We start from the raw sequence: 210,162 nt of genomic DNA, 5'->3' as shown, positions 1-210,162 counted from the left end.
ATTTTGCGCATATGTACAGTGGAAAATGACATAGCCTACTTAAACTTAATTATTTCATTTTATGAATGCTAAATTATAGTCCTAGTCATGGTCTTTTTCAAAAGACATTTAGACACTTTTTGGTAAATTAAAAGCAAGCAATATGTAACTGATATTAAAACAACATTACAGAAGCTTACATTTATTTTAAAGTAAAAAAAAAAAAAAAAAAAAAAAAAAAAAGGACAATTAAATAAGCAGTTAACTCGAGCAAAAACATTCCACTGTGTAGTGTTGCCAGTTAAAATGTTCTAAAAAGGCTATTTCGAAATACTACTTAAACATCACGGGCTAATACACAGCAGTTAACTTGTGATTTTTATCTCTATATTGATATTTTTATGCTCGTTTTTTTTTCTTCTTTGCGTCGCTTCCTGCCTTGTGCCCCTGATAATTTTCTTTCTTCACTCGTTTTTTAGAAATTATACTTTAAGAGCACATAAATGGTAAAACAATTTTAACTGCGTGCGCCACGCATAATTAATGCGTCATGATGACTTATTATAATTACGTCATGAAATTCTAATTATAATGAAGTGTTTAAATTAGTCCAACATGACATGTTGCTATTTCCTATGATTTTTCGTTGATGTCATTTTTATTTTGTTCCAACATTATTTTAATTAATTTGATGTTCGATCAGTACTAAAATTATGTTAACTGTCAGAAATTATTAATATATGGGTATATGTGGGTATATGGTGTAGGAGCACAAGAGGGCGCACTTCTTTAAAAAAAAAAAACTTTCCTGCGGTTCGCCCCCCAGTCATTTTGCGCCACAGGTAACTGCCTATGTCGCCTACGCCACGGGCCGGCCCTGCTCTGAAACAGCCCAATGTCTGAGTTTCTCATGAAAAGGAGCCTACAGACCACCTGCAAGACTTCAGTGGCATCTAGTGGCATGTGGTGGAGCTGTCCCTTGTGTGCAGGTGAATAAAAGGTCATAAACATTTATGATTGACAAAAATAATTTATACATGATAATTCATAATTTTATTGCAAGAATTTTACTTGGGTTTTACTCTGGCACTGAATAATCTAGCATTAAACAATCAATGAAGGTATAAAACACCTTAATCACAAACAGCAGCATGACAAGTCAGCAGATGGCAGTAGAGCTCTGATTCTGTTACAAACTTCTCTACAAAATGCAGAAGAGCTTGAAAAACAGGGAGGCTAATGGAATAAGAACTAATTAATGGTTAAACCGCCAGGTGGTCACTTTTTATAGAATAAAGTATAGAAAATAGTTTTCAAAGAGAGCATTTTTATCCATCTTATCCTGTTCTGAATTGTTTTTTTTTTTTAATAACCAGCTTTTAATCTGGTCTCCCAGCCTGTTCAGATGTTATAGCTGGTGGACCAGTTGATAAGTTCCCAAAACACCTTCCAGAAGTCCAGACCAGCCTGATTAGACTGGGAGAGCAGCTAAAACCAACTTCAAGCAATGCATTACATGAAAGCTTACCCAGACACAAAGGTCAGCATTTTGATGTCCGAATGCAACATTTAAACACATCAGGCACAGATACTAGTCTATACAATACAGTCTGATTTGTCAAGTGAAATGTGCTGTTTGTGTTCCACTGAATGCGCTTTAACCACATACTGCATGTTTCACATGTCCGCAAATGTTCAACAGTATCCCTGAGGATCATTTATGGGCTGCCATACCGACACCTGTATGTGGGATCTCAGGTCAGTTGAGGAAACCCCCAGCTAGGTATGGATGAAGAGGGAATCTCCCTTCTTAACTTGAGTAGCCTCTCACTGTGCTGACCCTCAGTTTCTATGTCGTCCTGCTCCTCAAGTGATCGGCGGATAAGGGACTTGAGCAAAGGCAGACCAAGGCCAGTTGTGGCAGAGACTGGGATGATGTGTATGAAACGCATTAGGCTTTTTGGGGATGACATCCTCAGAAAAGAGGTGGCTTGACTCTAGGAAAGCACAGCATCACTTAAAAGAGTTATCAACTGAGGAAAACTGCACATACACAGCTATCAAGCTCAATGCAATAAAAAAAATAATCACATTAGGCCTGCACTTGTGGCAGAAACTCGAGACTGCCAAAATAGTCAATAAGAGTACAAATCACTGACCTTCTCCTTGGGGAAAGTTGTGGTACATATATTGGTGTAAAACATGGCCCTTTTAACAGATCTAATAAACTGCTCTCTGACTGCTTTTTTAACACAATGAGTATATCTTGAACTGATATCAATCTGCGTATGTGATGGACAGCAGTTAAGAACATTCATGGTATCTCCTTTGAAGGCATCTTGAGTAACACATTTCCATATTTAACAAAGCACATACAGAAACCTAATCCGGAAGCAACGCGACCTGTTTTACAGAATATGGAAGTTTTATGTTGCACATAACCACTATTGTATGAAACAATTATGCAACTACTTGATTGATAAAAGCATCTACTGTCGTGATATGAAATTTATCCTACGCACCCACTATATACCTAAAATAACACAAAACAAAGTCTACATGCAATTTGTGTCTAATATGCTTAAATGGCCTTTATAATAAAAAGACCCTAAATTGCCCATTCGCTTCTAATAAAACCTACCTTCCTGGTTCTCCAAGTGAGCTTCCAGTTCTCGGAGACAACCCTGAGCCTCGAGAAGGTCCATCTTATTTATGACCAGGATCGCCGGCTTGCCTAACACTCCAATTCCTGATAAACAGAGAAAATCAAGAGCATTTTATGCATCATTATCGTATATGTAGAAGCATTTCATTCAGAAAAGTAGTGCATAGTAGTTTTTTTTTTTACATAGAACTCACATCATATATACTGTATATGTAAGTTTGTGTGCGTATTCATATGCACATTACTGTTCAAAAGTTTGGGGTCAGAATTCTTGTTTTTGAAAGAAAACTCTTTGATGCTCACTAACACTGCATTTATTTGATAGTAAATATTGTAAAATATTATTACAATTAAAAATAATTGTCTTCTATTTTATTATACGTAAAAATGTAGTTTCTTCCTGTGATGGTAAAGCTGAAATTTTAGCAGACATTACTCCAAGTCTTTATTGTCACATGATTCTTCAGAAATACAATTCTTCAGAAATCAATCTTATATGCGGATTTGGTGCTCAAAAAAATATTTCTTACTCTTTTCAATGTTAAAAACTTTTTTTTTCCAGGATTAACTCATTTGTAACTGATTAGCTGTTCTCATAGGAGTAGCTGGCAATCCTTGGTTTAGCATGAGACAAGGCAGTCAGCAAGGAGGATTTGCCTCCATTGGGAAACCTGTCAAAAAAAAGAATACATGCCCAAATCTATTAAAATGTTTGATGTGTGTAAAATACACATTAATGGACCGAAAACAATGAAATGAGAAAGGTCACAATTATGAAACTTTACTTTTGAAGAACATTAAAATAATATATTAAAAAAATATACGTTTTTATGTACCATTTATAGTTTATGCATCATCTATTTTTGTTTTGTTTATACATTATTTTGTGCATTGCATAATTTTTAGCTCTTTATGTGTTTTACTTTGGAATTTTACGCCCTTTTTTTTTTTTTTTAAAGCAATACATTCCCAGTCCACATTCTGTGTCAACACTCACCCTACAAGTCCAAGATCTGCGATGAGTTTAAGGTCCAGCCGTATCTGTCTGGTTTGACCTTTACTGGGTAAGAACCCGGAGTGAAGAGTGCCACCTTGACCACCTTTGGCCACCAAAAGTCTGTCTCCTTCACAGTTCAACTCTCCTAAAGAGAAAATCAAAATTAAAATGACCATTAGATAAGACATACAGAGTACAATATGAAAGGGAACAAACAACATAAAATGGCATTTGAAATAAAAGTGCAAAGGTGAGAAAATAAGTGTAGAAAAACACTTCAAATAAAGGCATAAGAGTGATGTGAGAGAAGTTATAGAGGTGTGTGAATGAAACTACCTAAGATTCTCCCATCGTCCGATGTAACACTGATCCCAACAGGTGCAAAGACCTGGGCGTCCTCTCCTTTAGTCCCTATCAGAGCATGAATACTGACAAAAGCACCACACAATACTTTACTTGCATTATCTACATTAAAAAATGTAAAGACTTAATATTCCCCAAAACAATTAAACATTATGCGTATTTCCAAAGAAAACCATAAGTAGAAAAGAGATGACAGGAAACCACTCACTAAGTCACATAACTGACATTTTTACATTGTGTTGTATGACAGAGCAATTATTTGTGATATTTGTTGATCAAAAAATGAATCGGTCATCATTTAAAAAAAAAAAAAAAAAGTGCATTACTTTTTATGCACTTTTCTGGTTTTAAACAGCTTTATGACAGAAGCAGTCCAAAAATAAGCATTTCTCTAAAAATTCCTCACATTTGACTTGTGCACACTCTCGCAAATCATGCACACTTCTGCTCATTTAAACCTGACATAACACACATGCAAATCAAAAAAGTTGTTCACAGAATCTTCTACTTCTGTCATGTTCAGTGCAGTGTTCTGGCAGCATACAAACAATATAATTCTTCCATCTTGTCATAATTTGAACAGGTGGAAGTCAAGATGTTCAGTGAATAATGTCTTGCATTGCAATCTGCTCCTCATAAAACCCCCTTGTAGGATTTTTAAAAACTTGGAAAAGAGTACAAGGGTCTTATAGACTACATTCTGGAACTTAACATGACAGTTGGGGTCAACTGCACTGTTTTGTTATATTAAAAAAAGAAGCTTGGAGATGCTAAATATCTCTTGAAAATTCTATAGGCTATTTAATGGCAACTATTTAAAAGATTTGGGAATGCATCATATCCTCCACATGGAGCAAGTAAGCTTTCATAATATTAGAACAATATTGCTGTCTATGCAGGGTCAGAAAGCTCTCGGGTTTCATCAAAAATATCTTAATTTATGTTCAGAAGATGAATGAAGCTCTTATGGGTTTGGAACAACATGAGGGCGAGTAATTAAAGACATAATTTTCATTTTTGGGTGAACTAGGCCTATCCCTTTAAGTGAGGCATCTTCCCCTATATGTGCATTTAGACTGGGCTTCCCATGAAGCACTGCAAACAATGTAATCGAATTATATTTTTTAATTTTTTTTGAATTACTGAGCATTATTAAGTATAAAAATAATAAGCATAATTTCTTCAAATGCACTTCAAAGAGGTGAGGAATGAGCAAGGATACATTTATTTTGTGCTGTGGGCAGTGTTGGGCTAGTTTAATTACAAAGAATGTAATATATTACTCATAACTAGTTACTCCTTTCAAAAGTAACATTGTTACTTATTACTTTCTGTCAACAGTAATTAGTTACACTACTAGTTACATTACTTTTTCTTCATGCCTTACAGAAGTTGTAACTGTGTATATTCCACATAACATATTTATGCCTCATCATTTGACCAAAATCCACATTGGATCGCAGTGAGAAGTTATTACAAACACTCAATATTGATAGTGACATTCAAGTAGAAGTGTTGTATTAATCTCATTAACTGTCGTGTAGCTTGAAGCTAATTGTAATTTCTCCACTACCCATATATGACTGTATTTCGTTAGGTATTTTATTAAATCACATAAGTTTGTAAGAAACAGTTTAATTTTTTAAAAGGATTTTTAATTATAGTAATATAATGTACCACATGCTGATCAGAGGGATGTGGGTGGGAATGTTATACCAGAGTAAAGTAAAGCCACAACTTACACAACAGTGTTCAGATCATTTTTTTCCCTGACAAAATCAATATAATGCGATATTTCTATCTGTTGAATGTAAGCTTTTCCATATTCCAAACTTACCTGCTGCACTGGGGACAACACATGCATGTGCAAGTCATGAAAATTATGAAAATAAATCTAGTAAATATTTCATTGTTGGATTTTAAATCAGCTGCATTCAGGCATCAAAAGTAACTAAGCTGTTTTATGGATGGTAACTGTAATGTTATTACTCAGTTACACTACTAGTTACTGCAAAAAGTAATATTTTTACAGTAACTAAGTTACTAGTAACTAGTTACTGCCCAACACTGGCTGTGGGTCCTCAGGACTAGGACTGAAAACCACCGCTCTTAAACAAAACATCCTCAGTTTCCAGTCACGTTTTCGTTTTGTGGTGTAGACAAACCATTTATTTCACACACTTCACACAAGTGGATTTATTAAGAATGTTTTGACAAATCCAACCTAAATGAAACCCCCGCTACATAATGTCCCTTTGAACTGACACCTGAGCTAGCAGGAAATTCCATTTGACGAGCTAAGACGCAAGGAAAGACAACAACAACCATTGTTAAATTAAGAGAGAGAGAGAGAGAGAGAGAGAGAGAGAGAGAGAGAGAGAATTCCCAATCCCCCTCGTCAAAATGACGCACTTTGTAGCATCCTCAATTTCATTCATGTTTTTTCGGAGCCCTCTGAGGTTAACAAACGTCAAGATTACAGAAGAAACACATCAAGAAAATTACCAAGGCTAACGTTACTTATTCACGTCATACTACAACTGCTGACCTACAGTGAGATTAGCCTGTGAAAACGCATTTATCTTTAATTTGTGGAAATATTAAAACCGAATTATGGATAATTAATTTTTTATTAATAATTATTTGGCACTGGCATGTCATCTTGAATATGTCACTGATCAGCGAATATCCTTAACACGTGATAAAAGTGTTTAGAGTGTACCTTCATGTTTGTAACAGTAATTAACACCATCTGTTAATGACACATAAGTAACAAACTGAGCATGTGAAGGTCGGGTTACTAACTAGTTAAATTTAATTCGATAAACTCACCAAAGATACCAACCTTCCTGAAATAAACACTGCTTGTCCAGACCATTCCGAAATAACTCCCAGAGATTGTATTAAAGTGACATTAAATCTGTCTGTTTCTAGTTACAACGTTACTGACTCTGCATCGTTGAAGTAGGACCAAACACGTGTGTACTTCCGGAAACATACCAATGTGTGCTGTGATTGGCTGAAAGTCCTGTCCATTAGACATGTTTCCACCTCCCTCCGACAGCATAAGAACATAGCAATTTTCAATTTGGTTGTGATAATATGACCTCTATGCTCACATTTATCTGCGCATATAATTTCCACTACCAGGTTTTAGGTATGACTCCCCTTGTCATAAATAGTAAAGTATTGTATTTTTGTAAACAATTTACACAAAAGGGGACTGAATGATCTGGGCGTCCCAAGCAATGCGAATTAACAACGTAACTGAATTAAAAAACTATCTGTTATAAAGAACAATTATTTTTCTTTCTTATTTTATTACTATTTTTATTTTTGTTATTTATTTATTTACTTTATTTTTAGCCCCGGTTTATTTATTTATTTATTTATTTATTTTAGATTTCTAGCAACTAAAAACTGCATTAAAAATATAATGAAATACATGTAGCCTACTAGGCTAATTAATTTCTTATGTGAGATCATTTAGGTTTTGCCTAGCCTTACTGTCAAAAAAATATATAATAAGAATAATAAATAAATAAATAATAACAATAAGATAATCGTGAGCTCTAAGTATAGATTGTTAATCAATTATGTTCTTCACGTCAGGTGGTTTTTAGTGTAGAAGTGGAATGGGCTACAATGACGCTTGGAACGTGGGCGCGCATGCAGCTCTTTAAAAGTCGTAAAACACTCGCTCAAAGCCAATTATTCGCCTCAAAGGCATGAACAGAAAAGGATCTACGGGGCAGAAAAGACTGAACTAAACATTGTAAGTGTATTTTTTGAGTAGTATTTTATATGTAACCATTTGTAGATTTGGATTTTTGTTGCGTTACCAAATGATTATTATTGTTTTACGTGACATTTTGTGTATGGTAAGTAGCCTAATTATATACATGTAAAGGCTGAAGACACTGTGGACACTGTGTTTATGTACTTTCTGTTTTAAATATGCAACAGTTTTCAAGTCCTAAAAGATTTCACTGTTGATTCCAACATGGGACGATTACTGGGATTCCTTGACGGCCAGTGGTGGCGCCTTCTGTTAGTGTGTCTGCTGATGCTCGCCACCGCATCATCGTACACTATACCCAATCTCGAGATGCTCAACATCGAGGGCAGAGGGGGCGGCAAGGCTCCCGGTCAGCTGGGCGAGATAAACCGCGAATGCTGGGACGCTTCGTCACTGGCAGTAATACAAGCGCGTAAATTGCCCGTTGCAGAAACAGTAGCTGGACTCTGGGACTTCATGACATACTTGAGCGGGTCTAATCAACCCAAACATCAAGACATGTTTATGGAGTTGGCGCAGGTCTTTTGGGAGAGGTATGTGGACTGTGTGCTGGCACGCGCGCACGGACTGGGCAGAAGAGCCAGTGCGTCCAGGCAAGAAATCATCAAAGTGTTAACTTATCATTCAGAAGGGATGAAGATCTAGATACTTTATTGCGTGTTTAACTTTTCATGTGTGTCAAATATAGAGACTGAATGTATTTGTGTGTGTGTGTGTGTGTGTGTGTGTGTGTGTGTGTGTGTGTGTGTGACTTTCGTCTCTTAAACTGCAGCTAAATTAGCTTGTACAAATAAATGTCGCATAATATGTCAATTTCAAACATAATACATGGCAACCATTATGTATTAAAACATATATATTTTTAATAATGTATAATGTGTTGGCTGTACCTATGTGTTTTCAACATGAAATATAATTTCCAAAAAAAAAAAAAAAAAAAAAAAAAAAAAAAAAAGCAATGTTATACATTTTATACAAACAGTGGAAAATAACTGGGTCATTAGGTGATCATTTTCAACTATGTGCTCTGGGAACTGTATAATAATAGGCCTAATAATTTAAAGGACATACAATTTATTCGTTTGGATGTCTAGAGTAAAATTTACATACTACACTTGGGGCAACACAATAGACAAAATGAACCTTGAGTTCAGTGAGTCATCACACCATCATTCTGGCAAATCCCTGCAGTGCCAAAACAGCCCAAGACAATAATCACAATCAATCACAATACCGCAAATCAGCATCCAATTAAGGTATCAGCTGCCCAATTACAGTCAACAACTACCATGTTAAAATATACAGTACCAAATTTAACTCAAAGCTCTGATCTATTGTGTTGAACTTGTTCAGAATCTCAGATTAGTGAAGGTGGTTTTCTCGCATGCGTGATTCTCTCATGATTCATTTTAGTGATTTTTTGTGCCATAATTTCTCTCTGCTAATTAATATTTACCCATTTATGTGCAAAAGGTTCTTTGATGTACAGTATGGCACAATAATTCATTAATGTGCAGAGACATAATGAAAGATTACCTGATAGATTCCACCATTATATTTTGTACATGTTCAGTCTGAAAGTGTCAGGGTCATTACAGTTAACTAAACCTAAAACCATAAAAGTATTAACTGAAATAAAATATTTAAATTTTGTTTCATTTAGTTGTCCAGGCACTATTTCTCACATTCCTAACTTAAACGACAATATCTATGTCTAAATCTGAAATAAAAATACTAAAAAAAAACCAAACAAAAAAAACCATATAGGCCTAGACCTTTAAAAAATAACAACTAATGAATGACACAACTAAAAAATTAAAATTCACACAGACACAGTCTACATACAAACTAATTCCGTATCAAACAGACTGCTATAGCATATGATAAGATATCAAATCTAAAATGAGTTACGAGGAGGAACACATTTGTGCCTAAAGGATGTTGGAGTTGTGAGGTAACTCGAATTAAGGTTAGGACACTATTTGTATTACATGAACTATTTACGCCATCCGGTGGTCACCAGTGACACGTTCTGTACGTTTCTGAACCATCAACGAACAACTGAACCAACTGTCCTGTTCACTTCCCAAGAGTTTCATCGGAGCAGTAACGCACCTAGCTGACCCAAATAAACAGGAGTCAGTGTTAGGTATATGAGAGTAATTTAATGATTAAAGCAACGTGAGACTGTAGCACAATTGTATTGTCCTAATCTAGAGAGCGCTCCAATGAGGGCAACACGCAAGTGACGACTGTAACAACAATACCTGCAGCGAACCAAGAACAAGTAGTTATAAAACTACTTTTATATGCTTTTATAAAAAACAAACAAGTCGTTTGATTATAAAACCCACCACTACAGAAACATTTACTGAGCAATAGGAGAGCTGAATAAAGAGATAAAAGACACTTTTGCTATTATTATGCCGAATAAACATGCAACGTTAAAGTAATTTTGCACAGCTGACGCGCACATCGAGTAACGATCGATTGAGTTTCCTCCCGTTTAACGGGAAAAGCGCGTGCTGTCATTTCTCTGATGCCATGTGCGCGCGGCAGACTCCGCGGATCTGGGCTCGCTCTGCATGCCTGCCGGTGCGGCACGAGGCGCAGATGATGCTGGATGGAGCCACGCAGCTTTTCCGCGCTGCTACTCTGTAGTAACGCATATGATTCAACGACGTGTTACGTCGTTTTAATATTGTTCAGAACTTCAGCATCATTTATAGCTACATCTTAATTATCCTGCGCTTTCCCAGAAACCAGTCAGCATCATCTTTAGAAAAACAGTATTCCATGTCATCCTGTGACTCGGCGTGGATCCTCCCACTAGGGATACGGACTATTTATACAGCGTGCAGCATCCCGAGCCTTCTAGAGATACGCGAATCTGAAAAAACAGAGAATCTGAAGATTTTTCGTTTGGAGGTAAGGACATCACTCTAGAAATGACTTCAATAATATTCCAACCAGTACATGCGACTGTAGATGTGACCTAATTTGTGGCAGATTAAAATCAAACATCATTTTCACAATGTTCGTTTCTGATATTCCGCTAAAGCTTCTCGTTTATACACGCATTTTAGCGCTACACCGGGCCTCATGAAGTTACAGTCACTGTTGTCATATTATCTCTACGTAAAATTAAGTTTTTACTTGGAAGAATTGAAACAACTAGCCTACCATTTTTGTGCCGTTAACAACATGAGCCCTAGGTACGTGCAGATATTGTGTACGTCTATGAATAGACACAGGCCATACAGACAAAAACAAACTAATTTTGCCTATTATATTTAACAGATACGTTCTTATGATGTGCATATTCAGAGCAGGTTACATGGCAACATTGTTACACCATTAGTTCATGTCTGAAATTAGTGCTTTTCGAATAGGCTACTGTTCAACCTGTTCTAAGATGAAATTATTTTAAACGGTTGCCTTATTTGCCGTTGTCTTTCCCGTGTGAATCTACTATTTTGGGGGCGTTTACCTTATGGCAACATGCATACACACGTGCTTTCACATCCACGTGCATGCCTGTATACATACTGACATACCATCCAGTCTGAGCTTCAGGCTCACTGATAACACTGTCTAGACTACACACACACACACACACACACACACACACACACACAAATCTAGCTGTACAGCTCTCTTCACAGTTGTAATGCACATTCACACAGTTGCTTTGTAAAAATACTTATAAATATAGTGTGTCCTGCCATGTCTAATGTTTCGGTTTCCCATCATTTGAAAGCAGATAAATAAGCAGGGTCTTAAGAATTTAAACACCTTGAATATTGAGATTTGAATGTCTAATGTCAATGATGGAGGAAATGTTGGCTCACAAAACAGTAGCATACACAATTCTATTGATTTTAATTTTTAACAACAACAAAAACCAGCTGGAACATTCAAAATGGTTATTTTCACTGGCTTTGTTAAATAAATAAGGGATAATGCACAGTTATAATAGCAGAAAAATACTTTAAAATATCAAAACACAAGCACAGCTATAGGAAATCTGGATCAGCAGTAAATTACTGTTTTTGATTATTCAGAATTATTTGACCACTGAATTCAGTTATTGAGCAGTCAGAAACAAGCTGTGTAATACAAGTTATTAGGATCTAGTCTTTTTTGAAAACAGAGAAATGAGTGTGGAAAAACAAGGGGCTAGTCAGCCCATATGAGTACCCCTTGTGAATGTGGTCTGGAGACTGTTAAATGGAGCAGTGGGGTGGAAATGCCAGTTCCAAACCCCGTCAACACTCCCCTCCGCCCCTTACACACCCCGGTCCCACCATCCTCACCCCCCGGTTATGCCTGGAATCCTGCGCACTCTCTCTGAAAAGTGTAAACAACCAGGGTCAAAGAAAAACAGGTTGTGATAGGTGGCTGCAATGTGCCAACTGTCAGCATGCCAAGCCCACTTTTTTGAAAAACATAAACAGGGGCAGCATGGATTACAGGCCAAACTGAGGTGTAATCAGGGGGGATTTGCACCCGTCAGGTCACAACAATGAGTGTGCTCAGATAACAGTGCCTCACTCCATAAAACTGATTATAATTTGCTTTTGTCAGGAAGCAGTGGCAGCGCTAATGCTAGCATTAGCTCAGCAGGGAACTGTGTCTGAGCAAGGCTGTCTTTGTGTACATAGCTGATGACTTTTTTGTTATTAAAACCTTTTGCACATGAGATATAACAAGAGGGGAGAAATTACTGTTAGTTTGGTTCTATGATTAAAAAACTTTAATGTAGAAAAATAGCTTGTACAACACATCAAAATGAAATAAAACAACTGCAAACTTATCTACATTCTAAAATAAAGTTTAAACACAGAAACACCAATAGACAAGACTTAGAATAGAATTTACAGGGTATCACAAGTTGTTACCATCTATTTGTTGTGCATTAAAGGGGTCATATGATGTTGCTAAAAACAACATGTGTAATTGGTGTAATGCAATGTGTTTATGTGGTTTAAGGTTCAAAAAACATTATTTTCCACATACTGTACATTTTTGTTGCTCCTCTATGCCCCGCCTTTCTGAAATCCGTAGATTTTTTACAAAGCTCATTGTTCTGAAAAGTGAAGTGTACGCTTATTGGCTAGCTATCCAGTGCGTTGTGATTGCCCGAATACCTTAAGAGTGTGACAGAAATGTTAGGCCCCTTACCATACGGAGATGCATGTCCCGGAGCGATGAGACAAAACCAATAAAACCCATTACAAACGAGGCATTTGTTGCATCCAGTGAGGACATAATTACTGGTTATAATGACTTATACGGTGTTTTTACAAGTTGTGTTGTGTTGTGTATCGCAACGCATAAATATAAAACCATGTCTTCAGTTGTGTTTGGAGAAACTGCAAACAAGCGCTACTCTACACTGCTCAAAACTCGCGTTTGAATCATCAGTGGCAAATTCTATAAATCTGAAAACGTACTTACAGGCTGTGAGTCAGAAGTGCCAGTCCTTGCAAAGTTGGAATTGCCCCATTATATAGAAACAGCCTTTGTGCACAGACGGCATTGTAGGCTACTCTCCCAGGTTCAGGAAACAGTCTTGCATAAAATGTGCTGCACACATATTAATATTTGGGTTGAAATGTTCAGGAACAGTGTTGTAAATACAACTTAACCATTCATTTCTAATTGTGTCCTCTTTTGGAAGGCCAAACAAAGTAGTTTTGCTTTCACAACGAAACACACAGCGTCTCCACGACATTGTGGCGGTGGCAACAATATTACAATATTGGGAATATTTCTTTCTTTGCGTAAACATTTGGGCGGTGTTATGCAAATCGTCCCACACAGTGATGTAGACATGTGTGGGTGTGTTTAAATGAGGCATTTTAGGAGGGCGTGGACGAGTTTTAACTTTTATAAAGAATATTTCTTTGGGTTTGAGACTTTAATCTTTGCAACTTTATGGATCTTACCTATGCACAAACAGCTTGTAACAGAAAAACTTGAAATTGCATCATATGACCCCTTTAATCAACTTTAGATATTCAGTGCAAGTAATAATGTGTAAACAGCACAACACCATATGTTTTATACAAAAGCAGTTTTAACAAATGCCGCCATATATAGATTTAGTTTAATATGCTAAGATTTACAGATTTAATTTAATTTAAAATTATTTTTATTTTGTGTTTATCAGTGCCAGCTCTAATTCTGGCTGCCATTATGCCTCTGTTAGAAGAAGGTTCTGTGCCGAGGGACTGTACTCGAACTGTGCCGGTAGTCATCATTGGTGAGTCAACAAGGAGCAAATTTTATCAGATTCATTACTGTTGAAAAAATGGTATTCATGGAATCAACCAATCCTGATGGATCTTAAACAGTAGATTCCAGTATAACATTCTACAGTCTCTCCCATTTCCCCTTTACAGGTAACGGTCCTTCCGGTATATGCTTGTCGTACCTTCTGAGTGGGTATACTCCTTATTTAGATCCAATGGCTGTGCACCCAAACCCTATTCTCTATCGTAAACTACAGGAAGCCAAGCAGCTTCCCATCACTGAACAGGTAAAAAGATGAGTGTCAAAACAAGTTGCGAAGTTTAACCTAGAAATAAATTGTGGTGTAAAAATTGTGGAGCAAAGCTAAATTGTGAACAATGTTAGTCAAATGTGCAATAAACCAGCTGACCAATGTGTCTTTCTGTAGGATTTGGAGTTTCTTTGCGAAGGTTTAGAGGGGCGTTCAGGAAACCCTGTGGCAGTGCTCTTCGACACACTCCTTCATCCAAATGCAGATTTGGGCTTTGAGTTCCCTTCTGTACTGCAGTGGAGGATGGAAAAGAAACATAACATTCCTCATCTGATCTTGGGAAAAGCTACACCTGGTGGTGCCTGGCATGTAAGTGACCTCTCAGAGATAGTCGGGTTAATGCTTCTCAACTGTGCAAGCTGAAAAAACTGATTCAATAATAATAGCTTCTCGAACTGCCACGTTAGCTTTAAGTAGTTTCTGTGGCATATCTAAGACTTTCTTACTATCTCAGGTTAGAGTATTGTTAGAGTTTTGATATACTTTTATATATATATGTAAAAGACACTTTCCATAATGTGAAGAAACCTGAATTTACAACCCTAACAATATTTTTTTAGTAAATATCCTTCATTGACAAAATATACTCTTTCTGGTCTCCAAGCAATGGAAGGTTCAATGCTGACCATTAGTCTTGGTGTATGGATGGAGTTACCAGGAGTCAACTATAAAGATTTGACCTCAGGCAAAAGGAGGTATGTAATATGGAGTATAACTGATGGTAGCTTCCAATAGTACTGAGATGTCATGTCCTACTCCTGGAGAGCCTCATTCCTGCAAAATTTGGTTCCAAACCTAATTAAACACACCTGAACATGCTTGTCAAGGGCTGTGTCTAAAAGCTGAAAATGCTACCTTCTGAGGATGCATTCCAAGGTAGGAACGCATCATGGCACAACTGAACCAGCTTTACTTCCACTTTTACTCTCCTGAGATGCCTTCTTTTGATCTATTTTTGAAAGCTGCATAGATGTATCCTTCGTGGCCTTTGATATCATACAATCCTTTGTATTCTAGTCTGCGACAATTGAGCTAAAAAAATCAAGATGGTGCCTGAAAGTTGCAGATGGTGATCTGTTTGTGCATAAATATATGTTCCTGACCAAATCCGTCCACTTTTGATGTTACTTCTAGCAAGAAAACCTGGTTCTTGGTTTTTTAGCTTGTTTACTGTACACCAGGGGTCTCCAACCCTGCTCCTGGAGAGCTACCGTCCTGCAGATTTCAGCTCCAACCCAGTCAATCACACCTGAACCAGCTAATCAAGGTGTTCAGGGCTACTTGATAATTACAGACAGGTGTGTTGGAGCAGGGTTGGAACTGATGTCTGCAGGACGGGAGTAGGGTTGGAGATCCCTGCTGTACAGTCGTGGCCAAAAGTTTTGAGAATTACATAAATATTAGTTTTCAAAAAGTTTGTTGCTAAACTGCTTTTAGATCTTTGTTTCAGTTGTTTCTGTGATGTACTGAAATATAATTACAAGCATTTCATACGTTTCAAAGGCTTTTATCGACAATTACATGACATTTATGCAAAGAGTCAGTATGTGCAGTATTGGCCCTTCTTTTTCAGGACCTCTGCAATTCGACTGGGCATGCTCTCAATCAACTTCTGGGCCAAATCCTGCCTGATAGCGACCCATTCTTTCATAATAACTTCTTGGAATTTGTCAGAATTAGTGGGTTTTTGTTTGTCCACCCGCCTCTTGAGGATTGACCACAAGTTCTCAATGGATTAAGATCTGGGGAGTTTCCAGGCCATGGACCCAAAAATTTCAACATTCTGGTCCCCGAGCCACTTAGTTATCACTTTTGCCTTATGGCACGGTGTGCTCCATCGTGCTGGAAAATGCATTGTTCTTCACCAAACTGTTGTTGGAAGAAGTTGCTGTTGGAGGGTGTTTTGGTACCATTCTTTATTCATGGCTGTGTTTTTGGGCAGAACTGTGAGTGAGCCCACTCCCTTGGATGAGAAGCAACCCCACACATGAATGGTGTCAGGATGCTTTACTGTTGGCATGACACAGGACTGATGGTAGCGCTCACCTTTTCTTCTCCGGACAAGCCTTTTTCCATATGCCCCAAACAATCGGAAAGGGGCTTCATCGGAGAATATGACTTTGCCCCAGTTCTCAGCAGTCCATTCACTATACTTTCTGCAGAAGATCAATCTGTCCCTGATGTTTTTTTGGAGAGAAGTGGCTTCTTTGCTGCCCTTCTTGACACCAGGCCATCTTCCAAAAGTCTTTGCCTCACTGTGTGTGCAGATGCGCTCACACCTGCCTGCTGCCATTCCTGAGCAAGCTCTGCACTGGTGGCACTCCGATCCTGCAGCTGAATCCTCTTTAGGAGACGATCCTTGCACTTGCTGGACTTTCTTGGACGCCCTGAAGCCTTCTTTACAAGAATTGAACCTCTTTCCTTGAAGTTCTTGATGAACCTATAAATTGTTGATTTTGGTGCAATCTTAGTAGCCACAATATCCTTGCTTGTGAAGCCATTTTTATGCACCGCAATGATGGCTGCATGCGTTTCTTTGCAGGTCACCATGGTTAACAATGGAAGAACAATGATTTCAAGCATCACCCTCCTTTTAACATGTCAAGTCTGCCATTCTAACCCAATCAGCCTGACATAATGATCTCCAGCCTTGTGCTCGTCAACATTCTCACCTGAGTTAACAAGATGATTACTGAAATGATCTCAGCAGGTCCTTTAACGACAGCAATGAAATGCAGTGGAAAGGTTTTTTTGGGATTAAGTTAATTTTCATGGCAAAGAAGGACTATGCAATTCATCTGGTCACTCTTCATAACATTCTAGAGTATATGCAAATTGCTATTATAAAAACTTAAGCAGCAACTTTTCCAATTTCCAATATTTATGTTATTCTCAAAACTTTTGGCCACGACTGTACACCTTGCCTCACAGCAGCTTTTAGGCATTGTTCTGTTTTTTTGTTTTAAGTCAGAAATGACAAGGAGGCAGCTTCCCACCATACAAAGTCAATGGATTGCATTGGAAGTTTGCTCTATTATGTTGTAGATCATTAAACCATTATGCTACCTTAAAAGCCTGTCCGAAATCTGTTTTATGTGGTGCCTTCAAGTGCAATGCTGCCTGCAAAGTCATTGCCTGATAAGGCAGTGAGGCAACAAGTCAGCAGCCTAAGCTTTTCCAGAAACTTTCCAAAAATCCCTGAAATATCTCAAAAAATCCTGGAAAGTTTCCAAAATTTCTGGAATATTTCCAAAATGTACTGGAAATTTTACATCTTTTTGGAACCCTAGTCAGAATGGGTTAGAACTAAACTCTGCAGGAATGTGGGCCTCCTTGAGCAGGATTTTATTGCAGTGACCACTGCATTAGTGTTTTCTGAAGATATCAAGAGGATGGGTTCCTCTCAAGTAGAAATATGGTCCAGTTTTTCAAACATTAAAGAAAGATCTGAGATGGATGGGTTATGTATGTTATTGGCTTTTCTCACAGGTCGGTGTCCAATGATCGAGCCACTCCAGATGAGATCTCTTCATACTACAAAAATTATGTCAAGCTCATGGGTCTCCAGAAGAACTTTGTGGACAATACTTATGTCACCTCTGTTCAAAAACTTCACCGCAGTCATGAAAAAACTCTTGGAAATGACAAGTACACTGTAAATGGTCAGCTGAATGGTGTGAAAAAACGGTTTGATTATTCCAATAAGAACAGCACTGACAATGGTCAGAATGGACTGGTAAATGGGTTTAGCAATGAGTTACAAAATGGAATGGAGAATAACAGTAGAAGTGGTGATATTGGGGAGGAGGATGAAGATAAAAGAGGCAAAGAAAGAGTGAGAGAGAGTACTGGGGTTTCCCAAGGACTTTCTCAGGGACTCTGGGAGGTCAGGGGCTACCAGCAGCTCCAAGGTGACACTCATGTCCCATTTAGCTTATTTGCCGAGAATGTTGTCTTAGCAACAGGGGCATCTGACTCTCCAGCTCGACTGGGAGTTGAGGGGGAGGATCTCCCTTATGTGTTCCACAGTGTACGTGACCTTGGGGTGGCTGTCAGCTGTCATGGTAAACTGGGCTCTTCCTCTGACCCTGTGCTAGTAGTGGGGGCGGGGCTTAGCGCAGCGGATGCAGTGCTGTGTACCCTGAACCATAGGGTCTCCGTGTTGCATGCATTCCGCAAGCGCGCTGATGACCCGGGTCTCATCTTCAAACAGTTGCCAAAGACACTTTACCCTGAATATCACAGGGTCTACCACATGATGTGTTCCCAAGTTTACCCAGCATCCCCCGTTGCCAATCCCACATCTTCTAGTCCATCTTTGTTCCCTGACTACACCAGCTTCCCTGAGCACTGTGTGCTCTCCTTCCAGCCTGACATGCACTGTGTCATGAGGGGATCCAATGGTGTCCTTAGAGTCTTCAAAGTCTCTATGGTGCTAGTTCTTATCGGGACCTATCCAAACTTGTTTTTCTTGAAGGAGCAAGGGCAGTACCTTGGTTTGGACCCCAGTAGGCCAATCTCCTGCAGACAGAATCCCATCGACATAAACCCTTACACCTTCGAGTGCAATGCTGAGCCTGGCCTCTTTGCCATGGGACCCCTTGTTGGTGACAACTTTGTGCGTTTCTTAAAGGGTGGCGCTCTTGGCATTGCTAGCTGTTTGCGCAAGAGGCTGAAACAGAGGATTGAAAAGAACAGGAAACTGATCACAGAGGAAGAAGGGTGTGGAAGACGGGAACGAGAAGGAAGTGGGGGCAGAGGAGGAGGATTTGTCTAAGGCTCCAAGAGAAGGTGCCTCATGACGAGTCCTGGAATCCATCTTATTTTTATATGTATGCAGTGAATACTAATGAAATTACAACTTTCCTACAACTTACAAGAGAAAGTACACTTATAAAAATGGGCAGACGCTAGGAGAAACTTCTCTCTTCCCAATGGTGTCTTATGTTGACTTGCAAAAGAAGTTTATGCTGGCCAGGAATAATGTGCCAATATGTCAGTGTCATGGAGTGTGCTTTACCTATTGTTTTTAAAAATGCTGTTAGTTGCCTTATTGTTTGTAATTAGTAACCTGCTCTTACACTACATCATAGATAGCATATCTTTTAGTCATGATTGCAGTGCCTAAAGGCCTATACTGACAGTGTTTTGTAGCGACAAAGCAACCAAGCATCATTAAGAGGTGGTGTCAAAAGCAACAGACTTGCTGTTGAGAAGTGACCGTTAAGCAGAGCTAAAAGATGCAGCAACTATCAATGAAAGCACAGTGATTTGTCACGAAGTTGGATACAGAGCAGAGTAGGAATGCCTACTAAACACCAACAGCTCAGAATCTTTGATATAATATCTGTCAGTGTGAACACACCATATGTCAAGGAGGCTTGCACTAAGCAGTAAAAGAAAGCAATGACAAAAAGAACAGATTGACTTAAGCCGAAGGCCTAGTTTGTAAAGATTATGTTGCAGTATGCATTTATGTTTCTGCTGTGAAATGCCATTTAACGCACAATTAATGTATATAAATATGTACAAAATTTCCAAAACCTTGATGAGCTAATAATGAGCCAACCTTACTCTTTTATTGTAACCTAAAACAAGTGCCAAACCTTTGAAATACAGTACATTTTCATTTACACTAACCATGGTGTTTGTCAGTCATTCTGGTAATTAAATAAAATAGATAAACAAGAATGTTCTGCATTACAGAAAATTTAGATTAATCCTATGTACTATGTTTTAGAAATTTTTACTCCTTAATAAGGTATTTCACAGCACTCAATAGTGAAATATATTACTTCATACTCTGTTGTGCCAAATAAATGTTTTATTGCTTTGAAATATTAACCAAAATAACTTCTGAGCTAGCATTGATAAGTTTTCACCTCAGCCATTCATACTGTAATTTTAGACTGCTGAGGGAATCCTTGTGTGGAGTGACAGTTTACTTTAGTTAGTAAATATCTTTAAAAGACTTGAAGGTACACTTGAAGGAACCAAAACCATAAGACAAATCAGAGCTGTAAGAAGTAAAGTCCTTTAATTAAATGCAGTACGGTCAAAGCTGCTTCACAAGGTGATGTATTGTTGGCGTGGAGGCAAAATACAACTGCTCAATTTTGTAAAACTTCAACTTTTAATATATACATATACATTTTGTACAGAGTATTTTTTATTATAGTCCAATAAATCGAATAAAAATGGAAATGTGTTTTGCTTTGCATCTTTTTTTTACAGATAGCAGCACTACAAACTATTATTATTTCTTTGCCAGTCTAGGGTTGTACCTGAGAGAAAAAGACAGAGAGAGAGAGAGAGAGAGAGAGGGGGGGAAAAAACAGATTCAACACAAAAGCAAGTAATTTATACAGACCAACCATCATTCCCACAAAGGCTTTTAACATTCCTGCCCTACAGTGAAAATTAGTAACCAGTGTCTAAATGATTGAATAACTGAGCGAATTGATACAAACTGGTACGCTTTAAAAATCAGACATTGTTTAAAAGTCATCGAACAAGACATCCCCTTCCATAAAACATGTCTGGGACACTTCATTAGCCTAAGGGAGGAAGGGAGCTGGAGAAGAAGTTGGAAAAACAGAGGTGCTGTTTTCTTTTCATTCTTTTTATTTTCTGTGTGATGTTCCCACTCTATGCATGACTGGCTGAGCAGATTCAGAGATCAAACAGTTGTGATGGACAAATCGCACGGTCGTGGCTGTGTGTATATTTGAGGGCTCGAGTGTGTGTTTTTCTGCTTAGGCAGGAGAAATGGCAGCACTTGAAAGTCCCCCTCTAGCCAGGTTCAGTCTCCAGGAAACAATCCCGTGTTTGACATGGCCTAAACCTTCTTCCTCTGTAAGTGTAAATCCTAGATCTAATGAAACTGAGAAAAATGACTTAAAACACTGTATTTTGCATGCCAGGCCAGTAGTTACCAATGTAAATAAATACTACACGAACACGTAATACGTATGTGCATGATGCACTGTTTTCACAAATTTGTGTTTTTGTAGTTTCCACAGAGACATTAACAGCACAGTTTTTAAAAACGTGCACTTTGAAACCTGTTTTCAAAAGTTTGCGTTTCCAGGACCCCTCAACAAAAATGTTTTTCCATTTTTACTTAAAAATGTGAACATTCCCTCCCAAAACAGGAGTGTAAGGAATATGTTGTATTAGAGTAAATACACCAATTCCAAACACTGTTTTGTGTGTGTGTGTGTCAAACTTTTTGAGTGGACTGGCATATATTTTGACAACAGTGTTTTGAAGTTTGCTGGATATGTGTGTAGTTATTACTCATAGAAATATAATATCTTTGATATGAGTGAAGCTACTAAAGAAGTGGCACTGACCACTTTCTGTCCTAATCACTGTGTGTTTAAACAGCAGGAGCTTGTTAGAAATATCCACGGGTCTTCGCAGCCCAGCGTGACCTGAACTGTGAACAATGACTTAAATGCAGTTGGGAAATCATTGACGTCATACTTTCCATGCGCAAATGAAGGATCTGCTAACAGGAGAAAAACCCCCCTTCAAGAACTCATGCGTGATGCCGTGACACTGGTGGATCAGGCCCAGCAGCTCATCAACAGCCAAATCACACAGCTGATGAGTTCGTGAATTCAGTTCATAAAAAGTGTACTTAACTTTAAAAAAGAAACTTGCTGCGGTCGAGTGGAGCTTTTCAAAGTCAGAGCACTGGCATGTCAAAGCTGTGCAAGTCTACCACCAAATATCTGAGCGCCTGTTTGACAGAAGATTCAAAACCAGGCACAATACTGGGAACCAGACATCTCTCTGTCCTGCCCGCATCAGTGCGTAAGAGAAACCGGTCTCAGCCGGTCCACTGCAGACTAAGCCCTCACAAAATTTATTGTCTCATTGTAAGCCTTGATTTTCTGGGGTTAAAGGTCAGTGTCTTGTTGAACTTATTGTTAGTTTAGGCAGGTGGTGAGTGTCTGAATGAGGATGAGAATTGTACAGGGATCAAACAAGATCAGTCAGCGTTCAAATGAGCATTAAAAGTGCTGACGTCACTGGACTTGATTCTGTCCATTCTGGCCTTTTGATCCATGCCCTTCATTTATACACTTATGCCATACTGCATGCAAAAGTACACAGACTGCATACCTGAACAAATCATCTCCCAAAATCTCCTCCCGTTCATTCCTTTTTTCCTCCTAAAAGAGAGAGAGAGAAAGAGAATGCCAGAAATGAGAACACAAATCCTGTATTCATAACTGTATTCAACATGTCAGGGGTCAGCAACTACTAGCATGTAAGCAATTGCATCAGAGGTGAATGCATTTCAATTAGATGAAGTCACTGCTAGTCTGCATTTTAAAGGAAAACTTCCTCATATTCACATGGCCTATTTTGATCAAGAGTTAGAAATACCATTAAAATATGAAAAATGAACTGCAACAGACAAGAGAAGTGCGGATGGTCGGTGCAGGTTAACAGGTTTAAGTTTTGCATCCATTGAATGTGAATGACAGCGCAGTCGTTCTTCTATTTGATGCTTTTAGCTTTACGGAAAAAAAAAGTTACTGCTTTCATTGTTTCACTATCTAGGGTCCTTATGTGAAAACTACATCACTAAGGGAAAAGATCACACAAATACAGTGGGGTTCAGTGAGGAAATCTATTATTTAGAAATGAATCTACATATTTCATTTTGAAAAGAATTCTCTTATGCTCTGAAAAAAAGTTTATTTTTGAAAGAAGTCTCTTGACACATTTTTCACCAAGGCTGCATTTCTTTCATTAAAAACACAGTAAAAACATTAATATTGTGGAATACTGCAACAATACAAAAGATCTTTTGTACTTTTTGAGATGTAATTTATTCCTCTAATGGCAAAGCTGAATTTTCAGAATCCCATAATACAGTATTTAGTTTTAAGTGGTCATTAGTAAATTATTTTGTTTTGTTGATTTGGTGTTTTTTTTTTTAGCAATGTTGACAACAGTTATGCTGCTTAACATTTTTGCAGAAACCGGGATTCATTTTTTTCCAGGAAACTTTGATGAATAGAAAGTCCAAAGTTGAAAGATTTTTGTAACAATATAAAAGTCTTTACTTATAAATTTATGTGCACATAAATAACTACTATGGGGTGATGATGTAAATATAATATACAACCCTCCCCCACCACTTTCCTTGTTTCCATGGTTTCTCACCTCTGCTGCCTGTCTGAGCCATTCCTCCAGTTCAGAGTTCTTACTGCGATTGTAAGCCACCAGATCCGAGCCTCCGATAATGTTAGGCAGCCCATTAAATCCAGGGACATTTTTCTACACATGCACACAGATAAATGCATATCCACCAACAGCCATTCAAAATGTCACATAAAGAAATAAACAAACACTATATCACTGAAGTGTGCATCCTCTAACCTTGCAGAACCTTTTCACATTCTTGTCATTAGGGTCATTGGTCTGTAGTGGACTGGGTCTTGGTCTGGAAGAGGTGCTGACAGTCAGGGACATGAACTGAATCTGTAGGAGCCTTTTGGGCAGCTCAGGGTCATTCACCGATCCAGATTTGGAGGTTGAGGCCTTCAGAAGAACAGGGATTTTACTTTATTATTATACTCTAGTGGGAACAAGGGTAAACATAGTGATCATGACCTTTCTGAAACCCTGAAAAGATATTTTAGGTAGTGTAGGTCAAACTGACTCAAAACCAGCATCTGTATTAAAACCTCTCACCTGCATTTCCTGTCTGACTGCAGGCTCACAGTGCTGGGAAATGTCATTTTGGGTCCTTGAATTCTGAAAGATAAACAAACAAGGAACAAGTTGTTCTACAGATTAAAAACAGACATAATATGAAACATATATATGAAACAAATTATGGCTGTCTTTGTACCACAACAAAAGACACTTCCTCTTCTTTGACCTCTTCAAGTTCTGGTCTTTTTCCCTTCTTGGCTGAACTATGTGCTTCCAGATCTGGCGTTTGATTTGATGACCTCTTTGACTGCCTCTCAGAGCCCTGATTTGTTGCAGCTGGGCCTGTTCTATCCAGCTGCAAGTTCTGAATATTGTTGGCACTGCTTTGCTGATTCTTTGTGCTTTTGCTGCTTTTGGACTCGGTGCCCTCTTGCTGATTCGGTAATTGTGGGTTATTGATTCTGCTGTTTGTTCCTGACTCAAGACGTTGTTTTTTATTAGCTGCGGACTGCAGAGGCTCGTCCATTTCATCGGACATTATGGACTCGAGCTCTTCAAGTGACATATCTAAATCAGCGGCTGCTGCAGGTTTCTCGGGGGCCGATGGGGTGTCTTGCTCTGGTTCCTTTCTCTTCTTGCTGCCAGAGCTTTGACTGGACCCACAAGCTTGAACCAGACTGGCACTGAACTTAGATCGTGACACTGAGCTGTGTTGGTTTTGGGCTGTATGTGATGCTTTGTGAGATCTACTGGCAAAGGAACTTTGCTGGATCTCATCCTCTTTAACCTCACTGTCTTTTCTGGAGAGTTTGGCGTCTGACTGGACAGAACCGTCTTCACGTGGCCTGCCACCGTAAACAAATATATAACATAAATCTTAATAAAACTGTGACTGAAGTCTCACATCCTGCACATTTCTACTGCAAATACTGTCACATGACCCTGTTCACATGGTATTAATGTGCATCTTGGTGGTCAGCTGAGACACATAAGCATTTATTTAGATTTTATTTGATTTCATGACTATATATGCATCATTTTGTATGTCACTTTTTAGTGTCATTATATATTTATATTAATAAAGTAAAAAAAGAAAATAAATGTTAAAAAATTATTTTTAATTTTTTTTGAAAAAATAAAACTAATTTTAAATCTCACTACAAACACTTATTCTACTCAAGCAGCTGTATCAACTTCAGATGTGTGTGCTTCATGTAACTTACACTACTGGTTAAAAGTTTGGGGTCTGTGAGATTATATTTAAAAGAAATAAATATTTTTATTCACCAAGGATGCATTAATGATGTCAGTAAAGACATTTATAATGTTACAAAATAATTTCTTTTAAACATTCAAGAATTCCAGTCTCCCAAGGGGGAAAAACAGTATCACATTTTCACAGAAATATGTAACTGTTTTCAACAGTGATAATAAGAAAAAATATTTATTGAGCACCAAATCAGCATATTAGAATGATTTCTGAAGGATCATGAAGACTGGAGTAATGGCTGCAGAAAATTCAGCTTTGCCTTTACAGGAATACGTTACATTTTCAAATATATTAAAATAGAAAACAGCTATTTTATAAAGTCTATGTGTGTGGCATTAGACTCACCTTTTCTTGCCGGCAGGCTGGAAGAAGTTTGTGAGGGCTGTCTGTTTTTGGGGAGACCGTTTTAGTGTGCTGCTGGCATTTGGAGGTGCTGTCAATTTCACAGAACCTTCAGGTTCAACTCGCCCCCTGCCAGAGGAAGCAGAACTTTTCTTCATCCTCTGCTCAGGTTCAACCACACTGAAGCTTTCAGATGACATCACTGTCTCATTGACAAAGCGAGTAGAGGAAGGTTCTGGGCCGAGGGATGAGGGTTTGTTTGCCGCTGACAGTGTGGAGCCCTTGTGTTTAGGGAGTGTCTTCTCTGGAGTCTCACCAACTGTATTGATCCCACTTGTAACCACCCTGCAAATGTGAACAATGACTATTGGCACTACTGATTATCACTATATGTAGAAGAAAAGCTGTGGTCTGTGAATTGATTGGCTTAAAAAAAAACAACAACACTGAACTGATGGATTACTCTACTCATAGCAAAAGTGTTTCTATTGTCTCACTTCCAAAACATAACTCAGACATATCATAAATATAACTAAAAGTAGCAATCTAGTTCATTTCAAAACCCAAAAGCACTCTGATAAAATTACACCAATAAAAATACAACTATTTTAAACTATAGACTACAAACCCGATTCTAAAAAAGTTGGGACACTGTACAAATTGTGAGTAAAAAAGGAATGGAATAATTTACAAATCTCATAAACTTGTATTTTATTCACAATAGAATATAGATAACATATGAAATGTTGAAAGTGAGACATTTTGAAATGTCATGCCAAATATTGGCTCATTTTAGATTTCATGAGAGCTACACATTCCAAAAAAGTTGGGACAGGTAGCAATAAGAGGTTGAAAAAGTTAAATGTACACATAAGGAACAGCTGGAGGACCAATTTGCAACTTATTAGGTCAATTGGCAACATGATTGGGTATAAAAAGAGCCTTTCAGAGTGGCAGTGTCTCTCAGAAGTCAAGATGGGCAGAGGATCACCAATTCCCCCAATGCTGCGGCGAAAAATAGTGGAGCAATATCAGAAAGGAGTTTCTCAGATAAAAATTGCAAAGAGTTTGAAGTTATCATTATCTACAGTGCATAATATTAGACTTGTGCCGGTATTCGGTAATGCGATATATCGCGGTAATGAATATGCACGATATTGTTATCGTGGGCACTTCTAAATACCGAGAATAATTATATATTACAAATTATTCAGAATTTGGAATACGTTTAAGAATACTTTTCCCATCAACTGGTCAAAATGCACATCACTGCTGTATGCTGCTTTAAAGAAGGGTGTGAGCTCCGATGTAAACAAGCACGCATGAGAAGCACATGGGGAAACACGTGAGAGACGCGCTGAATGAACGCAGATTCACTCTCTGACAGCAGATGGCGCTAAACTGCAGAAAATGTAGCCCTTACCCTGGAAACCCCATAAATAAAAGCAGCTGCTACTTTCTAAACATTTAAATAATGTTTATATATTTCCATAAATTTTTTCCATTTTAATCTGGACTACAACATGCCCTAGATATTGTTTGAAAGTGTTTTGATTCTTTATTGTTCATTAACACTTTACATTAGGGCTTCTTTCAAACTGCCAATGAAAAATTCTTCTGAACCATTCATTAATCTTAGGTATTCCAATATTTAATAACACAAAATCAAAAGTTGCAACTTTGTTATTTAATGAGCTAACATGAGCTAAGACTTGTATTTTTTAACAAAGATTAGTAACTTCTGTAGTAAATGTAGCTATTGCTCATTGTGAATGTTAATGCATTAACTAAGGTTAACTAATGAGGTCTTATTGTAAAGTGATACCTATGGGTCTTTAAAGTTCTTTTCCACTTTAATCGGTGTAAAACTTTTAACTTTAAATATATTTTTGTATTGCTTTATTATATTTAAATGTTCATTTATTTTTGTTATAAGAAAAAAGTTATTTAACCTGTTATACTGTATTATGACCACTTTTCTGAAACTTAATTTCAATACCGTGATAATACCGCATACCGTGACAAAACATGATCAATTAATCGCAACAGGAAAATTTAATACCGGCATATCCCTACATAATATCATCCAAAGATTCAGAGAATCTGGAACAATCTCTGTGCGTAAGGGTCAAGGCCTAAAAAACCATACTGGATGCCCATGATCTTCGGCCCTTAGACGGCACTGCATCACATACAGGAATGCTACTGTAATGGAAATCACAACATGGGCTCAGGAATACTTCCAGAAAACATTGTCGGTGAACACAATCCACCGTGCCATTCGCTGTTTCCAACTAAAACTCTATAGGTCAAAAAAGAAGCCATATCTAAACATGATCCAGAAGCGCAGGCGTTTTCTCTGGGCCAAGGCTCATTTAAAATGGACTGTGACAAAGTGGAAAACTGTTCTGTGGTCAGACGAATCAAAATTTGAAGTTCTTTTTGGAAAACTGGGACGCCATGTCATCCAGAGGACAAGGACAACCCAAGTTGTTATCAGCGCTCCGTTCAGAAGCCTGCATCTCTGATGGTATGGGGTTGCATGAGTGCTTGTGGCATGGGCAGCTTACACATCTGGAAAGGCACCACCAATGCTGAAAGGTATATCCAAGTTCTAGAACAACATATGCTCCCATCCAGACGTCGTCTCTTTCAGGGAAGACCTTGCATTTTCCAACATGACAATTCCAGAACACATACTGCATCAATTACAACATCATGGCTGCGTAGAAGAAGGATCCGGGTACTGAAATGGCCAGCCTGCAGTCCAGATCTTTCACCCATAGAAAACATTTGGCGCATCATAAAAAGGAAGATGCGACAAAGAAGACCTAAGACAGTTGAGCAACTAAAAGCCTGCATTAGACAAGAATGGGACAACATTCCTATTCCTAAACTTGAGCTACTTGTCTCCTCAGTCCCCAGACGTTTGCAGACTGTTATAAAAAGAAGAGGGGATGCCACACAGAGGTAAACATGGCCTTGTCCCAACTTTTTTGAGATGTGTTGATGCCATGAAATTTAAAATCAACTTATTTTCCCCTAAAATGATACATTTTCTCAGTTTAAACATTTGATATGTCATCTATGTTGTATTCTGAATAAAATATTGAATTTTGAAGTTTCCACATCACTCCATTCTTTTTTTATTTACAATTTGTACAGTGTCCCAACTTTTTTGGAATCGAGTTTGTATAAATTAGGACACTTTTGATCACTAAAGTGTGTGATTCCTGTTTTGAGGTAGTTGCATGGAGATGATAGGTTTTCTAATATATATTTATAACTTTTGTTTTTGATGTCCTCCACCTAAGAAAGGTATTCTGTAAGATTCAGTGCACAGATTTCTACCTGCTCTGGTCCTGAGAGAGTTCAGTGTTGACCACATAGGCTGTGATATTCTGGGAAGGTGCCACGAGTGCCGTCTCATCTACAGCAGTGTTCTGAGAAAGTGTTGCTGCAGCAATGACTGGTTTCACTGTCACCGATTCTGTGAGGAAGTGTTGAGAAATTATTCATGTGTCTAGCTGTTCACGCCTCAGTCAGGAAACCTATTTCTCAGAGTCACTGCCATGTAAGGATCAATAAGGACACTTAAAACACAGTTTAAAAAAAAAGTACCATCAATCATCATGTGAATAGTCATCATATTAATCTTTATGCACTCATTGTTAACACGGAACGCAGTACTAAGAATGAGTAATGACCTAGAATAGTCCATCTACACCGGATGTGTATGTAAGTGTATGTAAACCCACCAGATTGCATAGAACAGCAGGGATTGCAGTATGTTTTATTATTGACGTGAATGGCAGCCAATCCAATCTCAGATTCAGTGATAAAGCGCAAGCCGTTTCTATGTGAAAAAGAGAAAACATTTAGAAAAACAGAATTTATTGATTCCTGCAGTAATACTCAGGTAGCTCTAAAACAAAACATAAGCAAAACATTAAATATATTTTTCCATAATAGATGCAAAATTACATGTGTCTACATTTTATACTAAATATATAATTAATTCTATTTAATAATATACATTTCATTATTTTTAAGAAATAGGCATTTTTGTACTAATGAAGCAGGAATGTGTGCTCTGCCACAAACAAAACCTAAACACATTCGTATACAAAATGGAATCAACCAATCGTCAAACAAACTGTTGATAATGTATTCTTTTTTTTTCTTTTTTTTAAATGAAGTTAGTGGAGTACTGATTCGGACTGCTTTGGCCCAATTTAAGACCTGACTATAATATGCACAAACTAAACACCAGCTTCACTGTATTACTCAATACTCAGATCAATCAGTAAAGTTGTCTGAACTGTCAGAAAATAATTAGTTTGAGTGAGAATAAATACACACACATGTGTGGAGTATGTGGGACAGAGTATACACACTCTTCTTGAAGGCTGGAGGGATCAGAGCCTGGGAGTTCCCCGATGTCATGTCGACCACACAGGTGCTGCTTGACTCCAAGAGTGAAATGGGCAGAGAGCCCTCGTCCAAAAGCTGGCTCACCCCACCTCCACAACTCACCGCCTGACTCAAACGCTTCATCTGAAAAGATACACAAAACATCAGTGATTACAACAATAAAACTCCGATTATAATTCAGCTCGGATTATAGTGATTTTCTAAATCTTTCTTTAACATAACTACAATATTCAGCATGATAGAAAATGAAACTGCAAGTTTCTAAATGGAAGTAACTGAAGCCTACTGACTATTAAAAAGAAAGAAAAAAGGATTGAGCCTTTCAATTTGTCCCACTCAAGCTTCCTGTTTTAATAAGAAATACATCGACAGGAAATATGTGCTCATCCATCATAATCCCAGAACAAAACAAAAAAAAATAGATTTCTTACTTTTTTTGTTTGTTTTGTTTTTCCTTTATTTTCCTGGGCATACAGAGATTAAAACCTTTTTCCCAAGAAATCACAAGAAAGAAAATGACCATGTGTCCTTGCACTCCTGTAGTTCTATCAGCAGTTATTCACTCACAAATGAGCCTGCTGGTTACAGAGAATATCCCAGCTGTTCATCTTCTGGTCTGCTCTTCCTCTGAGCTAATTAGGACAATTTTACTTCTCCTGATTAATATAAAACAGCATGGAGGAACTCCTATGTGACATCCAACTTTTTCACTGTATATAACAGCCTAATGAATAAAGACCTGATGCCATGTCAAACTTTCACGTCTCAGGAAAAGATCAAAGATAAAGAATACATGAAATAGGCAAGAAAGATCAGTGTGCCTGTAACTGATAATATTGCAGGACAAATAAAGGAGTCTTTTCAGAAGTCAACAAAGATGATGACGTCTTAGAGTCTGGTGGTGGAGACTAACTGACACACAGCTGCAGCAGTTTGTGGGTGGGCTGAAAAAAAAACAAAAAACTTTTGCACAGATTTGGGTTCAAAGGTAACATCTGTTTCTTATATAGTAACCGGCCATCTGATGTGAAAAGGAATATGAAAGTAAGAGAACAATATCACAATCCTTTGGCATCATATTTAGTGGAATAGACCACATCCTAGTGTGCTGCCAACAGAAAAACCAGCTTATACCTCCAGCTCTAGAAGACAGTATTCCTTAAGATTTCATTCCAAAATAAAACAAAACAAGATAACGGCTATTTTGGGATCATTGAGATTTTTTTTTTACTGACACTTTTTTCATGAAAATTTAGCAACATTATAATATAACTATTTCACATATTCCTGTATTTATTGTATGTGGTGTGTTCTTTGTATTGTACTATATATCTAGGTTTTATCATTTAAATTTACACCACGGTTCAAAAATATGGGGTCGATACATTTAAAAAAAAAAAAAGATTTTGAAGTCTCTTATGCTCTCAAAGGCTGCATCCATTGAACAAAAAAAAATTAAAAATTAAGTAAAAACAACAGTACTGTGAAATATTACAATTTAAAACACCTGTTTTCTATTTTTATGTATTTTTAAAACATAATTTATTTCTGTGATGGCAAAGCAATATTTTCAGCAGCCACAGCTCCAGTCTCCAGAAATCATTCTAATATGCAGATTTGGTGCTCAGGAATCATTTATTATTATTAATATTGAAAACAGTTCTGCTGCATAATATTTTGTGGACACCAAGATGCATGTTATCCAGCATTATTTGATGATTATAAACTTAAAAAAAAAACAGCATTTATTTTAAATAAGAAATCTTTGCTGTAGAAGTGTTTTTAAAAGAGGTGGAATCTGTCCTAATGTTAATGTAAAGTGATGGTATATATAAATGATCATTTTAATACTAAATTTAAAAAATCTCTCTTGCCTGTTTTGAGTTCAAAAACAGAAAAGTTTTCCCCTTGAAGAGGCTCTTTCTCTCAGGTCGCGCACTCAGATCCACATCCTCTTTAGCCAGGCTGGGCTCATCAATCTGAGGCCTAAATCTGATTGACACAAAACACAGCAACATCACATCTATAATATCTATTCAGAATATTGCCATTAGCTCACTGCTATTTAGATTGAACAGAACAAGCAACTGTGAATGAGAGAGAAAAAGAGACTCTCCATACTTCTCGGCTTTAGGCAGCGGGAGCTTCTGCTGCACAGCTTTACTAAATGCACTGAAGAATTCAGGTTTCACTATGGGCCGACAGCACAGCAATGCACAGATTGTCTGCAAAGAGAGAGACAATGATTCAACAGATGTTTAAGTGTACCATTACAGTTCATTGACAGTTAATCAGGGAACTCCAGGATCAAATGATATGCTGAAGCGGTCAATGGCTTCCTGACCTTTATGGTGACCTTTACTGTGGGCATGACGAGGTGAGTGCAGTCAAGTGTCCAGGAGTTGACAAGTCGCCCCCCAATAAAGCGCAAATCTTGAGAGAGGGAGGCTTTCCCTTCATTATCGACACATGAGGAACACACCACAACACACTCTTTCTCCAAACTGAGTGAGGAAAAAGGGTGATTATTATTATCAGCTTCATAAAAAATTAATTCAGAACATCTAAACTATGCTAAAACAAACACATGAAAAATGAGAGCAACAATGTCAGATTTGTGAATGTCAATAGTCATTCATTGTAGTAAAAAAAAAAAAAAAAACATAAAATGACCAGTACATAATTAAAATGTTCTTCAGTTGTAGTGCACTAAAATGATGCCACAGGTGTTTGGAACAACATGAAGGTATATTTTTTTATTGTTGGCTTAACCATTCCTTTACTACTATAAACTGCTTCTAAAGCATCCTCACATAACACACAGAATGTGTAGCTACACACAAACCTGAACTTGCTCTGAAAGACTCCAAATGTGATTTTGTCTCCTGTCTGCAGGATCTTTGTGGAGCCAGTCGCAAGCTTCTCACCATTGATGAAAGTGCCATATTTAGAGCTGTCTTTTAGAGTGACCGCCTGCCAACAGCATAAAAACAAGAAAACACTCTGTCAGCTAGTTGGACGAGAAACCACAATGAACTAATGATAATCCATTCAAAATACAGCAGTAAAGGAAACAGGGCCATCTAGAGCATGATACCTGCAAACACACATTTACAGAATGCAGGACCATCTAAGAATAAACAGACTCTACAAAATTACTTGATTAGGAATTTTATAGTATCAGGATTAACAAGTTTAATAGTTTTAACTAGATAAGTGGTTTTATTTGGTAATATGGTATAGTGCAATAATGAACATGCATGGTATCATTATAGTCAGTATTTCAAAATACAGTGAATAACTGTAGCTACCTTATCATCTGAATCGTTTCTATTTTTAAAAAGCATATTAGCATCTTTTCCATCAAGTGGTCAAAATTTACAACAGAGCTGTGTAACGGACTCAGTGAAAATTCAGATTTACTCTATAATTGTATATTGAACTAAAAGTTTCATAATAAAATCTTAAATACTCTCAATTATGACTTTTTTTTCAGAACTTTTCAAGACGTTATTAGTAATTTACCAATATATTTTTTTGCATCCTGAATTTTTAAGTATTTCACAGCTAGAATGACTTTATGTATTCAAAGTAAAAGTGAGGAAGGGAAATAATGATGCACATGATTGCAGTTCTGCTAAGTAATCTGCAAAATAATAAAAAATAATTAGTAAATGTCTTTGTGAAATACTTCCCACAGCACTGCCTTTGAGGCAGTCTTATTAAGCAACATAGGTTTTTGCTTCTTATATCTTGGTTTTTGCTTCATTTAGTTTCTTATGCAACATAATATGGAGATGCTCACGAGGAGAGTTACTCACCTGCTCAGTGACGCTGAGGTTGGCATGCACACGGCTGATGGACTGATCACTGGACAGCAAGATCTCACAGTTCTTACGGCCGACCACATACTCCTGACCCGGCAGCAGAACGATACTTTCCCCTTCAGAAACAAAAAGGCCTGGAATTAATTAAAACATCCCAAAATATACATATAATAATTACTGGAAATTCGGGGGATTTTTTTTATTTGTCTTCTATTATTATAAGACAAAATCTGCATATAAATATTATTAAAAAACAGTCTTGATTTCATGTGAACATCTTTACACCTCTCAGAAAGATGATGTCTATGTGTCTCAAAGCTCCATAAAAATGAAGCATGTAAAACAGCTCTGGAATACAAAAGAAGATATTTTGAAGAATGTTGGTAACCAAGCCGCTCTGAAAGTTCCCCCAGGTTGTGCAAACACTGCTGAGGCCAGACATGGTCTTATGGTCTGAGGAGGCAAGGAAGATAATCTTGATTGAACTGACGGTCCCGTGGGAAGATGGGTGTGAGGAGGCCCATGAGCGGAAAGCCACAAAGTATCAGGACCTCGTTGAGCAGTGCAGGGCCAAAGGGTGGCAGACCTGGCTATTCCCGGTTGAGGTCGGGTGTAGGGGTTTCCCGGCACAGTCTGTGTGGAAGACACTCACTGCTTTGGGTATAGCAGGAAGGGAGAGGAAGGCAGCTGTCCGTAGGTTGGGTGAGGCAGCAGAAATAGCATCTTGTTGGCTCTGGAGTAGGAGGGAGGAGTTGAGCTGGGGGCCAGGAGGAGGAGGGCAGTGACTGGCCACCACTGCCGACCCGCCAACTGGAGGGTGTTGTGGTTCAGGGGTCGAAACACCCCGTGAAAGTTGGACGCCACCTGATGACATCTTCTCCTGGCCGAAAGCTACAGTCAGGCATTACAGTCAGTGACTGAGTAAGATAGCATCAGTTCAGATGTTTTCAATAGCAACATTGCTAATGATTCAAAGCCATTAGCTTGCATTCCAAAGCACTTCTAAACAACTGACAACTGCAATTATTCCTTCAGATGTACATTTATTTCCAAATACAACAAAGCAGATACACCAGAAGTCCATGGCTGTCTTTCAAAGTATTATTCCCAAACTAAATTATTACGAATTATGTAAATGACGAGTTTGAATATTTTGTGTGCGTGTGGACTGTCTTTTATAGTAAATCATGATCACAATAAATGTAAAATGTCAGTGGTGACATTTGTGACAAGAGTGAAACCAAGAGCTCTGTTTTGAATAGTAATTCTGGTTGATTCGCATTATAAAATAGATTACAATGTATCTAACATTTCTACTGGGTCTTACTGAGAAAATGAGTAATTTCAACTCAAGTTAGAATCGTGAAGAGGAACAAACCAAACACTCACTAACTTACCCAGTAAAATCTGATGTTAGCATGCTGAATGTCACAACAAAGCCTTACACTGTAATTATGTACTCTGCCTCTCCATAAATGACAACAATTACAGTATATAACAGTGTTTTACTAAAGAAATTAACGTCTTGTGACTCAGTTAAAGCCGTATAAAAGGCCCCAGAAGCCTAAACAGAAACGCGTTATGTAAATAGGAATGCATTAACTTACATGAGCACTGTTTTTACTTTACAGTTGGTTTGCAGTTGGTCTGGGTTATAACGTTACGTACTGCCGCAGCACACTATAACAATCAATAACCGACTAATCTTGCACAGAAAACATTACCTCCAGACTCGGTTGGTTTCAGTTTCCACATTCTAATGCTTGTCGCTTTCTGTCGAATCAATGCTTATCGAATGTTATAATGTGGCTGTGACTGAACTGTACAAACTGTCGCGCAACATTTACATCTTAATCTGCGACGTAAGAAACTTCAGTTTCAAAATAAAAGTTCTATATGCACTAAATGGGAGGTTCAACTCTCAACTCATGTCAGCGAATCGGTTCTTTCGAGCCGTTCGTTTTAAAGAACAGAGATTCTAAGCGTTCTGACGTAATTACGTCATTCTTATTTCACACTGGCACACATTGCATTTCATTATAACAAGCTATTCGAATTTTGCAAGCATGTACACTTATTAATGCTTTCTTATAATTTTGTTTATATCTCCCCCTAGCATTCCATATTTTTGTCTTGTTTTTGTTACTGTAAGGATTGCACGATTCTGTACAATTAATAAAAAATTTGCATTTCATTATACTTTTAATCACTTTTAATCAGTGATTTGTGAACATTTCGTTCAGCACAGGGTAAATTAAAAGGTAATAATAAATTAATTAAATCGAATTTCTGTCTGTCTAGTGAATCCTGGTTCCGCCCAATTGAGCTCTAGCTTCAACAGGGGTGAACCGATTCATTTAAAAGATTTGACTCAGAAGAGCAATTTATTCACATATCAGACACTACTTCTTACCAACGACTTTTACATTGAAAAAAAAAAAAAATCTAAATGTATATTTTTCATTGTTGAAAAAGTGGAGATAACACCTGGGAACATGAAACTGATATAGATGATTTGATAAATTTGATGTGTATACGTTTATTGTTGTGATTTTACATAACTTGCATTAAAAGTTCATGAAGTAGAGCTGTTTTAAATGTTCTTTTTAGGCATCATATTCCCAGAATAACAGTGTTTTCATCAGTCAGTGTAGAAGTTGTTTCATAAATAGTCCATAAAATCCTTAAATTAATTAAAATATTTCACTGGGCCATAACATGTCAGTTTATGCAATACAAGAGGTAGAATATCAAGCTCTTTTTCAGACTTGGTTTCAGTGCTTCAAAGTTGCAGAAAGTGTGTGAGCGTGAGGGTCCGTGCATCAAACTTATTTACATATAGAGCAATTGTATTAATGCATTATTTAGCAACATTGCTACTGATTCAAAGCCATTAGCTTGTATTCCAAAGCACTTCTAGACAATTGACAACTGCAATTATTCCTTCAGATGTACATCCATTTCTGAATACAACAAAGCAGATACACCAGAAGTCCATGGCTGTCTTTCCAAAGTATTATTCCCAGACTGTCCGGAACATTGTTAAAACCCTTGAACATATCAGTTTGGATTGGTTCATTGTCTCACTTCCAGTTCAATATCTACAGTATGCTTATTGCCAGAGAATCTTCGGTATTATAAAATCCAAAGTCCCCTCAAACATTTCTTTGCATTAGTGGTATCTAGTTTTGTCACAAGCATATTTGTGTATCTGTGTGTGTTGGTGCATTTGGTATTCAATCAAAAAGAGAAAACAAGCCTGCTCGATACATGCAGAGGCATTCTAGGAAAGTTTTACGCAGGCTGGGAAGCTAAAGTCTGCCATGAGAGACAGACAGATGCAAAAGATCAAAGCTCCATTTGAATAATCTTAGTTGTTTTTAGAAAAAAACATGCACTTCTACCAAAAAAAGACAATGAATGCATTGCTGCATCAACCTCAGCTGTTGCAGCTGCTCAGATGTTTTAATTAATTAGCTAGACTTTGTGAGATGGTCAGTTAGTGAATAGTGTTTAGTGAAAAGCGTTCAGTGGCTTGCTACAAAAGAGTTAACACCACATTTGAGTGTGTGTGGTCATGCATTTTATTGCATGTGTATGTTTGCAGGGCCGTAACCTTTATAGACACCCACATTCCAATATTTAGAATATTGGCCAAATTGTCCCTCCAAATATTTGATATTCTTTATGTTGCTCTGTTTGTTGTTAGGATGACAAAACATTTTAAAACATTACATTTCAGGCTGGTCTGCCTCAACAGTGTAACAGCTCTCATCATTGTCAAAATGATTGAGATGACCTTTCAAAACCAAGAAGGCAGGCTTTACTGTTCACAGATACCGAACATAAATTCTAGCATGATGCTTCAGTGTTTGACAGTGAAAGAATACGAGGTAAGATGTAAGTAGTTAACCATTTACTACCTGACAACTGTTTTAATACAGAAATGCTAAATGTCTGATATGCAAACTACTCAAATTTATTTGTTAAATTTCACTGTTTGGAATTGAAAATGTAGGCTGAATCATTTGTGTGATTCAAGTAATGCATAATTGAATGTGAAGACGTATTAGGCATACACAAAAAAATGAATGTGTACCTATTTTTAATTAACATACTATTTGGAAATAAGTCAAATTGAATTGATACTTTACAAATACTTTCATCCTGCTTCTTTTACTGTTATTTTTCTTTTTGTGTATTCCCGTAAATCCATTTAAATCCTTTAATTAATTCCTTTAATTATTCCTTTCAATTCCCCCAAGTTCACAACATAGTTACAGCCAAACATATGGTTGTATGTTTGTAGTTGCATGAGTGCATTGTAATGAGCTGTGAAGACAAGGAACAGCGTCAGAGGTGCTGCATTCTTTCCATATCCATGTAAACAGTGAGTGAGAAATAAGCATTAGATGGAGCAAATAATACATGGAAATACAAAACAAAAGGACCAGAGTTTGTCAGGCACAGAGAGCAGAGGGTCTGATGGGTTAAACTCCGTTATATCGGGTGTAGTGTTCGGCTTAAAAAAAGCTAAAAGCTTTCCCAATGGTATATATACTGTTTTTCAAACAGCATATTTATCTGCTTCACATCATCCCTTCAGCAAGATAAATTCCTCATCTCAAACCTGTTATTCTTTTCTCAGATTTTCTCTGCCCCCTCTCCTGAGTCCAGATGTGAATAATTCCAGAATCCCTCGCCTCATTTCAGAGGGCAGATTCTGAGTAAAGAGCTCCTGATGATCCATGTGGCGCTGGGTGGATTCTGCGCAGTGATGCGACGGATGTCGAGTTGAGGTCTCCGCAGCTACGCAAGTGGATTCCCCCGGCCCTTACAGGGTCGTCATCATGGCGGCGGGCATTATGGCGACTGTCACTAAGGGAGTGATGATGTCCACGGCAGTGGTGGTGGACGTGCTGCTGCTGCCCCCTGTTGGCCCCCAGAGAGTTACGAAGTACCTACATAGAAACATGTAATGGGTTATATGTTGTACTAAATTGTTCTACACAGAATTCTAGCTGAATTAAATGATTTCATTCATGGTACTGGCAATGTTTTACCTGTTCTAATGACAGACCTCCATCAACTGCTGTCCTCCTTTTAGGCCCCTGAGTACAGTTTCCGGTATGCTCAGTTGCAGGGGCTAAGTTACGTTTGGATCTCTGCAGGAAACGTTGCACTAAAACTTTGGTGACCTGTAATTTAAATGGAAAATGTTTGTTTATACATTTTACAATATTAATATTGGGAAGAAAAGGGGGATTGACCGATTTTGGGGTCCTGGCATCAAAAAGACTAACCTTGAGGTCTCCAAGTGAGCGTGCACAGTCTTTGGGTAAACGCAGCGAGGTGGCTGGGACTTGTTTTGAGGGCAAACGGCTACTTATAGCCTTAATGCTGCCTTTTCTGGGCAGGGAAGCAGGAAGTGCCAGAGAGGAGCGAGGCAGCAAACCAGCTCCAGACGATACCCCTACACCACAAAGGTGATACAAACAAACCAAATTATTCAAATATAGTAAGCAGGGAAACAGATTATTAAAAAAAAATTATGTATAAAATAATGATTTTATTATTATTTATATGGTATTATATATTTTTTTAGTTCAAGTTTGAGTTATGTTGTTATGTGATTTTGTCATTTTTATGAGTTTTACCTTTGCAATTAATTGTTCATTTTAATTTGTTAAAATTAAACTAAAACAGATGGTTGTTTGAAGGTTTGGTTTCTTCCAACCAAAAAGTCTGACATACTTGTGCACATTTTATTCTTACCACTGTTCTCATGTTTAAATATAGTAGCTTTTTTTAACTTCCTCCTTACAACCTCATTGTGACTGAATGGGTCAAGTTACTAAACAAGAATAGCGGTTTCTGACAAATAAATGTGAGTGGTCATGCATTAATAATTAAGCAGTTCTGAACATATTAGAACAAACTCTGGAACTTCAAATGAACTTGATGTGATTTCTCATAATATAACCTTTTGAAAAAATAGTTTACAATATACATTTATTATGTGTTAGCGTGGTTACTTAAAAAGTTAAAAGTTAAATAAAGCTGTATATAAACTAAAACTAAATGAAAATTACACTAAATGAAATAAGTTTAAGATGAAGAAATAAATAAAATAAAACCTAAAACTGAATTAAAACTAAAACTGTAATAAAAAAGTAAAAAAAAAAAAAAAAAAATGACAATGACCAAAATTACAGTACTTAACATTACTAAAATTTTAATTAAAATTAAAATAACAACTGAAAACGTAAAAGAAAAATATAAATAAAAACTAAAAATCTAAAAAAGAATTATTAACTAAAATAGCACTGTTACTTTGAAACATAATAATCCTATGTAGAAACATCTTTTAAGAGTGCTAAACTCTTACCTGTTTCTGATGAGGTCTGCGATCCCCCCTCGCTGACTCCTTTATTGCCTCCTGAGAGACTGAAATCACCTGAGAAGAGAAGAGCACAAACATGTTATCGTCAAAGAAAACAGAGTAACGCAGAGGCAAACACAAATTCATGTTATCAGTTACATATGCATGTTCATACCTGTGTCAGTTGAAGAGCTGAGTCCTGGTTCACTGTGTGACCTCATGAGAGGTAAGAAGCTGTCGCTGTCTTTTCTATCACGTCCAATTTGCTCACGGAAACCTGGCCGTGGAAGGAGCACCGGTACTGCGTGGTCCGGCCGGTCTTGAGCAGGACCTGTTGGGGCTGTGGTAGGTGGGTTACTAAATGCAGATGAGGAGTCCCGTCGGGAAGGTGTGCAGGGCCGAACTCGGATTTCTGGGATAGAGGAATGTTGAGATCCTGCTAGAAACTCCAACTGAGAGCAGCTACTTGCCAACAGAGCTTGACGCCTCAACACTGGAGACCTGTGGAGGAAATTATGAAGGAACTTTACAGCTAAAAGTGATTTTATTTAACAATTTTATAATTTTTTTTAAACGACGATTTGTAATCCTCTAGCTGAGCTCACGGCATAAACTTTTTTTCCCTACACTGTAAAGAGTTGTTTAATAAGATTATTGGAGTATGTTTTACAAGAAAATATAGCCAAAGCATGAAACCAGAATTGAAATTAGTAGGTGATCACATGATGCACTAAATGTTCTAATCGTGGTGTAATTGTACATCAAAGGTTTAAAGACTCAACTTTTTCCCACCTGTAGGTTGAGGTGTTGTACGTGCTCGGGGAGGAGCAGGAGTTCGATCTCTCGCCTCTGAAACAACGTCTTCTGGAAGGAGCCACCATTCCCTCAGGATGTTGTGTGGAAGAACGGAGGCTGGCGTACTCTCCCCCCTCCCCTCCCTCGCTGCCCCCCCGTGGCCGTGGCCTCACACCAACACCTACTTCCATGAGGCAGGAGTCCTCGGATGGGGAGCTGTCATCTGGAATATCCACAATCTCAGACATCAACAGAGAGCCACTGTCCATTGACACTGAGAGAGAGGATACATAAAATGTACACATATACAAATAGTTTGGTAATTTAATAGTGTTCATACACACTTGGCACTCCCATGATGTAGGATGTTACGTAAAAAAAGGATGTCTTTACATAGGTGATCAATTGAAATGCACGTTAAAGCTGATTAACAAAAATGTATCTTTAAGGGATAGTTCACCCAAAAATGGTCAATTCTACTATCATTTACTCACTCTCAAGTAGTTCAGTTGTACAGTTTCTGGTCCGCATTGACAACTTGAGGGTGAGTAAATAATGACAGAATTTTCATTTTTGGGTGAACTATCCCTTTTTAATAGCAGGTGGAAACAGGGCCTGTTTGCTAAAGTATGAACAGAAGAGAGGCGAGGCGCACCTTCACCACTGAATGCTGTGGATGTTCCTCTCTCTCCAGACAGCTCACCAGCTTGAGTGTCATACACTGTGGCCTACGAACAGTGAGAGTTACATCATGAGCACAGTATTACAAAATGATGATGATTACAATTCTTTACAAAATGATGCAAAGCATGATACCATGAAAGAAACTAATACTTTTATTACAGAAGTTGGTTTGAATCAGAAGTGATGAAAACACATTACACATTGGGTGTAATAATATTTCAAATAAAAAATATAATATATATAATTATATTGTTTTTTTATAATAATTTTAATGATAAAATATAATTATTTTCTATAAATACTGAATTTTATTTTCAGTTCAAACAATGCATCTTTACACCCCTCAATGCATGCATGTACCTGACTGGGAGCCCTTTGACCCATCACTGCCTCATAAGGGGGAGGGCAATCTGTTGGGTACAGAGGCACTGGACTCTCCATTGATCCATTATATGTGACACTGCAGGTACACACAGGAAAATGAGGCATGAGAAAAAGAAATTATTAAAAGAAAAGGCATGACAAAAGAAGTGTAGTTCAAATGGACAGATGCCTATAAGAAAAAAATGACTGAGAAAAAAAGATTGAGCATAAATATTTCAAGAACATTTAACAAAACTGAGAAGGACATTGTGGGGAAGTCGCGGCCTAGTGGTTAGAGAGTTTGACTCCTAACCCTAAGGTTGTGGGTTTGAGTCTCGGGCCGGCAATTCCACGACTGAGGTGCCCTTGTGAGGTGCATTTGTGGATGGCATATGTTGCTGGTGTGTGTTCACGGTGTGTGTGTGTGTGTGTGTTCACTGCTGTGAGTGTGCACTTTGGATGGGTTAAATGCAGAGCACGAATTCTGAGTATGGGTCACCATAGTTGGCTATATGTTTTTAAATTAAAATTAATTAATTAAAATTAAGACGTCATCCGAACAATACTCTGTCAGAGCATCTCTAGTAGGAAAGTGACCTTGCTAAACATACTAAATACTAAAAGGTTTTGTTAAAGGGTTAGTTCACCCAAAAATGAAAACTAGCCCACGTTTTACTCACCCTCAAAGCATCCTACAGTAGGTGTATATGACTTTCTTCTTCCAGACGAATCCTATTGGAGTTATAATAAAAATTATTCTCGCTCTTCCAAGCATTAGAATGACAGGGTGTTTTTTTTCAGTAGTCCAAAAGTAGTCAAATAAAGTGCATCCATCCATAATAAAACATGCCTCACACGGCTACAGGGGGTGAATAAAGGCCTCCTGTTGCAAATCGATGCATTTTTGTGAGAAGAATATCTATATTTAAAACATTATAAACACTTTTCGTCCAACATTATCCGCCAGAACGGCTTGCACGTATGACAGTTAGCAGAAGTGAGAGAACGTTTTAAATACAGGTATTTTTCTTGCAAAAACACATGGATTCGCTACAGAAGGCCTTTATTCACTTTATTCACATGGATGGATGTGCTTTATTTGGCAACTTTTGGACTATTGAAAAAAACACTTGTCTCTTGCCATTCTAACGCTTGGAAGAGCAAGGATAATTTTAAATACAACTCTGATTGGATTCATCTGAAAGAAGAAAGTCATATACACCTAGGATGGCTCGAGGGTGAGTAAAATTTGGTGAGCCATTTTTGGGTGAACTAACCCCTTATTGGTTTAGCTTTTGAGTTAGAGTTAGGAGATTTTATTAGCTCAATATGAAACAACAAAAATAAATTAATTACATGATGGAAAAACAAAAGCAAAAAAAAAAAATCTGTGTGTGTGTTTTCACCTCTGTGCATCGGTCTCAGAGCTGCAGGTGTATTCAGGAGGGTAGTAAGGTGGTGGTGGAATGGGTGGAACAAACTCCTCAAAGTCCATCATGTTACTGAGAAATGCATCCTGAGGAGTAGTGCATTCCGGGTTTACAGAGCGAGAGCGATGAGGAGCCAGCTACAACAAACAGAGTGGGATGAGATAAAGGCTCATGTGTCAATCTACGCACTGTAATATTTGAGAGAAAAATAAAGCTATTAAAACAAAGTGTTTTAGTGCAAAGGTTTTGTGCATTTTGTCTCACTAGATGCAGTAGGTCCAAAGAGAAGATATGAATGCTGCAGGTGACCGTGGACAGAGTGCAGATAATAGTAGAGAGAATACTAAGACCGCAGGCACTGAACAGCAGATCCTGCACACACATATAATATCATGGTTAAACTCAAACTTATTCAGACACCTGAGTGTTTGTTTTAGGGGGCTGGGACCATCCCAAACACCCTATAAGAGTTAAGGGACCCCACCTTGAGCTGGTGACGCACAGAGTGACAGTCTGTATGTAGGTACAGCACTAGTGCCTCATCTTCTGTTAGAGAGCACGTCTGCTTGGGGTCACAGCAAAGACACAGACGATTCTGCATCTGCAACAAGCACATGGATATTATTTGAAGAGAAGAGAAGAGAAGAGAAGAGAAGAGAAGAGAAGAGAAGAGAAGAGAAGAGAAGAGAAGAGAAGAGAAGAGAAGAGAAGAGAAGAGAAGAGAAGAGAAGAGAAGAGAAGAGAATGTACCTGACAGGTAACATAAGATTTGACCATCTGTGCATTCTGACATGAGAGCATGGAACCAGCCAGACTGAGAATCACACACACTGCAGACAGCAGCATAAACAGTGACACCTGGACGAAACAAAAACAGCATCACTGCAAAAACTAAGAAGAGCGGACAAATGCACACACGCAGACAAGTCCTGTCATGATGATAAAGATACGCACGACAAGAGTGAAGGGCCTCCTCCATGATATTACCCCAACTACTCCGGACGCCACAACCTGTTTAACAAAAAAAGAAAAACATTTAAGGGATAGATTTTCTTTTCTTCACACAAATCTATATAAGATGGCTTCAGAGCAAAAGATGTATTGACCACTTTTATATTGCTTTCATGGTGTTTTTTAGTCATTTTGGAGCTTGATTATATATATATATATATATATATATATATATATATATATATATATATATATATATATATATATATATAATATATATATTATAATAAAAAGTATTATTTTAAGAACATATATATATTTTTAAAAGACCTACAGAAAAATAATAAAAAAATAATGCCAGATTTTTTTGTTTTATTATTCTTGGGTAACAAAAAAAATAATAATAATTTGTCTTCATTTCCTCTCACTCATGTCTATAATCCCCCCCCCCCCCATTTATGTAACTTTTTTTGTGTTAAATGTAATTATATATTTATTGCTATATATTTAAATGGCCCTGTGGGATTCATAGCAAAGATTAAATATAGCATGTTCCACTGCAGGACACATCATGCCAATATTTATATCCAAATAAATTATAAAAGAAACTTACAAAGAAGCCAGCCCAGAAAGGACAGGACTGTCTGACACGGGGTGATGAGGTGAAGGCTAGACTTGTGAAGCTGAAGGCCAGCACCATGGCCCCCAGCGCAAGGTGACACAAGCCCAGGTACAGCAGGACGCGCGCACTGGTCCGCCCAGACATCCCTCTGCGACTACCGGACAAAGCTCGAGAGCCTGACATCGAGGCCACGCTGCTGGAGTCCGACGGTGAGGGCATGATGGCTACTGAAATACTTCCTAAATGATGGGACTATATGTGACTTTGTTTAATATGTGAAGGAGATACTCCTTTAAATATGCAGTTAGGGTCTAAATAACATCCACAGCTGTTAAAACTCAACTTATGTTGTGTCAACATTTATTCTTGGCGTCGTACATCTGCATTCTCCGATATCCCTTGATCTGGCTTGGTCCATCGCCCACCTGCCCTCTCTCTCTCCCCATCCCCGCGGCATTGCGGTACCCAGAGCCTTCAGCAGGCCGAGCGGAGCAGCTTTGGCCTTCTAGCTACTCCGCGGAGGAGGATAACACAACACGAGTCCTGCTCACATCGGAGTGTATCTTCACTGGGTTTCCACTAGAGAGCCTCGCAGGACCCACTTGAACTCGGAAAACACGTCTCATGAAGCACAGCGGTGTCAGGAGAGAAAAGGGAAGAGTCGACACAAAAGGAAATGAAAGCAGGCGCGCGGAGTCAATTTGTTGTGAACAGCTCGCTATGTTGCTCCCATGATGCATCCGTTTGTTTCGAATAATAATTATAAAGCCACGGTGTTCCTTTTGAGAGAGTTTTGTCCTATGTTCAGTTTCCCCCTTTTCCTCCCGCAGTCACGAGGACTCCCGTCCCGTCCGTATCCCGGACATGAGCATCACTACGTAATCGCGCCAGACTTGAAGAGTCTTTGCGTACGTGTGTTGTTCACAGATATAGTCTTTGCGCCATGTAAACGTTGTCCGAGGCAATTTCAGCAGGACTCCGTTTTAGAAAAATAAAACATGCAGCGCATTATGGTAGCACGTGTCCGTAATATTTGTTCAATGCGGCACCGCATTCACCCAGAGCGAGGTGCTGATGCTGCACTGGGTGGGCGGTTGCTTGGCAACCTTCTCCGACAGTCACAACGGTTGACGACCTTTGCGCGCATGCGCAGAATACACAGCTGCATACTTTATTTTTATCATTTGGCAGACGCTTTTATCCAAACGCTTTTAAACACAAGAAATGCCAGTTACACGTGGTTTGCGTCAACGTACAAAATAGTGATAGTGAGGGAAAAGGAAAATGTTATTCTTTTTATTCTTTTTCTTTTTTTGTTGAGGATTTAGTTAGATTCTCACTAATGTTTTCAATTGTTTCTTCAAACAATACATTGCTACATTTACTATGACGTAAACTAAAGGAGGTGAGAAATATTTAGTAAAGTGTTATCACAAATGAAAAAAAAAACACTAAATATATGAGATTTTGAACATTATTACTTTATTAAAAGAATATCATTGTACAAATTCTGAGAAATATGCTGTGGAAAAGAATATAGAAATGTGAGTTAAGGCAGGAAGACAGATACTTGATGCAAAATGTATGCAAAACCAAATATTTGTATTATGTCGGACCATAATCCCTTTTGTAGAAACACACTGTGAATTTTCAGTAGAACATTATTATAATCCCAACCATAATCCATCAATTATTCTCTCATTTAACATCCTAAAATCTCTCATTCATCCATCAAAGGTCAAAGACTTTCAAATTGAAGATGTTCACCTTTTATAGCAACAAACATTAAAACCATTTGTCAAAAAGTGCTGATTAGCCGTGAAACTGGAATATAGATTTCACTTGCCAAAGATACAGATTCAACAGGTACTTGTTATCCATTTTGACTGAGCAAAACTTGTGCAAGTCAAACCAACATTGTCTTGATTATAGCCAAGTCAATGTTTTTGTTGTGTAGTGCGAAAATATAAACAAAGTAAAAAAAAAAAAAAGTGATTTTCCTCTAACGTAATGAAAGCTGTACCCTGTTTCATATCTCATATCATGTATTTCATATCTTACTAGTGCCATCATACTTTAAAACAACCTCCTATTAGCATTCCATGTTCACTTTGCAAATGATTCCCTGGCATTAACACTGCAATGTTACTGTATGTGTTTGTGTGTAGTGAAACCGTCTTCTGGATAAAAGCATATCTAAAGAAGAAGACATTTGGAAGACTTTTTCTCTGGGCTGGTAAGTTTAACCTCACGACCAGTGGGACCCTGTAAAAACATTAAATATAAGAAATGTAATATAAAGCCTACAGCCTGGCAGATTTGTTACCGTTCTTGTTAACTTAATCTTTAGATCTGTCCGATATATATATAAAAAAAAAAGTCATGTGATACTAGTCAAGATAAAACTACAAATAAGAACAGCTGAATCACTTGAGTGCTTAAAAACTATTAAACATGCAGACAATAAGCATCAATATCCATTTTATTATCACACACTGAAAACTCACCGGCTTCTTATTTGACTTCAGCAAAATGTCTCGTGCAAGATCAGCAAAAGACTATGGAAAGAAAGTTCAATTAAAAGCAGACCAACTACTTAAAATGTAACATACTGAAATGCACAGATTTACATTACAGTTTGTTTTTATTGTTAATTTTATTTTAGTTTTTATTATTAACAGTCTGAAACTGAAACTCATAAAACTTCTCAATATCAAAACAATCATTACTAAGAATACAAGACGAATACAGATAACTGTCAGATGGATAAAGATCACCTGTGACTATAAACTAACGATACTGAACTATACCGAAACTAGAAAAGGGCATTTCTTTGTCCATACCTCCTCAACGTTGATGCTCGATTTTGCACTTGTCTCAAAGAATCGAATACCATGTTCCTTTGCGAGCTATAATAAATGAAAAAAAGAATAAATAAAGCAATTTAAGCTGAAAAAAAAAAAACAACAACAACTATGTAGTATAAAAATGAACTAATTTCACATGTGGTATGTAGTGATGCTGTAAATAAACTGACTGAAAAGCTATTCCTAGCACCAATAAAACACTTTGTATGCACCTGGACAGAGCTTACCTTCTCACCTATCTCCTTTGACACTTTCCTTTTGGCCTCAATATCACACTTGTTACCCAGTAACATCCGACTTACACCTGCTGATGCATTCTGGGAAACAGAACAAAAGAATGCACTCTCTTCCTCATTTTCTTCACAGCCGAGACTGATAACAAAAGGCCCCATTTGTATTTACACTGCATCTATTTTCTGGTAACCTGTGCAGGACCTACTTCCTATGGCATCTTATCAAGAACTGAAGCTCACATTTAATAAAGCTTGTTTCATTTTATGCTTTTCTGAAGGTTGCAAGAAAATATCTGATTGTAATCATACTATATGCAACATTAAGATTGAATTGTTATTCTGTAAATAAAAGAAAAAAACTAAATCAAAATACCAAACATTTAAAGTCAAATTCCCAAATGTAAGACTTAAAAAATATGGGTCAAGCTGTCCAAACTAAGCAGGGATGGGACATACAAAATATGCTAAGGGTCATATGTCCACCTTTACATTCAGGGATGTAAACACTAATTTGTTTAATCCTCTACTGCATTACATTTTCTTAAAAAAAAAATAAACACTATAATGACTAACAGTGTATCTGTTAGATTATTTTATTTTCCTTTTTCGCTCTTACTTCTTTGATGCTCTTCATCCAGTTCTGAATATTCTCAAAGGATTTTTCATCAGTGATGTCATACACAAGGATGATGCCCTGAAAGACAGAATCAAAATAATGCACCATTACCATCATGACATGCTTCAATAACTGTTGAAATAATCTGGGTCTCACAATAACCACACATGTAAGTTTACAGGTGGCTATAGGACCAAAAAGAATAGTCTGCATTTCTCGTCTCACCATAGCCCCTCTGTAGTATGCAGTAGTGATGGTCTTAAACCTCTCCTGTCCTGCTGTGTCCCTAGCAAATAAAACCACATGCATGTATCAGACATTTTAGCACTCAGAATGCTTGTCAGTAAAAAAAATGGCATGTTTAATACACTTATTTTATGGTAGCTGGACTTTGCGCTTCTGACTGTCATCGTGGCCAAACATAAATGACTTTATCGAATTGTCAGAAGGTCTGTGGGAAGCCTTAGCTAAAGTCAACCGGACTCCACCTTTGGCACATTTACACAGAGCTTACTGTTTTAACAGTAGGGCTGGGCGATATATCTAACGATATGATCATGCGCATCTAGTCAGTAAATCTGGTTCCTTGATTACCGCTAAATCTCCATCACCTGCTTTCAAATGGAGCGGCATTAAATAGACAGAGCCATAGTTCACTGACAAGGTACGCAATATCGCGTTGATTATCGAAGGCGATTCATCTGGGATAATGAACGCGATATTGTGTACCTTGTCAGTGAACTACGGCTCTGTCTATTAAATGCCGCTCCATTTGAAAGCAGGTGATGGCGATTTAGCGGTAATCAAGGAACCAGATTTACTGACTAGATGCGCATGATCATATCGTTAGATATATCGCCCAGCCCTATTTAACAGTGAGCTGTCAAACAGAAAAAGACAGTGAAGATGGTTTTTTGTGAACACAACTCTGCCACTGTATTTACACAGACACTCTGTACATATGTAAAGAATATTCACTGAATAGACTTTAATAAAGCATAACTTCTGACTTCTCTGATTTAACAAACATTAAAAAATTACAAAAATATTCCAGGGGAAATTTATAGTCAGCTGAAAAAAAAAAAAAAAATTATCAAAAACCATTACTTAAAATAAATTGTAACTGAAATAAAATATTAAATTAAAAACTTTTATTTCAACTAAGTTGCCAGAAATTTTCTGCAACATTTCTCATTTTAATTTAGTTTAGCTTTAGTACTTAAATCCCTAAAACTAAAACAGAATTTTTTTTTTAAATTACAAAAACACACAACAAATTTACAAAATGAAAACAGAAAATATAAAAATACATTATTATTATTATTTTTTTTAATTTTTTTTTTTTTACCAGACTTGCAGTTTGACTTTCTTTCCCTCAACGTCAACGGTCTTCACTTTGAAGTCAATACCTAGGAAAAAGAAAAAAGGGAAACAGATAAACCAGGAGGGGCAGGAAGGAAGGGTGAACATGTTTTAACCCCAAGAGGCATAATAAAAGTGGACTAATGAACGTCTGCTACATTCAGAAATACAAGAGCGGACATAATGAGATACAATCACTGCTCTGGTGGTTTAATAAACACCCTGGTTTGTTTTTCAGTGAATTAGGAGGGAAGGAGGGGGTCTTTTTAAGATCTGGGTGAATGCACTAACTGCCATGGAGGATGGCCTCCATCTGATGCAGAAAAGAAGGGCGGTGTAGCTGGGGGAAGAGATTGCAAAATAAGATACAGAGGAGGGCAGGCTGTGGCTGGCAGAAGTAAAGTAGAGCGAGAGGGCCGGAAATGCAATCAGGGAGGAGGATACACACAGAGCACGGGATGATCCGCAGCACTGATTGAGTTATACTGGGGCAGGCTGGAATGAGATGACGTTTAGACTAGTACTGACATGAACAAACACTTAGGGTAGCACTTGTTTTACAAGCTAGAAACTTGGCAGAGGGGCGAAACGTCTTACCATATCAAACAGTATTTGAAACAGGTTCATTCTGTTCACTTACCGATGGTTGATATGTACGTTGAATTAAAATTGTCCTCTGCAAAACGGATGATCAAACAGGTCTTGCCAACACCACTATCGCCAATAAGCAATAATTTAAAGAGGAAGTCGTATTTCTTTGCCATTGTTCGTTTCACCTAGCTCTTTTAGCAAGTTTTAGATGACTTTTCCCCTCTATTTGTTCTTAACACTCAGTCAAGCGCAACCTTTTAAACTCCTTCCGTCTGATTCACGTCCTCCTCGTTTGAAACTTCATGGATTGTCTTTCCTTGGAAAACTGTCACCGGTGAACTCAGGTTTCGCTTTGTTGTCTCTGTCCGTCCAGATAAGAGGTAAAAAAAATTCCATAAAAACAAAAGTGGAAAAGTTTGCTCACAGCCCTTTTAACGCGTCCGTGGTGAGTTTTTCAGTTCGGATGCCACGCATTCGCCATGTCTGTCCGCACTGCGCTAGTTTTCTCTCCTGTACGGCGGGCTTTTAGCATTCATCCATACATAGACAACAGCGGACTTTTGTTCTCCCTAAACTTTCTCTTGCCCGAGTTCCCAAAAGCTGACGTCGAGGGAGGGAGAGGTTTAATAAAACAGTGCTGAGTAGAACCGAAAACCGCGTCTCTGTCGACAGAGGGCGCCATTGACACACACGATACTGAAATGAAGCACCCGTTGAACCCATAGCGTTTTCAGGGCATTTTTGTTCTGTTCTTGAAATTGGAAACAGGGTTTGTGACGTTGTCAAGAATATCTATACAAACACAATGTTATATAATGCTTTTTTTTTTTTTTTTCAAATAAAAGAAAATAGTTTTTGTGTGTGTGTGTATATATATATATATATATATATATATATATATATATATATATATATATATATATATATATATACATATACATACATACATACATACAATATATATATCTTTTTAAGTGATCCATTTGTGGCCTTTCGAGAAACCAGAAAGGACCTTTTGGCATTTAAATAGTCATTTTTATTATAAGTGTATTCAAATATTATAGACTTTTAAACATATTGTTATCTGTGATAGAGTAGGTCTAAAGGCTCTTCCCAAAAACTCTACATCACTTTTCTAAACACTGTACTGAAATGAATTTGTTTTTTTTTAGTATTTAACAGTATTTTGAATTGGCTTGTTTTTTAATAGCCCTATTTCAGTTTTAATTTTAATTTAGTTTAAGTTTTAGTTATTTTGTTACGTGTCTTTGTCATTTGTATTAGATTTTTTTCTATTTCTATTTCATTTATTTTTATTACATAATTAGTTTTAGTAGCAATTGTAGTTCTTAAACTTTTTTTCAGTTAGTTGCCAGGGCAACATTTCTATTATTATTTTTAATAGTTAAAGATTTTTTAACAGTTTTAGCTAAGAGTAATAGTTTAAGTTAACAATAATAAACACTGGCTATTATAAATATGTGATATATTAAAATAGCAAAAGGACTAAAAGGGAAAATTTAAATGATAACAAACAGTTTAAAAAATATTATAACATTAAATTATTATTCAATTATTGTAATAATATATTATACATTATTATACACGAAATTATGGCTTCAGTGTTATCTTTATGCATATATCAGTTACCTGTTGGGTTTAATATTATTGCGTATAATTAAGTATGACCAAAGACTTTGGTATTTGGCTTTTGAACTTTCCTACATCCTTACAGCCTGTCTAAGCTCAGCTCTTTGTAAATTAATTAAGAAGAAATGCTTGCGAAGTATTTCCTGCCCCTGCTCTCGAGCCCCGTTCATATGCGCCACGTATTTCCGCCGCCCCCCCTTTTCGGCTGCTGCTCCTCTGTCGCCAACATGCCTGTAAGTGCGTGCTAGTACAATCAAGTCCATTTAAAGCCTAATCACGCATGGTGTGTGCATGCAAATGTATCGATCGACTAGGGGAGGAGTGTGGTTTTATGAATTTACCGGCCACGATAAATTAATTTGATCTATTTTGAGGTTTGAAGTTAGAAAAGAGCGAAGCGTGCTAGGTGTATAGGAACGACAAGATGGCCGCGTGCATCTGTGTTTGAGAGCATCGCGCTTTCCATGTAAATAAAACACAATCTTGATCATTTCGGTGAGATTGTGTAATTACATAATACCTTGAAAATAATTATTAAGTTTGAAGGTGGAATTTTGGTCGCACATCCCTCTTATAGTTAGTTAGATGGAAAGTATGTCAAGAATTGAGTCGCCTTTTGTCATGGCAGTGTTGTGCATCCTTTGACAATCAGCTGATCAGCTCTATCATCAAGCCCGTGTAACACAAACACTTACGTAACATTGTCCGTTATTGTGTTGTTACGGTGTTTATATGGGTGCTGTTATCGTTGTACTGAAAGGCCAAAACATGGCTGCGTCTTAAATAAACCATAGCCCAGTCCTTGCACATGTGATTGACAACATCTCTCATCACTTTCAGCTCGCGAAGGACTTACTGCTCCCAACGCCAGAGGAGGAGAAGAGAAGACACAAGAAGAAGCGTCTCGTACAGAGTCCCAACTCTTATTTTATGGATGTCAAATGCCCAGGTAACATCTGCAGTGTAAACGGGCAGAGCTACTATGAGCCATTGGTTACAGAGTGGTCACTTTGTCACAATTATTGGAGCACAAGACAAAATTTTCAACGGCCTTTATTCTGAAAGTATTTTTTTTTTCTAACAGGTATTTTTAAAATGTCTTTAAGCATTTTAAGCTGTAAAGCGAACTAATCCAATACAAGGTGATTCATAATACAAATTTTGATTTGAAGCAAAAAACTATTTAAAAAAAAAATTTGTTTACTTTGCTTTAATAAGGGAATGAATCCAATCACATGAAACGGTGTGAATGACATGATTGAAATAAAATGGATTAATATAAAACTATATTTCACCTAAGCTTCAACCATTAACCCCTTAATAGTCACCACCCATTTTTATCATAGAGACAGAAATGACGTACCCAAAATTAAAAGGTTTCTGCTCATGATTCTTTCTGATTAGATACATAATCAACATATGTTCACAAAGCTGACACTTCAAAGTTTACTGTTCAGGAATCAGAATTACTCAGAATGTTATGATAATAGAGATATATAAACTCAAACATAAAAACAAAAATAAAAATATGAAAAACATATTTTTTAAATGTATTTAAAAAATTGTTGATGTAGGATATGTGTTTAGAAACATAGTGTAGCTAAAGCCACAAGCCTACCAATGCTTCATTTGGAATTTCATAATATAATCTGTAAAACTGTGAATTTTATGAAATATTTTCTAAGGCCATGTCATGTGTGTTTTTATAGAAGGCTAATCGGATTGATTTATGACCCCTGTCATCTTCTGTAAACTGACATGTAAGGCTCTCATATGTGCTTTCTGCTCTGAACGATCCTCCATTCATGATTCTATTGTTCTCACGAAACGATCCTTTCACACCTCCGCCAGGTATGACACATTATCCGCATTATTCTTTTATCATTATTCTTTTGTTTTTATTCCGCCATTATAAGCCTTTGTTGTGGTATTTCAAGCTTTACAAAGACACAAATCTTCAGTTCCAGTATGCATTTGCCCCACTTTTATTAAAAGCCTTACTATAAAAATACAACAAAACCTTTTCTTACGACCTTACGTGAATTATTATGAAAAAACGCATTATGAAGAAGAAATGCACCTGTTATCTAGCAGCATTAGAGCTAATGTTAGCATCAAGCTACATCAGACAATTTATGAAATTATTAGTACACTTTTACTTAAAACTCACTTTAAATCCCGATCGAGTGTTTGTAATAACTTCCTTTTGCGATCACAGGTGGAATTTGGTCGTTTACTGTTGTAAAAATATGCTATTTATAGCCTTTTACATCGCTGCACAAGTTAGCATTTCAGATGTACATTTTCAATATTTTCTATAAAAATGCCCCAAATCTCAAGAAAATCTCATACCAAGCTTTACTATCGTAATCGCGTGTTTATTGTTTGGATATGGTATATATGTCGAGAGGTTTCTCAGTGTTGTTGTGGTCAGATATCAACACGGAAGTGTGAAAGAATCATGTGACACGATGTGACGTTGTCTTGTTATGGGACTCTAAGATTGACAAGACGAAGGACGAATCAGAGTCTGTGTGACTCACATCACGAGCACAGAGAGGGAGGACACACAGAGACAGCGCTGGGAGAGGCTATTTATCATCAGATCGCGTAAATCAGTGGAAAATGAATAGAAATGATGATTCTGTCAGAAGAAATATGAAGTAAACATCAGTAAATATATCAATATATCTCCGGAGATATGCATCTTTGGTCTATAAACCCTTATTGACGCTGTTCAGTGAGTCTATGTGAACACAAAAATAAACCACTGCTGACGTGACTGAATATTAATGCGTGGTGAATTTCTATTCAAAATTTGGCATAATACGGATTTATTATTTTGCACTCCTGACATAAATTAATAAATAACTTTCACTGCAACAATGTTTTATCAAAACAGTGGTCAAATATCGAAGCTAGAGTCTTTAATCTTTCTACTGATGCACAGTTTCTCCAGATCAAGTAAGAGAGTGATGTTTAACGTGCTGTGAAAGTGAAACAATAATAATCTGGGGCCGTCTGCGATCTTTGACGGCTAAGGGGTTTTAAACATGATATGATGCATGTATTTGTAAAATAATTTAAAATATTGTGGGTTGACCGCTTTACCAAAAACATAAAGAATCAATTAAAGGGTTATTCACCCAAAAATGAAAATTCGTTCCTCTTCGGAACACAAATGAAGATATTTTTGATGAAATCCGAGAGCTTTCTGAACCTCCATAGACTGTAACGTAACTACCACGTTTAAGAACCAGAAAGGTAGTAAGGACATTGTTAAAATAGTCCATGTGACATCAGTGGATCAACCTTAACTTTATGAAGCTATGAGAATACTTTTTGCGCAAAAAGAAAACAAAACTTTTGCCCGTTCAAGAGAGTACCACGATGCATGCGTGTGATGCTAACGCAGGAGCCAGTGTTCAGACGTCTCAATATCCACCAACACGACCCCTTGATTATGTCATTACGATCACTGTAAACTGACTGCTAAATTAAAAGATGTTACTTGAATAGAGTGCAAGTTCTAGAAGTAAAAATAACATTGATGTTTTTCATAGGGGAATGTATTTTGAACAAGTTCTGAGCTACAGGGTTGTTGAGATGGTATATGGCTTTAGCAAAAGCATCAACCTGCACCAACTTATTTTATGGATAATTGTTTACCAACAGAATTTCTGGTGAAAAACCACAATACCTATGATTTTGCAGCGTAATTTTCACCAACCAGAGAATCAAAATAGGCAAATTGCACCAGAAGAGCTATTTAGCATCCACCCACTCCCATGAAGCACTGCAAATAAATCAACTTTTTTAAAAAAGGATAAGAATAATGATATTAAAAATTTCTAGAACCAATGCTGCTGAAAAAGTGGACTGGCATTGTTGTCCGTGCCTATGTTGTGTGTATACATAAAATGGATACTGACTGCATATGTGATCATAAGCTAATGCTAGGGCTCGTCAGTAAAGCCGGTTCTGTGATTAGTAGTAATAGTACGCGATATTGCGTAGCTTGTCAGTGAACTACGGCTCTGTGTATTAAATGCCGCTCCATCTGAAAGCACGTGCTGGAGATACACTACTAATCACAGAACCGGCTTTACTGACGAAATGCACATGAAAATCGCATTCGATTTTTTGCACAGCCCTAGCTAATGCATTAGAGCATGTCTGAAACTTCTCACCATTCTCTCTTTGCAGGCTGTTATAAGATCACTACAGTGTTCAGTCACGCACAGACAGTGGTCTTATGTGTAGGATGCTCTACAGTACTGTGCCAGCCCACCGGAGGAAAGGCGCGCCTCACAGAAGGTAACGCTTTTATACACTGACACCAGTGCGCATGACTTTAGAGGGATTGCCCAAAGCATGAAAGAACCTAGTTTCTCTAGTTTCTTGAGAAATCTGATCCCATGAGCAGAATCCCAAAGTGGGCTTTTCTTCTTTCTAGCAGCAGTCACACTAACACATTAAAATACAGCCTTCAGAAGATGACTAATGAATTCATGTTTTCGTGTGGGAGAAATATGGCTGGAAGTGCACTCACAGATCAAAGATACACATACATGCGCTTGTAAATGTGCCGGTGCCATGGCAACACACCCACACAGACCACCCTAGTGTTTCCCACTTGATCATTGTTCTCTTCTTGAGCTGAAGCCTGATGATTGGTGAAGCTCTGAAACTCAATGGCCTGCTGGCAAAAAGTTCAGCAGAAAGCAGGAGAGGTAGTAGCAGATTGTTTCTGTACCACTCAACACTATTGCATTATTTAGTTCCCCACCAACATATTGACATTCATATGTTCTATTATTTAAAGAATTTTAATTGCTTCATTAGTGCGGATTTGTAAAACACAAATTTAGTTTGAGAATTTTAACTAATGCGTATTTTAATAACTGATTAATCGATTGTTTCTTTGCTTAGATTAAACAAAAAGCATTTATTTATTGTTACACACACACATATATATATATATATATATATATATATATAGTGCTGTCAAAATTAGTGCGTTAACGCAGGCGATGCATTTTTTTCAGTTTAGCGCGTGAAAAATTTTCAACGCAATGAACTCACAACTGCTGCTTCTGTCTCTCTTTTTTCTTGACAAGAATTGAGTTTTAGACGCAGAGCATCTTTACGACTGTGCTCCTATGATGTGCTCTTTAATTGCATGCACAAATAAGGCGGCATGCACTGTAGCCTGTAGCACTGTAGCAAATGAAAATAAAAGCATGCGTGTCAGTTCCACGTAACGTTCAGCAGCAGCAGCAGCAGCTCTCAAACTAATAGCAGCCAAATATCTTTATAACCCAGTGATGTCTGTTAATCAAAGAACAAAAGTAAAAGAGGAAATCAATAACTTTTGTAGCTTTACGATTCGTCTATATTTCATTTCGAATTTAGTGTTTGATAACTTTATTAAATTTCTGTATATTTTTTTCTACTAGCTGAAGGGCCAAGGTAAATATGACATTTATTGTAATGGATTTATGTGAAGATTGTTTGAATTTCACTTAAATTAGAAATAAAGTCTAATAAATGTTAAAATTGATAGCTTTTAATTATACTGTAATGTTAGCTTAGTCAACATTGCACATAGTGAATGGTTAAATATTTTGGGGGGCGGGGGGAGTTCCTTGGGACATCAGTAGGAAATACTTGGCTTCAGTCAAAAAAAAAGATGCCATTAAACAAATATTAAAAATATACTGTCTTTGTTGTTTCTACATTCATTTGAAGACGGAATGTGAAATTATTGCAATATAAAAGAATATTTAAAAACTTTAATGTAACGTGGGATTAATCTCAATTAATTTCCAAAAAATTTGAGATTAGTTAATTGTTTTTAATTAATTGAAAGCACCAATAAATAAATAAATACATAATTTGAATTCATTTCACAGTTGCACTTCCTGTTCGTCGCACACTTAAGTCTTTGATGTTTAAGAACCCTGTCAGGACAAGACATTTTTCAAAGTAAAACTGCTCATAAATTTCTCACATTTACAGATAAGAAAATAACTGTAAAATGTAAGTAATGCGCTGGTGAAAACACCGCAAGCACATTAATCAAGCACTTGGCAGGGCAACCTACATGAAACGATGCACGTATAACGGTCTTTAAAATGTTTAATTGTCTTGAACAACTTTTTCTTGCTCTGTTTTATCTGCTATTGTTGTTGTTTTTTTAATAGAATTACTTTTTCCACTACTGTGTGGCGAATTCTAAAAGCCTTGTTCTTTCTCTCTGTTAACAGGATGCTCGTTCAGGAGAAAGCAGCACTAGTCTCTCATTAACCATTATGCAAGGATGAGGAAGACTACGGGAGGAGAGACAGGATTGGCCACTCCACAGGGATTTCAGTGACTCCGAGGCCGTGTTTCTGTTCTATAACGGAGCGATGAAGATGAAAGCTAAACCGAGAAGAGTGCTAGAAAACTTCAAATGTCAAAGTGCTGTCTGAACACAGAGCGTGTGAGGTGTATAATCACCAAACCTGTCTCTCTCTCCCTCTCTTACTTTAAATAAAGGTTCATTTTTCATTTATGTGTGTGTTGTGGTAGATAATTTACCAGCCTTTCTGCATTGTCACTTCCACATGAATATAGTTTTAGTGCCATGCTTGTCTTTTGTAACTTAATATCACCAGGTAATACAAATATTCTTCCTTAAATGTTGAATGCATTGTCTAGATGAGCAACAGGCAGACTGTTCACACTTTACAGGCATTATACATAGACTATGGTTCAAAAGTGTTGGTTCAGTACAATTTTTTAAATCTTTCTGAAAGTCTAGTTTCAGCCTAGTTTCTTACAGCTCGAAGCTGAATTTCTTTTCAGCAGCCCTTCAGTGTTTTCGTTGTCGCATGATTTTTTCAGAAATCATTCTTATATGCTGATTTGATGCTCAAGAAACATTTGTTTTCGAAGTTGATGGTGGCTGTGCTTAATATTTTTACAAAATCTGACATTTCTTCTTTCAACATTCTTTGATGAACAAATTAAAAAAATAATTCAACCGAATAAGAAATATTTATGAATGTTATAAATGTCTTTACTCTCACTTTTGATGCACTTTTAATGCATCTTTGCAGAATAAAAGCATTATTAAAAAAATAAAACATCTTGCTGACCTCAAACTTTAGAGTAAAAAAAAAAAAAAGCACAAGTAAAAAGAAATAATACTCTTCAGGAACCTGAGGTAGTTTGCATGTGTTTACTGTTGAATTGTAGAGTGTTATAAAGGAAATAACCATTCTCACTGCGGCCCAGAAAGAATAACATGAGGGTGAAAAGATGCAGGAAGTTACTTGGTACTCCAGAGCCACTGTTTTCTCTGCAGGATTTTTGGTTTTGGCAGTGATGGTGTGAGCCACAGGTAGAAATGTTGACTGTCTTCTGAAAGAAATTTAGAAAACATATTCATTGAAATGGTCTGGTAGCACGTTTGAACCATAACATGCAAATTTAGGTGCACTCAGTAACTTTTTCCTCATTAAAAAGGTTTGATGATGTAAATAGCAGTCATGTTTAAAATGAGGTACAAGACAACATCCTTGTTTGTAAGCAAAGCCACAATGCAATGGACAGATCTTTTATTTTGTAGTGTGACACAAATCTGAGTGAAAATTATTATCCAAAAGAAAACAGTGTAGGGCAGGGACATCATTCAATTCATCTGGTTTTGATTAAGCTAGCTGATGATTGTAGGAAAGGGGCGGATCAAGATTAAATGACTGTAGAAGTCCTTCATACATCACCAAAGAAAAGTCTGTGGTTTTACCAGAAGATTATTTAGAATATAGATGGATTTTTGATTCATGCTGACTTCAACATAAAAAGTACTGAGTGTACCTTTAAGGTAAAGCAGTTGGATCAAATAAAATGGGGGTGTCACCTGTATTAGTAGAGGGTGTGAGGACTGCATGTACAGTCTGTGGGAGAGACAGCATGGTATTGTACGCTGTGGAAATCAAACATTTAAGAGAATATTAAAAGATCTGCAGGGCCAAAGCTTTAAATCCTGATTCTGAATCACATGATGGCTCTAAAGTGAATCACTGGGCATCAAGCATATTCAGTGCTGCACAGAATCAGAAGTTAAAACGCTTGAGTGTGATTTACCTATGAAAAGTGCAGCAGCGGTGGCCAGTACAGCAAACAGAGCAAATACTGAAATGAACAAGTGGCCAGAACTTGTTCCAAGATGACCTGAATATACAAATAAAGAGCATTTTCAGAGCTACAGGAAGAAAAAAAATATTGAATGTTACACTACTGTTCAAAAGTTTGGAGTTAACATTTTTTTTTGCATTTATTTAAAAAAAATCATGTATTTGTCTCAAATTTTTAATCATTTCACTCATTTTAGTAAATTCTAGCTACACTGTACTAATTTGTTTCCTTAATTTAGTAAATTGTCCCCAATTTGTACTTTTTCATTCTCTGTTTTTTCATTCAGTTTTAAATTAAATTAATTTTTAATGTGTGCTCAGAATTTAATTAAAATGAGTGTATGAAAAATAGATCATGGCCATGAACTAAAATGAGGGAATACATTTTAAAAAAATTAAAGAATAAAATATTAATTTTTGGCCACTATAAATATATTTTTGTCAGCAATTATCAGCAGCCATTACTTCGGTCTTTAGTGCCACATGATCCTTCAGAAATCATTCTAATATGCTGACTTTGTGCTCAATAAACATTTTTTTATTATCAATGCTAAATATTTTTATGAAAACTGTGATGCTTTTTTTTTTAGGATTCTCTGGTGAAAGGAGAGTTCAAAAGAATAGCATTTGTTTGAAATAGAATATTTGCTGTCACTTTTTTGTCACAATTTAATGCTGAATAAAATACTAATTTCTTTAAATATACATTATACCAAAGTCTCTTTAAGACAAGTCATGTGACTCGGCGGCCATCTTTGAAACGCCTCTCGGGCATCAAAGTGCAGTTCCTATCTCTTTGAATGGGGAAACATCAAATTCTCCAAAACTGTTCACTAAGTTCAGGATAAGATTTCATATTTGAAATCACCAAAGAAATCTGACAACAACTGTGTCATAAATGTTGCTACTTTTGCTTAAATAGCGTTATAAAAAAGCTTATTTCTCAGGCTAGATCAGCCAGTGCGCATGCACAGTCCTAAGAGCACGTCTCAGAGTGCTAACTGTTTCTATAGCAACCGGGACTTCTAATGGCAGCTGCAGTGATGGCTGACTTTACTGATTCAGGATTCGCTCTTTCATTCAGAAGGCGGGGCTTCCTGTGATTGAGCGGCCATATTGAGCATTGCATTTTTCCCCATTCAAAACTATACAAGTGACATGTCATTCTATAGTCTTTGATTATACTGACCCCAAACTGTTAAACGTTAGTGTAAATGTAAAATATAGTGAAAAATGCTCTCTAACCTGACTCCGGGTCGTCCATCACTCTAGTCACCAATACAATGTGCTTTTGTGGAGAAAGGTCTGTGTACAGGGAAATGCTTGCAGTAGACGGTACCTGATCCAGGAAATGTAAGGTTGGATAGACTGAAATAAGGAGAAGAGTGGGGTCTTCATCTGACCAGACTGGATCAGATAACACGATGTCTGGGGTGTCTGACTGAACCTAATTAGATAACAGTGAAGAAATAAATAAAACTGAGACGTGATTTCATTTTAAATGCATCTCTCCCATGATCCTTCTCATTCTCACCCTCAGTGTGCTGAGCATGTCTGTAGTGCCAAACACTGTGATTTCAGCCTCAGGCTGCTGGGAGGAAAGTTTGATCTTAGTGACGGGACAATGGAAGGCTGGCACGTACGGGAGCTGAAGGGACGACTGAAAAGAGTGTGGTGTCTGAGGAAGTGACAGCAGGGCAGCTGGGGCTAACTGAGTCCGCAGACAGGCAGACAGATGGATGGAGAGCGACCGAGTGGACAGGAGATGGAGGATGGAGTCTGATTGGGGCTGCACAGAGATCCTGCAGCTGTACTGAGCTGAAACAGGACACAACAGACAGGTTAGAAGAAAATCATAAAGGCTTGCTTCATAGCTAATAAAATAAAACAGCAACATGTATTTGTACAATATGCAAATCTGTAATATTAATAAATATTTTCACAATCTAAAATATTTTCTATTTTATATATCCTTCAAAAATCATTCTTATATGCTGATTTGGTGCTAAAAAAAAAACATTTCTTGTCAGTGTTAAGAAACAGTTGTGCTGCATAATATTAAAAAATAATAATAATAATTTAACTTAATTAAATTATACCCTTGGGCTCTTTCAGGCTTCAAACATAACATTGAGCTTAATACATAATCTTATGTAAAACTTGTTTCACCAGTGGCTGAATTGTAGAAGGGTGTTGCATTAAAGATAGCCTGTAGTATTCTCATCTCTGGATAGGGGGCGCCAAAGTGTAAAGAGCACAGTAGCTCTGCCTCAGGATGTAATTTCTTCTCTATGACCTCCCACTGATCTAGACTGCATTGAGCTACCATTGCAAAGGAGACAGAAAGAGAGACAGTCACAAGCACGCAATATCATCAACACTGAATAACATTGAAGTAACGTTTAAAGCAACTGTATGTACTATGTACGTTTTTTTTTAACCTTGAATTTAAGTTTGAGAATTATTCTAATGGTACACTGACTTCTTATAAGACAGTTCTAATATTTAAATTTTTTCCCCTAATTGTCTGTTCTGGGAGTATGTAAGTTTGGCGAACGAGTATAAAATTCAGCAAAAGGGGTTGGTTGCTTAACAGCACCAATAAATACATATGTACAGCTATCCACTGTAATTATGGCAGTGATATAATTACGACAATGAATTCCACTCACTTCGTGAGCTCCAAAGTTGTGAAAATAAAAAAACTACATACATTTCTTTAAATAACAAAACAGCGTTTAAATAAAACAAACCATTGTGCATCTTTTTGCCTTTTACCTCTCATTTTTATTTTATCAAACTTTTGTGTGTGTAAATGTTTCAGTAATTTAATGTTATCAATGCTTTGGCAATATAAATCCTTTTTTACCATTCCAATAAAGCTGCTTGTATCTGAATCTGAGTCAGTCAGTCCCAACCTCATATTCCATCTGTGCACAAATATATCCATGTCTCTGAAAGTGAAAATCCTGCCCAGATCTAAGATCTTTGCAGGTCAAATAAAGTTGAGATAATTTCTCTTCCCACCCACCACATGTTTTAATTGCACATATTAAACATTTAGAGATAATCACCACTGAGAATTATTTCTAGTCTAAGGATTAAGTGTTTAAGTGATTAAAGGGGGACCTTTGGATCCTCCAGACAGAATTGAATATCTGGATTATAATCTCTTAAAATGCCCAACAGTCTAATTATTAATCATTATCCTTTAATTCCTCTTAAATAGTTACATTAATGGCACATCAGGTGTCTTCCACGGTCGTGAACTGTGACCTCCCTGAATCTCATGTGGAGGTGTGAAAGAACTCACCTGTGTTGGCAGCAGAGGTGTTCAGATCCACTCTGACGGTGTATTCTGAAGCTTCAGGCCAGTTAGTGAGGAGCCTGTCAGCGGGAGGAATGAATACAGGAATGGACGCAGGCTCCACTGTTACCTGCATGACACCAGAGAGGTCTTTTCATTTATAACATCCGCAAATCATAGTGAGCATCTTGCCACATCCTAAAAGAAATGGAACTGATCTGGAATATATATCAGTGGTTTTCAAACTTTTTGGACTCGAAAGTCTCCCATTGTCCCACCCCTACAAGGTAAGATTTATAAACAGAACCTGGGAAACAAATTTATTTAAGGGTAGAAAAATTATTTCTTCATTGTACATATTTTTTAGTATTTAATGAAGCTAAGTTATTTCAATTTATTGATTATATTATTAATATTAATTATGTTAAATATGACAATTCTGTTATCATTTACTTACAAACCCAAATTGTTCCAAACCCGTATGCATTTCTTTCTTCACAAAAGTAAATATTTTAAAGAATGTGGATAACTAAACAGCTGTTGGTTCCATACTTGCATAACATGGAAAAAAATACTACATAAGTCACTGGGGACAAGAAACTGTTTTTTTTTTCATCCATAATGCCTTAAATTGTGCTTTTCATAGGCAGCTCACTAGGTTTTGGAACAGAGCTATTATGTCACAGAACATGAGGACACTTACGTAACTGCGCAGAGGCACTGATTATAGTAAGAATAATAATAATTCTTTACATTTATATAGTGCTTTTCTGGGCACTCAAAGCACTTAACATAGAAGGGGTAATCTCCTCAACCGCCACCAGTGTGCAGCATCCACCTGGATGATGCGGCGGCAGCTTATTGGTGGAGAGGAGACAGAGTGATGAAGCTAATCAGTGTTTGGGGATGGTTAGGAGGCCATGATGGTCAGAGGCCAATGGGCGAATTTGGCCAGCATGACGGGGTTACACCCCTACTCTTTTTTGAAGGACATCCTGGGATTTTTAATGACCACAGAGAGTCAGTTTAACGTCTCATCCGAAAGACGGTGCTTTTTGTCAGTATAGTGTCCCCATCACTACACTGGGGTGTTAGGGCCCACACAGACCACAGGGTGAGCACCCACTGCTGGCCTCACTAACACCTCTTCCAACAGCAACCTAGTTTTCCCAGGAGGTCTCCCATCCAGGTACTGACCAGGCTCAACCCTGCTTAGCTTCAGTGGGCAACCAGTCTTGAACTGCAGGGTGATATGGCTGATTACCTCTTTGAAGGTTTGCTGTCCCCCTTCTAGCCTGTAATAAACCACTACCGTCCCAGAATTCTTTGCAAATGCCACTCCAGTCTCAGAGTTCATTTGAAGGATCTCACTTGATGACACATCCCATCTGCCTCGCTGACCTTAAAAAGAGAAAAAACAAATGCATAAGTGGCCTATGGCAGTTAACTCCAAAGCACAAGCATGTTTTTTACATGTACAAAGAGGTATGCACACAGAGTGCATGACATCATTTTCATCATCACAATATGTCCATGCTATACATGTGCAGTCAATGTTTTATCCACCAGTACTTTGCACACATAGCTCGCATCTTGAATTTTTAATTTCAAAGTTGGAATAACAGACACCCGCACTGACAAGAATTTGTGTGACGGGGTTAAAAGTTACTTGCACCTCTAGTTTAAATAAGTACTAAATTATTTTATCAGTCATAATTTCTAAAGAGAAACAGCACAGACACTAAACAAGGATGAATCCTTCTAGTGTGCATTTTAGAGGCTTTTTACAGTGCCCTTCTAAGTGCCTTTAACAAGCACGCCATCAAATAGAGTATACTATGAAAGGCTGTATGCATATATTTAGTGTTCGCTTCAATAATGGAGTATACTTTGGTTTTAGATTAGAGGGGTTTGTTTCTGGAAATTAAAACTGGCGCTCTGCTTGCTAGCAACCTAGTGATTTACCCTGCTGGTCTGTAATGGGAGAGCTGAAACAGATCACATCCCCAGAGCGCAGGCATCCTGTGGGCTCTGGGATGGCCGGCATCACAAACAGAGGGGTGTAATCGCTCAGAAATGGGTTTGTAGTGTCTCCCTGCACCCTCAAAACAGTTAGACCGGGTGATGCCGTTTGCACCAGAAACGACCGACTGTCTTTGTCAACTATCAGTTGCACAAGGTCATCTCTGAGACACAGAAAAAATAAGGTTAGACCACTGCTGTAAGTAACATAAACATGTATCTGTGTAATTACCTGTTAGCTGTGACCAGTGTTTGTATATTGTGAGACTGGAACTGCCGTCCCATGTTATCATAGTAAAGAGCCCTGATACGGATGCTCCAGCCCAGAGGGAAGGCAGGAAGTGCTCTATCACTGTCACTGTTCACGGATGACACAGTCAAAATCCGTACAAACCAAGCTGTTGACACCTAAGGCAAGAAGGAAGTTGACATTAGGATTTAAAAGTAATAACCTACAGAATTTATCGTAGTAAACACTCACCTCCACACTGATCAGCAGTGCTTGGTTGATACCGCAAATGTCCATGGCATAAACCTCCAAAACTGCAAGGCCTGTATCAGGCCCTGTCTTCAACACTCCTTCATTATCAATAGTAACAAGCCCTGCCCCTGAGACGCACCGGCTAAAGGTGTAGTGGACCGGACAGACTGAGTCCCTAAAACACACACATTTTAAAAACTCTGTGGTGTTATCTACTCACACACGGCCAGACCTTTGACTAACCAGCAAAATGTCTGTAAATGTTCTTTCTGAGATTACATGAAACTAACTTCATCCAATACTTCAGTAAAACAAAGAAAAAAATATGTAAATGTAATTTTGATCAGCCACATTATTCGTCCAAATCATCATGAGAACTTCAGTGACTTAAGTTTAAGTGACTTAAGGGCATGAGAACAGACTTAATGGAGTGAATACTGACTTGATTTTTCTAGCTGGGCAAAAAAAATGAAACATACAAACTCACTTATTGCTCCGCAGGAGGTACTGAGAGAGAGGAGACATGAGGATGGATTCTGAGCTTCCTGCTGTTAACTGCATCTCTTCAAACACCTGAGAAAAGAGGAAGAACAAGACAAAAGAGATACATTTGGAGTGAACTACACATTCTACAAATGCTTTAGTATATGTTGAAATTAACAGTTTATCTGTGCAAGGTATTCCACATTTGTTAAAAATGTTTTAGTATAATATGAAACTCAATATTATTAATAGGTAGTATTCATTTGAGTTTAGACCCCAAAAGATTTATTTTTTTAACAAAATTAATATTTTTAGTAATTAATTTTATATTGTTACAATAATTCTGTTTTACTTCATTTCTGTTCTTTTGTATGTCCTTTTCATCAAACAATCTTGAAACAACATATCCCTGTTTGTACAAAAACATTAAGCAGCACAACCATTTTAAACATTGATAATAATAAGAAATGTTACATGAGCACCAAATCAGCATATTAAAATTATTTCTGTGGGAACACGTGACACTGCCGACTGGAGTAATGGCTGCTGAAAATTCATCATAGGATTATTATATATATTAAAATATATATATTGTAATAATATTTCACAATATTACTGATTTTACTGTATTTTTGATCAAAAACATGCAGCCTGGGTGATCACAAAAGACATATTTCAAAACATTAAAAAATCTTACCAACTCCACACTTTTAACTGGTAGTGTACACTTTAATATGTTTACCATTTTATTTATGATTAAATACTATTCTTCCATGAACTTATTCTTGAGTATTATGAATTTCCAGATAGTCTGTTTTGCTGATTGGCCTGGTTGAACATGCCCTAATCCGTCTGACTAAAATAATCTGTGATGTATTATTTATTTTAAGATTGAGTGGGTTACCGTATACAGTATTCATTTTATTGGTAACACTTTATTTTAAGGACCAATTCTCAGTATTAAGTAGCTATTTATTAGTTTATTAGTACTTATAAACCACATATTAATGCATTATTCTGCATGACCATATTTTAAATACCTTAATCCACCCATACCTAAATTTAACAACTACCTTACTAACTATTAATAAGCAGCAAATTAGCAGTTTGTTCAGGGAAATCTCTTAGTTAATAGTGAATATTTGTTCCCTATTCTAAAGTGTTACCATTTTATTTAATTATTTTTGATTGCAAACAAAAAAAGATCTTAGAAGATCGAAGAACATCTTCTTCCTCGTGACGTGGCTCCATTAAATAGTTTGTCATTGGTGGTTCTCTGTGGAGGATGTATTTACCAGTATCTGTATCTCGTCAGTCAGATGATCAGAGAGTGATGTGTTGCTGGTGTCTATCTGTTGGAGCTGCACACACACTTTGAGGCTGGTCCTGCCTGGAGCTCTGGCCCTCACCAGCACAGAGAAACTGTGAGAGGGAGACACACTAACGCCCACCTAAAAAAGGAAGCATAATGCAGAAACAAGTTTTCATACAAGACAATTCATGCTAAGTGCGTGCATCTCACCTGTGCATGCCTTGGTTTGATCTCCAGCACACCCGCTTTGCTTAGACTCCAGTGGAAACTGAGGCCAGACTCGACACTACCCAGAGATAGAGGGTTCTGACTGCTGTCACTCCCCATCACATAAACCGGCATCTAAAATGAAAGACTCAACCAAACCTCTCCTGACAGCAAAAACATGGATGCAAACAACAATAGTGAGCATGAGAAGGACAAACCTCTTTTCCTACGGATAGAGTCACTAAAGGAGCCTGTATCCTCACTGCTGTCAGGTTAAACACCTCCACCTCCACTTCATCCTGATCACAGCACACATACAGTTCTTAGATTTAGCTTAGCATTATATCTTTTAGAAATGTCAAGGTTTGTCTCTTTAATTTTTGGGAGATAATTATTATAGTTGAAAAAAAGAGGAGTGTATGTGAGCGCATGACGTGTCTGAGCACAGATGTTAGTGATGGTAGTGGTGACAGCGTATAATTAAGGCATAAGGGATGAAAGGTTTGATTTGCTGCACTGGGTAAGCAGTCATTTATTATTCATGTTGGGTGTCATGGCAATGGAAAATCACATCAAGCATATATGTTTGCTCTAGAGTCACTTTCAAAATTTGGTTAAGTTGTAAGGAGCAATTTTGCATTTGACTGTGCTGCTTTTCCGTTGTTTTTCTATGTAAACATGCTCTAGACAGATGCGTTTGACTGTTGTATTTACATTGAGCATCTTTTGCATGACAAATTAAGTTAAAAACAGTTAAACTTTTACAAAATGAGTCTCTAGACCTCGCTTTTTTTTAAGCAAAAACATTCTGTGTGAATGTGAACTAGAGACTCGAGCACCATTTCTTAAAAATGCTGCACCATGCGTGAGACATAGTGAAAAGCAAAAATGTGCTGTGTAAACAGCCCTTACACTGCTATTGTTGATGTCTGTGTAAATATTATTTTTTATGGACTATAAGCTCTACAAGGCAGGAAATTCATTAATTAATAAACAATTAAAAAAAAACCTACAATAATCCTGGTTTACCAAAGGTAAACTATGTGGGCTACCTGTAAAAATGTAAGTGATGCTTCTTTATTTTGTGTCTGAGGAGCTGCTCTGAGTTTGACCACACCCACTGCCACGCCTCTGACCAGTCCTATCTCAGTTACCACGGCAATAGAGCTGTCACTCATGGAGAACTTGACCCCATACTGAGGATGAGGCCCTCCCTCCCATTTCACCTGAACATCAGATATATGTTTATAGTAAAAAAAAAATGTTTCAGTTAAAACCAAAAACAGATTTGCTGTGTTCTGTCATGCCAACCTGTCGCACACTTCCAACTGCCAGAGTAAGTTTATGGGGCTGCAAACTGAACGGAGGGTAAACTTGCACATTCTTGTGGGAGGAGCTTATAACAAACCCATGGCCATCCACTGCAGAGAGATGGAAACTGACCACGCCCACTGTCAGGCCAGTCACACGGAATCCCACACTGTACTTGTCCACTGGCCCCGTGTCCCTGTAAGCAAAATTATAATATAATTTTATATATTTATTAATATAAATATATAAAATATGTACAAATATAATTAATTAAGTACATAAACAGTCAAACCAAAAATTACTCATATATAGAATTTTTTATATTTTGCTAGTAGGTGCAGGACACTATAATTCATTTATGTAAGTGAGGTTGTCTGAATAAATTTTAGTTTGACTGTATATTATAAATAAATATATATTAATTACATTTGATTATCAATATAATTGATTGTTTGTGGAAATACCTCATATGTGTATGATATACTTCTACGAGGTTTTATGTATTTCTTTGAATTGCGATCAGTTTGTGAATGTAGAATGTAGTACTTGGCAAAGACACATGGCATAGACTCACTCCACAGAAATGATGGATGAAGAAGGGATAAGCATGAGGTTCATGAGCAACAGGTAGTGATGAAGAAATGGTTGATTATTTGAGTCCAGAACACGCACTCGCACTACAGCAGAATGTCTGACCTCAATCTAAAAAGCATCAGCATAGGAGACAAAGATTCAGTGCACATAAAAATGAAGGAAAAAAAGTGTAGTAAAATGTGTAGTAAAATCTAAAAAGATGAAAGAGATAAGCTTCGGTCTACAGCGTACATTACTGATGAAGTCAATCTGGAAATCTTTGATATCAGAAACAAGAAAGGAGGCCACAGCAGGATCAGAGGTCAGACAGAGGTCATGTGCCTTAAGAACTGAAGATCCAGTTTGAAGTGGAGACACCTGGGATAGAAAGATTAGAAGTGAACTAGTTTATTTGTATTGCAAAATAGTTTATCTAGTTCTGCACTCGCATTTGGTGAAATATTTGATGACATTACTCTCACCTGTATTACATTGCTGTTCTCCTGATTGATGCTGGCTAACTGGTTGTCTTGTAGATGGGCATGAAAGCGACCCGAGCCATGGATCAAGGTCAGATTTTCCTAAAGAAATGAATATATCGACTAAGGAGTCATTCAAATATAACAAAAACGTTCAGATGAGAAATGTTAGAGTGTGATGAACTCACTCACTGTGACTTTTGGATGGTTAAATAATGTGACAGAGTGTCTGGTCCACTGTACGTCATCCACCAAACGCAGATTCACACACTGAGACACTGGAGCTGTCAACATTTATACAGGACACATAGTTCACACGTTACTCAGGCCTACATACATAAATATGGACACAAAAATAAACACATAAACACACACCTCTGGACATGTTAGTGTGGCATTGACAGTCACGGTTCCTGTCTGTCCGTGGGCCTGAAGAACCTGCCAGGCTGTTGAACAGGCAAACTGATTAGATTTGGGTCAATGACAAATAAGTCCACAATACAGAAAAGCAAAAAAAAAAAAACGTGTCTCAAGATCTTAGAAATCTACTATTTTTTTACTATTACTACTTCTTTTTTCAATCTATTTTGTAAAGAAATAATAGATTAGGACAAATAAAGTATCATGTCACTGACCTATTTATGCAGTATTGTGATAACTTAAAATGGCAAAATAATACTAGACAGTGCAGAGCAAACCCAAACACACCATGCAGTTTGTATCCCGTCTGGGTTAGTCTGTCATCCACTTTCATTGTGAACTGGGGGCTCAGTGAGAGCAGACCAGGGTCAGAGGAGGTCCACCTCACTGAACAGGAAGTGAAATTATCAAACTGCACCCCCTTTTGGTCAAACACAGACAACTGCAACGTCGCATCCCTAGTGCTGGACACAGATAACTGAGAGAGAGAAAGAAAAGAATGACATGAAAGAATATGGTAATGTGATATTTATTTACATCAGAGCAATTCTAGGAGAAGAAAGGAAGTCCAAACACTGAAAGAGATAAAGTGTGACCTCATTAAATAAATAATGAGAGAATCATGCTTAACCTATCTCACTACAGGAGGCATGCAGGAAAAATGCTTCAAATATAGCAGCAAAGCAATACACTATTGATTTGGAGCAGTATAATCATGAGAATGAAACATAGATAATGTGTAAATGAATCTTTGAACATAAGATAACACTTAGATGAAAATGAGGCAAGAATGTGCAGTGATAGTCTTTCTTTGCCATCCGTCAGTTCATGACCATAACTTATGTCAGATTGATGATAAGTTTTTTTGTTTGAAAGAAAATACTTTTATTCAGCATGGTGAATAAAATACTTTTATGCTTAGTGTGATTGAAAAAGCGTAAAAACTTTAATATTGTTACAAGATAAGATTTCTGTTACCGTTCTTTTCATCAAACTTTCTATTCATCAAAGAATCCTGAAAATATGTATCAGCATTTATAACAAAAATAAATGTTTCTAGAGCACCAAATCAGCATATTAGAATTATTTCTGAAGGATCAGGTGACACTGAAGATTAGAGCAATGATGCTGAAAATTCAGTTTTGCAATCACAGGATTATTATTTTTTTAAAAAAAAATTATATTAAAATAGAAATAGAGTTATTTGAAATTATTTTTAATTTAATTAAAATTTAATTTAACTATTTTTAATTTACATTGTAATACATCATTATTAATTAATATAAACATTAAAAATATAAACAAATATATTTATATGTTATAAGAATTATTATTAATTAATATAAACATTAAAAAATAAATACACTTATGATTTAACATACATTTTGGTGTCTGCACACACACATCATGGTTTGTAAAAATGTGTGTAAATAAGTTAGTAAACAATTACTGGCATTCTGCCTCTGTGTAATTATTCTTTCCATTGTGTGTGTGTGTTTTGTCTTGACTAATGACTTGCTACATTAAACTGGTAAATCTAATTTATGCCTCTCTCTAAGTATTTTGTTACCAAAAAAGAAACATTTATGACCAAAAATCAAAGTTTTCTTCATGACTCACTGGTGATCTTCTAGATTAATTACAGATATGATGTGATGTTTCATTCTCAGAGATGGTTTTAGTATATTAGAGATGGTATATTGATTGTCAGGGTTTGACATTGATCAAACACTTGGTTTCTAGAGCATCGGTGTCAGAGGAGAGGAAAAGCCCTCACACAACCCTTACACACGTGCACACACACACACACACACACTGAGGGCCCATGCATGCAGTTACTATGGAAACTGCCATAACACTTCACCCTGCATATCACACATAATTGCATGGCAAATGAGAGCAGCGGGAAGAGGGAAGGAGATAGACAGAGGTCTGGTGTGGGTGTAGGGGTGAAACAGAACGAAAGAGAAACACCTGGAGGGCGAGAAAATGAAAAAATGGAAAGGAAAAAGAGAGGTCTGAGCAGGTGAAGGGAAGAGAGGAAAATGAGTGAATCATAAAAGAGTTTATGAGAGGACGTAATAGCAGGAGGGGGCAAAAAGAGAAAGAGAGGACAGAGTGGGCATTACTCACCAGTCCACAGGGGTAGTGAGGCTGAGTGCAGGAATAGTGAACGGATGAAGGTGAGGACGGGGAGGAGAGAAGAGAGAGAGACAGACCAGCGGGAACGCCACACGCCACCTGAACTCTGCTCTCCTCCACTGTGAGAATCTCGTTTAATGGACCTGGAGTATTACCACACCTGAAGACCAACCACTGCATAAACACACACATGAAAAAAACATACATGACTGCAAGGCTACAGCACCTCACCCACTCAACGAGCTTATGCAGCAGAGAAATTTCAAATTCTGTATTAATTATATCTATTTATACTGGTTCGATTTTAATTTTTCTATACAAAACCACAAAATGTCCACCATATTATGGTGAATAAAACCAAATTTCAAAAATACATAAAGTCTGTAACTTTTGTAAACTTTTCTTTTATATATAAACGCTAACGTTTTAAAGTTTGGAGTCAGTAAGATATTTTATATGTTTGAAAGGAGCCTCTTATGCTCACTAGGCTGCATTTATTTGATCAAAAATACAGTAAAATTAATAATATTGTGAAATATTATTCATATTTAAAATAACTGTTTTCTATTTTAATATATTTTAAAATGTAATTTATTCCTGTGATGGCAAAGCTGCATTTTCAGCATCTTCAGTGTCACATGATCCTTAAGAAATCATCCTTTGCAGCTCAAGAAACATTTCTTATTTTATATCAATGTTGAAACTGGTTGTGTTTAATATTTTGATGAAAAGCATTTATTGGGAAAAAAAAAAATTCTAACATTGTAAAAGTCCTAACTGTCACTTTTGATCAACTTAATGCATCCTTGCTGAATGAAAGCATTAATTTCTTTAAAAAAAAAGAAAAAATATATTTTTTGAAAAACCCCCAAACTTGATCGGTAGTGTATATATTTATTAAATACAATGAAACATTAAAAAACTTAAAATAATAAAAATTACAAATTGTACACTCTGTAGGTGGGATTTTAAACTTTACTTATTATTGATTATTGTTTATTAAAAAATCATTTTTAATCTTCTGGTTCTGTATAAAATAAAAATAAAATACAATCTATTAGTATTAATAAGTATAAGGTAAAAATGCAGTATGTATGACACTTGAGTCACATCGCAGCTGAGGACATTTCAAACCTGTGCTCCCACGGCGGTGCACGTGACTTGATATGCGTATCGAGCTGGCATTGCTTCGGCCGGACTCAACGCCTCCACGGTAACACCCCCCTCCGGCTGCACCTCGACGTCACTAAAGAAACGTAAGGGAGCCAGGGCCCAGGGCTGAGGCCCCCCCTCAAATATAACCTCATGAGATGAGCCCACCGAGAGAAGAACCTCAGACACAAGAGACTGAGTGAAAGAAGGAGAGAACAATGTCACTGAGCGGCTAAATGGAGTACAAAGCTCACAATAATGTCCTTGTTAAAGTTGTTGCTGTCTTTCATTAGCGTCTGACTGACAAAAGCAAAGCACTGATCCATCACATTGTCCTGTTCAACTCCCATGAGTGTGCTTGACAGCGTTTGCCCCTGACCAGAGCCCTCCACTGCTCTCTGTGTCCCTGACATGCTACAGAGTCATACATCAGTGATCAGGAGTGCTCAGTTTCACATTAATCTTCTGCTACTCCCAAACAGTTCATTATCTTAATAAATAGCCACCATAGAGCTGATAAATCACCCTTTATACAGACATGACACTTACCACAAATCATAAAATCACACTTTTTAGATTATTGACAGTTACAAATAATCATACGTGCACACACAAAGAGAGAAACAGCATACTTTGAGAGGACTGTAGGCCACCAGTGTTGTCGTCTCACTGATGTTGCATCCCTCTATTTCCACTGTGATGGTAACAACAGCGTGGCCCCGTGAAAGAGCCCCCATACGGACCCCTCCACAGAATCCAGCACCTGGAGACAGAGATCCTGCAGGATGAAAGAGATAAGGAGGCAGAAATATAGAAACAGAAAGGAAATAGTCACGTGGTTCATACTATGGTTAAGGAAAAGCATAATGATTAAAGAAAAGATAAACTTGTAAAATAAACTTATAAAATAAAATTAGCTTAATTCAAGATACATTCCCCAAAAACACAATATCTCATGCAATTTTGCTTTTCAAGTAAACATTTATTTTTATTATTTTCTCACCTTACTACTACTACAACTACTGTTGAGATACTTTAGTAGAAAAGAATATGAAAATACTACTTGCCTTTAATTGCCATTGTATTTACATCAGTGTTATTACTCAAAACTAAAACTATGAAAAATACTTTTTTTGATGAAAACCTTAAACTTGGAAATTAACATTACAAAAATTATAAATGTTTTATTGGAAAGTAACTGAAATGTTAAAAAGTTTAAGTTAATGTACCAAAATTACTAAAACTGAAAAAAAAAAACCCATTACGATTAAATATAAAATTAAAAAATTAAAATAAATAATAAAAATGACAAAAGCATGAATAAAAATTACTACATTTAAAATGAAAAATGTAAACAAATAAATACTTTAATACTTTATAAATAATACTATAACAACATTATTTTACATACATTTTACATACATACATTGTTATTCTAGTGGAAGAAACGCAATCTCTGTTGTGAATATAAGCTAAAGTTTTCCTCTAGCAATATTTGCTGTGATTCACATTTCATGTGCCGGACAGCTGTGCAAGTTATCGGTACATAAATCCTCTGTCAAACACAAACACGCATACACTCCATCAACTTGATGTTTACGGGCTAATGTACTAACCGGATTACACAGAGAGAGCACGTATTGATTTTCCCAGTGCTTTAAATGAATGCAGGAAAAATGAACTAATTAATCCTATTTTAATTTGTGCGAGCAGTGGAGAGGAAGTCCTAAACAAGGGAGGGGGCAGAGAGAGAAAGAGAGCGGAGAGGGGGTCTCTATGTGAGACTGGGAGTAGATCATTTATCCCTCATGCTCAATATGCCCTGAGGTAAACAATTAGAGCAGGCGGATGAATGAAAGTGCCATCAGAGAAACAGAATATTGAAGGAACCAGTGGAGTGTAAATGGATGGAGTAAGTACAATGGCAGAGATGGAGAGGGTGAAGAAGCTGCACCTGACATGTGTGTGAAGATGCCAGCAGGTTCAGTGTGGATGTGTAGACAGAGCTGAGAGCAATCTGTGACTAACACAAGATTTCTGTCCTCCAGTAGAAACTCTCCGCATTGAAGATTGTGAGTCTCGGAGAACAAGTTTGAGTTCTGAGAACAAGTGTTTGGTGGGTCCTGAATGCCCCAGAGAGCAAAGGGAATGTCTATACTGTCACCCACACGACAATCGCCCCTCTGGGGAATCAGCTGCAAACGGGCAGGCCTCACGACCATCACCTGTACACACACAGTGAAAGAAATATATGAGAATTTATAGTCTTTATATATATGTTTGTGTGATATGTGCAAATTTTACCTTCCCGACTACTTTGTGCAGGATGTTTTTGGAATCTGAAACCTGAATTTCAGCATGGCCCCTCCTTTTTCCTGCTATGACCACCCCTTTTACTGTAACTGTGGCAATTTCTCTATCAGACACTTCCCACGTCACAGAGCCACTTCCTCCTTCCACCTGGAAACACAGATTCTATTATAGCAAACGGTCATTATGTTCCAACATATGTAGATAACAATACTGATTTTAACGACACCTGAATATTGTGCTGGTACAGCTTATTGTGGGGTTGCCATGGAAAAACAATGACAGAGGGCTGTAGAGTAAGAGGCTTGTAGATTTCCACTTCCTGTTGCACTCGGATTGGTGGGATGACAGGCCAACATTCACCATCCTGTTATGCAGGAGTTGTCAAAAAATAAAAAATAAAATAAAATAAAACAGTTTCATTATGCTCAGAAATAATAAGACTAATCACAACTATTTAATTCTATTAGGAACTGTAGTTTTATATTTCTCTTCAGGGTCATATGTCTAAGAGTACTCGAATAATAGGTAGAAAAAAATTAGTTGATGAAAAGAAAATATTTGCTAACACTGTATTTTAAGGTGTTCAATTTATTATGCATTAATACATGTAAGTAACCCTAATCCTAACCCTAACCATAAAGATTCAAGATTCAAGATTTTTATTTGTCACATAAAAATCTTGAATCTTGAATCTTTATGGTGTCTAAAGCAAGTACATGTTTTAATTACAAGTACATGCAGTGTCTATAGCAAGTACATGTAGTTAATTAATATAACTCAGTAATTAAATGTATAATTACACTGTAACAAGGACACTTTAAAATTGAGTGTAACCAAATATTTTACAGACTATATTTTATAAATATTTTATTTATAGTATAAATGAGACTTCATCCATTAATGAACAGACGCAAGGACAGACGGATAGATGATGGATGGATAGATAGATAGATAGATAGATAGATAGATAGATAGATAGATAGATAGATAGATAGATAGATAGATAGATAGATAGATAGATAGATAGATAGATAGATAGATAGATAGATAGATAGATAGATAGATAGATAGATAGATAGATAGATAGTACCACAGCGTTCACAGTGAAGGTCTGACAGGAAAATTTACGCCTGCCTAAAGGATGATTTCCCTTGGAGGCAGTTTGGAAGGTTTTCCCCCCTTTTTTTATCCCACTAATCTAATGGATGATCCTTATAAGTGAGCACGGATCGACAGGAAGTTGCAGACTGAAACTAATGAGTAATGTTTCCCCTGGAGCTCATCTTACAGAACCATAACGCCTACATGACGAACGGATAAAACTGCCCCCCTCTAAGACACGTTTCATCTTCTGCCACCACAGTGTCTCCAGCAGATGGAACATGCTGTCTTTTCCTTTTTTAAACAATGGGTTTCCCAACACACCCCATGCCTCTCTTTACACTTCATACTGTGTGTGTCCTCATTTCCTGCTCGCTGTCCCTCAGGTGGGGCTTCCCTCTAGATCTGCAAACAGCTTGTGCCATTTACTCCAATAAGAATGAACTTCACTTTTGTGAAATAAACTATTGAACCCCTCAAACTGAGCAATGAACTGAACAAAACCCCAGAAGCAGGGTACTTGACATGTTATGTTACTGATGACATTGGTATCATGTAATTAAACCCATGGGCCAAGACCAGCACAAAAATAATGGTTTCAGTAAAACCATTTTATATGGTTCTGGCAATACAGTAAACACTGATATTGTGGTCTATGTGAAAGTATAACTAGCTCACTGACGACAAATAAACCATTCGCTAAACTTTATCCTCCATAATGACTGTTGCTTGATCAGTCAATCTTTGCAGAAAATCTCCTAGGAATGAACTGAAGATGCATGTCAAAAACATAAGGAATATTAATATTCCATAGTCTGGAATGATGTGAGACTTTGTTAAGCATTTTAATCTGCCTTTATTTTTGAAAATAATTTGTTAAACTATGCAGTAAAGGGATAAAAACTATAAAGCTAACCCACAGTATGTACTTCTCAAGATTACAAGCTAAAAAGGGGCAAAAAACTAAGAATTAATCAAAAGTGACGTAAAAGTAAAGAATTTTCAGATTTCAAATAAATGCTGTTATTTTGAACTTTCTGTTCATCAAATCATCCTGACAAAATGTATTACACAAAAATATTAAGCAGCACAACTTTTTTCGACATTGCCATTTGCAAACAATTTCCACGTGAAACAGAAAACATTAAATTTTATTCATAATGAATTAACTGGTTTGAAAAGTGTCTGTTAAATACCAGAATGGAGCCCGACTGAATTTGAGTTTGGTAAAGCAATGCCCATATAGCTATTTGACTATTTAATAACTATCCATAAGTAACATCAGTGCAAATATAAAGTCATTTATAGAAGAATAAGCTATTGCATTCTAAAGAAAGATTTTTTTTTTTAAATCTGTTTTTTTCCCACACCAATTACTTGTCAAATCTTGTGTTACCTCAGAGACGATGCTATAAAGCAAGGCCTGTATTAAAGTCTTCCCTTTCATGATGGTCTGCAGGAGATGGCAGGCAGGATCAGACAAAGACTCGAGTGTCACTAACCCCTCAGTCTCCTCCACAACAATCACCACATTCTGCACAGGGTTAAAGTTCAGCCGTTATGCTCCTGTCAAGAGTCGCAGTGAAGCAAACAGTGCGTAAACTGATGACTATGAAGCACAACCTGTGACAGGTGAACCACATGGCCCTTGTTGTCATGGATACGAACAGTCAAATAATACTGCCGCCCCGTCTCCAACACCCATCTGTCCTCTTCCTCTTTAATACTCAACGCTGAAACACACAGATAAACATAAGCCTTGTACAGATGTGTGGTTTAGGATATTTTCTGTGCTATGTGTGCAACTCACTCATATAGCTGGGATTTACCACATACACAGAAGTCCGAGGAAGTTGGGACGTTATTTGAGGGGGCAGATCTGAATCACAACTAAGCTTGGAATAATAACAATATACTTATATATGCCCCACAATATAACGTTTCAGTGAAGAACACAGATGTGTCGGATACTGTTGTGTGTAACCGTTAGTGTCGCATGACCCAGCTTGAGGGCGGTGACAGTAGCTGTGTCCTGCTCAACAGATATGATGTCATGATCGTACATTCTGCCCTTGTATCCGTCCACAACCAGACTGTATCCCTCCTCAGACAGAGTGACCTCTACAACCAAACAAGAGAGTGAGCAATTAGATTCAGGTGTTAAAATGTAGCATATCTCTCCTGACATATGCAATGATGTGTTTATGAGACAGTATATAATCAGTCTAGAGGTGTGAAAGTATGTGGTTGGGGGTTAAAGTGTTAACATGCAGTTTAAAGGCAATTACAGTTGGCATATTGGTAATCTCAGGTGTGTGTTTATTTGTCAAATGAGATACTGCCATTCAGTTGGCTTTAAGGGAAAGTTTAACGCAGCCCAGAGCTTAACCTTTCCATGATCTTTCCAGCAATCCCACAGCGCTTGGCTTGAATAATAAACACCATGCATACATTTTTAACGTTTCTCCTGTCAGTGACACAGTGACTTTAATATCAAGTCTGACAAAGCATTATAAATAGAAGTGCTTAAGCACAACATTGTTTCTAAATTAGTATGTTGTGATAAAAAGACCAGCATTGCTTGATTGCTTTTTTCATGACATTTTTTGCATGTTTAGGTGTCTAGATTAAATATTGCCACAAAAATACTTTAATAATGATTTTTCAAATTGTTATTTTATTGTTTTTTTATGCTTTTTACAGTCTAGATGGCTGTAAATTATATTATATTACTTATATTAGTATATATACTATAAAGATACAAAAAAGACAACTATAAAGATAATTATATTAAATAAAGTTATGTTGTCTGCTGCAGTAAATGCTCAAGCCCTTAAAAGTCGAGTGGATTCTGATTGGCTGTCAATGCTTCTATAATTCATCAGCTGAAAAAAAAATGTTCTGAGACTGATTCCAACAATATAATTTTTCTGTCGTTATGGTTATAGTTCTAATGTGGACTTCTCTGTTCTCACAGAATTAGACAGATTATTAAAACTTTATAGTTATTGTTATCATCTTTAATGTGAATGGGCCTTTCTGACATGAACAAATCTTTATGAATGGTTGATTCATTATCAGAAATACTTTTAAAAAGTTACTTCACCTGTGAATGCTGTTGAGAGGCCCATCAAATGACCAATATCAGTAAAAAAAAAATCCAAACAGTTTTTTATTGGTCTGTCTCTAGTCCATACTAGTCCTCTAAGCTGCCCTTTGTCAAGTATATTCACCATGTTGGTTGATCAGCACTTTTCGCTAGTGAAAAATATGGCTATGCTGGTCCACCAGCTAAACCAGCACTAAACTAGCATAAACAAACAGGATGTATATTTATTTCATTTGTACCAGTTTCTCCTTCTTGCTCTGTTTTCCACAGAGTGTATCTGATGGTGGATCCCTGTAGCAGGTATGTATCTCCCACTGGACTCAGGTGCAGTCTGTCTATCACAAACAAAGTCACACTGGCTGCTTCTACATGCTGAACACCCACCCATTCACACACACACACACACACACACACACACACACACACACACACACACACACACACACACACACATATTATTACAATATAAAATGTTATAAAATGTCTGTAATAGCAAAGCTGAATTTTCAGCAGCCATTACTCCAGTCTTCAGTTCACAATATCCTTCAGAAATCATTCTAATATGCTGATTTGGTGATCAAGTAACATTCCTTATTATTATCAACATTGAAAACAGTTGTGCCATTTGTTCTCAACCAAGGGGCCAGGGCCCACTAGGGGGCTTCAAAAAAGGTCCCAAGGGGGGCTGAGGATGACTTCAAATTAATTTATTATTGAAAATAAAATGTATATCAATATATTGTAATTATTTTATAATAGTCTAACATAAATAAAATGCCAGAAAATATATTGTTGAGGTCGTTTGAATATTGATTTGGAATATGGGGGCCTTCAAGTCAAAGACATTTTAGACAATATAGTATAGATTTTTAGCACTGCCCGTTAAATAGTAAATGCTGATTACATACTTAAAAAAAATATTATAAGCTTATTGACATCTGCCAGAATTGTAATATTTAATAATTATTTTGTTTATACTTTCATACCTTATGTTCAGGATGAAGAAAAGACACTTTTATAAGTGCTGAGCCACTGTGAATCCCATACAGCAAGACACTCTCCCCCCACTGACCAGCATCTTCTAGAGACAGGATATGAGGTGGGGGAGCGTACCCCGCATCATGGTGACGCACAAACCTACAATCACAGAAAACAAGACATGCTTTATGTTAATGCCTTTTTCTTTCTCTCTCCCTCTCTCTTCACTTAAAGACCCTTGTTCACCTCACTGCCTGTATTGCATCAGACTCCTTTGCCAGCCGCCAATTAAATTTCAAGCCAGCCAGACAGCTAAAAGTATTTCCTGTGGATCAGGCCAAGAACAGAGCATAGCCATTACCATCTTATTCTAAAAAAAAAAAAATTGTACTATAAAGAAATGTACTGTACCTTCTGAGTCAAATGCCCGGACAGATAACTGCAGGGGAGGGTCGTTGGTAAAAAGCTGTCGAATGGTTGTGACAACCTGAATACTTTCAATCCGATTGATGATGACATCACAGCGCAGAATGTGACCGGTCACTAAAACAGGAATGGTGAAAGTCACACTTTTGAACCCTCATGTTCTGTTTATGATCCGAAACATAAAAATGGAAACATAATTTTCAACAGAACATGAGGGTTAGAACACCCAAAAATGTCATTTTTGTCATCATTTATTAACCCTCATGTTCCAAACCTGAACACAGGGAACACAAAAGAAGATATTTTAAAAGAAAGTTGAGATGTCGTTTTCCAATGACTTCCATTGTGTTTTTTGTCCATACTTTGTAAGTCAATGTGAACTGAAACTGTTTGGTAAACAACATTCTTCAAAATATCTTCTTTTATGTTCCACCGAAGAGAGAAAGTCGCACAGGTTTGGAACGACATGAGGGTGAGTAAATAATGACAGATTTTTCGGTTTTTGGGTGGACTATCCCTTTAATAGATAAACAAGCACAATCATAATGGGATTTAAATGGTGTGCACTGCATTTTCATTCAAGCAGTCAGTGAGGCAAGAAGTGAGCTGGCTGAATGCATTCAGCGTTTATTTATTAATTAAAATGATGGTTAATTTCATATGGAAAATAGTATCATGATTCATACATTTCATTTGACTTGCCCATGAAAAAATAACCTATACTTCTTGTATGGTGCCATATGTCCTTCTGTAGAAAGAGCAAGCATGTCTATTTATTACTGTCCCCTCGTCCCCCTCACCAGGGTCTTGTGCCTGGACCACAGTACGGAGAGGGACAGCCTGGGGGGAGGACAGAGCTGACACCAAGCACTGCTGACTGCAGGAGGAGAGGGGCAGCAGAGCCGGAGGGCTGTGTGCGGAGAGCGGATACACCCTGACAGTCTCAGGCTTAAAGGACACCCTAAAGTCAGGCAGACAGCAATAGTCAGACACATGATCGCAAGCCAAGCACTGTATTGTATTATTTGTTTCATACTTTTCTGCAGTGCAATTCAGGCATGTGTTTGTTTTTATAGGCTTTTGAAATGTAAAGAACATTTAGAGTTAAAACAAGTTTTTTTTTTTTACACTTTTATTCAGCAAATATGAGTTGGTGTGATGAAACATGATAGTAAAAACTTTTAGACTGTTACAAAATAATTGTATTTCAAATAAATTATGTTCCCTATTTATCAAAGACTCCTGAAATAAACGTACCACAGTTTGCACCAAAATATTACACAGAACAAATGTGCTCAACATTGAAAAAGCCCCACAGTATATTACAGTGATTTCTGAGGGATCATGTGACACTGAACGCAGAAGGCTGATGAAAATGTAATTTATCCGTATAGGAATACATTATATTTTACAACATATTCAAATACAAATTACTCATTTTACATTGTAATAATATTTTACATTAATACTGTTTTACTGTATTTTTAAATCAGCTTTTTTGAGCATTTCTGACTTCTAAAAACATTTTAAAAATCTTCCTAACCCCAAACTTTTGAATGATGTATGTTTTGTCATAATTTTGACAAAAGAAGAGGAATCAGCACATTTGCATTAAGAACATTTTAGAGATCATTGATTCATCTGACAATAAAAATGGCTATTTTTCAAAAGAAAATTGTGGGATATGTTTGGTCTCATGTCTTAAGAATAAGTGAGGTTTTCGAAATCAAATGCAACTTAAGGTGTTTACGCACTGTAATATCTTTTAATTGTAAACTGCATTCTAAACAGTATAGTGCATGCTATTTACTGTCTTTATATTGTATGCAAACCAAACTGTTTCCATCCTGGAGATGATGTCATTATAAGTTTAGAATTTTGTTGTTCGCCGAGGAGCAACGAACTGATTGAATTAATAACCTTTCAGACATAACAGCACGTAATGAGACAGAATGGCATGTTAAGCTGAGTGAGTATGCTCCACAGCCTCTGTCACTCACCATTTGTAGCATCCTCTCTGTGCTGTCAGTGTGATGTTCACAGGCACACGAGTGCTGAGAGGTAGCAGCAGCTTGGGAACGTTCAGTTTAGTCGACTTACTGAGTGTAATCAATGAGCTCATTAGCAAAACCCCCCAAACTGCTCTCTCTATCACAAGCATGTTTAAACGGCTGCTGTACAGTCGAATACAACACCCAGCTGAATACTGCTGGTGGCTGAACAACAGCGTGCTCGAAGCAAAGACGCGCGCAGAAACCTCAAACTAGTTCATTTCAATTAAGAAATACATGTAGAGTTATGCTAGGCGCTGCTAAACAACACTGGTCGTTACAATATGACAACTGTCGCTGTTGATTTTTGAAACAATGTATGATTTGATTGAATCATGTTCTATTTTTACAGGACGCACAACGGTTATCGACCTGTAGTCGGTGTTTTTAAAACCAAACATACGGTTTTAAGCCAATAAATAAATATTGCGGATTATTAAGTCAACAAGAGGTCGATTTTCATAACTGACCAAATGAATTAATCCTCTAGGTTATTGAATGTTATGTAAAAAGGTCATTTTCGCGATGCACCCTGTCGACGTTCATACGCGTGCCACATACACGTTTAAAATACCGTCTAAATATATCTTAAAAAAAAAAAAAAAAAAAAAGACTACTTTTTTTTCTTGTTATACGTTTGTAATATATGCATCTAAAATAAACCCGCAATGAAAGTTCCTATCTTGCTAGACATACCGTCCGAAATCGCAAAAGAACTCGCGCGAGCAGCGGTCGTTGTCATAGTTACCTTATCTAGCGACCGTAACTTAGGCCTATGTTCATGGGGTTATACCTTATGAATATATCAATATAAAATTCTTATTCAGTATTAAACTATAAAATCTATACTCTACAAGCGTTTAAGGCTGCACTGCACCATTTACACAGACTTCTATTGTCTTGTCAGTCACACAATGACACGCACACACACAGACACAGTCATGTATAGATATATACTTTATTAATTCTCTCTGGTAAAATAAAATTACAAAATAATTTCAACCTCAAACGGCACCTCCCTCATCTATAATTAATATTAATAAAATCGTTTTTATACAGCAATCATAATTTTCATGACGAATGAGAAGAATGCTATCGTATAATTATAATAAATATGAGCTATAACTGCGTTAGTAATTATTAATGGTAAAAAACTGAGCGATACAAAGCTAAGTTTCAGTAATAGCATAACTGTACAATATTCCAAGCGGATGTAATTCAGTATTCCGGCCACAGGATGTCCCTATTAGTCAGTTTTCCAAATGGTCTCTCCATTGAAACGGGGTCAGAAGTAAAATAGTCTCTTATTCCAACACCATTAGAAGCAATTCCACTAAGAAAATGACTATAATCACTCATTCTACAGTTATTTCCGTGTGAGCAGCTGTTCCACCTTGATGGGGTGGTTTTTATAATGTATCGACTGACTTCAGGGTCTCTCTTCGAAATAATGCTTTGCTCAAATGGCTGTTAGTCTCTTGCAGACTGTAAAAAGTGCCATCCAGATTTCATAACATTCTCAGCTGTTGATTATTTATACTCTCACTAATACCAACCACCCCAGTTCCTTGCTTTGCAATAAACACCTCAGTCCATTTCAGTCAACTATAAACAGAGCACTTTGGTAGCAAAGATCAGAATCAGAAAAAGTGTGTGTGTGTGTGTGAGTGTGAGTGAGTGTCCATGCATGTTAACATGTCTGAGTCAGTGTCTTCTAAAATGTATACATTCATGGTTACAGTAAAGTACGTTCGTCCTGTGGACTACGTGGAATATGGCAGTTTCGTCATAGGGTTTTTGTGCAAATGTTGGCGTCTCCATCATGATATTCTGTGATGTTAAGCTGCGTAATGCTCGTAGTTACAGTGCATTGTATGTGAATGTGTGTGTATGGTCATCTCTTCGTTTTGAATAATCATCCATCTCTCCGCCCCGGAGGGAACTTCCCGCACCAGCATCTCAGCAGCTGGAGCTGCTGGTGTTGGGACTGTCCTTGGTGGGCTGAGTCGGGACGGGGACAGAGCCGGAGCCGGAGGAGGGGTTGGCTATAGGCAGGCTGGCAGCGGTGGGTGAGAGTGCAGAGGGCGCAGTGGGGCTCAGGACCTTGGCATCACGCTCACGCAGCAGTTGAACGAGCGCGGTGTGCTGGGCGCTAAGCGTGGCCAATAAATGAGCGGGCAGAACGTTAAAGCCAGCCGTCAGCTGCTCCACCCGCTGCTCCAGACTTAACATCTGTCTCTCCAGATCCTCACTGCGGTCGTTCAGCTCAGACATCAGCTCATACATGACGCTCTGCATCTATGTGGAGAGAGAATGAGAGTGGAGTTAGACAGAAATACTGTGGTAAAGTAAAGCGAGGGATTCAGAGCAGTCAAAGAAAGAGAAAAGGAGTACTGTACAAGAACAGAAGAAAGATTAAATAGAAAGAGCAGAGATAATAAATGGAGCAATAAATACCTGGAGGAAATTAAACATCTCAAATGAGATCTCTTTAAAGTCAACATGGTGTTCACAATCCATTTGCTTTTTAATGTGATGTTTCTAAAGAAAACGGGATTTTCACTAATAAAAAGTATTGGATGGGACTTGATGGGAATTATCTATCAGAAAATGATTGGGTTGCGAACAGTGGGCGGTATGTGCCATTATGGAGCTCGCTTAAACAAGTAGCTTTGGGTGTTGGTTAGCAATATTCAATAGTGACAAGAAAGGCAGAGGAAGAGTAAGTTATTATATTCTGATGAAAGATTAGGATGGCAACATTTTTTTACATGCATGATGCACTATTCGTAATAGGACCAAGAATGTGCATTACGTAAATATGGTCCATTTGGATCTCATCTTGACTTTAATATCTCAGCTCCTTTGGCTAGACAGCCAAATAAAATTAAACAGAGATTGAATTGAGAGTCTACAGCTTCTTCAATTTTTCATATGAGAAAGATACTCCAGTAATCTCCTTGCTTTTCCTTTTGAGGTTCTCAATGAGAAATCATCAAAGTGTGAAATCATCAACTATGCAATCCATATTCAATTTATAGTTATAGTATGTCAATAGTCTCTTTTTGTTTATTCTCAGAACGTCCAAGACAAACATCTGAAACAAAGATGATACTTCAATGAAATGTAACTAAGATCTCCAACAAGTCTCCAAAGCATAGAAAGGGTACTGGCTGAGCAGTAAAATGGTCCTCTTGGTAAGAAGAACTGGTACTGTAAATAACTTAGAGTAGTCTTAAAGACTATTTTTGGATTGTTTTTACAATAAAAGTATTTTTAAAAAGTTCAAATTTTAGATAAAGTTACTTGAGAAGGAACTATTTTGAAACCATATTACTTGTTACCAAAGAACATATCTTGAATGAAGTTTATTTTTCTTGCACCACTGGCAAATATTTTAGCTTCAAGCATGGCTATATTAAAATTTAGTGAGGTTTATGCTCAAAAAAAAAAAAAACCCAGTCAGTCAAGAAACATGAGAAGCAAATTTGCATAAGATATTAACACTTGTTTTCTCAAATGTCTCAAATAAATTTATCTTGCTTCATGGATCTTTACATATTATTAATGGGAAGGCAAAATCCTAAGAAAAAGATTTTTGCTGTGAAGTTTTGTTAAATAAAGAACATTTATATAAAAGAAAAGCTTCAAAAGTGGGCAGAGAGAGCATGTAATAAAATGTACCTTGAGTAACCCAAATGAATTGAGGCTCATACAAAGCACGCACAAGAAAACTAAAGCCCGACTCACGACATGTAGACTGTACTACATCTTCAAATATCTAAAAAGAAAATGCTGCAAGTCTAGGAACACACAACTCGCACTCTTTCAGGAAAAAGCACAAAAAAGAAATAAAACACTAGATACATTCAGAAAACATGCCTAAACAAACACACACCCATCATGAAAAATATATTGAATTGCACACATTTTCTGTCATTCTTCAGCTTCCTGTCTCTCTCCCCTCCCACCCTCTCCCCGTCTCCTCGCTCCCACTGTCATCCCTGCTTTAACACTTGTTCAGGTTGCTAGGAGACACAAAGCCACAGAAACAAACGGGTCAGCATGGAAACAGTTGATTGCTGAGATATATTTGGGAAAGCAAAGGTATGTGTGTGTCACCGGGCATTATACATGTATTGCAGTCGATGTGCTTGCAGCCTTGGGCATTATAAAGTGTGTGTGTATGTGGGCATGGTAAAATTGCAGGGAAGGGAACACAATGTCATTGAAAGTGTGTGTGGGTGTCTTACTGTTTCCTAACAGATGTAACGTGCATATGCGTGGGCTCTGATGTGCAACCATGTCTGCGATTTGTGTTGATGTGTGTGCATGTATAGTAGTCTTACCTTTGATAAGTCCACCAGAGTATTGGCTTGATCACTGAGTTTTCTCTGCTCCATTTTAACACTTCGTAATCTAAAAAATGCATCACACACACACACACACACACACACACACACACACACACACACACACACACAACCCATTAGACCTCCCTCTAATCTCTCGAGCACCAACGGCCCTCGATTGTAAACCTCAAATAGCTAATTAACTTAATCATCTTGTTTTCTTTATTTGTTTGTTGTTGATGAGAATCCCCCAAGATAAATATGCAATTATGGCGTAAATCCTAAAAGCATTAGACTAAAAGGATTCCACAAGTGTGGGATTTCTTTAAAAGAAAGGCTTCGCTTTGAAAGGAGCCCTTAAAATTGGCGGACAGGGCCACAACAAAACAGTGACAGGAGGATTAGAGTTCTTCAAATGATGAGTATGTGTGTGGTGCGGTGGGCACCCACACAGAGGATAGCATTAGCATCAGCAAGCTAACAGTCAAAGAAGCTGATACAGCAGTCAGTGTAGCCAAACGAACAATCATAATTAGTTACTATAGTAGTGTAAAACAGAGGGACATGTTATTACCAAATTGGATGGACTTATGAATATTAATAAGGTGATGTAATATTTGCTCAGCTATATCAATACATAACATTAATGTATGAAGCTAGCTCTAGCCATATTAGCATTAGTGCTTGCTTAATCGACCAGGCTAAAACCAAAGCAACCCGCTTCACAGAGGCTTCTGTTTGGTCTTAAAGGGAAAGTTCACCCAAAAATAAAACATTTGGGACAACATGAGGGTGAGTAAATGATGACAGAATTATAATTTTGGGTGAACTATCTCTATTGGAACTATCTCTATCAGGCAGTTTAATGCCTACAAAAACAGCTCATAGGGACTACAACAACAAGTTACTTCCCAGGTTAGTGATGTAACAAACCCAGATAAACCCTGCCCTTGAGAAAAGGCAGCAAATGCTGTGCTGCTTTAGAGAAGAGGAAGAGAAAACTAGAGGTGCACGTAAAAATCTATTCATATATGAAATGTAATTCTGTCTCCTAACGATTCTAATGGATTCACAAGTTTCAAAATCAATGTTCTAAAGCAGCGGTTCTTAATACTGTTCCTCGCATCCCCTGCTCTGCATCTCTCTCTCTCTCTCTCTCTCTCTCTCTCTCTCTCTCTCTCTCTCTCTCTCATTCAGCTTCAACCATGAACTGTTCCAATTATACACTTATTTTCACATAGCTATGAGAAGTGTTAAACATGGACGCGCATGCAGTTGCCATACTGTATTTAAACTTTAATCAGGATAAAACCGTATATTAAAAGCTAACATAAGCAGTAGCATTTACAACAGCATATCTAAAGGTATGAGACAACAACAAACAAAAAACATAGGCCTACCATTAAAAGCCGTGCTTGCACAGGTTCTGCAAGATCCTCTTAAATAATATCCTTTGCTTCTCAATCGGGCTCAAACTGATAATACTGACGCTGTTGTTTACAATACAATCGGAGCACATGCCACTGAGGTGAGGGGCGGGACCTTTAGACGCGCACTAGAGGGGGTTTAGCCAATCACAACACACTGGGCTAGCTAACCAATCAGAGCCCATTGACTATTTCTGTGGAAGGAGATGAACAAACGTCTTACGGGTTTGGTACGACATGATGGTGAGTAATTAATGCGAGAATTTTTGGGTGAACTATCCCTTTTCAATCAGTATAGCAATGGACAATAACATTGTGTTTATAATAAGTGCACACTGCAGGCTGCCACTTTAAATGTTCAAGCTCTTTAAAGTCAGGTGGATTCTGATTGAATGTTTTTATTAACGATTATTCAAACTTTTTTGTTATAGTTATTGTTTGTTTGCAGTAAAAGTGTAGTAACCATGGTTTTTTTGGCATATTGATTAGCATTTGTATAATCACTACTACAAATACCATGGTTAAACTATGGTTAATGTAGCAAAACCATGGTTAATTTGTGGTTACCATTTACAATTTTTTTTGGTTTTATTTGTAGTAAACCATGGTTAATTTTCATAAGGGAATGGGTGCTACATGTATGATCTGTGGGACCAAATTCTCCTGATAAGAATATAAAGCATAAAAATATCATGAATTTGGTATTTGCATGATACAAAAAACCTGAATTACATCATAAATCTCAAGGTAAAATTTCACAGTTCAAGATGTAATCCCAAAAACAGGTCTGAAGAGAATGGTAGAAAAAACCATCACCACACTTGAATGTAAATGAAAAAGCTGATGAAGCTTAGCACGCACAGCTAACCTTTATTGGAAAAAGCTGCCACCGTCAGATGCCTTCAGTTTGGGAAGATATTTGTCTTGTTTTTTCTCAGATACCATATCCGTGGGCAGGTCAGAGATGCCAACTACCACTCAGCCCAAATGCAAAGCACTTCAAATGCTTTTTGTGTGGTTTTAGCTTACACTGCTAAAGCTCACTTAGCATTTTTGTTGTTTATTGGTCTATCTGTGCGATCAATGTGAGAATATAAAGTGCATAGATGAGCGTTCGAGTAAATTTGTTGTGAAAAGTTGTGTGTCTGTAATGGGAGGTTGTTTTTCTCACTGGTGAATGGCTTGGAGGAACTTCCTCTGATGCTTGCGTACGCGGGAGTGGTCGATTTTCTTCATCAGCTTGGTGTGCTTGTATATCAGCCAAGTCTCTCGTAGAACATTCGCCGCTGCGTTCTTTATCTGAGGGGACATGTCACCATAACAACAATATTAGCAACAGGAAAAGCATTTCAGGAGAAAGCAATCACAAGCATAAGCTCTGCTTTGCCAATACATGCACACAACCCCAAACGTCTGCCAAATTAAAGGTCCTCTTGGGAGATATTCCAGAGTGATCTGACAACAGATTTTGTAGAGCATAATTCTGTCATCCGGTAAATTCACTATTTTGGCCCCAGACCAGCAATGTCCAATAAAAGAGGGTCAACTCTAAAGCTATTACAAGATATCTTTATATCTTTTTGGTGAAGTTTTGAAGGACAAAAGCAAAGCCGCTTCTTCCATTCTGACATTCATCATTTCCAATTGAATTGCATGGGGTTGCAATCATGTGGATTTTTGGATCCAATTGACCCTTTGCAAAAACCTGCCCACCTTAGTTACTGTTGTTATCTTTGACAAGCCACTCTCACACTACACATCATGTTCTCACGCAGTAAAAAATACATCGTGGAGCAAAGAGGAAACTGACAACATGCCGACAGACAGGAAAGAGCAGGTTACTTTTGGAATGAAACAAAGTTTCAGCTTTCAAATTTTTTAATAAATTCAAACAATAAATACCATTTTGTGGCTCTTTAATGTGTTGTGACAGATCACTGTATTACCTCAGTTCAAGCAGCATGTAAACTGATCGTCTTTTCAAATTTACTTAAAGCACAAAATAAACATGAATGAACATCAGAATGTATTTTATTTCAACTGCGGAAAGACAACATTTTTTTCAAGTTTAAGTCCATCGAAGTTAATCTACTCTCCTGTCTAATTTATTTGTCAGGCAAGATGGCAGATTCAGCATTATGATTGGTCGCAAAAGGTCAATTTGAGCCTCAAATTGATTAAAATATCTGAACTTTAACAGTTAAACCATATGTGACCAACCAACGAAAAGTAATATATTCTAATTAAGATGATGACTTATGTGAGAGTTTCCAATATCTTTAAAACCTATAAAATGTGTTTATGAATATATGTCAGAAATTATTATTTTAGAAATATTACATATTTATTTACACATAATAGTTTAGCCATAAAAATAAAATAAAATAAATTCTAAAAAAAAAAAAAATCTAGACAGGATGATGCTGTATTGGCCATGACTAAGCAGAGTAGGTTAAGATACCAGATTTTTTTCTTTCTTTTTCTTTTTGAGTTAAGAAAATGCTGTACTTTATTATTTATTATTATTATTATTATTATTATTATTATTATTATTATTAGCCTGTTACAGGCAAAGAAAATTGTTTTAAAAAAATAATGTTATTAACCGGTATTTCTTATTACTCGAACCGGTTTCGGAACGGTAAAAATCCAGAGGAACGCAGGAACAGAAATGTCAAAATATCGATTCTCCTTGGAGTGAACCGACTGAATTAGTTTTTTTGTTTTCAAGCCCTGGTTTTGAGGTTCATATATTACAGCATTTTTAACTCCAGGCTCTTTCCCTTGAAGACCTCCTTGTGCATTGAAAGATTTGTTTGTGATGTCCTGAAGCAACGGAAGCTCTCTAAATCTCACATATGTCACCAGAAAATGAAGAGGGAGAGCAAATAAAGGACAAAATTGAAAAAGAAAATCTGTTGAAGAAAAATGAATGAGGAGACTTCAAAGGGGTGCCGCTTCGGAGAAAAGAACAATTACATCCTCGGTGGGCAACGGAGGGACGATGGAACCTTCCTGCTTTTAATAAGCTCCTGATGTGACAGTATTCCTCCACCCATAGGGCAGCACCAGGCTTCCTTTATTATTTTTTCACTGTGTCTGGATTTAGCACTGCGCAACTCCGATTAATTAATAGTGGTCAGTGTATTTAATAATACAAAAGTAGGAGCTCTGGCCCAACCTCAATGCAGGTCTCATTTATGAAAAGAGACAGGGCAAGTTAGAGAATGAGAGAGGGAGAAAGATGATACCAGATATAATTTAGGCAGGGATACTCTTGGCAGTCTGTAAGTGGAGTTTTCTGGAATCTGGACATGCGCATAAAAATCATATTTCAGGAAAAATCATCATGCAAATTGATGGTATAGCCCAGATATACCAACAAAAAGTTTATTTGACAGTCTATTTCATTCCCCACATATATTAAAATCTTAAAGAATGCATAAAACTTATTTAAAATGCATTAAATAAAAAAATATATATATTTTTTTCACAGTTGGTAAATTTTCAAAATTTTAAGTTCTAATTACAATTTATTTTAAAAACACATTTCGCTTAAAAATTGCATTACCCATGATATTGTTTTATTTGCTTGTCATTTTAAAACATCTGACCATTATTTAATAAAGTGATTCTCAATTTTTGGGCTCTAACAATATTCTACAACAATATTCAAAGGCCCCAAGACTTTTCCAGATATTTGTGATTTAAGCCCAATTTATACTTCTTCATCGAACCTACGCCGTAGTTATGTCATAGGCTATGTGTTGTACGGCGTAGCCTGACGTGCACCTCTCCAAAAATCTAACAGCGCGTCAATTCTACGTGGACCACAAGCACTGTGATTGGTCTGCTAGAACCCCTCCCTCCGTATGTACTTGAGTTTTGTGTGTGTGTATGTGCATTTTAATATATTTTTATGTTACACCTTCTTATATAAAATAAAACAAAGCAAAGAACAAGTGTCTTATCATTTAATTTACTACATAGCATTATATATCACTAGTTGTCTGCGACCAACAATGTTGATCTGCCGTGGTACAAGTCCTTGTGGAGATTGAAAGAATGCCATCTTCTACTGTTCCGTTGTTGTCTCCTTTTTGTAGTTTTAAATAATGATATAATGATTTGATATTTATTTGCCCCTGTCACGACTATATAATGCGTTTCAGACGAGTCGCTTCTTCTTCTGCTTTTTCCGTGGTACTGTAGGTTACACCAGCAACATGCCTGTGGACACTGCATCCTAGTGGTTTGCATGTGTACTGCACGTCGACTCGGACAACGATACAGAAGTATAAATGAAAACTGACGCATAGCCTATGGCGTAAAAGCTATGGCATAGGTCAGACGCAGAAGTATAAATCAGCCTTTACTGAAAGAAGAGTAAGGATAAAGATAAAAAAATGATTTTGTTTTTAAAATTATCAAATATTTACCTACATGATAAAATATTTCAGAGCTCGACATAACTAGAAAAAATTATATTCTTATAAAAATGCACTTTTTGTCATGACTTTTCTTCTAAAATCACATTTTAAAAATTAGGCTACCTTACATATCCATGTTTCCCAAAATCATGATGGAAAAGAACAAAATGTTTGGTCGATTTAGCCAATTTTAATGTTTGTTTTGTCTTATTTAAAATAATTTTCATTTTGAGGCCCTTTTGGAAGTTTGCTGATGGCCCCTGGTTGAGAACCACCCATTTAATCGAAACTAAAAGAGTTAATCAACAAACCATTTGCTCCACCAACAGTTTCAACAGGTTTGATTGATTATTATGTGTATTTGAGAGTCAACATCTTAATCAACCATAATGACCCCTTCATACTGTATTACTGTATGATTTGTCACTTGGCAATTACTACTACTGTAGGTACAGTACAATCAATCAGAGACAAGAGACCAAGAGAGAGACTGTCAGAGAGGTTAAAGCAGTTGCAAGTGGACGTCAGACAGAAAGAGGCAGAGGGCAGGGAACTTTAATGAAGTCCGGGCCATCATTGTTGACTATGTGGTAAATTGAAGCCTTACCATTACAGCAGCTGCCAGACCAGCTCACCTCAATCTACAACTGCCAATTCAATCATAGAACATTGCTCCAAGAAAAAATTAAACATACAGGATATGCACTACACTTTTACAGTAGAGTTAATGGAGTTATTTCACTCTATTATCGATCATAATCTCTGACCTACTCTCCGAATTGGCACTGTATCACTTGTTCATTCATCACACCTTAGATTAAAGACTGGACAGATATTTAAAGCATTATGGATTTTGCAATTTTGATTACCCTGGTAAAAAGATCATACTAAGTATAGTTCAAATATAATAACATATTTACTGACATAACTCTCAAGACTTACTGATATACTTCAAATATACTTCAGTGTATCTTTAGTTGGACTTGGTCCGCACAATTAAAGTGAATTAAGCACAAAATTATTTGTTACAATTTAGCAGACTTTACGTATTCCAGTTTAGTATACCAAAAGTACAATTGCAGGGTATTTTTATTAAGTACAAAAATATGTAAATGTATTTGTAGTATACTTGACATGAAATAAATGTATTTCAGATACATTTTAGTATTTATTTATTTAGTATTTATTTTTCACCATGGTAGGTAATTTAAGATGATTTAAAACTTGTATCTTGCATTATATTCCATACTTTTACCATTTGTGAAGAGCTTTTTAATCTAAGAATCATTTTCCACTATAAAGAATCTTTTGTACAACGCAAAGTTTCTACAAATGTTAAATGTTTTTCATGGAAGCATAGATGCCTACTAAGATCTTTTGCTTTTAAAAATGTGTACTGAATAAACAGGTAGTTAAAAATAGCTAAATTGAAAGATTATTCTACTGTGTGTTCATCACATAATAACCTTTAAAAACAATAATTGCATTAAAGGAAATAAATATTTACAACCCTCATGAATGCATATTTATTCTTGAAGACTGGCTTTTACAAGTGTGATAAGTTGGGAATAAAATCGGAACACTTTATAAAGAGCACATAAGCATTTCTATTTAAAGGTAGCCTGTGGTAAACAGTTCTGGCCTGAGAAGCCTGTCTGTCTTCACCGTACTGTCAGTTCCTTCTGACAGCGAGACGGAGGAACACCCTGCACCCTGTCATCCAGTTAAAGGTAAACCCGCCATGTCTTCACAGCAACAGGTTTGTGAGGTCAAAGTTGTGAGCGCATTTTTTCTCTTTTAGAAGAGGTTTGTAACCATAGAAGCTGCATGAGGATGATTGCCACAGTAACACTACAGCATTTATTGATCTCTCTTTCCCTCTTCCCCCGACAGCCTGTTAAACTCAAGCAATTGAGTGAGCGTGAGGTAATAAACTTTTAAAAACAGGCTCGTTTTCCATCCTCTTTCTTACTCCCTCACTTGAGAAAGGCATTTACTGTAGCTGCTCATGTGAAGCAGCACTTCACTGCTAAAGTGAATTTTTTTTTTTAAATCTGCGTTGCAATTATTGATCACCAGCCTTCTAGTCACTGATGTCGACCATGATGTTGCCTACATATTTGATACAGGGAGCTATTTCTGAATCCTTCAAGTACATCAAAAATTTAAAAGGACCAAAGAGAGAAAACTGGTGCATGCATATGCTTTTTTTGAGTATAAAGCTGCGTCTATGTGTACATTTAGTGAAACATGTATGTGTGTGTTTACCCGTTTGGTGAGCTGTGTGTCCATCATAAAGTTGTGCACATGCTTCTCTGCTTTTGTCAGTTCAAGCTTCCTGGCTACCACGGCAACAACCAAAGCAGTGCATCCTGCTCCCTGCGAGAGACAAGAGACGAGGTCAAGGTGAGAGAACACACAAACAGACACATAAAAACATTACATAGTTGTATCATTAGCAGAGGTTACATGGAACAACATGAATGATAATAAATAAGGGATTTTCAATGGATAAGCTATCGAAACATTAATTCTAGTTCATTCCAGATGAGAGAGCAATAGAAAAAGACAAAACAAACAAGTGTTTGTGAAATAGTTTAAGTAAAAGGAGCTAAATTACAAATATGTCCGGCAAAATCATAAGATATTTTGCTTTAAGAAAATGAAGACAATTTTAGGGCTATTAGGATTTTTTTTTTTTCTTTTTTGGTGTTACATTCTGTGGCATCATGCATCTGTTTCTTTTAAACAGGGAAAGCAGTGGCAGTTCTGTATACTTGGTGCCCTAAGGGAGACAAACCATGACCAATAGGGAATTTTATTTTTAAGACGGACTTTAGTTGTACAGGTTATTGTTTTTGTGTGAAAGGGGACCAGTTTTGAATCTTGACCTAACATATAACAACTTTGATGTTTAAATTCTCCTTTTGAGATATTGTTTAAATGTTTGGGGTCTGTACAGTTTTTAATGATTTGGAAAGAAGTGTCTTATGCTCACCCGGCTGCATTTATTGATCAAATATACAGTAAACAGTAATATTGTGAAATATATTAATACAATTCATAATAACTATTTGTGTTCTAATGTAATTGGAAATCTAAATTGTGATGAAAAAGCTGAATTGTCAGCAGTCAATGTTACTCCAGTTTTCAGTGTCACATGATCCTTCAGAAATCATTCTAATGCTCAAGAAACATTTCTTATTATTATCAAAATTAAAAACTGTTGTGTTGCTTAATATTTCTGTGAAATTTTTCTGTTTATCTGAAATAACATTTCCTAACATTACAAATGTCTTTACTCTTAATGTCTTGATCATTTTAATTACATCCTTACTAAATAAAGTATTAATTTCTTTAATAATTATTTTTTGTTTTTTACTGACCCCAAACTTTTGAGTGGTAATGTATACAGATGCACAGACACTTATATTCAGTATATAAACCATTTTGCTCAAATATCTGACGGGATATTTTTATGACAGTTAAGCACATTTACCCTTTATTCTCATTACCGTAATGTGAAAAACAAAATTCTCTTTCATTCTATGCAATATATATATATTTTTTTTATATTTATTTATTTATTTATTTATTTATTGCATACATTATAATGTATAAGTACTTATACATCATCTGTCATATTTGTTTACTTCATGTCATTACTGTATACAAGTAATGTTAATTTAAGCAGAGTAATTAAAATTACATACAATTATAAAATATAACTATATAATTTACATTATATCTATCGTTCGCTGGATGGATGGATTCTTGAGACTTTCTAATTTAGACTGGGAACAGAATAGGCATCACTGCAAAGACCAGGGTGATACAAAAAAAGAAAACCACACACACACACACACACACACAGAGAGAGAGGTTTATTCCCATTTACACATCACAAAAGGTGTAAACTGAAGATATCACCAACGACTACACCATGGTGGAGGTTACGGGAAAATGAGGAAATAAACCCATTTAGAGGTGAAGAGTTGGAGTGATGCAGCCAGGGAGAGAGGAATAAAATTTCAGTTCAAGAAGAAAGAAACCATAGTTCAGCACAGAAGGAGAAGAGGTCTGGGGAAAAAAAGATGGAGAGTAAAGCTACGAGAAGAGGAGGGGAGGTGTTAATGAGGTCGCAGAACTACTAATAAGAAATGAATTTGAATTAAAAAGTGACTAATGAAAGCGTGTGCATGTACTATGACTGTGTATGGCATATATGTGACAGCGTGTGTGATGCTAATGGAATGTTTTTAAACCCACTTGTAGGTCATACAGAAGAGAAACGTCAATCCAAAAATACTCTACACCCATTTCACAAGACATAAATATAAAACAAAAAGCCCATTTTCAAGAAGCACTTCTGTTGCCCATATTCAGCACTTAATAAAACATGTTGACCATCCACAAAAAAACCCTCTAGGACATCGTCAAAGTGTGTAAATGTGTTTCCATATGGCAGCTTGTATAAAACCATTCCCAGAAAAACAAAACACAAAACATTCATCTCTTAAAGTGACAAAAGAGTGTCAGAAAGATCCATTTATCCGCATTGCAGTTTTTATTTCACCTCTTTCTAGATCTGAAGGTTATTAATGAAAAACCGCCTGCCCTCAGACCGAAATACATTGAGTTAGAGCTGACAATGCTGAATCTTCAGTTATGATGCTACAGAACTATAACAATCCATTAGCCTTTAGCTGGTGTTTGAATGAGGAAGTGAGTTGTTAGAAGCTATACTGATATATAATGTCCTCAATTCCACATCTACATTTGCAGACGGGATAGACAGGTGCTCATTGCATCCCTAAATCCTTGAGCAGCACCAAGAGACTGGCAAACTAAAGCCCTGCCCAAACACTCCTGTTCCCGCAGGGCAGTGGTACAGTCCAACAGAGTTGGCCTTCGATGTTGTCATAGCAACAAGTCCCATAATTCTGCCTATAGAAAGTCATTAAAATCACTCTCAACAGTAAAAGACATCACATCCAACACTCTTTCTCTCTCTCTCATTCTCTAATACCTATTCTGTAGCGTTTCATCTCTTTAGCAGCTCACATTTAAAAATGCAATAAACACAAGAGGTTTGAAACATTAGCTGCCCTTTCAAACAATTAAGATATGTCAGTGCTATCTGGGTCAATGACACACCGCTGTTTTTTTTAATGCCAGATCTAATAAATTATTCAAAACGCATTAAACAAATAGACATCATACATACAATGACTTGAATACGTCTGCTCTACGATAAGCATGTTTTTCGTTAAAATTAATTTTAGGGGAGCATAAAGCTAAAAATGTCAAGATGATACAACTGTCCTGATATCATAATGAACAAAATTGCCTCATTAAAATTAAATTCAACAAAATAAATTATTGTGTAGTTTGGCATAATCTTTTGTTAGCATTATATAGTGATGCAGTATACTGATTTTTTTTTAACAAATGTATTTTAAAAACAGTCATGTGGTGTAACCAACATGCAAAACTAGAAATTATATCATAGAGGAGTGACTCGCTTGACTATGTGTCTAGGTCAATAAGTCTCAGAAAATAATAGATCATATGATATGATCTGTTCAGGTTATAAAAATGTCACCCCCAAAAAACTTGATATTAATTTTGTTGAATATTTAAAATTTGATATTAAATTTGTTGAATAGTTATATTTATGATTTAATAATATACTTGTTAAAAATGCATTTTATTTTATATATTTTTTTAAAATCTTATTATTATCATTATTATTAAATAATGAGTGTGTACACCCATGTTTTTAAGGTGTAAGGAAACATTTTTGTACTATTTACTTGATTGTTACACCACATTATATTTTAGTGTCATTAAATTTCAATTATTCTTAAAATTTTTTAAAAATGTTTGGTCCCACTTTATGTTAATATCCAATTCTCGCTATTAACAAACCATTAACTATGACTTCTGCCTCAATAAACTCCTAATTTGCTGCTTATTAATTGTTAGTAAGGAAGTTGTTAAGATTAGGTATTGGGTAGGATTAGAATATGGTCATTCAGAATATGTGCTTCATAAACACTAATAAACAGTCAATATGTTAATAATAGGCATGCTAATAAGCAACTAGTTAATAGTGAGAATTGGTCCCTATACTAAAGTGTTACCAAACCTTTTTTTTTTCTAAAAACTACTTTGTCAAATGTGTTTTAAATGAGAGTTTTTAAAGATGTTTCCTTTTCTTTATAATAGACATTCATTGACCCACCTACTATGTGATTGTGTGTATGTGAGAGAGAGAGAGAGAGAGAGAGAGAGAGAGAGAGAGAGAGAGAGTGCGTGTGTGTGTGTGTGTGTGTGTGTGTGTGTGTGTGATGTTGTTTGATCGAGTGTGTGTGTTTGGGAGGGAGGGTGTGTTGTTGTGTAATCAAGAGGGAAAAATGAAGATCACAAAAAACTCCCAAAATGACATCCTCTGTAGTTTCTCTGTGAGGATATTTAGAGACACTGAAACTGACAGTATGTGAAGAGGAAGAACAAATACTCCAAACATAACAACAGAGAGGAGAGAAACGAGAGAAAGTGACCTCTAACAGATATTTACAATCTGCAAACTCAACATCAAAATAAATACATCTAAACCGTTGCTATACACCACCTGTCAAGATTTCCTCAAGCACAGAGACATACAGTAAAGGCTCAGAGAGAGAGAAATACCTGGGGCTTACATTAAGCTAATGCCATTGTACTGTAAGCTAATCAGGCAGAACAATGGCAGCCCACAACTGCCTCAAAGCTGAACAAATGTGCCATCCCAGAATACACAAAAGGATTCAATCTAAAAACACTCAACGTTTGCATGCTGGTGTGTCCTGGTGTTTGCTAACAGACATGGTTGGTCAGACTGTGGTTGGTGTGCAGGTTTGGGTTTCTAGAAATAACGAGTTGGAAAACATATGTTTAGACTGTCCCTTGCTGTCGTGGGTGTGAAACCGCTGTGCTATGTGTGTGTGTTTGTGTGTGTGTTTATACCATAATTCCTGTGAGCAGACACACTCCCTTGCCACAGTAGGTGTGAGGCACCATGTCTCCGTATCCAATGGAGAGGAAGGTGATGGAGATGAGCCACATTGCACCCAGAAAATTACTGGTCACATCCTGAGCATCATGGTACCTGAGAGAGAGAGAGAGAGAGAGAGAGAGAGAGAAGCTGAGGTTCAGTTGGAAAAGATTTGATTATTGAAGGAAACTTTGAACAGGTTCTGCCTGTGGAAGGTATGGAGAAGCAATAACTGGATGTGAAATAGGCACAAATATCACATCAAAGTTTTTGCATCAAATACTTTCATACATTTCCATTCCTTAATCTGATCTGCAAAGCACTCCGAAGGAAAATCTAACTGTTTGCCCTTAGGCTTTTCCAGAAACTTCTTAAATGTTTGTTATACCTTTGTTTCAACATAAAACACAAAAATAAAATAAAATAAAACAAAACACATTAGAGTTTCCCCCATCCAGCTCATATTTATATATATTCATACATTCAGCCGAGGTAACATCATTAAAAAAGTAATGTAATTTCAGACTGTTCTGATGAAGAATTACAAAAATTAATTTTTAAAATAAAGATACATTTTTTTGTTTGAAAAAAAAAACATTAGAATTTCTATAGAGCATTTTGAAAATGTGAGAGCAGGCATACATTCATATATATATATATATATATATATATATATATATATATATATATATATATATATATATATATATATATATATATATATATATATATAGATATAGGTGCTTCTCAAGAAATTAGAATGTCATGGAAAAGTTCATTTATTTCAGTAATTCAACTCAAATTGTGAAACTCATGTATTAAATAAATTCAATGCACACAGACTGAAGTACTTTAAATCTTTGGTTCTTTTAATTGTGATGATTTTGGCTCACATTTTACAAAAACCCACCAATTCACTATCTCAACTAATTATAATACTTCATAAGACCAATAAAAAAACTTTTTTTGTTAATTGTTAGCCTTCTGGAAAGTATGTTAATTTACTGTACATGTACTCAATACTTGGTAGGGGCTCCTTTTGCTTTAATTACTGCCTCAATTCAGCGTGGCATGGAGGTGATCAGTTTGTGGTACTGCTGAGGTGGTATGGAAGCCCAGGTTTCTTTGACAGTGGTCTTCAGCTAATCTGCATTTTGGTATCTTGTTTCTCATTTTCCTCTTGACAATACCCCAAAGATTCTCTCTGGGGTTCAGGTCTGGTGAGTTTGCTGGCCAGTCAAGCACACCAACACCATGGTCATTTAACCAACTTTTGGTGCTTTTGGCAGTGTGGGCAGGTGCCAAATCCTGCTGGAAAATGAATTCAGCATCTTCAAAAAGCTGGTCAGCAGAAGGAAGCATGAAGTGCTCCAAAATTTTGTGGTAAACGGGTGCAGTGACTTTGGTTTTCAAAAAACACAATGGAACAACACCAGCAGATGACATCGCACCCCAAATCATCACAGACGGGGGAAACTTAACACTGGACTTCAAGCAACTTGGTCTATGAGCTTCTCCGCCCTTCCTCCAGACTCTATGACCTTGGTTTCCAAATGAAATACAAAACTTGCTCTCATCTAAAAAGAGGACTTTGGACCACTGGGCAACAGTCCAGTTCTTCTTCTCCTTAGCCCATGTAAGATGCCTCAGGAGTGGCTTAACAATAGGAATATGACAACTGTAGCCAAATTCCTTGACACGTCTGTGTGTGGTGGCTCTTGATGCCTTGACCCCAGCCTCAGTCCATTCCTTGTGAAGTTCACTCAAATTCTTGAATTGTTTTTGCTTGACAATACTCATAAGGCTGTGGTTCTCTCGGTTGGTTGTGTATCTTTTTCTTCCACACTTTTTCCTTCCACTCAACTTTCTGTTAACATGCTTGGATACAGCACTCTGTGAACAGCCAGCTTCTTTGGCAATGAATGTTTGTGGCTTACACTCCTTGTGAAGGGTGTCAATGATTGTCTTCATGGCAACTGTCAGATCAGCATTCTTCCCCATGATTGTGTAACCTAGTGAACCAAACTGAGAGACCATTTTGAAGGCTCTTGATTAGCTGATTGGCATGTCACCATATTCTAATTTGTTGAGATTAATTGGTGGGTTTTTGTTAAATGTGAGCCAAAATCATCACAATTAAAAGAACCAAAGACTTAAACTACTTCAGTCTGTGTGCATTGAATTTATTTAATACACGAGTTTCACAATTTGAGTTGAATTACTGAAATAAATGAACTTTTCCACGACATTCTAATTTATTAAGAAGCACCTGTATATATAATAAATTGTTTTTGACCTAATGAATTGTGTAGACCAAGAACGTGTATAAAGAAAGTATATAGGGCCAATTTCAAGTTTAAAGTCCTCTTATTTTCAGGCTCTGATGAAGTTCTGAGACCGACATGGTCAGATATGTTGGATCACAGTCCTGCAGTGTGACGGCTGCTAAGACACATGGTGACATTTTCTTATCTATGGGGGGTATTTACACCTGTTTTTTTTTTTTTTACCCAAATCATGTACTTGATGTGAGGTCTGTGTGTGTGTATGTGTGTGTATATGTATGTATTGTTTTAATGTTTTTGGATTCTCTGGTGCATAAGATTAAATAGGTAAAAAAAAAAAAAATTAACAGGAAATTTAGCTGCCTGGTGTTTGCATCATCACAGAAGTTATTAAAGGGATAGTTCAAAAATGAAAATTTTGTCATTAATTACTTACCCTCATGTCGTTTTAAACCCATGAAGCCTTCGTTCATCTTCAGAACACAATTTAAGATATTTTTGATGAAATCTGAGAGCTTTCTGACCCTGCATACATCAATGCAACTGACACGTTCAAGGCCCAGAAAGGTAGTAAAGACACTGATAAAACAGTCCATGACTTCTCTGACTTCTGACTGGATGCACTTCGGCTGGTTTACAAGCAGAAGAACATGCACACTGTGAATAAAAGGATTTTTATTAAACATTTTTTGTGATTTTGTCTGAGGGTTTGGATTGAGACTTTTTTTTGCAATTTTTTTTTTATTTGAATTAGTTATTTGAACCAGTGTATTAAGAGAGATGCATGTTCTACATCAGAACACTGGATCCTGCGTCAGCAGCATCAGACACACGTCATGATACTCTTGTGAACGTCATTGTTAAGTCAAAAATTATTCTCGTAGCTTCATAAAATTGTACAATTGAACTATGGATGTCACATGTACTATTTTAGCAATGTCCTTTACCACCTTTTTGGGCCTTGAACATGTTAGTTGCATTGCTGTCTATGCAGGGTCAGAAAGAGCTCGGATTTCATCAAAAATATCTTAATTTGTGTTCCGAAGATGAACGAAGATCTTGGAACCACAAGAGGGTGAGGTTTTCATTTTTGGGTGAAGTAACCCTTTAAGGCATCATATTAACCTCGCAAGAACGTAGTTAAAATAAGTTCATCCAGTTTGGTAATCTAAAGCCCAGTGTGTGTGTGCTGGCCTGAGTAAGAGCAGCACAGCCTGCAGGGAGACTCCTCCTCTCGAAAGGGCCTTTAACATGATGACTTTGAGTGCAGTGCATAAAAATAGAGCAGATCCCTGTAGGCTCATCTCACAACAACGCTGCCTTGATCAGATGTGGCAATTCAAATGCGCAAACCGTCACTCATATCATGCTGCTCGAGTCTGCCGCTATGAAAATAATCATCAAACCTCAGGTCCCCAATCTGGGAACCCTCAATATTTTAAAGTGTCTACCCCGAGACTAACACACATTTAGAGTTTGTAACCATGACAACACGCCTGGTAGAGTTGGAAACACCCACTCACTGGCCTTTGGGCCTAGTTTATCCCGCAGCATGGGAAATCTGTTGATGCACTTCCCGATTGGCTGCTGCCCGGAGTGCATGAGTGTCTGGAAAAGGAGGAACGCTGTTTAGATTGACAGGTCTTCTGGAAACAAGGATGTGAATGAAAGTGCTCCTTTTCTGTCTCTTTTCTTCCTTCGATCCCTCTTTCTCTCTGGTCTCTTTTCCTCCCCAGAGAAGAGCGGATGTGTAGAGCGAGTGTTTGCACACCTCAAGCGGTGTGTTATCTTCCAGGCAGTGCCACTTATTGGTGAGGATTCAGGTGAGTCCTCATTAAGCATAAGAAACTTGACAGTGTCTAGACACAATGATTCATTTGTTCATTCTTCCTCACGCTCGTTCTCTCTCTCACCTCTCACACACTCTTACGGTCCAGGCAGCGATGATCCACAGGGAGATACTGAAGACCAGCAGCACCGTGCCCGGGCATATGGTCATCAGGGTCTTCATCACAAAGCGTGTGTTAAAGTGCACCTGCAAAGAGAAAAACAGTCACATGTTAGTGATTCCTTTCAGCCTAGATGTCATTCATCACTGTCACACTAGATGAAGCTACATGACTTACAACAAGTTGAAAGAAGCTTTTACTGATGGAAAGAAGTGGCTTATAATGCTTCTAAACTGGTAAACATTATATCATGAACATGAAAAATGATACCTATGGTTTATAGCAGGAATTCTCAAATTTTATTTGTTAGTTCTGTCAGCTCCTTTGACTAAAAATACTTTCTTGAAGTTAATATCTAGAAAAAACAGTTTGTTTTTTTTTGTATGTATATTTTTTATATAGTTTTATATTGAAGATACTATAGTTTTTTTTTTATTTTTTGACTTATCGTTAATTTTGCCATGTTGTTTATTTTTATGTTCTGTATTTCTTTTTATATAATTTTTGTTAAAGTTGCATTAATTTAATTTAAGCATATTTACACCAGGGGTTTTTAATATGCCTTTACATTTTTTATTAATGTACTTAACATTGAAGTATGTTATTTTAGTACATCAAATTCAACTAAACGAAGATTAGAAATGTTGACCATGGCAAATTAGCTGAAAAAAGGTTTACATTTATCTATCAAAGAAAAACTTTGGAAAATGGATGAATAGCTAGTTATTAGCAACCTGCAGTTCCCTCACAATCTCCTTGGAGTTTGTGAACTCCATTTTGTGCATCCCTAGTTTACAGTAAAGAAAAGTATGCATGTTCTTCTTGAACTACCAGCAAAACAACAACTTAATAATAAAGTTGTATGCTTCTTATATGAATTTGTCAGACATGGAACAGGTTGTTGAATGCATATCAAACACTTACAGTATGAAGAGTTCAGATGAAAAGTGCCGTCTGAAATTTTCTTCTTAAATTAGCATTTTTATCAGGCTCCTATGTTTAGGTTCAGTAATTTTACTTTAATGGCAATGTATAGGTCCTTTTCTATTCCATTTAAGTGAAAGAACTGAACATAAATATAGGAACCTAATAAAAATGGTCATTTTAGATTAAAATTTCAGATGTCTATTAGAGGCTTTTTCATATATATACATATAGCACACTTATAAAGCCTGAAAGCTGCTTTATATGAAAAGAAAAGTAAAATTATATTATATAAATACAAATTGATCTAAATAAAAATTGACTGGTTGATAGTTTTAAAGCCAATTTACTTTCTACAAATTACAAAATAAATGCAAAATAAATTAGAAGATATATTTTCATCTCCAAAAAGGCAGTATAAGATGCTGAGGTGGTGGAGATGGGGCCCCGTTTGTCTCTTATGGTGGTCTTACTCATATTTACACCATCAAAAGCTCACATTTGGCCTAATATTTGTTGCAGCAGCTGCACTTGGAAATTTAAACAGCTGATTGAAATCAAAAGTTGTGCAAAAGTCTTTGTTATAAACATATTCACTGTGACTTCAACAATTATAATTAATGTGAAATGCTCAGTGTGCTGAAATTTCACCTCCACAGTTTTTCTTTTTCATTTTCAGTTCAGTTTGAATCTAATGTTTGAAGAACAGGGAGTGCTGCCACTGTGTGTTTGTACTTATTCCATCTATACTCGACTGAAAACAATAATATTAAATATCATTGTCATTACTATTGATTTGTGTTATTTAAAAGTCGCATAAAGGGCAGCTCTCCAGAGGGAAGGCGGAGATCTCTGAGCTAAGATGGACCACACGATCATTAATGATAAAACAGCACATGAGAGGAAAGAGAATTTGCATTTACATCTCTTTGAAACAAGAGCTTCTCTAAAAGGACAAAGTGATTACCCTCTCCAATCAGCCATTCAAATTAAAGTACAGCGGGACTCTTTCACGGGTTTTGGGTTTTTTTAATGGCACACAAGGAAAAAACTCAAACTTTGAATTATCAAACACTTGACAGCCACAGCAGTCATTCTTCAGTCTATCTTAAGCACAAAGCTGAAGAGATACACAATATTCAGAGACATCAATCAGCCATCTAAAGGAAAGCCGAGATAAAAATGAACAAATTGTGTAAAAATGAACAAACAAATAATAAATAAATAAGCTCAAATAAGCTAAAATTTCCAGAACTTGACATAATTATGCTTTTATTATGCTTTCTAAAGACTGTTTAGAAATCATAAAAATAATCACAAATATTTTAGTCGATAGTAAGCCATCATATTTGGGGGTCCAAGAAATCAAAAAGTTTAAAACCCCTGGTTTCACTGACAGTTTGAGTGTAGTTTGACTAGTTTTATTATTTAGTAGCTTGAAGCAGTTTTAAAGTAGCTTCACCAACACCGTAAGTTTGGATCAGTGTGTGAACCAGCCTATAAATGTACAATCTCTAAACCATCAATAAAGCTGACAGGTTCATCCTTCTCAAGAGACCGAACAAACCACATAAACACACACAAAACCTCTTCCTCCAGCACTGAAAACCACAGGTCTCTGTGCTCATGATTGTCCTCATAAAACCAAACTTTACTGCCCTCAGCCACACCATGTACTGCATTTTTCTCAGCTGAAGAGATACGGTCACATTTGGATGGGACAAAGGCATATTCTCCTGAAAGGATTTGTTTATTGAATCTTCGAGCAAGTGGGCCACTGAAGCCAGACAGAAAGGGAAAAGCTGGCAAGCTGATGAGGTTTGGACTAGGTTGTCTATAATACCTGAAGAAAGCTAGCCATTAGCATTCCCATTCATCTCAATGGAAGTGGCCTGGTTAGTGCGGAACCCTTCAGAAGTAAGCAATTTCACACTTTTAAGATACCTCAGAACAGGAATCATGTGATATGCTACTTGCAAAAAACATTTTAATACACTATCAATCAGCAGGGGCTAATGAGGCCATGCTAACTAGCCAAAGGAAAAGAAATGGGAAGAAAGAAAAGCCATATTCACAAACAATTGCTAGAAATAATAATTCACGCCCTAAATTCTCAGTTTTGAGTTGTTGGGTTGACCTCTGACCTTGTTGAGTGCCCCTATGCTGCGGGAGGAGGCGTCGGTGAAGAGCTTGCTATGTAGCAGCATGACTCGGGCGATGAGGTAGAGTCTAAGGAACATCGGTACAGACAGCACCATGTCTAGATCTGCCTCCGCCTGCGAGGGAGCGTAGGAGAAGGCCAGCCGCGCCCGCCACATGAACTTGAAGTCCCCTGGCACCGGGTGAACTGCGGAAACAATCAGCTCCAGAGCGATAAGCAGCACCCGCTCCATGGTCATGGCGATCCGCCAGTCATCCGCACCGTTGTCAATGACGAAGAGCTGAAGGGGAAAAGTCAGAATGGGAATGTTAAACGAAGGAAATTGAGCAGAGTTTCCCAATTTACATAATGGATATCAAAATTGCATTCAGTCTTTTAAAAGTGCTCGAGGGAACATGGCAGTCCCTAGCTGCAACAATGACATAACACAAAGAAATAAAACCAAGTCACCATAAAAGCTTTATTAACTGTTCTTTTAATCTAACACCATGTGCAAATTAGATGCAATTGTGAAAAGCAATAAAAAAGTACATGCAAGTTTTGTTCCAACATTTATTTATTCATTTTACACAAGTGTCCCATGTCTAAAAATGCTAATTATCTTCTGGATTTTAAGAAGGATAGATAGACAGACAGACAGACAGACAGACAGACAGACAGACAGATAGATAATTATATAGATAAATCTTTTTTAATTATTTATAAATAAACAAGTTACAATTTGTCTTAATATCTAAACATAATATAGCGACAGAAGATTTTGTCAGTCCTTTGTTTTCTGTTTCTGCACTGGGTGGCCCCGCCCACAGAACAATCTCATTGGTCAAAAAGTCCTGCTCAACAAATTGTACCTGTATATAGAGCTGATAAGTTTATAATCCTAAAACTAGAAAATGAATTTGTATCACCATTTGTTCCCTTGAGAATTTATAACTTTTTTCCATTTGAGGCATGTCTGTGTGTAATTTATACTGAACAAAACAAAAAATTACTCATAAACAATCATTTCAAATCATAAATATATTCATAAATCAAAAAGCACTATTTTAAAAACCCATTAGAAATTCCAGAGAGAACCCAAGGCCCAAATCATGCAAATTCTCTTCCGGATTTTACGACCGAACAGCTCTATTAAATTTAAAATACATTCTGATCGGCTAAAACCGTGTTGCTTCACACAGTATTTTTGCTTTCAGCGTGGACAGACAAATTGCTTGTCACGTTGCGCCTCTTAAGACACATGAGTGCCTCACAGCAAATGAAAGAGAGAAAAAAAAACAAAGTCCAGTTGTGCAACAACTCAAGACCAACCATTCATCACCCATTTAATCAAAAACTTCAATTGCAAATTAATAATTCAGATTAGCTCATTAGAACAACTAATAAATAGAGCTGCCGTTCGACTAACTGAATGAGTAAAGTGTGTTCTCAGATGCAGCGCAGGAGGCAAAATTAGAGAGAAACAGATTGATGAGCGCCAGAATGAGAACACACTCAGATAGTCATTTTATCCTGCCAGGAACGCCAAACAGAGCAATAAGCAAACAGAATTCCGCTGGCATAATGTGTACTGTCAGTTATATGACTCTCTCTCTTTCTCTCGTTCCCTCTCCCAATGCAACTTCATGTCAGGCGGTATATCAGCAGAGCCTAACGACGGAACGGGAAGCTAATTGTGCTGGCTGGCGGCGTTAGATGTGTTTAATGTTAATTGTAAGTGTTAGATTGGCGAGGTTTGTTTAATTGATAAGCAGAAGGCAAGCAGGGTTTTCCCCACTGAGACATACACACATCGACACACACTCGCACACCCACAGGAGGGCTGCAAATGATTATACGGGAATCCTGAGAGCTCATGAATGAAGTCGTGCAGCTCTTCTGCGATATGTCGCGCATGCCTATATTCGTGGCGAGGTTGCGCAACAGGTCTTCCTGGCATCTAATGAAATTGCTTTGTTTGTCTAATTGCTCGTGCATGTCTGCTTTGGTGTGTGCGAAGGGCACGGTGCATGTCGTATGGCTGTAAAATGCGCATGTTTTTTTTTTTTCTGGAAAAGCCAACCTCGTCATGGTGACTGTTGCCTAGGCGACAACATCAAAGACCAGCCAAGCTTAATTAGGGTCCCCTGGTGAGAGAGGGAGAGAATGACTGTGTGTTTGTGTGTGTATGTGAGCGCAAAAGAGAGAGCGTGAGGAAAGCGAGAGGGAGCAACATAGAAAGGAGGTGGAAGGCAGGGAAAGAAGCCGAGAAAGGGGAATGAATGTGCGGGAAAAATACGCATGTGTGGGTGGGTGGAAGGAGAATGAAAGAATGTGTGAGTGTGTGTATGAGGGCGCATGTGAATCTGTGAGAGGCTTGTATGGATGGGTGTATGACTTATGAATAATGATTGACCGATATGGGCTGTAATGACTGATACCAATAATATCTACAGTGGACTGTGGCTGATTCAGTGTTGATTTATTGTAAAAAAGGATATGAGACGGTAATATGAAGTGAAATAAACACTTATTTTACTCTGTATTAAATATATATATATATATATATATATATATATATATATATATATATATATATATATATATATATATATTTGAAGACAGATAAAATAGTTAATATTTTATGAATATTAAATTAATCAAATCAGCACATTTTCATAATATTTTTGCAAAATTCACAATAGGTATTTGAAAATATTATTATTAGGGTTTGTAATGTATAAACATTTAATAAACATTAAATTGATGAAACACTTAATTCACACAATTTTTACTCAAAATCACCTAAAAACTATTTAAAAATATCATTATTATAAGAATGTTTATTCAACTTTTAAGAATCAATTAACAAATCATTAACTGATTCTAACATTAAATTGATTAACTTAAAACACATTTTACATAATATTTAAACAAAATTCTGAAAAATACTTGTAAAAGATCAAAATAATTAAATGTTAAAATTTCATGAACTTAAAATTGTTCAAATCAACACTGAATATTTTCTCAAAACGCACTAAAATATTTCAGACAGATAATGTTTATTAAATGTTTAAACATGTCATAAATATAAAATAATTCAAGTTAAGCTCAACATAATATCAGAAAACAGATCATGTTTATTATAGGGATACTCCACCACAAAATGAAAATTTTGTCATTAATCACTTACCCCCATGTCGTTCCAAACCCGTAAAAGCTTTGTTTGTCTTTGGAACACAATTTAAGATATTTTGGATGAAAACCTGGAGGCTTGAGACTGTCCCATAGACTGCCAAATAAATAACAGTGTCAAGGTCCATAAAAGGTATGAAAGTCGTCGTCAGAATACTCCATCTGCCATCAGACGTGCAAACTGGGTTATATGAAGCGACGGGAACACATTTTGTAAGCGAAGAAATCAAAAATAATGACTTCATTCAACAATTACTTTGTCAACGGTCTCCTCTGTGTCTCTCCATATCACTGTATGCTGCGTATGCTCTTCTGTATCATCTGCACCACAAGGATGTGCTGTTTCTACGTGTATTTAGCTTTGATTTGAAAGAAAACAGAGCATCCTTGTGGCCCACTGTTATTTACTTGGCAGTCTATGGGACAGTCACAAGCCTCCTTGTTTTCATCCAAAATATCTTAAATTGTGTTCCGTAGACGAACAGAGCTTTTACGGGTTTTGAACGGCATGGGGGTAAGTGATTAATGACAAAATCTTCATTTTGGGATGGAGTATCCCTTTAAATATTTAAACATTAAATCAATAATATATAATTAATAAATAAACCAATGTTTAGTCATGTTACTCAACATAATTTGTCAAAAATCAGCTCTAAATCCCCAAATATCAGTTCACAACAGCCAAATATCATTCTATATAGCTGTCTATTACTACTTATGGCTGCTTCCGTAATTTCAAATATTTCCTGAAAATCATCACAATCTTTATCAGCATAAAATGTTTCTTATTTCTGTGAGCTGTGCATTTATGAGTAATCGTGGGAATGTTCCATGTAACTTTGAGGACAAAAAAAGACATTAACAGCATTAAAATCTTACTTTTCTCTCATCTCTTCCTTTCCTCCCCTCCGCACGTTACTCATCTCTCCGCTACCTCGCCCCCCCACCCATCCTGTCGTTCTTTTTCGGGCCAAATCACCACCAGGATACGCTGAATAATTAAATTCCATTAGTGAAGGTAATCTGTCAACATGAGTGACTGAACTGAGCTGCCTCCCTAAACCCATCAGAGAGAGAGAGAAACCCAGAACATCCCAATAAATGAGGGCCAGAGCCAATTAGGAAAATTTTTGGATGAAAAAATTAAGATGAATAGGAGAACAGACAGCAAAATGAAGGACGAAAGAAAGAGAAAAATGCAGAGGTTAGGAAAAACGGGACAGTCCAAGAGGGAGACAGCAGTTGAAAGAGAAGGGAGAGAGGGGAAGAGTGAAGCAGAGCGAGGAGAATAATAGTGTCTGTTTTGTTGTTTTGCCCTGTCAGAGATGAACACCTCTGTTATGATAATAGAATTATAAGTCACACACATACACACTGCTCACAAACAAACGCTTACATACATACTAATTCAGATCACCTCACTTCTTCATAAACACAAGTCCAGGCAAACATCGTACTATTTTTTCCCTGTCTTTTATCACTGTTGCTTGTCAGATTGTATGATATGGCTCCAGTGAGATCTTAGGTAAAAGTGAAGGCAGACATCAACTGTCTTTATGTCAGAATATATGATGGTACAGTTCTGCAGACTTTTGTCACAACTGACAGCACTGACTGGGCAGTTTCAGTCCTTTCTGACATCCTTACTTACATACAAAAAACTCAGACGGTACCAAACCCTGGTAAACCCTTAATTACCTTGTATATATTTACCTTGTTGGGAATATTTGACCTAGAAATGAGTGAAACAAGTAAACTCAAGGTTTTGATTGTATGATACACTATCATAAGTGTATGATATCCATATCATAATGTGAGGGGAATGTTTATTAACAATTATTTGTAGTTGTTACCTAAAACTAAAACTAAAACTAAAAACTAAAAAAAAAAAAAAAAAAAAAATTTTCATTAATATAAATAATGCTGAAATAAAATAAAATGTGACCCTGCACCACAAAAGCAGTGTTAAGTTGCACAGGTATATTTGTAGCAATAGCCAAAAATACATTGTATGGGTCAAAATAATCAATTTTTATTTTATGCCAAAAATCATTAGGATATTAAGTGAGGATTGTGTTCCATGAAGATATTTAGTAAATTTCCTACCTTAAGTGTATTAAAGCTTAATTTTTGATAAGTAATATGCACGGCTAAGGACTTCATTTGGACGGCTTTAAATATTTTCTCAATATTTTGATTTTTTTGTACCTCAGATTCCAGATTTTCAAATAGTTGTATCTTAGCCAAATATTGTCCTATCCTAACGAACCATACATCAATGGAAAATTTATTTTGATGATGTATAAATCTCAGTTTTAAAAAAATTGACCCTTATGACTGGTTTTGTGATCCAGGGTCACAAATATAAATAATAAATGAAAAACTAACAGAAATACAACTAACTGCAATAAGTTCAAGTTGAAGTAATTAAATGACTAAAACCAAAACTGAAAAAAATGTAAAGCTAAATTGAAATATAAAAAAAAGATTACAAAAGCAGATAAACAATTAGCTAAACAATATTTAATAAAATGAATGTTTAGTCAAGTTTAGCTCAACATAATATCAGAAAACAGATCATGTTTATTATAGGGATACTCCACCCCAAAATGAAAATTTTGTCATTAATCACCATGTCGTTCCAAACCCGTAAAAGCTTTGTTTGTCTTTGGAACACAATTTAAGATATTTTGGATGAAAACCTGGAGGCTTGTGACTGTCCTATAGACTGCCAAATAAATAACAGTGTCAAGGTCTATAAAAGGTATGAAAGTCGTCGTCAGAATACTCCATATGTCATCAGACATGCAATCTGGGTTATAGGAAGTGACGGGAACACATTTTGTAAGCGAAGAAATCAAAAATAACGACTTCATTCAACAATTCCTTTGTCAACGGTCTCCTCTGTGTCTCTCCATATCACTGTATGCTGTGTATGCTCTTCTGTGTCATTCACGCCACAAGGATCTGCTGTTTCTACGTGTATTTAGCTTTGATTTGAAAGAAAACAGAGCATCCTTGTGGCCCACTGTTATTTATTTGGCAGTCTATGGGACAGTCACAAGCCTCCTTGTTTTCATCCAAAATATCTTAAATTGTGTTCCGAAGACGAACGGAGCTTTTACGGGTTTGGAATGGCATGGGGGTAAGTGATTAATGACAAAATCTTAATTTTGGGATGGAAGCAGATAAACAATTAGCTGAAAAGTGAAAAATTTAAAATAAACCTAATTCAAAATATTAATAAGTTCTATAAAGCATAGAAATAACACAAAAAGTATGTTAATAACGGTATAGTTTTGTTACGGTAACGGTATGTTTTGTAACGTTATAGTATGTTAATGGGATAGTTCACCAAAATAAAATGAAAATTCTGTCATTAATTACTAACCCTCATCCAAACCTGCAAGACCTTCATTAAAGGGGAGGTCTAATGATGTTTCATGCATTCAGAGATATTTACACTGTTAAAGAGTTGGATTTTCATGTTAAGCATGGACAAAGTTTCGAAAAAAAATTTGGAAGTATAATATAGTATTTTTGTGCCAGATAAACACTTCTGAGTTTCTTACAAGTTTTGGAAAGTTTTTAACGAAGGGTGCCAGTACATAATGAAGGGTGGAACTCCTTATATGGGCATTTCTCCCGGAAGAGCGCACCCGCGCACACACATCGACCAGAGCGAGAGCAAGAGCGCGCCCATCAATGCACTTCATTCAGCGGCGCTGCACGGGACTCGCTCAGAAAGAATGTCTCCAAATAAGTGTGTTTTTGCGTTTTAGCGTTATGTAAACAGTGGATGCAGTTTGTTTTTTCGGGGCAGCAACGGAGTTTCGCAAGTGTGTTTGTTGATGAAGGTTTTATAAACAAGGCCCAGTGCAATGCTAGATTTGCACATTGTTTTATAATGAAAGATGGAGCAGTCCCAGCTATAAAAGATCCCGGTCATGATTCTGAACTGCAGACAGTTAGTGAAACTGCATCAAAATGTCTCTGTTTTGTTGGTAATCAGCTCTCAAGTGCTCGTCACTCTTTAGCTCCATCCACAGCGCACCTCCAGAGAATCAGAAAAGCTGTATCTTTCATTTATAAATATGATAAAACAAAAGACTTTTTGGAGATATGATGGATGCAATACTACTTTATAGATACTCAAGATTAACATGAGATTGGGTGAAACTGTGTGTGTTAGGTCACCTTTAATAACTTCTGTGATGATGCAAACACCAGGCAGCTACATTTCCTGTTAAATTTACCCTATGCACCAGAGAATCTGCTGAGTCAAAAGCATTAAAACATTACATACATACATTTATACACAGACACACATCACACCAAGTACATGATCTGGGTAAAAACCAGGTGTAAATACCCCCATAGATAAGAAAATGTCACCAGGCGTCTTAGCAGCAGTCACACTGCAGGACCTTGATCCAAAATATCTGACCATGTCGGTCTCAGAACTTCATCAGAGACTGAAATTCATCATAAAGGCAATTAATCGGCCATCGGTAAGCATGTCACGCTAAACAATCCGAGACTGTCAATTTTGCCCTATGGCAAATCTTTTATGATCCCTGAAATCTGTTGCAGAACGAACCCGTGGCAAAAAATCAACCAGCTTAAGACGACCCAGGAAAAATCAAGAGAACAGCAGGTAACTCCAATCAACTTAGATTAACACTGAGGCAGGCCCAAAATACCCCACACTACGGGATACAGACACACAGGCTAAATAAGCGGGGAAATCTGCCTGTGGTGCTTTTAAAAGCAGTTTGGAATTCCCTCTGTTTAAAATAAATACATTATAGCACACTCTCTCTCTTGCACATACGCACAACCTCCTATGTGTGTAGCCAGTAGCAAAAACAGCAGGAAAGCCCTGCACTTTCCACCAAGCTACAACTCTCACACAATGAACCTGAGAGACGGGATGTGCTGACACAGTGCTTTCACAATGTTCTGGAAATGTTCCTCTGTGGTTCCGTTGTCAGCACCACCCATGCTGTCAGTTAAAAGCCTTACCTGTGCATTAGCTCCTTCATGTCAGAGCAGAGGAGCTGTACTGTGTGGTTAATACTACGGTAACCTCTCAGCTCTAAGTACAGGACTGTCACTGACACCTCATTCCTTCTCCAGAACCCTGAGGTGATCTCCTCTACATTAGCATTCTGCTTACGCTTTGCTAACCTATGCTTTTTCTTCAACATTCAGCCCAACATTTTGCTGCTTCCTTTTAAATTTTTTGTATTGTAAACGGAGAGTTTACAAATTTCATGGGTTTTTATTTTTCAAGATTTTAGGGGATAATTTATAGAGTAGTAAAGGTGCTAGTTATCACACAGGGAAGTGATATCTCAGTACTTCAGTGCTTGAGGCTCGAATTTAGCACTGTATTATTGGAGTCCAGTGCTTCAGATTCACACAGGATGTAAGACAGTGTGCAACAGAATGAAACAACAGTTTTACAAACTCCTGTCAACACTGCACTGCAATGCTATGCAATTAAAGAACTATATTATTTTTTATACAATATAGCAGTGCAATAATGATAATTTTGTGTAAACTGTAAACAATTAATAAAAAATAATAGCTCCTGCAATAATGACACAGCCACACAATAATAGGTACACAGGTATATTGTGATACTAATTGGTATCTTGATAATTTGAGACACAAAACAAATGTAAATGACAACCCTAGGTTTTAGGAAAAGGGTATTTTTCATAAATTTCATGTCAAGATCATTTTTACATCATAAATGTTTTCAATTAATGACAACTTAATTGAATAGAATGTTACATTTTTAATTGTGTTTTTAAATGTTACAGTACGGTTTAAATTTGCTGAATGTTTCTAATAAGTGGTTTAATGGCAGGTTCCCTTGTTACAACTTAGCCCATATAGCATAGTGCTATTGGGGCATGTTGTCACGTTATAAAAACTGTATCTTTTTTCCTGGTCAGCAACAGTGAAAATGTTCAATAGACTCTAAGACAGATGTCCATATGTATACTGGGTTTAAAAAATAACCCTATCTTGAGAACTATTAACTGAAGCAAATATTACGGCAACCTAAGTCTTCATTATATATACAAACAAAACTGTTAAAAAAAAAAAAACAGGGTTCATACAGATACTGCAAAATAAAATTCCAGGATTTTCAAGGACTTGCACTACTTTTTTGGTTTTCAAGGACTAAAATCAGATCTCACTTATCAATCAATATTGTTATTATATTCTGAAATTCGAATAAACTAATAAAACAAAATGGTACAAATAAAGTGCAGCACATGCAAAGAATGCAATGACTGTGGCAACATTTGAAAGGATACTATGGCAAAGTTATTGCTTTCCTTTTTCAAACTGATTTTTTTTTTCATGAATATTTGATTCACCCTGAAGAATGAAAGCTATATCATACACTTGGAAAATGATGAGCTTTATCACACTCATAGACACTAGGGGTGTGACAATACACTCAGCTCACAAGGTGAGACAAAATGCAGATACTTGGTCCACTAGAACAAGACAATGTTTTAATACTTTAAGAACTTTTCAAATGACAAAATATTTGTCTTTAAATCATAAAAAGTAAAACAATGCAGTTGTATTTCAAAATGTTTTAACTAATTCTCGTAGCTTCATATAATTGCGGATGAACCACTGATGTCACATGGATTAATTCACAGATCTCCTTGCTACATTTCTGGACTTGGGAACATTTCAATTGCATTGCTGTCTATGCAGGGTCAGACAGCTCCAGATTCCATCTAAAAAAAATCTTCATTTGTGTTCCGAAGATGAACGAAGGTCTTACGGGTTTGAAACGACACAAGGGTGAGTAATAAATTACAGAATTTTCATATTTGGGTGAACTAACCCTTTAACTAATGATAATTTTGCTAATCAAATAATCTACTGATTATTTTGACATGTGATTCATCTGATATTTTTTAGTAATAAAAATAGAACTAAGTTGAAAAACAGGCTTTAATATGACTATATTTATATATAAAGTAACGATAAGGCAATAATAATTGGCCTCAAATAAAGTATCAATACCAAGTATATAGTTTATTGAACAACACTATTAAATGCATAATGTAATATGCCTATATTATAACAAATACCTGCAGAGGGTGCCAACGGCCTGGTGATGTTCAAGACATTTAAACCCATTTAATTTTAATATTTGGCCACATGCAAAGTAAGAAATTTTTATTTTGAAATTGAGATGTACAATAAATCGCATATTTAGAAATTTGTTGATGTATTCTCCTGTGTTGGCATAGGTTTAAATGATTTACAGTACGTTACAAATCAAGTGGGTTTTCCCAGATGAACGTTAAGCAACGCAAACTCACCGCATATGCGGAGGTATAGCCCCTTTCACACATACAGTCTTTACTAGTAAATTACCGAGATCATGTGTGAACAGGACCTTTTAAAAAATCCCAGTAAATTAGTTCTGGCAATCATATTGTTCTTATGGAGATGACATGATTACTCTGAGCTGTTTACAAAGCCCAGCTGCTTTTTTAAATAGCTTTTCTATGTAAATATGACGCTAGATGGAAATCTTTGACCATTGCGCCTTGCAACTTTTTTCAATGTGTCGCGGTCGAGACCCAGGCTTCTTTTCCATCCATCAGCTGCGACTCTGCAATTGGAGACTATTATGCATGTCTCGTGTTCTGATTGGCTAGTAATGTTAGTTTGGTTGAGAGTGAAAGCTATGTTCCTCTCATACATTGGTAGGTGAACTCATGAACTCGAACGTGATATCAACAAGTGTTTTTAAATTTGAGATGACTATCTTTTTTTTCCCCACAGCCAAACACTGCACAACGCAGAGTCGACACGGGGCTGAAGAACTTTAAGCCCTGATAACTGTATTTTTTTATTTTATTTTGGTGTAAACTTGTCACAATACGCTGCCGGAAGGAACGAAGGTGCTGTGGATAAACAAAACTGTCATTTATTAAATCCAACACACAGGATAAATCCACATTTGGAAGAGAAGGAAGACACACAACTGGAAGACCCAGCAAAGGAGGAACGCACAGACTGGAACTAAATAAATGACGTATCTAGGCAATTGGGAGGAACACAGGTGAACAGAATGGGGACAGGAACAGGAACGACCAACTAAGGGCACATGAGGGAGAAACACAACAAAGACAGTCCAATCCTGACAAAACTGTAATTTCCAAGGTAAATTTCCAATGGCTAACCAATGCAACTTGCTTTGAAATTCCTCATCAAAAATTTATTCTTTTAAATAGTCTTCTACCGGGTCTCATGTTGTGTTACTTACCTAATACATGAACTCAAATGCACTGCATGTTAAGTCTCCAAGGGCCAAACAGCTTCAAAAAGCTCATCATAAAAAACCACTCAAGTAAAACGTTTCTAGAATCAGTCCAACCTTGAACTAAAGATAATTATAAAATTGGCTTCAAGTAATGGTGATTCACCAAATTCTTTAATGGGTCTTAGCTAAAGCTGTACAGCCATGAATCATTTTTAATATGGCTCCACAGGAGCCAAGCAGTTCACAAACTTTAGCCAAGGATGAAGCTTGTTGGCTCTCAGGAAGAGATGCACTCACATTAACACGTACACCTGAGTTCAAACGCTACCTTAGAGGCACTTTCAACCATATGGGCAAAGTGGATTTTGACTGAACCGAAAATAAAAATTGGTTCCATTGAGAGATTCACAGGACTTGAAAGAATAGTTCACCCAAAAGAAAATAAAAATGTCATCATTAACTCGCCCTCATTTCAAAATCTGTATGACTTTCTTTATTCTGTAGAAAAAAAAGATATTTAGAAAAATATCTCAGTGGGTTTTTAATGAATGTCAATTGAGTCCAGTGTTGTTTGTTTTGCAATGTTTCATTGTCTTGGCAAAAACAGAAACATTCTTTAAAATATCTTCTTTGCATTCCACACAAGAAAGACAGTCATGCAGGTTTGGAACAACATAACAGAATTTTTATTTTTAGATGAACTATTCCTTTAAGGTGTCAGATAATTTATCAATATACCATCTTAAATTGCTACCTTTGTAAATTTTGGAATGAAGAAGGAACAGTCATTCCAGTCTCATTCCTCTCTGTCTCTCTCCTCAAAAACATCCCTAATCAACACCTACTCACATCATGTTTTTTATCTCCTTCAAACCATGTCGATACACAAAAACACACACATACACACACAGACAATCTCTGTCCAGGAAAGAGCTGGCGAAGTCTGACTCACACACAGGAAGAGAGTCTCATCACCACGGAAACACTTGCATAACACCGAGTGTACATGAGAAACTTCTCAATCCAGCGAAATGAATGAAACACAGTCTGCACCTTTACACAACCACACATGTATTGGCCTGAAATGGAAAGCAAAACGAATGCTGACACTGTATATCTGTGCATGTGCTCGACAGCAGTATCTTAAAAGAGCCAGAAGCAGACAAATAATTCACAGACTCACAGACAGAGGGGGCAAGGGAAGGTTGAATGAAGGTAAAAATACAAGCAGAGAGTGAGAAAAAGCAACTCAACATGCATCTAAAGGGGGAAGAGTGAGGAAAACTGTAAGAAATAAAAAAACAACATGGAGTGAGAGAAAGCACACAATGAACTGATTTTAACAGAGAGAGAGAAGAATAGGCATAATTTGATAGAGGAGGGAGTGTTGAGAAAGAGTGATTTTATTACAAATTACAAAGTGGGAGGAATACACAGAGATGAAGTGAAAACAAGGTAGAACATGCTGTTTGCATGTGTGAGCTTGTAATATTCTGCTGAATAAATGTGTGAACTGATTTCACCATATTAAGAAACACACACACACACGGTAGTCCCTAAAAAAATCAACATATATATATACACACACCGACATACACAGTAATATTGTGAAATTACTGTTTAAAAATATTTTAAAATGCAATTTATTCCTGTGATGGCAAAGCTGAATTTTCAGCAGTCATTTATATACTGTGTGTGTGTGTGCGTGTGTGTGTGTGTGTGTGTGTGTGTGTGTGTGTGTGTGTGTGTGTATATATATATATATATATATATATATATATATATATATATATATAGTTGCAAGCCAATATGGGAGGGAGGAACCCCAGACCAAAGAATCAGGCCCCAGTTAGGAAAAGCCATCAATCACGAGTACTTCCACCTGCTCACCCTCCATACATGGAACCACCCACAGCTATAGCCAATGATGGTGGTTCCTAATGGAGGTCATCATAAAGCTAGGATCTCTGCTTCAGTCTGTTGTTGGTGTCCCCAGGACAAGATGCTGAAACTTTGGATGACTTAGACCAGACCAGCTGAAAAGTAACCAGAGACAACCGCTGAAGAGCAAAAAGGGTGAATCTTGTCATGTGTTGCTTACTGACCTGCCTTCCTTCTGCTCTGTCTCCCTTCTGAAGTTGGCCCTGTGGTGAAACGGACATAGGGAGATCACAACCAAAAAAAGATAACGAAGATACCCCAGACCAGGAAGAACCTAAGTTCCAGTTTAGATTCCTTGTTGACCCTCATATTTTCTTGGGTGAATAAAAACATCAGTTTTTGTTAACTCTGCATCGGCCTCTCTTGTGGTTATGTTTTGTGGCAACTAAAACCCCATTTCACCCTAGGACATCACATTTGGTGGAGAATGTGGGCATAGAGGTCAGCGCTTAAATGGCCACAAAACTATACCCAGATAAGCACAGAATGGAAGCTGCCATTAATGCCTTTGCTGACCAGTCATGCCAAACAGAGGGAGGAGCTATATGCCCTCAGGGAGGCAGTTACCACAATTTGTCAAGTCCTATCCAAAACCTGGGACACAATAGACCCAGGGAGGATCCTCACTAAGCAGACTCCAGATGATGATGTTGAAGCTTACTTTGAAGTGTTTGAGAGAACTGCAAACAGAGAGAAATGGCCTGAAGGAGACTGGGGCACCCTGTTGGCACCTTTTTTGACAAGGGAAGAGCATGTTAAGATCTGCTGGCTAAAAATGCAGCTGATTATGTGAAGTTAAAGAGGGCCATCTTGTCCCACTATGGGCATAGCCTCCCTGCTTGTTCCGTTTCCATGCATGGACTTTTGATCAGCCACACTGACCCGACTGACAAAAGCCAGGCTCACTACAGGGGGAAGGCCCCCCAGTGATGGAAAGAATTGTGCTGGACTGTTGCATTAGCTCCCTGCCAGCTGAGGCAAAGTGCTATGCTGCACAAACCAGTCGGCTGACGTTAAGACTCTGACAGCCCTATTGGAAAACCATCAGGTGATGGTGGAGGTAATGAAAGTGAATCATCAGGAACTATCGAGAATGGGCCATCCCATTACCAGAGGAGAAAGAAGGAGGCCTCCGAAAAACCAGGGGAACTCTCAGTTGGCAAGGTCAGTAACACAGTAACAACCCTCCGGCATCCAAAACCCATGAAAGTGTTACTCCTGTGGACAGGAGAATCCATGCCCTCGGCAGATTCTGGTAATAAAGCATGTCACTACGGGATGACCTGTTGGGCAAGCTAGGGGACAACAGCCCCCGGTATTCCAGTAAGAGTGGCCAACCAAGACACAGAAGCCCTACTAGACTCAGGGGGTATGGTTACCCTAGTACGGCCTGAATATGCACTAGGGCCAAAAGGCCCCCCACAGTGTTGTCCTGCATTCACGGAGATAGGAAGAGCTACCCCACTGCACAGGTTGAAATGATAACCCCCAGAAGTGGATGTACTTTCAAAGCTGGGGTGGTTGATGGCCTGCCAGTACCAGTCCTGTTAGGTAGGGACTGCCCAGTGTATAAGCGTTATTGGCCTCTAGACCCTCGAAAAACCCCTCCAAGGCCTAAAAACCAGGTAAAGCTAAGTGTTGTAAGCCTCAGTCCTTCCGGGTGTTTGCAGCACCTTCAGACCAGCAGTCAGGGAGTGAGTCAGTAACCCCAGAAAGCGGTGTAGTAAATGTCCTTCCTGAAGATGAATCAGAGACTCCCTCGAACTGTGAAGACTTCTCTGAGTTCCCCCAACCAGAGGTTTTGGAAAGGGATAGGCCTGGACAATTTGGCACACTCAGCTGCAAGATCCTAACCTCGAACAAGCTTGGAAAAGCATCAAGGCTATGGATGACCAGTGTTAATTTTGGCAGGCGTTTTTGATTTAGTCTTAGTCTTAGTCTTGAGACGAAAATGCTTAATAGTCTTAGTCACATTTTAGTCATTTGAGTCTTTCATAGTTTTAGTCTAGTTTTAGTCGACGAAAAGTCATTGCATTTTAGTCAACTTTTAGTCACTACTTTTAGTCAATAGTTTTAGCCAAACTGTAGTTACCAGAGTTTATTTTGGTAGCGATTTTATATGTAGTTTTCAAATTAAAATAATCATTAATTCTTCTCTCTTTAAACCAAATCAATTAAGCTTATGAGAAATTTGAATCAAGGTCTGAATTTGGAAAATCTTGAATAAATTATAACAATTTTCATTTTTGGGGGTGAACTTTCTCTTTAAGTGAAAAAGGATCAAACTTATAAAAAATAGTATATATATATATATATATATATATATATATATATATATATTTAAAGAAGCACAATAAGACAAATACAATAGAGATACAGATTAAACTCATTTTTCAGATACTGTAGGTTTTACTTAACATGTATACATTTATTTAACATCTTTTGTTGGTTAACATTAATGACAGATAGGTATTTAATTTGAAATGCTGTCCTTTTAAGACGGAAGGCATGCATGTAATACTGACACACGTTCAGTTTTCACCCACCTGTTCACGTTCACTTAATCCATAACCTACTGTATTTATGTGAGATACTCTACACGATAAACATTTGGACTGCTGTGTGTGTATTTGAGCGTTGAGAACTGATTGCGCGCTGTATATGAGAACTGAGGAAGTGGAGCGTGCGCGCGCGCGCGAGAGAAAGAAGAACTTCTATCAGCGTGATTTCGCCTATCCCGCCTTCACTAACTTTTAAGTTAATCGACAACGAATTGTGACTCCCGGGAAAAACTGGGCGTCTTTTTACCTTATCCATACCCCTTCGGGTGCTGAGGCCATTGTTTCAGATCGCTAGTTCGCGTTTTTGTAGTCTATCCATCCACTGCGGCTGCTATACTGACTAGATATTCAAACGCCCCTTATCCGATCGAAATCCAATGACAGGGACGCACATTTTGACAGACAAAAGCCTATAGGATGCATTTTGAATGTCTGGTAGTCCTCAAATAACATTATAGTCCAGTCTCGTCTAGTTAACGAAAACGCGGCATAAATTTAGTCATAATTTCGTCATCAGATATTATTTTTAGCTCGTCAACGTCTCGTCTTCGTCACAGAAAAAATGTTCGTTAACGAATATTTTTCGTCGTCGTCTTCGTTAACGAAATTAACACTGTGGATGACCAGTTACTAGAGGGGGTGAGTGAACTAACTTATCTACATTTTGCTGTTAAAAATAACTTATTGTACCCAGTCATTAAGATTAAAGGGGAGATTTACAGCTTCTGGTACCTAAACCCTATATCTCCAGACTGTTGTACTTGGCTCACTCCCATCTCTTGGGTGCCCACCTGGGAACAGAGAAGTCATATGAACACATACTGACGAGGTTTTACTGGCCAGAGGTGAAGCAAGCAGTCGAAGATTACTGCCGACAGTGTGCAACTTGCCAGGAGACCAGCCCCAAGGTAATCTATCGCAACCCATTGGTTCATTTGCCCATTATTGAGACTCCCTTCCACAGGATTGCGATGGACATCATGTTGCCACTGCCCAAATCCAGCCGGGGCCATCAATACATTTTGGTAATCCTGGATTATGCCACTCTGTATCCAGAGGCCATATCCCTACGGGCAGCAACTGCTAAAGCAGTGGCCAGTGAGACATTCCTGATTTTAAGCTGAGTGAGCATTGTGGAAGACATTCTAAAAGACAAGGGTATCCACTTCATGTCCAAAGTCCTGAAAGAGATGTGTAAACTCTTGAAGGTGAGCCAGATTCGTACCTCTGTTTTTCATCCTCAGACTGACGGGTTGGTCGAGAGGTTTAATCAGGCCTTAAAGCAAATGTTGAGAAAAGTGATTGAGGCGGATGGGAAAAACTGTGATCAGTGGTTGCCATATGTGCTGTTCCACCACATCGCTCTGTGGTGGAACATATGGAACAGATGCACCAACAGATGACTGAGGTGTGGCCAATTGTTTGAGGGCACATGAAACAGGCACAAGAGGCCCAGGCATGAGTCTACAACAGAGGGGCCCAGCTAAGAGAGTTCCAACCAGGAGAAAAGGTTATGGTGATGGTCCCTATGCATAAAGGCAAGTTTCTCGCCGTATGAAATCGCCATATCTCTCCAAGTAGCAGGGCCGTATAAAGAGGTTGAACGAGTGGGTCCAGTTTACTATAAGATAAGGCAGCTTGGTCAGCGCTGGAATCACCAGGTTTATCATGTGAATTTACTCAAGAAGTGGTATGAGCCAGAACAATGTCTGCTTTCCTCACTGTCATGCCAAGTCCTCTGCCAAGGGCCTGTGGAAGTGGAGATGGGAGTCCAACTGACCCCAACCCAAAAACAAGACCTCCGGGCTACCTATGCACATACATGCACAGTAAAAGCCCTGATATACTTCAAACAAAATCAAAGAACGAACTGATATGACATCATTTCGAACAAAATCAGGCCGAAACGAAGTTCATAATGAGTTCATTTCGGCAGTTTGAAATAGCTGACCAAAGCGAACTTTCTGGGGTAGTTTGTTTTGGCCCCTAAACAACTTTGAGTTTTCATTGGTCTGTGGCGGTTATGCAATCAGTGGGTTTTTTTTTGGTGTTTTATGTTATTTTACTTTTTTTTTTTTTTTTAATTTTTTTTTTCTTATTTTAATTTGTTATTGAAAGAGAGGTCAGTATCTCTGGCCTAGTCACTAGCAACATGAATACACTGGATTGTCGAATAGCTGAGTTGGATATAGATATATCCGCATCTGAACGATCGCTCGCAGAGAGACTTTAAAGATTCAGAGAAAGCATTTAATTCCTAGAAAGAAATTACAACGAAGCTTGGTGTCGATGACCCGGAGTTAAGCAAAAAGCGACGCAAAGAAACATTCGAGACAAGTTTTCCAAAGACATGAAAAGAATTAAAGCAAAGAATATAGATATAAGGTAGCAAGTAGGGATGCACCGGTTGACTGGCCATAAATCGGAACCGGGCGGTTTTTGCTTAAAATACGCGATCGGCAATTGGCCGGTTTTTGGTCTTTTTTCGGACGATTTTTCCGGAAGTGAGCCCGCGTTCACAGACTACATTGTAATCATTCGCTATCATGTCATTTGTGTGGAAGTATTTCGAAATCTGTGCGCAGGACATGGGCAGCTGTTCAGCACTAGAACATGCACTGGAAGTGCAGAGCTACGTGTCTGAGGCACAGATAGCAGGAAGCAAACAGCCTACTGCACAAAATAAGAGCCCCTTTCCTGCACTCAATGAAGCTGCGCGAGCGTACTGTACCTGTCCGCGCCCTGCACAAGCGCAGACAGTGAAGGGATGTTCAGCTCAACTTCTCGTGTGTTGGATGAGAAACGAAAAGGACTAAAATGTTTTTTTTTTTTTTTTTTGTAAAGTAGAACTTGCATACAATTTTGAGAATCCAGAAGTAAATGTCAGTTCTGTATAGGATGATTATTTTTATTTTACCTTAAAATTACATCGACTTAATTTGATTTAAAAATCATCTGCTGTAGCACACTGAAAAAAGTTTCATTCATCCAATTAAAACATTTTAGGCTAATGAATCACATCTATTTTTTTAACTTGAGACAATAGTTATTTATTTTTTATTGGCTCAAGTAAAAAAATATAGATGTGAATCATTACCCTATTTTATTTTTTTTTTTAATTGGACGAATGAAACACTTTGCATCTTTGTTTTATTCGTACCAACATTATTTGATTTTAACATTTTGGAATAATTTATTTGTATAGCATACTTTTATTTAGTCTCACTGGTAAAGACTTTTTTTATTTAAAACCAAATTTAAAAAAAATAAATAATTATGAATGCTGATTAAGAAACCTCTTATTGAATGTGTGTTGATTGTGTTGTTTGGATTGTAGAACTATGCATTTGTCTCCTTTAATTTCACATGGTTACAGTTAATGTTTTCATTTAAGTCCAGTTTATGTAGTTTCAACCCAATTCAAAAACAAAAGCAAAATGCTGATGTCTGTACCATCTATGTTTGTATTGAATGTAGGCTACTTACTGTGCAGTTACTGCTGTTAATTTCAGATGGTTACGGTTATTGTTTTCAATAGCCAAAAGCTAGTTTGGCCTATTAAATACCAAATAAACATCTTGTTTATGCATACTTTTCTTCTTTCTTGTTTGTTGCTTAAAGAAAAAAAAAATATCGGAAATCGGTATCGGAATCGGCCAGTTTGCTTGTAAAAAAATCGGTATCAGAATCGGCCATGAAAAATCATGATCGGTGCATCCCTAGTAGCAAGTAGCAAGTACCAAATACATGTGTTTCAAATAAATGCTACACCATACTGCTGCTGTTGTTGTTTTATTTCAATAAGCAAATTTAAAGGGTAAACAATAACCAAACGAACATACAATAATAAACCTTTGTTTTTATCAAATCATGAGACCACATAAAATATAAAAATGTGTAATAATTTATCCAGTTTAATAAAATAAACGAACACTGATAAAATAAAGTAACAAACAGGTTTTGTTATTTAGATGACTCAATATTTGTTTCACATCATGCTAAAGTTTTCAGACTATGAGCCATTCACACTTCCCATAAAGGACTGATTATGGAAATAGAATGGTTCTTTTGTATTGCAAACATGATACTTGACTCTGAACTGCTGCTAATAATTATTCTTTTGTCTATAATATTCTGACCATTGGGGCCCGTCTCACACCTAGATTTCATACACTTCTTCATTTCATCGTTGTTTTGTTTAGGGGATATGCGTGATCGCAACATGTATACATTAATCTACACCCCGCCTCCAGCAGCGCAGGGGTGTTGGAAAGTTCAGAAACAGTATACCGTCGCTCAGCCTTTTCAAACTTCTTTTTTGCCCCCAAACGAAGAACGAAAACGAACTTCATTTGAAGTATACCAGGGCCTTAATACTGTAAAATAACTTTTTAAATATACTTTAAAATGTAATTCATTCCTATGATTGCAAAGCTGAATTTTCAGCAATCATTAATCCAGTCCAGTGTCACATGATACATCAGAAATCATTCTAATAAGCTGATTTGCTGTGTTAACATGTTTTATTATAATAATTTAAAATATGTTGAAAATAGTTGTGCTGCTAAATTTTTTTTGTAGAAACCTTAATACATTGCATTTATTTGAAATAGAAATATTTTTATAAATTTAAACAATTTAAATGATTTAACTGTCACTTAAAGGGATACTCCATCCCAAAATGAAAATGTTGTCATTAATCACTTACCCCCATGTCGTTCCAAACCCGTAAAGCTTCATTTGTCCTCAGAACACAGTTTAAGATATTTTGGATGAAAACCTGGAGGCTTGAGTCATCAGAATACTCCATCTACCATCAGACATGCAATCTGGGTTATTTGAAGCGACGGGAAAACTTTTTGTAAGCAAAGCAAACAAAAATAATTCAATATTTTTGAATAATTCTAATAATGAAATAATTCAACTTTATTCAACAATTCCTTTGTCAATGGTCTCCTCTGTGTCTCATTATCACCGTATGCTGTGTATGCTCTTCTTTATCATCCGTTCCACAAGGATGCGCTGTTTCTATGTGTATTTAGCTTTGATTTGAAATAAAACAGCACATCCTTGTTGCGTGGATGACACAGAAGAGCATACACAGCATACAGTGATAATGAGAGACAGAGGAGACCGTTGACAAAGGAATTATTGAATAAAGTCGTTATTTTTGCTTTCTTCACTTACAAAAAGTGTTCCTGTCGCTTCATATAACCCAGTTTGCACGTCTGATGGCAGAGGGAGTGTTCTGATGACGACTTTCATACCTTTTATGGACCTTGACACTGTTATTTATTTGGCAGTCTATGGGACAGTCTCAAGCCTCCAGGTTTTCATCCAAAATATCTTAAATTGTGTTCCGAAGACAAACTGAGCTTTTACGGGTTTGGAACGACATGGGGGTAAGTGATTAATGACAAAAATTTCATTATGGGATGGACTATCCCTTTAAGACCAATGCATTAATGTACCCTTGCTGAGTAATTTCTTAAAAAAACAAATAATATTTAAATTGATTAAATTGACCTATAGCTGTATGCTGCTATTATCATCAATCCGTCATTTTTGGCCTCTAGAAGATAAGGAGACTTTTTGCATGTTTTTTTTATCTTATTCCTATGGTGCAGACAGATAGCAGCTGAAGTGAGACAGATGAGATGAGGCAAAGGAAAAGCCCAAGATACCACTCTGAAAATGTGGCCCACTACGTCACTGCTTATCTTCAATGATGGGAGCCAGCATAACAGGTAGTGCCCTCAAATGCCCATGTTCCATGATTCAACACTGCTCAAAGCAAATATTTTAATTATTAATTAACTACTCATTTTATAATGCAGTTGCATTTTCTGGTTGTTAAAGAGAGTGAAACACACTGGAAAAATATAATAGTTGACCCCAGGAACGTACATTACAAAAGCAAACAGGAAAAGTTTGACATCATGTTGACATTTTTAAAAGTGACATATCAATCTGACTTTTTCCGTGTCTAAGTGCTATAATCGGGTCCCGGTGCATCTACCAACCCAGGAAACGTGAAAAAGAACAACCCAATACATTTTTTTATAAGCCGTTCAGATTTCGCTTCCCTCGTGAAAGTAGAAAGGGGAAGTTATTGTAGTATTACCGCCCCTTAATCTGCAACTTTCCACCCATGGCGCTACCATTGTGTTTTCACAAGAGACAACTGTGTACCAGGTCTAAAGACATGGCGAAAGTTCAAACAAAGCATAATAACTGTTCAGTCTTTGGCTGCAAAGACGAGCACAGAACACTGTTTAGAGTCCCAGCCTCAAAGGATAAAAGAGCGCAGTGGATTTATTGATTTTTTTACTGTATATTACGCTGCCACACAGATCTAATATAAACATGCGATTTTATTGTTGTAATGATATCAAAATCTCACGATCAGAAAAAAGTCAGTGAATTGACTTGTACCAGAACTTTAAAGGGTACACAACCCTCTTAATTTTGCAAACACACGCTAAACTCACAGCAAATTAAATAAACGAGTTTACTGCATTCATTCACTGTGAACTGAGCCATTCTGAGGCATGGTGGATCACAAGCTGATCTCCTCAACAATATGATGAAATGTGCAGCAAAAACAGACTTAATGAAGGGATTAAGCCATATTGTGCTTCCGGTTTTAGTTCATTTGACAGATAGTGTTTCAAAGCATAATGGCCCAAAACACAACTTTAAAGACCTTTTAGGTTAGAATAAGAAATTTAAATATATTTTAAAAACTATACTATTTGCCCAAAAGACCTATCGTTTCATATCATCATGTGACCACGATAATATTGAGACATTGTTGCTATCGCGATATCACGATATTGATAATATCGTTACATCCCTATGCGATTTCTTTCCAAGCTGTTTACCTTCACAGACCTAACTGACTGTTTTTGTAACTTGTGTGTTTTTAATATAAACTTGTGGGTATTTGACAATTTAAGTGCAATAAGACATGAAAGAGAACTTAGTTTAGTACTCTAATGCCGTGACAGCCACTTTCTGGACATGTGCTTCGGATGTGTACACTCAGAAAACCATATATCAGAAGTTTAAACTAATGTGGTTTGAAATGCATGATTTTAGCACGATAGATATGATAATCAAAACCAAACTGATGTTTTTTTATCAGATTATCTGAGGTACGAGCTGTAAAGGCACAGCCCTATTCTGGAAAAGGTATATATTCTATAATATTCTTGTTTGATCAAATTAATGGGTTCTTGCCGAAAAAAAATCTTACTGATCCCAAACCTTTTAATGGTACAGTATATAAAAAAGTCAAAGTGTGAATTTATGTGAAATTAAAAAATATATATATTTCACAAGTTGAATAACACAAGTCAATGGAAAGCCCTCACCATGATAGATACTGTATACAGTACAATGTGTGCATGTGCGTTTATGCCAATACTGGAAATGCAGTGGATTATTCATGAATTCATTGATAAAAGGGCATACAAGCTTCTTTCTCAAGTAACTGTCACACAGTCACAAAATGACTCACTCTCAGGAACAAACAGACCCAAAAATATCATAAATACTAAACGTTTCAAAGAAGTTTGTGTGTATGAAGAAAAGACAGAGAGCTTAAAAGAAATTGAAAGTGCCACTGTGTGTGTTTGGCTACTGAGGCTGCTGTGAGCAACTTACCACTGCTAACCTTCCTATTAGCATAATGCTAATGAGCGGTTGAGTTCAGGTCCCCTTGATGAGGGCAACAGCCTAAAACAACATTACTCATCTGTTCTACATGCCACACTAAAGGAGGGGAGGATGTAAACAAAAAAACAAAAACAAATGTTGAATGTGATTTTTCCTCCTGTTTTTCCACACTTCTTTCATTGACACCATCACAGTGTAACACAAGCAGACTGATGTGATAGACAGAGGCGAGAGTGTTTTGTTTTACACATGTGATGATGTGTAAGTAACTATTTGCAACAGTCTTTAAGTAGGCCTACTGAATGGTTATTTCAATTAAATTAGTGCTTACTAAAGCACTGTGGAGTCACCATGGTATAGTGATATATCAGATGATAATAAAGTGAAAGTGACGTAACATAGAGCCAAGTATGGTGACCCATACTCAGAATTCGTGCTCTGCATTTAACCCATCCAAATGCACACACACAGCAGTGAACACATACACACACCGTGAACACACACCCTGAGCAGTGGGCAGCCATTTATGCTGCGGTGCCCGGGAAGCAGTTGGGGGTTCGGTGCCTTGCTCAAGGGAACCTCATTCGTGGTATTGTCGGCCCGAGACTCGAACCCACAACCTTAAGGTTAGGAGTTAAACTCTCTAACCATTAGGCCACAACTTTCCTTAATAGGATTTGTATATACCACTGTACTAAGTAATTATTGTATTTAAGTATTTTGTTGAATACCACAGTATTACTGTTGTACTCTATGTTTCCAAAAATCATCGTAATGCCTAGTTTACAGTACTTTTAGCTAAAGCATTAGCATTTAGCATTAGCTAAAGTTCAGCAAAATTTTGCAGCTAAAAAGGTCAATAGTGTAGTTATACAGAGTATGAAGCACAGCTCACACAAAAGTCATTTTCAAACAAAGCATATTTCTATTAGTCAACAGCAAATTTGTGGGACCAACTTGAACCCGTTCTGAAATCTGCATGGTCAAATCTTACCCTTACATGAAATTTCTCTCTTCTCATTCTCTTATTATTGCAATAATTGGATTTTGACTGGATTTTTTGCAGAATGATGGTAAATTTGTTCGCATCAATAGACACTAATGTGAGATGATTATTTGTGTTTACCTGCACTTCTCGAGCATGGTAAGCGATGATTAGTCCAAGAAGAATGACGGTGGAAAGGCTGATAAGACACTTCAACGCCAGTGAATACATGGAGCTCTGTAAAACATATGCAAATAATGTTATTAGCATACTCACCATTATATATTTACAGAGAAATATTTATTTTCAGGTGCTAACCCTTAATGTTCTCATGGAAAATAGAGGTAGTTCAGTCAAAAATGAAATGTTTTAAATTATATCGTTCCAAACTCGTGACTGATTTTTAAAGTTTCAAAAGGATGAAAAAGCACCAGACGCATCATTAAAATGATCCATATGACTTCTGAAGTTATACAATAGATTTGTGTGATGAACAGATGAAAGTTTTTTAATCATGTGATAAAATGTCCTGCAATGAGATCAGATCAGAGACTGTCAGATGTAACTTTTCTCATGAATAATAACTGGAATTTCACACAAAACTTGTACTATTTGAGTGTTTTACTGTATTTTGTACCAAATAAATGCAGCCTTGGTGAGAATAAGACACTTCTTTCAAAAACATAAAAGTTCATGGGCCTTTTCCAACCTCTTCGAAGCTTGACAGCCACACTCCTCATTCATTATAAAAATGTGATATTGTTAAAAAAATTCACCTTTTGTGTTCTTCATAAGACAAATAATCCTACTTCTTTGGAACGACATGAGGACAAGTAAATGATGACAGAATTTTCATTTTTAGGTCAACTATCTCTTTAAATAAGAAATGAACCACACAATCACAGCATGTGCATCTGTGCCATATAGACTGCCAAGACATTTTTAGTGTCTTTTTATAATCTATGGATTACATGCACATCACTTCCAATCACACCATACACACACAATGTCATGGTTACTCAAATGTGTGTCTGCCTGTGTGTGATTGCAGGGATCTCCACTTGATACCTAGAAATACACTACTACCTGCTGCACTCATCACAGTTTTCATTTAACACACACACTGCTTGTTTAAACTCTCCCCTGACTGAAAAGCAAAAGTTATAAATTGTTTCCAGCCTGAGCCTTGATGATGTCCAGCTGTACTACACACATTATTAGATTGACCACCCGTGGGTCTAATTTAAGGCTCCGTACTGGAAGCATTATTCTACAGGGACAGACAGACAGACAGTGGTGTCTGGGGGACCCAGAGCTCCTCAAACAGTCTCTCATTCTCACAGTGACACACACCCACACAAATATATATAAATACACAAGGCTCCTAACTGGAGCACATACACACTGTACCCATCCAGGGCTAACAGCTTATCAATACAGCAACTACTGTGTTTCAGTCTCTGTCAGGCTTCCAAACGAGTCTTAGAGATGATTTTCTCTAATGGGTGGAAAGATTGATTGGCCCTATAACCTCAACGTGATTTATCCGAACAGGACATGTTCCTTCATCAACGTCACTGTTGGTCCTGAAACAACATAAGGGGCCATGTTGGTTATTGTTATTATTAAAGCTATGACTGTCTGGAACTTACTTTAATGCACAAAAAACATAAAAAAATATGCACAGACAATAATACGAATGTACAGGTGAACTTGAACTAAGGTACAGGTTAGTCAGAATGCATAACTCACATCGTGAAAAAGGCATTTCTGTAACAACAAACCACACATAATGAAGTCTCTGAAATAAAGAAAATAACATGCATAAAGAATGAAGAATTCACAACACTAACTTCTAAAAAGTAAGTAGGTTAGTTTAGGTTACTTTATTTATACCCGCAGGTAAATTTGTTTTGCAGTAAAATGATAATGACATCCATTCCTTGACACACAATTTCAAAACACACACAAAAAACATAACATAACACGACAAAATAACAATAACATGATACAAGATACAAGTTCTCAAGACTCTACCATTTAGAAACGTATCATAAATTATATAAATTTATATAATTATATAAATCATATAGCTATAAAAATACTAATGCTAATACTAAATTGTAATACTAAAAATTCTGATACTTCAATATGATCATTATAGGCAGTTATTTCAAGAGCAATAAGGACATTTTATTGTTTTATGTTGATAAATATTTGATATGTTTGATACATTTTTTAAAATTGATATTTCAAAATTTGACACATTTATGTCATTTTCAACACATTTTATCTTTTTTACTAAAATGATATACCAATTCAATAAAAATAAAATGGACTATAATTAAATTATTTATATAATTAATAAAATATTACAGTATAATATAATGTAATATTACATTGCTTTATAAATCATTTTATAAATAATATTTATTATTTATATAATGATGTAAAAAATAATAATGCAAAATAATAATTATATTATATTATATTATATTTATTACAAACAGTTTCACCTTTCATGGATACAGTGGATATTTAATAGGAAAGGAAGAGAGACCCTGGCCTGGTCCTTTTGTAATGAGCGCTGCTGTGAATTATTGACTAAATTAAAAGGAAATTTCTAACACCTACTAAAAAAATCAAATCATACTAAGAGAGTCCTCCTTGTCTGTGACATGACTATCATAGCTCATGTTATATACAAGAGTGTGAACGGAGAGTATGATGACCAGACTCATGGCTAGATTAGCAGTTATTGATCCAGGTCATGATGGACACCATGCAGAGCTAATAGGCTTTCTGAGCTCCATTAACTCCATCAGCATTCTCTTGCACGCTCAAAATCTTCCTTTCATTTCTCCTTCATCTATTCAGCATCCTCTCTTTACTTCTCCCTGGTCCTTTCATAAACACTGAACAAATCGGCTCTGACGTCTGAATACACAGTCATCTTTGAGCCTTCTGTCTGTCATGAACACGCTCGCGCACACATTCGCAGTTGAATGTACCGCCACAAATGCACACAGTCATCTGTGATTCATATGTAATTACTTCCTCTTGTTTCAATTTCTTCATTTACCGCTGATGTTGGGTGAAGTGACTCTATGAAAAATCTCAAATACGAGCCACATACAACGTGCGCACACACGGAATGAGAGGTTTTTTTCAGATCCTGACACACAAACAACACTCACAGCTTAACCACAAGAGGAAGGATGGCGTGTTCACACACAAGCTCTAAGATAAAACAAGCATGCCACAAAAATCCTTCAGGAATATTCTGATATTCAAGACCTGAGAAAATATAAGGGGGAAGAGATGGACCACTCATAAAAATGAATGTGAGAAATCAGAACAGCCGATTGCCATTTTGATATAGTTTGTTTATATACAATAGCTAGACTAGCTAGCCTTAAGAAATAGCCTTTTTAGCATGATTTGAGCTAAAGAAGCTACATTTATGATACTATCAATGTCAAATGTCATTGGTGATTTGAAATGTGTTATTTAAATGTAATCATATCAAACAGTTATGAAGATTTTAGTCCTTCCACAATTTCATTAGAAAATGTACTTATATTTTTATTTCCGACAGAGAAAATAGCTGCCAGGGCTACTACCAAGATGGCCACCTTTGCTTTGTCCAGGGCAAAGATAGATTTGCAAATGATTAATATCACTGTATGTGCTGGTTTGTGTGTTTTCCCCTTTATTCAGAGCACTTTGTCTAAGTCAAGCAGTCTAATGATGTGAACCTTCTGGCCAAACCAATCACACACCCGGCACACTTTATCATTCACCCTGAGACCTACACTCACCCCATACAGAAATACACAGCAAGTAAAACACAATCAATCTCTATAAACACACATACACACACAAGACAATAAACACATCACCAGCACAAACACATACACACCCAACCCAAGCTAGTAATATGAGAACATGATCTGTTTCCCCTTTACAAGAGGAACTTTATTGCTCAGTGGCTGCTCATTCATAACTTAGCTGACTTGGAGTTCTTAGTTCTGTTTCAAGTATGAATGGTTTTGTTCTAAAATTCCACACAAATGAGACTGACACAAATCTGTGTAGACGCAAATGAGATGACACATATTTGAGTAGTTAGCATAGCTCAGCTAGCTAATGTATGTAAAAGTACTGAAGCGTTTAGTTTAACTACATTTCTCAGCTGCTGGTAGGATTTCTACTTTTTAAATCATGCAGCTTTTCATGAAGCGGGTATAGCATTGTGAAAACGTTGCATTTTGGATTTGGCAAAATTTCAGCAATAAACACATGTATTCTCTGTTGGATGTTAAGTTTTAGAACAATTAATTAATCTTTTGTATCCAAACTGAATAAATTACAGCCTACTATTTGTAATACATTACATATATGTCATTTAAGTATACCCTTCAGTGTACCAAGTTACTTTTTTAAAATCAGCTGTTTACAAACAAAACTAGTGATGCCAGATTCACGGATTAATCACTTTTTTTATTTAATCATTCAAACAGGTTTGCAAAAAGGTTGTTCATGATTTAGTTTGATTCACTAGGGAAGTTCCTCAAGCACTGGTCCTTTTGCAGTGGTTTGTCTTACAAAATAGTAATGGGATATTTTTATAACACAGAAAACTAAAAGATTGTTATATGAGGTGGATAATTACTTACAATCTATAGTAGAAAATGAGACTTGCAAATATCGTTTTGTCTATGATAAAGCAGCTATTGCACATGCAGCTTATGAATGACTCTGTATTGCAGGTAAAAATTATTTATATCCATTTATATCTAAACCAGTATTAAAGAAAGAGAATCAAAATATGGGCACATTTTAGGTGTTAAGCAAAATTCTCTCCCTTCAGTCTCATTGCTGTGTAAGAGAAACAATTGGAATATTTAACAAATATGTGATTTTTCATTCCTATATGTCATGCCGATTTGACTTTGACTAATTTTCACTATCTTGATATATTTTACCCCAAAAAATTGCTATTTTAATATTTATAATTACATGTCCACTAGTAAAACTGTGTATTAATGATTTTAAATTAATAATTTGATTTCTGTGACTGTCATTTTGTTTCAAAAATTCATATTTTCACATTTAAACATGAACATGTAGTGAACGTAATTCCAGATATAAAGAATTACCATTGTTACTTGTAATTTTTTCAATTTATGATATCAAGAATTATAACTGTGACTAGTGGAAACTGAATTGTAAATATCTATAATGTATTCTGCAAATGAATAAATGTTAAAACAGCTTGCCATATTCCTATGGGTTACCCATTAATGGGTTTTATTAAACCACAAAACAAAAAAGCTGCAAAAACACACCTCCACCCAAATCAAATGTTACAAAAACAGTAATGTATCTCACTTAATGAAAAACACACACACAGATAAGCCCAATTACACAAGGACTGGCACACACACACTTGATTACACACTGACATACACCATTACACCCCTGAAAACCCAATTACACACTCAGAGGCCAAGGGAAAAAAATGGAAACACACACAGCCTCAGCTACCTGCAGTTATATAGTATACACACATACATTAAGCGTAACATTAATGGCCATTCAAGGGTCTTTTTAATTCAGTGCACTATAGCCCACTCTCTCCTTCTCTGACCCTTCCTCTGGCTGTCCATCTCTCCTCTTTCATCTCCTTCTCCCCCTTGTGCTCTCTTTTTCTCTATGTACTGATGATTATTGCTCCCGTGAGAGTGCTGTAAAAGCGTTAGTGTGGCAGGAGTGGGATTAGGGTCCTGCAGCCCACTGGATCACCCCTTATATATGTGTCTTAGAGATGGATTACACACAAACACATGTAGGGACTTTCCATTGACTCCTATTGTTTTAATAATAAGAAAAATACATTTTCAATCTTTCATTTTCAATTTTAAAGTGTAATTTCCTATGATTGTGAAGCTGAATTACTCCAGTATTCAGTGTCACATGATCCTTCAGAAATTATTCTAATATGCTGACTTGGTGCTCAAGAACATTTCTTATTATTTCTAGATTTATTTACCTGCATGCAACACATATATAGAGACAGAGCCCTGCGACCTTGTACACAGGCAACCGGTTGATCAACAGAGGCATCTGCACACGTCCTCACATTTACTAAGCAAATCTAAGCTGAGATGTTCCCCAGGGAAGTGTGACAGAGCGAGGAGGGTGTGAAAATTAAGTATTGATTTGACAGTGGCTTTTTCCAGGTATTTAGGGCTGTTAAGGGTCGAGCAGATGTGTGAGGAGCTGGAGGAGGATATATTCAAGGCATGCTTCTTTGTGCAAGTGTGCATGCCATTGAAGAGTTTCATCCAGACCTAAAATGACCTTTTTATGTTATACAATGGGACTGAAATATCTTACCACATTTAAAAACTCAAAATGCCTTAAAATGTGATTTAAAGGCACAAAAATATTTTAGGTTTTGCATTATTTCTAATCAGAACAATCTGAGATTATTTGCTTCCACTGAAGCTCAAGATGCTCTTTGCATCATCTCATATCATGCTGGAGAATATGATCATTAGGTTTTCATCAGGAGTTAATACAGCTTGAGTGCTGCTGTCATAGAAGCAATATCATTTAAATTACAATGAAAAAGAAGCGCATTAAAGGGCTAAGTAGAAGCATTTTCATTACTGGTCTCAGACTTTCGGACCCCAGTGCACAGCATGTTTAGGACAACAGTGCAATTATTTTGCAGCTAGCTCATGTAATATGACGAACTAGTTCGCATAGATGGCAAATAAAAAGATATGAAAATTTGACGAAATACAAAAACAATATCAACATAGTAACATGCAAAGTCTCCGATTTCACACTGCACTCTTTCTTGCTGTTCTTATCAGCCCTCTCCTGTTCTTCTTACCTGTCTATTTATGGAAGGAAGAAAGGATGTGTACGGCGTGTGAATGGACCAGACATCTCCTGAGGATTTGCAGCTGAGCATGTAAGGCACACACATCTTCACACATGCAAACACCTACAGTATAAACACAATGCATTCACACAGTTACATAAATTACATACGTAAGGAAAACTGACGACGGGCCATTGAATTATTTTATTGTTTTTCTAATAATTCGCCCTGAAGTCAATTATTCCGCTTATATGATACTTATACTTACAGCTCAAGACATTGTTAAAATGTTTTACTTCAAGACATTTGTCTGATATTTTTAAATAGCTCTTGTGTGTAGGAATAATCTCATCCCAAGCCACTGTTGCCAATTCTAAACATGATTTTAAAGCTACTAAAAGAGGCTTGAGCTATTGATATGTAGACTAATGCAGTTATTGGAAAGAGAGAAGGACCTTTGAAATAACTGGAATAATTTGGTGAAGTGATATGGAACTGTAATGCAGTCAAGACCTATGGAATTAACTACTTCAGCTGTGCATTTCCTGAAAAAAAAATGCACATCTTACATCATGTCCTAACCAGATGCAGTGCAATAAGAGACAAGCAATTTGTTTATCCACACCAGATGCAAAACATGACAAAATCAATCAAAAATCACAGCCAATCAGAAGAGCATATGGGCAGGCTCTTTCCCCAAGTGTACAGCACTCACAACGAAACAGATGAGTACATACTGCAATCTAGCCTAATTCATAAATATTAAACCATTTTAAAATGATTAAAATACATACTGAGTGACTGATACAATTTTGGTCATGGAACACCCTTGTTGGTTCACGCTGAGCTCACAGTTTTAATGTTTCCTTTAGTTTATTTTCTAGATCTGAGGTACATGATCCATTGTTGCTTTCAGTATGGCTTTAAATGTCAAGCAAAATGATATTCTAACTCACATTAGATCCTTTTAACATTAAACAAAGCACTAATCAGTACCTGAGATTATCTTTGTAATAGTTTGTTTGTTGTTCCAGCTGTGACGTCACAGAAATAGAAACAGTTTCTACCTTTGTGATACCTTATCATGTTTCATGGCGTCATGTCTGGTTAGGACATAGTGTTAAAACATTCACCAACCAATCAGAATTCAACAGCCCTTTAGTAAAAGACTACAGAAATGATATGCATATTAATTCATTAAATAACTGCAATTAATCACATAGCCAAACTAGTCTTCATTTTCATATGCTCAAACATAGACAGCATTTTCCAGCTTCTTTGCTTTAATGTGCACACACGATTGCCATTTCAAATGAGAAGAGAGCTTTAAGAGGTTAGGAAAATGTTTTGGACATAATGATGCCTCATCAGGAATTTCCAGCTGGTTTCATTCTTTCAAAAGCAGCTGTCACACACACGCACACACACACACGCAAACACACACACACACACACACACACACACACACACACACACATAGACAGCTCAAGCAGTGCGGTAAAGCCATCAATAGGTGCTTGATGGTGTGCAAAGGTGATTATCAATAATCAATATAGCCGGTCACTCAGAGATGTGAGCGTTCACCAGCATCTAAGCAGTCACTTTCCTTATTCATTTCCTCCGCAATCACTTTAGATGCTCCATCGTCCATTGATAAACTTGTTTTATATGGGACTTACTATACTGGGGGTTTGAGGAGAGGTAATTCCCCATTAGATTACATTACATTTGAGTTGAGTCAAATTGAAGCAGTTTGGAGGATGTAGAAGAGCATCAGTATCTCTCATGTCTCTGGACCTTCAGCAGTAATGCACTGAGAGAAAAGCCCTTTAATTACTCTGAGAGATGATGGGCGATGCAGCACTAACAGGCTTCTATTGTGCTGTTTTATAATGGCTATAATGGTATACAATCAGCATGGCCATTATTCATGTACAAACTTGACTCACTCACCCGTTTCCATCTCAAATAAAGAGATTTTATTACAGCCTTTCATTTCATCTCTCCTAACACTCACTCGCTTTTCTCTCCCTCTCCAATAACACTCCCCCGTTCACCGCCCACTACAATAACAGAGAGAAAAAGAGAGAGATCTGGGGAGAGAAAGAGAGAGCACTAAGGATAGTGAGTACCAGAAAGAAAGACAAATCCAGACCAAGAATAATTACCAGGAGAGAAGAGGAAAGGAACTGTCAGAGAGAGGAAAAGGAAAAAGAGTGCAAAAGAGAGTGAAAGAACGAGAAAAGAAGAGAAAAACATGAGTGGGTGAGACAGAGAGAAAAAGAGAAATAACACGTAAGTGGGAAAGAGGGAGACCGAAAAAGAATGCAGCACGAAAGACAGGCAGCGAAAGTGAGATACTGAGACAGAACAAATTTCCTATATGTCTGCCATATCAGAAGCACCTGCAGAACAAAGACCACAGCCACACGTAGAAGTGATTCCAGACTACATGCTGAGACAGATCCATTCAGAACAGTGCCCGATGCAAGAGAACACCCCATAACACTCGCACAAACCCACTCGCGCGCAGACACACACTTCAGACGGCTGCACTGTTCCAAAACCCACTGAGCATTTTAAGCAACACAAAGGTTTTTTCATGAGAAATATGCAACATAGTTATTCTGCCTTCTAAGATACCTCTTTTTAGACATATTATAAAGCATTAGCCTATTACATATAACCCTTCAACAGAAACACAGTCAGTGTTGAGCTCAGAGAAAAAACAAAACAAATTCCAATATGGCCGATGATGCAAGAGAACTGTTGATTATAATAAACATTCATTCAGCAATGAAAATAAGAATGCTCTACTGGAATCAATTGACCCTTCGCAAAGACCCGCCCTCCTTAGTTACTGTAGCTATGTCTGACAAGCCATGCCACTCTCACACTACACTTCATGTTCTCACAAAATGAAAAATACATTGCGGAGCAAAGAGGGCACAGACAACACACGACAGACAAGACAAAGCTACTTTTAGAATGAAACAAAGTCTCAGTTTTCAAATTTTGTAATGAATTCAAACAATACTCTTTTGTGGCTCTTTAATATATTGTGACTGATCGCTATAGCACCTCAGTTAAAGCAGCACATGAACCGATCATCTTTTCATATTCACTAGTTAAAGCACCAAATAAACATGAATGAACATCAGAAGGTATTATATTTCAACCACCGAAAGACATCAATCCACACCAAATTTTAAGTTTAAGTCCACCGAAGTTAATCTACTCTCCTGTCTGGTTTGTTTGTATGACAAAATGGCGGATTTGACATTATAATTGCCTATCAATCAAACTCCCTGCTAAGGGTCAATTGAGTGTGGAGTACACCTACGTATAGCATCCCAAATCTTGTATGATATTACCCAATATTTATGTGCGGTATGTGTTTTTATGTGTATCAAAAGTACCCAGCTGTTAGCTTAGCAACATGCTAATGTCAAACTATGTTAATGTTATGTCATGCTAATGTTTAAATTAACTGAAGGTGGTGTATGCCTACATAGAGCAGACAAAATCACATACAAATGACCCAATATTTATGTGCTAGTGTTTTTTTTTTTTTAAGCAAAAGGTTTTAAAGCTATACTATTTTAAAAGTCGTGTAGTGTATTCCAGCCTTTAGAAACATGCTATCATCAAACTTTCAATCCATTAAGTGCTGAGTATACGTACTGTACATCCCAAGTCCCATATCAGCCACTTATAATGTTCCATAATGGGTATATCAGCTTATCTAACATTAGTAGATAAACTTCCTGTCACCAACAAAAATTAGGCAACTGACACCAAAGCTACATGTTGACAATGAGCTCAGCCCTGTCCGTCCCTTTCTTACTCACACACATACATTCCGTCTTCAATCTGAGACTGTGGCTATTACAGTGGAAAATATTTCACCTTGACATGATGTGTCAGTTACATTCAATCCTTTTAACGCAACGGCACAAGAATCAGTCACTTACCTAACTTCAGCCTCACAGTTTTGTGATTTTGAGACTTTGGCTTTATATAAAATGTTACTAGTCTGTAATTCAGCTGAAGTAAAAGCCACTTCTTGAGTAACACTATGTAGGCTGTAATGGCAGTTACATCCACTTTGATCATCAATCAAGCAACACTTGATTTTTAGCTCAAGAGCCGACTGCAAGGATGTGTGTTCTCACCTCCCATGAGTTCAAAACTTATGCAGAGCAAAACAAGGGTTTGTCATGCATACATGAAGAGAGTGTACCGTGTATTACTCGGTACATGTATAAATCTGTATTAGTAAAAACTAAACACATACACTCACACCACACTATTTAAACTACACCACTTTCAGTATAAAACTAACATTTTGGCTATTGTATGCTCTATTGACAGCATGCTTCTGATTTCCACAAACAATTTTGACTTATTTCTCAGTTCTTTACAGTAAAACACTTACAATGGAAGTCTAGAGAGTGTGGAGGGTTTAAAAGCAGAAATGTGTAGCTCAAATTTTGGGTAAACCAATAATATTATTTATTCTGTACGTGTTTGAACCGTTTGAACCATTTGAACCGTAATGTTGTCTAAATCTTATTTTTTTGCACTGTAATACTGTTTTAGAAGGATGAACTTCTGGTTATGTGTTACAAGACTCAATGTAAACAATCCGTTTCTGGTAGCCTTGTATGTACCGTGTGAAAATTACATGGTTTATTGGCTTTAAGGGGTTATAACATAAACATAAAGATCAGACATAACTGCACAGACAAGGATGTGAAGTGATTATTTCACATAAGTTTCATGGTGATACAAACGTTTATATTCTTCCAGACATACCATAAATACAGAGCCCAGCATATGATATTGTGGCCATAAATGTTCCCACAACTTATTAATTTTGTTGCTTCATTTTAGTTCAATAGTAGGCAACAGCTAAACTAAATTAACATGATACAACAAATGAGCATAATGTGGTAACAATTGAACTAAAATGAGGAAAAATGGCCATGACTGAATTATGAATGAATGAATGTTGCGAAAAATGAACAAGTCAAAGAAAACAAATTCTTAATTCATGGTCGCAATATCCATTTTTTATCCACATGTTATGTGTTGGGCGCTGTACATTGGATTCTTGCTTGTTTTTCAAAGTGAGGGATGATCGAAATGTTCTTCTGGGAACTTGTTTTGGATCCAGAATATTAGTTTAATAAGTTTCCAAACATTTCTTAAATCACACAAATATTACTGATCTCTTCCACACTTAAGAAATCTCCTAGACAGCTGTCCAAAATTCCTTCTGAGCTTACAGACATCTGATCCAGTCAGTAGTCCTCTGACAGCAGCAGCATTACTAACCTTGAACGTGTACTGCACATGTGTATGTTTACTAAGATAGACAGCTATTTAAAACATTCATGCTCATGCCAGATACACAGGTGCACCATTATTACCCTCTGTTACAAAAAGGTGACAAATGCCATATCAATTCTCCATGGATGTTTGTTCTGAGAGCTGATTTTCAACTTAGCTTATGTAACATGATATAGCTTTACACCCTCTTAATAACAGAAGTTCCTGTGATCAGACACTTTGTGCCCATTCAAACTGAGACAGCTTATGAATGCAACTTCCGAAAAACATTTATTTATATCTCTGATGATTAAGTTGCTTGATTATTGTTGGTGTTTGTGGCAAAAATCACGCATTCGCATCGCACGTCTAAATTTGGTCACTCCAATTGAGTCACACTTTTCGCAGATCATTTGCTTTAAATGGAAATTTCTGTCATCATCTATCCACCCTCACCTCGCTTGAAACCTGTGACTTTTTCCAGTAGAACACATAAGCAGTTACTATATTAATGGTCAAAGCTGCTGGGTTCCATAAAATAAAAATGCAACTAATCATTGGCTGTGAAAGTCAGTTGCAAATTTGCTGGATTTAGAAAAAAAAATTGAACAGAAATGATGACACTATATTATTTTGAGGTGTGGTGACACTCGCTAAATTTTGTGTGGGAAAAAATGGCTATTAGCAATAGTGTAGCGATGTCTGTAGCACAACTCAATCCATGGAGAATCCGCGTAACCAGCCTGAACCCAATGCACAATTTGTGTGTGGAAATCTTTCACCCTCTTATGAAATTCCCACTGTAAAAAAGACTGGGTTTTGTCCGTGAAAATTCCTTGAATAATGTTAAATGTGACCACATCTTTACAAATTGAGCAGTTGTTATAAGGGTAAACATGGAAGCACGGAAATCTGACATTCAAGAATCAGTGAGGTTTGTAAGCATGTGGGCAGATCAATATTCATATATCAATAAGAGCCTAAATTAAATCAAAGCAACATTGTGTAATTAGAAGACTTGGATTGAATTTATAGGAAGTACTTTCACATGCATGCAAGTTTTGGTTGCATGGACTTTCAATGGATGAACAAAAATGAGGGTGAGCAAATGAAGACAGAGTTACCGTTTTAGATGAACTATACCTTTAAGTGATTTTCATCTGGTCAAACATCTGCTCTTGCACATTATGGTTCATTGTAAACTTGTGTACCACTTTACTTTACAGGCTGCACTACATTGTGTATGGCTGTATCCAAGTTTTACCATTGTTATTATAAGAACATAATATGGCAAGCACACACATACTCTCATTCTCATTCACACACAGAGCAGGACCAGCAGGATGTGTCCTCGTGCCCGACTATTCACCCCAGTCCCCAGAACACAAAGTCCTCACCTTACTGTAGACACCCCAGGACAGCTCGGTCTCAATCACCATGACAACAATGCCAAACATGCCGAATATGAGCGCATAGTCACTAAGTCTCTTCCTCTTTTCGAACAGCGCCCTCCTGTGGCCTAGTTTGTAGCCAATGTTCTGATTCTTACGTTTAGAGGCTTTGGAAATGGTCCTCCCCGGGCCTCCCACAACAGCACCACCCCTCCGTCCATTAGTCCCGCCCCCCGCCACGCCCCCCAGAACACCCCTGCTCTCAGAGAGGGCGTGGTTCTGGTGGTAGATGGACATCTGATTGGCCGAGGCCTCGAGTTCGTAAGCGTGTCCATAAGGTGGATCCTCTTTTGAGGAGATGACGATCTCTGGGGGGTTCTGAGATTGGGTTTGACTGTGTTGAGAGGAGGCCACAGTCGCCTGGCTCGCGCTTGCCCCGCCCTCTTTGGTGTCACTTCCGCTGTCGGACTCGATGAGGTTCCGGCGGGAGGCGCTGAGGCGGCTGAGCGGCTTCATCACGCCGCCGCTGTACTTGCACGAGCTCATGGCAATCTCGGTAAAGGGGTTACTGTCCCGCCTGTGCACCAGGGGACTGGCCTGCCTGTGCTTACATCCCCTCTCTCGCTCCCTCTCCCTCTGCTCTCGCTCAGTGGAAGGCGAATGAGAGGAGTAGAACAGCGCGTTGTAGACGGGTGAAGTCTCCCCGCTTAGGCTATGCTGGCTGCCCAGGCAGGAGGAGAGCGGCGTGCTGGTGGGGTGGAGCGCGTTGGGGATTGGCGTGGACAGCTGGGGTGTTGTGGACAGGGGCAACTTGGGCAGCGATGCCGGGGGAAGGTTTGGCGTGGTGGGCGATGGAGTGCCATTGAGACGCTCCAGGCTGCTGTTGCCTCCTGTGTGATTCGAGTGGTTGGTCCCAGGGTAGTTGCCAGAGAGGGAGGCATGAGAGAGACCACTGAGAGGGAGGGGCAGACGTTGCTCTTCGTCTTCGCTCCCGCTGAGAAGGGCCAGACTCAGAGAGGGAGGGGGATCCATGGCAACCAGTCTCCAGCAGGTTTGTTTGTGCTCAGCTCCTCAACTCTGGAGTTTAGTTGGAGGGAGAGATAGGAAGAGAGAGGGAAGAACGGATTGTTATGTTATTTATAACCGAATTAAATTAGCAGGTGAAAGGGAGGCTGGATTAAATGTGGGACTCCCCTCATATTAATAAACCAAGGATGGACTGTTGTTGCAATGTGCTTGAGGAGTTCATGTGGAAGATGTTTGTGAGTGCAAAAAGAGAAAACTGATGAACCTATGAACCCATCCACATCTACTAATCGCTCTGAGCTCTCTCTCTATCGCCTTCTCTCTTCCTCCCTCTCTCTGACACCCCCTCCTCTCCTCTCGCTCCTTCCAGCAATATCTGTCACATAAATGCAAGCGAGAGTCTCTGTATTTTTTAAGAAACTTATGCAATGGTCGAATTGTGGCCTCTGGGCTGACCTGTGACAAATGCAAGACTCATCACATTACCATCATTGTTCTGCATTATTTGGGCATTTGAGCAGCATTTAAAATACACACTAGAAAGCATAATTTTAGTAATTCAGTGCGTTTATAATCATGTAGAAATAGTTAGGCTTCAGATATAAATGACAGAGAAAGATGTTTAATGAAATGAAAATCAAACTGTCTCACTTACCTCTCTCCTGTCAGTCTATCTCCACCTTCATATGGTGATTTCAAAAGCAATGCAACAATATTCCTCCACACTTTTTCTTTTTCATGTTGTCAAAATCATGCCAGCACGTCTTCTTCGCTCCGTTGTCAAGCAGTGATTCCAGATGGAAGGTTTTTAATGACAGAAGTATAAATCGCTATTTCTTAAAATGAGACTCCTACAGACGAAAGCTGTTGCGTTTAACACCTGAACAAAGATCGAAATAAAAGCGGAAAATAAATAGCGGGAAAAGGATTAAGTGCGCTGTTTAATATTTCAGGAAATACATCCACCGTTGCGTTAATTAGCATTATTAGCCTCCTGTGAAGAAAAGCGCCTGAAAGTAGCATCTGGATATGAGTAAAGGTGAAAGTAGCGCTAGTGTGATATTGTGTAGAAATGGATGCATGTCCTCCAGCTCGCGCTCTGACAGCACGTCTCTCTCTCTCTCTCTCTCTCTCTCTCTCTCTCTCTCTCTCTCTCTCTCTCTCTCTCTCTCTCTCTCTCTCTCAACTTCTCTTTTGGGCTCCGTCTCTCCTCCTTGGTCCCTCCTCTCTGCTCCTCTCATTGGACACACATCGCTGAACTAAACAAAGCTCTGAAAAAACTAGAGAAGAATATTTAATTTAGAAAAACCACCTGCCTCCTCCACTGCTACTCCTGCTTTCCCAGCACAAAGATAAAAAAAAAAAAAAAAAACAATCCAACAAAAGAATCGATATAAATAAATAATACAATAATAATTATAAATATTATTATTGTTGTTGTTGTTAATTATAATAACGATAATGACGATGATTATTAATATCAATTAAATTCATTATTTTATGATTAAATGTTGATAAAGAATAATAATAATTAAATAAAAGCGGCCAAACAAAGTAATAAATTATTATTATTATTATTATTATTATTATTATTATAGTTGTTGTTAATTATAATAACGTTAATGATGATGATTATTATCAAATAAGTTTATTATTTTATAATTAAATGTTGATAAAGAATAATAATAATTAAATTAAAGCGGCCAAACAAACAAACAAACAAACAAATAAATTATTAGGATTATTGTTATTATTATTATTATTATTATTATTATAGTTGTTGTTAATTATAATAACGAAGATGATAATGAATATTAATTAAATTATTATTATTTAAAATAAATGTTGATAAAGAATAATGAATGATTAAATAGAAGTGGCCAATGAAATAAATAAATAAATAAGCACTTAAGCATTTATGCACTTAAATAGTGACAGATTAAAAGATGACAGATTATGCACTATTTATTTATAAATGAATAAATAAATAAGATTATGAACTCATGTAATTATGGAACTTGTAGCTATATAATACCAAGTCACAAGGTTACAATAACTGTTGTCACTAACTAACTTGTCATAATTAATTTGTAATTTCTACTCTATTTTATGTATGTATGTATGTATTGATGCATTTATTAATTTATTTTAAAAGAGAGAATTTCAGCTTGGTTTCTTCATCAGTCATTAAAGTTAATATTGTCAAAAAAACATTTTTTTTTTTTTTTTTTTTTTTTTTACAATGAACTTTTCACTGCAGGCTGTCACTTTGGCACCACTTTGATTTGACATAAAAGTTAGCAAAGACAGCAATTAAATTTAAGATATCAGTTTTAGTGTGCTGTCAGCTTACCGCGCTGCAGTCTGCATGGTTGTTTCAGGTCAACAAATCATGACATATATTGTCAATGTCTCATCAGCATTGGTGCATAAACACACAGCTGCCACAACAGGTCAAAATCCACCAACAGGTGGCCAAGGGCACAGCCGCTAACCAACTTCCCACGAAACTAGACCTTACTGCCCCTTTGTCAGAAACAACATTTGTCACTGGGAAATACACGGCTGCCGGTGCCGGTCTAACAGACATCCCTTAAGATGACAAGTTTGTGTTTATTAAAGGGATAGGTTACCCCAAAATTAAAATCTCTTATTCACCCCGCCCACCACCCAAACAACTTAAGTCATTAATAACTAAAACTGCTTGCTTACCAACATTCTTCAAAATACCTCTTTTGTCAATTTTCAAAATTGAAAGAACTATCCCTTTAACAAATCCTTTCAGGCAAATCTTTATGTGACCACATTGCCAATGTTAACATTCGCTTTTTACGATGAGCACAAACCACAGCCACCTATTCAGCACATATGTTCACCGCACAGGATGCTTACCCTCGCTAATGCATGCTAAATACTTAAAAAGGGGGGATAAAAAGAAATAAAACTGTTTAAATGAGTTCCCAGGTGATAGTAGCCCATCACTTTGCTATCTCACGGAAGCAGTGTCCTCTCCATCATGCCATTATGTTCTGGCTCCGGTAATTACCACGGAAAATCCAACATTTCAGGCTCCCTAAACCGGATATAGCAGGATGACGCTCCATCAATGCGGACAGAGATTATTTCACTTGACAGGTGCGAATAAATTAAATACATATGTCACCAGGAGAGAAGATTTCCAGGATTTAGGGACTGTTACAGCATGAGCCATATGGTGCCCTTGTGACATCATTGGAAACGCACAGAGTCATCTTTCCTCGTGATTCCTGTACATGTGACTGACACAGATGCAAAATTCCCTAGTGTCCAAAACCCACCCACAGTAAAACATTGATACAGAGGAAAATTTGAGAAGAGGGATTCAACAAGAAATAAAACAAACAGGAGATGACAGAGAAAGGACTTACAGCAGTAAGCCAGCAAACCACTGGAAAGGTCAAAGGTGACCGTGTGAGGACAGTGATATAATGGGACACGGCTGTCCAGTTCTAACTGGAGAAGACGACGGATGACAGCTAAGAACACAGCTCAGAGGACACGAAAAAGAAAAAGAAAGGGAGAAATCCATCATGCCGCTTTCAGTCTCTCAGGAAGGGAAGGTTATGGATACGCAGAGATGGCAAGATAGTGACACCAAACAAGCTTTTGTTCCTTTTGTGAAGAGAAAAGGTCAGCTCGTTCCTGAAGGACATCTATGAAGTGGTGTATTACAGCGAGAAAGTTTGAGAGAGAATGATAAATGCTGGAAAAACACTGGTTGGATATATGTACAGTGGGTACGGAAAGTATTCAGACCCCCTTAAATTTTTCACTCTTTATTATATTGCAGCCATTTGCTAAAATCATTTAAGTTCATTTTTGTACACACAGCACCCCATATTGACAGAAAAACACAGAATTGTTGACATTTTTGCAGATTTATTAAAAAGGAAAAACTGAAATATCACATGGTCCTAAGTATTCAGACCTTGCTGTGACACTCATATATTTAACTCAGGTGCTGTCCATTTCTTCTGATCATCCTTGAGATGGTTCTACACCTTCATTTGAGTCCAGCTGTGTTTGATTATACTGATTGGACTTGATTAGGAAAGCCACACACCTGTCTATATAAGACCTTACAGCTCACAGTGCATGTCAGAGCAAATGAGTATCATGAGGTCAAAGGAACTGACTGAAGAGCTCAGAGACAGAATTGTGGCAAGGCACAGATCTGGCCAAGGTTACAAAAACAATTTCTGCTGCACTTAAGGTTCCTAAGAGCACAGTGGCCTCCATAATCCTTAAATGGAAGATGTGTGGAATGACCAGAATCCTTCCTAGAGCTGGCCGTCCGGCCAAACTGAGCTATCGGGGGAGAAGAGCCTTAGTGAGAGAGGTAAAGAAGAACCCAAAGATCACTGTGGCTGAGCTCCAGAGATGCAGTCGGGAGATGGGAGAAAGTTGTAGAAAGTCAACCATCACTGCAGCCCTCCACCAGTCAGGGCTTTATGGCAGAGTGGCCCGACGGAAGCCTCTCCTCAGTTGAAGACACATGATAGCCCGCATGGAGTTTGCTAAAAAACAGAGAAATAAGATTCTCTGGTCTGATGAGACCAAGATAGAACTTTTTGGCCTTAATTCTAAGCGGTATGTGTGGAGAAAACCAGGCACTGCTCATCACCTGTCCAATACAGTCCCAACAGTGAAGCATGGTGGTGGCAGCATCATGCTGTGGGGGTGTTTTTCAGGGACAGGACGACTGGTTGCAAGCGAGGGAAAGATGAATGCGGCCAAGTACAGCGATATCCTGGACAAAAACCTTCTCCAGAGTGCTCAGGACCTCAGACTGGGCCAAAGGTTCACCTTCCAACAAGACAATGACCCTAAGCACACAGCTAAAATAACGAAGGAGTGGCTTCACAACAACTCCGTGACTGTTCTGTTGAGAGGATCTGCGAGGAGGAATGGCAGAGGATCCCCAAATCCAGATGTGAAAAACTTGTTGCATCTTTCCCAAAAAGACTCATGGCTGTATTAGATCAAAAGGGTGCTTCTACTAAATACTGAGCAAAGGGTCTGAATACTTAGGACCATGTGATATTTTAGTTTTTCTTTTTTAATAAATCTGCAAAAATGTCAACAATTCAGTGTTTTTCTGTCAATATGGGGTGCTGTGTGTGTACATTAATGAGGAAAAAAAAAAAATTAACTTAAATGATTTTAGCAAATGGCTGCAATATAACAAAGAGTGAAGAGTAAAAAAGAGTAACAAAGGGGGTCTGAATACTTTCCGTACCAACTGTGTATATATATATATATATATATATATATATATATATATATATATATATATATATATATATATATATATATAATGACCGAACAACAGAAAGAACACAGGCAGAGTGGTTACTATGCCAACACCAGAGTACACAGACAGTTGTCTTCCCTTTTTTCCCTTGTTGGATGAAACCATTCTGTCTAATATGCCTAACAATCCGCATCAGCATGGGAGGAGGAGCTCTTCATCTCGCCCTGATCTTGTTTTTATTTTAAATTGCACTTCTCGCTAATAGACATGTAGGCCCAGCGCGTTTGATTCACGAGTGTGCAGAGGGGATGACCACATCCACGCATCTAAACAGGCCGTAAAATTCCCATCATCTCAACCTCGACCGAAACACACTCACACACACACCCATGGATGCTAATCAATAGTAGAATGGCATCGCTCAGTGGGCAGCGGAGCGAAAACAAACCCACCTTATTTACTGCTAATGTGAACTCAGCAATACTACACTTGAGCTATGCATCATCAGCCGGGCCATTGAAAACGCACCGTGTTCTTGAAGTCAGTGGGTGGCATTGGTGACCCCTATGATTCAGTGGACATGCTAAACTCATGAAACTATCCATCAAATTGAGTCACGGCCCATAATCTTTCCTCCTTCCAGCCATTCAACTCCATCCGTCCCTTAGTCAAATGCTTCCACACTGTTTGATAATGAACAAAAGGGTTCGCAGAACTGACGGAGGCAGAGAAATTTGAGAGCGAGATAAAATGGGTAAGAGCGGGAGCCGTAGGAAGCAAGGAGAGAAACAAGGAATAATAAGAGAATGAAAGAAGATAAGGAGAAGAAATGAGAGGCAGTAGAGAGTGTGAGTGATAGGGGGCAGAGGGAAAAAGAGAAGGAGAGACAGATGGACAAACAGAGACAAGTAAACAGAAAGAGAGAGGGGTGCCACAGTAACAGTCTGGCGTGACGCTTTGCTTTAGATCCCATTCAAGTATGAACACACACACACACACACACACCACATATCCCTTTATCGAACAAATAGGCTAGCTATAACCTTTAACGGAAAGACATGGAGGAAAAACACACACACACACACACGGTCTAAAAATATACATGGCCAAAAAAGAAATAAAGAAACACCAGGCTTCAAAACAGCCTAAATAATCCACACAGATAAGTGCAACACAGTCACAGAGAGAAGTATTTTTCATGTTCACTAATGGACTTCCTTACTGCCAACACAGTGCTACATCAGCATTCAGTACAACCATCCCGCCCAGCCCTAATGTTCTAGCAGGGTTCGGTCAATGTTCCCCTACCATTCCAAGTTCCAACTTGGCTGGGCTAAATGATGAAACATGTCTTAATTGTTTTGGAAGACAATTTTGAATGGACAGAGTAACAAAAGAGTAGAATTTTGGGATATGTCTATGTGACTCTGGAGAATTCGATCGATATCTGGCATTATAAAGATGCTCTCAATTTGTGACGCACTTACTGCGTGATTGATGATCATTGGCATCTTTGCAGACAATCGCTTTTGTTGTCCAAATACCAGCTCTATTTAGACTCTTCTGTCTAAATAATGACAAACTTGACTTTGACCATTTGCCCACCACAAAAAAAGTGATCCAATGTTTTTCATTAGAGAGTTCTAAACATGCAAAAGTGTGCTATGCAAGTTTGTAAACACACAGTGGATGCTTTTAAAGAGTTAAGATACCATTCGTCTTTCATGTATGCTTTGATGACTGCTGTGAATTGTTTTGTTTTAAATGTTTTTATTTTATTTTTTGTTGAGGTTTATTTCAAATTCTGAGGTTTGTTTTGTTTTGTAACAAATTATGTTGGATCCTTGTCTTATAAGAGTGAAAATATAGGTTCTTTTTGATGTATGACTGCTGTAAGATTTGTTTACAGGTTTGTTTTTCCATTTTGTTGTTCAAGTTTTTTTTTGAGTTTTATTTTGTTGCAAGCCTTGTTTAAAATGCTTGTGATGTAACAATAATTACTACTAATTAAACATCTCATTCACATTCTCAATTAAATCCTATTAAATTGACACTATGTAAAATTATAATCTGTTACTGATTCCAAATTACATGACAAAAATTGTAGTTAGTAACGTAATCCAATATATTACACTTTCTAGGTAATATAATCAGACTACCTTTTGATTACTTTTAGATTACTTTTGACCAAACTTGTTTGTAACTCCTAACCCTATGGTTGTGGGTTTGAGTCTCGGGCTGGCAATACCACTACTCTGGTGCCCTTGAGCAAGGCACCGCACCCCCAACTGCTTCCCGGGTGCTGCAGCATAAATGGCTGCCCACTGCTCTGGGTGTGTGTTCACTGTGTGTGTGTGTGTGTGTTCACTGCTGTGTGTGTGCACTTTGGATGGGTTAAATGCAGAGCATGAATTCTGAGTATGGGTCATACTTGGCTGTATGTCACGTCACTTTTATCATATTGATTTAAATAGGATAATCTTGTACCATCTTGATATAAAAATGCATAGAAAATGCTATTTAACATTACTCTGAATTCTAAATGAAATACTATAATTACTACTAATTAATATCTCTGAATATTCACATTTAATTGACACTATATAATATCTTATCCACGATTATTATAATCGACAAATTATATCTATAAATATTTTTAAATCAGATGTATAACAAATAATTTTTGTCAGTTAAATCTTAAACTCAAACCTGTTTGGGCACAGGCTAAAGAAACTGCATGATTTAGAAAAACAGATATATGAGAGCTGTATGACTGAATTTTGGGTCTCAGATTAGCATTACAGATCGATGTTATGCTTGAGGCTCAGTGTTGAGCTTGACTGTTATTCTTCACTCTAATTAAATATTACAGACATTCTGAATGAATGTACATTAAAGTTGGATGTACTACCACTGGAATAAATTGGTTAATATGGGTAACAAATTGTGTTTGTTAGGATTTTCAGCCACTTACCAAAAGTAATAACCGCAAGGAAAATCTGATTTTAAATCTTTAACAATTGTTTTCTGCTGGTTGCTGTAGTCTTGTAAAAATGTTAGCTTTGAGGCTAAACCACTTTACTTTATGGGTAGGTTTCAATGCAGAAAAACACAGTCTTGATAAGAAGTTTTACTTGGTTTACTTTATACTGAAGCAGACAAAACAAGGGTTAGCCAAAAAAAAAAAAAAAAAAAAAAACCTATTAGGCTTTTACATGTTTTAAGGCTTGAGACCTGTGACACCCTTCAAGGGTTAAAAGAAAAAAACAGGGACTCCTTGCCACAATTCAACTACTGCCAGCTGTTCTTTGACATGTGAGGACATTCACCCTATTCTCTCTCTGCCTTATGTGAGAGCTGGAAACCTTTAAAGCTTTCTCATTACACACGTACCACCTGCAGCCCCTGGAAAATTCCCTAAACTAAAGGTGACGCGGTCAGGGTTAGCCTACTATAAACAGATTACTAGTCCATCATCACTACCCTTTACTCTCACCTTCCACTCACCTTTTCATTCCCTGCTCTCTCCATTTCAGCTCTCCCTTTTTCCAGCCACTGCTTTCAACTTATATTAAATGTTGCCTTCTTTCATTTGCTGCAGCATTATGCCTACGGATCATATTTCTTCATTTGCACGCATTCTCTGTTCTAATTCTAGTTCTTTCATAGAGCCCCAATTGCAAACTCAATCTCTTTTCTCAACAAGATTTAAGTCGTCAACATAAGTTGTGCATTACGTATCAACAAGATGTTTTCAGCATTTATTAAGCTAGGCTAATAAAGTTTACAGTAGTTGAACCAAAAATTAAAATGGTCATTGTTGTTCCAAACCTGTATGACTTTCTTTTGGATTTTGCATTATTTTTACACGTACACTGAAAATCACTGGATGTCAAAGAAACAACACTGTTCATTATTAGTTCATGAAACCTAACACATTAACTATTGTTATGTTGTGCAGTGTTACCATCAAATATTTCGCTGTTTCTGTGACAAAGACCAAAGATGTCCTTTGAGGTAAGGTTACAAGCGGTCCAATATAAAATTGGTTAATTTATGAAAGAAACTCCATAGATTTGGCACTCACTGTGTATAGCAGCACATTATAACCTCATTATGTAAACCGCAGATATGCACAGAATTCTAAAAACAGTAATAACACTTGTGCTGCGACAGTTGGTGTGTAGGTGGATGTTAGAAGGGAAAGCCCTCAGAGGTTGATCTTTCTCCCTCTCTCACACACACACACACTCTACAGACACACACATTTCACATTACATTAGTGCATTTGTCATTCTAGCCTAGGCAGGCCTGCAGAACAACTTTGATTCTACTGAGTCAGCTGGTGGAAGACTGTGTGCTTTTCATGGGAGGGGAAAAAGCTGTGTGACGACCTTATAATGTGTGAGCAGTCTTTAATGTTTTGTTTCAGGGCTCAAAACAGTGTCAGCTGTTACAATGTATCACTAGGATGCCACAAGCACCGGGAGCAAGTCATGAACACACAGTACTGGGGTTTAGTGACCTTTACTTTAGTAACTCATTAAGCAATAGCAGTCAGCTTCAGATCCGTGTTCCCCACTGTTTCTTTTTCCCGAGGCCTTTTCTGCTACCCACACTACTTCTTCACGAACTCCCTCATTCCCTCCTCTCATTCATTCTTCTCTGGGGCATCGATCACATCATAGACCAGACTAATATTTCATATACATGCTGTACGCTTGTTTGACATATCCTTCGAAATAAATATTCGCTCAGTTCCGAGTAAGATAATGACTTTTTTTTGAGTCTGACAGACAGACAGTGGATGAACCCTTGATGTGGATGTGACAGCGGTCAATCTGTGTTTATAACGCAAGCTAATAGCGAGAATACATGGGTTTAAAATAAAAAAATTTGTTGTGGGTTTATCGGTGTTTTTCGCTACCGGCATATTACGCTTTACCCAGCCTATAAAAATCCCCTCAGACAGAATCAGAAGACTTCCCGGTGAAATTAGTGAGGGAAAATGAATAATCCCACTAATGTTCTTTCTCTTTTGCAGCAGTCTCGTTCAGGGCTTTGTTCATTCTCAAACCTGTCATCTGTGAACTGCACGCGACAGGGAAAGGTCGCCATCCAGCGGTAATAAACTAGCTTAAAAATGGCTATTTGTTTCCGTGAATTTAAGCCTCCAAACAGCACTTTTAATATCATATGTGCTTTAGCTGTTTAAACAAATAAAAAGTCACTGGGATACGTTCAAGCAAACAACTATACTATGTAATGAGGATGAAACCGGTTACACACGTTTTTAATTTTGCTTATTTAAATTGTCCAGGACAGGCTGTCAACATTTTCAAATGTTATTTTATAGCTGATTTAGACAATACATTAATTGTCTAACATTTTGAATTACCTCGTACATTTATTAATCATTTTGTGTTTGGTGAAATACTGTATAGTTGTTGGTGCCCAATCATTACAGGAGCCTATTATACACATAAAATAAGCACACACTGTATAATATAAACTCATTAGGCATATATTTTAAACTAAATGTATATTGGTGCCTATACATAAAAGGAGAAGATCTGAGAATTTCCCACAAAGTGACATACTCAGAATAATTGCAAATAGGGAACAATAATATTGCACTGCAATCTTGAGGGTTGGAATGTGAAGTAACTGTCTTCATTTTCAGTCCAATAAGAGATCTTTAAACACCATTCTGCTATTTCTTCTATAAATGTAACAAAAAAAAATTCAAATTAATAAACCAGAATGTCTTAAGAAAATGGGAATAATGTTAAGGAAACATTAAAATATCATACATTACTACAACTAGCGCTTTAAAAATGTGTCATGGAGCGGTTTTCCCCTGCTCATTTTCTGGCCAGATTTCAAAGATTTTTTTAATTTCAGTAGATATCTGAATATAATTAGGTGGATTAGTTTTATCTTCTTTGGAAAAAGTACAGAGACACAACTTAGCCCTCTCTGCCCTAAATATCCCCTTCCAAATATGCTGGAAAATACATGCTGTTATGGTTACACTATAAACAGAAAGAGTTCAGAATTTGCTGTGAAAATAATATATTAATCTGCAGCACATGAAAAGAAAATATTCTTTACTTTCAATAGAACAGAACTCATCTTAAAAGAATGTTTGAGTAGGCATACAGATGTTGGAGGCATACAGATTCGCATTTGCTGAAAGGAAAGAGAAATGTTAGGATTGCTTTAGTCTTGAAGCAGTGCATCAATCAAAGGTGTCTGAACACATTAAACAAAGCAGGGCAAATAATACTCCAAGTAACAATTTATATCTACAAAGATGCAGGCACACACACGTACAAATGTGCATATGATTGATTTGTGCCATTTATCTGCCCACTATAGCTATCACGAATCAGAATGTAGACTATTTGGCTGCATGCAATATCTACCATGAGCCTCTCAAACACCACACACAAACAATATTGAAAACTGAACATACACACCTCTTATAAAAAGACATTTTCTAAAAATTAAAAGATAGAAAATAATGTAATTTCAAAGTTAAGAATCATTACAAAATATATACATACAATATATACACATACATAAACACACACGCATATATATAAACTCGTTCAGCAGACCTTATATATACATCTGTGTGCATATGTATCTGTATGTACATTATGTATACATTTCAAGAAATCCAGTCCAGGTTTGTATGTAGAACTTCACATACTGCAAAACAAAAAAAAAATATATTATGTAAATACAGAAGTTCACGGAAGTGATTCGAGATTTTATAGTATAAGATGATCAACTTAAAGAGTGATAGATCACCCACAAATTTAAATTCTCTTGCTCACCCTCATGTCATTCTAAACTTGTATACATTTCTTTATATCTGAAGAACACCAAAGAAGATATTTTGAATAATGTTGATAACCAAACCGGGTGATCACTGACTTCTACTGTACGTACAAAAACAACACAGACATTTCTCAAAATATCTTCTTTCATGTTCCACAGAAGAAAAAAAAAATCATGCAGAATTGGAACAACATGAGGGTGAATAACTGATGACAATTTCCATTTTTTTGAGTGAACTAACCCTTTTACCAACTTTAACTGAACGTCTCTAAATACATGACCTGACCAGTATCACCTGTCATTAATCTTTTTGTTGAGTGAGAAATACCTAAATGTATCATGAATCAAACAGACGAGAGAAAAAGTGAGAAACAGAATAACCCCACAGCAATGTGGCCACGCATTCACGTATCACAGTATTGTGATGGTAGCAAATGGGGGAAAATGAGAGGGAAACCCACTAAACCAATTGCAACCCTGTAGTTACAGCTTTCTTAAAAAAAAAAAAAAAAAAAACTACTTTTTCATGTCTCATCAAGTCCAATTTGCCTTGGGTTTATAGCTCTGTTGTCATGGCAGCATCCGTTTCTGCTTTGTCATGATGGTTAAAGTTCAAATCCCAAAGCCACAGGCTTACCCTGGTTCTCCCTCTCTACAAGACAAACCTCCTCACTTCTTTCTCTCTTGCTGCTGGCAACTCTTCTACTCCCTCCATCCCTTCATTTGTTCTCTCTATCCCTAAAAGCCCTGTGCTGCGGAGTTAAAATTGTTGTTATTTGAGCCCGAGCAGCTATTGGGGTCAACGGCGAAACCCGGAGGGCCCGGCGCCTGTCTGTCCCCGCTTCCTCCCTTTGTGGCTTCTCCTTCGAAACTTTTTTCTTCCAAGGGCTTCCCGATCCAGGCTCCATATCCATGTTGGTTCAGCGCCAAGAAGAACAGCCTCTTGGCATCCTGGAATGAAGTGGCAGCCATCTTAGCGTGGGCGTAGGACGGTTGTGCCAGCAGATCGGCTCGGCCTGCATGCTTGCACAAAGTTTGGAAGAGACGGAACAGATTGGACTTGGAAACCCGCGATATCTCCATCTTGGTACTGGGATGAAAAGAGAAGAGAAATCTAGGTGTCCGGGTGAAAAGCTTCGGAAAAATATTAGCTGGATTTTCTTTTTATCACTGTGATAAATGACGGACGGGTCGGTCTCTCACCTGTCCACTTTGCCCTTGGTGCCATCCAGCACCTCCACAGTAAACTGGTCCGGTTGACTCCAGTTAACGCTGGACTCTTTGGTCTTACCTGTGTGGCGAGTTGAGTCATACACACTCACCCTGCCCACCTGCACCAACAATATGGAAATTAAGTGAAAACCAAGTAAAAACTAAAGTTTCACTGAACTAAATGCAGTGTTTTTGTGTGAGCGTACCTCAGGGTGGTTAAGAGTAAAGTTTGCTGGTAAACTCTTTTTGAACACGTCCCCATCTCTAGCCAGTCGGCAGCATACCGCTCGAGTCAGGTGACCATGGCTGTAGAGATACCCTGAACAAACACACATCAAAAACAGAGACATTTAAATAATAATAATACATTTTATAATACTTATTAATAATAAACTTATTATTATTTTAATACAGATTTAATAAAATAGATCAAATTTAAATAGTAATATGATACTAATGAATTTTAAAATGATTTTTTAAATATAATTTATTATAATGCATGATCTACTGTTATTATTACTATTACAATAATATTCTTAATACATTATAATTTCAATAATTTCTTAATATATAAATTTTTAAACAAGTGTAGTAATACATAATTTTTAAATAATTACATAATATACAGTATTTTAATAATAATAATATTTTAATGAATTGTAAAATAATTACTTATGCTACACTTTATATAACTTAATTATTACTACTATTATTGTTATAGACATTCATTTTATAATAATAAATATACTTTTTTAAATAATTCAAATATAAATAAAAATACTGATATTAATAATAATGCACTTTAAAATTACTTCTAAAGTACACATAACTTAATTATTACTACTATTACTGTTATAGACATTAATTTTATAATAATAAATATACCTATATTTTGTATTTTTTAAATAATTCAAATATAAATAAAAAAATACTGATATTAATAATGCATTTTAAAATGACTTCTAAATTACATATAACTTAATTATTATTACTATTATTGTTATAGGTATAAATTTTATATAATTAATATACCTATATATTTCGTATTTTTTGTAAATAATCCTAATAATACTATAGATAAAATAAATACCCATAATAAAAAATAAATTTTATAATGAATTTGATATAATTATTAGACATGTTTATATCATTTAATCAGTTATTTTTACCTGATCTATAAATCAGTTTAAATTAAACTGACCTTTAGTACTTGGATGGAAAACCTTTACTGTAACTATAACTAAATAAAACACAAAAAAGACAGGCTTGAAAACACTGCACTTCATTACTCAAAGCATGGTAGTAGTGTTTACCAAGAGTGATAGAGCGCAAATACACGGGGTGGATGAAGTGGCTAAGGAGCGCTCCCTGTAGGCCGAGCACGTTCCAGCGCAGGATCTTGTCGCTGCAGCTCATGGTCCTCAGGCGCTCACCGTGCTGAATGCCATCCCAGGTGGGCACAATATCACTGGACTCCACTGGGATGGTGCCTTCGCCTGAGAAAAGAAAGGGGTGGGGAATCTTAGATCATTCAAAATAATATGCAAGAACATATGAAGTGACAGATAAGTAGATGACCAAAGGAAAATACTTTTACACTGTCTACAGAAGCGCTAGCAAACTAGGCATTAGCTGTAAGCATAATCTGATTTATTGCTGGAGTTTCAGAAAAGTATGTCACAATACATCATGAGGCTTGTTTTTTTTTAACTTCCTTGTCAGCAGTGTTAGACTCAGCACAACAGCTACCCAAACACAACTGCCAACATCACGTGCCGACCTGTCAAGTTAAATCCACAGGAATACATCAGCTTATCAGCTTACCTGCCAACCGTTTGGCCACGTAATAGCTTTTCTCCTATCCCAATAGACAATGGCAGTTTCGCCTGGCAAAAGGCCACACTCACGTGGCTAGAGATAACCAGAACCAGATGGCACTGATGAACACTGCTGAGTGCATCTTTGTTCATCCAACAGTTAGCGCACTAGAGTTAGTGTACCTGAGGTCCTGGAGCTACGCCACAGCATGTGTGTACAGTAGCTGTCCATTCAAAATTCCAAAGATAAATGTTATCTGGAGGGGTCTTTGAATTGAATTTTTAAGTATAGATATCAAATCATTCAGAAGACCTTGATTAATCCGAAAACCTTTATTTGTAATGTATATATATTTTTGTACCCCATATATTTTTTTTTGGTCTCTTACCATTCTCCACTTTGGTTCTGAGCTTGCCCTGTTTTACGTTCTCAAAGAGAGGCATGTGTTGAGAGCCGTTTAATTCGGCGGCCTCGCTGCATGACTTATCGAACAGAGCTCCATCTCCACACGGAGCAGTGCTGGGTGACAAAGAAAAGAGCACATGAAAGCAGTGTCATTCATGTTTGCAGATGAATCTCAGTTCTAAAACTAGCTCGGAGGAGAGGAAGTGCATGTCTCACCTAATATATAGATGAAAGGTGACGTCAGATTTGATCTTCAGCTTCCCATCGTCTGCCACCTCAAAAATAGTCTCATCACCAGGGCTTTCCCAATGCTTCATCAGCTCACCGTACAAAAACCTGAGCCATTCAGATTTTACAAACAAGACCCGTTAGTTAACATAGATTTAAGTTATTCTACTTTTAGGGCGGTTGGTGAATATCAGTATATTTTTTTGTAATAAGAATTAATAGATGATGCTTTTTACACTTCTCTCCCACATTTTTTCTCTCTAGATTTATTAAACTGCATTAATGTAAGTGATTCCAATTTTAATAATTACTAATGAATAATAATTACTAATCACTAATATATCACTGAGATCAGATGTTATCATTACATCACTACAGAGATCAGACTTCACTAACACATCACTGCCAGTACATTAATATTCATGCTGTGCATGAGATTGTATTATTACATCACTGCATTTACGTTTATATTAGTGATGAGATCAGACTTCACTGCAGTTGTTTATATCACCGCTTCATTCAGATGTGCTGGGTAGACTACTTACAAACTGTGGTCCGTTATGACACGATGAAAACTGTAGTTAGTAACGTTATCTAGTTACTCATTTTAGGTAATGTATTCTGGCTACTGTTTTTTAGTTTAGGCCTACTTTTTTATCTAACTTGATAGAAAAATTTGTAAAAAGCATCTGCTAAATGACTAAATGTAAAAATTTATAATAATAAAGTAATGTATTTAAAATATATTTATTCATTAGATATAGAATGAAAATCATATATAATGTTTAAGAAAAATAACTATATATTAATTTAGATATATTTTTAAAATACAATCTTTGTATTTTTAAATGTTAATTTTTAATATACTAAAACCAAACTCTCTCTCTCTCTCTCTCTCTCTCTATATATATATATATATATTTATATATATACACACACACACACACACACACATAAAATGAATCATATATTTATAATAGATAATTGGTTTAATTTACATTAATGTGTTCATATTATTGCCATATGAGCACAGATGGCTATTTTTAAATAATATTAATATTTAATATATATTTCCAAATGATTTATAACTCAATTGTAACATTAATCATTGAGAAAGACAGCAGGCGTTCGAGCAGACATTCTGTCTGTCTCACATTAACATCTGCAGAACACTAAATATAAAGTCAATATATTTATGAGCTGCTGTGAAATAAGACTCCTTCATCTTGAAGAATGAGACGGAAAAAGCTGAAGAATGAGAGGAAAAATGAATTATGCAATTGCCAGTGAGGGAGAGAGACAGTTCTGCTGCAAGCTGATACCGGATAAAGCCTCTCCTAGAGATGATTTCTGCGTGGCAGTCATTAACGGTGTCCCCTCGAAGGCTAAGCTCCTCTCCCTTCACACAGCGGTTTCCTACAGGCGTAAGGCCACAACAATTACAGCACATCTCTAATTACAATGCACACATCATGTTGGCTGTGTCTGTGTGTAAGTTTATTTGTGTTTCTGTACCTGTCCCGAGGCTGACAACTGTTCCAAGAGTATCTGATCCTTTCCGCATCACAATCGTAGCAAGTATCTTTCTACCCAGAAGGCTGTGCTGGATGCGTGCTGTGAGGGCATTAAAGCGCTGATGGCTTACCATGGCGATCTGATCATGCATCGTACTGCCTGACACTGGCAGCTGAAACATACAAAATACATTTTTATAATTGTCGCACACCTTTCTGGAGCTAGTGATTGCTCAAGAAATAATGTAAAACTGGTCACTAATATAGCAAACTTGTTTTGTATTTAATAATAACTTTAATAAATAAATAAACATGCACATTATGACATTCATTTAAAAATATATATTTATAAATGTTTTAAAAAGTATCATTAAATGTAAATTCACTCAATGAAATATGTGATAGAACTATATATCAGGGTCAGAAATGAACACTTCCATTAAGGGGCAATTTTTTGGCTCCCTGGAACTAATTTTCAGGAACATTTTTACATTCCTGAGGGCAATTTTTATCACCACCTTAATAATTGTATCCGTGTTGTCTTTAATGGCAATTATTTAAATTGAACCAATTGCTTTTAAAATACTTTAAACTCTTGGCAATAACAAATGACTGTTTCAACTGGTATCATTGTAGGGCTGTGCCAATTTTTGACCTTTAATTTTCATCGTTAATTTGTAGGGTTTAATTTGTTACATTTCATTTTTGTTTATTTTGGTGGAATTTTTGCCACAAGCCCCTGTTAATTTCCAACCTCGCTACATATAAATTTGTGTGTTTAGTACATGTAAAAACCTTTCAAATAGGACCCAAAATTAACATTTGTTTTGGCGAGTAAATATGACTGAATTACAAAAAAAAAAATACAATTCCAGGTTTTCTTACACAGAAAAGCGATTGTAAACTGCAACAAAGTTAAACTGCAGGAACAGGAACAACACTTGGCAATGTAAATGTTGCATGCAAAAAAGTTACACAACATTGTCTTTCCATCAGAAGCTTATCTATATAGCAAAAATCCCCCAACAATTAAACTTGGAAATGCTTTCAAATTTTAAGACCCATCAATATTTAATAGCACTTTGTTAATCGGAAGTTAATGCATAGTTAAAAGCTACTGCTAGTTTTATTATGGACTTTTAATAAAGTTGCTGCACAATTAATACCTCCGGCGTGAGCTCTCCAGTACGCGCTGCTTTCTCTGCTTCTCCAATGAGCACTCGAAGAGCAGCGTCCGCTGCCTCCTGCTTCCCCTGCTTTTTATTACTTGCACAAACTGCAGGAAACCAGCGCCCTCCCAATTTAGCCTGGTATGTAAACCTTAAAGAGAGAGAGGTAAGATGATTTGATCTTTTTAATGTGTGGCCATGCAGCAGGGAGTCAGGCACACTGAGATCCTGCTGCTTTTGTAATAAGGACATAAAGATCACAAAAACATGACCGAGAGTAAGAGTGCACATGTACTTGGGTTCGTGCGAGAGTCCGGACTGGCCCACCAGGCGGATCTCAGCAGCAAAGCCTCGAGCACGGGCGTACTCGAGCAGACCAGACACAGCGTTGTTGTTCAGGTAGTTGATGAGGTCACCCACACCTGCTTCATGGGCCGCCTGGAGCTCAGCTGCCGTCAGAGGGGGAAGCGAGGGGCATGCAGGAATCGCTGGCTGAGACTCATGCTCTCCCAGAGGGCAGAAAATGCCTGGAGGCTAAAAGAGAAAGACTGGGATTAATCTACCAGCACACAAAATTCTCCTTTTCCTGTCTTTCAAAGAGTCCTCGTTTCATTCTTGTACTGTCTCCAAATTACTCTTCACCTTGTTGAGATGTAGTAGTCCATCTCCCATCAGCTCTTTAACGGCCTCCTCCGCTGCCAGCTGCTTCGCTGCTTTCTTACTGGGAGCTGAGGCTTCTTGGAAGAGACGCTCCCCAACCTTTACGCGGAACATAAACCTGACACAGGAAGTGAAGAAAAAACAAGAAAGATGGTCAGAGAAAAGAGTTAAAATGACAAATCAGTCACAGTGGACATGGCCTTTTCAAATCTAATGAGGCAGTTCTTTTCCATTGAGCTCTGAATCTTCCAATCAGTTCGAATAGTTTCACATAGAACAGAATGAAACAGTTACAACTGAATAAATCAGCATATTAGAATGATTTCTGAAAGATCACAGTTGTCTTTTGTAACTACCTCTGCTTCTTCAACTACTCAAATGTATAATCATTTGTTGCTGCATTAAAGCACAATGAATCATTGAGAATGACAGATATAAAACATACGAAATTCTGCAAACAAGCATGCTGTCAATTCATGATTTTGCCTACTAAAGCCAAAACATTTTTTTGTCTGGTAATGCTAATTTGGCAGGCAGTGCTACATTTACATCAAGGCCAGTAATCAGAGCCACTCTTTTACTAAAGGCCATGAATATCCACTGAGACATGAGAGAGCTCTATATGAATGTTTGTGGAGGCTTTCCTGAATGAAATCCAATACCAAGATTTCTCATTTAATCTGCTGTACAAGAAACGAGGAGAAATTACTTTCATCAATTTTGTTTTCAATCTGCTATTTACATATCTTATTTCCATACAGCTACCCCATCTGAAGAACTTAATTTACTGATTATAAAGTAAAATAAAAGCTATTTCTCAATAGAGATCAAGATTCACTGATCTGTATGTGTTTTGTGTTGTAAATTAGGGTGTGACTGAGCATTGATACACCTGTACAACCTTTAGGAGCTGCAAATTTGTCTATAAAATCATATTGCAATAACACATTTAACATTTCATATTACTGCTGCTTAGATATTCAGGGTAAAAAGACAAAAGGTAGAAAATGACATTGAAATTACATTGGGAAATAATTGCGTCTGACAATATATTTTTAATAAGCACCTTATTTAAAATTTTTAACTCTGAGCAGCTCCTGAGATTTGTGCAGCTCTCAGGTTTGTGTAAAATGCTCCGAGATCACTGCATACACTCTGAAGCATGCATACAGATTATATATTAATTTAATTAAATATTCAGTTTAATAATCCTACTAGACCATATCATGATTTTAATATTATTTTTCATCATTTCTTTTTATTTTCTTTCTAATTTGTCAGTACAAATACTAATACTAAATCAAAATACTAATAGACAACAGCTTTCTACTACCTCTCATACTTTTATAAGAAGAAACCCAAGTTGGGGAAACAATGCAAGATAAACAAAAGAAAAATAAAAGTAAAAAAAGTAAAAACTAATTTGATTCAGATAAAATAACATTTTGTGCGAGGATCACACAAAGCAGACATTGTATTTTATAGGCAGCAAAGTCACACCGTAGGGGCAAAGGGAATTAAGGACACAGAAGAACACAGAAAAAAAGAAAGGGGAACAGAAAAAAAAACTGAAGAGAAAATAGCACTACCAAAACAACAACATAAAGCTCAGTAGGTAAAAAAAAAAAGTAAAAAAAAAAAAATAAAAGGAGAGTAAGTGGGAGAGCAAGAGTAAGAGGGGATAGTACAGAAGGTGCATGGAGAATGTGGGGAGAATGTGAGGACAGCATGGGGACAGAAGAGCCTGGAAAACACATCAGGACAAAAAGCATGTAGCAGGATTAAGATGTAACCTGAAGCCCTTTACTGTGGGAACTGTTTTACCGTGGATCATGGGGTGGCCCTTCCTGTCCTGTCTTGATAAACTGGATGGCATGCCCACTGCGCTGGCTATGCTCCATTAGGACAGATACGGGGTTCTTTCCTCCAGGTAAAGACCGAGACAGAGCCTGGGGAGGAGTATCAGTATCACCCTTTAGAAATGAGAAAAAAAAATGACGTATTTTTATATGCAATATTTTGTAATCATTCATATATTTTAATTAACAGCTAACATAGGATATCAAAACTCCTATGAGAGATTAAATGATTAGGTTTCATGCAACTTTGACAATGAAAACCAAAAACAAACATACTAGCATATCATCTGCCAGGTCAGTGGTTGACTCAGCTCCCTCAATGCTCAGTTCTTCCTCTTCGCCATCACCTGTTCCTTCCATCTCCTTCCAAAGAATCTTCAGGGTGAGGGCTGCAGCATCTTTTTTGGCCACTTTTTTATTTGGACCCTCAGCCGGTGGAAACTTACGACCATCTAGCATGACCTGCATCTGAAACCTGGAGACGAAAAGAAAAACCTCAAACTATAAATCCATGAAAACACAGATACTGTGTTTCTACTAATTCTTAATCATGCAACCCCATTTCACCAAAATTAACTAGCAAAAGAACTTCTGTAGCATCTCCAAAAAGCCTTAGCTGCTTCACCGATTTTTTAATTAATCACTGCTGTATAGCCATTTCCAAACATACTCACTTCCAAAAAAGACAGAGGCTTTAACACAGAAAAAAATATAGCTCATATGCACCCGTAAACAAGCTTTTTATCAACTAACCTGGGTTCATGTGAGGGTCCGGACTGGTCCAGGAGTAGGAATTCACAAGTGTGTCCAAGATGCTGAGCAAACTCCATCAGTCCACTAACTGGGTTCTTACTACGGGCCTCTTTCAGTTTCTGCAATCTGCTGGACTCCAGGCTTTGGGCCCGGTGAAGGGGAGCAGCCAATGAAACAGCAACCTCGGAGCGAATTGTGTTCAGGAATTCTGGAATGTCATCAGATGCCCACTGTGAACGTTCTCCTCCATTACTGGCCATATCCTTATAGTAGGAGAACTGATGGGAAGGAGGTTGGAAGTAGTGAGCTGGAAAGGAAAGTTCACTGGGTTTGGGTGGTATCGCCTCAAGGCCAGGCATGTCAAGCTCCGTGTTGTTGCTTAAAATCTCATCCAATAGATTCTCACCACCATCCATCGGCTCTGCTGCGGTACCACCTGAAAACTCAAGTCTATCATTTACATTTGTAATCGCTTCTGCTGCAAAGTTCAACATATCTGCAATGTTTTCATCCTGTTTTGCATTTGCAGCAACTTTTCGTTGGCGGTCCATCTTTTCCTGCCGGTGTACACTAAGCGACCAGGTAGGTGGTGTAACTTCAGAGTCACGCCTTACGTCACCTTGTTTCTCCATTGCATAGAGTGTGGGATTAACCTGCTTGGCACTTCGCAGGCCAAGGTTCTTGGCAATCACAAGTGCATTGCTTGTACCTGCCTCGTAGAGGTACTGTAGGATCTTCTCTTTACTATCTTTAGTATCGGCCATTGTTGGCAAGTTTACTGATTGCACAGCAGGTAAAAGAGTCTTTTGAACCTGGTCAGGAAGCAAGGTTTCACAGGTATCTTCACCTTCTGAGTCCTCTGACTGGTCAGTGGAATGGCTGTCAGCCTCAACAAGGATCTTTGATGCAGAGGGAGCACTAGTGCTGATGAGATCCCCTGTAGCCTCTTGGTTTGTGGATGGCTTCTGACCTGGCTTTGTCTCAAAATCCTTTGAAGACCGCGCTTGGTCTCTCTCTTTGATCGGGTCACTGTCCTCTTCCTTGCGGAGTCTCCACAGCGGAGGAATCCCACTTTGTTTTACTGCTTGGTTTGTCCTTAAGAGGGCATATAAAGCCTTATTAACAATCTTCTTGGGAAGGCCAAGCTTTTTACCCAAGGCCCTAGGCTGAACGGTCTCGTCTGGCCCGAGTGACCTCAAAAAAGCGAGGACCTGTTGCTGGATCTCAGGGGTCAAATACAGAGACTCTCTGACCGAGCCGGGAGAGCTGGAAGCGTTGCTGGCAAGGCTACTGCAGGACGAGGTGTCAGAGGAGTCTACCCTTGTTACCCGGTCACCCAAACTCAGACTATGAAGGCCAGAGGACACGTCATCTACCTGTGTATTCCAGTAGTGCTTAGTGTATTGATTGGGATAATACTGTCCCTTTTGGTGATTCCAGTGTGACTTTCTTTTTGGTCCAGGTGTATATCCGAAGTTATGCTCCCTTTGCCAGTTTCCCCGGCCTCTGCCGTAGCCGTCTCTTATTCCAAAACTGCTACCACTTGATTTGAAGTCACGATAACCTGCCTGGTACTGGAAAGGCCCAGTAGAGACCTCTTCTCCTCGGCTGGAGGTTTGGGATCCAAGCTGCTGAGGCGCTTTAAACTGCGGAGCCTGTGCACTCTGCCCCCTGAGGAACTGCACCTGGTGTTGTCGGAAGCTTAGACTATTTGAGTTGAAGATCTGATCATTGCTGTGCTGGGGGGACGCCCACAGGGGTGGATCAGAGGGGCTAGGGGGAAAAGGTCGACCGCGTGGAGGCACACCAGGAGCACCCGGGCGAGTGGAGTAAAGGGAAGAGTGCAGACAGCTGTCAGATACAGAGTCTGGGCTTGGGACACGAAGGCCGCGTGGGTGACCAGTGGTTTGGTGGGAGCGAAACTGAGGTTTTCCCTGTTGGGGAGGGAGAGAGAATCGCTGGCAATCTTTGTGAAACCCTCCTCTACCTCTGCTCATAGCGCAGGGGTGGGGGGCAAGAAGGGCGTAGCGTCGGGCTTGGCGGATGGGATGTGTGCACGTGTTAGGATGAGTCTCAGCTGTCTGGATGTAACGTCACAACAATCCCAAAGGCTTAGTCTGTGCACTGCTTCTGCAGAGAGACAGAGAACAACAGAGAAATCCATGAAAGAATGCAAAGGGGATACAGGCTTTCTGATGTTGCAGTGTCACAGTACAGACACACTAAGCCCGTCGGCACATTTCTTGGCAGCCCAGTAGACTGTAATTTGAGGACTTGGTAAAAGGCTCACAGATTAATTATTCATGCTTATTGTGACAAAACCTATTTATTTTTTTGCTTAGCAGGTAATTTGCGGATCCTTATGGTGAGGGAAAGTGATCATGGATATTAGAGGAAAGGACATTTACTAAGAGTAAAGTGTTTTTTTACTAAACTGGCAAAACTTTACGAGATGTCAGTGAACTTATTAGTAGTTTAGAAAATGCAGTACTACTCAACAGCCTAGTGTAGGTCTGGTGTACATAATTTCAGTTTCGGAGTAACGATTCTGGTAGGGTTGTGGGGGAGTATTCTTAAAATGTATGTAGAAATTTCCATAAGAATATTAATTTGTTAATAAACATTTAACCAGTTTTCCATTACTAAATAAACATTTTAACATCTGCATTCTTTTGCTACACCCAGGGCTAATTTATTAAAGATCAAATATTTTAAATTGTATACTTGTGTGCTCTACATTGTGTGGCAAAAATATACAAGTTAAACAGCACTTTTAACATTATAAAAAAGGAACAGTTTGAAAGCAGCCGTGTCTCACACGGCTCCAGGGGGTAAACAGTAGCTCCTGTAGCGACTCAATGTGTTTTTGTAAGAAAAATATCCATATTCAAAACATAATCACTTTAATCTAGCTTGCGCTAACTGTTATAAACGGAAGCAGTTCCGGGGGAATTACGTATGAGGCCAGATTTGCGTATGCGCCGCTCAGAAGTGGTGCATGCGGAAATGCAGTGGAGAGATCAAAACAAAACAACGGTCACTAATTAGAAGTACAAAATGAGGATTTGTAAAGAAGAATGTCGCAGGATTTCAATATAAGCCAAGAGGAGACTGGTTTTCCTTTGCCAAAGTAAGGAAACCTTGCTTCTTTTGACCCTGTTAACAAACGTTGGTTTTCACGAGACTCACCGGTGCATGCACAACACCGACCCCATTCGTCATGCTCCCGGAACGGCTTCTGTGTACAACTGTTGGCGCAAGCTAGATTAAAGTGATTACTACATGTTGAATATGGATATTTTTCTACCTAAAAACACATTGAGTCACTACAGGAGGCCTTTGTTCACCGCCCGGAGCCGTGTGAGACGGAAAGGGCGCTTTTTATTTCACTTCTTTTGGACTGAAGCAATGCAACACCCGCTGACTGCAGTGATAGAGCTTGAAAGATCAAAAAAAAAATTTATATAACTCTGAAGAAAGTCATATACACCTAGGATGCCTCGGGGGTAGAGATCGACCGATATGGGTTTTTCTATAGCCGATGCCGATGTTTAGAGGTCAGGGTCAGCCGATGGCCGATTTTTAGGGCCGATATCTTGAAGTTTTCCCCCTCATTTGCATACTAAAATGTCACACTTATAATAAGTGGATGCACAACATTTGTAAACTTATCATCATTTATTGAGCACTGACTTGAACCATCTCTCGAATCTTAATTTTGTGCACTGCACGGTATTACAAATAAAAAAAAATATCTAAAGTTAACCAAACAAATCAATAAACTGACCAAGTATTAAATATATAAAACAGGTCAAATATATATATATATATATATATATATATATATATATATATATATATATATATATATATATATATATTATATATATATATATATATATATATATATATATATATATATATATAAATAAAAGTCAATCATTTACATAAAAGTTTTAGAGCATTTATCAAGCAGAATTTTTCAAGTTTGTTGGAACATAAATGTAAACTTAAATATACATTTAAATAAAATAAATAATATTTTATAAATAAAAATCAATTAAACTGAAAAATATAAAAAATAAAATATATAAAAAATAAATAGTAGTGCTGGAAACACACTAGCAACCAGCAACATTTGTGTTTGGTATAAATGACACAGAACATCTAAAGTGCATTCTAACTTCAAACTTACATCTCAGTCTGTTGATTATTAAGATTAAGTACAGTCAACCAAACATATAAAAGGTTACACTGGTCAGTTTAAATAGACCGCATTATACCGGTCCACTCTGCTGTTATGCCAAGGACGTTTTTGCTCATGTGAAGAGGATGATCTTTTCCGTCTAGTTTACATTAGAAAAATTAAAAATATTATAGTTTAACATGCAGATACATTGCGAATATGGAAACATTTGGATATGTGCAGAACGAGACGTGACTAATAACCTCCAAATACATCTAGCCAAACCCGCGCGCGCTCGTCCTCGTCTGCACGCACACACCCACTGTCACGATCTAATGCACTGTAAATGCCGGATTTTTTAAAACAAATATGCCTACTGGAATGCAAAAATTCAAAATCGAACATTTTGCAGAACAGGATCAAATAAAGTACTGGTCATTAATACGCGCATAAAATGTTTAATGTGAAAAAAGCGGTTAACTGACTTCGCAGCACAGCCACAAGCGCCACAGTTATGTTTGGGATAATTTTATTTTTAATTCTATAGTGTCATTTGAAAACATTGCAATTGTGTTTTAAAATACAACAACGAGCACCACGAAACCATTTAAAGAGGCGCATTCAGCGGTCTCCTTGACGGGAAACAGTCAACAAAGTAAAATGATCTCAAATGTACAGCGCGCTCCCTTCATTTTATCAAATGATCATAATCACATATTCATTTTACAGTCCTGCTACTAGCATTTTATTCAGACTAAAACCCCTTTAATTCGGGTGAGAAAGCTTTTTTTTTTTTCGAGTGGCTTTTGCACATAATAATACCGCTGCAGACGCATTTTGCAGCATTAAGCTTATTCATTGATTGTTAATTTAAACGACGATCGATCATGGAAATGATCAAATATTGACATCCCTAAATGCAAATGAGTTGGATGGAAACCTAGCTATTGTCTGCATTAAGCCATGCTTCCGAACAAATGTCATTCACCATTCTGTGCTGCTCCAGGACAGCTGTCTCTCCGAGCACGGTGCTGTCTGTGAGCGGGGCGGAGTAACGGAGCCCTCAATCACGCTGCAGTGTTTGTGAGAACTGCCATCTAGTCCACCTCATTTACAGAGTGAAATTCTCTGACTACCTTTATCTCCCAGGACTGTTGTTGAATCTTCCAAAAGTTTTGGCTTGAGGTCCTTCACATGCGGCAGCAGCACTTTCCACCGCACCAATAACACGGGGCTGCCCGCCGACGTGCCTGAATTTAAATCGGCGCTACTAAACACGGATATCGGCCGATGCCGATATATTAAAAAATGACAAATATCGGCCCGATATATCGGTCGACCTCTACTCGGGGGTGAGTAAAATGCAGCCTAATTTTCATTTGTGGGTGAACTAACCCTTTAAAGCTGATATTCTTTAAAGAAATAAAATAAGGTAAATTTGAAGTCCAACAGCAAAAATATATATTTGTATTTGCTTTCCTCTCAATAACAAAATAAACACACAACAAAAATTTGGCACTCCAGTCAAGTCACGTCAGGTCACATTTATAGAATTTATATAGCGTTTTATGCAATAGATTGTTTTAAAAGCAAGCAGCTTTACAGTATTCACCATGAAAAAGAGACAGTGTAGCTTTCAGTTAAAATTACAACTTTATTTCTGCTATTGAGCAGCTCCCCAGGGTAGAACTACTAATGTTAAACCTTTTTATTAGTGAATGCAAAAAATCCAAAACATTACATTCGTGATGTGTGCAAAGATAAAAGCTTGATTTCACTGGACTGTTATGATTATCATAATATAGAGATAATGTTGTGCATAAAAAATACATTTATCCAAAAATTAAAAAAAGAGAGAGAGACAGAGAGAGAGAGAGAGAGAGAGAAAACTGTTACACCCCTACAGTGTACAATTACGTATTTAAACTAGAGCCCGACCGATATATCGGCCGGCCGATATTATCGGCCGATATGAGCTAATTGCATTTAAATCGGCATCGGCGTTTATAACGGCCGATGAAACATAAAAAAAAGAGTCTCATGCTTCTCTCATGTTATGAGTGTTGCATAGTTTGCCCACCAGAGGGAGCTCTGCAACTCCCCAGTTGACAACAGCGCCAGAAATCCACTACAGAAGAAAGCTATCAGCCGAGCCACGGAGATGTACTCTTTTGACGGTGAGTCTGTCGTTCGTCATGTGAAATGATTGTAGATTTAGTTCATACACTGTATATAAAAACAGTGGTAGTTCTAGCTAACGGTCCTATCATTATCACTTCTAAATATTCTGTTACATCACTTACAGCCGCTAATGCATTGCTATATTAGATTAGCCACAAAGCTAATACCATGTTTATCAGTGGAAGAGCGCGAACGTTAATAAGAGGTCAAACTATAACGTTAGCGTTTAACTTATTCTAAATATATCTGCAGTGTTTCCCACATAATGACCGCGTAACTGTGGCAGGGGGGCGCGTGTAGTCAATGACTAGAAGTTATGTACAGCGTGCCTCGAAAAACAACAACAACTGTTACGTTATTCTAATGCTAACATAGCTTCCTTTTTAGCAGGCCCCTTAAATGCTTGCTATTAACTTGTTTGAAGGTGGTTCTTCTCAAAATTGACAGCGGTGTGTTCATGACACCTAACGTTAACCATTCAACTTTGAATTGATTCCGTAATCTTCCGGTAACAGTAGGCTAACTTTACGTTCGCCAGCGCATGACGATGTTTTGATTCAGACTGCACAAAGAGAAGAGGAGAAGATATACGGGTCCGTGGTGAATGTGTCTGTGAGAGCTAATATAGTGTAGTTACAGTTACTACAGTAGGTGCGTCAGAAATGAGAGAGGGGACATGTAAATAAATGTGAGCTGAACAAGCGCTTTTTTTTTCTTTTTTACAGATTGTTTCAAAGCAGCTTTACAGACATAACAGGAAAATGTTGTAATAATATAGTTAAATATAAGTAGGTAATAGGTAATACCTATTGCTTGACAAAAAAAAAAAAAAAAAATATATATATATATATATATATTTCTCTATATTTCTCATTTTTGCCTATGTAGGAGATCCCTGTTTATTATTATTATAATTCTAATGATGACATGAGTAATGATACATGGTGATATTATTAATACACATGCTTATTCTTTCTCTGTCTCTCTTTCTGCCCTACCAGATGGCTGAAAAAGGTGAACGCTGTAGCAGCACAGTGTGGGACTACTTCTGCAAAGATTCCTCTAATGCAGTGTTCTTTTGATCATTAAAAAAATATATACTTTTGATGTGCAATTGTTTAGTCATTGAGACTGTAATCTAAGGCTTTTTTTAACATAATCGCTTCTGGAAAATGGTTTTATACAGCCCACATACATAGAACAGGCAGATATTTTGCTATTGAATGTTGTGTAAGTGTAGTTTATAGGAAATGGGTCTAATATCCAGTTTATTTTCAAAATCAAAATATCGGCTTATAAATCGGCTCTTTTCGAGTTAATATCGGCATCGGCCCCCAAAAATTCATATCGGTCGGGCTCTAATTTAAACGTATATATATATATATATATAGAATATAAAAAACACACACCTGATCTCACAGCCTTCCACCAAATACTAACACAGACATGAGACAATCCCAAACAGAGCCTGGCTTACTGTGACCCTGATGCAGCTTCAAACGTAACTTCAGACATAACAGCAGACTCTCAAAATAAACTGAAGCAAGAGAGAAAGTGATTCTGCTCCCTAACATTCCACGTGCTGCTCCATGTGCATTAAGAAAGGATACTTGTGGATATTGGAGTTTTGGTATTCTTTTATCAGTTTCCTATATTAAAGTAGCCATCCATTACAAAATATACTGTATTAACTTATATCAGAAGGTAATTCTATTAAATCATGGTACTTACATGGTATTTTAAAGAACACCATGATCTTACCACTTGTTCACAGTTCACACTAACAAAAAAAAAGTACAGTAAAAAATACAGCTGGGAAGATCCTGTAGAAAGTTTAGAGTAGAACATTTTTAAAAAGTCTTTTAAACTGTGCACTGAAATAGATGTGTTATTGAAAAGAATTTTGCACCTAAATCTCTCATTTTATCTTAAAGTAGAAAATAAATATGGTTCACAAAATAGGGGAATGTTTTAAATGTTTTGTTTTTATACATTAACATAAAACCATGTTTTAAAAAATCATCCATGTGCATAGAGATTGCATAAGCCATTTCTAACCAACAAAACAACTGCATATCCTCAACACAAATTACTTTTCTACAAGCTCTTAAGATTTTAAACATTTCCATGACTTCAGAAAATTGGTCTAATCTCACAATTTTAAAATTCCCTCATATTTCCAGGTTTTCTGTGATCATGGGAAGTTGAGAACCCTGTTTGCAACAGATTTATTATATCACCCAAAGGCACAAGTGGGACCTAAAAAGATGAAAACAGCAACTATCTAAAGCCTTTAAATCTTTACAATGATTCCCAAATCCTAGTTCTAGTTCAGATTCTGCAGTTCAGTCACTTAGACAACTTAGAACAATGTATAACCTACATTAGTAAAATCCCATTCAGAAGAACCCAACCCAAGAGATCATATGAAAAAGTTATACATACCTCAAAAACAACTGAAGGTAAAAGATAAATAAACTTGACGCAGGCTACCCGAATGAGGCCCAAACTCGTGCACTGACTAAACACTGTTCCGCATGAAAACTGAACTTGAACTAAACCGATCACACTCCAGAAACTCGTCGTCTGCGTTCGCCTTTTGCAAGTGTTTGGGTCGATAAACTCCACTATACGAGATGATCCCGAGACTTGTCTTATTGCTTTTAGAAAGCGTGTTGGGAAAGTGATATCAGCAATGAAATGAAAAAGAAACCGCGTAAATGCAGAATGTTGCGAACTAGGCACAGGCCACGTTAGGTTTCACTTTCCATTCTTCTCCAAGCTCTCAAACTGCTACTAGCAACTTACGCACAACACGCGTGTCTCTAAACTAACAGCAGGGGGCGTCATGAGTCAAAAACGCTTGAAAGTTTCATTAACATATTACATGTTTACACACCATTTAACTATAATTCTATAACTGCTGAGTAAAACGTGTCAGAAAACGTATCTGTAAATACCAAGCAATCATCCCTACCTATATAAATATTGAAAGAACTCATGCGGGACGACTGCATTCATATTACTGCATATCAGTTAACAGCACGATATATTAATACTGCATCGCACTACTCATTTTATCATAGCCGTTGCACTATTGGTTTCGTTTCAGATTTCACCAGCCAGCAGACTGAAAGCAAGCCTCCACCTGCGACCCTCCCAGATGCATAATACATGAGGTTACAGTACCGTGACCGACATGAAACTGCACTGCAGTTTATAACCTCCTACCGAAGCCTGAAGTGCAAAACAACGTCTTCAGAAGCGCGTGAGTGTGACACGCTTCTGAGGATGCCTCGATTTCGCTCCCCTAAAGGAATAAAGTCCGAAAGAATACAGGTCATGTACGGACACATGTCCCCCAGAGGCGCTTAATAGCCCAGTTTATCCAATACACACAGGCACGCAAAGCTGCAACTTCTGTAGCTCAGGGCTGTAGGATACACACTGCTTTCATCACCATATTCAGGAGATGATGTATAACAGTGTTCTTTCATGCGCATCTAATCTATTATTCATATTATATCCAATCTATTTTTTTTTTACTTCAATGCATTTTGTGTGTGTGTTTTGATGCGTTGTCAAATTAAGAAAAATATCAGTAACGTTACCAATAACATACCTCGAAATGAATATCGTCATACGTGTTGGGACCAAGGTAACGTGACTGTATTCGGTGATAACACAGTACGTTTTTGTTACCGTCCAGTATCTTTGTCAGAATTTGAATATTACAATACACAAATCACTAATTTCAATAAATAAATGCATCTAGTCACTGACCTAATGTATATCAGACTAACGTAACGTTACATACATCGATGAAAATGTTAAATTCAAAAGACCCGAATAAAAAACACTGTGGTATTATGGTTACATGGTAATTGCATAGTTTTGTTGTTGTTTTGGTCTTGCTCACCATGACATAACTTTATTAAGTAGCCCTGTCCATAATATTCTTTAGCAAGTTTCAACAAGCCCTTTAAGTAAAAAAATGGAAAACTACGTAGCAAGGACATCGGAGGTTGATCAGCTTACAATAATATATCGCCGCAAGTAACGTTAAGAAAATACAACCCGCTACTAAGCATGCGCTTCTCTTTAATTAATCTGCAAGCATGCAGTAGCACAATACTAGAAGAACCTAGATGAGAAAACCGTGTACTGAAAGGAATTGGTATATAACGCGAGAGCCAGCGTTAAACAGCGATCAGAAAAGCTTTGAAGCGTCTCTCTCACTCGAGTACAATCCAGTTCCCATTCCGTTCCGGAAGCGCAATATAATCCCAAATAATACACAGCTATGTACATTCCAGGGTGTAAATATACTTACATGCGCAGGCGACGTACGCAATCCTGCAAACGTCCCTGCAAGAGGCCACATGCAGATAGAAAACAGCGCTGGTGAATGACAATGAAATATGGCGCGTAGCTGCGACGTTGCTTTTGACGCTCACTGATGACGTAGCATTTCGCAAGAAACCGCAATGTGATCCTAAACGCACGATCGGTTATTTGAAATATTAAATAGTTATTTGTGTAATGCATGACTTGAAACTTATTTATTTATTTATTTATTAATGCAGGGCTGCCAACTCTCACACATTCAGCGTGAGACTCTCGCAATTGACACTGTTCTTATCCTCTCACGCCACACATCCATTTTCTCACGCTGTCAAAAGCACCTTCAGTTAAAACTGTAATAATAGGATATTGGCGAAACATATTTGGTAAAGGCTCCTGTGCGCATTTGTGTTTGCGCTCTGGAAATAAAAGATTTTATTTACAACGTGTTTCGTAGCGCTGAGCAGTGTAGCCAATCACAGACATATCTGTTGATTTCTTGAACTCCTGTGATTGAACATTGCGTTCACTCGCCTCTAAACTCCAGAGGTTTGCCCTGAACGCTTGCGATTCCTCTCACTGCAGCGATGTAAATAAGATGTTCATTGATTATAAAAGAGCTTTGTGAGATCACGATGAACTGAATTAAGTGACACCTTTTTAGTGATTTTAAAGTAAGGGCTATTTGCTCACTTTCTAGGCTAAATATAATCCGTTTAGATTTTGAATAAAAGTTTTTCGTTTTGCTAACGGCTATATAGTTTCTGGAGTGACATGTAAATCCCTCATGAAAGCGGGATTCACTTTCGAATGGGAGAAATATAATTTCTCAAAACAGATGTTCAAGCAATGCAGACTAATAGATAAATAGAAAAATATTTGAATTTTCGTGTCAAAATAATTTTTTAAAATGCGTTTGCAATTACTAGCTAATGACTAGTAACTGTTAAATCTTGCAATTATTTCACCGTACATTGCTATTCTAGTGTAAGAAAATGTCATAGTTTTGCAGCACTGCAACAGGTACATGGTTTTATGATAAAACACAGTATGACAATGTTCAGATGTCAGACAAAACTCTGCTGACAGGTGTTATATATATATATATATATATATATATATATATATATATATATATATATATATATATATATAAACAAAAAAAATTATAATTTGAATAAATACATATAATATGATTTTGACATTAATAAACAAAATGTTTTATTAAAATAAAAAAATATAAAATAAGTAAATGAGATACAACTAGAAGTAACAACATAAGTAAATATGGATGGATCCTTTTGAATAGGTTGGTGTCCATTGCTGAAGAACAGTCATAATTGGGGGTTCATGTCATCTAAATGATTAAAAACCCCTGTTCTGGAGGTGTTTATCCTGACTGAGTTCTTCTGTCTGATTTGGTGAGCAACCCTAACCAGACATTTATAAAGGTGTACATGACAGACTCGGTTACTACTTAATAGACCGGTAGGTTTCGGTGGCAGGTTGAACTTCTTCAGCTGGCAAAGTCAGTACAACTCGTACTGGGCCTGACGCTCATGCTGCTGCTGAAGTGACACAAGCCAGCTTGCGTTTCAGGCCCCATTTGTTCTTTAATTGTTAAGTGCCTGATAAAATCCCTAGGGTGAAGGTCAGTGACATGACCCACAGAGACCAACACTACTGTTACTAATCCCATTCACAATTTATACGGCTGCTAAATTATTTACGTGTTGGCACCTCGTGCCTACATCTTTTTGATGTACTTGGATTATTCCCCTCCACCTCTAAAAACATCTGTCACTGGTTCAGAAAGGCCTCATCTCACTGAGAGGCCACAAAAAGGTATAAAAAAAAAAAGTCACACAGACCGAACCATTAAGTCAATAAATCAATTTAAAAGAATAGGTTACTTTTTATTATAATGACCAAACATTACCAAATGTTTTGCTTTTACATTAAGTCATGTCAACTTGAGATTTCTATTTCAAAACCTCCTCCAAGTATTCTGTTTGTCTTGTTTTTTTTATATGGAGTATGTGCCCTACATTGCTTTTTTCGGTTTAAACTGCACCTTAGAGTCACTTTGTAAATGTATTTGTGCCTTATTTTTGAAAAGGTTAATCAAAACTCATACCACTGAAAATACTGTACACAGAGATATTTCTGTTTGAGTTTCATATTCAAATAAATTAAAGTATCAGTCAATAGAGAAAGACAACCAGAGCAAATGAATGGAGAGAATGAAGGAGTAAAGAATGAGAGAGGGGGGAGAGATACAAACAGACAAAGGTAAAAGTCTCATCTTCAAGTCTATGACAGGCCATCTGACAAGAAAGTAGCGAGATTTGAACCGTACACTTACACAGAGCCTTTGCATGAATCTGTGGAATTCTATGATAACTAGCATAACTGTTATATAAGACAGCTGTGGTAATCCAACACAATCTAATCTGCTGATCGTTCTGTTCATAATCACCCGCTCACTCAGTTTGTCTATTAAAGGAATATTCCAGGTTTAGTACAAGTTAATTTCAACTTTAAAAAAAAAAAATCTAAAATAAAGGTTATGTGGGGCCAATTTTTGGAGGATTTAAAAGCAAAAATATGAAACCTATATATATATATATATATATATATATATATATATATATATATATATATATATATATATATATATATATATATAGGTGCTGGTCATATAATTAGAATATCATCAAAAAGTTGATTTCACTAATTCCATTCAAAAAGTGAAACTTATATATTATATTCATTACACACAGACTGATATATTTCAAATGTTTATTTTTTTAATTTTGATGATTATAACTGACAACTAAGGAAAATCCCAAATTCAGTATCTCAGAAAATTAGAATATTACTTAAGACCAATACAAAGAAGGGAAGGATTTTTAGAAATCTTGGCCAACTGAAAAGTATGAACATGAAAAGTATGAGCATGTACAGCACTCAATACTTAGTTGGGGCTCCTTTTGCCTGAATAACTGCAGCAATGCAGCGTGGCATGGAGTCTGTGGCACTGCTCAGGTGTTATGAGAGCCCAGGTTGCTCTGATAGTGGCCTTCAGCTCTTCTGCATTCTTGGGTCTGGCATATCACATCTTCCTCTTCACAATACCCCATAGATTTTCTATGGGGTTAAGGTCAGGCGAGTTTGCTGGCCAATTAAGAACAGGGATACCATGGTCCTTAAACCAGGTACTGGTAGCTTTAGCACTGTGTACAGGTGCCAAGTCCTGTTGGAAAATTAAATCTGCATCTCCATAAAGTTGGTCAGCAGCAGGAAGCATGAAGTGCTCTAAAACTTCCTGGTGTACGGCTGCGTTGACCTTGGACCTCAGAAAACACAGTGGACCAACACCAGCGGATGACATGGAACCGCAAACCATCTCTAACTGTGGAAACTTTACACTGGACCTCAAGCAACGTGGATTGTGTGCCTCTCCTCTCTCCCTCCAGACTCTGGGACCCTGATTTCCAAAGGAAATGCAAAATTTACTTTCATCAGAGCACATAACTTTGGACCACTCAGCAGCAGTCCAGGTCCTTTTTGAAGCGAGACACTTCTGACGCTGTCTGTTGTTCAAGAGTGGCTTGACACAAGGAATGCGACAGCTGAAACCCATGTCTTGCATACGTCTGTGCGTAGTGGTTCTTGAAGCACTGACTCCAGCTGCAGTCCACTCTTTGTGAATCTCCCCCACATTTTTGAATGGGTTTTGCTTCACAATTCTCTCCAGGGTGCGGTTAGCCCTATTGCTTGTACACTATTTTCTACCACATCTTTTCTTTCCCTTCGCCTCTCTATTAATGTGCTTGGACACAGAGCTCTGTGAACAGCCAGCCTCTTTTGCAATGACCTTTTGTGTCTTGCCCTCCTTGTGCAAGGTGTCAGTGGTCGTCTTTTGGACAACTGTCAAGTCAACAGTCTTCCCCATGATTGTGTAGCCTACAGAACTAGACTGAGAGACCATTTAAAGGCCTTTGCAGGTGTTTTGAGTTAATTAGCTGATAAGAGTGTGGCACCAGGTGTCTTCAGTATTGAACCTTTTCACAATATTCTAATTTTCTGAGATACTGATTTTGGGATTTTCCTTAGTTGTCAGTTATAATCATCAAAATTAAAAGAAATAAACATTTGAAATATATCAGTCTGTGTGTAATGAATGAATATAATATACTAGTTTCACATTTTGAATGGAATTAGTGAAATAAATCAACTTTTTGATGATATTCTAATTATATGACCAGCACCTGTATATAAACATTTTGGTAAAACTTATTTGAACTAAAAAAGAAAGTCAATGAATTTGGTGACAAAGAAACCTAATGGAATAGTACAGGACAGAAATGGCATCTCGGTCTTTTCATTTAAAAAGTGCAAAACATGTCATGACTGGTCCGGAGTGACAGGTTTGTATGCGCCTGCGCTAAAATAAGTAACACTGAAGAAAAAAAGTCAAATGGACGAACACACTCACACGTGGTTTGATGAAGACAGCTTCCTGTGCGGTCAGAGCCACCTACTGCTGGATGAAGACATGGCATCCTAAAACTCATAAACCAAACAGCCCAACATGCACACATAACTAACACGGCTGGCTTTCCAATTCAGTGCTTCACATTTATAACACTGTTAATACAACTCCAGTCATATATGAGCAGAGCGAACACCCACACAGCACTGGTACAGATGATCAGTGGGCAGGTGTTCTACAGCCATGGCCAGACCCACGCAGAATCTCTGCAGATTCACTAGTTATCATATTCCTCCTCCCTTTTAGTGTTCAATTTAAACATTGTACAATGTCTAATTTGATCATTACTCTCAGCTGTGTTTGGGTCTTTGACATGCAAGAACGCCTATTAAAAAAATATATAAAGATTTATTATATTAAAGATTTATATTTTTATATTCATGTTGGTTTCACATGGTGGTTCTCAAGCAGGGGTCTGGGGTCCACTAATATGGCCTCAGAATGACTTAAAATAATTTCCATTATATTTCTATGTGCATTTCCTTATTCTATCAGCAACGATTGTGTCACACAATTCTTGAATTTTTTTGGAATCACAAAAATAATCGTGGCTAATTACTTTAATACACGGACACTCCCAGTTAATAAAACTGTTTGAAAACAAGCAGCAACAGTAAAAATACTAGCAAATACTAGTAAAACTAATACTAAGGGCCTTTTTAAGGCCTTTTTTTTAAGTTTTAAATGTATCTTTCAGGATGAAAAGTTTTGTTTTTAGAAATATTATGAAGTAATATGATTTGGAACCTAAATTAATCCCCAAAAATATTTTATATCAGAAATTAAAAACATAATTCATCATGGGCAGCATGCTGACATATAGCGCCATTGCGATTCGGACTTTGTCTAGCTACTGTCCTATCAAAATAAAGGCATTAAACGCCAAGAACAAAAAAAAAAAAAACAGAGGTGTATTTATATCTGTATATATGATTTTTTTTTAATGCATTTTGAATAAATAATTGATTTTTAAAAAGAGCATCACATCATTGACCAATTTAACACATTTTACCAGCAGAATTTCCAATAAAATCAGCACAGAATTTCCATCTGGGCCTGGCGATGGCTAACGCAATCAAATACTGCTTTGGAGAATAAAAGACAGATGAGAGCACAAAAAAAAAAATTTAAATTAAAAACCTCAGTTCAGCTAAAGGGCTGAAAATCTGTACAAACCTACTACCAACACAGCGGCAATAGTGAGGTAAGAGACAAATTAGTGTGGAAAAGCATGGAAAGTATTGATCTGTCTCTCTTGCCCTTGTTTCTAGGCTTGTGTTCTCTTTCCCTCTCTCACTCTGATTGTCCAAGTGGAAAATGTAGGAAAGGTTTTCGCCTTTTTTTTTTTTTTTTTTTTTTTAATAGATACATTCTGAGAGAGCATACCACTCTGTGTTAGTGTCAGGATGATGCATTAGTCATACCGCTGACGTTTCCATCTCTTTAAATTGACGCACTCTGCAGTCTCTCAGTTGTCTGCATCTGACCAGTCACATGACATGAATTAGTCACAATGCTGGTGCCATGTCAACAACCAGGGTGCGTTCATCAGACATCACTTCACCACGTCTGTCTCCTGGAGCATTATAGTCTTTCGTTTTCGTCTCTCCCATCCCGAGCTGGCAGTCAGTACTTCCAACATAAATCTGTCCAGTCCAGTCCAGTGAAATGATGGCGTAAGTTTCTAAAAAAAGTCTCTTGTAGTTACATATTTTGATCGTTGTACTGTGGTTGTGTCATTTCCTGCTTCATATCTTCTTATTTCAGTAAGTGTGTATTAGTAGTGGATAAGCACATGGGACTGGTCTGAAATGTTTTCTGAGTCACTGTATGCAGCTTTTAGTGTACGTGTGTGTGCATTTGAGAATTCAAGAGGAGATGATCTCTTCGTTCATGTGCCTCCATCCCTTCTGTGTCTCAACAGTTGGAAGATATTCTGTGAAAGAGAGATGGGTTTCAGAGCACAGATGTTAATGTCCACAGTACAAGATGGAGGCAGGCATAGCCTTACCTTACCGCACATACCATCTTTACTGCAGTTCTTATTGTCCTTGTCCGTGGCCTCCTGTTCAACCTGAAAAAACATATCAATCAATAAGAGCAAGAAGAGCAAGAGACTCTCACTCAGAACTGAAGTACCCACCTCTTTTCTCCATTTGAGCTCACAGAAGACTCTCTCGAAGCACTCGTGCATGTAGTTGAACTGGAAAGGGAAAGGCATTTTTAGTGCCAGGGCTCAGTTTGTTTAAAAATGTCCAATTATGAACGTTTAAAATGGCAAGGCTTAAAATATATGTGTGACACTGGAACCCAAACCAGTCATAAGGGTCAATTTTTTTGAAATTGAGATTTATATGAAAGTTGTATAAATAAGCTTTCCATTGATGTATGGTTTGTTAGGATATGACCATATTTGGCTGAGATGCAACTATTTGAAAATCTGGAATCTAAATATCAAGAAAATTGCCTTTAAAGTTGTCCAAATTAAGTCCTTAGCAAAGCATATTACTAAATCAAAAAATAAGTTCTGGAATATTGACGGTAGGAAATTTACAAAGTATCTTCATGGAACATGATCTTTACATAATATCCTAATGATTTGTGGCATAAAAGAAAAATCTAAAAATTTTGACCTATACAATGTATGTATTGCTACAAATACACCTACGTGACTTATGACTGGTTTTATGGTCCAGGGTCACATATGCCAATGATAAACTTTTGTGGAAACAGAATATGAAGCAAGATCACATGGATGCATGGGACTCACATATGGAGTGAAGATTTTGACCCAGCGAGGTTTCTTCTCTCCTCGCGCATACTCAAAACAGAAAGCCATTCCCTCTTCATCTGTGTCCCATCTCTGCATCTCGGACCATTCAAAAGCTATCACCTGATTCTGTAATGACAGATCATTTAGAAAGCTTCTGAACTGTTTTTCTAATTCATAAAATCAATAAGTACCTTTTTACTCCATCAGAGCAAACACATTCACCTCTAGAGTGCCATCCTCTGTGCACGCATGGAGTTTAAAGTGGCGGATGCTTATCGCAGTGACCACGTGACCTTTCCTGCGCGAGTCACAGGAGCAGTGCGGGAAAGTGATCTCATTGTAGCCCTCACAAGTCCTCAGAATACTTAAATACTGGAGAGGAAGAAGGAAACAACTGCATTAAGAGTCTATCTCTTTTCACTTGGGGATTTACTGGACAATATGTTGATGATATCCAATACATTTTATTAATATGCTACTGTTCAAAAGTGTGGGGTTGGTGAGATATTTTAATATTTTTGAAAAAAGTCTCTCAGGCTCACCAAGATTTTTTTTAAATAATTAAAAAAAAAAAAAAGTAAAAACAGTATTACTGTCAAAAATTATTACCATTTAAAATAACTGTTTTGAATATGAATATATTGAAAATTGAAATTGAATTGAAAAAGTATTCCACGACCACTCATGTTCTGTATTTAAAGTTTTCTGAATCCAACAGATTTGTGTGATAAACAGACCATAATTTAAATCAAAATTCACTCTTAAATCAGATGTTCCAGTCAGACTTCATGATGACAAACCCGTGATATCTGATATTTGATTTGAGAGCTGGAAAGGATTCCAAGATTCAAAATTTTTCTTTTGTGTTCCACAGAAAACATAACAGTGCACAGGTGTGGAATGACATGATGGTAATTAAATAATGATTGCGTTTTCATTTTTAAACCCCCATACCTCCACTACTTCCTATAACTGTGAAACTGCATTGTTTGTTGACTGACCATGGTCATTTTCCTCTGTTCAGTGAGCTTTTGGAGCTGGTAGGATTTCTCTCCCACTTTGATGAATCCCTTTTTCACATCATCCAGAGCCTGAGAGAGGACAGAAGTAAACATACAGCAGTTACAGATGAAAAGCACACTACCACAAGCACACATCTGCTTGAAAATACACAGTGCAGCAGACCTGATGAAAGCAATAGTTGATGGCCAGCTCATTATCACTGAGCAGAATCTCTTCTTCTGTGGTGAAGAGCCACTTGCGAAGCGTGAGGCAGGTGCCTGGGACGGCAGACGTATAGTTCTGCACATACAGCTTATGTGGAAACTCATTGGGGGCCAGCTTGCGTGCTAAGAGATCGAGAGAGACAGAGATATACAGGTCGATAAGCAGCAAGAAATAGGGGCAGAGAGGGCACAGCGTAAAAGATGAGGAGTCAGAGTATTTATAGAAAGACTTCATTATGTACTTCATTTATCATTATATATGTCACTTTATATCATGAATATTATATACTTAGATTAAATAGATACTATATATCATAACGAAAATTAATACTTTTTTTCAGCAAGGAGGTGCATTAAATTAACCGAAAATCACAGTAATGACATCATTTACATGCATTTTATATTTCATATAGATTTATATTTCAAATGAATGCTGTTCGTTTGAAGTTTTTATTCAACAAACAATTTGTTGTTTCCACAACAAATATTAAACAGAACATCGGTTTTCAACATTGATAATAATAAGTAATGTTTCTTGAGCACAAAATCAGCATATTAGAATGAATTCTGAAGGATCACGTGACATTAAAGACTGTAGTAATGGCTAATGAAAAATGAGCTTTGCCATAACATTAAATAAAAACAAACAGAGAAATAAATAAGCAAACATTATGTGTGTGTGTGTGTGTGCGTGCGTGTGGGTGTACATATATGTACACTTCCAGTCAAAAGCTTTAACAGTAAAATTTCATATGTTTTAAAAATTCTCTTCTGCTCACCAAGCCTGCATTTATTTGATCCAAAGTACAGCAAACACAGTAATATTGTGAGATATTTTTACTATTTAATATAATTGCTTTCTATTTGAATATATTTCAAAATGTAATTTATTCCTGTGATCAAAGCTAAATTTTCAGCATCATCACTTCAGTCTTCAGTGTCACATGATCCTTCAGAAATCATTCTAATATGCTGATTTGCTGTTCAAGATTTCAACATTTATTATTATTATTTTATTGTTTTTTTGGGGGGGGTGGGGGCTTATAGAAATTAATACTTTTATTTAGCAATTATGCTTTAAATTGTATAGCATTCTATTCATCAAAGAAAACTGAAAAAATTCTACTCTGCTGTTTTCAACATCATAATAAATAATAATAATAATAATAATAATAATAAATGTTTTTTAAGGCAGCAAATCGGAATATTAGAATGATTTCTGAAGGATCATGTGACTGCAGTACTGATGCTAAAAATTCAGCTTTAAAAATCATAGGAATAAATTACATTTTAAAATATATTCAAATAGAAAGCAGTTGTTTTAAATAGGACATAATTTAAAATTTTACTGTACTTTTTGCTGTACTTTGGATCGAATAATGCAGGCTTGGTGAGCAGAAGAGACTTAAAGCAAAAAACCTTACTGTTCAAGAACTTTTGAATGGTAGTGTACATATTAAAATTGTGTATTGTAATTATTTATTTATTATTTTAAATTGCAATATTTCACATTTCTGTTTTAACTGTATTTTTTTGATCAACTATATATATATATATATATATATATATATATATATATATGTGTATATATATATATATATATATATATATATGGAATACAAAATGCATTCATGTCACGAGAACCAACGTTTGTATCCACAAACATTGAGTTTACTTTTATAACAAGACTCTGTTAATTAAACACACGAGTTGAGACATACAAGTTAAACATGTTCAAATATGCATCGCAAGCTCAAACTATACTGACACGCAAAATGGATATGACATGGAAAATATGTATTGCAAAATCATTGCTTTTGCACTGTTTCATTTATGTTTTGCAATTATTTTTGTTTGCAAAAAGCAAATTTATTTCCCTCAATACTTTAATTTTCGTTTGCAAAACTTTATTATTTTCTTTTGCAAAACTTTATTTTTTTTCCGTATATATGCGGCTTTATATTGCCTCCATATTCAAAGCTGTTCTATGAAATTTTTAATAAAATTCTACATACACAGCACAGGATAATTTGGGATAAATGACAGGTTCTACTACTATTTTGAGAGACACAACAAATCATAAAGTGTGGATGGGGCTTTAAATATATTTTAGGATAAAGTAGTGCTACAAACACAAATACACACATAAACCACACATTTTGCCTTCATTAAGTGACTGTATAAGAAGTTTAGTAAACAAAGCAGCTTGTATAATTCAACAGCCCATGAGCTCCCAAACCCCATATATACAGACAGACTAGAGAAAGTGCTGTACACTTGTGTGATTTTGTATTTGATTTAAAGTTTAAAGATTTAAAAGTTTTAGAGTTAAAATAAAAACAAGTGTAGTGTTGACAAGTGTAAGATTTAAAATAAAAGCTATAAAAAGCTATTTCTACCTCACAATAAAAAAGTAATTTATGAGATTTTAAACGTTTAAAAGAAGAACCATTTAAATTATGGGAAATAAATAATTGCAATTGTGAGAATTTTGAAAAATTGGTTTCCATAAAAATCCTAGTCATTATATGAAGAAAAATAACAACGACTACAAAACATGAACATACCCAATTATTTCACTCAATGACAGAAGTTGTTCTACTAGGGGTAAAATGCATCTCAAAATATGAATATTAAAGGGAAAGTTCACACCTAAGTGAAAATTCAGTCATCATTTACTCACATTCTAGTTGTTCCAAAACATTATGAATTTCTTTCTTCTGCTGAACACAAAAGATGTGTGTAACGAAGCCTGGTTCCCACTGACTTACGCAGTCTGAATTTACAATAGTATGGAAGTCGACGGGACCAGAAATGATTTGGTTACAAACATACTTAAAAATATCTTCTTCTGTGTTCAGCAGAACAAAGAAAGTATACAGGTATAAACTACTATGGATGGGTAAATGATGACTGAATTTTCATTTTGTGGAAAATATCTCGTTAACTTCTGAAAAAATTTGTGGTCCAATGTGCTCTTTAAAATATATCAACAACCAGATTGGAAATGTTTCAATATTTGTATAAACCAAAATCAAGAAAACTGAACCAACTAGGGATGTCAACGATTAATCGATGATCAATAAGAGATGCACGATTAACTGTCAATGAGAGATCCAATCGATTAACGCTATCGAAGGTCGTTTAAGCTATTTAATTTTGGGCTGCGTGCGGCTCATGCGCAAAACACTTGCGAGTGGCTGAGTGATAGTGACAGTATGTAAACGCATTATCATTCATTCATAATGTACAAATTAAGCTTTTAACGTGATTTAAACTTTAAAAGTACTTTAAAATAGAAACAACACAAAGTTCAACATGGAAAGCAACAGAAATGTAGTAACTAAGTCATTTTCCCAGATATTCGTTTCATATCGTGTGCTTTGCAGGGCTGCGGGACACAGGACAGAAAGGCTATCCTACAACTTCTTAATTCGTTCCTACGACATTAATTTGTGGCAACCATCAATGTTTCATTTCTTTTGTTCTTTAACCCATGATTAATTGAAATAAGGGAACAAATTAATAAATCGAACAAATTCTTAATTCATGAAATCTTTCATTTCCCGCATGTTTACCACAGTAAGAGATGCGAAAACAGTTATCAAAAGTGAAAGACAATAAAATAAACCTGCGAAGTTAGACTGTTAGACGGTGAGGATTTAGGAAAAGAAACAATGCCTAAATATTACTGAATTTGTGAAAATTCATGACCAACCGGCAAACCAGAACAAAGCCACATAAATGTAGGCTATATGGGCTCGAACGGCATCCAAAAGCATGGTCGCGATGTAATATTTTCCAGCTAACCTATTATTCCTCTAATAAACAAAGCTTTTATACTACATTTGTCATAATCAGAACTTTGTAAATATTTGTAAATAAATAATTGCTGGATTCAAAACAGCAATAAGGCGCTGTGACCGACACAGGCGATACGTTTTCCCGGAGCATTCAATGATGTCACAACGGTGACACCAAATACGAGCATCGGTCACAAGTTTCTGCATGGACCTAACTAGCCTAGGGCACAGGTTTTCAAGCCCTGGGACAAAATGGGATGCTTTAAGGAAATGTATAGTCTATATAAGTAATAGGTCTAAAATAAAAATTATTTGTTTTCATAAAAAAAAAACAAAAAAAAACAATGCGAAATATATGACTTAAATAATTAAGATAACGTATTTAAAACAGAAGTGTGGCGGCACTCCATAAGTTCATGTAGAGAAAAGGATGATAATGCGCATTCTGTTTGTTTGCTTTATTTTATAAGAGCATAATTCTTCTGTTTTTATTATGAGTGTGTAAAAATGAAAGTAAACACTTTTGTGGATTATATCTTACTCCAAAATTATTTTTTTTTTTTTGTTTCAGCTGTTTCGATTGAGCAGGCGCCTCGCGTGCACATATTCTTCCAATTCAAATTTACATCGCAGTCTGTTCATTATCAAAATAAAATACAATAAACCAAACATATTAAAGGTTACACTGGTCAGTTTAAATAAGCCGTAGTATACCGGTCTACTCTGCTGTTATGCCAAGGATGTTTTTACTCATGTGGAGAGGATGATCTTTTCCGTCTATATGCGAATGTGTGTAAAGTACAAGCCTAGTTTACATTATAAATAACAGTTGTTAAACGGTTAATTATATAATATATACAGTTGTGAATATGGAAACATTTGGATTTGTGCCGAATGCGACGTGAGCAATAACCTCCCAATAAATCCAGCCAAATCCGTGCTCGCTCCATCTCGTATGCACGCATACATTGTCATGATCTAATGCACTTTAAATGTCGGATTTTTAATTAAAAAAAAAAAAAAGCCTACCGTAAGGCAAAAATTCAAAATCTGCCATTTTCCGGAACAGGACCAAGCAGAATCAAATTAAGTGCTAATAATCACATAAAAATGTTTGATGTGAGCAACAGTGTGTTTTGCTGCAGCAGTGAGAAATGGAATCGGTTCTGTACTGACTGCGCAGCACAGCCACACGCGCCACAGTTATGTTTGGGATAATTTTATTTTAAATGCCATAATGTCAGTTGAAAACATTGCAATTGTGTTATAAAACACAACAACGAGCACCAAAAAACGATTTAAAGAGACGCGTTGCGTGCCGGGATAGTAAACAGTCAACAAAGTAAAATGATCTGAAACATACGACGTGCTCTATTCATTTTAGAATCCTGCTACTAGCATTTTATTCAGACTAAAACCCCTTCAATTCAAGTGAGAAAGCAATTTTTTTTTTTTTGAGTGGCTTTTACACATCCTGTCATACCGGTGACTGCGTGCCGCTGCAATAGACGCATTTTGTAGCATTAAGGTTAACGATTAATCGATAAATTGATCGTTAATTTAAATAACGATCGATCATGGAAATTATCGAAAATTTACATCCCTAAAACCAACACAGGCATAAAAATGCTGTCATACAAGAAAAAGAGAAACTCTTACCAAAGGAGTGGTTAATGACTTCAAACAGGGCAAAATAACTTGCAGTAATGCTGTCCATCCCAATTTTTGTTACAACAGCCTGAAAAAGACAGGGGGAAGAATGCAATGCATGGCTTTGGAAACTGCTACGTTTGATATAAAATGTTGCATGATTAAATGCAGTACCTGGTAGACCTGGTCTGTTGTGCAATTCTTTCGCACTCGGATGGTAACTGTAGTTTTGTCTGGCATGGCTATCCTTAGCTCCACATCTGAAACACCATTATAATTCTAGGAGGAATGAGAGAGAGACCTAAAAATACAGTCAAAACCGACAAAGCAGCGATTCAGGCTGCTTGTCCACCGTGTGCTTGAGAAGCACCCTGACAGGTACAGACTCACACTCACAGCCGAGCAATGGAACATGTTAATGGGTATACAAATAACATCATGACTGCCACATTTTCAAAAGCTGATTCTTCACACTGATTAAACACAATTTCATAGAATCAATTTTGAAAAGAAAGAAAAGAAAACAAAGAAAACCAAAATAACGACTTTATTCAACGATTCGTCTCCTCTGCGTCATATTATAGCGCCATTTTGGAGAGTATCACATATGTAAACAACGTATGCTGAATTATTTCATTATTTTTGTTTTCTTTTTGCGCACAAAATGTATTCTCGTAGCTTCGTAAAATTATGGTTGAACCACTGATGTCACGTGGATTATTTTAACATTCTCCTTGCTATGTTTCTGAGCCTTGATCATGTTAGGATCCTTGCTGTCTATGGGAGGGTCAAAGAGCTCTCGGAATGCATCAAAAATATGTTAATTTGTGTTCCAAAGATGAACGAAGGTCTTACGGGTTTGGAATGACTTGAGGGTGAGTAATTAATGACATATTTTTCATTTTCGGGTGAACTATCCCTTTTAAGGGTCACTTAATAATTAACTGACCCTTTGTGTTTCCCATAGCATCATATAATAGTGAATTTTTACACTAATAGAATAAATAGACTGCATTCAAGGTGAACATAAAAACAGCTAAACTAAATTGAGCTGAATAGTCTTTAGTTGAATGAACTGTGATGTATGAGATCTTCTCTGTGGCAGCACATCAGTTTGTCTTTATTACTGTGTGTTAAAGGCACATTTTCAATGCTAACTGACCTATGACACTTTGTCATTGATGGGTCTTTGTGACAGTCACATTCTTTGATAGTGAGTCATTGTCCATGATTCAATCATTTTCTGAGTCAAGTGAGAATGCAATGCTGCAGTTATCATCAAGCTAAAGCAAATTTTTGCAGGTCTACAGTCTCCGTTTCTTTGTCCAAGTATATTTACATGTACTCTTTTAGCTGTCTTTAATGTGTGCTGCTGATTATATTTAGGCTTTAAAATTCATAAATGTTCATTTGCAAAGATGATCATGATGAAGAAAGATCATAAACTTTTGTTGGTCACTGTGCTTATTTTCTGTAAAAAAAAAAATCCAAAAGACAAATGGAAAAATCCTATTGGGTTTTTGTCGAGGGAACCAGGGTGATGCCCAGAAGTTACTGGGTTGGCCTAAAAAAAATATGTTATCACTGCAGTGCTCTGTTAGTCAACGACAAATAAATGGATTAGAATAAAGCTAGGCATGAAACATTTTTATCATCCTAATATGTTTAAAATTAGGCCTGGCCACCCTGTCCCAGAGGACAAACCCTGCTTGCCTAGACAGAGTGGTCATGTGATTACTTATGAACGGCAATAGACATTGCCCATGGTACATTTTTGCTTTCAATCACCCTTATGAGTGCAACCAAAACATATCAAACAGCCCTGCCATCCTTCATCCTATTTTTTTTTTATATCAGATCACCCTAATGGGAATCACTGGGTATACTGTGGATAAATATCAGTAGGAAAGACACACGTAGACTGCAGTTTTTCTCCAAATATCAGTGCGACTCCAAATGTGATATAAATTTTTTTTAAACATTCTAATAGAAGTTAATATTCACTGACTTTCAGAAAAGAAAGTTCCTTTTTTTGCTCTATTTCATCAGCAAAAAGAGTTTCAAACAAAGCCACAGCAGAACTGTTTTGCGTCTCTAAGCAACACACAATAGTGTTTTGTTTCTGAATAAATCAGCAGGAATATGTTGAATGAATGACTCAATCATGCAGTGAATTGGGTAGACCCTTTTGGGGTAGGGGCGTGTTTGTTTTGGTGATTTCAAATGTCAACATTGGCTACCAGAAATCGCTTACCCCACCTTTAACACCTGTTTCCACCCGTTATAAAACAGAAAAAAAAAGACAATGAAGCAGCTTGTAGCTACTGTTCTGTAGCTGTAGTTCTGTTCTTTTTGTACAGTTTTGTACAGTTTTTGTAACTGATCTCTGCTTCATTACAATTTGCCCATATTTTGTCAATGCGAACATTGATCTGCCTTCAAAACACCCAGTAAAAGGGTCGCACGATTACGTGCGTCATCACTGCGACACACCCTTTATGGCACTGGTTCTGGTTTTTGTTCCCACAGAGCTCGTTCCGGGACTGAACCCAGCAATGTTACTAGGTCCCGAACCCGGGATCGACCCCGGAATCAATCCCGAGATGTGTTTGAGTTCACACAGAAAGCACTCCGGCAATTATCCGGGACCAACGTGCAGTGTGAAAGGGGCTTTACACTCATACTTTAAGTGATTATTTTTCCCAAAATAAATATCACAATAATATTGTGGTTGCAAATACATTTGCCTTCAATAATCGTGTATTGTAAATCTGTTATCTTGACAGCCCTAATATATACACAAAATCTTACCTCATCAGACTCCGACAAAAACTCCTGCATGATGTCGCTCTCTCCGATTACCCGAACAGAACACACTGGTGAGATCAAGAGGCAAAGGCAGAGAGCGAATGTTGGAAACATCTGTAAACACTTATTTTCTAGATTTTCATCTCACGGCCCCTTTCTGTGTCATCTTCTCTTACCTTTCTCCAAGTATTCCTCCAGCCCTCGTCTGCGAGCGTCTAGCTGTTGCTCAGACAGAGAGAAAGGCCATTTCCCTGGAAGCTTGGGAAATGCAAAGTTGGCAAATTCCCTCTTCAGATTCTGATGCACGATGACAAACTCCCGATATCGCTTTGAGCACAACTGCCTGCCTGCCATGTACACATTGTAGACCTGACACAAACACACAACGCAGTCCAAAATAACCATCAGGGGAAAAAGTATCAAACCAAAGAGATGCATAAGCGGCCACAGCAGATAAAACACTCACCACAAACTTCTCTCCGTTCTGTTCCACATGTTTGTAGGTGGGCACGGAGATGGGCACGGCCTGCTTGTCACTGTAGTCATAGCAGGACTGAGATGAGCCATCGTCCCCGGGATCAAGGCTGTCCGTCTCTGGCTGAGGAACCGACAGGACAGCCAAGACTAACTCTTTCTCTCCTGCTCGAATGAGATCTACCACCTGCTTATGAGTGGCCCCTTCCACATTCACCCCATTTCTGCAGAAGGAAGGAAAGAAGAAAGGATCTGGTTACATAATTAAACTTGTACTCACAGCCAATACCAGTGACGTTAAATGGTTAAAGCTATAAATCTTGTGTTTCCGGGAACTTTTAGAGGGTTAATGTCAGATTAGATATCTCCTAATCCTGAACCACTACTTAGGAGGAGTTCCTGGAGCTTCTATTTTCTGGTCTAATCTTTTCAGAGCTCAACAATAAGGATGGCCTGCTGGCCTACGGCCATGTGTGAGCATGTTTCGCCCAGTTGACACAACAGTTACTTGCTCCTTCAATCCAGTGCTGTGGTAGTACTGAAAATTTTACATTTATTGTTCCTGTTGATTTTTTCTTTTTTTTTTTTGCCTTGCAGATTGAAATATTTGATTTTCTTGCTGTGACTTGTTAAAGGAGTCATATGATGCTATTTTAAAGATAATTATTTTGTGTATTTGATGTAAAAGAATATGTTGACATGCTTTAATGTTCAAAAAACAAATTTTTCGAATACTGTACATTATTGTAGTTCCTCTATGCCTCGCCTCTCTCAAATGCGTCGTTTCCTACAAAGCCCCTCCCTCCAACAAGCGCAGTCTGCTCTGATTGGCCAGCTGACCCAGTGCATTGTGATTGGCCGAACACCACAAGCACGTCAGAAATTGTAATGACCCTTTCCATAATCGCGACCTTAAGCTTTCAACATAAATGTAAAGACAGTAAATAATGTCCTTAATTTTACCATCAGTTCAAGCCCAAAAGGGGAACAGAGTTGCGTGACAGACAGTGATGATGCAGTACACAAGCCACGATTAAGAAAGTTGACTCCACTGTGATGTGACCCTGTCTCTCTCTCTCTCACGCACACACACGACGTGATACTCTACACAAAACTCTGCGCAAAACTCTGCATTTGAACAGTCAATAGCAAATACTTACACTATTAAGAAAACATACTTACAGTAGCTGATCCACAAGACGGAATTTACCCCATTTTATTTTTTTTTTATTTTTTTTAGAAATAGCCTTTGCACAGCCAGCCTTGTAGGCTACTACTCTCCTAGGTTCACAAAACTGTCATCCATAAAATGCGTTGCACAAATTCGAACATCTGGGTTATGCTGTTCTGTTGTAAACAAATCTTAACCAATGATTCCTCATTGCATCTACTTCGGAAAGCCCAAAAATTTGCTTTTGCTTTCGCACAGAAACACACAGCATCTCCCTGACATGGCTGCATCAACACTACTGCGGTTCCTGGAACCACATCTTCTTTCTTTGCATGAACATTTGGGCGGCATTAAGAAAATATTTCCACATCGTAACGTAGACATGTGGGGGCGTGTTTGAATGAGGCGTTTTAGCCCGGTCTGGATCAGACTTCTCTTTTAGATAGAATAAATCCTTTTGTGGGAGACTTTGAGCTTTGTAACTCTGCAAATCTTATACATGCACAAATAGCTACATACAGGTGCATCTCAAATTAGAATGTCATGTAAAAGTTCATTTATTTCATTAATTCAACTCAAATTGTGAAACTTGTGTATTAAATAAATTCAATGCACACAGACTGAAGTAGTTTAAGTCTTTTGTTCTTTTAATAGTGATTATTTTGCTCACATTTAACAAAAACCCACCAATTCTCAACAAATTAGAATACTTCATAAAACCAAAAAAAAAAAAAAAATAATAATAAAAAATACTTCATTTTTAGTGAATTGTTGGCTTTCTCGAAGTATGTCCATTTACTGTACATGTAGTCAACACTTGGTAGGGGCTCCTTTTTCTTTAATTACTGCTTCAATTCGGCGTGGCGTGGGTGTTATGTTTGTGGCACTGCTGAGGTGGTATGGAAGCCCAGGTTTCTTTGACAGTGGTCTTCAGCTCATCTGCATTTTGGTATCTTGTTTTTCATTTTCCTCTTGACAATACCCCAAAGATTCTCTATGGGGTTCAGGTCTGGTGAGTTTGCTGGCCAGTCAAGCACACCCCACACCATGGTCATTTAACCAACTTTTGTTGCTTTTGGCAGTGTGGACAGGTGCCAAATCCTGCTGGAAAATGAAATCAGCATCTTTAAAAAGCTGGTCAGCAGAAGGAAGCATGAAGTGCTCTAAAATTTCTTGGTAAGCGGGTGCAGTGACTTTGGTTTTCAAAAAACACAATGGAACAACACCAGCAGATGACATTGCACCCCAAATCATCACAGACTGTGGAAACTTAACACTGGACTTCAAGCAACTTGGTCTATGAGCTTCTCCACCCTTCCTCCAGACTCTAGGACCTTTGTTTTCAAATTAAATACAAAAATTGCTCTCATCTGAAAAGAGGACTTTGGACCACTGGGCAACAGTCCAGTTCTTCTTCTCCTTAACCCAGGTAAGATGCCTCATGAGTGGCTTAACAAGAAGAATACGACAACTGTAGCCAAATTCCTTGACACGTCTGTGTGTGGTGGCTCTTGATGCCTTGACCCCAGCCTCAGTCCATTCCTTGTGAAGTTCACTCAAATTCTTGAATTGTTTTTGCTTGACAATCCTCGTAAGGCTGTGGTTCTCTCAGTTGGTTGTGCATCTTCTTCTTCCACACTTTTTCCTTCCACTCAACTTTCTGTTAACATGCTTGGATACAGCACTCTGTGAACAGCCAGCTTCTTTGGCAATCAATGTTTGTGGCTTACCCTCCTTGTGAAGGGTGTCAATAATTGTCTTCTGGACAACTGTTAGATCAGAGGTCTTCCCCATGATTGTGTAGCCTAGTGAACCAAACTGAGAGACCATTTTGAAGGCTCAGGAAACCTTTGCAGGTGTTTTGAGTTGATTAGCTGATTGGCATGTCAACATATTCTAATTTGTTGTGATAGTGAATTAGTGGGTTTTTGTTAAATGTGAGCCAAAATCATCACAATTAAAAGAACCAAAGACTTAAACTACTTCAGTCTGTGTGCATTGAATTTATTTAATACACGAGTTTCACAATTTGAGCTGAATTACTGAAATAAATGAACTTTTCCAAGACATTCTAATTTATTGAGAAGCACCTGTATATATGCATATATCTAATATTAAAATGTATAGGTAAAAATGAAATAAATATATAAATATTAGAAAAAAATCCTTATTTTTGAGCTCTACTAAAAGTCAGGTTTTATTACAGCAGAGAGTTCTCAGGAGTGTGACCTCAAAATGTGTGATGGATGTAGTATATGGTTAATAAATTTCACTCTGGCTGTTATGTGGGTTTTGGAGATTATTTAGGGCAGAAAACAAACGCTGAACATGCAGTCCAATGTGAACTGAAGAGTTTCCAGCAAATACGTTGCAGTATGATCACTGGAACAAAGTACTTAAGAGTTACTCAACAGCAATCAGCAGCACACTGACATACTCTCTCCCTCATGTGTTTCTCGTAGACACTCAAAGACGCTCCTCACTGTACATAAAAGAGTGGTAAATATCACGCCACTGAATCAGAGTTTTATGTTACCCTTGAAAACATTTTGACTGTAGCTCCAACCTACAATGTGTCCTCACACAATCTCCCTCCTTTTGACACACCATTAAACACAAGAGACCGAGCAGGATGACCTGCTTCCAGACTGCCCCAAATGTACTTCCACTTTCTGAAAGCTCCATCAAATATCTGTCATGACATTCTACAGTACATTTACCCATTTCTAACATGGTAAATACATAAAAATCTGTCTTTTTCCATGTTTAAGTGCTATAATCGGGTCCCCAGTGCATCTACCAATGCAAATAACGTGAAAAATATTTTAAGTAAGCCTTTCTCTGCAAGCTTGTGAAAAAATTAGCACGTCAGAAATAACGTGAAAAATATTTTAAGTAAGCCTTTCTCTGCAAGCCTTATTATAATATTTACACCCCTTAATCTGCAAGTATCCACCCATGTCACCACCACTGTTTTCGCAAGAAAAAATGGTATACCAATTCAAACGCCATGCTGAAAGTTTAAGCAAAGCATGCTAACTGTTCTGTCTTTGACTGCACTGACAAGCACAGAACACTATTTAGAGTCCCAGACTCAGAAAAGACAAGAGAGCTGTGAATTTATTGATTTATTTACCATATCTAATATAAACATTCGATTTCTTTCCCAGCTGTTTACCTTCACAGACATAATGACTGTTTGTTTGTAACTTGTGTATTTATAACAAACTTGTGTGTATTTGACTGTTTAGGCGCAATAAGACATGAAAGAGAACTTAGATTAGTACTCAAATGCCCTGGCTGCCACTTTCTGTGTTCACTTCGGATGTGTGCCCTCAGAAAACCATATATGAGAAGTTTAAACTAATATGGTTTAAAATGCATGATTTCAACATGATAGACATAATCAAAACCAATCAGATGTTTTTTAGTAGAGCATCTGAGGTATGAACTATAAAGGCACAGCCCTATTCTGGAAAAGGGGGTGAGGAGGAGCAGCTCATTTGCATTTAAAGACATGCACGAAAACAGCGTGTTTCTGCTTCCACACAAAATAGGCATTTTCAAAATTATATATTATATAGATCTGTGGGCTATTTTGAGCTGAACTTCACACATTCTGGTGACAACTGAGACTTATATTACATCTTGTAAAAAGGGGCATAATAGGTCTCCTTTAAAGTGTTGGGTATCGGTACAGACTTCCAGATTAAATTCCAAATCACCCGATTTCATTTTGATTCAGAAAATTTGTTGTTCAGTGAATTTTTGCAGGCAAAATCCAGTCATTTCAATAGAAATCCAAATATTTGGGAATTTCATGTGAGGGCTAAAGATTTCCCCATGGAAATTTCACAACACGTTCAGGTTGGTCACGCAGATTCGCCACATTAACTGACAGAAAGCTGCTTAGTTTGAAAGAGACTTCCTACATCACTACTATTCCTGACAACAGACAAATGGACTTATTTGGCCTATGAAATTTGCTAAACCTTTCGGATCTTAATGCTTTAAATTATGCAGAATAGAGTTCCTAATTGATTCAAATGGGTAATTTGCCTATCTAAACTATTAAATAAAAGAATTGGCTCATAAGAGAATAAAGCTGTATTGGTCAATATGTATGTTTATTCACCAAAAATAGTGGAAACAGTCATTTGCTTGTGAATCAGCTGCACCATTCATTTAGTATGTTTGTTTATGCACAGTAGCTTACAAGGACGATTGAATATAAATATATCTTTTGCCAATATTTTGAGCCTCATAGTTGTTTTGTTTCATCCCATTAAATGCAGATGGCAAACTATATACATTACAAAACTATTAATTCAAAAATATAACAAGACCCAAACTGTGCAGTTGCATAAATTAGATCAGCAGAACGCAGGGAACCCTGCAGCACTGTAAGTTTTCATGCAGCCACTGAAAATAAGCATAGTGTAAAGGTTTGCTCTTTACACTTAAAAAAAAAAAAATCAATATTAGGATTGATCAAATGAAGAAAACAATTAATGTGAAAACTGATCTTTTTAAACAGCCCTTTCAGTTGTCTCTGAGGGTGCTTTGCAAAACGTTGCATTTGATTTCAACTGTGCATGCAGAATGTTTTTAGGAGCATCAACAAACAGAAAGGGTTGGTGTTTAGGAGACAGATGAGCCCTGCTTTGCCCTCCTCTCTGTCCTGAGTTTTACACTGACCAATGCTGATGCTGAGCTCTGTCGCCTTCAGAGCCACGGAAACAACTTGTCACCATGGCAACCAACGCCAGCATCAATGAGGTGCCCTGTGAATATTAACATGCAACCGGAACCGCTCCAGTGAAGAATTGAGACACAATAACATCAACAAGCAATAAATCGTATACCCAATAAAACCCAGACGCTCCCTCCTAAAAGATATCCCCTAATGTAGTCCACAGACAACAAGTCTATGGTTACATAATCGTGCTATAAATGTTTGAGATCACCATGGACATGCAGATCATTCAGAAGGTGTGTGCTATTGTTTGCACAATTGTCCAGGGTGGTTTATTTCGATTTTGACCCAGTATTGCTCAGAACAGTGTGCAGTCAGCTACAGCAAGATAAGAAGGAATGAGAGAGCTTGTCTGTTCACGGTGCTGTATGTGACCTGAATCTGCAATGAATACAAACGCGTCCAAACACAAACGTCCTTTATCCAGTGGAAATGAAGCAGCCATTCACGCAGAGACATACACGGATGCATATGACAGGCAGAGACTCTGTGTGCAAAGAGGCATTAAGGGATAGTTCAGCCTGAAAAGAAAAAGCGTGTCATCATTTACTCACCCTCATGTTGTTCCAAATGTATATGACTTACTTCTAAAGAACGTAATAGAAGACATTAGACCAACAGTCTCTTTTCACTTCGTTTTTTTACATACAAGGAAAGTGAACTGATTGAGGATGTCATCCTGGCTAGGATGCCCTTTTGTGGTCCACAAAAAAATAAAAATAAAATAAAAAAGTCGGGTTTGGAAAAACTTGAGGGTTGGTAGATAACATCATTTTTATTTTTGGGTAACTATCCATTTTAAGATCAAAGACGCTTAAAATGCAGGAAATCAAAGTCAGTTCTGTCAGGTGTCCTTGAATTTATCAAGACAGCTTCTAAAAAATGTGATATTTTGTAAAACCTAAAGGATATGGGATGATTGTAATACTAGATGTCTGAATGACAAGCATGGATGTGCTCAGATTTTCAAATCCTGCTGTAAACAAGTGCTTTCTGCACTCCTGGACAAATGTGTCTTATTAGGAAAGCTCTATTACATCTGCATGGCATTTAAATGATTTACATTTTTATTAATACGCCGTATTTTTCGTGCCTGAGAATATGGTTTGTAGTGTTGCAGTGACAAGGCTGGCTAACTTTCAGCTTCTCACTCCAATATACATCAACCCACTTATTAGCCACGTTAGCACTTGCACTGGATTACGGCATCATTTCTCTCTTCACAAGTCTTTAAATGCCTTAAAAGCACATTGTTGACTTTCGCCTGTAGAGTTTAAGAGCAAACTGGCCGCTTTCTGTCTAACAAGGGATGACGGTGAAGGTGGGCAGCGCTGCTAAGCGCCTCTTGGTGTAGTCCATAGATCAGTTAACTGTTAACGTTACATATAAACTTACACTTCAAGAATACGGTCGCCCTTTGAGATTCCGGCTCGGTCTGCTGCGCCGCCCGGTAACACGGCGCTGACGTGCTGCAGCGGGGCATAAAGTTCGCCGTTGATGCTCCTCAGCTGCCCTCCTTCGCTTACTTGCCCGCGGACATTGAAGCCATAGCCCGAATCCGACTTGACGATGCGGACCAACCGAGGCCCGGAGGTGACCGTGACTGTGGTCGCGACGAGGCCGCCAGCGCACGTTCCCGAGCTCATGCCGGAGCCGGTGCGAGCCGCCGAGTGAAGCGTGGAAGGGCCAGCGGAGCGACTGCCGTCTCCTTCGACAACATCTGCCATCTTTATTTGAAGAAATCCTGCCTCCACAGCGGGCTCCGGAGCCGAAGTGCTACATGAGCTTATTGGCTGTCGGAGTGCGTCAGACTCCAGACGGGTCACGGGAAAGACTGACGACAAACCGCCCCCATCACGAGACACTGCTGCGTTTGCGTGCCGTGCGTGCCTTGAAAGTTACTTCTATCACGTAACAACAAAGCAGTGCACCATGGGAAATGTAGTGCGGAACACTGACGGAACTAACATCCAGTCTGTTTGCATGGTTGCTCGTTTTGTAAAATGAAAGAATCAGATATCATTGGACAGGAACGACCGGGTTATTAGTATAATTTTTTTGTTTGTTTCATGTTTAAAAAGCTGGTGCAGATTGCAGAAAAAATGTTTAAATTATTCATTCAATATTCCTTCTGTTTATTTTTACTTTGTCTTCTGATTAAATTTAATCTACACAAAGATAGAGCAATACACTCTAAACCTAATTTTAGATTATATTCTGTTCTGAAACAATGTGTATGCTATAAAAACAACACATGAGATAAAGTTAATTCTTTAACTTACTCAAGTCTATCTGTCCAAAAATCCATTATGAGGGCCCCCACAAGATGGAGACATTTACATGAAAATATTATATTCCATTAGATGTTACTCACTCATAAAAATTGTATTGTCAAATCTTGAAGTGGTTCTAATTGTGTGTAAATGTGCATTTAGAGAACATGCTGGCAAATTGTTTTTTTATTTTTTTAACATGGTCTTAAAAGGGCATTAAATTTACCTTCATAAAACCTGCAGAAACTCTGAATTTAATAAAAAGCCACAGCAAGTCTGTCTCAGTTTTTATCTCTTCATGTAGTCCCCATATGGACTTGATGATGGTGAGATCAGATCTGTGTGCGGGCCATCCTGTTTGTTGTTAGACTTCTTGTATGTACAAAAACCTCATTGACATATTTGTTGTTGCTGCCATTTTTAGCCAGGACTCCCTGGAAGAAGATATGTTTTATCTCAATGGGATGTTTTCCTGGTTAAATAAAGGAATAATAATAATAATAATAATAATAATAATAATAATAATAATAATAATAATACAATTAATGGCCAAATAAACATTTGGAAATAGAATATTTATAATATTTCCGATTGGCACAATAATGCTAAAGATATGAATAACTAAATAAAAATCTAACATGCCTAAGATTTGTGCACAGTTAAACATTCATATTCCATGTATCTTGGTGCCAGCATAATGTCTGTGTCCGATCAGGCACAGCTAATCAAAGCCAAAATGGTCACTCTGGTGAAAGACTGTAGACAAAAGGGGGAGGTGAGTTACAAATGTGAAGATGGGGTAAAATAATAGTAATAGTAATTAATTTGCATTAATTCTCATTATAAATATATTGTGAACTAATATTGATGCAAATATGTGGTGTTTAATTCACATTACTGTTCTGACTGTGTCTCTGATTACACTTTTGATTAAGGACCTGGCAGTTAGTGGCATAATGAATGATCTGTTTAAAACAAAAAGATAGATTTCACTGTGGACTTCAAAGAGTATTTCAGCATTATCACCTCCATCACTATGCTTTTCAACAGTGATGCAGTAAGGAAAAGGTAGCTTAAAGTGAATTAATTAGTATATTTATAAATGCATTATAAAAGAAACGCGCGCCAATTAGGCACAGACCACATGGAAATGTTTAAGGGAATTCCAAAGTGACAAACATGTTTGCTCTGAATGGTGAGTTTTTGTTTAGCTTAACAATGGTATTTGCACAACTACAAATGGTAATCAAAAAAAAAGTTATTTTTCATTTTGTTTTACCGGATCTTCTCCTGGCATTTGCTTAAATTCAGAATTAATTATTCGATGAAATTAAGTAACTTTGTCATCCATTTTATCATATTATGTGCCTATGTTGTATTTTAAGCTCTGTCTCTTGGTTTCACAGACAAGGCTTAAGCCTAGTCCCAGACTAAAATGCATGTTTGAGCTGTCTTAACTGAAAATAACTTGCTCTGACAGATCTTAAAATATGTCATTGTTTTGTCTCAAGATGCACACCAGTAATGTGTTTTTCCTAAGGCATTTTTAAATAAAAAAAAACTTTAAATATCCTTATTTTACTAAAGCCTAATCCTTTATTAAAAGCTAATCCCTGTTTGTGAATCAGGTTCTATATGTATTGAGGGCACCACAAAGTTTGTCTGTTTGTTTTGTTTTAAATAACAGAATCACTTGTTTTACTTAAATGTGATGCTATTTTCCTGTACAGATAGTTTGTTTAAATCGTGTGGGGGCAAAAATAAATATTTGCATGTAAACTGAAGGATGTTGTTTGCTTTGAGTGACCTTTTGATTCAAACCCATATTAATTGCAGCCCTGCATGTTCTCTGATTGAAAAGAGTAAAAATCAGGATTGGTTTGATCAGATTTCCATGAACATTCAATATTAAATAAGTGGTTTAGTTCAAGTTGAAAAAATGTTGATTTTTATGACCATCTTGATTTATTTTTCATCACTGAAATAACATTATTTGAGGGCGCAACCCTGACAAAAAAATCAATGTTAAACTTCAACATTGATTCAGTGATAATTTGGTTGATGCATTAACATTGATTCAGCGTTGATTCAATGTTGGTCTGCTATCTGGGAATTTTGTTGTGGTCTGTGCTTGCACATTTCTGTATTTGTGTTGTGATTTACAGCTTTTTTTTCTTTATTTGTTTATGTTGTGAACATCTGCAGCACCTTTCTGTTTTTTGCTGCACGTTTCTTAATTTGTTTGTGTTGCGAGTAGGCCTATGTGCAAGTTGCACATTTCTTTATTTGTTCGTGCTGTGACTCGTTGGTGTCTCTCTCTCCAGGACATTTACACAACCCGTCTCACTCGCAAAGCCCTCTGCATTGCAGGTGATCCCACCCACCCGTCACACATTTTCTTCAGTCTGCTGCCATCAGGGAGGAGACTGCGGAGTCTCCAGGCCAGGACCAGCAGACTGAAGGACAGCTTCATTCACCAGGCTGTCAGGAAGCTGAACTCGCTCCCGAACTTGCCCCCCCCCCAGGTCCCACATCCCCAGGTCCTTCCACTCACCCCTCCCACTAACATACAGTGACATGCACCAGTCACTTTGAGCAGCATTGGTCTGCTCACTACCTCATTCAGCATAGAACCGACGTCATTCTACTACCTCTTCAGTCAGTTTAAATAAGAACTGCTCTCTGAGCTCTGTCACTTTAATCAGACTGTATAAGCTTTTTTTGCACTACAATCTTTTTATCTGCATTGTTCACTTCACTGGTTTGCACTCCCATGTGCCTTGCACTGCTTTATTTAACTTTAGTTTTATTTTTTCTTCTTTTTTTTTTTTTTTTTACATGCCCTTATTTGTATAGTTGTATTTTATATTTAATCTGTATCTATCTGTATTTTTAGGCTCTACTGTTAGTGTTATCTGTATGCACCATGGATCAGAGAGTAATGCAGTTTCAATTCTTTGTATGTACATGTGGAAGAATTGACAATAAAGCAGACTTGACTTGACTTGACTTGACTTCACTTGACTTGATTTGCAGTTTTTGTATTTGGTTGTGTTGCAAGTATTTGCAACACATGTGCTGTCAAACTGATGAAGATGTTTTCTTAATTTGCTAGTGCTTTTTCTATTTGCATGTGTTTTCTGAAGTTGCAGCACGTTGAGCTCTCTCGGCCAACTATCGCACCCTATCCCATAGACTTCTATTGAAAAAGAATGAGATGGATATCTCTGGACCAGAAGATTGTAGAGACATGTGGGTGGGCTTTTGGATAGTGGTTGCAGGGGCATGGCTAGACAGTTGCCAGGATGAAATATAAATTCTACTTAGAGGCTTTGTATTTCATCCATTCGCTCACTTGTTTTCATTCACTCATCGAGTGGACCATATAGTAAACTCATGTGGGAATAGTGAATAAGGGTAAAGAGTTTAACAATTTTTGGTAAATCATAATTTTCTTTATAAAACAGATTTTTGGTCATTCACATTATAGGTTTTTCATGTTATATATATATATATATATATATATATATATATATATATATATATATATATATATATATATATATATATTATTATTTTTTTTCTGTGTTTCCAAAAAAGGAAAAGTACACTGCAGCCATTGTAAGTCTGCAACAAGACCGCAAATGCACATGAAGTGGACATGGAGTATCCAAACTTAAATGGATATAAATCATGCATCCTTTGGAACACCAACAAAGTCTGGCATATTATTGTTGAAGTGAAAATGCTTAAAAGATATGAAAATGTAAAAGGTCACACTGTGTTACACCCACACTCCAC

The 210,162-nt window shown here is 37.2% G+C and overlaps 9 protein-coding genes, 1 long non-coding RNA gene and 1 pseudogene across 19 annotated transcripts; 3 read left to right on the top strand and 8 right to left on the bottom strand.

Annotated features, from left to right (window-relative positions):
- Positions 1–1,334: 1,334 nt before the first annotated feature.
- On the bottom strand, positions 1,335–7,047 carry LOC109057778 (annotated as a pseudogene).
- Positions 7,048–10,272: 3,225 nt separating this feature from the next.
- On the top strand, positions 10,273–20,234 carry LOC109057734 (oxidative stress-induced growth inhibitor 2-like). Its single transcript, XM_042740937.1, has 6 exons — positions 10,273–10,731; positions 13,979–14,071; positions 14,211–14,347; positions 14,489–14,677; positions 14,972–15,066; positions 17,861–20,234. Exons 2-6 carry the CDS (start codon positions 14,005–14,007, stop codon positions 19,146–19,148), a joined length of 1,776 nt encoding a protein of 591 aa, XP_042596871.1. The 5' UTR covers positions 10,273–10,731; positions 13,979–14,004; the 3' UTR covers positions 19,149–20,234.
- Positions 20,235–20,389: 155 nt separating this feature from the next.
- Positions 20,390–35,831, bottom strand: LOC109058107 (nibrin-like). Its single transcript, XM_042740939.1, has 16 exons — positions 35,650–35,831; positions 33,920–34,041; positions 32,944–33,071; positions 32,443–32,602; positions 32,220–32,323; positions 31,973–32,090; positions 30,025–30,221; positions 29,423–29,520; positions 29,016–29,154; positions 25,668–26,009; positions 24,249–24,897; positions 24,089–24,151; positions 23,774–23,935; positions 23,558–23,671; positions 22,505–22,554; positions 20,390–20,655 (listed from the first exon to the last, which is right to left on the bottom strand). Exons 1-16 carry the CDS (start codon positions 35,678–35,680, stop codon positions 20,628–20,630), a joined length of 2,505 nt encoding a protein of 834 aa, XP_042596873.1. The 5' UTR covers positions 35,681–35,831; the 3' UTR covers positions 20,390–20,627.
- Positions 35,832–36,444: 613 nt separating this feature from the next.
- LOC109067434 (protein FAM189B-like) lies at positions 36,445–46,381 on the bottom strand. 3 transcript variants are annotated; one of them, XM_042740934.1, is made up of 14 exons: positions 45,144–46,380; positions 44,534–44,590; positions 44,330–44,437; positions 44,064–44,180; positions 43,844–43,951; positions 43,556–43,716; positions 42,147–42,246; positions 41,758–41,830; positions 41,100–41,376; positions 40,483–40,808; positions 40,314–40,382; positions 39,229–39,398; positions 38,989–39,123; positions 36,445–38,886 (listed from the first exon to the last, which is right to left on the bottom strand). In XM_042740934.1, exons 1-14 carry the CDS (start codon positions 45,369–45,371, stop codon positions 38,635–38,637), a joined length of 2,181 nt encoding a protein of 726 aa, XP_042596868.1. In that variant the 5' UTR covers positions 45,372–46,380; the 3' UTR covers positions 36,445–38,634. The 3 variants fall into 3 exon arrangements, with proteins under 3 accessions (XP_042596868.1, XP_042596869.1, XP_042596870.1); XM_042740935.1 differs by having other exon boundaries at positions 41,100–41,325; XM_042740936.1 differs by lacking the exon at positions 44,330–44,437 and having other exon boundaries at positions 45,144–46,381.
- A 231-nt stretch (positions 46,382–46,612) lies between these two features.
- LOC109067441 (ras-related protein Rab-13-like) lies at positions 46,613–51,495 on the bottom strand. Its single transcript, XM_042740938.1, has 8 exons — positions 50,871–51,495; positions 50,217–50,277; positions 49,094–49,154; positions 48,869–48,946; positions 48,247–48,336; positions 47,996–48,061; positions 47,660–47,710; positions 46,613–47,417 (listed from the first exon to the last, which is right to left on the bottom strand). Exons 1-8 carry the CDS (start codon positions 50,992–50,994, stop codon positions 47,349–47,351), a joined length of 600 nt encoding a protein of 199 aa, XP_042596872.1. The 5' UTR covers positions 50,995–51,495; the 3' UTR covers positions 46,613–47,348.
- A 1,059-nt stretch (positions 51,496–52,554) lies between these two features.
- On the top strand, positions 52,555–59,030 carry LOC122139974 (40S ribosomal protein S27-like). Its single transcript, XM_042740933.1, has 4 exons — positions 52,555–52,704; positions 53,312–53,420; positions 56,678–56,788; positions 58,741–59,030. Exons 1-4 carry the CDS (start codon positions 52,597–52,599, stop codon positions 58,767–58,769), a joined length of 357 nt encoding a protein of 118 aa, XP_042596867.1. The 5' UTR covers positions 52,555–52,596; the 3' UTR covers positions 58,770–59,030.
- Positions 59,031–59,685: 655 nt separating this feature from the next.
- On the bottom strand, positions 59,686–85,124 carry LOC109067433 (nuclear pore membrane glycoprotein 210-like). 2 transcript variants are annotated; one of them, XM_042740929.1, is made up of 39 exons: positions 84,474–85,124; positions 83,274–83,434; positions 82,459–82,590; positions 82,294–82,372; positions 82,056–82,206; positions 81,309–81,441; positions 79,932–80,081; positions 79,771–79,839; positions 79,584–79,693; positions 79,357–79,494; positions 77,086–77,223; positions 76,851–77,006; positions 76,501–76,771; positions 75,179–75,324; positions 74,529–74,741; positions 73,386–73,568; positions 71,541–71,730; positions 71,208–71,278; positions 71,025–71,126; positions 70,836–70,934; positions 70,606–70,731; positions 70,355–70,482; positions 69,781–69,976; positions 69,522–69,695; positions 68,688–68,768; positions 68,473–68,604; positions 68,246–68,401; positions 66,955–67,040; positions 66,468–66,642; positions 66,219–66,394; positions 65,930–66,150; positions 65,229–65,365; positions 63,971–64,094; positions 62,827–62,979; positions 62,192–62,475; positions 61,903–62,104; positions 60,608–60,694; positions 60,381–60,446; positions 59,686–59,878 (listed from the first exon to the last, which is right to left on the bottom strand). In XM_042740929.1, the coding sequence occupies exons 1-39, from the start codon at positions 84,632–84,634 to the stop codon at positions 59,790–59,792; spliced, it is 5,646 nt and encodes a 1,881-aa protein (XP_042596863.1). In that variant the 5' UTR covers positions 84,635–85,124; the 3' UTR covers positions 59,686–59,789. The 2 variants fall into 2 exon arrangements, with proteins under 2 accessions (XP_042596863.1, XP_042596862.1); XM_042740928.1 differs by having other exon boundaries at positions 59,686–59,881; positions 84,474–85,123.
- A 340-nt stretch (positions 85,125–85,464) lies between these two features.
- Positions 85,465–149,531, bottom strand: LOC109067432 (small conductance calcium-activated potassium channel protein 3-like). 3 transcript variants are annotated; one of them, XM_042740930.1, is made up of 10 exons: positions 149,054–149,531; positions 147,379–148,449; positions 133,891–133,986; positions 109,075–109,371; positions 105,971–106,092; positions 101,745–101,886; positions 97,002–97,112; positions 91,475–91,602; positions 88,874–88,943; positions 85,465–86,822 (listed from the first exon to the last, which is right to left on the bottom strand). In XM_042740930.1, the coding sequence occupies exons 2-10, from the start codon at positions 148,402–148,404 to the stop codon at positions 86,484–86,486; spliced, it is 2,331 nt and encodes a 776-aa protein (XP_042596864.1). In that variant the 5' UTR covers positions 148,405–148,449; positions 149,054–149,531; the 3' UTR covers positions 85,465–86,483. The 3 variants fall into 3 exon arrangements, with proteins under 3 accessions (XP_042596864.1, XP_042596866.1, XP_042596865.1); XM_042740932.1 differs by lacking the exon at positions 147,379–148,449; XM_042740931.1 differs by lacking the exons at positions 147,379–148,449; positions 149,054–149,531 and adding an exon at positions 140,657–141,058.
- Positions 97,060–106,371, top strand: LOC122139973. The gene is made up of 3 exons (XR_006156698.1): positions 97,060–97,139; positions 105,794–105,880; positions 105,995–106,371. It is a non-coding gene; the product is annotated as an uncharacterized LOC122139973 (long non-coding RNA).
- A 10,253-nt stretch (positions 149,532–159,784) lies between the features above and the next one.
- LOC109106506 (double-stranded RNA-specific adenosine deaminase-like) lies at positions 159,785–186,614 on the bottom strand. 4 transcript variants are annotated; one of them, XM_042740924.1, is made up of 15 exons: positions 185,371–186,614; positions 170,159–172,288; positions 169,682–169,880; positions 169,371–169,519; positions 167,529–167,664; positions 167,182–167,420; positions 166,884–167,037; positions 165,719–165,890; positions 165,526–165,619; positions 164,192–164,311; positions 163,959–164,089; positions 163,066–163,248; positions 161,959–162,071; positions 161,744–161,871; positions 159,785–161,630 (listed from the first exon to the last, which is right to left on the bottom strand). In XM_042740924.1, the coding sequence occupies exons 2-15, from the start codon at positions 172,153–172,155 to the stop codon at positions 161,279–161,281; spliced, it is 4,167 nt and encodes a 1,388-aa protein (XP_042596858.1). In that variant the 5' UTR covers positions 172,156–172,288; positions 185,371–186,614; the 3' UTR covers positions 159,785–161,278. The 4 variants fall into 4 exon arrangements, with proteins under 4 accessions (XP_042596858.1, XP_042596859.1, XP_042596856.1 ...); XM_042740925.1 differs by lacking the exon at positions 185,371–186,614 and adding an exon at positions 180,859–181,016 and having other exon boundaries at positions 169,371–169,495; XM_042740922.1 differs by lacking the exon at positions 185,371–186,614 and adding an exon at positions 180,859–181,015.
- Positions 186,615–186,764: 150 nt separating this feature from the next.
- Positions 186,765–205,977, bottom strand: LOC109106507 (sorting nexin-27-like). Of its 2 annotated transcripts, none has more exons than XM_042740927.1 (13): positions 205,484–205,977; positions 198,154–198,385; positions 197,864–198,056; positions 197,691–197,755; positions 195,054–195,158; positions 194,889–194,967; positions 189,386–189,549; positions 189,202–189,291; positions 188,423–188,572; positions 188,198–188,326; positions 187,571–187,630; positions 187,439–187,501; positions 186,765–187,363 (listed from the first exon to the last, which is right to left on the bottom strand). In XM_042740927.1, the coding sequence occupies exons 1-13, from the start codon at positions 205,813–205,815 to the stop codon at positions 187,319–187,321; spliced, it is 1,707 nt and encodes a 568-aa protein (XP_042596861.1). In that variant the 5' UTR covers positions 205,816–205,977; the 3' UTR covers positions 186,765–187,318. The 2 variants fall into 2 exon arrangements, with proteins under 2 accessions (XP_042596861.1, XP_042596860.1); XM_042740926.1 differs by having other exon boundaries at positions 187,453–187,501; positions 205,484–205,976.
- Positions 205,978–210,162: the final 4,185 nt, after the last annotated feature.

Source organism: Cyprinus carpio, chromosome B16 (genome assembly GCF_018340385.1).
Source record: "Cyprinus carpio isolate SPL01 chromosome B16, ASM1834038v1, whole genome shotgun sequence".
NCBI classification, from domain to species: domain Eukaryota; kingdom Metazoa; phylum Chordata; class Actinopteri; order Cypriniformes; family Cyprinidae; genus Cyprinus; species Cyprinus carpio.
The sequence above is the reverse complement of the archived record's forward strand: the minus strand, read 5'-3'. Positions and strand labels throughout refer to the sequence as shown.

What these genes read in the sequence shown, in the direction of transcription:
- LOC109057734 (XM_042740937.1), top strand. Translation starts at nt 14,005, where the DNA reads ATGCCTCTGTTAGAAGAAGGTTCTGTGCCGAGGGACTGTACTCGAACT. An exon ending in TGTGCCGGTAGTCATCATTG is followed by an intron (nt 14,072 to 14,210) that starts GTGAGTCAACAA and finishes TCCCCTTTACAG; the next exon opens with GTAACGGTCCTTCCGGTATA. An exon ending in AGCTTCCCATCACTGAACAG is followed by an intron (nt 14,348 to 14,488) that starts GTAAAAAGATGA and finishes GTCTTTCTGTAG; the next exon opens with GATTTGGAGTTTCTTTGCGA.
- LOC109058107 (XM_042740939.1), bottom strand. Translation starts at nt 35,680, where the DNA reads ATGTGGAAACTGAAACCAACCGAGTCTGGAG. An exon ending in TGTTTTTGAACTCAAAACAG is followed by an intron (nt 30,222 to 31,972) that starts GCAAGAGAGATT and finishes GTATCTTTTCAG; the next exon opens with ATGAAGCGTTTGAGTCAGGC. An exon ending in CTCTCTCAGGACCAGAGCAG is followed by an intron (nt 26,010 to 29,015) that starts GTAGAAATCTGT and finishes TCACATTTGCAG; the next exon opens with GGTGGTTACAAGTGGGATCA.
- LOC109067434 (XM_042740934.1), bottom strand. Translation starts at nt 45,371, where the DNA reads ATGCCCTCACCGTCGGACTCCAGCAGCGTGGCCTCGATGTCAGGCTCT. An exon ending in CACAGCATTCAGTGGTGAAG is followed by an intron (nt 41,377 to 41,757) that starts GTGCGCCTCGCC and finishes CCTCTCTCTCAG; the next exon opens with TGTCAATGGACAGTGGCTCT. An exon ending in GCAGACCTCATCAGAAACAG is followed by an intron (nt 39,399 to 40,313) that starts GTAAGAGTTTAG and finishes TTTGTGGTGTAG; the next exon opens with GGGTATCGTCTGGAGCTGGT.
- LOC109067441 (XM_042740938.1), bottom strand. Translation starts at nt 50,994, where the DNA reads ATGGCAAAGAAATACGACTTCCTCTTTAAATTATTGCTTATTGGCGAT. An exon ending in CATACTACAGAGGGGCTATG is followed by an intron (nt 48,947 to 49,093) that starts GTGAGACGAGAA and finishes TCTGTCTTTCAG; the next exon opens with GGCATCATCCTTGTGTATGA. An exon ending in TGAAGTCAAATAAGAAGCCG is followed by an intron (nt 47,418 to 47,659) that starts GTGAGTTTTCAG and finishes ATGTTTTTACAG; the next exon opens with GGTCCCACTGGTCGTGAGGT.
- LOC122139974 (XM_042740933.1), top strand. Translation starts at nt 52,597, where the DNA reads ATGCTTGCGAAGTATTTCCTGCCCCTGCTCTCGAGCCCCGTTCATATG. An exon ending in CCTCTGTCGCCAACATGCCT is followed by an intron (nt 52,705 to 53,311) that starts GTAAGTGCGTGC and finishes CATCACTTTCAG; the next exon opens with CTCGCGAAGGACTTACTGCT. An exon ending in TATGGATGTCAAATGCCCAG is followed by an intron (nt 53,421 to 56,677) that starts GTAACATCTGCA and finishes CTCTCTTTGCAG; the next exon opens with GCTGTTATAAGATCACTACA.
- LOC109067433 (XM_042740928.1), bottom strand. Translation starts at nt 84,634, where the DNA reads ATGCTTGTGATAGAGAGAGCAGTTTGGGGGGTTTTGCTAATGAGCTCA. An exon ending in GGTCCAGGCACAAGACCCTG is followed by an intron (nt 82,591 to 83,273) that starts GTGAGGGGGACG and finishes TTCCTGTTTTAG; the next exon opens with TGACCGGTCACATTCTGCGC. An exon ending in GACGGGATACAAACTGCATG is followed by an intron (nt 71,279 to 71,540) that starts GTGTGTTTGGGT and finishes CCTGTTCAACAG; the next exon opens with CCTGGCAGGTTCTTCAGGCC.
- LOC109067432 (XM_042740930.1), bottom strand. Translation starts at nt 148,404, where the DNA reads ATGGATCCCCCTCCCTCTCTGAGTCTGGCCCTTCTCAGCGGGAGCGAA. An exon ending in ACACACAGCTCACCAAACGG is followed by an intron (nt 91,603 to 97,001) that starts GTAAACACACAC and finishes ATGTCCCCTCAG; the next exon opens with ATAAAGAACGCAGCGGCGAA. An exon ending in CTCTGGTGGACTTATCAAAG is followed by an intron (nt 86,823 to 88,873) that starts GTAAGACTACTA and finishes CTCTCCACATAG; the next exon opens with ATGCAGAGCGTCATGTATGA.
- LOC109106506 (XM_042740924.1), bottom strand. Translation starts at nt 172,155, where the DNA reads ATGAGCAGAGGTAGAGGAGGGTTTCACAAAGATTGCCAGCGATTCTCT. An exon ending in CTGGAGAGCTCACGCCGGAG is followed by an intron (nt 165,891 to 166,883) that starts GTATTAATTGTG and finishes TGTATGTTTCAG; the next exon opens with CTGCCAGTGTCAGGCAGTAC. An exon ending in TTACTCTTAACCACCCTGAG is followed by an intron (nt 161,872 to 161,958) that starts GTACGCTCACAC and finishes TTGTTGGTGCAG; the next exon opens with GTGGGCAGGGTGAGTGTGTA.
- LOC109106507 (XM_042740926.1), bottom strand. Translation starts at nt 205,815, where the DNA reads ATGGCAGATGTTGTCGAAGGAGACGGCAGTCGCTCCGCTGGCCCTTCC. An exon ending in AGAACGGAGAGAAGTTTGTG is followed by an intron (nt 198,057 to 198,153) that starts GTGAGTGTTTTA and finishes TGTTTGTGTCAG; the next exon opens with GTCTACAATGTGTACATGGC. An exon ending in TTTTGTCGGAGTCTGATGAG is followed by an intron (nt 195,159 to 197,690) that starts GTAAGATTTTGT and finishes CATTCCTCCTAG; the next exon opens with AATTATAATGGTGTTTCAGA.